Raw genomic sequence first — 274,379 nt, forward strand, 5'->3', positions numbered from 1 at the left:
AATGAAAGTTAAGGAGTAATGGGGGAGTAATAGGGAATTTTAAAAGAAAACAAAAGAGAAAAAATAAAAAAGAAAAGAAAAGAAAAAAAAATTTTTTTTAATTAAAAAAAAAAGGTAAAATTATATCTAGGAGTTTCTCTGGAGCTGTTGCGGTCAGTGTGGGTTCGGTTCAGTTTCAGATAGCTCCTCATTCCAGCTTACACTTCTCGATATCTATAGGCCCCTTCCGGTGTAGACGGTGTTACCTACGGGTATTTTAATCTGTTGCACCTGTCCGTTCTGAAGCAGTTCCCTTTGTTTATTTGGCTTCTGTTTGCTGGTCTCTTCAGTGTCTAATTTCCGCCCTGACACAGGCGGACGAGGTGGTCTCTTGTTCAGGTTCACTAGTTCAGTCCTGCTGCGGGGAGGGAGGGGTGCTACAGACAGATATCACTGTGTGTGGGGAGCACTCACCGTGTTCTGGCCACACTGGGTTTGTCCCCGCTCACGGGTGTCTGTGCTTTCCCCGTCTGCACTGCTCAGGCTCCCGGCTGCTCTATATGGAGCGGGCCCTGCATTGCGTGTGGTTCCAGTTTTCGGGTATTCCACAAAAGCGCGGACTCGGTTGCGCCTGCGTTTTGTGCCTACCCCGCCCGAGCAGCTCAGGCAGCCAGGAGCTTGACGGGCGCACTCTCCCCGGGTGTGGTGTGCCTTCTCCCCTCCGGGGCCCCAGCCTCAGTTTCCACCCGCGCCAGTCGGGTGCCTGCGCCTTGTGTTTAGCCGTGACCCTCCCGGCGGATGTCGACCATCCAGAATCTCAGGAAGTCTTTGGTTAGAAACTGGAGGCCTGTTCGCAGTGTGGTAGGGGATGCCGTCTTAGGGGCTGAGTTTGCCCCCTTCCCCTCCCCCCTGCCTCCTGCCTCCGGCAGGGATCAGTCCTTTGTTCTGCGAACGGCGGGCAGTGTGTTCGGGCCGGTTAATTTTCTCTCTCTTGCTATCCCACAGTTTAAGTTGCTATCTCATGAAAGCTCCCTCCAATTGCTCTCAGGGCCTTCGGGCCGGTCCTTACCCTAAGCAATGCCGCCGGCTCCTCTCAGTTCCGCCCCCACTTGCTGGTGGCGGATGCGGGCGTCTGGGGTACTTTTCTGCTGGGAGTTGCTTTTAGGCACGTAATCAGTGGGTTTTATTTATTTTTCCTCACAGTTAGGTTCGAAAACTTCCCCCAGACCCGCCAGTGCGAGGGTTTCCTGGTGTTTGGAAACTTCCTCTATTAAGACTCCCTTCCCGGGCCGGGTCTCCATCCCTAGCTCTTTTGTCTCTCTTTTTATCTTTTATAGTTTGTCCTACCTCCTTTCGAAGACAATGGGCTGCTTTTCTGGGTGCCTGATGTCCTCTGCTAGCGATCAGAAGTTGTTTTGTGAAGTTTGCTCAGTGTTCAATTGTTCTTTCGATGAATTTGTAGGAGAGAAAGTGGTCTCCCCATCCTATTCCTCCGCCATCTTGGCTCCTCCTCCAAGTTTGTCTTCCTGCTTGGTTCTCCCCAGCAAACCAGACCTCCTTGGTCATAGGTTTCCTCTTTCCAACATGCTCTACCCTCCAGAAAAATCGCATCTCCAGTAGGTTTGGGGCAGGACATGCCCAAATTGCTTTCTCAGCCAGAGGGGCAGACTCACAGGTAGCACCCAGCCCAAGCAGGGCGGCACCAACTTTGAGAGCATCTTGATTAAAAATGTCTAGAGCAGTCCTTTTCATTCAGCCCTCCAGGCACCATGCCCAGGTATTAATTTCCCATTGACTTAAACTGTACTGATGTCTCCATTCATTTCCACCACCACCCTGAAAATCCTTGGCCTTCTGATCAACACCATGGAAAAAAGTAATCAAAAATAATTAAATGACTTAATGTCGAATCTGTTTTTTCAGTGAGATGTAACTCACATAGCATAAACTTCACGACTTTAAAGTTTATAGCTCTGTGATTTTTAGTACAATCTTTTCATGAGGTTGTGCAAGCATCAGCACTATCTAAATGTATTGTCCCCCAAAGAAACCCTTTGGGGATTCCCAGGTGGTACTAGTGGTAAAGAATCTGCCTGCCAATGCAGGAGATGCAAGAGATGCAGGTTTGATCCTTAGATTGGGAAGATCCCCTGGAGAAGGACATGCCAACCCACTCCAGTATTCTTGCCTGGAAAATCTCATGGACAGAGGAGCCTGGCAAGCTACAGTCTATGAGGTTGCAAGGGTCGGACACAACCTAGCGACTAAACCCACTCCATGCACATGGAATCATACAATATGTGGTCTTTTGTTTCCAGCTTTTTTCACTTAACATCTGTATGTTAGCAACTACCTGTGTTTCATTTCATTTTATGGCCAAATAATATTCTATTGTATGGATATACCATTTCATGTATCTGTTTATCTTTTGACAGATATTTGGGCATTTTCATTTGGGGCTATTAAATAATGCTGCTGTGGTACACTCCTGTGCTTATTTTTTGAGTGGATATATATTTTCAGTTCTCTTGGGTATGTATCTAGGAGTGGAACTGCTAGGTTGAATGGTTAACTTGGTGTTTAAATTTTAGGGAAACTGCCAAACTTTTCCATAGCAATTATACCATTTTACATTCCCAACAGCAGTGTGTGAAGGTTCCAGTGTCTCCACATCCTCACCAGTACTTGTTGACAGGTGTGTGTGTGTGTGTGTGTGTGTTTATTGTAGCCTTCCTAGTTGGTAAGAGGTGATATCTCATTGTGGTTTTGGTTTGCATTTCCCTAATACCCAATGATGTTGAGCTTTTCATGGACTTAACGGCAATTTGTATCCTCTTCTTTTGAGGATGTCTGTTCAAATCCTTTGCCCATATTTAATCAGGTTATTTATGTTTCTGCTGTTGAGTTGTAAGAGTTCCTCATACAGTCCAGATACTAGACCCTTACCAGATACGTAATTTGCAGATATATCCCTCATTCTGTGAGTTGTCTTTTCAGTTTCTGTTTTATAATACTTGTTTATTGCTATTTTTTGCTGCACTGGGTCTCTGTTGCTGTGCGTGGACTCTCCCCAGTGGTGGCGAGTGGGGGCTTGCTCTAGTTGCGGCGTGTGGCTTCTCCTTGTGGTGACTTCCCTTGTTGTGGAGCACTGGGCTCTGGGGCGCACAGGCTTCAGTAGCTGCTGCACTTGAGCTCAGTAGCTGGTGACCTGCAGGCTTCAGAGCGCAGGCTCAGTCGTTGTGGCCCCTGGGCTTCGTTGCTGCATGGCTTTTGGGATCTTCTTGGACCAGGGATCAAACCTATGTCCCCTGCATCGGCAGGCAGATTCTTAAGCACTGAACCACCAGGGGAGCCAGACTTTTATAATATTAAGCTATAATTTAAGCATTTAGATATAAGCCATAAATTAAACATTTAGATAGTTTGTCCATTTTGAGTTACTCTTTTGTATATAGAAAAAGGGAGGGAGTCAGAATTTGTCCTTTGACCTAAGATTATCTAGTTATCCCAGCAGTCCACTTAAAAAAAAAAAAAAAAAACTTTTTGATGCTTTGTAAAGGTATAACACACATACAGAAAATACACAGTCATAACTGTATGGTTGAATTAGTCATCACAGAGTGAGTGCAGCCAGGAAGCCAACACCCAGGTCACGAAATAAAAGCTTCCCCTGTAGATGCCCCTCCTATTTAACTCTGCTTTCCCCGAAGATAATCTCTGACTGCTTTCTTTCTATCTTCCTTCCTTCCTTCCTTCCTCTCTTCCTTTTTCTTTCTTTCTTTGCTGGTTTGATGCTGCACATGGGCTTTCTCTGCTTGCAGTGCGCGGGGGCTGCTCTTCGTTGCAGTGTGCAGGCTCCTCGCTGTGGTGGCTTCTCTTGGTGCAGAGCACAGTCTCTAGGCACACGGGCTTTGGTGGGTGCAGTTCTTGGGCTCAGTACTGTGATGCACAGGCGTACTTGCCCTGCAGCTTGTAAGATCTTAGTTCCTGGAGCAGGGATTGAACCCATGTCCACTGCATTGGCAAGACAGATTCTTAACCACTGGACCACCAGGGAAGTCCCCTCTGACTGACTTCTAATACCAGAGATGGGTTTTTTCCTGTTGGAACCTTATTCAGATGAAATCGTATGTTCTGAACATCATGTTTATGTGATGAAGCTCTTCCAGCTCTTCCATGCTCTTCCAGCTCGATGGCTAGTTCTTCTCCCTTGGTACCTAGTATCCCATTCTATGAATTTACAACCTGAATCCATCCTTGAACTTACGTCTTTCTCAAAGTATCCTCTCTTCATTTTACTCCCCTTCAACCTTTTTACCTTTTGGTCTTCCCAGGTGGTGCTAGCAGTAAAGAGCCCACCTGCCAATGCAGGAGATTTAAGAGACATGAGTTTGATCCTTGGGTCTGGAAGATCCCCTGGAGGAGGTCCAGCACAACCCACTCCAGTATTTGCCTGGAGAATCCCATGGACAGAGGAGCCTGGCGGGCTACAGTCCACGGACTTGCAAAGAGTTGGACATGATTAGAACAACTTAGCACACATGCAAATCGTTTTCACTCCTAGCGTTGCCCACCATGCACTACCGCTTGCCTATGGATGGTACCAAAAATTTTAAGAACAGTTGGGAGGATTCAGGAACTATTAACAAGCAAGTAGAACAGAATTCTTTTTTTCTCCTTAATCATGACACCAAGCAACCAAGCATATTAAAGTCAGAAATGTCAGATTATTGAGGAGATAATTACAGTTCTTCTGTGCTTGCCATGAGGCTTCTCCTTCACTGAACAGTTTCCCAGACAAGATGATTTCATGGGAGAGGGCACAGCTGGGACACTAGAAAGTTTCATTATACTTGTTATTCTTTTATTATTCCTGTCATAATTGTATATACCTATTACAAATGTGACAGTAATGATATTGCCTCCTTTTTGTCCGCCCTCCACCCAAAGTTGCCCAGGGGAGAGTAAAGAACATGTTAATTGCTTTTGTTAAAAGTTGGGGGAGAACAATCAAGCCGGGATTGGAATAAAGTATTGCAGCAGCATTTGATTGCCCCTAATAGTGTAAGCAGAATGGTTATATGTCCTAACTGATGATTTAGCTAAATGAAAGAGCAGGTTGGTTTGATTACCAACATATTTTGTGCAAATTACTCAAACCAGGTCAGTGTCACCAAGAAATAGGACAGCCGGGATCAAGTTCATCCGTGTGACATTTATGCTGGGCTCTGCCCACTGTGGAATTACAGAATTGTCGAATTTGGAACCTGGAGAGGATGGGTCAGCAGAAATTCAGCCGGCTACCACCCGGAGCTCCTGTGTCCACCTCACCTTTTTCATAAGACTGAGGCCTACCCCACACGACCCACTGAAATGCAGAATCAACCCCAGAACTCCCTCATCCTTATCCCATACACAAAAGAAAACAGAAAATCCATAAGAGATTTTATGAAGAGATATAGCGGCTGGACCAAAATCTGGATTAAAGCAAAAAACAAAAAACAAGCAATAACTTTACTTGTAATCCAAATGGTTGTGAACTCTGCAGGCATCTTCACGGGAGCGTGGTCTGCATTCATTTGGGGCTCACCCTGAGCCAGGCAGGAGCTGCTTAAGGCCTCCGCAGAGTAACTTTTCAAAAGTGTCAGTCACTCAGTTGTGTCCAACTCTTTGCAACCCTACGGACTGTAGTCCACCAGGCTCCTCTGTCCATAGAGTTCTCCAGACAAGAGTACTGGAGTAGGTAGCCATCCCCTTCTCCAGGGCATCTTCCTGACCCAGGAATCGAGCCCTGGTCTCCTGCATTGCAGGCAGATTCTTTACCTAATCTGAGCCACTAGGGAAGCCCCATAGAGTAATTCACCAGGGTATAACTCATAGGAGCCTCATAGTGGCCCTTTGAGTTTGTACCATTTCACAGATGAGGCAACTGAAACGTAAAGATGTTAGGTCATTACCATTAGACAGCCAGGAAGGCACAGAATCTAAACCAGGCTATTCTGTCTCCAAAGCCCAAGTTTTTAACATTAAACCCTACTGCTTCTCTACGACAGGTGATGTATGGGACTCTTTTAGATACAGACACCATAGCCACATTATAGCAATTCATTAGTGTGGCCATTTATGTTTTTAATTTGCTTATTCATTCATTTACGTTTTGGTTGTGCTGGGTCTTTGTTGCACGGCGTGGTCCTTCTGCGGAGGCAGTGAGTGGGGGCTATGCTCTGTTGTGATGTGTGGGCTTCTCACGGCAGGGCTTCTCTTGTTGCAGAGCACAGGCTCCAGGGCCCTTGAGCTTCACGGGCTTAGTTGCTCTGTGGCATGCAGGATTTTCCCAGACCAGGGGGGATTGAAGCTGTGTCCCCTGCATTGGCAGGAGGATTCTTAACCACTAGACCCCCAGGGAAGCCCCACTGTGGCCATTAGGACTATTAGTTGTCACCCCTGGTGGCCCCTTAGAATCACCCAAGAAGCTTTTAAAAATACTTATTACTGGGTCACACCTCACAGACTAACACATCAGAATGTCTAGGGATGGAACCCAGGTTGTGAGCTGGGGCCAGTTTGTACCAGCTTGCAAAAGATGATTGTTAAATTTTTAAGAGTTTTGCAAGCCAGCTGATATCATGTTGGCAGCTTGAAACCAGCGAGGGTCTGAGTATTTATACCCTAGAGATAGGCAAACACGACTGATGTGGGGATGGAGAGCCTTCTGCCAGATCACCCCTGGGTCAGGCCTAAACATCGATGTTTTTAAAGATGCCCGGGTGAAGTCAGCATGCGGTCAGGGTTAAGACCTGTGGATTTATACATTTTCTAAATTTATCGTTGACTGTGCTGTGTCCTCGTTGCTGCACAAGGGCTTCCTCTAGTTGTGAGCAGGAGCTACTCTTCACTGCAGCGTGCAGGCTTCTCATTGCAGTGGCTTCTCTTCTTGGGGGCCACAGGCTCTAGGGCACGTGGGCTCAGTAGTTGATATGGCGGCGGTGGTGGTGGTTTAGTTGCTAAGTCGTGTCCGACTCTTGCAACCCATGGACTATAGCCCACCAGGCTCCTCTGTCCATGGGATTCTCCAGGCAGAGAGACTGGAAGGGGTTGCCATTTCCTTCTCCAGTAGTTGATGTGCACAGGCTTAATTGCTCCACGGCATGTGAGATCTTCCTGGATCGGGGATTGAACCCGTGTCTCCTGCATTGGCAGGCAGACTTGTAACCACTGGGCCACCAGGGGGGCCCAGAAACTATGGATTTTGGTGTGCTTTCTGCCTTCATCCTGAAGGGAGACCACGTGATACTTGAGCTATGCAGGTAGTCATTAAAATAACTTAGCTCTTTCATCTATAAGCTGCCAAGCATCCCTGTTTTCTCAGTTTGGGAGATAAACCTTGACCCTGGAATGCATACTTCTGGAAGTAATTCCAAATCAAAACAAGCATCTGACCATGTTTCTCCATCGGAAATGTGTCATCAGTATCTGTTACAGGAGCATGCTCAGTCACGAAGTCACGTCCAGCTCTTTGTGACCTCGTGGACTGTAGCCCACCAGACTCCTCTGTCCATGAGATTTCCCAGGCAAGAAGACTGGAGTGGGTTGCCAGAGCTATTACAGAAGAGATGCCTCTAACATATGTCAATAGAAGGGTGTAGCGAGCAGCCTTCTTCACGGCCGTCTGTCCCTTCCACAGGACCAGGCTGACCTGTGTGTTCTCCTCTTCCTGCATGAGTCTCAGCTAGCTTGATGGCATCTTCTCCCAACATCAAATCCCAGTCCTCACCCTTGCCCTTCCAGATGTCTGCCTTAGAAGGCGGGGGTGGGGTAGGGAGGACAGCAGAGCAAGGAGACATGTCCCTGTTGGGCAGGGTGATAGTTACCCCACCAGCCTACTTTCTGCCCCATTTTCTAGACTCTTCCTTGACCATATGTAGCCCAACGTTGTCCTGCTGGTTCCTGTGGAGCACGAGCTATTGGAAGGCAGGTGTTCTAGGGCATAAGTACAGCCTACATGATGGTAGGCTTTGGGGGCTCCACTGTTATTACAATGCTTCCCTAAAAACTTGCTCCCATATGGCTGTATTTCCCTTGCTATTTAGAAGCCACTTGGACCATATTGCTCTGCTCATCCTGCCCAGTCACCTACAGCTTGTAATGTTGGTCCCATCAAATGCCAGTGAAGACTCAATTCAGTTCAGTCACTTCAGTCGCTCAGTCGTATCTGACTCTTTGCAACCCAATGGACTGCAGCATGCCAGGCTTCCCTGTCCATCACCAGCTCTCAGAGCTTACTCAAACTCATGTCCATTGCATCGGTAATGCCATCCAACCTTCTCATCCTCTGTCATCCCCATTCTCCTTTTTATTTTTTAAATTTTTTTCCTCTTCTCCACTTGCCTTCAATCTTTCCCAGCATCAGGGTCTTTTCAAAGGAATCAGTTCTTAGCATCAGGTGGCCAAAGTATTGGAGTTTCAGCTTCAGCATCAATCCTTCCAGTGAATATTCAGGACTGATTTCCTTTAGGATTGACTGGTTGCATCTCCTTGCAGTCCAAGGGACTCTCAAGAGTCTTCTCCAACACCATGGTTCAAAAGCATCAGTTCTTCAGTGCTCAGCTTTCTTCATGTTCCAACTCTCATATCCATACATGACTACTGGAAAAACCATAGCTTTGACTAGACGGACCTTTGTTGGGAAAGTAATGTCTCTGCTTTTTAATATGCTGTCTAGGCTGATCATAGCTTTTCTTCCAAGCAGCAAGTGTCTTTTAATTTCATGGCTGCAGTCACCATCTGCACTGATTTTGGAGCCCCTAAAAATAAAGTCTGCCACTGTTTCCCCATCTATTTGCCATGAAGTGATGGGAACAGATGCCATGATCTTAGTTTTCTGAATATTGAGTTTTAAGCCAACTTTTTCACTCTCCTCTTTCACTTTCATCAACAGGCTCTTTAGTTCTTCTTAGCTTTCTGCCATAAGGGTGGTGTCATCTGCATATCTGAGGTTATTGATATTTCTCCCGGCAATCTTGATTCCAGCTTGTGCTTCATCCAGCCTGGCATTTCTCATGATGTACTCTGCATATAAGTTAAATAAGCAGGGTTACACTATACAGCCTTGACGTACTCCTTTCCTGATTTGGAACCAGTCTGTTGTTCCATGTCCAGATCTAACTGTAGCTTCTTGACCTGCATACAGATTTCTCAGGAGGCAGGTCAGGTGGTCTGGTATTCCCATCTCTTTAAGAATTTTCCACAGTTTGTGGTGATCCACACAATCAAAGGTTTTGGCATAGTCAATAAAGCAGAAATAGATGTTTTTCTGGAACTCTTGCTTTATCGATGACTCATCTAATGTTGGCAATTTGATCTCTGGTTCCTCTGCCTTTTCTAAATCTAGTTTGAATATCTGGAAGTTCATGGTTCACATACTGTTGAACCCTGGCTTGGAGAATTTTGAGCATTGCTTTGGTAGTGTTTGAGATGAGTGCAATTGTGTGGTAGTTTGAGCATTCTTTGGGATTGCCTTTCTTAGGGATTGGAATGAAAACTAACCTTTTCCAGTCCTGTGGCCACTGATGAGTTTTCCAAATTTGCTGACATATTGAGTGCAGCACTTTCACAGCATCATTTAGGATTTGAAATAGCTCAACTGGAATTCCATCACCTCCACTAGCTTTGTTCGTGGTGATGTTTCCTAGGGCCCACTTACTTCACATTCCAGGATGTCTGGCTCTAAGTGAGTGATCACACCATTGTGATTATCTGGATCGTGAAGATCTTTTTTGTATAGTTCTTCTGTGTGTTCTTGCCACCTGTTCTTAATATCTTCTGCTCCTGTTAGGTCCATATCATTTCTGTCCTTTATTGTGCCCATCTTTGCATGAAATGTTCTCTTGGTATCTCTAATTTTCTTGAAGAGATTTCTTGAAGACATCTCTAGTCTTTCCCATTCTATTGTGAAAGTGATCTTCCCATTCTATTCCTCTGCCATCTCAGAGAAAAATCAGAGATTTGATTATAACACTGATTTCCCTGGCAGTCCAGTGGTTAAGACTTTGCCTTCTAATGCAGGAGGTTCAGGTTTAATCCCTGGTCAGGGGGCTAGAATCCCTGGAAACTACCTAAGTGTTCATTGACAGATGAATGAATAAAGAACATGTGGTACATATACACAGCAGGTGATTACTTAGCCATAAAAAAGAATTAACTAATATCACTTGCAGCAATATGGGGGCTTCCCAGGTGGTGCTAGTGGTAAAGAACCCACCTGCCAATGCAGGAGATGTAGGAGATGTGGGTTCAAGCCCTGGGTCGGGAATATCCTGTGGCGGAGGGCATGGCAACCCACTCTAGTATTCTTGCCTGGAGAATCCCATGGACAGAGGATCCTGGCAGGCTACAGTCCATAAGGCTGCAAAGAGTCGGACAGTATTGAAGCGAGTTAGCACACAGCGATATCGATGGACTTGGAGGGCATTATGCTAAGTGAAATAATTCAGATGGAGAAAGACAAATACTGTATGATATCACTCATATAGAGAGTCTTAAAAAATACAACAAACTAGTGAAAATAACAAGAAAGAAGCAGGCTCACAGATGTGGAGACCAAACTAGTGGTTAGCAGTGATGGGGCAGACAATATAGGGGTGGAGGTGTGAGAGGTACAAACTGTTGGGTGTAGGGTAGGCTCAAGGATGTGTTGTACAACGTGTGGAATATAGCCAATATTTTAAAATAACTGTAAGTGGAAAGTAACCTTTAAAAATTGTATAAAAATTAGGGACTTCCCTGGTAGTCCAGTGGTTAAGACATTCGCTTCCAATGCAGTGGGTGTGAGGTCCATCCCTGGTCGGGGAGCTAAGATCCTACACACCTTATAATCAAAAAACAAAAACATAAACAGAAGTAATATTGTAACAAATTCAGTAAAGACTTTAAAAATGGTCCACATTAAAAAAAACTTTAAAAAATTATATAAAAATTAAAAAACAAAGCAAGAGCATTGTAGGTTAGTCAGTGAACAACAACAACAAAAAAGGTGAAATGCCCTGAAATTTTACAGTTCTTCTAGGACAGAAACTTGATTGGTGTTTTCCCAAACTTGACAGAAATGCTAAGAATTTACACAAAATTGCCAAGTTGTAAAGCAGAAAGAAATTCTTCTAAATCATGAATAGGAAAAAAAAAACAATGTCAATCAACTATTATAAAGGGAAAAAAAAACACAAAAGGGCAGGAAAACTAGAGTCTTTACAGAGTCCTGTGTAGACCAGTGACTATTAGATTTACAAATACGAATAATGTCTTGCAAACAAGGTAGTTACTTGAAACGGGCAAAGTACAGATTAACCCCAGAAAGTTTTAGGAAAAATAAATTCTGGCCTTCAAAGCAACTAATAAGCAGCATGTATTTGTATAACGAATTATACTTCAGTAACTGGAAATGCTGAAACATACATTGCAATCTGCACAAACGCAGTAGGTTAGGAACTTCGTTCCCTAAGATGTTTCTGGAATTTTAAAAATCCCAGCTTGCTAAAGTATTTTGTTTTGCCTTGACCATGAAGAAGCAGCTTAAGGACATGCCCCTCCACCCCTGTCCTTGTTCCTGTTGCCTTGATAACCAGAGTGGGTTGCCCTTTTCCTTCTCTCGGGGATCTTCTCCACTCCGGGATGGAACCCCTGTCTCCTGCCCTGCAGGTGGATTCTTTTTTTTTTTTTTTTTACAGGTGGATTCTTTACCAACTGAGCCACCAGGAAAACCCAGGTGGCAACTACCAAACTCCAGCCGCTGATGATGGGCTTTGTCATGGAGACATTCAAGGGCAAGGTGCCATGTGCTAATCACAGGCACTACACCCAATGCAGAGGGTGGGGTGCTCTCTTCCCAGAGACCTCATTAAAGGTCAAAAGGAGAAAACAGCAAGAGTCCATTATCTCCAATGTACCCCATCCATGGAAATCAGAGTAGCATATGTCCTTATATCAGCTTCTTTTATTAAACTACACATTTCTACGAAATTGCATAAAAATAACACGTGTGTCATTTCTTAATTCTGGTTTCTAGGTGTCTTTTCATCTAAAAGCTTGTTTGTGTTCTTTTTTTAGAAGTCTCAGCGCAAACGGAAGTCTGTGACATTCAGCCGGACTGGAAGCCTTCGTTCCTCAGTAATGAAGAATTCACCCAGCTGATGCTGGAGGTGAGGTGCACATTTCAATCAGCTTGATGGGTTGCGGATTAGAATGTAGCTGCTTGTTCCAGATAAGGCCATGTGCCCGAAGTAAACAACTGTTCTTGACCCTGAAAGGAAGGCTGGGAACAGACAGACTCTTGAAAAAAATCTGCCTGCTGTGGTGTGTGTTTTGGCTACTGAGTTGGGCAGCAAAAGCCAGAATCCCCAAACTCAGTGTGAATGTGTCCTGTTGCCATGGTGACCGCAGGGCAGACCCACTCCAGCCTCCCATCCAGAGGACACCTAGCGGGGGAGCCAGGCAGGGACGGAGCCAGCAGTAGGGAGAGCCAGGGTATTTATGTGGAATATATATATGCATATGCCTTGGGTGCTATTGTGTCCGACCCCCTGTGACCCCATGGACTGTAGCCCACCAGCCTCCTCTGTCCGTGGAATTCTCCAGGCAAGAATACCAGAGTGGGTAGCCATTCTCTTTTCCAGGAAGTCTTCCCGACCCAGGGATCGAACCCTGGTCTCTCTCATTGCAGGCAGATTCTTTGCCCTCTGAGCCACCAGGGAAGCCCAATGCAACAATTACATATACTTGGTAGGACACATTTTGAAAGCAAAAGTCTTCTTTTAAAATTATGCTTTTAACTTGAGGTCCTGTTTCATCAACATGGTGTATGGTATCAATCATACATGGCCATGCCCTGCCCCCCCACCCACGACCCCCGAGTGTGCTCTCTCTGTGCGGAGAAACTCACATTTCTTCCTCTGAAAAGCTGTGTGCCTGTGCCCATCTGCTGGGCTGGATTGGAGGCAGTCTGGCTGATCTGAGTGCCTGGCCTGCCTCATGTGTCTCTAGGGGTGAGACTTCTCACGACAGATGACGATGTGCTGTGTGCTGGGTCATTTCAGTCATGTCTGACTCTTTGCGCCCCCATGGACTGTAGCCCAACAGGCTTCTCTGTCCATGGGGATTCTCCAGACAAGAATACTGGAGTGGGTTGCCCTGCCCTCCTCCAGGGGATCTTCCTGACCCAGGGATTAAACCCACGTATCTTGTGTCTCCTGCATTGGCAGGCAAGTTCTTTACCATGAGCCACTGGGGAAGCCCAGACGAGGATAAGTCACTGCAAAAACATCCAGCTGGTTCTGACTTCTAAGCTAGGGATAAGTCTGGGAGTGTTCAGACACCATGGCGGACATAGAGAAAGCCTCAGAGGTGGTGTGTCTGAGCCCTTGAAGTAGAAGAAACCTGGGGTGGATGGATTCAGTCAAAAGAAGTTAGATGCTAACTGTGTCACTGGTTCCCGGCAGAGCATCAGAAGGTGACTCTTTGGGCTCCAGCTTTCTAGATCTCGTCTTATGTGCCTATATAAGACTGATATATACTTTAATTTACATAGATTAACTGCAGAAAACAGAAAGTTACTCGAGTAAGAAAATGCCAGAATGAAGCTGTCCAAATATTATGAAATATAAACGCATTAATGAACATTTGCCTGAAATGGAAGATACTTAAATCTGCATGTGAACTATATTTAAAGAAAATACAGAACTTTCTCCAGAAGCAATGCATTTTAAGTATGTTAAATTTAGAGCAGCTTGTGATATACAAGGTTGAATTAATGTATCATTATGCTATCTCACAGAAGTCATTTTGTCTTCTAATTCTTAGGGAAAAGTAATTAAAACATAACCCTATAGCACATAACAGTCTGTAGAAGCCTGTAGAAGCACATTCTACCCTCCCCACCCCCAAGGGAGTTTCACGGTATCAAAGGTGTTTGAGAAAATAAGACTTTTTTATAACAGTAAAAATGTAGTTTCTTGTAGTAGTCTCACAGTGGCCTGTATTTCAGTGGAGTCAGCTGTAACTTCTTCTTTTGCGTTTCTGATTTTATTGCCTTGGACCCCCTCCCTTTCTAACTCGATGAATCTGGCTAAAGGTTTATAGGTTTTGTTTATCTGTTCAAAGAGCCGGCTTTTGGTTTCATTGACCTTTTCTGTTGTTTCCTTAGCCTCTGTTTTGTTTATTTCTGCTCTGGTCTTTATGATTCTTTCCTTCTACCAACTCTGGGGGTATTTTGCTCTGTCTCTAGTTGCTTTGGGTGTAAGGTGATTGTCGTTCAGTCGCTTGGCCACGTCCGACCCTTTGTGACCCCATGAGCTGCAGCACGCTGTGCTTCCCCGTCCTTCACCGTCTCCTGGAGTTTGCTCAAACTCCTGTCCACTGAGATGTGAGGTTAAGTTGTTTATTTGAGATTTTTATTGTTTTTGGAGGTAAGCTCATATCTCTACGAACTTCCCTCTTCACACTGCTGTTGCTGAGTCCCATAGGTTTTTAGATTGTTGTGTTTTCGTTTTCATTTGTCTTTGGGTATTTTTATTTCCTCTGTGATTTCTTCACTGAGCCACCGGCCGTTTAGTAGCAAGTTGTTTAGTTTCCCTGTATTTGTGTTGTTTGCAGGGCTTTTTTTTCTTTTCTTTTTTTTTTTTGTAGTTGATTTCCGATCTCATAGCATTGTGGTCAGAAAAGATGTTTGACAGGATTTCAGTTTTCTTACATTTGCCGAGGTTCACTTTGTAGCCCAGCATGTGGTCAGTCCTGGAGAATGTTCCGTGTGGCCTTGAAACAAAATTGTGCTCTGCTGCTTTTGGGTGGAGTACTCCATAATCACCAGTTATGTCCACCTAGTCTAATGTATCATTTAAGGTTCGTACTTCCTTATCGATTTTCCAGGAGGATCTGTCTGTGGATGTCAGTGAAGTGTTAAGGTCCCACTATTATTGTGTTACTGTCCGTTTCTCCTTTTCTGCCTGTTATCATTTGCCTTCTATATTGAGGTGCTCCTGTATTGGGTGCATATATGTTTACACTTGTGGTGTCTTCTTGGACTGATCCCATGGTTATTATGTAATGCCCTTCCTTTTCTCTTATAACAGTCTTTATTTTAAAAATGAAAATTTGGGCTGAACTGAGATTTAGAAGGCTGAAATTTCTAGAAAAAGACGAGTTTAGATTTGTATGGATATGCATTATGCAGTTTCCTCTGCTCCTAGCGTAGACTCTTTGAAGCCAGTCTAAAGGAAATCATGCTACGTAAGTGAATTCGATGGACTCCAAATTAAGCCTGTACAACAAGCAGGAGTTCTGGGTAAATTGCATCTTTGAGACATCTGGGAGACCGTCCAACTAGAACTTTAGATTTGTCTCTGACTGTCTTAGGCTCCTCTTCCACCCTTTTGCTCCTCAGGAGACACGACCAGGTGAAGGGTGACAGGAGCCTCCTGTGCCTTCCTTGCGATGGTCCCCATGGGATGATGCTCTCATTTTCCAGGATGCAGCTTCTCCATGGTGTGCATCCCATCCCAGCTGCACATCCCCCTCCTTTGTTCAGAGCCACTTCAGGGAGCATGAGGAATCCAGATGCCATGTCTTCGTAACTAGGAATTTCCTTTTTAAAATGAAGATGAAACCCAGGACAGAGTCCGTCAGACCCCAGGGAATGGCACTGCTGGTGTCTTCTGAGTGTGAATCCCTGCTTCCTTCCTCTTCTCCCAAAAAGGCCCCAAACCAGACTCCAGGAGAACTCATACCCTTGTGGGACTGGAAAGAACGAAAGCGACTTGGTCTCAGCCAGCCGAGCTTGTCGAGTGAAAGCTGCCCAAGATGGTAGCCACAAGCGTTTGAACAAGTAAATTCAAAGGAAGGGACACTCTCGTTGACAGGCAGTTACGGGATATGCAGTGTTTCTGAATTTTGTTCAGAAAAGCTACAGCCATCTTTTCTCTTAGCCTAGAGGTTGTCCCAGAGAAGACAGGAAACACTGTCAGAAGCAGGGATTGGCAGAGAGGTGTCATCTCGTTTCCCTCTGGTGGTGGCAGGTGTGAAACTCGGGCCATTATGGAATCTCGGGTGTCCACTGAAGGTCCTGCCAGAGTCCCCATTGCAACAGGAGGGGCACGCCACTTTTTAATCACGTCCTGTTGAGTCACTCTCAAATGTTGCCAGTGGGACTTCTGAAACCATCACAAGCGCTCTTAACGCAGTGACTCAGCGTAATCCTCATGCGTTTGATGGAAAATGCCAATGGGCTGATGAGCGTTATCCTCCATCCATAAATACCTCCTGCTTTTTAACACCCACTTGCTTTATAAATTCAAGAGGGCATGGGCTCACTGTGCAAGAGGAGAATTTAGACCGCTCCTGCTTTTCCCAGTATTTCAATCTGCTGTTTCCAAAACGGTCCCGCTGACGTCATCCACAGTGCCTCCACCTCTTAGAAAAATTCACCTCCGGGAGCGCTGCTAATATGATTTCTTTTAATTTAGAAAAAAATACTTAAATGGAAAAGAAATAAAGGTCACTAGAATATTGGGGCTTCACAGGTGGCTCAGCAGGTAAAGAATCCTCCTGCCAATGCAGGAGTCGCAGCTGATGCGACTTCGATCCTGAGTCAGGAAGATCCTCTGGAGGAGGAAATGGCAACCCACTCCAGTATTCTTGCCTGGAGAATCCCATGGACAGAGGATGCCTGTTGGGCTACAGTCCATGGGGTCTCAAAAGAGGCAGACACGACTGAGCAACTGAACACAAAGGCAGGATGTACTTTGGTGTTCATGATGACTGGTAAATCTGGTCCAAGATTTCTCCACCTCAGCCCAATTAGTGTTTTGGACCTGATCGTTCCTTGTGGTAGGGACATACTGTGTATTGTAGATGGGATATTTCAAAGCATCCTTGGCCTCCACCCACTAGATGCCAACAGTGCCCACCCCAGAAGCGATAACCGGAAAGGTCTCTAGACATTGCCAGGTGTCCACAGTGGGGCAGAGTTGCCTCCAGTTGAAAACCACAGACATAATCGAAGAGAATGGGGTCCACTTCAGAAACGTGCTTTAATAGATGCTTCAGTCTTAAATCCTGCAGTGTGGGCCGTGTGCTAAGTCACATCAGTCGTGTCTGACTCTGTGCAACCCTGTGGACTATAGGCCACCAGGCTCCTCTGTCCACGGTATTCTCCAGGCAAGAATACTGGAGTGGGTTGCCATTTCCTCCTCCAGGGGATTCTTCCCAACCCTGCAGAACCTAAGTGTTAAATAGTCAGTGACCCTAGTAGTAATTTTCCCAGTGAAAAGAACTCTCTCCCACGGTGGTGTGTGCCGATGGTGGTACCCTTCTCCGCACACTTCTGGACTATTTCTGGCTCCTGCTGGCAGGCACTTAGCTGCACCCTCCTACCCTGAAAGAATCCATGCCCTCTTGGCTACACAGAAGATCAGTAACACCCTGGGAAGGTTGAGCTGAGGGTATACAAAATGTTTCTGGAACTTTCTACACATGCTTCACTTTGGGAATTTTTTTCCCTCAAAGTAGAAAAAATCCACACATTTGTGCAAGATGCTATTTCAACAGTACAGTCAGTGAGGCAGCAGTGATAGTTTACAGCGACTGCCTTCCTGAGCATCTTATGTCCTCGAATATTTGTTTTGGGGGAGAAAGGTTTTGTTTTCCATCTCTTCCCTTTCTGTGGCAGGCCAGTATGGTGAGTTGCCCGGATGACCCCATTCTCTGCTGGACAGAGTCTGAGTTTTAGAAGTCACCTTTCTGTGTGACTTATGAAAGCATTGTGAGCACCTGATGAGGAACCCGAACACCAAACAGCCGGTGGATCTGTGAGAAAACACGAGGGCCTGTATCTTTTCTCTCATGAGCTCCGAGGGCAGTGCACCTAACCCACGGCAGGCACTTGGTCAAAACTTCTAAGCAAATGAATTTTCCAGGCATGCTGAAGTATGGTTGGCCTTCCATGTCTGTGGGTTTCACACCCACGGTTGGCTGAATCCCAGAATGCAGGAGCCATGGATACGGGGGCAACTCTGGGGGGCTTGAGCATCTGTGGAACTTGGTGTCTGCAGGGGTCCTGGGACCAGTTGCCCACGGACACTGAGGGATGACTGCTCTTGTGGATCTAGTCGAGTAACCCAGCCTTTCCCCATCAGCCCTTACTTTTCACTTTGGTGGATTAGTGTGAATGTTCTTTATAAAGAGTTCCTTCAGAAGGTCTTTCTATGGCAATGGACCAGCAGGCACACTTTCTGTTTTTAATGCCTCTGTGAGCTCGTGTGTGTGTGTGTGTGTGTGAGTCGCTCAGTCATTCTGACTGTTTTTCGACTCCATGGACTGTAGCCTGCCTGGCTCCTCTGTCCGTGGAATTCTCCAAGCAAGAGTACTGGAGCGGATTACCATTCTCTTCTCTAGGGGATCTTCTGATCCAAGGATCGAACCCATGTCTCTTGCATCTCCTGAGATGGCAGGCAGATTCCTTGCCACTGGCACCACCATGGGAGAAGCCCATGAGCTCCTGTATCTTTTAGTAAATGTTTACCACTGAATTCACAATGGTAATGGGGATGGAGAATAGGGATCGTGAACTCTTCACTGACACCTTTTAATGGCAATTGTGATATTTCTGATTCAGCCCAAATGCACACTTATCAGTAAATGTACTCAGGTAATTTCCACCGCTGAATTTATGTCATGATACCGTAGGTCCCATTTTCCACTAAGCCCTTTCATGCTTTGCAACCATTTCATCTGGGTTAGACAAGTTCTATGTAAGAAGCCCACTTGTGTGCAAGACAAAAAAAAAAAAGTGCTGTGAGGATAGCCATGGAAATATTCAAAGAGTTATGAAACGAAGTCATTGTTGTAACCCAGGGTCCTTGGCTTCAGTGATCCCTTCCTGCATGAAAGCATGACGGAAGAGCCTTCACCTATTGCATTTTTCGCAGGCCTTGGATGGCTTCATCATCGCCGTGACGACAGATGGCAGCATCCTCTATGTTTCTGACAGCATCACACCTCTCCTCGGGCACTTACCGGTGAGTTTCTGCCCAGATGGCCTTTGCCAGTATGTGTGATCTTCATTCCCATTCAGGTCTCAGAGTTGGGGTGCTGTGGGTCTGCAGGGTCTGTGTGTGAGGAGGGTCGAGGAGTCCTGACCAGGCCAAGGCCTAGCCCCAGGTGCTTCCAGACAAAGGGCAGATGCAGGACTGTGTCATCCTGGAGTGAGTAAGACCTGAAACAGGGGCCATGATGCGTCCCCACCCTCCACTGTCCTGGAAACCGCCCGGAAGCCATGCGCCCATGACATAGTTGTCAGAGCTCAGAGCCTCTCTGGAAGCTGACGGACACCTGCAGAGGAAGACAGGGTCCCCCGGGGGCAGGTGTAGGAGTGTGCACCAGATGGCTGGAGATGGGGCGGGGTTTGGGGATACCTGGAGATGTGCCTGGGATGCAGTAGGTGTGACACTTGCTGGTGGCAAGGGTTCAGTGACAGGGATGACCATGGGGGTAGGGGCAGTGAAATACTCTTTGAAGATGTTGGACCAGGAGGACCTTGGGGAACAAGGAGGATCTGGACAGAAGGGTGAGCTCTGCAGTCCAGGGAGCCACTTGGGGCATGGAGTGGGGCGGTGCCATGGGCACTCCTCGCTTCCCTCTCCCCCTCTCTCCCCCTCCCTCCTTCTCTCCCTCCCCTTTCCTCCCTTCTTCCCTCATCCTCCCCTCCTCTCCTCCTGAGCCTCTCTGGCTCTGTGGTACCCACATCAGGATGTTCTTACTCACAGAGCAGCACTCGCCTGCTGGAGGGCCCCTGGGGGAAGGTGTCGGCCAGCCTCCCACCTCCCGCCACACCATCATTTATTCCCAGAGTCTGGCCTGGAAGCACACTGTATCAGGAGCATCCTTTGTGACTAAAGGGGATAAAATATCATCTCTTCTGTCTCCTCCCAGGCGGTTGTATGGCTAGAACACTGACCGGAGGGCGGGGGGGAGGGGGGCGCGTAGCAGCCTGCCCTGGGGTTCTGGTCATGGGAAATCATGGGCTGGGATGATACTGGAGGACCGTGGTGGCCACTCCTTAGCCGTGCCTACCTGGGAGCGCCATGGGCTTGCTCTGTGGGCAGCTCGCCCCCCTGGGTGCTAAGCCCAGCTTTGCTAACGGTCAGAACCCCACATCGTCCTGGGTCATACTTTTACTCAGAAGCCACTCCCCCTTCTGCTGATGATGCTGGGTGGAGACCAAAGCCACTGTCCATGATTTTCCTTTGCAGGTCACTATGTGTGGTGGCCCAGCATTTTTCACTTTGCAAGGCAGATGTCTTTGCATCACTCCAAATCCATCTGACATTGTGGTTCAGCCCATGTCCAGGGTGTATGAGGCTGGGGGTTGCCTCCCCCGAGAACCCTTGGAAGAGGTTGGTTCTCACTCAGCCCTCAGGAGTCAGGAATGCATTTTCATCTTGGTTTTTGGGTCAGGTTGGAGTAGTGATGTGTGTGTGTGCGCGCGCGCATGCTCAGTCATGTCTGATTCTTTGCAACCCCTTGAACTGTAGCCCACCAGGCTTCTCTGTCTGTGGGATTCTCCAGGTGAGAATATTGGAGTGGGTTGCCATTCCCTTCCCCAGGGGATCTTCTCAAACCCACATTTCCTTATTGCAGGTGGATTCTTTACTCTCTGAGCCACCAGGGAAGGAGTGCTGAGACCCAGTGAAATCTGCATGGTTTCTTTGGGCTGATCTGAGGAGATGGGGGGCTTCTTCCGAGGGAGTTGGGTTTTGTCTTGAGTGGACAGGATTGAGCAGCGAGAGGCGCTGATGGAAAGTAAAGACACGTTGCCTCCAGAGTGGCCTGGGGTTGTGCCCAGAGCCATTTGGTGAAACAGAATTTGCACTGTTCTGCTTTCTGCTCTTGGTAATATCTGATGACTGAGTTGCCATGTGTGTCAGAGGGGACTTAGTTGATTGGGAATTCTTCTGATTTGACATTATGGGGCAATTTAGAGTCATCTTTATGAATTATTTTCTTTTTTAAAAAAAGGGTAGAGTTAATATTTTATTGTCACTTATCAGATGGCAGTTAGGTATATAATCTTCATACTTGATCTTTCCTTTATGTAAAAAAAAAATTGCAAGTTTTAAACAGTCAATGGCTAGTCATGTCTTCAGAAAATATGATTTGATTAGATTAATTCATGAATGGTGGCTTTAAGTTTTCCCTTGTAACTCCAGAAAATTCACCCACCTTCTGTCCCTTTTAAAATAACTGGAAGGTTGGTGTGCATTTGGCTTCACACTGTGAAGCCGCATCCTGATGGCCATTCACATCTGCTTTGAGGAATAGCACATTGGAACACTTTTCAGTGAGAGAGTGAAAGCCTTGATCGTTCTGCAAGTCCCACTGTGGTGTTGGAAAAGACTCTTGAGAGCCCCTTGGACTGCAAGGATATCAAACCAATCAATCCTAAAGAAAACCAATCCTGACTATTCATTGGAAGGACTGATGCTAAAGCTGAAACTCCAATACTTTGGCCACTTGATGTAAAGAGCTGACTCATTGGAAAAGACCCTGATGCTGGGAAAGATTGAAGGCAGGAGGAGAAGGAGATGACAGAGGATGAGATGGTTGGATGGCATCACTGACTCAATGGACATGAGTTTGAGCAAGCTCCAGGAGATAGTGAAGGAAAGGGAAACCCGGCATGCTGCAGTCCATGGGGTCGCAAAGAGTCAGACACGACTGAGCAACTGAACAGCAGCAGTAATGCTGGTTGTACAAGTGAAAGCCCTGGCCAGAAGTGCAAGGTCAAAGTGGACTATGGGGTCAAGGTCCTGGGGCGGGGGTCACAGCAGGGTGAAGAGGTCACAGAGAAGGAAGACAGAGCGCCTGATTCATGATACCACGAGATGCAGTGCTTTCGAGGAAGCGTCCCTTGGCCCTCCTTCTCCACCTCCACCTGCCCTTACCTGCCACGAGGGTCCACCTGGTCCGGGTCACCTTGTCTAGGTGGCTCCAGGTCAGGGTGGACGTGGAAGGGTGCCCTGACTAGGCGAGGGCCCAGCAAGGAGGTGTGGCTGCCCATCAGACTTGATCCCAGGTGAAAAGGGTCCAGGGCAGCTCTAGACTTGTTTGACTTTTCTCTGCCTCTTGATCTGTATTTATCATGCATGCAGAAGTATGTGTAAAACATATATTCTGGTTTTAAACTAATGATAAGGTGAGTGTCAGCACACATGTAGCAGTCCCCAGGGGTAAGACAGACAGCCCAAGCAGGCCCACAGAAGTTCGTCTCTGCTCCTTTCCTGACACATCATCCACCACGTAGAGATGGCCATTTCCAGATCATCCTGTCCTTGCTCCTCTCTGCGGTTCTGCCAACTTGTTTTGTAACTATTTATTTTTGGGTCTTTATTGGGGCACATGGGCTTCTCTTCGTCGTGGCTTCTCTTGTTGCAGAGCACAGGCGATAGGTACACAGGCTCAGTGGTTGCGGCCCTTGGACTCTAGAGCATATGCTCAGTAGTTGCTGCATATGGGCTTAGCTCCTTCACGGCATGGGAGATCTTCACGGATCAGGGATCAAACCCATGTCCCCTGCACTGGCAGGCAAACTGTTTATTACTAGACCACCAGGGAAGACTGTTCTACCAGCTTTTCTGTTCATTCGTCATTAACCACTGTCACTGAGCATGAGCTTTGGTTTATCTCCATGGAGACAGAGCCGTGGAACGTGTTCTCCGGTGACCTCCTCTCGCTCAGCTTTGCTATGGCATTTGTCCATCTCACACCGTCCAGAGTGGCCAGCGTGGGTTTGTCGTCCTTGCTGTGGGCACCTGCTACAATCCCTGCCCCCAGGCCAGCGTGGAGCTCTAAAAAAGAGCGTCTGTGGATGTCTGACTGTGCTTCCTAATGGACATTGATGGCGTCCCTCAGAGAGCTGACCGTGTGTGAGATCGCTGGATCGTGGGGTAGCGACCGGTCACCATTACTGGGTGACGGCACCGCTGCACCCTGCATCAGCGAGGGTAGAGAATTCCTGCTGCTCCTCGTCACCAGCACTTGATATTGTCAGAACTGTCAGTTTTTGTCAGTCTAGTGTGTGAAGAAATCTTGAAATTTTGCTTTTCCCCCTGTTGCTGGTGTGACTGTCTTCGTGTACTTGGTCAGCCATTGACTTTCCTTTCTTGTGACAACCTCGTTCAAGTATTTGCTCTTTTCCGACTAGATGCTCTGGGTCTTCCATGCAGTAATTTGTGAGCACTCGCTCCATGTTCTGTCGGGTGCTGTTTTATTAATAATTGCCTCCTAGTCACTCTGCCCTAAGGTGACAGCGATGGCCAGACACACAGCACCCAATGCTGGACAAGTGAGGTTGACAGTGGATCAGTCACACGGGCTCACAGTCCCAGGGAGCAGGGCGCTCCGCGTCACGCAGGCACGCGTGGGGGCTGCACCGGGGAGCAGAGCAGGGGTGGTTTGGGGGTAACAAGAGGGGGCGCTGCCCATTGGTTCCCACACAGGATGTGCCTGACTGGCAGGGCACTGAAGCCCACTTCCAGGATGAGCAGTAAGTGGCCCGGGGGCCCCCAGTAAGGGCGTTTGTTTAGTTCAGGGGACCTGATTGGTGGCAAGAGGATCTGTCAGCTGGGGTGGTGAGAGGGGTTCAGGAGTCCGGTCAAGGCCCTCTCAATGCAGTTAGATGACAAGGCCACACGTCACTCTGAACCTGCATCCCAGACGCACACCACAGGCCTGTGCTTTGCAAATAACTGCTCTGGCTTGCGATTCACCTTACCCTCTCTTTAGAGTCTTTTGATGAAGAGAGTATGTCTTTAGAGTTAGTCCTTTTTATACCTGAATTCATCCCTCACTCCTCCTGGGTGGAAGCTGTTTTCTGTACTGTCTTCGGAGAGTCTTCCTGTTTGGCAGTCGTTAGTTGGATTCTGAATCTTGTTCATTCACTCAGGCGTGTCTGACTCTGTGACCCCACGGACTGCAGCACACCAGGCTTCCCTGTCCACCACCAACTCCCAGGGTTTGCTCAAACTCTTGTCCTTTGAGTCAGTGATATCATCCAACCATCTCATTCTCTGCTGTCCCCTTTTCCTGCCCTCAATCTTTCCCAGCATCAGGGTCTTTTCCAATGAGTCGGCCCTTCGCATCCGGTGACCAAAGTACTGGAGCTTCAGCTTCAGCATCAGTCCTTCCAATGAGTATTCAGGACTGATCTCCTTTAGGATGGACTGGTTTGATCTCCTTGCAGTCCAAGGAACTCTCAAGAGTCTTCTCCAACACCACAGTTCAAAAGCATCAATTCTTTGCTGATTCTGAATCTAAACTGAATCAAATAAGATCACACATGCATCCCATCTGGAGAAGGAAATGGCAAGCCACTTCAGTATACTTGCCTGGGAAATCCCATGGACAAAGGAGCCTGGCAGGCCATGGGGTGGCAAAGAGTCAGACAGGATGAGCGACTGAGCACGCATGCCTCCCACGCCATGGTCCTCCTGAAGATTGAACCCCTGGCTGCTTTCTGAGCCCAGTCCTGCCTCTGCTCAACATGAGGCTTCTTTCTCACCAAAATCTCCTTCTCACCACGGCTGTCACAGACCTCCAGCCAGAACTGCTGGGGCCCCTTGGGCACATCCTGAGCAGGGTGTCCATGCAGCCCGCTTCCAGCCCAGCTAGCCGGTCTGTGCACTTCTGTGCTCACTTAATTTTGCTGGTGCAAATGTCAGCTCAGAGACAGAGGACTATGCTTTCTGTCTGGTCAGATCCTCCGCAGGCTCTCATGGGGCATAGTGGGCAACATAGGAGAAGTGCTGTTGGGAATTCATGGCAGGCATTTAGAGTGAAGCCCAGAAAAGGGCACGATTCTTTTCTTGTTGTTTTGTTTTTTAATTTATTTTAATTGTAGTATAATTGCTTTCCCTGGTGGCCCAGGGGTAAAGAATCTGCCTGTCATTGCAGGAGAAAGGCGGGTTCGATCCCTGGGTGGGGAAGATCCCCTGGAGAAGGAAATGGCAACCTACTCCAGGATTCTTGCCTGGGAAATCCCATGGACAGAGGGGCCTGGTGGGCTACAGTCCATGGGGTTGCAGAGTTGGACGTGACTTGCTAATTAAACAACAGCAGCAATACTTGCTTTACAATGTGGTGATCGTTTCTTCTGTCTAATGAAATGAATCAGCTATATGTAGCTATACATCCCCTCCCCCTTGAGCCTCCCCACACCCCACCCCCATCCCACCCCTCTAGGTCATCACAGAGCAGCAGGCTGGGCTTCCTCTGTTACACAGCAGCTTCCCATTAGGTGTCTATTTTACACACTTTTGTTTTGTCACTCAGTCGTGTCCAACTCTTTGCAACCCCACGGACTATAGCACACCAGGCTTCCCTGTCCTTCACGACCCCCCAAGAGTTTGCTCAAACTCATGTCCCTTGAATCAATTATGCCATCCAACCATCTTGTCCTCTGTCTTCCCCTTCTCCTCCTACGCTCACTCTTTCCCAGCATCAGAGTCTTTTCCAATGACTCGGCTCTTAGCATCAGGTGGCCAAAGTGTTGGAGCTTCAGCTTCAGTCCTTCCGATGAACATTCAGGGTTGGTTTTACACATGGTAGTGTATATACGTCAATGCTACTCTCTCTGTCTGTCCCCTTTCCTTCCCCCACCGTGTCCACATGTCCATTCTCTACATCTGCCTTTCTATTCCTGAAGGGCAGATTGTTGATAAAGTAGCCAAGGGCATAGCAGCAAGTTGGCATCAAGAATCTTCCGTCTGTAACACATAAATGATGTTCCAGATAATGTGATTCAGCTATGGGCTGGAGCCTCCCCTCCCTCGTCTCTGGAATTGCCACAATTTTAATAAACAGAGCTCACTCCGCGCATTCAAGGGACAGTACAATTGCAGACATAATTTACTCTCCTGTGAGCACTAGTGTTTAAATTCTCAAATTGTCATTGTTTGTGTTGGTTTCCAGCACACGGAAATTGCATAATAGGAATATAACAGCAAAGACCCAGAAAGCTCGCTCTGTGCTGAGCGTGTTCTGAGTTCTCGTGTGTCAACTCTTCATCCACACGACCCCCCCACGGCTTACCTCTTCCTCCCGCCTCCAGCATTCATCTTTGTCCTGGGCACAACCTGTACCCTGAGGTGCCCCCACAGCCCTCTGACCTGCCAGTCATCCCCCTCAGGAATCGCAAGGCCGGGCAGCCCCCCACCTTGCACCCTGCCACCCCACCGTCAGGGGTGTGGGCTTCCGGCCGGCCCTCCGAGAAAAGACCGTGTGGTGACGTAGCCATTGTTTTCAAGGATCCAGGATGTCTTTAAGAAGAAAGAGTACTGTCATCTGTGAGCGTGAGTCATGCTCCAAAAAACTAAAGGGAGTGGGCTTAAAATAGAATCAAGAACATCGGAAGGGACTCGGAGAAAGCCAGACTGAGAAGATAATGGCACAGTGAGTACTGTGGCTGCAGAGAGATGAAAACAGGAGCCTCTAGGTGGGGAGCCCAGGAGACCCCGGGGCCCCTCCCCCCACCCCTGCCCTTCAGTGGCCACCAAGCCTGTCCTCCAGCCCTGGAGCCCTGGCTGCAGGAGGGCAGGGACTTGCCTACTTCGCTGTGCTGCTGGAAGAAGGGGCCAGAACACGGCATCCTGAGCTGGTGGCGGGCAGGTGGATGATGACGTTGTCAGCTGAGCCCTCTGGACCCGGCCCCTTCCTCCGAGCCTCCCCTTCCCTGGACCTGTTACAACCATCTGGCTTCTGTGCTCCCTCCCTCCTCCGGCCGCTAGAGGGTCTGAAACAAAAGCAAAGTCCAGCCCACCTCTGTCCATGCCCCCAGTGGATGCCCTGCTGCGCAGGCTCAGCCCTGACTCCCCCAGCGATGCGACGGCCAGACCCCACTGCCCTTCCCCTTCCCTCTCCACCTCTCCTCTCCCTTGCTGGGCCATCAGGGCCCCCATCCCCACTTCTGTTTGGGTCTGGACCCCTGCCTGGGGCACCCAGACAGCCTGGGGGACACCGTCTTGTCCCCAGACACCCCCTCTACCGTGAAGATCCCTCCCTCTGGGAACTGTCCCGGGAGACCCCTATCCTGTCGTTATGGACTCTGCACCCCATGCTCAGCATCCTCCAGGCACCTCGTTTTTATTTCTGTTACGGTGCTAGCCACATGGTTCTTTCAGTTCATCACCGTGCTTTTCTTGAAGGCCAAGCACCATCCAATGTCAGGGGTGCGGGTGAGGCAGGCAGAGAACCCACGTCATCACTTGAAAGAAGGAGAAACTTAGGGTTGTGTCTTGCATGATTAACAAGCCACCATTCTGCCTGGCACCTGCCATGTGCCCTTATACCAGCAGCAGACTCAAATCTGCTCCTTTCACCTCATAGCCTCCTCATTCTTCAGTGGAGCAAGCTGCAGCTTGGGGGGCAGAGCTGTGCTCACATCCCACCTCGGGGGCTCCCAGCTGCCTCTCCCCCGCCCCCTAGGCCTTACCCCCGGTCAAAGGTGTGCCAACAAAGGTTGGTATAGTCAAAGCTATGGTTTTTCCAGTAGTTGTGTATAGTTGTGAGAATTGGACTATAAAGAAAGCTGAACACCAAAGAATTGATGCTTTTGAAATGTGGTCCTGGAGAAGACTCTTGAGAGTCCCTTGGACTGCAAGGAGATCCAACCAGTCCATCCTAAAGGAAATCAACCCTGAATATTCATTGGAAGGACTGATGCTGAAGCTGAAGCTCCAGTACCACCTGATGTGAAGAACTGATTCATTGGAAAAGACCCTGATGCTGGGAAAGATTGAAGGCAGGAGGAGAAGGGGAAGACAGAGGCTGAGATGGTTGAATGGCATCACTGACCCAGTGGACATGAGTTTGAGCAAACTCTGGGAGATGGCGATGGACAGGGAGGCCTGGTGAGCTGCAGTCCGTGGGGTTGCAAAGAGTTGGACGCAACTGAGCAACTGAAAAACAACAAAGATGTGGCCTTCCCCGGTGGGTACAGATGATACGGATACAGTGGCCAGAGGAGCAAGGGTGAGACGCGGGTCCTGGTGAGAGTGCGGGGCTGTCGCAGGCGCTTTCTCAGGGGAGATGACTTCAAAGCCAGGACCCGAAAGATGCGCGGGAGTTGCTGAGCACCAGGAGAGGGTGCGGAATGTTCCAGCTGAGGGAGCAGCCTGGGGGAAGTCCCAGAGGGTGAGCACAGCTGGCAACCTGGAGAAAAGACAGCTTGAGGGGCTGGAGAAGGTCTAGGGGTGGAGGGTATGCTGAGCGGAGCCTGATGAGTGAATCAAGGCATTTGGGCTTGTCCCGGGGGCAGTCGGACAGTCAGAAGCCAACGAAAGGATTTCAGCGAGATGGTGACTTGATCTGATACAAGGCTTCAGGCAGAGTACAAATTGGGCAGAGGACAAAAGTTGATGTGGGAAGACCAGTCTGGCCATTCGCCAGAGATGATGGTCTGGATGAGGGTGGAGGCCATAGAGGAAAAAAGGAATGGATCTGACAGAAACTTTATTAACTTTTTATTTTGTATTGGGGTATAGCCGATTAACAATGTTGTGATAGTTTCAGGTGGAAAGCCAAGGGGCTCAGCCATACATGCACATGTATCCATCTTCCCCCAAACTCCCCTCCCGTCCAGGCTGTCACACAACGCTGAGCAGAGTTCCCTGTGCTGTACAGTGGGTCCTTGCTGGTCATCCCCTTAAAATATAGCCGTGTGTATCAGTCCTTCCCAAACTCCCTAGCTATCCCTTCCCCACATCCTTCCGGCAACCGTAAGTTCATTCTCTAAATCTGTGAGTCTCTTTCTGTTTTGTAAATAAGTTCATTTGTATCATTTCATCTAAGATTCCTTCTATAAGAGATGTCATACGATATTTCTCCTTCTCTGTCTGATTTATTTCACTCAGTATGACAGTCCTTTGGATCGGAGAGAATTTGAGGGAGGAAAATCTCACAATATTCGGACATTGGATGTGAAGATGATAGGGAGAGGTCAAAGATGCCAGCTGGGTGCCGGGTGTGGGCAGGTGACTGCCTAGCAACACTGCACTCGGGGAGAGAAAACACAGGGGGGAGGAGGATATGGCATCAGGGATGTGTGTGGATCGGGGGTCCCCAAGGGCATCTGGGAGGCAGTTGGAAGGTTAAGCCAGGACTCCCAAGAGCAAGTTGCCTGCCTGTACAAATGTGACAGTGTGTACAGTCCGTGCTTGATGCTGCAGGTGGGGATGAGTTTAGGGAGGGATGGAGGCACGCCTGTCCCCTCTCTCTCCCCCCATGGTCTCCGACCTGTACTGGCCACATGCTGTGCTGTGCTGAGTCAACTCAGTGTCCGACTCTGCGACCCTATGGACTGTAGCCCGCCAGGCTTCTCTGTCCGTGAGATTCTCCAGGCAAGGATACTGGAGTGGGTTGCCATGCCCTCCTCCAGGGTATCTTCCCAACCCAGGGATCAAACCTGGGTCTCTTAAACCCCTGCATTGATTGGCAGGCAGATTCTTTACCACTAGCCACCATAAATTTAAATCACCCCATGTGCTCTGACCACATGGGGTGATTTAAATTTCAATTAGAATAATTAAATACAATTAAAAATTCCGTCTTCGGGGGAATTCCCTGGTGGTCCATTAGTTAGGACTCAGTACTTTCATTGCCAGAGCCCCAGTTCAATCCCTGATTGGCGAACTAAACTCCTAAGGGGTGGGTACAAAAAAAAAAAATATATATATATATATATATATATCAGTTCAGTCGCTCAGTCGTGTCCGACTATTGTGACCCCATGAATCACAGCACGCCAGGCCTCCCTGTCCATCACCAACTCCCGGAGTTTACTCAAACTCATGTCCATCGAGTCAGTGATGCCATCTAGCCATCTCATCCTCTGTTGGCCCCTTCTCCTCCTGCCCCCAATCCCTCGCAGCATCAGGGTCTTTTCCAGTGAGTCATATGTCTTCAGCCACACTAGCCCCATTTCAAGTGCTCAGAAGCCATGTGGCTCATGGCTTCCCTAGTGGCCAGGGCAGGTTACAGACCACTCCCATCATCACAGACCACTCTAGTGGCCAGCACTGGGTCCAGGCTCTATTGGATTTGTGTCCACAGGTGCCCAGGTCCTCAGAAGAAAAAGTACAATTCCCTAGATTAGCTACCTTTGAGAAGTCAACAGGCAGCTGTTGGCTGGCCTGAAGGTCAGAGGAGGCCTGAAGGTCAGAGGAGGAGCCCTGCGCTCTCCAAGGTGCTTCGCAGGAGTGGTTGGCCTCACGCTCGGGCTCCACGTCAGCCACAGGGCCCCAGCTAGAACCTGGGAGTCTCGGCACACGAGCCTCCTCTTCGTGTTTGTCTGGCCTAAGTCTGAATTTTTTCTCGGGCCCGTGGGCAATAGCGTGTTTGCATTTGAGCGAGTAAACCCTTCTAGATGACAATTCATGACCACAGAGTGTCCACAGAGAATCAGGTCTGGAGCTTCCCTTTCAGAAGTCAGTTCTGAGTCGTCAAGAAGCTTCAGTTTCTGCTCTTGCTTTTGTTTTCCATCTTCGTGGAGTGTGTACCTTTGTTCTTTTCTTTTCCAGTCGGATGTCATGGATCAGAATTTGTTAAATTTCCTTCCAGAGCAAGAACACTCAGAAGTCTATAAAATGCTCTCTTCCCATATGCTTGTGACGGACACCCCTTCCCCAGAATACTTAAAATGTAAGTTTAACCTCACTGGTTTTGTGAGAGAGAAAGATAAGGATCTTATATTAGAAAGGAAGGTTAAGAGTCTACAGCCATACCACCCGTAAGGCGCCCGATCTAGTCTGATCTCAGAAGCTTAGCAGGGTTGGGCCTGGTTAGCACTTGGATGGGAGAAAGGAAGTTAGAATGAATTAAGAAGGGAGGACTAATTTTAAAAATAATTTTCCTTGTGACTCAGAACATTTCCAAGATCCTTAGAGGTATATTTTAAGTTTAAAGCTAAAACTGGAGTTTGGAATATGTAAGACGTTGAACTTTTATGTGGAAATTTTGAAAAGCACAGAGCTTTAGAATAATAACTTTGTTTTGCATGTGATAACAAGAGATTACCTTTTTTTCATATGAGAGACTTTTAGTAATAAAGGATACAAAAATCACTGAATAATCTGTTTATTTTGGAGGACCTAGAAAACTAGATTTGTAAGTAACCAACTAAGTAACCAACTAAAAACTGAATAATTAGGTCAAAACTCTCTTTGAGGCTGTCATCTGATTATTTATATACATTTGCAGATTTTGTGGAATTTTAAAGTTTTTATCAAAATCAGCAACTCGGATAGAAAGCTGGCCTGGTCACTTAATGAAGTGCGTCCTTTGATGATGATAGCAACAGTGCCTTATACTTATTCAAGCCTTAGTTCATTTTGCATGAATAATTTGTCCTGTTGTACATCTGATTTTCCTTCAAAGCAAAGTGGAAAGATTAAATTAAAGAGAGCAGCTCTATGTGAGCAGCTTTATTTTAATATACCATATGAAAACGACCAGAACTAATCAATGCCGACAGAACCAAGCACAGACATCTGTGATTAAATTAAGACTAATTGGCTCTGAGTACGGGATGCAAACTATCTATAAACTATGGAGCGGAAAAACCTATGTTGCCAAGGTTATAAAACCATGTCCGAAAGTCAGCTATAATGAGACAACTAGCCCAGCCATGTGTTGACCAAACCCTGTGAGTTTCCCAAGATGCCTCTTGTTTAGTCTAGAATCATTGGCGTAATGCTTTTATTCCCTTTCTCTCCTTTTTTTCCTTTAACGGCCCAGCTGACAACGATTTAGAGTTTTATTGCCATCTTCTCAGAGGCAGCTTGAACCCAAAGGAATTTCCAACTTATGAATACATAAAATTTGTAGGAAATTTTCGCTCCTACAACAATGGTAAGCATTCATTGTCTTACAGTTGCGGTGGTTGTGTTGGTTTTTCTCCTGCAGACCTGCCCGGGGGCGAGAGTATCGCCGTGGGGAGGAGCAGGGAGAAGATGTGCCTTCCACATTTGCACGTGGATTTCTGTGTTCCAAAGATGTGTTTTTGTTGCTCGTAAATGGGTATCGCCCATTCGGGAAGAACACACCCCCACACCTGTTTATGCCAGCGCATTAAGTGCCGCCAACAGGCACGTTATTCATTTATTTATTTTCAGGCTAATGGAATAGTTCTGTGCTGCGAGAAACAAACAGCAGTTAATAAAGAACAGGCTCAGCCTACACACAGCCAAACAGGGCTTCGCTGTGACACGAGGATGCGCGACCTTGGTGTCTGCATTTCTATCCTCCTTTATACAGAAGTGCCTAGAGCCTGTTTTCAGAGCTTCAGTCCATGGGCCTTCTGGGCTTCCCTGGGCCTTCTGGGCTTCCCTGGTGGCTCAGAGGGTAAAGAATCTGCCTGCAAAGCGGGAGACCATGTTCGATCTCTGGGTTGGGATGATCCCCTGGAAAAGGGAATGGCTATCCACACTAGTATTCTTGCCTGGGAAATCCTATGGCCAGAGGAGCCCTGGCGGGCTACAGTCTGTGGGGTCGCAAAGAGTCAGACATGACTGAGTGACTAACTTTTCACAGGGACCTCGTGTTCAATCTGGACGTGGTCCTTTTATAAGGAGCCGCCCACCTCCATTAGATGAATTATCAAACTGCATCAGCCAAGCCTGAATTACCCAGATAACTCATTGTATCCAAACAGTCAATTAGACTTAACCCTTCTGTTTTACTTTTGACCCCAAAATGAGAACACAGGCCTGATGCCAGAGATTCAGAAACACAAGCTCCAGAACACAGACCCCACTGAGGAGCCCGGCTCAGAGTGACCAGTCCTCAAAACCCAACACAAGACACCTCATTTTGAAAGCTCTAGCATTTCATAAAACAGCAAAGGGGGTGGGGGGACAGGAAGCAGTGTTGATAGGAAATGGTGAAAAGAGAGCAGAGGGAAGGAAAAAGCACATACAAATACGGAAAGATAAGGGGCGATGGGAAGGACGGACGGGCGGGTGGGTGACAGGGGGACTGATGAAGACCCCCTGACTGGTGCCGCTTCGCTTGCTGTTGGCTCTGACCCATGATCAAGTCTATCACCCCCATCGAATTAGTCCCAGAGTTTCCAATAGAAGCAGCCAGAGTTGTGACCCTGAGTCCTAATGCTGGGCTCACCAGGATGTCTCCTCCTTCTGAGGAAGGTCCCTGTTGTATGTTATTTGCATAAAATACAGGATTTGCTTAAAAGGCTGCAACGATTTGCTGAACAGCATAATCCTCCAGGCCCAGCATTCAGGGCTGATTCCTGGATGATGGGCTCCAAGGCCAATCTGGGGCCCTTCTGAGAAGCTCCCCCATTCCTAGAGCTCGGGGTGTTTGAGTGGTTGGAAGTGGTAGCAGGTCAGCCTTCCCCGGTGTGTGTGTGTTAGTTGCTCAGCCATGTCTGACTTTTTGCAATGCTATAGACTGTAGTCCTCCAGGCTCCTCTGTCCATGGGATTCTCCAGGCAAGAACACTGGAGTGGGTTGCCATGCCCTTCTCCAGGGGATCTTCCTGACCCAGGGATTGAACCCAGGTCTCCTTAATTGCAGACAAGTTCTTTACCATCTGAGCCACCAGGGGAGCTCCAGGGAACCCCTAAATCTGGGCAAATCAGGGTGAAGTCAAGGCTCGCCCACGTCCAGCCTGACTCACCTGAGAGGCTCTCCTGAACCACATGGGATACAAGCATAATGAGCCACACAGCTAAGTAAAGACACTGACCCAAGAGGCGCCCCATGACAAAGTCAATTTGGTGCCAGCTTGGTGCCCGTGTTTCCCTGGGCAAGGGAGCTTGTTACCGTGCAGATTTCCTGGGTGTCGCTGGAAGATTCTAGTTCAGGAGACCTGAGGGTGGGGCTGGGACTGAGCAGAAGGAAAAGAGCCTTGGGGTTCTGATACAAAGGGACTTTGAGAAACTGTCCCGTTGTAATCCTAAAGCCCATTGTTTGCATAGGAATTTTAAAAATTTATTTATTTTTATTGAAGGATAGTCGCTTTACAATATTGGTTTGATTTCTGTCATACATCAACATCAATTAGCCATAGGTGTATATATGTCTCCTCCCTCTTGAATCTCCCTCCTACCTCCCACCTTTTCCCACCCCTCTAGGTTGTCAACAGAGCCCTAGTTTCACTTCCCCGAGTCACACAACAAATTTCCATTGGCTATCTATTTTACATTTGATAGTGTATATGCTTCTATGCTACTTTCTCCAGAGGAGCCTGTCTGGCTACAGTTCATGGGATCTTAAAGGGTCAGACAGGACTGAAGCAGCTTAACACATGTTTCCATGCTGCTTTCTCCATTCATCTCACCCTCTCCTCCTCCCCTAACCCTTGTCCATAAGTCTGTTCTCTATGTGTACATCTCCACTGCTGCCCTGCATAGGAATTTTAACGACACTCCTCTTGCTTACGGAGCTCTTCCAGGCAACTCTGTCCTTGAATTAATATAAGTGTTGGCTTGAATGTTGCTTAAAATGTGTGCAGTGGCCATAATGCCACCTGCTGGGGTAGCAGCTTATCCCCATTGGCTGCGTGCAAGGAAGGGCCCCCAGAGTGCCAAGACTATGGAAATTATGGGATGCTGTTCCCATGTGTCTCCATGACAGCAGCGCACATGCTGCATGAAGGGTACCAGGTTGTGATTGGCTGGTGAGCAGTGTTATCCTGTGAATTTACATTTCCACGACTCTCATTAAGATGCTACTGAACACTGCTTTGAAGCTTCCTGTCATTTATCACATTTTAGAGGGTTTCAGGGAAATAGCCTGGCTTCATTGAGAACACCTGAGACTTTTCATTTTTTTTAACTAACAAGGTTTTATTTTCAAGTTGAGACAATGTTTGTTTGCCTGAAACAATGTGTGGAAATCATGTGTGATTTTTTTTTTAATTTTGAAACTGTTGCTGCTAAAAACACACAGCATGAAAAGTGGAAAATTTTTTTTAAAAAGTGGAAAATTTTAAACCAAGAATCTAAAACCAGTGTGTCTTTCCAGAGCCTGCTAAACAAACCAAAGTTAGGGGGTCTTTCTTGAAAAAAGAGTCCCCCAGTGTAATTGTGGAAAAGCTGAAGTCTAATTCTCACTCAGATTAAAACAGTAAAATATGTCAGACGAATGAATTTCTGAGATGGAACCCTATGTGATCACCAACATCCAGCCATTTTTTCTCTCTCAAGTAAGGCTTAATGTAAGAAATCATTCAAGTTTGGTTCTGTAGGTTTGCTTCTCAATAAACATGAAATAATGGAATAATAAAAACAGCTCACCTTAGGAAGGTTTCCTTAGCCCCAGGTCCTGGACTCAGTCCTGACACTGGTCATCTCATTGAGTCCTGGCAGCAGTCTCTTGAGATTGTCCTAATGACATTATCCTTTTTTTTTTAATTGAAGAATAGTTGATTCACAATGTTATATTAGTTTCAGGTATACTGCACAGTGATTCAGTAATACATACATGTGTATATATGTACATCCCAGGTGGTGCTAGTGGTAAAAAAAAAATCCTCCTGCCAGTGCAGGAGATGCAAGAGATGCAGATTGGATCCCTGGGTCAGAAAGATCCCCTGGAGGAGGAAATGGCAACCCACTCCAGTGTTCTTGCCTGGGAAATCCCATGGACAGAAGAACCCGGTGGGCTACAGTCCATGGAGTTGCATAGAGTCAAACGCAACTGAGGGACTGAGCATGCATATGTATGTGCATATATGGATTAAATATGTATGTGTGTATATATATGAATGTTGAAAGTGTTAGTCGCTCAGTCATGTCCAACTCTTTAGAATCCCATGGACTGTAGCTCACCAGGCTCCTCTGTCCATGGAATTCTCCAGGCAAGAATACTGGAGTGGGTAGCCATTCCCTTCTGCAGGGTATCTTCCCAACCCAGGGACTGAACCCAAGTCTGTCACATTTCAGGCAGATTCTTTACCATCAGAGTCACCAGGGTATCCCTATATATGAATATATATATATTTTTTCTTTTTCAGATTCTTTTCCCTTATAGATTATTACAAAATACTGAGTATTATTTTTTGTGCTATACAATAGGTCCTTGTTATCTCTTTTATATGCAGTATAAAAGATAAAAAGGTTATCTCTTTTATATGCAATACTGTGTATATGTTAATCTCAAACTCCTAATTTATTCCTCCCCACCACCAGGTTTCCCCTTTGGTAACCATAAATTTTGTTTTCTAAGTCAGTGAGTCTGTTTCTGTTTTGTAAATAAATTCACTTGTATCTTTTTCTTTTTAGATTCCACAGATGAGTGATATTTGATATTTGTCTCTGACTTAACTTCACTTAGTATGATAATCTCTAGGTCCGTCCACGTTGCTGCAAATAAGGCAAATAGCCTTATTTCATTCTTTTTATGGCTGAGTAGTTTGTTTATTTGTGTGTGTGTGTGTGTGTGTGTGTGTGTTTTGGCTGTGCTTGGTATTCATCACTGCGCCGGTTTTTCTCTAGTTGCAGCAGGTGGGGGCCACTCTGGTTATGATACACAGGCTTCTCACTGCCGTGGCTCCTCTCGGTTGTGGAGCGTGGGCTCCAGGGCAGACGGGCTTCAGTAGATGTGGCATGTGGGCTCAGTAATTGCAGCTCCCAGGCTCTCAAGTGCAAGCTCAATAGTCGTGGTCCATGGCCTTAGTTGTTTCACATCATGTGGGATCTTCTCGGATCAGGGATTGAACCTGTGTTTCCTGCGTTGGCAGATTCTTTACCACTTAGCCACCAGGGAAGGCTGGGGTGTATGTGCCTTTTCAAATTATAGTTTTCTCCAGATATATGGCATCATCCCTTCTTAACAAAGGAGGAAATTGATACGTAAAAAGAGTTAAGTCTCAGGCACACGGGTGGGACAAGTGGGACCCACATTCAGAGCAAATCTAACCCAGAACTCATATTCTTAACTTCAGTGCTTTGCTGCTCCCTACAAATCTAGCTGGAAATTGCACATTTAAATGCAAACACAGGCCTCTCCCTGGCACCTAGCATCCTGTAGGTCCACAATGTTTGTTCCTGTGCACATCAGGCGTCCTGGATGTTTAGGTACCAGGATGTTTAAGAGTGCCTTAGACTTAAGTCAAATACAGACACACAGACGTGGAAAGGACTGTGATGAAGGAACAGGTTTATACCCACAGATCCCTACACCTGCACACCACGAGAGGCTCCAGGGCAAGCCAGGGGCAGAGGGGGTTGATGAAATGTGGGTGAGGGCCTCTATCGTGGTTTCTGTGGAAAAGAGCAGGTGAGGCAGAGCCTGGGCTTGGGTGGTTTGAATAGTTTCAGTAGGCTTTGGGCTGTAAGGGCTTCCCTGGGGTCTCAGCAGAGAAGAGTCTGCCTGCCAGTGCAGGAGATGAGGGTTTGATCCCCAGGTTGGGAATCTCCCCTGGAGAAGGAAATGACAACCCGCTCTAGTATCCTTCCCTGGGCAAGTCTATGGACAGAGGAGTCTGGTGGGCTATAGTCCTTGGGGGTCACAAAACAGCTGGACATGACTGAGCAACTGAATAACAACTTGGGGTTAAGGGCTGTCCCCACTGCCTGGTCCTGGTGTGATCTAGGCAGGTAGAGAGTGGCTCAGAGTGTGAGAGCCAGATGGAGATGTTTGGGGGGTGTGAGCACTGGATGGGTTGGTTTGCGTCTGAAAAGTGCACCAGAAGTGAGTGGTTTACTATCTCTAGTTGTCTGACCCGGGGAGGAGCAGTCCCTCTAGCTCAGTCAGGCCCAAGAATTCAAAACATCAAATACAGAAAGATAATTATTACACAGGCCACCCCACGCAACTTCCCCAAGGTCCCAGGCAGGCTCAGGGTGAGAGCAACGTATAAAGGGTAGAAGGGATGGCATCAATTAGCATCAGTTTTATTTAATCAAATACCTGCTCATACTTTGAGGAACTATTAATATATAGGAAACCCAACGTGGGTCCATTACCGTGGAAAGTCCTATTATTTCTGTAGGGCTGACTAATTTGAGAAGCATTGTCTGATTCTATTTGGTTTCTTTAATTTTTATTTATTTATATGTTTATTTAATTTTGGCTGCACTGGGTCTTCATTGAAATGCGGGTTTTCTCTATTTGCGATGAACAGGGGTTACTTTTCGCTGCAATGCCTGGGCTTCTCATTGCAGTGGCTTCTCTTGTTACGGAGCACAGGCTCTAGAGCCCTGGCCCAGTAGCTGTGGTCCACGGGCTCAGCTGTCTCGAGGCATGTGAGATCTTCCCGGACCAGGGATTGAACCTGTATCCCCTGCATTGGCAGGCAGATTAGCAACCACTGAGCCAACAGGAAGTCCCTGGTGAATTCTTTTTTGATGCCTGGAAAGAGGAAATACTGAATTTACTTACCTGTGGACTCATCACCACCCTTCCCGGGCCCACACAGTCCATACCTGGCACATATATAAGTGCCTGATAGAGGCAGGTTGATGTAGACTGAGGCTCCGAGTCCTTGGCCCTGGACACACAGGTGCTGGGGGAAGAGCCAGGGTTTAGGCCAAAGACTTCTGGCTCGAGCGGAGCCAAGGACAGAGTACTTGACGGAGCCGAGAGTACCCTCCAGAGATGGAGGGCGGCTTCCTGGAAGGCTCTGGCCACGTCTTTGGCCTCAAACCCAAAGTGAAGTTGAGATCCACTTTCATGTGCACTGGGCAAAGTGGAGTGTGTACCTTCCGGTGCCCTGTGAGCTGTCTACACGGGCAGGCCTCCTGAGTAGGGCTGAGTGGTCAGGGACAGTGGTCCCTGGCCTCCATTCGCTCCCCATTGAGCTCCCTTCCCAGCTGGGCTCTCCAGGTGTTAGGAGGCCAGTGGCCCCCTTCCTGACATCCTTCTCGGGCCCCTCACTTGCCCCCCCACCCCACTCGGAGAACTGTCCCTGACACCCTCTCCCAGCCTAGAGCTTGTCTCACCAACCGTCTGATGGAACCTAGGCCAACAGGTGCTGACTGCTTCCCCAGGCTTGTATCCACAGGAACCCTCGGGCCTCAAGGCAAAAGGCCCCAGTGACATGTGTGGAGTGCAGGGTCAGGGAGAGAGGGTGGCACCGAACCAGAGAGGAGACCCGCACATCGTGTCGATGAAGATGCCATCTGCTCACCTGCTCAGATCCTCTGGCTCTGTGACCCTGGGAGGCTGGAAGAGGGGTGGACAGAGCACCTTGGCCCTTGTTGACAAGCTTGAACCCTCTCCCTGGATGTTTCCAGGTTCACACATCAGTTGTGCTGCATTCCCCCCGACCCCCAACCCGTGGACACAAACGTACCAACTGTTGCCTAAATGTGCTGTGTCCAGTCGCTTCGTGTCCAGCTCTTTTGCGACCCCATGGACTGTAGCCAGTCAGGCTTCTCTGTCCATGGGATTTCCCAGGCAAGTGGGTTGCCATTCCCTTCTCCAGGGGATCTTCCCAACTCAGGGATGGGACCCACATCTCTAATGTCTCCTGCATTGGCAGGCAGATTTTTTTTCTGTTCTTTTTACCACTAGAGCCAGCTGAGAAGACCAAATACTTGAGCAAAATGGCATGTCTTGGTCACTCCTTGAGACTCCATCATTTGCCACAGATGTTCTAGGGGACAGAGGGCAGACAGGACTTCCCATCTTTAACCTAGATTTTTAATCACTGTGAAGACCTGTATGTCAGGAAGTGAGACGAGAAAGTATCAGTCATTTTCTGCGAATTGTTTCACCATGAGCAGTGTCTATCCTACTCCGTGAGAAGCTTCCAGAAGGAATCTGAGCTGGGCAGTAGAATCACTCATCTCATCCTGTCCCCATAAAAAGTCCACTCTCTGACCCTGGCCATGTGGCTTGGAGCCCTGGGGTGAACTTGGTCAGAGCAGCCTCCGGGCCACCTCTGCCCTGCCCGCTGTTTCCAGAATAGAGTTGAAAGAAAATCACTTCATCTGGAGATATCTTTTTCCAGACACAGATTTTTTTTTTTTTTCTTTCAAATAAATACCGCCCCCCAACCCCTAACCAAGTCCTGCTGCCCAGCCGCACACACTGATTGGGGAGGAACTGCCCAGGTAAGTTTCAAAGGTGTAGGAGCAGTCTTTGCTGGAAGGGGTCCTAAGAGGCAGGTCCCAGTTCCTGAAACAACTTGATGCCAGGAAGTAGGCTGTCCTCCCTGGGAGCCCAACCTCCACCCCCAGATTTGGATCTCACTGTGCTTCAGACTGAAATCCAGAAAGCAGTGTTTCAGAAGTGGCTGGTGCAGCTCCAAATAGGTCATCCTCAGCAAACATTCCACTCTGGGTTTTCCGCAAACCACATGGCAGAGGGTGAAAATTTCCCTGCCCTCGTTTCACCCACTCCCCTCTAATCATGGGGCTTCCCGGGTGGCGCTAGTGATAAAGAACTTTCCTGCCAATGCAGAAGACATAAGAGATGCAGGTTTGATCCCTGGGTTGGGAAGATCCCCTGGAGAAGGGCATGGCACTACTCCAGTGTTTTTTGCCTGGAGAGTCCCATGGACAGAGGAGCCTGGTGAGCTACAGTCCATGGAGTTGCAGAGAGTTGGACAGGACTGAAGTGACTTGTCAGGCACCCTGACTGCACAAACAGATTTGAAACGCTGGCAGAAGTGGATGCTTTCCAGCTTTCGACACGATGCCAGTCTGTTCCGTGGGGTTTCTGTAGGTTGCCTCATTTTCTGCCTTTGGCGTTTGGGGATTTTTGTTTGTTTGTTTTTTGGTTTTTCTCCTGAGCTGAACTAATTGAGACATCTCAGTGAAGGCAACCAGCCACCTGCCCGCCAGACCTCACTGGTAGTGGGGATGTGCGTTTCACACTAAAGGACAGCTTCCTGGAGGGAAGTCTGATCTCTCTGTCCCAGGCCCCCAAGAGTAAGAAACAGTATCCCTTCCACCCACACAGGGATGTACAGCGTCCTTCTCCGGAAAGATCAGTGCTGCCAGATTAGATTGCAAAGGAATCAGGTTCACAATCAAGAACAAGTTGTTACCCAAGGACATCGTTCTGTGTGAGCATCTAATAAGATGGAGTGGTGATGAATGGTCAGAACTGTTATCAACCCCATCGCTCTGCTTATTTCAGCCCTGACAGCAGGGAACTTTGTATGGGTTGTGCAATAACTGTGATTAAAACACACATAAGATATGCACTTGGAGGATGGGATGAGGGCCTGTTCACTTCCACAGGCACCCGGTGATCAGGTCAACCATCTGGGGGAGATCTTGTTTATGCCCTGACAAGTTTCTGGCCCTGACAAATATTCATTTTAATTGATGAATACCAGGAGAGAGGAGAAACTCAAGACTTGTATTTGCCCATTAGGGTGATTTTTTTTTCAGTCCAGCACATGGCAGACCCCTGGTTCCCTCATGTGGCTCTCAGTCTTTCTCTGATATCATTTTTCCACATGCCAGACAGAACTGGCAGAAGAAAAAGAAGAAACCACACATTACCTCCAGCAAGCTGGGTGGCGGTCCAGGCTGAAAACCACACAGCATTCTTCTGCCGCTGCTCTCAGAGCCCAGTCCACTTTTCACAACCCATCCTGGGAAGGATGCTGTGAAGAGAGAAAGAGAGTCCAGAAAGAGCGAGTAACTAGCAGGAGACGACTTCTCATGAAAGTGCAGAAATTTTTGTTTTCCCTTCACATTCTAACACTCCAGCCCAAACATTGTGGATGTTCATCACAAATGAAATTTAGGGACCTCATTGTTCCTTTAACAAACCTCCTCATTGACTGTTTCACATCTTCCCAGACACCTACCAGCCTTTTTTTTCATTTGTTCCAAGAAGTGTGGGGAAAGCTATTTGTCACTCTGCTTGTGTACATGTGGGCTTCCCTGGTGGCACAGTGCTAAAGAATCCACCTGCTGATGCAGGAGACACGAGAGACACACGTTCGTTCCCTGGGTTGGGAAGATCTCCTGGAGAAGGAGATGGCAACACACTCCAGTATTCTTGCCTGGAGAATTCCATGAACAGAGGAGGGCGATAGTCCATGGGGCTGCAAAGAGTTGGACACAGCTGAGCAACTGCGCATGCGCGTTTGTGTGCTATTGGGTTTCCCAGGTGGCTCAGACGGTAAAGAATCCACCTGCAATGTGGGAGACCCAGCTTCAATCGCTGGGTTGGGAAGATCTTCTGGAGAAGGGAATGGCAACCCACTCCAGTATTCTTGCCTGGAAAGTCCCATGGACAGAGGGCTACAGTCCATGGGGTTGCAAAGAGTCGGACACGACTGAGCGGCTAACACTTGTGGACTGCTGCTGTGTTTTCCTACGGCTACTGCAGCTAAGTTATCATCGGCAGGCCATCTTTGATCCAAATTCTCCATGGTGTGGGCCTGATGGCGGAACCGATGCTGAGGAGACAAGTGTCTCTTTCTCTCTTTCTTGCTTGTTGGCTGACCCTCCCTGTCACCCACTTCCTCCATCTTGCCCTTCGGAAGCATGTTCTTGTCCCCCCTGAGGTCTCCCTGCCCCCACAGCATCCTTATCTCCTTGTCATGATTGATTTGGGGGGCTCACCTCTGTCATCAGGCAGACTGGGAGGACAACCCCAGATGCCAAGACATCATCATTCTTTTTGTAAAAAAATTTTTTTATTATTAATTGGAGGATAAGTGCTTTACAATGTTGTGTTGGTTTCCATCATACATCAACATGAATCACCGTAGGTGTACATATGTCCCCTCCCTCTTGAACCTCCCTCCCATTTCCCTTCCCATCCCACCTCTCTAGGTTGACCCAGAGCACCGGGTTTGAGCTCCCTGCGTCCTACAGCAGACTTCCCCGGCTCTCTATTTTACATACAGTAGTGTGTGTGTTTGAACGCTCCTCTCTCGGTGCATTCCTCCCTCTCCTTTCCCCACTGTGTCCACAGGTCTGTTCTCTCTTCTGCGTCTCCCCTGCTGCCCTACAGGTTGGTTCATCTTTCTACTCTCCCTATGTATGCACTAATATGTCCTCCACTGAACCTTGGGGCTCTCTTGGTTTTGGAATCCTGAAAATTTGAACCCAAGGAAAAATTCTTTCAGGATCTCTGAAATCAGAGACTTCAGTGCTGAACGATCCGTGAGCAAAGAAGGGACTTGCTAACCCCTTGATCCTTTCAACATCCTGCATCTCCCCAAGCATGAAGCCCATGACCGGTGCTTGGCTGTTTCCCACAGAGTGGGGATGCCTCTGCGTGCTGGCTTGCGGCTGCTTCTCACCCAGGCGTCCTTCTGACCAGTGTTAATGCCTCAGAGGGCAGTGAGCCAGCTCGAGCATGCTGGAACCAGAACCGTGTCCGTGGGCCAGCCTCCCACAGCCCATGGGCCACCAGCAGCAGCAGGCTGGGCTGCAGAAGGGAGGCCAACCAGGATTCTCAAGGTCTGCGCATCGGTTGCTGGTAGGGATCTGAAGGTCTCTTCCCAGACTGGACTTGAAGCTGTGGTGCAGTGTGAGGTGGAAGATCATCTCGAGAGAGAGTCATTGAGTAAACACGTGTGGGCAAGCCTCCTGCTCAGAGCTGGAGACAGAACCAGCCCCACCCAACCCCCGCCACTGCCCCAGTTCCACTAGCTCTTCAGCTTTAGGTTTTTGATGAAGATCACTTTTTTTTTTTTTTATACTATAAGAGTTATTTATTCACTATACACAGAACACGTTGTTGTTTAGTTGCTCAGTTGTGTCCAACTCTTTGTGACCCCATGGACTGTAGCCCTCCAGGCTCCTCTGTCCATGGGATTCTCCAGGCAAGAATACTGGAGTGGGTTGCCATTTCCCCCTCCAGGGGATCTTCCCAACCCAGGAGTCAAACCCACATCTCCTGCCTGGCAGATGGATTCTTTTACACAAAGCCAGCAAGGAAGCCCCATACACAGAACATGTCCCCTGTAAAATGTACAGAAAATCGCTAAAAAATATAATTTGGTGAACATGTTCTCAATTATAGAACATACTGATACTAAATCAGTTGGGAATAATTGTTTCCCTCAAAATAATCTAGTTATAGCATCCAGAGTCTCCTTTACATCTGATGCAAGGTTCAGAGGGGCTTCCCTCCTAGCTCAGTTGGTAAATAATCTGCCTGCAGTGCAGGAGACCTGGGTTCAATTCCTGGATGGGGAAGATCCCCTGGAGAAGGAAATGGCAACCCTCTCCAGTATTCTTGCCTGAAGAATCCCATGGACAGAGGAGTATGGCAGGTTACAATCCATGGGGTCGCAAGAGTTGGACGTGACTTTGCAACTAAACCACCAAACCACCACCACCAAAGTTCAGTACTGATTTTGGGGACTATTTCCTAATGTGTTGTATGAGGAGGCAGAGTTCACAATTAAATATGACTCTAGTATATTACGCAGGAGACCTGGGTTCGATCCCTGGGTCAGGAAGATCCTCTGGAGAAGGGAATGGCAATCCATTCCAGTATTCTTGCCTGGAAAATTCCATGGACAGAGCAGCCTGGTGGGCTACAGTCCGTGGGATCACAAAGAGTCAGACACGACTGAGCACTCACACTACTGCCATTACTAGTATATTACAGTCCCCGCACACAATAAATCAGTTTGTTACAGATGAAAACAAATCATCCTTTGATTGTTTGTGTTAATGGGATGCAAAGAAATACTGGATAATTTTAAAAGGCAAATAACCACAAAATGACTTATCTTTGACAGTGTACTGGGTTTTATTATTACACAGGATATAAATGGGATACAATATTTTTGTGAATAATACATCTCAAACAGAACAATGAAAATGAGGCCACCCTGTAATGATTCACAGGATTGTACTCAGACCGCTTTTGAGTAACTCCGGGATGCGGAGCAGGAATTCATCACTTTCTTATCTGTCATCAGTTAGCGCTGTGTGTCTGTTGGTGGCAGGGAAAGGAGTCTGGAAAGGGTCAGAAATCTGGGAAGACAGGACTTTGCCTTCCTTGAGTGGTTAATCCTTCTGAGAGGCTCTCGAAGCCAATTGTAATTAGATCTATTTTTTCCTATGACTGAAGTTGAAACAACTAATTAAGTCCTTAATTAATGTTTTTCAACCACCTTGGGAAGTGCCAGAGAAGTTACTCTAAGTGTTCCCTATTACTCAGAGCTCCCTAGGCACAGCCTGCTCTTGTTGACTCTAGGATATGCGAGAAAGCTCATGCTGGGAGTACAAGTCATTTCAGAGGCAACGGACAAAATGTTGACAGTTTCTTCTTCCCCCTGGCTTCCCCCAAGGTTTTCTCCTTGCCCTCTGTTATAACTTTCAGTCTTCGTTTTTCACCTTTGCTCAAGACTTCATCTGCTTAAGGCTTCTGGGGGTGGCAGCTTGTTTAGAAAGGGAGTTTGTTCAGTTTCAAGCCCCTCTGAAAATATCCAACTTATCAAGTGCAGACTCTGAGCAATCACGAGATGTCCCTCCTGGGGTGCATTTTCTTCTTTAAAGCCTTCAAAGTGATAAAAGGACTGATAAAAACCACCTTGGGAGGCAGTCAGGCCAACGGCAAGGTCTGCAAAACATCCACATTTCCACGAGCAAAACATCCACATTTCCACGATCAAGAGGCTCTACCCCTTGAAGAAGTTACCGGGGGCTGGTGTTCACTACCCCATCCTCCTCACAGTAAATCACCCGGGAGGTGCTTACCGACATGAATTTAGCAATCGAAAAGATCACTCAAACTAGTTCGTGGTTTGTGTGTGTGTGTGCTTGTGTCTGACTCTGCAACCCCATGAACTGTAGCCCGCCAGGCTCCTCTGTCCATGGAATTTTCCAGGCAAGAATACTGGAGTGGGTTGCCATTTCCTACTCCAGGGGATCTTCCCAACCCAGGGATCAAACCATGTCTCCTGGCCCAGGCAGGCAGATTCCTTATCACTGCACCACTGGGAAGACCAGATCATGGTATAGAGACAGATTCAAGAGATTTTCTCTTAAATTCTTGGGATGTCCTTGGATGTTCGTTTGGAAGGTCTTGCTATTCTGAAAGAGTAGAGAGGATTTTATTAGGTTCTTATCAGGCAGGTAATGTCTCTAGATTCAGGCAGAGAGGATCTTTCACATCTGAGAAGTTTTTAAATGTCTTTTTTTTTTTAATGATGCAGATGTTCACATCTGCAGACCCTTCCCTTGTGTGGGTTTGTTTTCCTTTCCCCTGGTGACTTCCTTGGCCCACCCGACAAATTAATCTGCAATGATCTAAGCCAGAGACCGACAGATGTAAATTCTCTCAGGCCCACTCTGTTTTGTTTTCCTCACTTTATATTCATGTTTGGAAACATTTATTAGTATTTATGTGAGGGCGTTCAGAGACTATGTTTGATAAAATGGGTGTGTTCCTGTTGGTGGGTAGCCGACCACTATAGATGGAAGACCCAGTGTAGATGGATTCACTTAGAAACCTGTAAACATGGAAAACAAAAAATTACTGGAAAACCAAAGAGAGTCTCACAGGTTTCATTTCAGAAAACAGTTTTCTGATGCTTTTTATGTTCAAATTGGAAAACATAACTATATCTTAACCTACAAGCTCAGAAATATGCAGGATGTAATCAACTACATTTCAAAAAGAAAGAGGTAATGTAGATTATCTAGAATAGTAATCCTCAACCCTGGCTGCATGTTAGTAAATTGGGGGAGGGTTTCTTGTTTTTTTAAAGAAACATTTTAGGGACTTTTCCTGTCCATGGTTAAGATTTGACCTTCCAATGCAGGGCTGCAGGTTTGATCCCTGCTTGGGGAACTAAGATCCTGCGTGCCTCTTGACCAAAAAAAAAAAAAAAATCAAAACATAAAACAGAAGCAATATTGTAACAAATTTAATAAAGACTTTCAGAAAATAAAGAAAAAAATTTATTTTTGTACTGACTTTTTAAGACCCAACTTTATTTTATTTTAAAAAAATTTTTGGCCACATAGCATGTGGGATCTTAGTTCCTGATCAAACCCACGACCCCTGCATGGAAAGTGTGGGATCCTAACCACTGGGCCACCAGGGAAGTCTCTGGGGAGACTTTATAAAGTGTTGCTGCCCCGGCTTCACCCCGAGTTTCTGAAGTAGCTGATCTGGGCTGGGGGCAATCACATATCTGGTTCTGGGGAATCTGGAGAGAATTCCGTGTACCTGATAGGTTGACGTTTCTCCTATTTGACTCTTTTTTCCACCCAGCAAACTCCACTGAAAATAGCAAGACGTTTTCTCTGGAAGGTAAAGCCGTTTTTCACAGTCACCCTGAAGACAGGTGTACTGCTCCTAGGGAAACGGCTACTGATGCCAAGTGGTACCTCCCCCAGGTCTCTGGGGGCCTGGTCTCAGCATCATGGTGGGCAGGAGCCCAGAACAGCCCCCTCTCCGCCCTGTTAGAACCAGGACTTGGAGTCCTAAGACCTGGGTGGAGGCCCTGCTGCACCATTTCAGCTCTGAGTGAGCTCAGTTAATATACACATGCCTCCCAGACCTCGGGTTCCTCATTTATAGGATAAGGAAAGCCAGCCTTCCCTGCCTGTGAGAACACATAAGACACAGTGAATGGGTTTTGTCACCTGGGCAGTGAATTCTCTTATGGATTCTGTGTAACTGGGGAGGTCACTGTGAATCCCGAGCTATCTCCTGAGTCAAGTCCTGCATCAGCCTGGGCTCTGAGGCGGTTCAGGGCACAATCTCTTGAATCCCAGGTAGGCCAATCCAGGGTCAAGACCCACTGGTTCCCCTGTAATAGTAGCAGTATTAGTTACTTAGTCATGTCCAGCTGTGTGTGACTCGATGGACTATAGCTCATGCTCAACCAGGCTCCTCTGTCCATGGCATTCTCCAGGCAGGAATACTGGAGTGGGTAGACATTCCCTTCTCCAAGGGGTCTTCTCAACCCAGGGATCGAACCTGGGTGTCCTGCATTGCAGGCAGATTCTTTACCATCTGAGCCACCATACTTCCCCTGAGGGCATCAGTATCAGAACACCGTCTGACGATGCAGCTCACCCTTAAGACACAGGCTGATGTGCACGTCCAGACCCTCCTGCATCGTGGGGCCATCTGCTCATCTGGCAGAGGATTTTTTTCCAGCGCAGTAACCTCCGTGGCTACAAGACTCGTGGCAGTGGGACTTGTGTGTTGTTGTTTAGTCACTCAGTCGTGTCCGACTCTCTGCGACCCCATGGATGGTAGCCCGCCAGGCTCCTCTGTCTGTGGGATTCTCCAGGCAAGAATACTGGAGTGGGCTGCCGTTTCCTCCTCCAGGGGATCTTCCTGACCCAGGGATGGAACCCACATCTCCTGCATTGGCAGGTGTATCCGTTACCACCGAGCCGCCCGGGGAGCCCTGGTTGTGCGTCGCTGACTTGAATTCCAGCTCTGTCTGGCTTGTGCCCATTGCTTCCCGGTCTGAGCCTCAGGCTCCCACACAGTGTGGTGAGAGTAACACTTGACATCCCCAAGTGGCTGTGAGAATGAAACAGCTGAGGGACCCGAGGCCACTCGGTGGTGCTGGCGGGCTGGCCCTGCACCAGCGCGGGCTGACCTGTGTCTCCTCCCCGCAGCAGTGCCCAGCCCCCCTTGTAACGGCTTCGACGGCGCCCTTTCAAGGCCCTGCCGAGTCCCCTTGGGGAAGGAGGTCTGCTTCATCGCCACCGTTCGCCTGGCCACACCACAGTTCCTAAAGGCAAGTACCCAGAGAGAACTTATCTTGCAGAACAAGTACCCCCGAGTCACCTTGTGTGACAGCTAATTCCTTGTCTTTCTGGGAAAGAAGACGATTTCAATGAGCTCATCGCCGACTCTGAGTATGTTCAGTATCTGATTTCTATACAGCAACAGCCCCCCAGACTCTTTCCCCAAGCTTCAGTTTCCTAAAAATGCCAGAGTGGGTAGCCATTCCCTTCTCCAGGGGATCTTCCTGACCCAGAGATCAAACCCGGGGTCTCCAGCATTCCAGGCACAGTCTTTACCCGGAAAGCCCCTCTTGCAGACTCCATGGACTGTAGCCCGCCAGGCTCCTCTGTCCATGGGATTCTCCAGGCAAGAATACTGGAGTGGGTAGCCATGCCCTCCTCGAGGGGATTTTGTTTGAAGGCAGTGAATCACTGGGGCAGAGATGGGTCTTCCAGAACTCTATAAACTTTCCTACTCTTCACATCTATGTTGACACCAATCAGCGCAGGCAGAGGTAAAACCTATCAGACAGAGCTCTGGACTCCCATCTGTAATTTCTTTCCCTTGGATGGGGTGAATGTTGAGTTAAGTTACTCATTCAAATTCAGATGAAAAGCCATTTTCCATGTGTTTACCACATGTCTAGATGATAGGAAGGGAGGGGTATGACATTTTGGCTCTCAGAACTTTTTCCCCAGCTCGTGAAATAAATTTAGCAGCCGCTAATACTGAAATTAGCTGCTGATGAGGAGTTTTGGTCCAACACAACTTGGAAACTTGCTCTAAGTGCTTTTAATTCCTGTTGCCGACTGTGCGTTCTTGACACAACCGGGGGTCGGGGGGTGAGAATCTGGCACCCCGAGTCATATTTTTCCTCCCTTTCAATACAGGAAATGTGCATCGTTGACGAACCTTTAGAGGAATTCACTTCAAGGCATAGCTTGGAATGGAAATTTTTATTTCTGGATCACAGGTTTGTGAAAAGAAAAACACATTTGGGTTGGGTGCTTTTTCAAGCGCTTGTTTCCAGGAGCCAGGCTCTCCCCGTGGGACAGAATTCAGACCTGGTTCTCTCTTGTGGTGGGGAAAGTGCTTGCTGGCCAGAGGGCTGGGGTCTCCCTCCACTGCACTTGCCCCATCTGGGGATATGTCCTGGGTTTGGGTCAGAGCATCTCAGGAGAGCCACACACCCCCGTTGGAGACATCTCTGGGACACCCCCACCTGCCCCACCCCTACCCCACTCGGGACCGTCGCCAGCTCCCATTAGGCAAGGCAAGATGTGAAGGAAGCTCTCATTTTATTTCCTTCAACACCCTTCCTCACTTTAGACCAATCTTCTTTCTTTCTTGTGTTACATTTTTTCACAGTTGAAGAACTAACAATCTCCCCTTCCTGCCCTTTGATTTTTTTTATGACACTTTAGAATTGGGCTGACTCCATGCATAGCTGTTTGTGATTATTCAGCAGCAGTAACATTTATGATCACTGGGGCCAGTTTAGGTCGAGGGAACCGAGTGTCTAATGCCGAAAAATGTGAGCACTTTGGAAAACACTGCCTCTCTGGTTTTGACCATTGCCAAATGTTTTTTTCTGCACTTATTCTTGAGAAATGAGGCCCCTGGGTTGATCATGAAACATGTAAACTGCCCCCGCCTGTTGGCCACTACAGGAAGCCCGCAGGGCTGGTGAAGACCCACCCCCCCAACTGTCCTTGCAGAGCCCCTCCTATCATAGGATACCTGCCTTTTGAAGTCCTGGGAACCTCGGGCTACGACTACTACCACGTGGACGACCTGGAGCTCCTCGCCAGGTGCCACCAGCACCGTGAGTACCCCTGCCAACCAGCCAGCTCCCCTCCCAGGACCTCCATCCTCTCCCTGCAGCCCTGACAGGGGGCCCCGTAGGCTCTGCAAGTCGACTTATTACTTGGTTTCTTCTGAGGCCAAGAATTTGAACTTCTCTGAGATGATGAAGTTGTGGTCCTTGTTGGAGGTCCTTGTCTGGATTCCCCTGGAATTGACTTTGATCCGTGTGCTTCCTCCCCCAGCCCCTTCCCAGCTCCCCTCAGCTATGCAAACTATTTGATCTTTTTTTTGCTTTTTAAGTAGTCTGATAACTATTATTTTATTTATTTATTTATTTGGGGGCTTTCTCGAGTTGTGGCAAGTGGGGGCTACTCTCTAGCTGTGGCACTCAGACTTCTCATTCCGGTGGCTTCTCTTGTTGCAGAGCACGGGCTCTTGGGCACACGGGCTTCAGTAGTTGCGGCTTGTGGAGCTTAATTGCCCCATGGCATGTGGAATCTTCCCAGACCAGGGATCAAACCTGTGTCCCCTGCATTGGCAGGTAGATTCTTAACCACTGGACCACCAGGGAAGTCCCACAAATACTATTTTATTGGCAGATTCAGTGCCTCCTTTTGTTGCTTTGGTCTCCTGGTTAGGCTTTCTCTTGACCACTAGCATGTAAACTCCAGGCGCTGAGACAGTGCACCCCAGCTGCTCCTCTTCCCTGGACCCGTGGTCCAGCTTTCTGCCCTGCCCAGGCCTCACCCAGAAGCATCTGTGTGTACCGGCTACCCCCAGGGAAGCCACAACTTAACCATAGGAGCCCTGTGCGGTGGTCTGCGGTGGAAGCCCCTGTGGCTGATCCTCTGTTTAGAGCCGTGTAGACCAAGGATGCTCGGCTGACTGGCAGCCAGAGCATCCGTCCGTAGGCTGCTGGCTGTCAGGTCTGTTTTCGGTCCAGTTCTCCTAGCGTCTGGATGGTCTCTCCCACAACTGCAGAGACAGCTCCAGCTGCAGCAGGATGGTGAGCCCCGGGAAAACCAGGGCTTTTTTTTTTAAACGCACACTTCTCCAACAGATTTATTTCTTTAAAGGAATGGATTTTGAAGAGAAAAAACATGGGGCAGAGAGGTATGGAATAGAAAATAAATACAAATGTAAGATGTGTTGCTAATTGCTTAACAACCACAAACTAGTACAGAGAATGCCCTGTACAAAACACGATAAAGGTTCAAAGATGGAGCTGTTCCCTGAGGCAAGGCTGAAGACCGCAGTCTCTGGTATTTGGAATTTAGGCTGCAGTCCTTGTTTTTGGATGGATCACTGGCTGTGTGGCGCAGTCCATGCTTTAACCAGATTTGAACAGGAGAATGGCCACTTGGCCCAGGTAGGAGTAGATGAAGTGTTTGGTTTCATGTGTCACATAACTACCGAAGTTCCTCCCCATGGTGCGGGGCCAGGTGGGACTGTACTTCCTGTCAAAATCCTTCTTGATATGGGCTGCAATGTCTTTCTCTATATTTCTCCAATGCCTGAGTAGCACACTCCACCGAGTCCTATTGCATCTCCGCCGACACATCGGCATTTTCGATCATGGCCTTTTGGTCACACATGGTCACCAAGGAGAAGGGGCTGGCCGACTACAACGGTCTCCCAGGGGAGGGGCTGGCAACGCTCACGCCCACATAGAGAGGCGGTTGCTACCAAAGCCGTGGCGCATCTCGAAAACCAGGGCTTCTTTTTAATTAAACTCCCAGTTGTAAACTCCCAGTTGAAGAATCTGCCCAGATTTAAGGCTATCTTAAGCTTTTGAGCATTTGGGGAAGCAGGAGGATCATCCCTCCATTGTTTCAGAATTCATGACCATTTCCTGTGATCTTTTTTTAAATTTCTTTCTCAACTGGAGGGAGATTGCTTTACAATGTTGTTGCGTTGATCTCTGCGGTACTGCAACTCAAATCAGCCATAATTATATACATGTCCCCTCCCTCTCGACCTCCCTCCCCACCCCCATCCCACCTTGGTCATCACAGGGCACCGAGCTGGGCTCCCCATGTTATGTAGCGACTTCCCACCAGCTACCTACTTCACACATGGTGCTTGATGGTCACTTAAGAGCCATCACTACTGGGGAAATGACTGTGTGTGGCACTGTCATTTTTGAAAGCTGGTATTGTTAAAAGTGACTGTGGGAGGGAAGGGTCCTTTTGTCTTAACGCTGGTTATACGCCGACTCCGTCTTCCATCACAGTGATGCAGTTTGGCAAAGGGAAGTCGTGCTGCTACAGGTTTCTGACCAAAGGCCAGCAGTGGATTTGGCTCCAGACCCACTACTACATCACCTACCACCAGTGGAACTCCAAGCCCGAGTTCATCGTGTGCACACACTCGGTGGTCAGGTGCGGGCCAGGGGCTGGGAGGGTGGGCGGACCAGGGGCTGGGAGGGTGGGCATCCTCAGGGGTCCCCAGCAGGTGTCTCAGAGCCCCAGCATCCTCAGGGGTCCCCGGTTCTGAGGAGTGAGCCCCGGGCCTGAGTTCTGCAGCAGGACTCTGCTCGCAGTGAGCAGACTAATCCCCAGAAGCCAGCTCCTTCCTAGCCCACACCCAGCCCTGGCTTCCTAGGGCCCCACCAGGCCCCTCTGACAGCCTCACTGAGCTCTTCCAGGCAGCCAGGATGCTCCTCTGTAAATTACTGCTTCAGTGACCTACTTACATATTTTCCCTCATCTCCATCCGGCCCCCAGCCTTCCCTTGTCACTGGTAGGAAAAGAAAATTAAAATTTTGCCTCTGAATAACTCAGAGACATAATCCCTCCCCCTTGCCGCCCCCCCCCTTTTTTTGAATGCTTCAAAAACTACCGGTGGCAACCGAGGCAGGGTGGTACGAGAGCCAAGCTGCTGATAGAGCGTTCCTGGTGGTTCCCTGACCTCAGGCAGAGGTTACCTGCCCCAGCCCCATGTGCGTGGCAGGGCTTCCAAGGGAGGAAGCTGATCCAGTGTTTCCTAGACACTGCCTGTGTCACAGTTTCCAAAGGTAAAGGGAAAATGCCGTTTGGGTTTTTTTCCCCAAGTATAAAAATTTTAACAGCATATATTAGTTTTGAGCTGGTCTAGAGGAGAGCTTTTGAGGAGAGCAATGAAAGAAAGGTTAGAAGGATCACATTATATATATGTATCAATACAGAACAGATAGATGATAGATAACAGATATATGAAAGATCGAGAGGTACATATACATACCTATTGTTATGTACATGTACATAAGAAATGAATGATTGTCAGCAGATAATGGGTAGTTAGGTAAATAGATCAATAGATGATAAATAGATGGATAGATAGATAGTTGATTGATAGACAACAGATGATTGGTTGATTGATAGATAGATAACAGATGGATGGATTGATACTATCCATACACACATGCTTATCATTTGGATTGGGCAAAACGTTCCTTTTGTTTTTTCCATAAGATCTCTCGAAAACCTGAAAGAGCTTTTTGGCCAACCCGATATACACACACACACACACACACACACACTCACACACATGTAAATCCCTCCTCTTTAGTAAGTGAGGAAAGAGGAAGGATAAGAAATGCAGGTATTTCTTGGCCAGTGACCCTGATCATCACATACACGCCCACCCCCAGGGACCTGACCCTGACTTCCCAGCCCACCCCTGGGCACGTCAGCAGCCAGTGTTTTCTGATTCCATGTCCAGCACCCCACACACACCTCCCCCCACTGCCTGGACCTTTGCCAGGGGGTCCTTTTGTCCCCAGGTAAGACTGAACATCATCACACCTTGCTTCTCAGAGTCTGATTTCTGGTCCATCTTCTCAGATCCCAGAATGAGGTTCTCAGAGAAGGTAGAGAGCAACCAGGAGAGAAACGAGGTCACAGGTGTCCCAGAGACCCAGGAGCCACCACCGCTCCCCTGGGCCCCGTATCCCCCCATCTCTATAGTCGAGGCAAAAGCCACAGCTGGGTCACTCGGCCGTCACCACTCTGAATTGATTTTCCCATGCCATTCAAAAAGTGGCTCCATAGACTAATTGGCTCTCTGGGTCTGGCTAGTTCTAAGTTTGGTCGAAAGAAAACTTCTGGAAGTTTCATAGTCTGTAATCGTAGTCTATAATTACTAAAAAAAAAAAAAAGTAGATGTATCACTTCCTCCTGTGCATAGTCCAAACTGAGTAGGTCTCCAGAAAGTCTTCTAAATTTTTGAAGGCTGAGGCTCATCCTATTAAAGAAAATAGGTTTCTAAAGATAGTTGTGTGAGGGAGTTTCTGGGTGGGATGGGTCAAGATCAGTAAAAAGAGAAAGGAACAACAACAAAAAGTGTAGGCAACAACAACATCCTGGTAAGGAAAATGTTCTTTTTTATGTGTTTAAAAAAAAATTTTATGATTTTTTTTTTCCTTTGGCCGTGCCCCACAGCTTGTGGGGTCCATTCCCTTCTCCAGGGGATCTTCCGAATCCAAGGATCAAACTCATGTCTCCCACATTGCAGGCAGATTCTCTACCATCTGAGTCGCCAGGGAAGCTCCTTAGTTCCCTGAAGTGAAGTCACTTAGTCATGTCTGGCTCTTTGCAACCCCATAGACTGTAGCCTACCAGGCTTATCTGTCCATGGGATTTTCCAGGCAAGAATACTGGAGTGGGTTGCCGTTTCCTTGTCCGGAAGATCCTCTCATCCCAGGGATTGAACCCAGGTCTCCCGCATTGTAGGCAGACGCTTTACCCTCTGAGCCACCAGGGAAGTTCCCTGACCGGGGATCAAACCCAGGCCCCCTGAAGTGGAAGTGTGGAGTCCCAGCCCCTGGATCACCAGGGAAGTCCCAGAAAGGAAGTCACTCTGAATGTCACAGTAGAAGTGATTCCTGTGGAATGTAGGCCCAGAAGGAAACCCCATCCCCAGACAAGTAACTGGGCCAAGCTTGCTAGTGGCTGCCGGGGGAGAGGGTGTCACACAGCCCTCTTTGCTGGTGTCATCCCGGGACGTCCCCGCTCCAGCTGTGGTCTCTTGATTTCCTGAGCAGTTACGCCGAGGTCCGGGTGGAGAGGAGGCAGGAATTGGCCCTGGAGGACCCACTGCTGGAGACCGTCCACCCTTCGGCACTGAAGGTAATCTGATCCCCAGCAGAGGAGGGAGGCAAAGTTCGACTGAGTAGAATCTTGCATGAGCTGTCATCATAAGAATAGTAATACTGAAGTAGCAGGTTATGTTTCTTGAGCTCTTGCTATGTTCCCAGTACTGTGCAATGTAATTTTGGGGGTGTTTGCTTACTTGCCCCTCATGAGGTTCCTGCGAGGTGGGTGCGGTCACTGTCCTTCAGGTGAGGCTGAGCGTACCATGGACGCAGATAACGTATCTGAGGTCCCAGAGGCTGGGAACTCCCAGAGCTGTGCAAGGAAGCAGCCTGCTGACTCAAAGCAGGGTTTGGTGAGCTTTCCGCCTTAAAAGAATGACTGCAGGCAAGCCTCAGAGATGCTGCAGCTTCCAGACCACCACAGTAAAGTGAACGTCACCACAGAGCAAATCCCATTGCTTTTTTGGTTTCCTTGTGCACATACATGATGTGTGGACCCTATTCTGTAGTCTGTTAAGTGTGCAAGTGGACGTGTTAGTCCCACAGTCGTGTCTGACTCTGTGACCCCATGGACTGCAGCCCACCAGGCTCCTCTGTCCATGGAATTTTCCAGGCAAAAATACTGGAGTGGGTTGCCATGCCCTCCTCCAGGGGATCTTCCCAACCCAGGGATCGAACCCAGGTCTGTCGCATTGCAGGCAGATTCTTTACTGTCTGAGCCACCAGGGCAGCCCAATTGTTTTTTTTTTTTTAAATGGTATACCTTAAAAAACTTCATTGCTAAAAAACGGTAAGCAGCATCTAACAAGACAGGATTGCCATAAACCTTCAGTTTGTAAAAAAAAATCACACTCTCCAAGAAGTGTGATAAAGGGAAACACAATAAAACAATGTCTGCCTGTAGGTAAGTCCACTCTGTATCTCCCACAGATGAAAAGCAGGGGTTATTCCATCATCCCATAGAGGTGGGGCACAGTCTGTGCATCCTGTCCTCCCCTTAGCCTAAGTGCTGTACCCTTCCCTCAAAAAGAGCACCCCGTAAGCTCATTGCCCCTCACACCCTCTATGGTATCGCTGGCGGGGTGTACTTGCCGCTTCTGTGTCTGGGGGTCTAAGCTGACACCCATGTTGGAGCCAGCCTGGCATCGGGGAGCCCTGAGAGGCATGGGGAGGTGTTTCTCGTCACAAAGCCCAGAGCTCTTTCCCCTCCAGCCTGAGTCCCTGGCACGCTCTGGCCAGGCAGCCCTCATCTCTGACAACTCAACAGAAACTCACAAGCAGACCAGAACCCTGTTTCTCAAAGGTCATACTTCAAGCAGACACACATGTTGGGAGGAAAAAAGAGAGAAAGCAAGAAAAGGAATGTTGTATTTCATCAAAGCTAAGAAGCCATCGATTGTAAGATCTATCTCTATCTTCACTAAGAAAGAGAGAAAGCTGTCAATCTGTGAAGTCAGGATTTCTTATTGTGAGTTGAAGGACATATCCCAATTTAATTTTATGTCAAAATGTGGGAGGGAAGTTCATCTTAGAATTGATGAAACACAGTTCAAGTTCCAGCCTGCCCATGACCTAGAATCTAGAGTCTCTGGCCAGAAATTGACACAACAGCAATGTGTGTGATAAAGGTCACACACAGCAATGGTCAGTTTATATTTTCTATGTGCTGGGAAACAAACAAAAAAAATCAATGTGATTTGCTTTATTGTGATACTCACTTTACTGCAGTCCGTGGACCATAGATGCATCTCTGGTCCATTAAGAACTGAGTTAGGAAGAGGAAGAGATCCCCTTTAGAGACCGGAATGCGTTTGCATCTTTGCTGAACCTCTCCCACTGACAGGCAAAGTGATGCTGCATTGTGCGGTGATTCCTCACCAGCACCATGGTACGACACCTCTGTCATTGTTCATGGACGTGTTTATTACCCAGCTCTGTCACAGGAATGCATCATATGTCATGTCCAAGGCTGGGATTAAGTTCCTCATAGGCAGGTGTTCAACACAGCTGAAGATCAGGCACACTGTGGGTCATCCAGTCGGAAATTCATTATTAAGGTTTCCTATCGTTGGGGAATATTAGAGCCCAATGAAACTTCTCATCAACATGCACTTGTGTATAAACACACAGAGGACTCTTGAGAGTCCCTTGGACAGCAAGAAAATCAAACCAGTCACTCCTAAAGGAAATGAACCCTGAATATTCATTGGAAGGATTGATGCTGAAGCTCCAATACTTTGGCCACGTGCTGCGAAGAGCTGATTCATTGGAAAAGACCCTGATGCTGGGGAGGATTGAAGGCAGGAGGAGAAGGAGTTGGCAGTGGATGTGATGGTTGGATGGCATCATCAACTCAATGGACATGAGTTGGAGCAAACTCCAGGAGATGGTGAAGGACAGGGAAGCCTGGCGTGCTGCTGTCTGCAGGATCGCAAAGAGTTGGACATGACTGAGCAACTGAACAACAAACACAAATACAGTCTCAGGCTGTCAGATTCAGAAGTCCCTTTTAAAGTCACAGCTCCAGGACCATGCTTTTCAAACTCTCAGCAGTAATGGACCATTTGGATTTTTTATTTCAAATCTGTCACTGACGGATGCTCTATAAAATGCAGATTCCCCTGCTTGGGTGTGATGTATGGCAGATGGCTAGAAAAGTTTCTCAGCTCTTCCTCTCACTTCCTGCACTTACTTGTCTGCTGACCAGGCACACAGAATTCGCCTGGGACCCCACTCTAAAAGGTGGGATTTGGGGAAAAGCACTCTTCTTGCCTGGTCACATAAGACCCAGTGGTTACATAGGTTGTGAGAGCTGGACCGTAAAGAAGGCAGAGCGCCAAAGAATTGATGCCTTTGAACTATGGCTCTGGAGAAGACTCTTGAGAGTCCCTTTGACAGCAAAGAGATCAAATCAGTCAATCTTAAAGGAGATCAACCCTGAATAATCATTGGAAGGCCTGATGCTGAAGCTTAAACTCCAGTATTTTGGTCACCTGATACAAAGAACTGACTCATTGGGAAAGACCCTGATGCTAGGAAAGATTGAGGGCAGAAGGAGAAGAGGGTGTCAGAGGTTGCAATGGGGATGGCATCACTGATGCAATGGACATGAACTTGGGAAAACCCCAGGAGATGGTGAGGGTCAGGGAAGCCTGGCGTGTGCAGTCCATGGGGTTGCGAAGAGTCGGATACGACTGGGCGACTGAACAACAACTTCTTCCCTGGAGAATCCCATGGACAGAGGAGCCTGGTGGGCTACAGACTGTTGGGTCACAAAGAGTCAGACACAGCTGAAGCGACTTAGCTCACACGCACGCTGTGACCAAGCAGTAGGGTCTGAAAACAGACACTGAACCCAGCAAACCCAGACACACCCTGCGATTCTGTTTTGCACTAAGGCCTTTGTGGCTGGTAGCAATCATTTCAGGCCTGTTTGGGCACACTAAGGGTCCACCCTCACTGGAGGCCCAACTCAAAGGACAGGACTGTCATGTAGACTTAGACACAGGGATTTAAGACCTGAGGCCAGAGACACCAGCCTGTCCAAGCAGCCCAGGAATCTCACCATCCTTCTGAGAATAGGAAGGAGCCCATCTCAGGAGAGTAATCATTATGTTTCTTCTTTAGCTTACAAATCACTAGAGTCATCTTCTTAGGCTGATGAGCCAGGTGGCACTTGTGATAAAGAACCCACCTGCCAGTGCAGGAGATGTGGGTTTGACCCCTGGGTCGGGAAGACCCCCTGGAGGAGGGCAGAGCAATCCTCTCCAGTATTCTTGCCTGGAAAATCCCACAGACAGAGGCACTTGGTGGGCTACAGTCCACAGGGTTGCAAAGAGTCCAACATGACTGAAGCGACTTAGCACGCATGCACGCGCGACACCTGAGCCAATGCAGGATGGAAAGGTGGTTCCTCGGGGCTGGAAAGTCACAGCTGCTTTCTCTTCATGCCATGCTCTTGAGGCAGAGGCACCCTGGGGGCCCAGCGACAGTTAGGATCCCGGGGTCAAGAATTGGAGACCTTTGCCCCTCAGCCTGTTCTGCACTCGGGTGCCTTGAGGCTGCAGAGGAAGAGCAGTGGGGAGACAGTGTCCAGAACAGTCCAAAGGCATCTGTCTGATTGGAGTATTTATTTTTTTATTTTTTAGATATTTGTTTCTTTGGCTGCATCAGGTCTTGGTTGTAGTACCTTCGTTGTGGGATCTTTATTGCAGGCTTCTCTAATTGCAGAGCTCAGGCTTCTCTCTCTAATTGGGGTGCACAGGCTTAGTTGCCCCAAAGTATGTGGGATCTCAATTCCCCAACCAGGGATGGAACCCACGTCCCCTGCATTGGAAGGCGGATTCTCAACCACTGGACCACCAGGGAAGTCCCAGAGTATTTTTCTTTTTTTAGATTTTCTTTTTAATGTGGACCATTTTTGAAGTCTTTATTGAATTTGTTACAGTATTGTTTTGGTTTTATGTTTGGTTTTTGACTGGGAGGCATGTGGTATTCTAGCTCGTGAGGCGTGTGAGCAGGGATTGAACCTGAGCCCCTGCATTGCATTGGAGGGTGAAGTCCTAACCGATGTCCAGGGAAGTCCCTCATTGGAGTATGAATAACCCAGTCCCACCAGCAACCTTATTTCTAGAATCTGTCTCTCCACCCGCCTTCAAGGAAAGCCAAGATTCTGGGCTGCTGCTGCTGCTGCTAAGTCACTTCAGTCGCGTCCGACTTTGTGCGACCCCATAGATGGCAGCCCACCAGGCTCCCCTGTCCCTGGAATTCTCCAGACAAGAACACTGGAGTGGGTTGCCATTTCCTTCTCCAATGCATGAAAGTGAAAAGGGAAAGCGAAGTCGCTCAGTCATGTCTGACTCCTAGCAACCCCATGGACTGCAGCCTACCAGGCTCCTCCATCCATGGGATTTTCCAGGCAAGAGTACTGGAGTGGGTTGCCATTGCCTGCTCCGAGATTCTGGGCATGAGGTGACAATTTTAAGGAAAAACAAAATGCCAGGTTAACTATGAAAATCTAAAATATCAAAATAGAAGGCAAGAACGTGTAATAAACACTGCTTACAGGCTGAAAAAAACCTGAAACTCAGTTGCTCAGTCATCTCCTACTCTTTGCAACCCCATGGACTGTAGCCCACCAGGCTCCTCTGTCCATGGGGATTCTCCAGGCAAGAATACTGGAGTGGGTTACCATGCCCTCTTCCAGGGGATCTTCCCAACCCAGGGTTTGAACCCAGGTCTTCCACATTGCAGGCGGATTCTTTACCATCTGAGCCGCCAGGGAAGCTACCAGGCCCTCAAAGATGCTAGATTATATATTTGTATAAGTAGTCCTCCTGAATGAGTTTGGAATTCTCTCCAAGCAGCTATAGTATTTCTCTCAGCATCCTTCAAGCTTTCCTACGTATTTAGAGGACAACTAAAATAACATAGCTCATTGCCGTGGTCTTGATGCTGAAACACGGACTCGGGGTGTGTGTGTGTGTTTCAGGACAAGGGCTCCAGCCTGGAACCTCAGCAGCACTTTAATGCACTTGACCTGGGCACCTCAGGCCTTAATACCAGTCACTCACCATCGGCCTCCTCACGAAGTTCCCACAAGTCCTCGCGCACAGCCGTGTCAGAGCCCACCTGTAAGTGAGACTCTGCAGAGGGCAGGGCGGTTGGGAGTATACACAGAGTCCCACCAGGGACCCCACATTCAAGGAGAAGCAGGGCAGTCCGTGGCATGAAGCTGAAGTCGCCATCTGGTCCCCACTCCTTGCTTTCTTTCCCGCTAGCTTCCTCCCCCCGCCCCGCCCCAGCCTGCTGCATGCTCTGGTTCCTCTGCTGCCCCACGAGGCCGACATACAGCAGGTGTCCTGCAGGCCTGGGGAGCCGTGTGATCAGGCAGGCGGCTGAACCACGCGGCGCACCTAAAGCCTGTGGGTGCTCCGCTGTCATCCCCCGGTTCCCCAGACGAGGCTGGAGGCTGGCAGAACTTCCGGGCCTCTCGGAACCACCCCCACTGCTGCTAGGCTTCCTTCATCAGATTCCAAGCAGGTCCATGTTTCATGCACACCGTGGTCACCCTCCCCCTCGTTTTAAAATTTTTATCTATTTATTTATTTATGGCTGTGCTGGGTCTTCACTGCTGTGTGCAGGCTTTCTCTAGTTGCAGCCAGCGGGGAGTCCTCTCCAGTTGCGGTGCGCGGGCTGCTCATTGCGGAGGCTTCTCTTGTTGCAGAGCACGGGCTCTAGGGCTCGCGGGCTTCAGCCGTGGGCCCAGTGGTTTTGGCGCACGGGTATCGTTGCCCCGCAGCCTGTGGAATCGTCCCACACCAGGGATGGAATTTGTGTCCCTTGCCTTGGCAGGATTCTTAACCACTGGACCACCAGGGAAGTTCTCTCCCCCTCTTTTGATAAGAGAGCTGTTAAGTGTGTGCAAGTCTGCAAGGTGCCATGTTTTCTTGCAGCCACTCCAAGCAAGCTGAGGGCAGAGGCCAGCACCCCGGCTTTGCCCAGATCGGCCCAAGAGCTCCCAGTGCCAGGACTCAGCCAGGCAGCCGCGATGCCGGTATGTGTGTGACCCCAAACTTTCCCCCTAGACTGTGCTACAGCACTGCAGGGGCCTGCCAGGCCACGGGACTGCGGGCGGCATCTTCCTAGAGAACACGCTGTGCTTAGAGACTGTGGGTGGTGGGCGGGGGTGGGAAGCTAAGTAGCTTAATTGGCAACTAATTTGAAACACTCTGATCCCAAAATTAACATGGATGTATATCCACAGAGTGCAAAATCCAAAGGAGTTTTAAAGCTTGAAACTTCAAACCTGGGGGGTCCCATCCCCAGAGCCTCTGGGGGTACATGATCAGGACCCTCCCATTTTGGACCCCTATTCCCAGTGAAAATGTCTAAGAAGCTTGGTGTCAACAAAAATGTTCCTTGGCATATATTGGGTTGCCCAAAAAGTTTGTTTGGGTTTTTCCATTCCATCTTATGTAAAAGCCAGATGAACTTATTGGTCAACCCAGAATCAGGCAGCATCCTTCATACATGCCAGGCCTCTCCAGGACTCATTGGAAAAGACCCTGATGCTGGGAAAGATTGAGGGCAAGAGGAGAAGCGGATGACAGAGGATGAGATGGCTGGATGGCATCACTGACTCAATGGACATGAGTTTGAACAAGCTTCCAGAGATGGTGAAGGACAGGGAAGGCAGGTGTGCTGCAGGCCAGGAGTCCCAAAGAGTCAGACGTGAGTGAGTGACTGAAGAACAACCACTCCAGGGTGTCAGGGAACGTGGCCTCCTAGAAAGCACACTGGCTGGATGCAGAGTCACTGATGTACATACACTACTCCGGTCATCCATCACAAGCTGCCAACCACGCCACACTCAGTGGCATAAAGCTTCCAGGATTTTCCATGTTCACAGATTCTGAGTCAGAAATTCAGAAAGGGCACAGTGGGGGTGACTCCTGTCTGCTGCCTGGTGTTGGAGGGCTCCCCATTCAGGGCTGGGAGGTCCACATCCCCGGCCTGTGCATCCCCAGCTGAAGGCGGGCTCAGCCAAGAGCATCTTCTGTTGACCTGCGTGGGCGTCTCCATGCCATCCTCCCAGCAAGGCTCCGGGTTCCAAGACAAAGACTCTGGAGAAGGACCGCCCACGAGAGCCAAACACAAGCCACCTGGCCTTCCTCCCCTTCAAGTCCCAATACATTACCTCCACCATCCCGCTGGGTCAGAGTAGTCACAAGCTCACCCATGGAGTGGGACACAGACCTTGCTTTTGAGGGGGAAAGTGTCCTCAAATTTGGGGGTCACATTCAGATAGTTGCCAAGTGCCTTCTTCCCATCCCTGGCTGACATTTTGCAGATGGGAATGAAGTCACTAGGTTTTCCCAGTGGCTCAGCAGTAAAGAATCCCCTTGCAATGCAGGAGTCACAGGAGACCCAAGTTCAGTCCCTGGGTTGGGAAGATCCCCTGGAAGAGGGCATAGCAACCCACTCTAATATTCTTGCCTGGAAAATCCCACGGACAGAGGAGCCTGGCCGGCTACAGCCCATGGGGTCGCAAAGAGTCAGACACGACTGAGCAACTGAGCATGCATAAAGGGCCAAAAACGTGAGAGTCTACCGTCTGAGCTCCTGGTCCCTGGAGACCACCTCTTTTCTTGAACACCTCTAAACCTTTCTTCATGGGCTTCCCAGGTGGTCAGTGGTAAAGAACCCACCTGCCAATGCAGGAGACACAGGTTCAATCCCTGGACTGGGAAGATCCCCTGGGAGAGGGAATGGCTACCCACTCCAGGGTTCTAGCCTGTTAAATCCCATGGACAGAGGAGCCTGGCTGACTACAGTCCATGGGGTCACAAAAAAGAAACAACTTCGCAACTAAATGACAACGAACCTTTCTTCTTAACTGCTCCTCAAATTTTCCACTTGTTCAGGAATACTGAAAATACAGTATGCACAGTGAAGCAAAAAGGCTTGGACTCATGCCACCTGCTTCAAATATCACTCACTTCATCTATTTAGTAACTATGTGGCTCTCAGTAAGTTAACTAACCTGTGTCTAGGTTTGGGAATAATCATAATACCTTCTAGCTTGAGAATTGAGTGAGTTAACACATCAAAGAGAGTACCAGGTGGTGGCAGAGACTCTAGAAATGGGCCACAGCTAGAAATAGTAATAGATGAGGAAGCTGAAACTCAGAGAGGTGGACAGAAGAGCTATTTGAACTCAGGTCATCCAGTTCCAAGCCTGGCTTTCTAGCCACTGTAGCAAACTGCTCTTCTAACAGCTTCGGGTGGCAGGGTTCCTCCACCCAGTTGAGCAATGGAACAAAATTGGGAGAATCGGAACCAGCCCGTAGGACTCTCATTCAAAACAAGCTGCTCTGCCCCCAGTGCTGTCCTGGGGGGCAACTTGCCATTGGACCTGCTTTTCATAGCCCCCAGGGCCTGGGGCAATGATGGAATAGCTTCAGAAGAATCTTTTTACTTTTAAAAATTCTCAAGAGCTTCATGAAGCTGAGGGTTGCGTTTCTTGTTTCTACACATTGTTCTCCCCCAATTCTAGTCCATCCCCCCACAGCCCCCTGCCCACAAGGTCTGGGATTCAGCTGACCTTGCAGGACTCTCTCCACCAGATTTCAGCAGTGTCTGGTGAAAATGCAGCCACAAATAGTGCCTGGGCAAGGCAGTGATAGAGAGCGTGCCGGTGCATCTGTCCACGTTAGTGTGAGTGTTGAGCCGAAAGGCCACACGGAGCCAACACTGGTTATGAGTTCCCATTCTTTCTGCTGCACAACACCGCTGAGAAAGTATCAGTTTAGGAAAAGACCAACCAAACCCACCAAGAATGGAGCCAAGAACAGGAGGGGAGGGAGGGTGGCGTGACAATGCCCAGCTCCGGCTGGTGGTGGTGATTCTGCAGAACACACCATGGTGGGAACGTCGGGCCTGAGTGGTCCTAGGACCCCCGCCTGTTACCAGCTGTGTGTCAGCTCTGACTCCATTCCCTGCAAGGGTAATAGCCTGTGACCCCACCTTTTCAGGGGAACATATACCTTCCAGAAGTGAGCGATCCACTCTAGGGCCGAAGGGCCTCCTTGAAGCCAGAGAGCCCAGCTGGCTGAGAGACGGCGCCCCATCACTTCTGTAATAACCCCGAGAAGCTTATATGTATCAAAGCCACCCTCTCTCTCTCCCCCAGGCCCCCTTGCCAGCCCCAGCATCCTGTGACCTCACACAGCAGCTCCTGCCTCAGACCATCTTGCAGAGCCCACCTGCCCCGGTGTCACAGGTGAGTCTGGGACTCAGGGCAAGGGTGACCCAGCGAGGCACTTCCTTGAGACAGGATGCTGAAATCCACTGGAGGGTGTGGGTACACTGGTGCCAACATACAGGCCCCAGACCAAGGCCCCCAAAACGAGACTCTTTCTCCCCACGTGCAGGCAAGGCCTGTTGAGTTGTGGACCTCCCCCCTTCCCCTGCCTCTCCCCGCTGTCCTCATCTCCGTCCATCCTCCCATTGATCTTCCCCGGCATCTATCTCTCAATCCTGTCAACAATCTTGCTTCATCCCTTGACCACTTTTCTGTGTTCCTCTCATTTTTCATGACTCCTGATTGATCACAATATTTTAGAGAAGGTCTATGAGTTAGGACAAATGTCATAGGAAGACTCTACAAGGATTTAAAAGCTCTGAGTCCAGTACTATAAATACCACATTTTTAAAAAAATAAAGGATCAGGGCTTTGCGGAGTAATTCCTGCTTTGTTTCAACAACATTCAATGAGTTACTATTTGGGTCAGTCAGGGAGTGAGTGTGAAGGAGGCAAGGATGCTTGTCACAGGGCCCTCACTTTTGGACTCAGAGTTGAAGGGAGAGATGCTCATGTGAACAGAGAAGCTACCATGCAGTGTGTGTTTTTATAGAACAAGTTTAAAAAAAAATGTATATATATATTCTGCCTGTGGAACTCCAAGAGCGGTTGAGCTGACTGGTCAGACCTCAGATTTCAATTCTTTTGTGGGATATTGAATTTTGCCCCCTCCCTGGCCACAAGGGGGTCCTGGAGGCAGTCTATCAACATGTGCCCCCGGCCATACTCTTGCTAAAATGTAGAGTCTGTCTTGCTGCCAATCTGGCACCACTGATGAAAATCTTTTCAGAACATGTGCCTGTCCCATTAACAGCGGCCTCGTATGTTTTCCTAGAATAAGAAAGACACATGCTAGCATGTGCCTCTTGCTAGAGTTAGGCTTAAGGAAGGATATAAAACCAACCCATGCAGAATTGACTAACATGCTCTCTGTTCATCCTCATTAGGAAAAAAAAGAATTATTTTTCTGTCTTCAAATTCCCAAGGCACATTTGGTAGAAAGTAACTTCTTTTACCCACAGGCCCTTGAAATGAGAATTCCTTTGACTTGTGAGTCTTCCATAGGAAAGAATGTCTTTGTTTTATAATAAGTCATGGTGTGATGAAGGCCCTTTCTGAATTCTAATTTTTCATATATTGAACCTCATTTTAATTAACACTAACAGTTCTTAGTCTCTTAGGCATATTATACTTAATAGCTGTATTCTTTAAGAGGTTCTTGCATAATGCTGTCCTTTCATGTCAGACAGTTTTTCTCATGCCTACTCATGTGAAAAATGAGATTCTGCAGTTTTTTCTTTCCCCTCACTGATGTTATCACTGAGGGACCCCATCAGGGAAAGGGGAAATATAAAATAAAATCCAAACTCTGGGAAATTGGCTATCTGGGTAAGTGATGCTTTTGCTTCATGGTGTGTTGCTAACGTGTCTCTAAGTTGGGATAAAACTCTTAATCAAAAAGGCCATGATCAAGAATATAACAAGACTGGAGACTGTTATACAGAGTGAAGTAATTCAGAAAGAGAAAAGCAAATATTGCATATTAACATATATATATATATATATATATATATATATATATATATATATATGGAATCTAGAAGAATGGTACAGATGGACCTATTTGCAAGGCAGCAATGGAGACACAGACTTAGAGGATGGACTTGTGGATACAACAGGAGGAGAGAGTGGGACGAATTGAAAGCGTAGGGTGGAAGTATATACGTTACCATGTGTAAACTAGATAGCCAATGGGAATTCGCTGTATGATGCAGGGAGCTAACCTGGTGCCTGTGACAAACTAGAGGGGTGGGATGGGACAGCAAGTGGGAGGGAGGTTCAGGACGGGAGGGAACATGTGTGTACCTGTGGCTGATTCATGTTGGTGTATGGCAGAAACCAATACAACATTATGAAGCAATTATCCTCCAATTAAAAGTAAATAAATTTTAAAGAAAGAATATAACAAGAGATTTGCGTCTGGGGATTCCTGGAATGCCTTAGGAAAATAAGAATAATACTAGAAGTAATTAACACTCGTGAAATTTGGTGCTGAGCCCTCACTGATGACTGCCTCCAGCCGCCTCATTGTTTCCCTTGGGAGCCAAGGGGCAGTCCAGAGCATCCTCTCTGGACATGGGTGTTATAGCCTGGACAGTCTCCAGACTTTAGGGAACCCAGCGCAGGAGCTTTTGTCTTTTGTTGTCTTAACTGAATACCTGATAGACCTTTTCTTTCTCAATCGAATTCTCTTTCAAAATCCTAGCTTGGTGTTTTGATCAGTGAGATTTCTGAGCAAGATTTTTGTGATACGGTTGGTATAGAGCAGATATTTTTAAACAAACGTTTAGGAGCGGATTTTTAACCAATATTTTTTATTGAAGTGTAGTTGATTTACAATGTGTTAATTTCTGATATGCAACAAAGCAATTCACTTATATGTGCGTTCGTGCTAAGTCGCTTCAGTTGTGTCCAACTCTTTGCAGTCCTATGGACTGTAGCCTGCCAGGCTCCTCTGTCCATGGAATTCTCCAGGCAAGAATACTGGAACAGGTTGCCATTTCCTACTCCGGGGGATCTTCACAACCCAGGGATCGAACCTGCATCTCTTATGTCTCCTGCATTGGCAGGCAGGTTCTTTACCACTAGTGCCACCTGGGAAGCCCATATATGTATGTATATATTCACATTCCATACGAATCCTAATGCTGGCCCTCCCAGACTAACAGTGCATTAGCTCCTCTGTCCGTGGAATTCTACAAGTAAGAATACTGAGGTGGACTGCCATTTCCATCTTTCAGGGATCTTCCCAACCCAGGTCTCCTGTATTGCAGGTGGGCTCTTTACTGTCTGAAGCCCATACATATACACAGTCTATATGAATCCCAAAGCTGGCCCTCCCAGATGAGAGTGCAAAGAATTAGACCTGCAGGTCCTCAAGGGCCTGAGAAAAGCTCACAGGGGAGTCCCAGGGCCACCCCCACCCTTATCCAGAGCCCGTGCCCATGGGCAAGCTCCCCAGCAGTGGGTCAGGGATGCTGCAAAGAGAGGGAAAGGCCCTGAAAGTGCACGGGCCACTCAGAGCAACAGCAATATCCGTCTGCATGGCTGAAATAGCGCTCTCACTGGGTTCTGTGTCTTGACCCCACCTTCAAGTTTTCAGCACAGCTCAGCATGTTCCAGACCATCAAAGACCAGCTGGAGCAGCGGACACGCATCCTGCAAGCCAACATCCGGTGGCAGCAGGAAGAACTGCACAAGATCCAGGAGCAGCTCTGCCTGGTTCAGGACTCCAACGTCCAGGTGATGCCCCTTACTGGGCCAGCGGTCCCCGGGCTCTGTGCTTCCCACCGCTGTGTGATGTGTCCTAATCCACCCTTTCAGGGCAGCCAGGACTCCCTCCAAGGTTCACTAGGCTGCCTTACTGTGCCCTGCCTCCTGAACAAACTGGAACCTCTACCAGTGAACTGCAAGTAAGGAGCCCCACCGCCACCATCCCCGGCTCCAGGCCAAACGTAAAATTCACATGACAGCCTTTTCACTCACCCCTCACTCTGTTGGGCACACATTTCCTGTGCGGCCTGCACTTTGTTTCATGTGTTTGGTGGTTAGTCACCCGTACAGACACCAGCCTCCCTCCCATGGAGTTTTAAACTCCCCAGCACCTGTGTGACTGCTCTCCGAGCACCCAACCCAGGCTGCTGACAAAGAGATGGTCTACTCTTTGCTCCCATCCAAAACATGAATGCAGGGAGACACGAATCTGTGCCCATTGCCCCCTGCAGGGGGGCTGTCCAGGAGCCAGAGACTAGAGGTCAGCACCCCCAGGCCACCCCCATTGCAGCATGGCAATTGGGGTTCCCTCTGACAGCAGCTGCTTTTAATTGGACCCCACCCCACCCCAGCCCCAGATGTCACTTCTTTGAATCCTATCTGAAGATTCCTTTCTGGAGGGAAAAACTATATATATTGGATCTCTTTCAAGGTTAAATTATTTTTACCAAGTTTCATTTAAATCAATCCAGGACTGTTTTTCTTCCAAAGAGCATTCTTTGGGCCCAGCCTTTGATTGTAAATGTAGCCAACCTTGGAGTCTGCCCTGAGTGAGGTAAGCCTTGGCACCCACCTAGGTGGGAACAGATAGAAGCAAAAGAGACCCCTGAGGGAAGTGGCTAGGGCACTGACCCTGCCGTCCACTCCACCCCCCATGCCCCAACCATCCATGCAACCTCTCCTGTGGACATAAGAACACCTTGAACTGACATGAACACAGGGTAGTACAAAGGTGTTGGGCAGCCTGGAGACTCCTAGAGACAGCCATCCTGCCTCCCTGGATCCCCACAGATGTTCCTGGTGGGCTTTACTTATGCTCTAAACCCGGGGCTGCCCTCTTTGGACTGGCCAGCCCCGCCCACAAGCCTTTGCCCCGCCCACAGCCCTGTGCTCCACCTATAACCCTTCGCCCCGCCCACAGCCCTGTGCTCCGCCTATAACCCTTTGCCCCGCCCACAGCCCTGTGCTCCGCCTATAACCCTTCACCCCGCCCACAGCCCTGTGCTCGGCCTATAAACCTTCGCCCCGCCCACAGCCCTGTGCTCCGCCTATAACCCTTCGCCCCGCCCACAGCCCTGTGCTCCCCCCAACCTCCTGAGTGACATCCCCAAGTTGCCAAGGGACAGTACTGCAGCACTTATGTGAAGACACAAGGGGTCATCAAAGTGCCTTGATCTTGGTCCTCACCAATCCAGGGTCTAGTGACTAGAATTCCTGACTCTAATGACTTGAATAGAATTTTTACTTTACCAGGAAGAGGGCACTGAGCCAGAAACTGCTAAAAGCAAGGTGGGCGGATGAATATCCGCCTCGGAGCCCAGACTTCTCTATTTTCAAAGCTGAACTCTGAAGTGACAGGGACACAAGGCTATCTCTTTTGCTCGCTGGTACGAAGCGTTATTATTTTTCTTCCTCCTGACAGTGCATTTTGTTGACCCCCAAGGTCTAGCACCTGAGCTTTGTGAGTGATGACGTGGGCACCAGGGCTCCACGTGTTATTCCGCTGGTTTCTTCCCTTACGTTATCTTTGCAGTGGAATTTTCCATTGAGCTTGGAAATCCACAGTTAAACCAGAGAACGAGTCCTCAAAGAGTCTTTTTTCATGTATTTTTGCACGTTTAAGGATTTAAAGAGATACGTTCCGAAATGTTCAGGCAAAATGTGTTTTTTTTTCTTAAAAAATAAGTGAGTCAAGCATAAAAGATAAGCAAGTAAAAATTACTCCAATCCTCCCAAAAAAAGTGGGAGGATAGATTAAATAAGAGCAAAACGTGGATAATTGCTGAAGCCTAGCATTGATATATGGGGTTTCATTATACAGTATCTATTTTCTGTACTTCTGAAATGTTCTGTAATAATAAGTCTGTGTAAAGCTAAGCATATAAGAACGATGAAAACCACATGTGAGCAATAGGATTAGTTTGGTGGAAAATTAAAGGTGTTTTTTTTTTTTTTTCTCAGATGACTTTGCCCACTTGAATCAGGCTTTCTATAAAACTGACTCCAGAGCACTGTTGAGAAGTCATCTTCTTAAGCCATACAATTCTCCTTTACTGTCACTAAAGCAGGGGCGTGGACATGGACAGTAGCAAATCCTACCCCTTCCCACTCCCCCCAGGTCCATTATTCCCAACTTCAGTGGATTTTTCCCTACCTATTCCATTGGCTTGGAGCTTCATTGAGTCTATGTAGGCCTGAGGTGCTTGCTAAGTATATTTTTTTTTTCCAAAAAAGATTGGGTTATGAGGGAGACATTCTCAGGATGTGGTGTTTGCACCTAGATAGGATCATGAAGGGTGCTACATAGAGAGCTGTTCACCTGAAAAGCTGTCACCTCTGCGTCCTTGGGAGGGCACCTCTTAATTTATTTTTGAGAGTACTCATGCCCTCTACTGGCGACGCCAAGAAATATAGAGAAGGACACCTGTGGCGATGGCAGATGTGTTCTCTGATTGGTTCTTTCATCCATCTTTCTATCAGTCCATCCTTCCACCCTTCTTTCCATCCCTCTGTCCACACATCTATCCATTCATCCACCATCCATCCCCCCATCCATCCACACACCACCCACCCACCCCTCCACCCTGCCATCCATCCATCCATCTAGCAGACACCCAGTATGTTCCAGGCAATTGGTTAGGTACTGTGGGGACACAGGAATAAACAGAATAAGGTTTCTGCCCTCAGAGAACATACATCAATGGGACAGAGTAGCAGACCCAGCAGTCTCTGCCTTAACACAAACATAAACAGGCTCCCTTCTTTGAGCAAAACTTGATTTGTTTGTTCGTTTATTTATTCTATTCATTCTCTTCTAAGTTTTTTTCTTTTTTTTTTTTTAACTGTGTCTTTGCTGTGCTCAGGCCCCTCTCTAGTTGCAGTACACAGGCTTCTTATTGTGGTCGCCTCTCCTGCTGCAGAGATGGGCTCTAGGGTGCGAGGGCTCAGTAGTTGTGGTTGCACAGGCTTAGTTGCTCCATGGCGTGTGGGTGGGATCTTCCCAGACCAGTGGTCAAACCTATGTCCCCTGCATTGGCAGGCAGATTCTTACTCACTGGACCACCAAGGAGGTCCTCAGATAGTTTTTATATGCCTAAAGAGGCAAAGGAGCAAAAGGAACTCCTTTTTTATTTTAAATATTGTTATCCCCTAACATTTATTGAGCACCTAGGATTATGCCTCAGCATAAATCCCATTAAATCTTTTATGAGGTATATGGTGTTAACGGTACTGTTTTATTAGTGAGGAAACTAACAGTCAATTTGAAGTTTTTGAAAATTGCCCAAGTTCATACCACTAGCATGTGGTGGGGTTGGAATTTGAACTAAAGTCTGTGGGATTTAAGCTAGATGATACTGCCTACCATAAATAAAGGTTGCATTTGTCTGAACTCTAATCAGAAGGTAAATTGTATATCACCAGAAAAATGTTTGCTATTTAGTTTGAATACTGGGTTTTTGCTGTAATGTAAATTACCTCGTGTGCTATGAATAAGCCAGCTTGCTGAGGTTGTGTAAAGCACTAATTCTGAACATTCGGGTATTGGATCTGAGAGGATGGAGAGCCAGAAAATTCTTCTTAACTTCTAAAGTGACAAAGAGCCTTCAGTCGAAATTGCAGGTTTTTCTGGTGGGTTGGGGCAGGAAGGAAAGTGGGGAGACTCGCCTGGTGGTGTGGCTGGAGGGGCATTAGATGGTCATCTTGCTCAGGGCTTGACACACCCTATGGAGCAGATGCTGGAACTGATTAAGCATCCGCCTGGCGCGATTCCACAGCTGTCGTTCCAAAACCACCCTGTCACTCAGCACGTGTCAGCATGTCAGTTCCATACTGGGTGTGAGGTTATGCCACCCTGAATGCAGGAATTCAGGGCAAAGTTCTAGACGATCAGGGGGGAGAGTCTTTCAGCCCTCAGAGCTAAGGATCTAAAAATGGAGTGGGATACGGCTTGTCAAGAATCTGATACAGATAATGGAAGTGAAAGTGTCAGTTGCTGAGTCATCTCTGACTCTTTGTGACCCCAGGGACTATAGCCCTCCAGGCTCCTCTGTCCATGGAATTCTCCAGGCCAGAATACTGGAGTGGGTTGCCATTCGCTCCTCCAGGGGATTTTCCTGAGCCAGGGACTGAACCCAGGTCTCCTGCATTCCAGGCAGATTCTTTACCGTCTGGGCCACCAGGGAAGCCCATAGTATAAATAATACCAGTTTTTAATGCCCAAGAGGAGCTTTTGTTAGAAAAAGCTAGTCACAGGTCTTAAGTTTAAAGTATGATAGAAATTACTAAAGTTCTCTTTCTTAAACCTTTACAGTCAATCCACAGATTACATTTTATTTACAAATCTACTGACGTGGCCAAAAATACCAGTGCTTCTACTTGTGTTCACATTCAATTAATTTATAAATTTGACAAATGGTAAATAACATTCATTATGACAACCATTAATTTACAAATTTAATGTAGCTTAACTTTTCAGACAGTTCATGTTCCTGGCTAGGCAGACTTACAAACCTAAGAAGTAAATCTTTCTGGGCCCTTAAGGAATTCTCTTTAAAAAATCTTTTATTTCTGTATTATTTCTGGCTTTTCTGGGGCTTTGTTGCTTCAAGCAGTCTTTCTCTAGTTGTGGCAAATGGGGGCTTCTTTTTGTTGGGGTGTGCAGGCTCCTCACGGCGGGGGCTTCTCTTGTGGAGCACAACCTGTAGGTGCATGGATCTCAGTAGCTGTGGCTTGTAACCTCAGTAGTTGAGGCTCACGAGCTTAGTTACGCGATGAGGCAAGTGGCATCTTCCCAGACCAGGGATCGAACCTGCATCCTGTGCATTGGCAGGCAGATTCTTTAGCATTGAGCCAACAAGGAAGTCCTTAAGGAATTGTTTTAAATTGGATACACCAAATTTATAAACAGAGTAGACCAAGGTTCTCATAACCTTTTAAACACTCTTTACAAACTGGATCAAATTCTCTTAAACCTTTGCCATTAAAACCACCAGGCTGGGCTGGTGCACTGGGATGACTCAGAGGGGAGGGATGGGATGGGAAGGAAGGTGGGAGAGGGGTTCAGGATGGGGAACACATGTAAATCCATGGCTGATTCATGTCAATGTGTGGCAAAAACCACTACAATACTGTAAAGTAATTAGCCTCCAATTAATAAAAACAAATGAAAAAACTAAATTAAAAAAAAAAAACTACCAGGCTGATAAAGCTGTGCTTATTGAATGTCTGAGGCATACTAAATAACACTTAGAGACTAGTGTGGTGATTGTAAAACTTTTCTTAAACATCATTTTAAAGTTCATGGACTTGATGTTATGTCATCCTTTGGAGTTACCTGCCTTCTTGGGAATGCAGAAGCACCTAGTTAACCAGGGCAGAACTGCCCTCTCAGCCGGGAGCTGGATGGATGGTACAAACCATAGGATGGGTACAGATGGTGGTCACTGGTCAGAGATGCAAGCCTGGGCATAGGTCCTACTGCCAGGACGATGCGTCCCCCACCACCAGTCAACCAGCCCTCTGCCACCATGATTGTGTTATTCCTTCCATTCACAAGATGTTTCTCCTTCTAATAAGAAAGTGACAAGCCAGTACAGACTAAATGAGCCTGTACACCTGGGTGGCACACCTGGGTCTCAGCATCTTTCACACTGTTAGACCCGCGTCACTGGACCAGAGCCTTCTTGAGGGCCAGGTGGCATCCCTGCCACCGGCTGCCCCCTCTGGTTCACGCACTCTGCGGGTGGCCTCCCAGGCACTCACTGTCTCCACGTCCAGTGGGTGAACCTTCCCAGGCAGGTCAGTGTGAGTGAGAAAGCTGCCATTGTGCCGGGCATAGGCAGGCCATACAAAGAAGGGGCGGGCCCGTGCGGGCAGTGATCACAGCCTTACAGCGTTTCTGTTGTGCTTCCAGATGTTTCTGCAGCAGCCAGATGGATCCCTGAGCTTCAGCAGTGCCCAGCGGTCGGAGACTCAGCAGCAGCTCCAGCAGAGGTCCGGCCCAGGTCCCCAGCTTGTGGCCAGCCCGCAGCTTCCGGGGCAGATAGCCTCTGCCCAGGTCACGAACCAGCACCTGCTAAGAGAATCGAGTGTGATATCAACCCAGGTAAATGTGCTCATCTCCAGACTCAGCCCCTGTCACCAGCAGATGGTCTTCACCAATCAGAAATCTACTCCTATGACCAGAGCTGGATAATCATGATGGGGTTTTTCTTATCTTTGTCACTTTGAAGTCCCAAGTTCTACTGGTTCCCTTCTGTGTTTTATCACTATATTAAAATGCTTTCAAGGCATCATGCAGCTGGAACGTTCAGCTCTGATTCTGAGCTTGGCTGAAGGTAGAAATGGCCATCTCTGACATGCATGCTGAAAGCCACACATCCCCACATATGGGGACACACATGTGTCCTTGGTGGCCATTATCGACCCTGGCTTTAGGCTTCACACCTGCCAGTGCAGGAGACATGAGACAGAGGTCTGATCCCTGGGTCAGGAAGACCCCCTGCAGGAAGAAATGGCAACCCACTCCAGTATTCTTGCCTGGGACATCCCACGGACAGAGGAACCTGGCAGGCTACAGTCCATAGGGTCACACAGACATGACTGAAGCGGCTTAGCATGCACGCACACGTGTGAAGTTATCCACTTCTGTCTACCATCCCTTTCTGCAGAGTCACCATGTGCCTCCTGGTCCCCCAGATTCCCTCTCAAGCCCTGCCCTCACAGTCATTACCACTTACTGCAAGCCACCAGTGACCTTGCATCTGACAGGGTCACCCATCAATCAGTGGCACTTGAACCCAATGGATTCAAGAAGTTCTGAGCCCCTGCTTCCAAACCATTACAGCTTGGAAGGCTGGATACAGCTTTTCCTGAAGCCTCTTTTATTTATACACATAATCATGGATTTGGGCTTCCCTGGTGGCTTGGCACGGAGAAGGCAATGGCACCCCACTCCAGTACTCTTGCCTGGAAAATCCCATGGACGGAGGAGCCTGGTAGGCTGCAGTTCATGGGGTCACTGAGAGTCAGACAGGATTGAGCGACTTCACTTTCACTTTTCACTTTCATGCATTGGAGAAGGAAATGGCAACCCACTCCAGTGTTCTTGCCTGGAGAATCCCAGGGACAGGGGAGCCTGGTGGGCTGCCATCTATGGGGTCTCACAGAGTCGGACACGACTGAAGCGACTTAGCAGCAGCAGCAGGTGGCTCGGCAGTAAAGAATCCACCTGCCAGTACAGGAGACATGGGTTTGATCCCTGGGTCAGGAAGACCCCCTGGAGAAGTGAATGGCAACACACTATAGCATTCTTGCCTGGGAAATCCCAGGCAAGAGGAGGAGGAGCCTGGTGAACTACAGTCCATGGGGTTGCAAAGAGTCACACAGGACTTAGGAACTAAATAACAACACATCATGGATTCAGTAATGGCATGCCTGCCCCAAACCTGTCACTGTCCTTTAAATCCCAAAGGGTTTAAAGAATCCTTGACATGCTTACAGTCCCAACAGGAAAGCCATTCATAACACCAAAACATCATAATGATGGTCAGTGGGCCCTAAATGTTCAGAAAGGCCTAAGCGGGTAAAAGAAAGAGGTTCTGGGGAGGTAACACCTGAGTTGAGCTGAAGGTTTACCTTTCTTGTTTCGATGGTTGCTCCAGGGTCCAAAGCCATTGAGAAGCTCACAGATGATTCAGGGGAGCAGCCTGACACCCCAGTTTAGCAGTACCACCACTGCGCTCCCGTCGGCTCTGAGCCTGACCACGCCAGCTTCCGCCTCCCAGGAGGCCCCCCAGGGCCAACCCAGCCCGGACTTCAGCCATGACCGGCAGCTCAGGTATAGACTCTGTCCTTGTTGGAAAGGTAACTGAGACATAGTTTTACACTGTTCATCTTGGCTCTCTGCTGAAGATGGAGGCAGAGTTTAGACAAATAGACTCTAAATCCTCTGCAGTTTTTTAAATTGAATTTTTAATTTTGTATTGGAGTCCCTGGTCGCTCAGCCGGTGAAGAATCTGCCTGCCAATGCAACAGACCCAGTTCTGATCCCTGGAGAAGGCAATGGCAACTCACTCCAGTATTCTTGTCTGGAGAATTCCATAGTCAGAGGAGTCTGGCGGGCTATAGCCCATGGGGTCACAAAGAAACAGATACGACTGAGCAGCTAACACTTTCGCTTTTTTCATGAAGCTGATTGACAATGTTGTGGTTTCAGGTGGACAGCAAAGGGACTCAGTCACACATACACATGTGTCCACTCTCCCCCAGACTCCCCTCCTATCCGGGCTGCCACGTGACATTGAGCAGAGTTCCTTGTGCTGTACAGTAGGTCCTTGTTGGTGATCTATCCTAAATATAGCCGTGCATACATGTCTATCCCCAACCCCCCCAACCATACCCTCATCCTTCCCCCTGGCAACCGTAAGTTTGTTCTCTAAGTCTGTGAGTCTGTTTCTGTTTTGTAAATAACTCACTTGTTAATCAACTCTGCAATTGATCTCAGCTCATGAAGTGACAGGACAGGGCTGGGGTCTCGATGGCCAGAGGAAGAGACCTGCTGCATGAAGGATCCTCTGGAACAGAGCAGCAGGGGTTCTGTGGGGCCAGCCAGAAAGGGTCCAGTGAGACTCGGCAGGCGCGGATTGGCCGGTTGGTCCACAGCTTGGGTAGTGATCACAGTTTCCCATTTCTCTCCTCCTTGGCTCCAAGGCTACTGCTGAGCCAGCCCATCCAGCCCATGATGCCCGGATCCTGTGATGCCAGGCAGCCCTCAGAGGTCGCGAGGACCGGACGGCAAGTCAAGTAGGTGGCCCAGGTTGGGGAGGGGCGGGGCAGAGAGCCACACTGAGTGGTCTCAGGCTGCAGGGTTTCGTCTGCCTGGACCAGCCACCCCGCTGCAAGTCGGGCACTGCAGGGAGGATCCACACGTGCCCACACCTTTCTAAAGGACTCCTCCCCTTAGCTGTTCTTCCTCCATTTCCTGTGTCAAGAGAGAAAACTTCATGTCAGCTTTCCAGGCTGGGAACAAGACCTGAAGGAGACAATTCTTTACATGCCAAGTTCATCACTGTCTTCCCATCTGTGCAGGGCTAAGGGGTAACATCCCAGGTAAATGGAGTCTTACAGAGCCTTGTCCCCCTTCCCCAGGGCCCTTGTGCAGCTCCGGCTGGCCGCCCGGTGCTGGCAGATGCCCCCACATGAGGTTCCAGGGATGGGCCCTGAACTGTGACCCTGTGCAGACGTGGGGCCCTCCTGCCCCCCAGACATGGAGCCTTCTCTCTCTCCTCACCCCGGGCTCTTCATTTGCCACCCCCAGTACCTGGAGCAGCCATGCTGAGCCAATTTCATTACGAGGGACGGAGGTTTACTGGAACCAGAGGACTGAATCCTTGAAAAGCCACTGGAAAATAGTTCCAAGCCCTTTGAAATAAAGCAGACACCGTGGTCATATAAACACTGGTTTCATTTGCGTCAGAGGTTCACTGGGACAGGGCTAGCTAATGAGGCCTGCTGTGCCCAGACGCAGGGGCCTTCCATCCATGCCCTGGGGGCTGCCCGCCTGGAGTCCTTCCTGTGTCCTCCTCCAGTAATAATAGTGACAGTGATGATTACTGAGCATTTCTGAAGATTGGGGCCCATACCTACATCCATGAAAACTCTATGATGGTGGGGGTGGTCGCATTGGGGGTGGCGGGAGCTGTATACTGCAAGGAAACTGCCTTTAAACTCTTGATGATGCTCCCAGGAGCCTGGAGGGGTGTGCGGGATGTTGGTTTTGGTTTTGGACTGTTCTTTCTAAATGATCCAGATAAGTGGAAACACAGAATCTTGTGACATCACTTTCCAGAGATGTTTCAAATGCAGGAAACTAGGCAAAAACAGAAATTCTTTCCTCTGAAAAATCTAAACTGTCATTTTCGGTCAACCCAGTAATTTATACCATCCACATCTCCCTGTTCATCTCCTCCAGACATGACCTAAGACTCCGTCTTCTAGGGCAGGTCACAATCTGCTTCCCACACACACAGGTCCCTGAAATCTTGGAATCCCCAATGCCTGTTACCATAAAACAATCCATGTAGAGATAGAACACTTCTAAAAATATAAATGGACTTCTCTATAGTATCTTTTTTAAAAAAGATTTTTTATATGTAGACCATTTTTAACATCTGTATTGAATTTGTTACAGTATTGCTTCTGTTTTGTATTTTGGTTTTCTGACTAGGAGGCGTGTGGGATCTTAACTCCCCGGCCAGCAATGAACACCTCCTGCTTTGCAAGGTGAAGTCTTAACCACTGGACCACCAGGGAAGTCCCTGTATAGTATCTTTAAATATCTATTTCTGGGCTTCCCTGGTGGCTCAGATGGTAAAGAATCTTACTGCAACGCAGGAGACCTGGGTTTGATCCCTGGGTTGGGAAGATCCCCTGGAGAAGGGAATGGCAACCCACTCCAATTTTCTTGCCTGGAGAATTCCATGGACAGAGGAGCCTGGTGGGCTACAGTCCATGGGGTCTCAAAGAGTCTGACACGACTGAGTGGCTAACACTTTTGATTTCTTTCCTGGTCTGGATTCCAGAGTTCTCCCAAATGGCATTCCCCTTGTTACTTGGCCATTATCATCAACTACTCTTTCTTTAAAAAAAAAAAAATGTATATTCTATATAAGATAAAATTTCCCATTTTAGCTATATTTAATGTACAATGCTCTGACATAAGTACATACACATTTTTGTGCAACCATCACCACCGTCCATCTCCAGAACTTTTGCATCATCTCAAATTGAAGCTGTGTCCCCATTAAACCCTAATTTTCTATTCGCTCTGCCCCCAGCCTTCTGCTTTTTATCCCTCATCAATTTGTCCTCTCTAGGTGTCTCATCTAAGTGGACTCATACAGTGTCTGTATTTTGTGACGGGCCTGTTTCACTCGGTGTGATGTCTTGGAGGCTCGCCCATGGTGTGACCTGTGTCAGAATCTTCTTGCTTCCTAAAGCTGAATCATACTCCACTGTCTGTATACGCTGCACCTTGTTCATCTATCATCCATCAATAAACATGGGGTTGCTTCCAGTTTTTCGCTATTGTAAATAATGCTGCTACGACCCTGGATATACAAATAACTGTTTCCGTCCCCACCTTTCACTTCTCTGGGGCATAGACCCAAAAGGAGAATCGCTGGATCACATGGTAACGCTAAGTTTAACTTTTTCAGGAAACTTCACACTGTTTTACACAGCAGTTACACCATTTTACCCTCCCACCAACAGCGCACCAGAGTTCCAATTTCTCCACATCCTCAACAACACTTGTTATGTACAATTTTTTTTTCACTAATAGTATCGTGATGAAACGATACCTCATGTTGATTGTTTTGTTTGTTTGACTGTACTGGGTCTTTATTGCTGCACGAGACGTTCTTTAGTTGTGGAGAGCAGCAGAGACTGATTTCCTTTAGGATGGACTGGTTGGATCTCCTTGCAGTCCAAGAGATTCTCAAGGGTCTTCTCCAACACCAGAGTTCAAAAAGCATCAATTCTTCGGCGCTCAGACTTCTTTATGGTCCAACTCTCACATCTGTACATGACTACTGGAAAAACCATAGCTTTGACTAGATGGAAGTTTGTTGGCAAAGTAATGTCTCTACTTTTTAATATGCTGCCTAGGTTGGTCATAGTTTTTCTTCCAAGGAGTAAGCATCTTTTAATTTCATGGCTGCAGTCACCATTTGCACTGATTTTGGGGCCCAAGAAAATAAAGTCTGTCACTGTTTCCACTGTTTCCCCATCTATTTGCCATGAAGTGATGTGACCAGATGCCATGATCTTAGTTTTCTGAATGTTGAGTTTTAAGCCAGCTTTTTCACTCTCTTCTTTCACCTTCATCAAGAGGCTCTTTAGTACCTCTTTGCTTTCTTCCATAAGGATGGTGTCATCTGCATATCTGAGGTTATTGATATTTCTCCTGGCAATCTTGATTCCAGCTTGTGCTCCATCCAGCCCAGGGTTTCTCATGATGTACTCTGCATATAAATTAAACAAGCAGGGTGACACTATACAGCCTTGACATACTCCTTTCCCAATTTGGAACCAGCCCATCATTTCTTGTCCAGTTCTAACTGTTGCTTCTTGACCTGCATACAGATTTCTCAGGAGGCAGGTCAGGTGGTCTGGTATTCCCATCTCTTTAAAGAATGGGAATACTCTTCCACAGTTTGCTGTGATCCACACAGGCTTCCCTGGTGGCTCAGAGGGTAAAGCATCTGCCTGTGATACGGGAGACCCAGGTTCAATCCCTGGGTCGGGAAGATCCCCTGGAGAAGGAAATGGCAACCCACTCCAGTATTCTTACTTGGAGAATCCCATGGACAGAGGAGCCAGGTGGGCTACAGTCCACAGGGTCGCAAAGAGTCGGACACAACTGAGCGATTACACTTCTTTACACAGTCAAAGGCTTTAGCATAGTCAATGAAGAAGAAAGTGAAAGTGAAAGTCACTCAGTCATGTCTGACTCTTTGCCACCCCATGGACTATACAGTCCATGGAATTCTCTAGGCCAGAATACTGGAATGGGTAGCCTTTCCCTTTTCCAGAGGATCTTCCCAACCCAGGGATCGAACCCAGTTTCCCGCATTGCAGGCAGATTCTTTACCAGATGAAATAGATGTTTTTCTGGAATTCTCTTGCTTTTTTGATGATCCATTGCAGATGTTGGCAATTTGCTCTCCGGTTCCTCTGCCTTTTCTAAATGCAGCTTGAGCATCTGAAAGTTCACGGTTCACGTATTGCTGAAGCCTGGCTTGGAGAATTTTGAGCACTACTTTGCTAGCATGTGAGATGAGTGCAATTATGCAGTAGTTTGAGCATTCTTTGGCATTGCCTTTCTTTGGGATTGGAATGAAAACTGACCTTTTCCGGTCCCGTGGCCACTGCTGAGTTTTCCAAATTTGCTGACATACTGAATGCAGCACTTTCACAGCATCATCTTTAGGATTTGAAATAGCTCAACTGGAATTCCATCACTTCCACTAGCTTTGTTCATAGTGATGCTTTCTAAGGCTCACTTGACTTCACATTCCAGGATGTCTGGCTCTACATGAGTGATGACACCATTGTGATTATCTGGGTCGTGAAGATCTTTTTTGTACAGTTCTTCTGTGTATTCTTGCCACCTCTTCTTAATATCTTCTGCTTCTGTTAGGTCCATACCATTTCTGTCCTTTATTGAGCCCATCTTCACATGAAATGTTCCCTTAGTATCTCTAATTTTCTTGAAAAGGTCTCTAGTCTTTCCCATTCTGTTGTTTTCCTCTATTTCTTTGCATTGATCACTGAGGAAGGCTTTCTTATCTCTCCTTGCTATTCTTTGGAACTCCGCATTCAGATGGGTATATCTTTCCTTTTCTCCCTTGCTTTTCGCTTCTCTTCTTTTCACAGCTATTTGTATGTCCTCCTCAACAGCCATTTTCCTTTTTTGCTTTTCTTTTTCTTGGGGATGGTCTTGCTCCCTGTCTCCTGTACAGTGTCACGAACCTCCGTCCATAGTTCATCAGGCTCTCTGTCTATTAGATCTAGTCCCTTAAATCTATTTCTCACTTCCACTGTATAGTCATAAGGGATTTGATTTAGGTCATACCTGAATGGTCTAGTGGTTTTCCCTACTTTCTTCAATTGGGGCATAGGCTTGGATTATTGTGATACTGAATGGTTTGCCTTGGAAATAAACAGAGATTATTCTGTCATTTTTGAGATTATACCCAAGTACTGCATTTCAGACTCTCTTGTTGACTATGAGGGCTACTCCATTTCTTCTAAGGGATTCTTGCCCACAGTAGTAAATATAATGGTCATGTGAATTAAATTTGCTCATTCTGTTTTCGTTCACTGATTCCTAAAATTTTGATGTTCACTCTTGCCATCACCTGTTTGACCACTTCCAATTTGCCTTGATTCATGGACCCAACATTCCAGGTTCCTATGCAATATTGTTCTTTACAGCATCAGACTTTACTTCCATCACCAGTCATATCCATAATGGGGCGCTGTTTTTGCTTTGGCTTTGTCTCTTCATTCTTTCTGGAGTTATTTCTCTACTCTTCTCCAGTAGCATATTGGGCATCTACCAACCTGAAGAGTTCACCTTTCAGTGTCACATCTTTTTGCCTTTTCATCCTGGGTTCATGGGTTTCTCAAGGCAAGAGTACTGAAGTGGTTTGCCATTCCCTTCTCCAGTGGACCACTTTTTGTCAGAACTCTCCACCATGACCCATCTGTCTTGGGTGGCCCTACATGGCATGGCTCATAGTTTCTTTGAGTTAGACAAGGCTGTGATCCATGTGATCAGTTTGGTTAGTTTTCTGTGATTGTGGCTTTCATTCTGTCTGCCCTCTGATGGATGAGACTAAGAGGCTTGTTGAAGCTTCCTGATGGGAGGGACTGGCTGTGGGGGAATCAGGGTCTTGCTCTGATGGGCAAGGCCATGCTCAGTAAATCTTTAGTTCAATTTTCTGTTGATGGGCAGGGCTGGCGCTTCAACTGAACCCAAGTCCCTTTCTCTTTGGCTTCCTCCTTTTTCCGATCATTTTCCTTCACACATTTCAGGAACCTATCTCGGCTCTTAGAGTGCTTAATATGCTCAGTACACACATTAATTCTCTTGGCAAGAATCTTGCCCTTAACTTTGTTTACAATGATGCCAACAGTATGCTGGGTAACACTGTTGACTCCCCCAGTTTTGCCATGGTAACATTTGTGGGGATTAGTTTGCCCCGTGGCATGTGGCACGACCAGGGACCGAACTTTTGTTTCCTGCATTGGCAGGCAGATTCTTATCCACTGTGCCATCAGGGAAGTCCTCATTTGGTTTTGATTTGCATTTCCCTAGTGACTCTTTTCACGTGCTTATTAGCCTTTGGTACCTTTTCTTTCCAGGATGTCTACTCAAGCCTTTTGCCCACTTTTTAACCAGGTTATTTGCATTTGTTGTGGTGGTGAGTTGTAGAAACTGTATTTATATACAGCTGGATATCAACCTCTTATTAGATATAGGACTTGCAAAGGTTTTCTGGCAGCTTTTTTTTTGTTTCTGGCAGTGTTTTCACTGCATGGATAGAGTGATGCTCACAAAGTTTTAGCTGTGATGAAGTCCGTCTGTTTTTCGTCTTGTCGTCCGTGTCCTTGATGTCATGTCGATAGTTTTTGTAAAGGTCTTTCTTCTGTGTGTCACCAAACAGGTATCCGCAGAGCCAGGCCGTGTTTCAGAGCCCGGACGTGCATACCACCAGCGGCGCCTCCACCCCTGTCCTGCTGATGGGGCTGCACCCCAGCTTCCCCACCTCCCAGCCGTCACCCCTGAAGCCTGCACAGGCCCAGCCACAGCCTCCGCACTTTCTCCAGGTGGGGCTGGGCCACGCCTGGGGAGGGGACGGCAGGGCCGAGCCCCCAGCCCAGGCCTCATGGGCCCTTCCTTCTGTTCCGGGCTTTCAATGGGGTTCTAGGCGTCAGTATCAAAATAAGCCTCAGACAGATTCATATTTGAAATTTATCATTTCTAAAGTTTATCATGCTCCAAGTTGATAAAGTCTATGTATATACATGTGAGAAACAGAAGCAGCTATTTTGCCTCTTGTGGTTATGCGCTAAGAAGGTCCATTTTTTAAAAAGTAATTTTTGTTATGGTGTCTATACTTTCTTAGAGCAAAAATCAGATACTGATTGCCATGTTTGTTGGACTTGTTGGTATGTTTATATGCAGTATCTCATACAAGTGGGAAATTATATCAAGTTTAAAGATTCATCAAACGTCCTTTAAATGAATGAGATAACATTGCATGAATTTGAGGCTTTCCAGGAAAATGTGGGGCATATTTCTTTGTGGTCACTTCTTTTTTTTTTAACGTTTTATTTTACGTTTGAGTATAGCTGATTAACAATGTTGTGATGGTTTCAGGTGGGCCGCAAAGGGATTCAGCCATACGTATGCATATATCCATTCTTCCCCAACTCCTACCCGCTCCAGGCTGCCACTTAATGAGCAGAGTTCCCTGTGCTGTAAAGTAGGACCTTGTTGGATATCCATTTTAAATGCAGCCGTGTGTACATGTTCATCCTGAACTCCCTAACTGTCCCTTCTCTCCCTTCATCCCCCCTGGGGACCATAAGTTCCTTCTCTTTTACGTCTGTGAGTCTGTTTCTATTTTGTACATAAGTTAATTTATATAATTTCTTTTTAGATTCCACATATAACAGATGTCATAGAATATTTCTCCTTCTCTGACTTACTTCACTCAGTATGACACTCTCTAGGCCCATCCATGTTGCTGCAAATGGCATTATTTCATTCTTTTTAATGGCTGAATAATATTCCATTGTATATATGTAATCTTGTGGTCACTTCTTACTTTAAGCAAGTGCCACATGCACTGGAAGGAAGGGGTGTGAGCCAGTGGTTGGGGGTTCAGATCGGACAGAAGTATCTGCTCAGGGTCTGGCCTTCCCTCCCACACATGCCCATGTTCCCCTTCCTGTCCCAGCTGACCGTGTCCAGTGGGGCCTCCTCCACAGCCTCAAGCCCCTACCACAAGGCACAGTGTAGCTTTTGCTCCCCCACCCCCACTTGCCCCACTTGGGCATCCTTCAAGCCATAGGTGAATGTGTGGGGTGACCAAGATGCGGAGTCCTCCTCGAGTTCTAGATTGTAACTGAATTTCAAAGCGGCTAAACCAGCTATGGCATAGTTTTCAGATTTCCCTGACACCACGTCTTAGTGGGAGTTAACGCTGAACCTCAGCTTTGCTCCCTGGTTAGCTTGCAGGACCCTGGAGTGATCTGGGATAGGAATTGATGAGGGGAGAAGGCAGGGAGAAGTCAGAGGGAGAGCTAGAGGCTGCCCATCTGTTCCTTCATCGGGAGCCACCAGCGTGCTTGCAGGTGCCTGTTCCACCCAGATGCAGGGCTAAGGATGCAAGGAGCACTCAGGGGCCTTGAGCACAGGGGGAGAGGGGACATCACAGAGGGCTGCCAGGCCTGGGTCAGCGCCAATGGAGCAGTGGGGCTGGGGGGCCGAGGTCAAAAAAGGCTGAGGAGTGGGGACGGAAACACTCCAAGTGTGGATGGCTGAGTGTGAGGTGTCAGGGGGACAACGTTTCAACAACAGAGGCAGCCTGAGCCGAGGCAGAGCGGCAGATGTGCCTTGCGCAGCTTTGGAAACGGTGGACTGGGTTCCTTGGAGGGGAGGTTTCATGGCTGGGAATAGTGCGAGGTGAGACTGAAGATTCCAGGGTTAGTGTTTGACCAGCTGAAGTGTGTCAGTTGTTCAGTCGTGTCCGACTCTTTGAGGCTCTGTGGACTGTAGCCCCAACCCCAGGCTCCTCTGTCCATGGGATTTTCCAGGCTTCAAGGATGCTGGACTGGGTTACCATGCCCTTCTCCAGGGGATCTTCCCAACCCAGGTCTCCTGCACTGCAGGTGGACTCTTTACCAGCTGAGGCACCAGGAAAACCCAGTGAGTTTCTGAGCTTCAAATTAGGATGCTTCCTGGCAGATGGCAGTATTTGGAAATGATTCGGGAAATAGAAACCAAGTGAAAAGTATGTGGACTGCGGGCCTGTTTGGATGCTGTGCCGGCAATGATGTACATGTGGTGTCAGGTTCCAACATCCAGTATCACACAGGCTACATGGGGCTCCTGTGCATGTGTTCAAGAAACCATTTCCTGCAGCCCAGGCCCCTGGCCACTGGGCCAGGAGGAATCCCTAGTGCTGGCCTGAGAGCTGGGCTTCCTTTCCCCCAGGTCCCCAGGCAGGGGAGCTGCTATTGCTAAGTCACTTCAGTCGTGTCCGACTCTGTGCAACCCCATAGATGGCAGCCCACCAGGCTCCCCTGTCCCTGGGATTCTCCAGGCAAGAACACAGGAGTGGGTTGCCATTTCCTTCTCCAATGCATGAAAGTGAGAAGTGAAAGTGAAGTCGCTCAGTCATGTCCGACTCTTGGCGACCCCACGGACTGCAGCCCACCAGGCTCCTCCCTCCATGGGATTTTCCAGGCAAGAGTACTGGAGTGGGTTGCCATTGCCTTCTCCGAGTTGGGGGAGGAGGATCCTTTAATCTGAGGAGGACTACATCACCGCCCCAGCCATTTAGGGAAGGAGTCCCTGAATCCCAGAACCTTCCCTGGAGCTGGTTCCTTTCTTTCCAGGTGCAGGTGCCAACCTCTCTGCACAGTGAGCAGCAGGACTCCCTCCTTCTCTCCACCTACTCGCAACAGCCAGGGACCCTGGGCTACCCAACGCCGGGGCCCGCGCGCCCAGCCCGAAGGGTCAGCAGCCTGTCTGAGTCCTCAGGCCTCCAGCAGCCGCCCCGGTAGTGGCCGGGCACCTCAGTTGGGTCACATCAGCTTTAACCAATGGACGGACGAGGGGGCGGGTGGCCAGGGAGTTGGGGAGAAGAGTGTAAAGGACACCCCAACTTCCGTGCACGCCGCATCCATTTCAGAGCTCCTGGGTGGTGACCATGTCCGAGGGCGTCGGCCAGCATGGACATGAGTGAGCAGGGAAGCTGGCCCTGTTTCCCCTTTTCCTGTGCTTCACAGCCACACTCTACAACCATACCCGGACAGACCGACGACCGCAGTCCCCAGCCGAGCGCATCAGTGCATCACGCGGTTCAGCTTAGAGACGGAGCATCTCTGCTGGATCGTCCCTCCCCCCAGCGTGGACCCGTCTCTGCGCCACGTGCGCACGTGTCATTGGCCTTTACTCTCCTGACCCTCTTTCCTCAGAGAAGCACCCGGTCAGCGATGTCTTGGAAGGAGAGAAGAGATGATTTTTTTTCTCATTATTTTTAGATGATCCTTTCTGTCTTAATTTGCACAGCTGCACAAGGAGATAACTTAGGCACTTTTTTTTTTTTTTAAATCAGGTCTCCTGACTTCACGCGGAGACCCCAGTAACAAAAACAGCCCACCAATCAGATAGCAAAGCTGGATATTATTAACCAGACTGCAGCCCCCCACCTCCCACCCTCCCGCCAAAACCCTAATGGAATGAGATTCTTCTCCCCACACGGTTCTGGTGATTGGCTTTTTTTTTTTTTTTTTCTTCTCCTGAATGTAACACTGGACTGTTTCCTGTTGACTTCCAGCGATTTCAACTACAAAGGTGGACTCAACGCAAAGTACAATCCTGCAGGTGACGTTCTGGGATTCTGACAGGACTCAAGGACTGTGAAGGGGGGAAGGTCTTACAGGCCAGGCAGGACCCCAGGAAACCCCCCTTCCCCACATGCTGGCCCTCAGAGTGAGGATGCCGCAGCTTTCTACATATCTTTCCTGACCGAGACCCAGGAGTGGATTTCCCTTTTCAAAAATGCACTTTGCTTTTTTTGTATGTTTTGTTGAGATGTTTCTAAAGAGAAGATTTTATGTAATTATAAGACGAAGTGTAGTGAATTGTACAGCCGTTGTAATAAGGACCTATTTCTATATAAAATAAAATTGTATGGATTCTGTGTAAATTATTTTGTATCTGAGACACCAGTCCTTTCCCAAAATATAAAAGGATAAAAGTTTTCTTGTGTATTTCGTGAGTGGACATTTTGTAATAAATTAACAAATTTGTACGATTTCCTTTTGAGGCAGTTTCTATACCTTGTTTTTGATGCATTCATACCTCTCATCAGTAAACTTTTTAATTTCAACACGTTTATAAGGATAATCAAAAATGCAGAAAAGGTGGGAGCGAGCAACCAACAATCTGGGTAATGGTCTTAGGTTTTTTGAGCTCACATGATCCTGATCTTTAAAGATTGTGCCAGAAGAAATCAATGGTTCTTTTAGAAATGATAGCAGAACAAACTAACAAAACCAGAAAAAGTTCCTGGAAACATCTCTAACTTAAGAGACATGGGTAATCCATAGAGATGGCAAAGCCATTATCGACAGAAGCAGGTACAGCCCATAATTAAGCTCACCTGGGCTGGGCTTCCATGGCCTCTTGCTTGCCAGCTCTCACGTATCAGTGATGCACCCAGGGTTTGTGTGTCTGTGTGGGAGACCTGTGCACACATCATGTGGGTAGGGGAGATACAGCAGACAGCACCCCCTTTTCCATGAGGCTTCAGCACGCTGGCATGAGGGTGCCCTGGCACGCTGAGACAGAATCACTGAGATGGCAATGCTCAGCAGAGCGCTGGCCCAAGAGAACCAAGTTCCTCTCCTTGTTCCATCGCTGGAGCTCCGTGTTTCCACCTGCTTCCCTGTAAAAGAGAGAAAACTCCTCTCCATTCTCTGGCCAGGATCAGTTTTCAATGGCCTAAGAGGCTGCCACGCAAATACATCAATAGGAGTTTTAATTATTCACACAATTGTGATATGAATTACCTGAAGGAAAGGTAAGTCTAAATATTTTGCATATCTTAGGATCATTTACTCTTTCAAGGAATCCAAAATGGACCCTCTTTTTAAAACAAAAATTCTATGTAACACTAGATTACCTGTTTTGTAATTTAACTGTTTGGTAAATTCAAATGTTTCCAGATCTGATCTTTCTGTAAAAGAATTTGTATTTTAATTGGCTGTCAGAACTGCACTTCTAAGTAGAACAAGTTTTTAATGGAAACAGCATATTTGTGGTAGGATTTTCCAGCCGGAAGCCATTAGAAGAGGGTGGACTATGTCATGCTGCTGAGTTAATTTAGTATTGCTTAAACTTTACACATGTTCACAGTCTGGGTAAACTCAGAAAACTCTTGTTGTGTAAATTTCTTTAAACCCACATAACGTCAGGGGAAGTTTAATCCTTAAACTTCTGATTCATTTAATTGTGCTGATTAAAAGACTGTTTTGCAAACTTGTCATGACCTTTCTATTTAGAAACTATAAAATCTTGGCTCATGAGAAGTGACTGAAATATGAATTCTGAAATACACCAAGTTTTAGAATATTTTAAACTATATCCACTAAAATGTAATATCTTGTCTCTAACGGCAACTAATGTCCATTAAATTAGTTTTTTTGTTTGTTTATACTGGCAATAAGGTGAACTGGTCAACTGTGAGATCATGCTAAGCCATGATATGTTGGACTCTGGCTGGAAATTATCTGGTAAAATGTGGGTGTTCAGTAAAAAATTGCTTAAGTTTCTCTCTTCACTTTATGTGAAGCCTGGAGGTTTTAGAGTCAGCCATTACTAACAAACACATGAAAAGATGCTCAACATCACTCATTATTAGAGAAATGCAAATCAAAACCACAATGAGGTACCATTACACGCCAGTCAGGATGGCTGCTATCCAAAAGTCTACAAGCAATAAATGCTGGAGAGGGTGTGGAGAAAAGGGAACCCTCTTACACTGTTGGTGGGAATGCAAACTAGTACAGCCACTATGGAAAACAGTGTGGAGATTTCTTAAAAAACTGGAAAGAGAACTGCCATATGACCCAGCAATCCCACTTCTGGGCATACACACTGAGGAAACCAGATCTGAAAGAGACACATGCACCCCAATGTTCATCGCAGCACTGTTTATAATAGCCAGGACATGGAAGCAACCTAGTTGCCCATCAGCAGATGAATGGATAAGGAAGCTGTGGTACATATACACCATGGAATATTACTCAGCCGTTAAAAAGAATTTTGAATCAGTTCTAATGAGATGGATGAAACTGGAGCCCATTATACAGAGTGAAGTAAGCCAGAAAGATAAAGAACATTACAGCATACTAACACATATATATGGAATTTAGAAAGATGGTAATGATAACCCTATATGCAAAACAGAAAAAGAGACACAGAAGTACAGAACAGACTTTTGAACTCTGTGGGAGAAGGGTGAGGGTGGGATGTTTCGAAAGAACAGCATGTATATTATCTATGGTGAAACAGATCATCAGCCCAGGTGGGATGCATGAGACAAGTGCTCGGGCCTGGTGCACTGGGAAGACCCAGAGGAATCGGGTGGAGAGGGAGGTGGGAGGGGGGATCGGGATGGGGAATACGTGTAACTCTATGGCTGATTCATATCAATGTATGACAAAAACCCACTGAAATGTTGTGAAGTAATTAGCCTCCAACTAATAAAAAAAAAAAAAATACAAAAAATAAATAAATAAAGTCAGCCATTAGTAACTGAGACAAACAACTAATTTGGGTCTTCCAGAGTAATGGCATGTGTGGCTTTTTGGATACACACTTATGAACTTTATACAATGCCTATGTGCAGTAGCACAAACAACAGCATACTTCTGTAAGCATAACATGGTTGACTGAATGGCTGAAATACACAGCCTTGTGGTATCTGTGAAGCACCTTTATTTTCCCAGGGGAAAAAAACTCATTAGAGAAAAAAAAGGAAAACCTTCTTTAGGATTTTTTGTTTATTTGTTTTGTTTTTCTTTTTTTCTTTAGGATTTTTGTCTGTCCAGCCAATGTCTAGCTATGGGACAAGCAGGGTAACCCCTCAGCGCATTCAGTAAAATAATATGTGCCTTAAAATATATACTCCAACTTGGGTAACCACTTTATACACACTTAAAAGTTCCTGAATTTAATGTAGTTTAATCCTTGAAAACCACCTGCCGCTCCCAATGTCCCCATCTCTTTCAGTGCAGCCATGACCCCACCCATCCAGACCAACTGAAAAACTGTATCCTCCATGCTGGTAAGTCCATTTCTGTCAGAGGGGGATTTGGGACATGGAAAGATACAGTCACCACAAACTGTACACCATTTAATGTCCAATTTACTAATTTATTGGGCTTTCCTGGTGGCTCAGACTGTAAAGAATCTGCCTGTCAGATGCTCTGGAGCAGGGAATGGCTACCCACCTCAGTATTCTTGCCTGGAGAATCCCATGAACAGAGGAGCCTGGCGGGCTCTAATACTTTCACTTCAACATTTCCCTTATTAATCATATGCTACTTAAACAATAAATCAATATTTAGGAATTTACAAAAAAAAAATCTACCCAGTGATGAAAAGAGATTAGATATTAACACTTGTTATTAAAGTGTTCTCTGATACAGATTTCTTAAAAGTTGTACAAGGACCCACAAAATACAACAAAACTGTGTATCTTTACATCAAAACTAGTTGCAAAATATGACTATCACAGAGCTAACTTGTGTTTTACTCCAGGCTCATCCTAACACCTCAGTGCTCCAGTTTTTGTTTTTTTCTTTCCAAATTGGAGAATTCTTTATAATTCTCATTATTTTTATTTCCTTTTTTAACTCTTAATTTTATATTGGAGTAGAGCCGATTAAAAGTATTGTGATAGTTTCAGGCAGACAGCAAAGGGACTCGGCCATACATATAAGTGCTCCAGTTTTAACATACTATTCTAGGGTTTCAAACCTAGGAAGGATGTAGAAATTTTGAGGGTTGAATAGTATACTAGGGTTTCAGTAACTCAACCCTCAAAATTTCTACATCCTTCCTAGGTTGAAAGATTTTACCATGCCCTTGCCCCTCCAAAAGAGAATGAAGTTTCTGATCAGCAGACGGAAGGTCCAGAGTTCTGAACCCGTGGGTTTGGCATGGGGACCCGGGACTTGGCCATGAAGTCTGTCAACCTCCTGGCTTCAGGTTCCTCCCTTTTCATTTTCAAGGTACCTATTTTACACCAGGTGTTGGATAAAAGCGCTGCTTCCATTGCTGTTATTGGGTCATTTTGTTGATAGAGCTAAAAACATATTTAAGGTAACGAAATCATATAGATTTCTCCAATATAATAGACTGCACATAGTATTTTACTCTTTCTAAGGTGATTTAATCAACTACTGTCTCCTAAATTGACATTTCATATAGTCAGTTACAAACTGGCGCTTTTAACTTCGAAACGCTTCTTGTGTAAACCTCTGCTCTTCCTCCCTCGTCGCCCCTAGCCTAGGCCCCTCTGCACCTCTGCAGCTAGCTGATCGCTGCCGCCAGAAAAGGCTCCCGGCTTCCTCCAGGTCGGCAGCCGCGTAGCTCATCTCCGCACAAGTTCAGGCAATACTGGCCGAATCACTGAGCGAGCGGGAAAACAGAAGAGCGTCTTCTCTCCCTACCCTGCCCCCGTCCACCTGGGGACCAAGATCCAGGTTTCTCTGAAGACTTAAATGTGAACCGCAAGCCCCTCCCACCCTCGCTCCCGCGCAGGAGGCGGGGACCGGCGACAGGAAGCTGCGAGAGAGAGAGCGACTCCCGAGGCCCCGCCCCAGAGGCCTTCACGCCTTTCCCCCACGGCGCGCGCTGCTTGCGTCACAGTAGCGCCTCTTCCTTTCCCCGCCTCCAGGTAACCCGGAAGTTGTACTTGCGAGGCTGCTTTCCTTCTCCCACAATCCCTCGCGCTCTTCCTTTCCAACCACGGCCCTGCAGGGTGAGTATGGCTGGTGAGTCTCGTCTGCAGGAATCTGGCGCCATCCTCTACCTGGATTGTGCTGACCAGGACTGCAGGCTCTGTCCTGAGCTGAATTGGGACCCTGCGTCCCCAGCGCACGGGAATCTACGCTGCATTTAAGGGCTCCCGGAGCCTGAGAGGGAGAGAGGCCAGGCTTGGGGAAACCCGAGCTGCAGGGGTTTCCGGGGCGGAGGCACCTAAGGGATATGGATACTTGGGCCTCGCGGGCTAGCCGGCTTGTCTCTACCCAGACCTGGGGCTTCAGGGACCTGGCCGGTCTTTCTGTCCCCGGAAACCGTACCGAGGGCGGCTGCGTGAGGCCGGGCCGGGAGGGAGGCCTTGACTTAGGTTTGACGCACTCGCCCTGAGCTGCTTTGTCGCCTGGGTTTGTTTAGATGGCTCCCGCAAAGAAGGGCGGCGAGAAGAAGAAGGGCCGGTCCGCCATCAACGAGGTGGTGACAAGAGAATACACCATCAACATTCACAAGCGCATCCATGGAGTGTGAGTACTCCTGCGGCCTGCCGCTGGCCCTGCTGTTGGGGGCTCCCGAAATCACGGTCTGGTGGCCCCTGAGTCTGTCTAGCCTGAAGGCCGGGTAGGCCAGAAATTAGGCATTAATCCTGCGAAAGCTCAAGTCTGTTTCCATGGACCCTGTTTAAGGTTTATAGGGTTTAAAAGGTAATGCCTCAGAGGTTGATACCTAGAAACGGGACATAGAACAGTAAGGTTTCTGGGAGAGCCAGCTTGGGGAGATGACGGTAGTGATTAAACCATTCCACTCGTTGCTTTGTCGTTGAATAAAACCCTGGCAGGCCTGAAAGTTGTGCAGGAGTGGACACTGATGTGTCTAGGTCTTTGTAGTCAAGTTCACTAGTTAATTGAAGCCGGACCTGCCAAGAACACGAACGCTGTGATACGGTTTCTTTAGTTCCCTGACCCACACAGATGGGTACTGAAACTGGGAAAGTCGTGATGCCGGGAGTGAAACCGTTGTAGAGACCACGAAAGGATGTGTCGGTGGACTTATTTGCTGGGAGGACATCTGAAGGTTGTGGATTGGCGATACACAGGAATATTGGGGGTGATTTCCAATGTCCCGGTTCTTGGTGTTGGTCTCTGGGGGCTTGGTTGTAGTGCCTTTATTCCCTTTTCTGCGCATGGGGCTGACCAGTGATACTGGAGACTGCATCTTTTCTTGAATGCTGCTGTTTGGAGTTCTTTTAACAGCAAACATTGCCCTGCAAAAATTTCTTGACTGGCTTGGTCGGTCTCCTATATCTGGACAGCTGACTTTGTGAGGGACCTACATGTGGCAGCGACCCCGCCGGGCCTGGCACTTTGGGCCGGCTGTTGACCATGCGTGAGCCAGGGAGGATTGTGTCTGTGGAGTCTTTCAGTTTGGGGCCTGGTGGACTCATGTGGGGAGCACATAAGTCTGTCTTGGGCTCTGCGGGTTCAACGGGGAACCAAAAGATCCTGCCCGCCTAGCTTACGAGGAGGTAGGCAAGCATCCAGAGGAAAGGGTGAAGGGTAAGTCATATGATGATGTTTTACAGGTGCACAGTTAACCAGACCTTTAGAAGAGTGGCTGTGAGCCAGCGCAGGTGGATGAGTTTTTCATGCATTTTTGTTACAAAAGCCCTAAGTGAAGACCTTCACAGTACTAAATGAATGGGTCGTTTTTAGTTCTTGATGGGCAACAATTGGCAGTTCTTTGTTCATTCTTCATTTTGCTCCCTAGGATTCCACGTTCTTGTGTTTTTTTTGCCTCTGCAGCTGCTGCTCCTTGATCTATGTTTCTCCTCACATCCCATCCTCTTAATATTGAGTCCAGGACTCAACCCTTCTCTAACTATGCTTGGTAATAGCAACTAGTTTTAGGGCCTCATATTTCCAGCTGCTGTTAAGATGTATACATGTGTTTTTTAATAGGCATTTCAAATTTTACATAACCCTGAACCAAACTGTTTGTGTCCACACTGCCCACACACACACTTTCCAGTTTCCCTGCAGCCTTCCCTTTTTGTTGGCAAGTGAGCACGTCCTCTTGGGTCTGCCTTCCTCAGCCTGACTACACTGGTCCCGCCATCAAGGAAGCAAGAATTGTTTCCTTGATGGGCTCCTGGTTCCCTCCTCCACCCCAAACACCTGGGCTGCTCCCAGGCCCTCCATTGGCTTCCCATGTTGCCATCTTGAGAGGCCAGAGTTCTGTTCTGATTCTACACGGGTCGGCCACTTACTTAATCATAGCTGGCAAGTACATGATTCAGGGCAGCAGTTTGAGCTTAGTCTTACCACCCCCATAATGCTTTTTCTCACAGGTAGCTAAACAGGCACCCTCATCTTTGGATCTTGACTTCAGTATCTGTGGCCATCTTAACTTTAACATGCAGCCCCCTTCCTTATTCCTCTCCTTTCTCTGTAGCTTTTTTTTTCTGGATGGTTAAATATTTAAGTGAAGCGAGCTTGTTTGATGGGTAGAGCGGGGAGGGGGTGGATGTGGTAACTGACATTCACAGTCTGTTTAACTTTGGGTCTCTGCCCCACTGGAATAGCCTTCACTTAACCAACTGCTTAACCATTTCAGCCAGTAATAGAGTTCGGCTTTCTCACATTTTGTCTTTAACTGAAAGCATGAAATTCAAGGAATTTATGTATCCATATCTAAACAACAGGTTAATAGTGCCTGACACGTGCTGAGAAATCCATAGCACTAACTGTTGCCTTCGTTTTTTGAGAGGAAACCGGTCCATTTCAAGTCCTTTGTCTTTTATCATAGACCAAGTTAATAAGGGGCCTTTAAATTCGCATTGAATGATTGCCGAAAGCTGATGACGTGTTTATTTCAGTGTCGTGTGCTTTTGTGTTCAAGCATATTCTAACATTCTTTGATTATATATTCTCTCTGGCAGATGGTATCAGAGCTTGAGGGGGTTTTTGCTTTATCAGGAGAGTGTTGACCAGTGTATATATTAGCGTCTTTTAAGGATCATAGACAGAGTCCTTGTGTTACATTATTGAAAGTAGATTGTGCATAGAAGATTACCATTGTGTAATAGGCGGGCATGACATAGTGGTGAAGAATTGTTCCTGCGTTGTTAGAGGTTTAGTTGAGATTTGTTTTATGAAAACACACTGTATTATGTGTTTCATTTAATTTTGTACTCACTTCATTCACTTACTTTTGAATCTCAGGGGTTTCAAGAAGCGTGCCCCTAGGGCACTCAAAGAAATCCGGAAGTTTGCCATGAAGGAGATGGGAACTCCGGACGTGCGCATCGACACCAGGCTCAACAAAGCCGTCTGGGCCAAAGGAATCAGGTACTCGAGGTGTCTGTGTGTGACAGATTTTACCATTCCACTCAGCTAATGCACGTGGAGGTATAAGAAGAAAATCGTGTAGCTGTGGCTTGGGGAGTAGGGTGGCATCTGCGGGGAAGCCCTTTACCCTAGTGTGAACTAAGGCCTGAAGGAGTCAGCAAGGTGCAGGTCAGGTCAGCGCATCACACACAGAACAGACGTGACCTGGGAACAGCGGCTGGTTAAAGTGGAGTAGTCGGTGTGTGTGATTGGAGGACAGTGAGGATGGAGTGGGCAGCAGACAGACCTTGTAGGTCACAGTGTGGAGTCTGGCTTTCTCTAGACCGAAGGGCCGTGTCCACCGTGGGGGTGGCTATAGGCCAGAGACTCCTAGCAGTTACACAGTGTGCAGAGTGGCCAGCCACACACACGCACACAAGAAACGGTGTGGCCAGGTCTCAGCAGTGCTCAGGCTGAGAAGTCCTGCTTGTAGGCAGATTTGGGGGGTAGCTGTAAAGGACAGTTACGGGGCCAGGGTAGAAGTGGGACCAGCCAGGTGAGTGGTGCTGGTGGGGACTGGAGGGTTTGAGACAAGCGGGGTGGGGGCACTGTCTGATCTGGGTGGTCTTTTAACATTAGGGTTGGATGCAACAACAGGGATTTGAGCTTTAGCCCTGCAGTGGGCTGTCATGGCGGGGAGTTTATAATGAAGGAGCTGTTTGTGGGCTCCCTTGAGATGGGGAGGGGGGTGTCCCATGAACTGAGAAGGTTGGTGAGCCAGGAGGAGGACTGCGTGTGGGAGTCTGGGACACTGAACATGTAACATTTGCATGTGTTCGCCGAGTGCTGCCTGGGATTTAACATAGCTCCCATAGCCAACATTACACACGGGGCTGACATTTTTGCTGAGGTCACTGCATATGGCAGCGGGGCTGCCAGCTGAGACAGGTACATCCCAAGCATGCTCAGTCATTTCAGACTTCTTGAGATCCCATGGACCCCTCTGTCCATGGGATTCTCCAAGCGAGAATACTGGAGTATTGTATTGGGTTGCCATTTCCACCTCCACCTCCCAAGACACCTGTGTTTTCTGTTCTTCAGGAATGTCCCGTACCGGATCCGTGTGCGGTTGTCCAGAAAACGTAATGAAGACGAAGACTCACCAAACAAGCTCTACACTCTGGTTACCTACGTGCCCGTCACCACCTTCAAAAGTAAGGTCTACTTCATTTTTTAAATCCTTGGCCCTATTATAACCTGAGTTCATTTGTTCAACAAATACTGTTTACTTGTATCTCTGGATCCTTCCAGTAGGGTTGTACGTTAGAGGCATAGTCAGTAAACCTTTTTGAAGTTGTGTTATGGTGTGGGAAAATGCAAAAGGATACAGAACACGTCTGTATCTGGGTTGGGAAGGGTCATTCAGAATACCTGCCTAAGCCCTTGCAGAAAAGGTTCTTCTGTGAGCATGGGATGGGGGGTGTGGGTGTGGAAGGTGACTGGCTATCACTTCTTTTGCAGATCTACAGACAGTCAATGTGGACGAGAACTAATTGCTGATGGTCCAATAAAGTTATTGAACTGTCTTCGCATCTTGATTTTCCTTTTCTAGTTGGAGGTAAAGTAGGCTTGTGTATCTTAGAGCATTTCCCAGCCACCATGCCTGGGCCCCTTCTCCCAGGAGTTTTAAGAGACTAAACTGGTAGCTTTTGAGGGTCTTAGGTTTAATGAAAGAGAGAGTTTGTCATTTTTAGCTCAATTATTTGGTAATCTAACGAGGTGGTTTTACTTCTGGTTTGTGCTCAGTTGTTCAGTCCTGTCTGACTCCTTGCGACCCCACCAGGCTCCTCTGTCCGTGGAATTTTCCAGGCAAGAATACTGGAGTGGGTTGCCATTTCCACATAGGTAACCTTTCTTAAAAGGACTAACAAACGTTATGTTAAATTTAGCCCGAAACCAAGGTGTTGGAGGGATTGTTTCATCACTGATGTGGATTAAATGGCGTAAAGAGGTGCCCTTTTGAAACCCTATTGATGATGGTAGTGGGGTTGGAGGCTGCCTGGAGTGTATGCTGTGATCATCATTGTGGGGGCAGTGGGGGGGTCTCCAGGTGTTCCAAACTGGCACAGTCCAAACCTTAGAGCTGAAATAAGATACAGACACAAACCAAGTCAATAGAAAACTTTGTTTTTAAAAAAACTTGGAGGCCAACATTGAAAGCGTGGTTTGTACACATTTTTTGGAAGGACACAAAGTGAATACAACCGAATACATTAACATGGTTTCAATTACCAGCATTGAAACAAAATTAGTGCAAAAAAAGCCAAATACAATTGCACAGATAGTGGCTCTCAAATCTTGAAAGTGAATTCTGTCCCCCCCGTTCAAGTGAAGGATGAGTGCTTGGGCTTCTCTCAACTTGGTTAGTATCACACATCTCTCACTTCTTTAGCTTCCAGCTGAGGACAGAACACTAGCTCTAGCACTGACAGTGTCTAAACAAATGCTGGGTGTTGCATCAGTGCCCCCCAGCCACAGTGTGTACCCAGCTTGTAAAGGACTCACGGTGAGCTCGACAAGCCTGGCTTCCTGGGCTCACCGCGCCTGGGGACCTGGCTGTGCTTTGGTGTGGAGATGCGTCTCGGCCAATCGCTGTCCTACGGGCTGCTCAGCTTGAGCTCAGGCTGTGACTGGCGGCTCATTTCACAAGTCTTGAGGCTGTACTGATTGAGCTTGGCGTTTTCAAGTTTGGATTTAATGTCCAGTGGCTTTTCAAAAAAGTTGACTAGTGACTGTTCAGTCAGAAGTGAAGCTAAAATATGTTCAAGGGAGACGGTCCAGTCCCCTTGTGCCTCCTCAGGAAATGCCTGGGACTCCTGGGGACTCTGCCCTGTGTCCGCTTCAGCAAACACCAAGTCCTGCTCAGAAGAGGGGGAAGGAGCCGAGGCCTGCAGCTCCTCCCCGCCTTCCTGGGAGCCGCTCCCAGAGCTGCTGCCTCGCTGCCCCACCTCGCCGATCTGCAGCAGCAGCGTGGTTACTGTGGCGATGGCTTGGTACAGGTCATTCTCTTCTGGGTCTTTGTGGAACATACTGTACAAAGTCTTACAGAACTGGATGAACTCTCTCTGGAAATGTGAGGGGGGAAAATCTGAATATAACAGTGTAACAAGAATATGTTTTTTGTTTAAAAATTTTACACTTAGTTCTCTGATCAAAACCACACAGTAATTGTTGAAGCAGAAAATAAGAGGTATTTTCTGCCCTTGAGGACTTGCCAAGTCCAGGAGATTTCACACACCGTGTAGACTTGTGCTGTCTTTACAGCAGCTGTTAAAAACATTACACCCTTCAACCCAGGAAAACAACTTGTGAGAATATGTTCAGAAGCTCTGCATGGAGATGTGTTTTATGAGGATGCGAAGGCTAGGGTTTTTAGTAGAGAAAGGTTGGAAACAGCCTAAATATTAGGACTGAAATAATCTTACTAGATTTGTTAATCTGGTGGAAATACCAAAGCAGCAGGGAAGGCCATAAAGTTCAACAATGGTGCCTGGTGCGTGCTCACGCTACACACCCTCCTGCCCAAATTGAGAATCTTTATGTCACAATAGAGGTGGGACTTAGCTTCACGGTCACTCTAGGAACAGGAAAATGCTCTGAGCTACTAATTTAGCATTTAAGGTTCAAGAGAAATATCCATGATAACTGAGGTACAACTGACATGCTGAGATTTAACTGATATATATCCAGAGAGTAGAATGAATGTTTGAAAGCCACTTAGTAGAGTGGAGCAACACTGTTTCATGATCAAAAGGAAAACTGCTAAATCCCACTCCTGGGAGCTCACAGGAGTACCAGAGGGATTTAAGTCCTATAATAAAGGGAGGTTTTCCACTTAAAGCCGCATCAGTACACTGTAATATGTAGTTAGCTATTTAAACCGTACTTTTTATATGAAAAATTCTGTGTCCACTGTCTCCCAAATAACTTCTAGTGCTCTACAGAATGAATCTGCATCACAACCTGATAAATGAGTTTGATAGAGAAAATTTGAGGATATGAAATATGTGCTAGCATATTTTGAAGAGTGCTGAACATCTGAATAGTTAAATGGATCAAAATTTAAATAATTTCCTATTTAAATGTCACAATGTTTAAAATGTCTTAAAGATCCTTTGATTATAGCTTAGGAGGTAAAGTGGGGGTCCAGCTTAATTAAAAGGCTTACCACTGAAATTGCTTGGTAAAATAGTAAATTCTCTGCACAGAATAAAGTCCATACCTGGCTCATTTTGGGCAACTCTTTCTCAGTTTTGTCTTTTTCTTTGGCCAAATCTTTAATCATCTGCTTCAGCTGTTTCTGATAATCAATTGTATCACCTTGAGACAAAGGAAAGAATATAGACTTCAGTCAAAGTAAAAAATTTAAGAGATACCAAGGGAACATTTCATGCAAAGATGAGCACAATAAAGGACAGAAATGGTATGGATCTAACAGAAGCAGAAGATACTAAGAAGAGGTGGCAAGAATACATAGAAGAACTGTACAAAAAAGATCTTCACGACCCAGATAATCACGATGGTGTGCTCACTCACCTAGAGCCAGACATCCTGGAATGCAAACTCAAGTGGGCCTTAAGAAGCATCACTACGAACAAAGCTAGTGGAGGGGATGGAATTCCAGATGAGCTATTTCGGATCCTAGATGATGCTGTGAAAGTGTTGCACTCAGTATGCCAGCAAATTTGGAAAATTTAGTAGTGGCCACAGGACTAGAAAAGGTCAGTTCATTCCAATCCCAAAAAAAGTCAATGCCAAAGAATGCTCAAACTATCGCACAATTGTACCCATCTCATGTGCTAGCTAAGTAATGCTCAAAATTTATGCCAGGCTTCAACTGTACGTGAACCATGAACTTTCAGATGTTCAAGCTAGATTTAGAAAAGGCAGAAGAACCAGAGATCAAATTGCCAACATCTGCTGGATCATCGAAAATGCGCGAGTTCCAGAAAAACTTTTTGCTTTTTGACCATGCCAAAGCCTTTGACTGGATCACAACAAACTGGAAAATTCTTAAGAGATGGGAATATCAGACCACCTGACCTGCCTCCTGAGAAATCTGTATGCAGGTCAAGAAGCAACAGTTAGAACTGGACATGGAACAGCAGACTGGTTCCAAATAGGAAAAGGAGTAGGTCAAGGCTGTATATTGTCACCCTGCTGATTTAATTTATATACAGAATACATGATGTGAAATGCCAGGCTGGATGAAGCACAAGCTGGAATGAGGATTGCTGGGAGAAATATCAATAACCTCAGATATGCAGATGATACCACCCTAGTGGCAGAAAACAAGAACTAAAGTGCCCTCTCGAAAGTGAAAGAGTGAAAAAGCTGGCTTAAAACTCAACATTCACAAAATTAAGATCATGGCATCCAGTCCCACCACTTCATGGCAAATAGAGTGGGAAACAGTAAGAGACTATTTTCTTGGGCTCCAAAAATCACTGCGGATGGTGACCGCAGCCATGAAATTAAAAGACAATTGCTCCTTGGAAGAAAAGCTATGACCGACCTAGACAGCATATTAAAAAGCAGAAACATTACTTTGCCAACAAAGGTCTGTCTAATCAAAGATACGGCTTTTCCAGTAGTCATGTATGGATGTGAGAGTTGGACTCTAAAGAAAGCTGAGTACTGAAGAATTGATGCTTTTGAACTGTGGTGTTGGAGAAATCTTGAGAGTCCCTTGGACAGCAAGGAGATCCAGCCAGTCAATCCTAAAGGAAATCAGTCCTGAATATTCATTGGAAGGACTGATGCTGAAGCTGAAACTCCAATACTCTGGCCACCTGATGCGAAGAACCGACTCACTGGAAAAGACCCTAATGCTGGGAAAGACTGAAGGTGGGAGGCGAAGGGAACGAAAGGTTGAGATGGTTGGATAGCATCACCAACACAATGGACATGAGTTTGAGTAAGCTCTGGGAGTTGGTGATGGACAGGGAGGTCTGGCGTGCTGCAGTCCACGGGGTCGCAAAGAGTTGGACGCGACTGAACTGAAGTAAATTCCATGAAAACAAAAGGAAAATGGAAAGGAGTGGTGAGGGGATGAGGGACTCCACTAAGCAAATCCCACATACAAACTGAAAAGCAGAGATCAATCAGATGGTCTGTACAAAAAGTGTCCACAAATAGATTATGACAGCTGAGTGACCTCTTGTTATAGGATAACCCCTGCAATATTAAAGGAATAAACATGGGGGGATAGAGGGTAGTCACCCGATACACTGCACCTTGGAAGGTTTTGGCCTCTGAAGCAGTGGTCTCAGTATTTGATCTCAGTATTAGCTCCTAGGAGGGAGAGGAAGAGACACTCTGCTTCTAGGAATAGCTGTCCCAATCAGAAGGTAATGAAAAGAGGTACATACCATTGGACTTGCCAAAAACCAGGGGTCTTGACGTCGACAACAGAGGATTCTTCAGTGGTGACTGGCTGTCTCGGTCATTTTCAGTGAGTGCTTTTTAAAAATAAAAAAATTTTTAAATTAATTGGAAAAATTATTGTGTCTTAACCAAAACTAACAGTAATTTCGCTTTTTAGGTAAGAAAACTAAAGGCCAAGCTAGAAGCCCCTGGTCTGAGGGCTGCAGGGTCCTCCCTGGTCTGAGCCCTGTGTACGCCAAGAAGTCAAAGCATCTGACACACTCATAATGTCTTTTCCCTGATGTCTGTAGGTACTGTAATGATACAAATTCATAAGACAATGCTGATACTGACCTAGAAAAATGTCCATGTGGTTAAAAATGGATTTTTTCAAATTATAAGTATGTATATACATACACACATAAATTCTAGAAATAACACCTCTGGATGATGTAATACTGGGTAATTGCTTTAAACTCTAATTTTTTTTCTCAGTACATCATGGTATACTTAAATAACTTATAGCAAAAACTGAAAACAGCTTTCCTGAATTCAAAGCCTGTTACGAGTTTTCTGGAAATACACAAAACTCCAATTATATCAGAACTCTAATACACTGCTGGTATGAATATAAAATGGCATAGCCATTTTGGAAAACAGTTTGGCAGTGACCATAAACTAAGTCATTAAGTTGCCATTTTTACCCAGTTCCACTCCTAGGTATATGTCAAAAGGAAATGACAGCATTCCCACTCAGAACCTGTACGCAAATGCTCACAACAGTATTTGTTCCAAAGAGCCAAAAAGTACAGATTGTTTACCAACTGAGCGATCAGGGAAGCCCCAAACAAACCCAACCGAGTATTATTCATCAGCTGAAATGAACAAATCATGGCAAACCCGGCAGTGTATCAGTTCAGCTGTTGGAAAGGAGTAAGCACTGGCATCGCCACGGATGAACCTGCAGACGTACTAACGGGGCGCAGGCAGACACGGGGTGCGCACAGCACGGCTGCACATGCCGGAAAAGCCTGAGCAGACATCTGAAGGCAGGGAATGTGTGGGCCGGACAAGGAGTAAGGCTGCAGGCTTTTGGGGGTAAAAATACTCTAAAATTGTGATGATGGTTTGTAATGGCTATACGAAAAATCAGACACTATATACATCCAGTCAGTGAATTCTATGGTATGTGGGTTATAAACCAATAAAGCTGTTACCAAACAAATTCTAAAGGGGACTGCAAATAAAGGATCCTCATTTTTTAAATGTTGAAACTTCAAAATAGTAAGCCATTCACTGAGAAGAAATAAATGGCAAAATTCTGTTGTGATCCAACAAATAGCCACAAGATGGCACCAAAGCCTTGATAAGCTACCCTCCTTCCTACTTGCAAAGTAGGTTTCCGGGGTTTGAAAGGTGGAGGATGCTTGGAGTTCTGTCTTTCTCATTGGTCTTTATTCACCGCTCCCCCCTGCCCATAAAATGATTGAGTCATTTCTTTTTTCCAACTTTGCCCTTTGCCCAAAACAAACTCTACGCATTGGCACATGTGAGAATCCACTCGCTGAAAGTAAAAGTCGCTCCGTCGTGTCCGACTCTGTGTGACCCCGTGGGCAATACAGTCCATGGGATTCTCCAGGCCAAAATACTGGAGTGGGTAGCCTTTCCCTTCTCCAGGGGATCTTCCCAGCCCAGGGACTGAACCCAGCCCTCCTGGACTGCAGGCAGATTCTTTACCAGCTGAGCCACAAGGGAAGCCTAAGAATACTGGAGTGGGTAGCCTATCCCTTCTCCAGCGGATCTTCCCAACACGGGAATCAAACTGGGGTCTCCTGCATTGCAGGCGGATTCTTGACCAACTTGGCTATCAAGGAAGCCCACGCACGCTGAATAGGAGGGAAATGACAAACACAGGATAGTACTTGGGCAGTCACCATAGAAATTGCTTCCTAGGTAACAGCCACTGGGATGTCAAGCATATACTAGATCCCTACCCTCAAAAGAGCTCAGCGGAGAAACGTGTGCAGAAGTCACTCTAGGAGGATGCTCTCATAAAAAAACTAATATAGAAACGGGAGCACAGAGCAGTGATTAATTTACAGGCTGGGTGAGTGTCCAGAGAGGAGGCAGGTCAAGCACCCACGGCGACGGAGCCAGAAAGGCCGGCCAGCCTCAGAGCAGCGCTCAACAGCCTCCCTCCCCTCCGTCTCGGCAGTAGGTGCCTGGACCCGGATGGGAAGCCAGGGGACAGCGGAGGCAGCTGGGAGCTCACTGGGAGACGCTCGTCCTGTTACCTGCTCTTTCAGAGATGTACGCTACAGTGCATTAGGAAGAACAGTCCACAGAGTCTATATGATCCTTAAATGTTCTTTCAACCTTTTAAAATGAAATTATGAACTATCAATGTAACCTTGTTTTGACATTCCAGTATACCTGTAAATCGCAGCTGAGCACTATACATGGATTAAGAGACAATCCTATTAATGCTTTCACTGTGTCTCACTTCACATTCTGCACAAATTAAAAGTCAGATGAAGGATTTGCATTTGGTTATCTGAAACTCCTGATCTCAGATGTCTCTGTGACGGGTGGATAAGCGCATGGCTTCAACAGACAGACACCAGCACAGACGGCTCCCTGTGGCTTCAGGGACTAGCATTAGTCGGGGCGCACGTCCATTCCCCGTAACAGTCATCACCACTGCTATCTCATCACTTTCTAAATGGGACGCTTGTGGGGGGAAGACACCAGTTCCACTGAAAGCTGCTTATCTCTGGCAGAGGAAGACACAGACTGCTTTCAACACTGTGTGGCCTTCAGATGCACTTGACGCTATAGGCATCAAAGTAATACCATTTTCCAAATGAACTTATGGTTGCTGGGGGGAGGGGATACTGAGTTTGGGACGGACGTGTACACACTGCTACATTTAAAATAGGTAAGCAACAAGGGCCGACTGTATAGCACAGCAGGAACTCTGCTCAATGTCATGTGGCAGCCTGGATGGGAAAGGAGTTTGGGGGAGCGTGGATAATGTATATGTATGGCTGAGTCCCTCTGCTGTCCACCCGAAACCATCACAGCATTGTGACTTGGCTACACTCCAACACAAAGGAGAAAGGGAAAGATATTCCTGTCTGAGTGCAGAGCTCCAGAGAACAGCACAGAGAGAGAAGCAAGCCTTCCTCAGTGATCAGTGCAAAGAAACAGAGGAAAACAACAGAATGGGAAAGACTAGAGATGTCTTCAAGAAAATCCGAGATACCAAGGGATGCAAAGATGGGCACAATAAAGGACAGAAATGGTATGGACCTATCAGAAGAAGAAGATATTAAGAAGAGGTAGCAAGAATATACAGAACTGTCAGAAAAGGTCTTAATGACCCAGATAACCACGACGGCGTGGTCACTCACCTAGAGCCAGACATCCTACAGTGGGAAGTCAAGTGGGCCTTAGGAAGCATCACTATGAACAAAGCTAGTGGGGGTGATGGAATTCCTGAGCTATTTGAAATAGCTATTTCAAATCCTAAAAGGATGCTGTGAAAGTGCTGCACTCAATATGCCAGCAAATTTGTAAAACTTAGTAGTGGCCACAGGACTAGAAAAGGTAAGTTTTCACTCCAATCCCAAAGAAGGGCACTGCCAAAGAATGTTCAAACTACTGCATAATTGCACTCATCTCACATGCTAGCGAACTCATGCTCAAAATTCTTCAAGCGAGGCTTCAACTGTACGTGAACTGAGAACTTCCATACATAAAAAGCTGGATTTTAGAAAAGGCAGAGGAACCAGAAGTCAAATTGCCAACATCCACTGCATCATAGAAAAAGTAAGAGAATTCCAAAAAAAACATCTATTTCTGCTTCACTGACTACACTAAAGTCTTTGACTGTGTGAATCACAACAAACTGTGGAAAATTCTTAGATGGGAATACCAGACCTGCCTCCTGAGAAACCTATATGCAGGTCAAGAAGCAACAGTTAGACCCAGACAGGAACAACAGACTGATTCAAAATTGGAGAAGGAATATGTCAAGGCTGTCTATTATCACCTTGTTTATTTAACTTATATGCAGAGTACATCATGCGAAATACCAGGCTGGATGAAGCTCAAGCTGGAATCAAGATTGCTGGGGGAGAAATATCAATAACCACAGATATGCAGATGACCCTAATGGCAGAAAGAGAAGAGGAACTAAAGAGTCTCTTGATGAAGGTGAAAGGGGAGTGTGAAAAAGCTGGTTTAAAACTCAATATTCAAAAAACTAAGATCACAGCATCTGGTCCCATCACTTCAAGGCAAATAGATGCGGAAACAATGGAAACAGTGACAGACTTAATTTTCTTGGGCTCCAAAATCACTGCGGAGGGTGACTACAGCCATGAAATTAAATGACACTTACTCCTTGGAAGGAAAGCCATGACCAACCTAGACAGTGTATTAAAAGGCAGAGACATCATTTGCTGATGAAGGTCCGTATAGTCAAAGCTAGTTTTTCCAGTAGTCATGTATGGATGTGAGAGTTGGACCATAAAGAAGGCTGAGTGCCAGCGAATTAATGTTTTGAACTGTGGAGCTGGAGAAGATTCTTGAGAGTCCCTTAGATAGCAAGGAGGTCAAACCAGTCAACCCTAAAGGAAATCAACCCTGAATATTAATTGACTGATGCTGAAGCTCCAATACTTTGACCATCTGATGCAAAGAGCTGACTCGCTGAAAAGATGCTGATGGTGGGAAAGCCTGAGGGCAGGAGGAAGAGGGGGCAGCAGAGGATGAGATGCTTGGATGGCATCACCAACTCAATGGACATGAGTTTGAGCAAACTGCAGGATATAGTGAAGGACAGGGTAGCCTGGCGTGCTGCAGTCCATGGAGTCGTAAAGAGGTGGACACAACTGAGCAACTGAACAACGATGACCAACACAAAATAAGAAGTTAAATAATAATACCATTTTCCATCATATTTTCTTCTTGAAAAAGCCAAACAGTGCCCCCCTTTACCTCTCCATGGTGGCCAGAAACAGGAATCAACTTCTAACAGCACAGACTTGCATTTGGTTCAATTAGGAATTCCAGTATACCCAAGTCATCAGTAAGATAGGAAGACCAACCAAACTCTCCAACTTGTGTCCCAGATATATAATCTAGAAAACCTCCTGAGCTGTGACACATACTGGACACTCACTGGGACTACAAATCCAATCTTAGTGGCTCCTTGACAATTTGCATAATATCAGGGGTCTTAAGCACTTAGCTTTTCTCTTTTAAAAAGTTCAATGGAGGGGCTTCCCTGATGGCTCAGTGGTAAAGATTCTGCCTGTCAATGCAGGAGACATGAGCTTGATCCCTGATCTGAGAAGATCCCACATGCTGAGGAGCAACTAAGCCTGTGAGCCACAACTACTGAGCCTGTGCTCTTGAGCAGGAGAGCTGGAGCTACTGAAGCCCGCGTGCCCCACACCCTGTGCCCTGCAACAGGAGAAGCCACTGAAATGGAAGCTGGTACATGGCAATAAAGGGTAGCCCCCTGCTTGCCACAACCAGAGAAAGCCCAAGCAAAAACAATGAAGACGGAGCACAGCCAAAAATAAATAATAAATAAAAATGAAATTATAAGAAGTTCAATGCAATCTTTTAATTTCACAAAAGGTTCCTTAGGAGGTTTATATTCTACACTATTTATATTTTTCAAAACCCTCAAGTGATATTTTCGACTCAGGATCCCAATCCAAAGAGCAGACTTACATCTAGCCTCAGCTGTCTGTCACCAAATCGAATGAGCCTGGCATCATTTCTGATGCAGCTGGCATGAGTACTGCCCAAGTTATCAGATGTAAACTATCACTTCTGGATCCTGTGAGAAGGTGACCTTTGCAAGTTTCCATAGTACAGCATCCATTTTGAGAATCTGAGTCTTCAGACTGACTGTCTCCAGTCTCTGAGGGAAGTTCTTGATCTTTCATGACTGGAGTCATCATTTAGTTCACATATTTCCACATTAGCTGATAAGCCTTCTTCATGTATGCCAGTTGGGTTATGTCCATTAATAATCTGGTCCTTAGAGTGGTGTAACGATCCTTCAGTCCCTTGGATTCCAGCAGGTATTCTGACGTATCAGCACACTCTCAAGGGCAGGAGATTATAGATTTTATCTTCAGTATCGTTTCTTAGTATAACCATAAGAAAAGGCTGACCAAAAAGTGAAGAACCAATATGGTGGACGTGACCTGGGTGCCACAACTTTTTTCTTAGACAGAGTAGTTGTCACATGCCGTGTGTCTTGATAGTAATTTCAAACACATGATTTCCCATTCCATACTACTACTCAGGTTGTCATCCACAGTGACTATTCCATGAAATCTATGGTTTTATACCAGTAGTCGTCGTTGTTGTTCAGGCACTAAAGTCGTGTCCGACTCTTTGTGACCCTGTGGACCGTAGCCCCCAGGCTTCTCTGTCCATGGGATTTCTCAGGCAAGAATACTGGAGTGGGTTGCCATTTCCTTCTCCAGGGAATCATCCCAACCCAGAGATCGAACCCTGGTCTCCTGTATCTCCTGCACTGGAAGGTGGATTCCTTACCACTGAGCTATCCATTAATATATATGGGAAGCCCATATATATTAATATCAGTACTTATGGGTCTTATCTGCAGGTAGTCTGGACGAAGCGGACAATGTCATGCAAAGATTTCATGTATTTCAGTGTTGGTGGTAGAGCAGTGAGCATAGCCGCCTTGCAAAGATCTAGTATATTTTCAGTTGTACTGCACAGACTTCGAAAGTGGAGCCATTCTGTCAATGGACTTGAACTTCCAAGGTGCAGTCTTTAATCAAGGGCAATGGAACAAAATGCATTTTGCCAAGTGACAAAATGGGTCAAATGGTACTGAAATCTTAGCATGCTCAGGACTTTTTAATATTAGTTTTCATACTAATATTATATTGAAATGTCTCCATGCAATTCCTGATTGGGATTTTTAAATAACAACCTCTTCAAATGGACTATCACCCTCACTGAGAAACTATTTGGACAAGAAGGTAGAAGCAAATGGCATTTTGCTGTACTTGATGGAAACTGCTTTCTTGCCGGTACTGAGAACTTGAATGGTTCAAATGTTTTTGGTTTACTTCAAGTGTATGATGATTCTCCCTTACTGACAAATCTGAGTTGTTGTGACAATATGGTTTCCTGAATTTTGGTTTCCTGTTTTTAGTATTTATTTATTTGGCTGTACTGGGTCTTAGGTGCAACATGCAGGATCTTTGCTGTTAGTTGCAAACACACAGAATCTAGTTCCTTGATCAGGGAAGTCCCATAATATGACTGAATTTTAAATCCAGCCATTTTTTCACATCAAGTATTTAAACATTTATACAGATATTGATATAAACTTCTCATTTATATAGATATTGCTGTTTTAGTCTATAATTATACTTCAGGATTTAAATTACAATACTGACTAAACATCATTAATGAAGCATTTATAACCTCACATTTTTCTAAGATGAATTTCTGCTTTGAATCCATACTTTGTCAGTGCACATTAATGTTTTCATGTGATCTTCAAATTTTCAATGAAGTTCACTCAGGTTTTCAACATTTTAAGTCCTTTTTAAAATAACTATCTTTGAGACTTCCCTGGCGGTCCAGTGGTTAGGACTCTGTGCTTCCACTGCAGAGGGGCACAGGGTTTGGTCCCCGGTCAGGCAACTAAGATCTGGCATGATGTACAGTGCAGCAAAATAAAACTATCTTTAATTAAACAGTAACTTGGAATCATTTATAACATCTTTCTTTTTAACTGAACTCTTTAAAGACATCTATTTTTGGCTGTGCCAGGTCCTCGCTGCTGCACAGGCTCTTCTCTCGTTGTAGCGAGTTACTCTGCCGTACACAGGCTTCTCGTTGTGGTAGCTTCTCTTGTTGCAGAGCACAGACTCCAGGTGCATGGGCTTCAGTAGCTGTGGCGTGTGGGATCAGTGTTCACAGCTTCCGGGCTCTAGAGCATGGGCTCAACAGTTGTGGCACAGGGGCTTAGTTGCTCTGAGGCATGTAGGATCTTCCTGGATCAGGGATCAAACCCATGTCTCCTGCATTGGCAGGAGGATTCTTTACCACTGAGCCACCTAAGTCATCTTCTGAAAAAACTCTTTTGGACAGCAAATGCACTCTGGCATGTAAACAACCTCAGGAAGAAATCTCTACTTCTTCACCTAAAGCTGAACACAAAGACTGAAGCAGCTCCAATTTTACTTGAGTCAGCATTTTGAAAACATCCCTTCACATGGATCCAGAGCAGCAGGGACCCCTCTGGGAGCCGCTCTGCAAGTCTGACAGTATATTCCCTGCATCCCGGAGTTCCCAGAAGGAACAGAGCCCACGCTGTCAGCTCCACTCTCAGCAGGCTCTCTTACAGGAAGCCTCCAATGCCTCATTCATTTGTCTTCATTTATGAATTCCAATACATCATTCTCAGTAGCTGGTTTTGATGCTTCTTCCTAATGTATATAATGTTCTTCCAGGAAGTTGTCTTATGGAAGTCCAATTAGTGCAACTAGCTGAGTAAAATGACCAATACCTACATATCGATCAATTTTTTGCAATGAAAACTCCAGTTTTAGTAATCTTCTACGATACCTGTTCATCCCTGTATCATCTGATGTGGTATCAGATCATCTGGAATATTTCTCTTCCATTTGTTAAACAATGTTGTTATGTACAGTGGAACCCCCATAAGACTGAGCTGATTTTTCAGCAGAAGCTGCAGGCCAGAGGGAGTGGCACAATACTTGCCAAGTGCTAAAAGGAAAAAAAAAGACTTCCAATCAAGAGTATTCCACCCAGCAAGGTTATTATTCAGAATTAAAGGAGAGAGAAACCATTTCCAAACAATAGATAAAGGACTTTACTACCACTGAACCAGCCTTATAAGAAAGGTTAAATGGACTTCTTTAAGCTAAAAAGAAAAAGCCCTAACTAGCAACAAGAAAGCATAGCAGAGTCAAAATCTGACTGATAATGGCAACATAGATATTGCCCCACCACCTACAGAGTTAGTAACACGGTTAAAAGACAAAAGTAGTACAGTTAAGTAGAGCATAATAGCCCAAAGGATATAAAAAAATAAAATATGTAAAACTTCACATCGAAAGGAAAATGTAGGAGGAGGGAGTAAAAACACATAATTCTTAGAATACATGTAAAACTTAAATTGCTATCAACTTAAAACAGACTGGTATAGATCTGTATAGATCTATGTATAGATATCTACATAGATCTATATATATACATAGGCTGTCATATAGTGAAACTTGTAATAACCACACAGCAAAAACCTACACAAAAGATGAGAAAGACATCTAAATGTAACACCACAGAAGGTCATCAAACCACAAGGGAAGAGAGAAAAAAGGAAAAGAGAGGAACTACAACAAGCAATTAACAAGAAAGCAGTAAGTACATGTCTATCAATAATTACTTTAAATGTAAACAGACTAAATTCTCCAATAAAAAAACAGAGTGAATGGATGAAAAAACAAGACTCATCCATATGCTGCCTATAAAAGACTCACTTAGATAGTAGGACACAAACTGAAAGTGATGGGATGGAAAAGACAGTCCCTGCAAATGAAAACAAAAAGAAATCTGGGGTGGCTATACTTATATTACACAAAATAAACTAAAACAAAAACTGGAATAAAAGACAAAGAAGGACATTACATAATGATAAAGGGGTCAACCCGACAAGAAGATACAACATGTGTAAGCATTTATGCACCCAGGAGAGGCACACCTAAATAAATAAGGCAAATATTAACAGACCTAAGGGAGAAACTGACAGCAATACAGCGTTAGTTGGGGACTTTAAGACCTCACTTACGTTAATGGACAGAACATCGAGACAGAAAATCAGCAATGAAGCATCAGCCTTAAACCACACATATATAACACACTCCATCCCAAAGTAGCAGAATACATATTCTCAAGTGCACAAGGAACATTCTCCAAGAAAACAAGTTTCAATAAATTTAAGAAGACTGAAATCATATCAAGCATTTTTTCCAACCCCATTAGTATGAAACTGGAAATCAATTACCAAAAAAACAAACAAATTAGAAAAACCACAAGTTATGTGGAGGTTAAACAACCAGTAGGTCAAGAAAGAAATCAAGGAGAAAATTTTAAAAATACCTTGAGACAAATGAAAATGAAAATATAACATTTCAAAATCTACAGGATACAGCAAAAGCAGTTCTAACAGAAATTAATAGCAATAAATGAAATAGAGATTTAAAAGACACTAGACAAAGTCAATAAAACTAAGACCTGCTTCTTTGAGAAAATCAACAAAATTGACAAACCTGTACCTAGTCTTACCAAGAAAAAGAGAGCTCAAAGTCAGAAATGAAAGAGAAGTTACAACTGATATCACAGACAAAAGATCAGAGAAACTCATATGAACAATTATACAACAAAATGAATAACCTAGAGGAAAAGGGTAAATTCCTAGAAACATACAATCTTCTAAGACTGGATCATGAACAAACAGAAAATCTCAACAGATCAACAGTACATGATGCATGGCAAAAACCATCACAATATTGTAAAGAAATTATCCTCCACTAAAATAATTTAAAAAGAAAAGAATATTGAGTCAGCAATTGATGTTGAAGCTGAAGCGCCAATACTTTGGCAACCTGCTGGGAAGAGCCAATTCATTGGAAAAGACCCTGATGCTGGGAAAGATTGAGGGCAGGAGGAGAAGGGGACAACAGAGGATGAGATGGTTGGATGGCACCACTGACTCGAGGGACATGAGTCTGAGCAAACTCCAGGAGATAATGAAGAACAGGGAAGCCTGGCATGCTGCAGTCCACGGGGTCACAAAGAATCGGACACGACTGAGTGACTCAACAACAACAACAAACAAAACCCCAGGACCAGACGATTTCACTAGTGAATTCTACCAACATTCAAGATTTAATACCTAATATTCTCAAACTCGAAAAAAACTGAAGAGAGAATACTTCAAAAGTGGTTTTAAAAGGCCTGAATTACCCACATATCAAAACCAAACAAGGATACCATAAAAAAAAAAAAATAGAAAATTATAGGCCCATATCCCTAATGAAAAGAGATGTAAAAACCCCAAAGTATGAGCATATCTAATTCAAACATATATTAAAAGGATTATATACCATGATCAAGTGGGATTGATTACAGCAATGTAAGGATGTATCAACATCCATAAATCAACATGATCCAACCCACCACATTAACAAAATCAAGGATAAAAATTGTATGATTGTCTCAATAGATGCAGAAAAAGCATTTGGCAGAATTCAGTATACATTTATGATAAAAATTCTCAAAGTGGTTATTTAGGAAATGTTCAGTTCAGTTGCTCAGTTGTGTCTGACTCTTTGTAACCCCATGGACTGCAGCACACCAGGCTTCCCTGTCCCTCACCAACTTCCGGAGCTTACTCAAACTCATGTCCATTGAGTCAGTGATGCCATCCAACCATCTCATCCTCTGTGGTCCCCTTCTCCTCCTGCCTTAAGCATCAGGGTCTTTTCTAATGAGTCAGCTCTTCGTAGCAAGTGGCCAAAGTATTGGAGTTTCAGCTTCAGCATCAGTCCTTCCAGTGAACATTCAGGGTTGATTTCCTTCAGGATTGACTGGTTTGATCTCCTTGAAGTCCAAGGGACTCTCAAGAGTCTTCTCCAACAGCACAGTTCAAAAGCATCAATTCTTCAGTGCTCAGCTTTCTGAGCATCCATCCAACTCTCACATCCATACACGACTACTGGAAAAACCAAAGCTTTGACTAGACGGACCTTTGTTGGCAAAGTAATGCCTCTGCTTTTTAATATGCTGTCTAGGTTGGTCATAACTTTTCTTCCAAGAAGCAAGTGTCTTTTAATTTCATGGCTGCAGTCACCATCTGCAGTGATTTTGGAAATGTACCTCAATGTAATAAAGGCCATATGACAAATACAGCTAACATCATACTCAATGGTGAAAAGCTAGAAGCCATTTCCTCTAAGATCAGGAAGGAAACAAGGATTCCTACTTTTGCCCACTTTTATTCAACATATTACTGGAAGTGTTTGCCAGACAGCTGGGCAGGAACCAGAACTAAAAGGCACCCATAGTGGGAAGGAAGGAGTAAAACTGTCACCACCTGCAGATGACACGACACCATATGTAGAAAATCTTAAGTGAAAGTGACAGTTGCTCAGTCATGTCCGACTCTCTGCAACCCCACAGACTATACAGTCCATGGAATTCTTGCGGGTAGCCTTTCCCTTCTCCAGGGGGTCTGCCCAACCCAGGGATCAAACCCAGGTCTCCCGCATTGCAGGTGGATTCTTTACCAGCTGAGCCACAATGAAAGCAGATGACATGATACCATATGTAGAAAACCTTAAAGGTTCCACAAAAAAACTGGTGTATATGAACTCAGTAAAGTTGCACACATGCATACATACACACAATAGAATACTACTCAGCCAGAAAAAGGAAGAAAATCTTATCATTTGCAACAATATAGATGGACCTTGAGGGCATTATACTAAGCAAAATAAGTCAGAGAAAGACAAATATTATACAATTTCAGTCATATGTGCAATCTAAAAAATGAAACAAACAAATGAAACTCCTTGATACAGAGGTCAGATGGTTATCAGAGGAGAAAGCAGTTGAGAGGTGGGCAAAACAGGTGAAGGAGGTCAATTTTATGGTGACAATGGTAACGAGATTTACTCTGGTGATCACTTTCTAGTGTATACAAAGACTAAACTATTATGTTTTACACCTGAAACTAAATACAATATTATATACCAGTTTTCCCTCAATGGAAAAACAAAACAAAACAGTAAGCTACAATAACCATCTATTGAGGCAACCAGGGTTTGTCTTCCCCCACATCCCACAGGCTGGTGGTTCTCAAAGTGTGGACCTCAGACCTAGTCAATCAGAATGGGTAGGCCAGGCATCCTGTGTTACAACAGGCTGCCCAAATGATTCTGATGCACCCTCGGGTTTGGGCACCCCTGCCACAGACCACACAATACGGTACATCAAACCTGTCATCAACCACTCCAAAGCAGAAATGTCTACTGCCTCAAGTTTGAATACGTTTAAAAAGAGAAGAACCTCAAGGTCGTGCTCAAAGTTGGTCCAGGCCAAGGCACAATAGGCACAATTCTAATTTTCTACTTAGACTTTCTTACCTGGAGGGATATGCAGCCGATATAACAGTTTAATCTTCTCATTCATTTCTCCATTATACATAATATCTGCAAAATTAAAGGGGAGAGAGAGACTGAGCAGAGGCAAACGGGTCAAATCCAGGTGTCCGGGCGCAGAGTCAGTGCAGAGAGGACGCAGTGAGGCCGGTGTTTGTGACCTGACACTTCACCTCCCACCTCTCCAGACACGGTATGTGTGAAAAGAAAACGGGAAAAGAGCCGCAAGATAACCTTGGGAATCTCGTCTGGCCTCATAGCTTCGGAAAGATTTTAATTTTAGCTGCAAGAGTTAGAAACGTGGGTAGTAGGAGGGACAAACGAGGAGGCTAGGATTAACATACACACCACTATGTATAAAATAAACAACCAGAAAAGATCTATTGTATATCACAAGGAACTATAATCAATATTGGGTAATAATCTATAAGGGAAAAGAATCTGAAAAAATATATATATACACACACAAGCACATATATATGACTTGTACAACTGAATCTCTGTGCTGTGTATCTGAAATGTATACAATATTATAAATCAACTACACGTCAATTAAAGATTTTTTTTTTTTAATGAGTTAGGAAGGTGTCTCCTAACAACCCACCACCACACCTGGGTGCCCAGAAGCACATGGTCAATGACCTTTAATGTTGAGAGCCTGGGCTCCCCTCCCCACCGTCCCCTTAGGGGTCATGAGAGGAGCCTGCAGAGGGCTTTTTACAGTCCCACAATCACACTGGGCGAGTCACAGATCTATTTCATTGAGTGGATGTGCCTGCTTCACCATCCCTTTGTCTTGTGTTCACAGACACACGTCCCGTATGAACTACTGCAGAAAAGACCCACAGAGTCATACCGAGGCAGCTCACAAATGCTTTGAATTCGATAAGGTGGTCCATGTTTTCGTCCAGAAGCCTGAAAGTCCTCTCGGCAAGGATTTCCGTGTGGGCCCCACAGGTCCACGGCGAGACGAGCTGGAATAGGCGTGCAAACTGCTGGGCGTCTATGCGGTACTGCTCTGCGTAGGGCCTGCTGGGGTCGTGGCGTGGGGCCATGGGCCGGGGCTGCTCCCAGTAGCAGCTCATCATGTGTTCTCTCTAGCAGGAAGGAGAGGGGCCTGTAAGGGGCGGTGGCTCCCCAGGGAGGCCACACACGTGAAGGAAGGCCAAAGCCAATCGGGCCTTCTCTCCTCACTTGCTTTGCAAAATTATTAAGTAGCAAATAAGCAACATTAAGACACAAAAAATGAAAAAACTAACGGTGTCATCACTTCGAACAAGACATGTAAAAGTTTCCGCTTATTACCCTGTAGTCCTTGCCTACATGAATATGTAATTTTGACATTTTTAAAATTAAGGTTTCTTTTTTTCACTGTAGTTAAATATACTTAATCAAATTTACCATTTTAATAATTAAAAAAAATTTTTTTCCTATTTTTTTGGGTCATGTGGCATGCAGGATCTTAGTTCCCTGACCATGGATTTAACCCATGCCCCCTGCAGTGGAAGCACAGTGTCTTAATCACTGGGAAGAACCCATTTTTGCAATTTTGAAATGTACAGCTCAGCTATCATCGTTTTAATGAAAGAAGTCGTACAATTTTTATTCTGATATTTTCGCTTAAAATCATATTATTCAAAAGTTTAAAACTACTAGATAAATCTACAGGCTACAAAAGAAATTAGCAATGCTGGTTACCTGTGGGGATGGAAGACAGGGGCAAGCACCCAGATCAAGAAGCAAGCCTTTTTACTACATGCTTTTTTTATATTGTCTGAATTTTTAACCACATGACTATATTAACAAGTCAAAAATTTAAAATTAAAAAAAAAGGACCATTTGAAGTCTTGGACATAGACTGAAAACTAAAGCAATCAACACTGGCCCCACCACTGATCACTGAGGACCAGTTAGGTTCTTTAGAATGTATCTTTTACACCTGTACTAAATCATCTTTGGGGACATTTTGGCTCACTGACTTGGAATCCTTTCACAACGTCAGTGCCCTCTGCCCATAAGGATGGCAGAGAAACAAGTACAGATGCTCTAATATCCAAGTGCCTATGCTCAGATGGAGACCAAAATGCCATTTATAACTTTACTGCATATTACCAGCAGCCATGGTCCTCAACAAGCCTTTGCAGAACAATAAGAAGTACTGTAAGAACTTTTAAGTGTAAAATAAAGGTCTCGTAAATTCCCATTTCTCAAAACCCAAGACACACTGTGAATTTGCATGTATATTTTTGTCATCCTGTCATGCTAGCTAGAGGCCCTCAGAATCCTATCCAGAAGAACACAGTTATAAAAGTTAAAGACCAGTGCAACCAATTTACACAGAATCCTAGAAGCCAATACAAAAATCAGCAAAGGATATGAAGAGATGATACAAGAAAGTAGACTATTAGCCAATAAACTTACAAAAGGGTATGCAACCTCACTAATGAGTACGCAAATTTAAGTTAAAATGAAATGCAATTTTCTGGGACTTCCCTAGTGGTACAGTGGCTAAGATGCCAGTACTCCCAACACAGGGGGCTCAGATTCAATCCCTGGTCAGGGAACCAGATCCCACATATTGCAGCAAGAGTTTGCATGCCACAACTAAAGATCCCGCATGCCTCAATGAACACTGAAGATTCCACGTGCTACAACTAAGACTCAGTGCAATCAAATAAATAAATATCTTTTAAAAAACAAAATGCAATTTTCTACAAGGCTAGCAAAATTTTTAAGTATCCATAATATTAAATGATAGCTGAGTGTGAAACATTAGGAAATGAACACTTTTAGACATCATCAGTGGAAGTGAAATTTGAAAGATCTAGAACACTTTAGCAACAGTGACTGGAATTTGGTTTGCGCATCCCTAAGGGGCCCACCCCACAGAAACAGCAGCACAGGTGTCTGGGGAGAGGCTCGAGGATGCTCTGCACAGCACTGCTTATAAAGCAGAGAAAACTGGAGACAAGACAGATGTCCTTCAGCAGGGGACAGGTGAATGAAGTGTGCTTCAGCCCTACAGTCAGACTCTGCTGTCACTGAAAAAGAGTGAGAAGAGATCTGCAGATGCTGACTCGAGAAGAACGCCCATGGTAAAACCGCGGGGCTTCTCTGGGGGTCCAGTGGTCAGGACCATGCTTCCAATGCAGGCAGCGCAGGGTCGATCCCTGGTCGGGGAAATAAGATTCCACATGCTACATGGTGTGGCCACGAAATTTTAGAAAGTGCAGACCACTGTGTGTAGCACAATCTCATTTCTATGTGGAAAAAAAAGTAAGAGTGCATTGCTTGTGTGTCTACAGAGGGATACAGTAAAAAGGGAAAGAAACCAGGAATGAGATTCACCATATACTGTTAACAGTAATTACTGTGCAAAGTGGGGCTACAGGCTCGGACAGGATAAGACCCTTTAAATTTTGATTAGTTATTTTTCTTTTTAAATAGTGAGTGTAGGTATTACTCTACATATTATATATATATTTTTATATATATAGTATATAAGTATATTTTTATATATATACTTTGTATATTTTTGTTTCAGTTTGTGTTTTTAAATTAAGTTTCAAAAATAAAAGTATTAACCAGAACACAGAATCAGGCAAAATAATATTAAACAAACCAAATGCTCTCCAGGGCCTGATAATCCAGAAGTGAATAAATTTAGCTGAACATGAACAACAGCCGGTGAATCTCATTCCTGATTTCTTTCCCTTTTTACTGTATCCCTCTGTGGACACACACACGAGCAATGCAAGTGTGAGACAGACAGCTAGAGGGAAGCTGCCCCACGGAACAGGGAGCCCAGCTCAGTGCCCTGTGATGACTAAGGGGGTGGGGGGGAGGGGACGGTGTGCACACACAGCTGGTGCACACTGGTACACAGGGGAAACTAACAGAGGGGTGGGGGAGGGGACCGTGTGCACACACAGCTGGTACACTCTGGTACACAGCAGAAGCTAAAGAGGGGTGGGTGGAGGGGACCGTATGCACAGACAGCTGGTGCACACTGGTACACAGAGGAAACTAACAGAGGGGTGGGGAGGAAGGGGACGGTGTGCACAGACAGCTGGTGCACACTGGTACACAGAGGAAACTAACAGAGGGGTGGGGAGGAAGGGGACCGTGTGCACAGACAGCTGGTGCACACTGGTACACAGAGGAAACTAACAGAGGGGTGGGGAGGAAGGGGACGGTGTGCACAGACAGCTGGTGCACACTGGTACACAGAGGAAACTAACAGAGGGGTGGGGAGGAAGGGACCGTGTGCACAGACAGCTGGTGCACACTGGTACACAGAGGAAACTAACAGAGGGGTGGGTGGAGGGGACCGTGTGCACAGACAGCTGGTGCACACGTACACAGTAACAGAGGGGTGGGGAGGGGACCGTGTGCACACACAGCTGGTGCACACTAGTACACAGAGGAAACTAACAGAGGGGTGGGTGGAGGGGACCGTGTGCACAGACAGCTGGTGCGCACTGGTACACAGAGGAAACTAACAGAGGTGTGGGGGGGAGGGGACCGTGTGCACAGACAGCTGGTGCACACTGGTACACAGGGGAAATAACAGAGGGTGGGGTGGAGGGGACCGTGTGCACACACAGCTGGTGCACACTGGTACACAGGGGAAACTAACAGAGGAGTGGGGGGAGGGGACCGTGTGCACACACAGCTGGTGCACACTGGTACACAGAGGAAACTAACAGAGGGGTGGGGGAGGGGACCGTGTGCACAGACAGCTGGTGCACACTGGTTACACAGAGGAAACTAACAGAGGCGTTGGGGGGCGTGTGCACAGACAGCGGAGTGCACCCACTGTTACACAGGGAAACTAACAGAGGAAGTGGGGGGAGGGACCGTGTGTACACACAGCTGGTGCACACTGAACACAGGGGAAACTACAGAGGAGGGGGGGAGGGACCGTGGCACAACAGCTGGTGCAACTGGCTACACAGAGGAAAACTAACAGAGGGGTGGGGGGAGGGACCGTGGCCACACCAGCTGGTGCACACTGGTACACAAGGGGAAAACTAACGAAGGAGTGGGGGGAGGGACCGTAGTCACACACAGCTGCGTGCACACTGGTACCCAGAGAGGAAACTAACAGAGGGGGGGGAGGGGACCGTGTGCACAGACAGCTGGTGCACACTGGTACACAGAGGAAACTAACAGAGGGGTGGGGGAGGGGACCGTGTGCACAGACAGCTGGTGCACACCGTACACAGAGGAAACTAACAGAGGGGTGGGGAGGAAGGGACCGTGTGCACACACAGCTGGTGCACACTGGTACACAGAGGAAACTAACAGAGGGGTGGGGGGAGGGGACGGTGTGCACAGACAGCTGGTGCACACTGGTACACAGAGGAAACTAACAGGGGTGGGGAGGAAGGGACCGTGTGCACACACAGCTGGTGCACACTGGTACACAGAGGAAACTAACAGAGGGGTGGGTGGAGGGGACCGTGTGCACAGACAGCTGGTGCACACTGGTACACAGCAGAAACTAACAACATAAAACACACTCCAGTTCTTTTAAAAAGCACACTTCTGGAATATATTAACACAAGGCACTGTTTCAGGTCCTGGGTGTGTCCCAGAGTAGCCCCTGACACCAAGTGTATGTTATGTTGTTCCCATCTCACTTGGAGACAGAAGACTGATAAAATTGTCCTCAGTTTCAGAGAATAAGGGACAGATGTCACAAACATGGATTTATATAATCTAAAACACTGCTTCATAAATCTGGATGGGCCTTGAGGGCATTATGGTAAGTGAAATTAAGTCAGAGAAAGACAAATACTATATGATCTTGTAAGTGGAATCTAAAACAATATAACAAATCATTCCAGTCATACAGAAGGATCAGATTCATGGTTTTACCAGAGGCAGGAGCTGGGGGTGGGTTGTAGAATAAGATGGTGGGGATCAAAAGGTACAGATTCCCAGTTAAAAGACAAATGAGTTGTGGAGATGTATGTATATCATGATGACTATACTTAGCACTGCTGTATGGTATATTCCAAAGTTGCTAAGAGAGCAGGTCCTAAAATTTCTCATCACAAGAAAAAAACCATTTTTGTTGTTTTGGGGTTTGTTTTTTTTGTATCTATATGATTATACAGTGGAAGTGACAAATAGATTCAAGGGTCAGATCTGATACAGTGCCTGAAGAAATATGGACAGACGTATTTTAACACTGTATAGAAGACAGTGATCAAAACCATCCCCAAGAAAAAGAATGCAAAAAGGCAAAATGGTTGTCTGAGGAGGCCTTACACATAGCTGTGAAAACAAAAGAAGTGAAAAGTAAAGGAGAAAAGGAAAGATATCTGAATGCAGAGTTCCAAAGAATAGTAAGCAGAGGTAAGAAAGTCTTCCTAAGTGAACAACGCAAAGAAATAGAAGAAAGCAATAGAATGGAAAAGACTAGAGATCTCCTCAAGAAAATCAGAAATACCAAGGGAGCATTTCATGCAAAGATGGGCACAATAAAGGACAGAAATGATATGGACCTAACAGAAGCAGAAGATATTAAGACTAGGCAGTAAGAATACACAGAAGAACTATACAAAAAAGATCTTCATGACCCAGATAATTAGAATGGTGTGATCACTCACCTAGAGCCAGACATCCTGGAATGCAAAGTCAAGTAGGCCTTAGGAAGCATCACTATGAAAAAAGCTAGTATATGGAAATGCATAAAGATATAAACAAGAAAATAAAAATAACTCCAAATTCCAGAAAAAAAAAAAAAAAAAAGCTAGTAGAGGAGATGGAATTCCAGCTGAACTATTTCAAATCCTAAAAGATGATACTGTGAAAGTGCTGCACTCAATATGCCAGCAAATTTGGAAAACTCAGCAGTGGCCACAGGACTGGGAAAGGTCAGTTTTCATTCCAATGCCAAGGAAGGGCAATTCCAAAGAATGGTCAAACTACTACACAACTGCACTCATCTCACACACTAGCTAAGTAATGCTCAAAATTCTCCAAGGAAGGCTTCAACAATATGTGAATTGAGAACTTCCAGATGGTCAAGCTGGATTTAGAAAAGGCAGAGGAACCAGAGATCAAACTGCCAACATCCACTGGATCATAGAAAAGGCAAGAGAATTCCAGGAAAGCATCTACTTTTGCTTCACTGACTATGCCAAAGCCTTTCTTTGACTGTGTGGATCACAACAAACTGGAAAATTCTTAAAGAGATGGGAATATCAGACCACCTTACCTGCCTCCTGAGAAATCTGTATGCAGGTCAAAAAGCAACAGTTAGAACTGGACATGCAACAACAGACTGGTTCAAAATTAGGAAAGGAGTATGACAAGGCTGTATATTGTCACCCTGCTTATTTAACTTATATGCAGAGTACATCATGACAAATGCTGGGCTGGAAGAAGCACAAGCTGGAATCAAGATTGCTGGGAGAAATATCAATAACCTCAGATATGCATATGACACCACCCTTATGGAAGAAAGCAAAGAGGAACTCATGATGAAGGTGAAAGAAGAGAGTGAAAAAGTTGGCTTTAAACTCAACATTCAAAAACTAAGATCAGGGCATCCAGGCCCATCACTTCATGATAAATAGACGAGCAAACAATGGAAACAGTGAGAGACTATTTTTTGGGCTCCAAAATCACTGCAGATGGTGACTACAGCCATGAAATTAAAAGACGCTTGCTCCTTGGAAGAAAAGCTATGACAAACTTAGCATATTAAAAAGCAGAGACATTACTTTGCCAACAAAGGTCTGTATAGTCATAGCTATGGTTTTTCTAGTAGTCATGTATACATGTGAGAATTGGACCATAAAGAAGGTTGAGTGCCGAAGAATTGATGCTTTTGAACTGTGGTGTTGGAGAAGACTCTTGAGAGTCCCGTGGACTGCAAAGGAGATCAAACCAGTCAATCCTAAAGGAAATCAGTCCTGAATATTCATTGGAAGGACTGATGTTGAAGCTGAAGCTCCAATACTTTGGCCATCTGATGCAAAGAGCCAACTCATTAGAAAAGATCCTGATGCTGGGAAAGATTGAAGGCAGGAGGAGAAGGGAATGACAGAGGTGGATGAGATGGTTGGATAGCATCACCAATTCGATGGAGATGAGTTTGACCAAGATTTGGCAGATGGTGAAGGACAGGGAAGTTTGGCGTGCTGCAGGCCACAGGGTTGCAAAGAGTTGGACACGACTGAGCAACTGAATAACAAATGACATGATAGATGTTAACCTACTGTGAATCATTTTGCAATATATGTAATTCACTATGCTGTACACATTCAGTGCTGTAGGTCAATTATATCTCAATGAAACAGAGGGAAAAAAAAGAATTGTATTCAGGCAAAAAAGAAAGATGACTTAAATTCAGAATAAAAATGGATTTAACTAAGTACACACTGTTCATCTTTAGTAGGAAAGAGTCTGTAAAAGAGACAGTCAGAGAAGACTGTTTGCTGTTAACACAGAGAACAGTCACACCTGTTCATCCCAGGCTTAGGAAAGGACGCAGTGAAGTTAAGGCACAGACTCTTTAATCCTTAATGAGAACCTATCACATATCTACTCAACGATGTACGGGTATCTCTGTGTGGCCCTTTCCCTGGGAAAGTGAACCTCTGGTTCAAAAGACAAGAGACACATTCAAAATCCAACTAGGGAACCTTATACCTTGCAATGACCCAGAGGGATGGGATGGGGAGGGAGGTGGGAGGGGGGTTCAGGATGGGGAACACATGTCCACCCATGGCAGATTCATGTCAGTGTATGGCAAAAACCACTACAATACTGTAAAGTAATTAGCCTCCAATTAAAACAAAAACACAAGCATTGAGATATACGAAGTCAGAATGGATGTATGTATATGTATGGTTGAGTCACTCTGCTGTCCACCTGAAGCTACAATATTGTTAATCAGCTATAAAAATATGGCTGATTCATATCAATGTATGACAAAACCCACTGAAATGTTGTGAAGTAATTAGCCTCCAACTAATAAAAAAATTAAAAAAAAAAAAAAGTTAAAGAAAAAGAGTACTCCCTAATAAACATCTGGAACACCAAAACTAATTAATTAATTAAATATATGAGGTCAGACTACAAAAGCCAAGGAAATTCAGAGAAGGCCGGGAGCAAGAGCTGAGGAGGGGGACAGTCTGAGGGTTGTTCTGCGGGGCGTGAGGACGACCCTGGTGCGCGCAGGAGGGGCCTCAGGCTGTAGCACAGAACGAGACCCCACGCCTGCGATGCTGTTTCCCTGAAATTGTTATCTAGAAACTGGCACTGTACTCACAGTTAGCATTTGCAGTTAGCCCTCCACAAACGAAGGGCCTGCAGAGCTAACAACAAACACGAAAATAAATTTCACCCACATCGTTCACAGAAAAGACAGAAATAGGAAACAGGAAATAGCTGTCTGTCTTCTTTGAATACTCGTGTATGAAAGTTTAATGATATGGTTAGTACTTAATGCAGTTTATTTTCATGATGAATTTAAAGCAACCTTTTAAGTTATATAAATTGAGATGTCTGATGTGTCTTATTCTCCCAAATTGAGAACAGTCAGCCCTAAAGAAATTAGACTCTTCATGCTAAATATCACCTCGGTTTACCTGCTTTTGTGTTTCTAGTATTCCCTGTTTTAACTCCTTGACAAAGAGAGTTGGGGGCATGGGACACCAAGTCACCTTTGACTCTGTATTTTCTCTTCATGCAACAGAGAAAACTATAAAACTTGAAAATCAGTGATGTTTACAGGAGTCCTCCTCACACACCCTGCTGACGGGGGGTGAGGAGCGCCAGCAATTGACTGAGCCAGCCTCATGTGTCAGTGACCGCAGCAGGCAGTGACAAGGCAGCTACATGAGGGTCAGACCAGCTCTGCGGCTGCACTCAGAAGGACCTACACACCGCCTGGGACTATTTCAAGTACCCAGCAATTCAAGTTCAGAAGCACCGAGGGCTCAGAGTCCCCACCAGAAGAGCTGCAGTGGCCGGGCTCCTCTGGGTCTGCCGCTGCTCTGCTGGCCTGCGCTCCGCTCCGCTCCCCTTCACCGCAGAAGCGGTCAGGAGTGGGTCCACGGTCTGCCTCTTCCCCATGTCTATTGACTGTTTCGAGCAAGAACATTTCTAGGAAGGCACTTAAAAATGGTCTTTGCAGGATGATGTAAGTAGCAAGAGCTGGGAATCCACCTAAATACCCAAATATTCAAAATACAGTTTACTGTATTAAGTATTGGGGCTTCCCTAGAGGCTCAGATGGTAAAGAATCTGCCTGCAATGGGGGAGACCCAGGTTCAATCCCTGGGTCTGGAAGATCCCCTGGAAAAGGGAATGGCCACCAACTATTAAGCATTACCAACAGGACAAGTTGTAAAATGATTTAAAAATAAGATCAAATGGCAGCATGAAAAAGTGTTAATAATAGCATCAAGGAAAACAGAACATAAATAAGCATCCAGACCAGTCCCACAAACAGAAAAATATGTATACACGTCTTGTAGGTGGTGTTATGAGTAAAACGTACATGAGGTGATACAGGAAACTATATTCAATACCTTGTAATAACCTATAATGAAAAAAAATACATATATGTGTATAACTGAATCACTGTGCTATACACCAGAATCAAAGACAACATTGTAAATTAACTACACTTCAATTAAAAAAAATAACAATAGGGAAAAAAAGGATACCAGCAGACAGTTCAGTAAGAATCACTGTCATGTCCGTGGCTGACTGGGACTGCTGCTGGGCAGTGAAGGGCACGTCCCCGTCACTGAGGGCCTCGGCCGAGCGCAGCGGCGTTTATGCCCGGGCTCGGCAGGCACCGTCCAGCCAGAGCCACTGGCAGGGGCCGCCCCAGCCTCGCGGCCGCTCAGCAGACCATGCTGACCCTTCCCCACTGCATATGGACAGCCGTGGCTGCGGCCTGACTCGGGGTCTGTCACTTCCTCACCCCTCAGTCTCCTACCTTGAATAAATCGTAGAGTTCCTCCAGGTCTTCGGGAAGGACGGAGACCTCTGGGATAACGACCCGGAGCTCGAGGAAAGAACAAACAGGCATGCAGTGAATTCTCTGCCTGCCCTGGAGGATCGGGGGCAAGAGGGCGCGTCCCGCTGGAGTGGACGCCAGGCGCCCAGATCACCCAGAGACGGCTTTCTGGTGACTTTCTCAACCTTTCTTCATCCTCAACCTTTCTCATTCACACATCCAAGACTCAGGACAAGCGTCTAAATACTTGCAAAGGATCAAACACTAGCAAGGCTAGAGCTCGGGTGGCAAGTTCCTGCAGCATAACCACCAGCGCTATAGGCCTGGACTTCCCTGGTGGTCCAGCGGTTAAGAGTCAGCCTGCCCATGCTGGGGACAAAGGTTCGATCCCTGGTCTGGGAAGGCTCCCACAGGCCACAGAGCAGCTAAGCCCGCATGCCGCACCTACTGAAGCCCGTGCACCCTACAGCCTATGCTCCACAACGAGAGAAGCCACAGCAATAAGTCCTTGAACCACAACTGGAGAGGAGCCCCCACTCACCACAGCTAGAGAAAAGCCCACGCAGCAATGCGGACCCAGCACAGCCAAAAATAAATGAATACATAAATAAAATTAAAAAAATATTGGAGTGGTTTGCCATTTCCTACGCCAGTAGTAGTGGCCCCTAAAAAAACAAACAAAAAAAAGACTGCAGGCCCTCGGCACCGGGCAACTTCTATACTGTCCGTTATTTAACCCCACATGATGAGTGTTATCCTCATTTTACAACCAGGGAACAGAGGCTCACAGTAGTTAATTTGCTCACAGTCTGTCTGACTCTAAAACTAAATCCAGGCTGTTTCTCCACTAGCTCAGTGCTGTCAAGCTGTCGTTATTTGCTCAGTTGTGTCCGACTCTTTGCGACCCCATGGACTGTAGCCCCCCAGGCTCCTCTATCCATGGGATTTCCCAGGCAAGAATACTGGAAGGGGTTGCCTTTTCCTTTTCCAGGGCATCTTCCTGACCCAGCTATCGAACCCAGGTCCCCTGGATTGTAAGCAGAATCTTTACCACCTGAACCACTTAGTTGTTAATTTAATGCAAAAAAAAAAAAAAAGCTGCTCCTCTCCTGTCAGGAGGCAGCAGGAGACCCAGGGCAGGTCAGCACCTGGCCACTGGGAGTCGCGGCCCGGAGGCGGCGTCTACTCACCACGTTCTGCTTCGTGGTGTCCTCGTGGCCCTGGAGGACTCGGATCCTGTGCCTGCAGCGCATGTGCTCGATCTGAGCCACAGACTGGTCCCCGAATTTCTGCAGGGGAGGGGGGATCACTCGCTCACAGAGTCCTCTCTGCATCCAGACAGCAAGCAAGCAGCAGCCCCGAACACCTCCCTGGAAGTTCACCTCCCGAGAGACCTGGGGGTGAGGGCGGGTGGGCGGAATGGGGCCCAGGCACCTCGTAGGAGTCTCGGATCAGGTCTGCGATGTCGGTCACGGGACACGGCTCCTGGTCGTCAGAGAAGAAGGCGTGGTGGCTGCCAATCGGGGGTCCCGGGCTGTCCTCGTTCTTGACGTGGTCCAGAAACCTGGGCACATGAGACACCAGGAAAGCAAAGGGTTACCATCCCCTCCCCCACCCTGGGCACCTCGCAGCCCCCACCACCTTCACAGGGGCCCCCAGACGTGGGCAGCAACTCTCAAACCGGCTCCCCAGTCTCCATCACTGTGAGGAAGGCCCGGCCGCTACAGCCACACTCGTTCTAGAGAAAAGGAGAAATGAGCGTGCAGACAGACATGGCGACCCTGGAACCACAGGAGGGTCTCCAAGGTCTCTGGCTCTCTCTGGCTTCCCTGCTGGCTCAGACGGCGAAGCAGCTGCCTGCAATGTGACAGACCCAGGTTTCAATCCTTGGGTTGGGAAGATCCCCTGGAGAAGGGAATGGTACCCGCTCCAGTATTCTTGCCTGGAGAATCCCATGGACAGAGGGGTCTGGCGGGCTACAGTCCACGGGGTCGCAAAGAGTCAGACACGACTAAGCGACTAACACTGTCACTTTTCTGACTTTCCAGTGATGTAAATACTGTGCGTCCACAGTATTCTGAACAGGAACTTGTCATTTATCAGCCAGCTCGCCCTCAGTTCCACATGTCCTCGGGCCAGCGGTCCTTGCCTTCACTGCCACACCCCAGCCCTATATGCACAAAACGTCCACATCCCCCAGCCGGCTTCCTGAGGCCCACGGTTCCCCGTGCCCCCCGCCCTCCTTCCGTTCAAGGTGACCGAAGGTCCATCTAGACTTAGGCCACTTGAGCCTGTTCAGAGAAAGACACCAGTACCCTCACCTTCCGGCCTCTTGGTGGAGAGGAGCGAGGGAAGGTGGACAGAACGACAAGGTTGCTGGAAGGCTTGGCCCCAGGGGCCGCAAGGTGGGAGAGTGGAGGGGAGCCCCACAGTGACCACCCAACCCGCCGCCTGGCTCCCTGCCTCACCTGCTGAGGACCATCAGGGCCTGGCTGTCATCCTTGCTGCTGCACAGGTCCTCAGCAGTGGCCTCCAGCACAGCCAGTCCCAGCTGGAAGATGGCCTTGATGCCGTCGTAGAAGAAGCAGTCGACCACGTTCACGGCACTCTCCAGGGGCATGATGCTGAGGAAGAGCGTGAGGAACCAGGACAGGGAGATGGACGCCAGGGCCGAGAGGTCGTGCATGTGCTCCGCCAGCTCAGGGAGTTGCTCCTTGATGAGCTCCTCGAAGACGGACTGGTCCACCTGCGCCCCTGGGGAAGGAGCCACGGAGACTGGCTGGGGAGGGGGTCACTCCCTCTCAGATTAGAACTGCTCTGAGATACACAGAACCCTGACGCAGGACGGGAACCCAGGAAAGGACTCATACTTGGTTCACGGACTTCTGATGTTTGGACCGACGTGATTCAATGGGGGAAGGACAGTATCTTCATCTGGCATTTTCAAACACAGTGCTCCTATCTACAACAGCTAGGACATGGAAGCAACCTAGATGTCCATCGAAGTATGAATGGATAAAGAAGCTGTGGTACATGTATACAGTGGAATATTACTCAGCCATAAAAAGGAACACATTTGAGTCAGTCCTAATGAGGTGGGATGAGCCTAGAGTCTATTATACAGAGTAAGTCAGAAAGAGAAAAACAAATATTGTATATTAATGCATATATGTAGAACCTAGAAAGATGGTACTGACGAGCCTGTCTGCAGGGCAGCAATGGAGACCCAGACACAGAGAACAGACCTGTGGACAGAGTGGGGGAAGGAGAGGAAGGCACGAATGCAGAGAGTAGCCCTGAAACATACACACTACCGTATATAAACAGAGAGCAAGTGGGATTTGCTATATGACTCAGGGACCCCTAGAGGAGCAGAATCAGGTGGGAGGCAGCAGGGAGGGTCAAGAGGGAAGGGACATATGTATACCTATGGGTGATTCATGCTGATGTATGGCAGAAACCAACACAATATTGTCAATCAATTACCCTTCAATTATTAATAAATAAAATAAAACAGTGCTGAACCAAGAACCCAGCTACGTGGGCTGGGGCGGGGGGGCGGGGGGGGAAGGACCCCTCTTCCTACTTCAAACCATTCAGAAAAATACATATGAAATGTGTCATGAATTTAGGTATAAAAGCTAATGCTAAAAAAACATCTAAGAGAAAATACAGGCAAAAGGCTAAAATTTCTTAGGACACAAAAGCATTAACTGTAGAAAAATTATGAATCAGATTTCATTAAAATTAAAGACTGGCATTCTTCAAGAGAGACCATTCATAAAATGAAAATGCAAGCTTCAAACTCAGAGAAAATATCTGTGGCAACTATTATCTGACAAAGGTTTTGTAATCAAAATAAAAATAAAGAACTGATGCAACTTGATATTAAGAAATCAATAAATCTTTTTTTTTAAAAGGCAAAAGAGTTGCACATTTCTAAAGTGACAAATGGCCAATAAGCACAGAAAAATAGGTGCAACATCATTAACAATGATTAGAGAAATGGAAATTAATATCACCATGATATACTACTCTCACCCATCAGAATGGCTAAAATTAAAAAGACAGAAAATTCCAAGTATAAACAGATATGGAGCAACTGGAACTCCCATGCATTGCTGGTGTGAGATAATGTGAATACGTTTTGTCCATTTTGGAAAAATGACAGTTTCTTATAAAGTTAAGCATACATCTAACTATGACCCAGGAATTCTACTCCTGGGTAAAGCCTAAGAAAAGTGTCAATATATACTCCAAAAAGACTTATACACAGATGATCATTGGGACTTATAACAAGAAACTGGAAACTCCAATGACTGGGATGAAAGAATCATGGTGTGAACGTACCATGAAATAGCACGCAGCAATGAAAAGGAACTGCTCATGCACCAATAGTATCTTGAGTGAAGGAAGTCAGAACATTCTCTACTATTACATTTATTCCAAGTTCAAGAACAAGCCAAGTAAACCTGTGGTGACAGAAATCAGTACCAGGTGTTGTGTGTGGCGGGAAGAGGAGGCAGGGAGCTTTGTGGGTTGTAGAAATGTTCCCTGTGCTGGGGCAGTGGTCCCATTATCATGGAGGGTCTCCTGGTCACTGCTGACTACCATCTGTCCCATCACCCAGTGAGGGCTTGGACAGCATGCCTCCCAGTGACCTCGAGGTTCTGGTTACTCCTTGCTGCTCTGTACAACATTCAATACCTCCCTTGATATGAAGGGAAGAGGGAAGCAAACCAATTAGCCACTCAAATACAGGAAGGGGGCCAGGGAAGACAGTCAAAGGCCACCTCCTTCCCATTCAGCCCTCCCTCCGTCCCAGTGTTCATAATACTCCCTCAGTTCTCAGACCTCAGTCTTCAAGCCTCTTCTTCCTGCCTTGTCCCTACATCCAGTCCTTTGCCAAATTCCATCTCAAACTGCTTCTTCTGTTTCTGATCCCACGGCTGCCACTCTAAGTTTAGGCCAATTCCACCTCTCATTCTGGATTATAATCAGGTATCCCTAAGTGTATCGCCCGGCCAGAGCAATTTCCGTGTCATTTTCTCCACGAGGAGGTAGCTGGGTCACAGAGAGGGTGCATATTCAAATCTCAACCACATGAAGGTCAGCAGCGGGCATGCCTGGGCACTAAGGGGTCATACACAGGTTTGCCTAGAGCCCAGGCGGTCACAAATGCCCTTTCTTACCATCAGTCTGGATAAGGGAGGAGTTCTCCTCCTCCGCCCTTTACGTCGGGCCCCACGGGTCTCCATTATTGCTCAGCTCCCTGCATCTCCTGTCTGCGCAAACTCCCTGGGGACCAAGAAGGAGAGCTCCTCTCTTTCCAGGCCTCAGCATCAGTGAAAAATCTCTTTGGTTTTCACTTTTCAACTTGCTTTTTGAACCTAGGAATTTTTCTTTCCTCAAGTTCAGCTATTCACATAAAATAATTTGTTCTTTATCCAAAATCTGTAAGAGGGGACTGCCCGGGGGTCCAGTGGTTAAGACTCTGTGCTCCCACCGCAGGAGGCATGGGTTTAATTCCTGGTCAGAGAACTAAGACACCGCACGCCACACAACGCAGCCAAAAAATAAAAATCTGTAAGCGTTTGTGGCAAAAAAGCAGCTGGGTTACCACATTCCACCTTTTTGCCAAAACTGTGCTGAGAGTTACATCAGTTAGTTTTGAAGATTCAAGAGTCAGACGGTGCTGGTGCAGGGACTAGCCGAGTCTCTGTATAACCACCCCGAGTGACAGAGGGGAAGGGAGGAGACACTTACCAATGACTCGCTGGTTGAAGTAGTCAGGCAGCATCCGCTCACACACGGCCACCAGCAGCCAGAAGGCTTCCTCCTCCTTAGCGTACAGCAGCAGAACGGAGGTCAGGATGTTCATGGACTGCTCAGGGGATTCACGGGGGAGCGGACAGTTACTGACCAGGTCACATGCACCACAGAGACATTCAACAGCACACAAGCCCATGATCCACAGAAGTCCAGACCACACAGATGAGAGATGCAGTATACCCAGCCAATCAAGACTGAGCTGGAGTGACCACAGTTATCAACGTGGGCCTCACAAGACCCGCTGGGCTGAATCATCAGCCACTACTTCGTCCCTGGCCCCAGGGAGTGATGCTGGGCTGGGCTGTGGAGCACGCCTTAGGCTCAGAACCCACTCCCACCAATCTCTGTGTCTATGTTCAGATTTTAAAATAATCCTGATGACTTCTGTATGGTTTAGTGGTAGGACGTTCCAGGGCGGCTTCATCAATGCCATCCTGCGGTGGAGGCTGGGAGGCCATGAAGGCCGAATGGCCTCCTGAGGACAGGGGCCTGCTCATGCCACGCTCTCCTGGGCACTGGTAACACTCCCCCCACATCATCAGCTGGTCTGCCCCCACGAGGCTGACTCCCTCACAGGGCAGTCCTTGGTACAGACGGCTAAAAACATTGCACCCGAGGCCTGGGTGGTTGGCCTGGGGCGGCCCTGCAGCGCACGGCTCACCTGGCAGTACCCGATCTTGGGGTTCCTGTGGGCGTAGGCCGTCAGGACTCTCCGCAATGCCGCGATGCCCGTTTCGTTTTGGAAGGCGGGGTGCTCCGGCAAGGAGCGGTGCAGGTCCCGCTCTATCTCCTCCGTCACCAGGCAACACTTTCCCATGGACTCCTCCACCAGGTTGCCGTAGTAACCGGGATGCGCGGCAAGGTCCGTGACGGCATCTGGTGATTTACAAGCAACATTTCAATGTTATGTGGCGGCCTGGATGGGAGGGGAGTTTGGGAGAGAATGGACACATGTGTACGTATGGCTGAGTCCTTTGCTGTTCACCTGAAACTCTCACAACGCTGTTAATCGGCTCTTCTCCAATATAAAACAAAAAGGTTTTTTAAAAATAACATTTCAAGGGGGGCTGATTTCTGGGAGAGAGTCCACATGGGGAAGGGCCTGTCCTGCCGGAGCACCTCAGTGAGATCTCACTATCTAAGCGACACAAAATAGTTAAGACCACACACGACCAAAAGGAACTTCACTTCTGCTAAAACAAAAAAGGAAAAATGAAATAATATGGCTTTTCTAAGAATAACCTTGCAGAGATGGGGGGAGAAGAGCTCATACTAAAAATAGCTTTATACTAACATACTTATAATCAGTTGTACTCCTCAGGAACAGATGCATGCATGTGGCCTATCTGCCACAACTCGAGAAAGCCCGTGTGCGGCAACGAAGACCCAGTGCAACCAAAGATAAAGTACAAACTAATTAAAAACAAAAATTATGTGGAACACACAAGGAGGCCCAGCCTCCAAAGGCTCCCAGAAGGGTCTCTGAGGAAGGTGGAGCCCTGGCCGCCACCCCCCCAGCACACCCTGACCGCAGGGCCCTCCCTTCCTGCTGGCGGGGCCCCCGATCCTTCACCCAAGGGCACCACGCGGCTCACAGAAGACGCCTCTGGAGACCGTGGCCCCAGGCTCAGCCCATCCACCGGCGAGCATCAGATGAGAGACGCCCCAAAGCAGCAGAGGGAGAGTCCCAGAGCCAGTGAAGCAGGAGGAGGATGCGGGCAGGAGAGAAGACCCCTCGGCTCCGTGTGCACCCCCCGCAGCCGGGGGACCAGGAGGAAGTGTCCCCAGAGGGAGCTATTGTAAAGCACAAAGTGAACGACTTCCGAAGATGTTTTCAGGTCTCTAGACACTGCACATCCAGGGGGTTCTGAACAGAATTCTGAGGACAATGAAGAGACTCATAAAATCACTGCTAAAGGGGAGGCGATCCCTCTGCCAGACCTCACGCTGACCGGGGACCCCACAGCCCAGAGGCTGCAGCAGCTTGGCCCACAGTCCCCACAGGAAGGTCCCAGGTCCCAGCCGGGCATGTCACAGGCCGAGAGGACCCATCTGCATGCGCGCACACACATGCACAAGCATGCACGCACACACACTCCCCGCCCCACCCCACCCCCAATGCAGTTCAAGGCCTCTGTCCTGTGTCTGCTCCAGAAATGAAAGTTGGGCCTGGAGACCCCAGAAACCCTCACCTGAGAAAAGAAGCCAGAGTCTGCCGCGCAGGGACTCGGGGATCCCCATGGCCACCAGCTTCCGGATCTTCTCTGTGCGGAACATGCACACTGTCCTGCCGTACTCCGCGAAGTGGTCGTTCCAGAGGCTCACCTTGATCTGCTCCCTGGACTGGAAGCGGAAACACGCTCGGCGTACGAAGAGGCACCGTCCAGAGCCCATCACAGAGGGCGCTCCCTCGGCTGAGAGAGCACCCACCTGTGCCAAGCAATTCGCTGGGCAGGCACCTCTGAACGTCCACCAGCATGCGGGATGTAAAGGTCACTAGCCCTTCAGGAATTCAGAGCCCCGTGGGAGACCTGACGTGAATAAAATGCCATTTCCTTGGCAAAGCTGACAGTAAGAGTGTGCTCATCTGAACTACGGCTGCTGCTGCTGCTGCATCTGAACTACTAAGGGAACGCAAAGCCGACGGAGGGTGGGGGGGGGCGGGGGTGGGGAAGCCCCTCAGGATGTCCACACCAAACCGACAGGTCAGCTCAGAGGGCAGAGGGGAGCCAGGGGCTCTCATGATGTGCCTGGAACTTCCTGACAGCCAGAGGGAAAACTGCCAACTGGAAAAAAAATGACGCCGTTCTCAGCAGCAGAGATGAGAAAGAGACATGTCTCTAGGCAACAGGAAATCCTTTCAAACTATGAATTTTGAAAATCCTTTAGAATTCCTAGCTGGCAGGAATGTTTCCGTGCCTTTTAAACAAGAAGTTTATGTATGCTCTTAATTATCTGTATTCTCCAGTCATGGGAGAGATGCACACATATAGCCAATATTCTTACTGGTTTAAACAATGGGCATTCAGTGAGCATCTCTGAACAGCACATCAGAAGGCTTCACTCTGAATAAATAAAGCTAACAATCCGTGATACATGAGCCATTAAGCGGCCAAGGGGCAGATATCCTGTTCACAGCCACCCTGGTACTGGCGGTGCCCACACAGCGTGCCTCCAGCCAGGGCACCATCTCACAGCTCAGCTTCCTGGTCTATCTACCACTGCCCACAGAGTCTCCCTGCGGAGGAGAAAACAATCACAAGTGTAACCAAGGTATTTTTAGCTTAGTAAAACTAGAAAACAGCTAGGGGCCAAAAAAGCAGCGCTGGACCTAGGAGTCCCGCTACACCACTGGATAAAAGGAGACAGACTTGTTCTGCACGTGGAAACCCCACCAGGAGAGCACGGACAGATGCTCCCTGAAGGGCGGGTGGAATGTCACTGCCCCCCGACGTCCCACCACATCCTCCACCCACCCGGAAGCGTTCAGGCCACTGGCATCTCTGACCCCTTCCACTTTTGGCCAATGAGGCAAAGAGGCATCGGTGCCCAGGTTGCCTAGTAACCTGTGTCAGGCCCACCCCGGGAGGGGCCTGGAAGCCACGCCCCACCACCTCCGCGTGCGGGGGCGGAGCCACGTCGCTCACCAATCTCGAGTCGGGGCTCTGGCTGCCCGACGGCCGGAAAGCCTCGGGGTGCAACCGTGGGCTCGTTTCTTTCTCCTTTTCCTCGCTATTTTGCGAAGACACCATCTCAAGACCCCCAAACCTGTGGTTGCCACTGCACAAGCTTGTTGAATGAAACACAGGTGAGGTCTGCATGGGAAGGAAAAAAAAAGAATGACAGAAGGAGAAAGTCACTGCTTTAGTTACGGGGCAGTCTTTGTCTTTGGGTGTGTGAGCATAATAAACTTAAACATGCCTATCTGCTTGGGACTTACAGGAAAGGCACTCTTAACACTAGACCCAACGGAGTGGATATTCAAGAAAGAGCCTGGTCCACACGGGGCTTTCCCAGAGCACGGCCCCACGCGGGGCCAGGAAGGAGACATCGCACCCTCAGCATCTAAAACTGAGGATGGGCATCTGGAGAAAGCAGCTCTAGGGAACTGAGAGACTTCCTCTCCTTTCCTCCTGTCACTACTCAGATGAAGAGGTCCAGAAACAAGGAAGAATTAGGGACTAGGTCCAGCAGATCTGGACCTACTGTGGCAGCTGTCCAACCTTAAAGACAGTGATTCATCTCTTTGGGCAATTTACATCTGTCCCCAAATACTATAACATCATCCCCTCCAGCCTCAGGGGGATGAGGGCACTGACCTAATAAAGAGGGTGTCCACTCACCTGTGTCTTGGTTCCCCATCAATCCCTCCAACCTCTGAGAAGATGGCCTGTTGATCCCTGACACGTGAGTGTACCCCATCAACCCCTCTAACCTGTAAGCCCCATGAGCCCCTCTAACCTGTGAGTGAGTCCCCTTCAACCCCCTCTAACCCTGCCATACCCACTCAGGACACCCAGCGCATTAAGGATGATATTAGATTGTCTGCTCCCCAGGTCCAGCATCACTAACATTTTTCTGGTACCCAAGTGGGTTATCCTTACATGCACTCCCCTTTAAAGACACCTGCCCTCCTGCCCTAGAGGTGCTGGGCGGGGGGGGAATGAATTTTCAGTTTACAGACTCCTGCTGTCTCCAAGGATCATACCAGGTCCTCATCCACGGTGGTGTCATAGTGCACAGGGTGGTCGGCATGCACCAGCTTCAGTCTCGCCAGCAGACCCTCCACCAGGCTGTCACGATCCCTGAGGTCAATGAACTGGAAGGCCATCTTACTCCGGATGCTGACGATGATGGGGTTTGGCAGCAGACTGGTGTCCTCCATTTTCTCGATGCTCACAACCTGTTGCAGACAGTCACGCACACAAAGGCACAGCAAGGGAAAAGAGGGGCAGGTGTTCAATTGCAGGTTCAGAAAAGAGAGAGAGAAGGACAAACCCAATAACTGCAATAAGGAATTAATACAAAGGTAGAAGGGTGGGATGCGGCGTAGTCACAACAGCCCAAGGTGGGAGTAGTTCAAGTGCCCCTGGCTGGATTAACAGATGAGAACATAACCAAAACATGGGTCAACACAAAATGGAACATTATTCAGTCTTAAAAGGGATGGATATTCTTTTTTTTTTGCTGAACTGTGTTGCATACAGGATCTTAATTCCCTGACCAGGAATTGAACCTGTATCCCCTGCATTGACAGGCAGATTCTTAACCACTGGACCCAGGAAGTCCCAGAAAGGATGGATATTCTGACAAGTGCTGCAGTATGGATTCACCTTGAGGGCGTTCTGCTAAGTGATACAGCCGGTCACAAAATGACAAATTTTGTAGGATTTCACTGGTAGAAGAGACCTAAAGAGGTCAGGGCTTCCCAGGTACGTCAGTGGTAAGGAATCCACCTGCCAATGCAGGAGACATAAAAGACGCAGATTTGATCCCTGGGTCGGGAAGATCCCCTGGAGGAGGAAATGGCAACCCACTCCAGTATTCTTGCCTAGAGAATTCCATGGTCACAGGAACATGGCGGGCTACAGTCCATGGGGTCGCAAAGAGTTGGACATGACTAAGCACAGGGAGTCAGGATTCACAGAGGCAGAAAGGAGGGTGGTGGATGCCTGGGGCTGGAGGAGAGGGATTTGGGGTGCTATTGTTTAATGGGGACAGGTGTCAGTTTGGAAAGATGAAAAAATTCTGGTGATGGTTGCACAAAATGTGAATGTACTTAATACCACTGAACCATAACACTTAAAAATGGTTAAAATGGTAAATGTCATGTATATGTTCAGTTCAGTTCAGTTGCTCAGTTGTGTCCAACTCCTTCGACCCCATGGACTGCAACACGGCAGGCCTCCCTGTCTATCACCAACTCCTGGAGCTTACTCAAACTCATGTCCATTGAGTCGGTGATGCCATCCAACCATCTCATTCTCTGTCGTCCCCTTCTCCTCCCGCCTTCAATCTTTCCCAGCATCAGGGGTCTTTTCAAATGAGTCGGTTCTTCGCATCAGGTGGCCAGAGTATTGGAGTTTCAGCTTCAGCATCAGTCCTTCCAATGAATATTCAGGACTGATTTCCTTTAGGATGGGCTGGTTGGATCCCTTTGTAGTCCAAGGGACTCTCAAGAGTCTTCTCCAGCACCACAGTTCAAAAGCATCAACTCTTCAGTGCTCAGCTTTCTTTATAGTCCAACTCTCATATCCATACATGACTATTGGAAAACCCATAGATTTGACTAGACAGACCTTTGTTGACATAGTAATATCTCTGCTTTTTAATAAGCTGTCTAGGTTGGTCATAACTTTTCTTCCAAGGAGCAAGTGTCTCTTAATTTCATGGCTGCAGTCACCATCTGGAGTGAGTTTGGAACCCCCAAAAATAAAGTCTGCCACTGTTTCCCCATCTATTTGCCATGAAGTGATGGGACCAGATGCCATGATCTTAGTTTTCTGAATGTTGAGTTTAAGCCAACATTTTCAATCTCCTCTTTCACTTTCATCCAGAGGCTCTTTAGTTCTTCGCTTTCTGCCACTAGGGTGGTGTCATCTGCATATCTGAGGTTATTGATAACTCTCCCAGCAATCTTGATTCCAGCTTGTGCTTCATCCAACCCAGCGTTTCTCATGATGTACTCTGCATATAAGTTAAATAAGCAGTGTGACAATATACAGCCTTGACATACTCCTTTTCCTATTTGGAACCAGTCTGTTGTTCCATGTCCAGTTCTAACTGTTGCTCCCTGACCTGCATACAGGTTTCTCAAGAGGCAGGTCAGGTGGTCTGGTATTCCCATCTCTTTAAGAATTTTCCACAGTTTGTGGTGATCCACACAGTCAAAGGCTTTGGCATAGTCAATAAAGCAGAAAAAGATGTTTTTCTGGAACTCTCTTGCTTTTTTGATGATCCAGCAGATGTTGGCAATTTGATCTCTGGTTCCTCTGCCTTTTCTAAGAACTAGCTTGAACATCTGGAAGTTCACGGTTCACATATTGCTGAAGCCTGGCTTGGAGAATTTTGAGCATTACTTTACTAGCGTGTGAGATGAGTGCAATTGTGCAGTAGTTTGAACATTCTTTGGCATTGCCTTTCTTTGGGACTGGAATGAAAACTGACCTTTTCCAGTCCTGTGGCCACTGCTGTGTCTTCCAAATTTGCTGGCATATTGAGTGCAGCACTTTCACAGCATCATCTTTAGGATTTGAAATAGCTCAGCTGGAATTCCATCCCCTCCACAAGCTTTGTTCATAGTGATGCTTCCTAAGGCCCACTTGACTTCACATTATATGTATAGAATTAAAAAAAAATAACTATATAAGGAATTCTTGCTGTGCTCTAAGGGTATTTGTAAAATGAAGTCATCTGCTGCAGAAAAATGGGGGTCCATCACGTGAATGAAAAAATTGAGTTTTTCTGAGTGTTGCTTAGTCCGTATTGACATTTGACAGAGCTGTGGATCCTGTCACAACAGACCTGCCCCGAAACCACAGGACTGAGCTCAGCAGATCTCAAAGCAGACTCTACTTCCAAGAAGAGAACTCTGGAATTTTATAGCTGGACAGTAAAAGTGTTAGTTGCTCAGTCGTGTCTAACTCTTTGCAACCCCACGGACTGTAGCTCACCAGGCTCCTCTGTCCACGGGATTCTTCAGGCAAGAATACTGGAGTGGGTAGCCATTGACTTCTGCAGGGACGGTTCTGACTCAGGGGTCAAACCCGGGTTTCTCGCATTACAGGCGGATTCTTTACCATCTGAGCCACCAGGAAGAGAACCATTTTTCTAAATTTTTACATATAATTCCAGAAGGATATACAAACGAAGCAACTTGACATTTCTTTTCAAAAGGTGATTTTTTTAATAAGTCGCTTTTTTCTCTTCTGTCTTGGTGGGTGAAAGGGGAGGACTCCTTCCTAAGGGCTGTTGGAAAAGCTTTCATTGCTAGGCATGAACATTTTAATAAGAGCTTTATCAGTAACGTGGAGGCCAGGGTGCCTGTTCTCACCATTCACATCTATGCAAATTTCAGGTTGCCAGGCAACAACAGAAAAAAGCAGGGGCCCCTGGTCAACTCAGGCCAAGCATCCCTCTAGACTCGCCCATCCTCAGAGGCAGAGCCTTGCCCTGTGAGCATCCATCCCCTCCGTCTCCCAGCAACCACAACCCCCCCGCCCCCCGCCCCACGGGAGGAGGGTAGGTCTACCTCTCGGAGTGGTAGGATGACTTTGCAGCAACCGGCCTCCTTGCTGGCAAAGCAGATGTAACTGTCGGAGGTGAACATCTGTCCGGCGGTGTGACAGCGGCTGAACGGGGTCCAGAGGGAACAGTCCAGGACAGCGTGCAGCTTCTCCCGCCTTGGAAGCCTGAAGAAGGCCCGGAAGAACTCGTTCTGTGCCCGAGCTTCCAGGTCCCTGGCAGAGGAGGGAGAAGGGGGAGAGGCAGACATGTGACTGAACTCACTAGATTATAAATAAAACACTTTTAAACCCCTGGCACAACCTGATATAGAAGGGGATGCAGAAAGGTGCTAGGCCCCAGCTCCTGCACCTCTCCAGCCCCTCACCGCCCCACGGCCAACGTCTGGAGTGAGAACCAGAGGCCGAACAAGCCACCTCTGCACAGAGGTGATGCAGCGAACACAGGCCAGGGCAAGTGTGCCTTCCTGGCTTGAGGAACACCATGAATTATGACAAAGCAAATGTGTAAGAATCTAGTATGAACTCTCCTACTCTGCTGGTGGAAATGTAAACTGTTGCAGCCACTGTGGAGAACAGTTTGGAGGTTCCTTAAGAAACTAAAAACACGCTGATGTTTGGTAGCAACCAACACAATACTGTAAAGCAATTATCCTTCAACTAAAAATAACTAAACTTTTTAAAAAACTAAAAATAGACCCTGAAATCATATGACCCTGAAGTCCCACTTCTGGGCATATATTGGTGAATGGAAATGGTAACTCAAAAAGATACACATACCCGAGTGTTCACTGCAGCACTGTTTACAAGAGCCAGGACATGGAAGCAACCTCAATGCCCATCCACAGTTGAACAGATAAAGAAGATGTGGTATGTATAATATATACAGCAGAATATTACTCATACATAAAAAAAGAATGAACTAATGCCATTTGCAGCAATAGGGATGGACAGAGAGAGAGAATCATATTAAATGAAGTAAGACAGAGAAAGACAAATACCATATCTATCACTTATTTGTAGGATCTAAAAAATTATACAAATGAACTTATTTACAAAATAGACTCACAGGCTTAGAAAACACACTTATGGTTACCAAAGGGGAAAGGCAGGGTAGGGGTAAATTAGAAGTTTAAGATTAACACACACACACTACTATATATAAAGCAGGTAATCACAAGAACCGACTGTATATAGCACAAGGAACTCTACTCAATACTCTGATAATCTATATGGAAAAAGAATCTTAAAAAGAATGGATACATGTACATGGGGAGCTGAGCCACTCTGCGGGACACCTGAAACGAACACAGCATTGTAAGCCAACTACTGTGTGTGCTCAGTCACTTCCGTCGTGTCCTACTCTCTGTGACCCCGTGGACTGCAGCCCACCAGGTCCTCTGTCCATGGGATTCTCCAGGCAAGAATACTGGAGTGGGTTGCCATGCCCTCCTCCAGGGGATCTTCCCAACCCAGGGATCGAACCCATGTCTCTTGTCTCCTTAACTGGCAGGTCTGTTCTTTACCACTGAGCCACCAAGGAAGTATCTAATGTAAAATCAAAATTAAATTAAAAAAACAAGGTCTAGAGAGAGAACCTTGAAGTGCCAGTGAAAAGCAGAAGCTGGCCAGCCAAGGAGCCTGCACACATTTACTGGCTTCAGGGGCCCCAAGACTCTCTCCTGAGATGAATTGTGTGAGGTCCCCCTAAAATCGTGGGCTATCCTCATCTCACCCCATCCTTTACATCTGCAGAATTGATATTTCCTGGTGAAGTGTCAGGGCCACTCCACCTGTTCCTCATTCCCACCCTCTGGAAAGCCCCCTCCCAGGCCTCGCCCCGCTGGCCCCGTGGCCCCCTGGATCCCGCACCTGCATCGGGAGGGTCAGGCGGTCCTCTGGAGAGCCCTGTCCGCCCTAAGGTGTCTCAGGGACCCGGGGGACGGCGCCCCATCCCCTCCTCCCTGCTCCCCGGGGAGGTCCGAGCTCGCTCTGCTCTGTGCCCCGAAGTTCCAGGGGAGCACCCGAGCAGCAATCGTGACTAACGGGTAATCCGACCCTAAGGGCACCTTCAAAGCCAGTGTCTGGGAACGGAAGTAAAGCTACATCAACAAAAGGGGGAGGAGCATCCCAGCCCCACACTGTGCCCTGAGCAAGAAGAGCCTGTTTTCCTCAAGTTCAACCTGGGCTGTCCTGGCAGGATGTCAAGTTGGCTGAGTCATTACCTGTTTACGGCCTCAGGCTGACGTCTCCAGGACAGAGAGCTGCGAGTGAGACCCTGCCAGGAGCTGGCGGGAACGATGTGCCTTTCACTTTTGGAGGAAGTCCCTCAAGCGCAGTGACCGGCAAAATACGCCACGGACCAAAACCCTGACGTCCACCTCAGGGCCCCAGACACCCGAGGGCTAGGCAAAGCCACCAGTGGCCATCGCTGGGGCCCTTTGTGCCCATTCTCTCCTCTCCTTTCTACAGGTTTCCAGAACTTGGGGGTGGGGCCGACAGTCTGGTAGAATTCACCTGTTTCTGCAAGATTCTCAACACAGATGAGTTTTGTTCCAACATGGATGATGTTTCCCAAAGGGTCCTAAGTGCTACAGACCTTCCATTTTCCTTTCCTTTGCTCATTTCTACCCCAGATTAAAAATGCCACCCCTGGAAGTACAGTCATGATAGAACATCAGGAACTGTGTGAAGAATCGCCCACGATCCCAAGCCCGTGGACAGACCAGAGCACTTCAGCTGTGAGCTGGCCTCCCCATCTGTGTGCAAACGTGGTAAAAGATGTCAAAGCTCTCCTTGGTGGTTTCTATGAGTGCTTTTCTTTCTGTTCACATTTATTTATTTGGCTGCACCCGGTCCTGGCTGCATCACGTGGGATCTTCAGTCTTCATTGCAGCATGCAGGATCTTTGGTTGAGGCATAGGACTCTTAGTTGCGGTATGTGGGATCTAGTTCCCTGATCAGGGATCTAACCCAGGCCCCCGGCACTGGCAACACAGTCTTAGCCACTGGACCACCAGGGAAATCCCTCCTTGAGCTCTTGAACAATGCATACAACAGGGATGGCTTTCTTCATTTTTAACAGATCTTTGTAAGCTGGACTAAAAACACCTAGGTATCAAATGATATAGAGACAGCTAAAGAAATATGGGAGAGAGACGACCCTCTGTACTGGGTTGTCTTCTGGGCCCTGAGATGGAGCGGGACTCAGTGATGGTAAGCCTGGGACCAGAAGTACACAGAGGAGCTAGAGGCTGGGAGTCAGAAGACCAAAAGGTCCTCTTTCATAAGAGCGGTGAGCGGCATCCACACTCCACAAAGAACTCTCAGATTATCGGAAATGACACAACAACGAGTGAAACTCAGTGGGATTTTACCCAAAACTCCACTTTTGTTTTCAAAAGTGATCAATTTACAATATACACATGGCAGGAAGGGTCTCTGAATCCTTTCTGAACTCATGAAAACTCTTAGACACTGCCTGTCATTCAGACACCACTAATTAAAAAGACACACATTCCCCTAAATGCCCTAAATGTTCAGAGAAGACAGAAGACATTGTAGTCTGCCAGGCTCCTCTGTCCATGGAATTCTCCAGGCCAGAATACTGGAATGGATAGCCATTTCCTTCTCCAGGGGATCTTCCTGACCCAGGGATCAAACCTGCATCTCCTGCATTGGCAGGCAAAATCTTTACCACTGAGGCATCAGGGAAGCCCTTAAGGAATGTTAAGCAATGTTAAAAATAGATGAATGTTTTTTAAAAAAGTTTTAATGAGGAGTGGCTCCTAAAAAAATTAAACCAGAATTACAATATGATCCAATAATTCTACTGGTGGGCATGTGTCCAAAAGAACTGAAAGCAGAGTCTTGAAGAGGTATTTGCACACCCATATTCACAGCAACATTATTCAGAACAGCCAAAGGGAGAAGGAACTCGGTATCCAGAGAGTAAGCAAAACGCAGTATATATGTACAATGGAGTGTTGTTATTCAGTCTTAAAAAGGAAGGAGATTCTGACCGTCTACAGGGTGGATGAACCTTGAGGACATTACGCAAAGTAAAGTAGGACAGTCACACACACACACCCCGCAAGCAAACTCTTTAGGATTTCACTAGAGGAGGCAGATCACAGACATAGAAAGTAGAAGGGGGGGTGCCAGGGACTTGGCGATGGGTGGGGAGTCAGTGTTGAATGCGGACAGAGTTCGATTTTGAAAGCTGAGATCTCTAAAGATGCATGGCGGTGATGATTACACGGCAACATGAATGTACTTAATGCCACCGAACCATAGGCTTAAAAGTGATCAAGATGATCACTAATGATTAGGAAAACGCAAATCAAAACCACAATGAGACATCACCGGGCACAGGTCAGAAGAGTTGTCACCAAAACGAACACTAGCAATAAATGTTGGTGAGGATGTGAAAAAAAAAGGGAAACCTTTACACTGTTGGTGGGAATGGAAATTGGTGCAGACACTATGGGGAAGAGTATGGAGGTTCCTCAGAAAACTAAAAGACCATATGACCGAGTAATTCCACTAAGATCACGGCATCTGGTCCCATCACTTCATGGCAAATAGATGGGGGAAAAATAGAAAAGTGACAGACTTTATTTTCTTGGGCTCCAAAATCATTGCGGGTGATGACTACAGCCATGAAATTAAGACATTTGCTTCTTGGAAGAAAAGTTATGATAAACCTAGACAGCATACTAAAAAGCAGAGACAGCACTTTGCCAGCAAAGGTCAAAGCTGTGGTTTTTCCGGTAGTCATGTATGGGTGTGAGAGCTGGATCATAAAGAAGGCTGAGCGTCAAAGAACTGATGCTTTTGAGCTGTGGTGCCGGAGAAGACCCTTGAGAGTCCTTTGTACAGCAAGGAGATCAAACCGGTCGATCCTAAAGGAAATGAACCTTGAATATTCATCAGAAGGACTGAAGCTGAAGTTGCAGTGCTGTAGCCACTGATGTGAAGAGCCAACTCACTGGAAAAGACCCCGATACTGGAGAAAATTGAAGGCAGGAGGAGAAGAGGATGACAGAGGATGAGATGCTTGGATGGCATCACTGACTCAATGGACATGAATTTGAGCAAACTCCGGGAGATGGTGAGGGACAGGGAAGCCTGGCATGGGGTCATAAAGAGTGGGAAATGAACTAGAGACTGAACAACAATTCCACTCCTGGGTATGTATCCCCCGAAAAACAGAAGCAGTAATTTGAAAAAGATACATGCACTCCAATGTTCACAGCAGTGCTATTTACAATTTCCAAGATGTGGACACAACCTAGGTATTCATCAGCAGATGAACAGATAAAGATGTGGTATGTATATACAACGGAATATTATTCAAACATCTAAAAAGAGTGACATTTTGTCATTTAGCAACATGGATGGGATGGACTTGGAGAGCATTATGCCAAGTGAAGTAAGTCAGAGAAAGGCAAATACCATATGATACCATTTATATATAGAATCTCAAATACAACAAACTAGTGAATAAAACAAAAAAAGCAGACTCATAGAGAACAAACTAGTGGTTACTAGTGGAGAGAGAAGAGAGGGAGAGACAATACAGGAGTGAGGGATTTAAAAAACGATTATTGTGGGATAATATAAAATCATATTGGGGACGTCTCTGGTTTCCAGTAGTTAAGACTCCATGCTTCCCTGCCTAGATATCCATCAACAGATCAATGTATAAGGAAGTTGTGGTACATGTATACAATGGAATATTGCTCAGCCATAAAAAGGGACACATCTGAATCAGTTCTCGCGAGGGAGATGAACCCAGAGCTTGTTATACAGAGTGGAGTAAGTTAGAAAGAGAAAAACAAATATCATGTATTAACACATATATATGGCATCCAGAAAACAGGTACTGATGGACCTATCTTCAGGGCAGGAATAGAGACGCAGACACAGAGAACAGATTTGTAAGCACATGGGGAGAGGGGAGGGTGGGATGAAGTGAGAGAGTAGCATTGAAATATATGCACGATGGGGGAGCGGGGATCAGGATGGGGAACACATGTAATTCCATGGCCGATTCATGTCAATGTATGGCAAAAACCACTGCAACATTGTAAAGGCATTAGCCTCCCACTAATAAAAATAAATGAAAAAAAAGGAAAAGAAACATACATGTGACCATGTGTAAAGTAGGTAGCTGGTGGGAAGCTGCTGAACGGCACCGGGAGCTCAACCAGTGCTGCGTGACGGCCAAGAGGGGCAGGAGGGAGGCTAGAAGGGAGGGGACATACATATACTTACGGCTGATTCACATGTTGGATGGCGGAAACCAACACAACATTGTAAAGCAATTATCTTCCAATTAAAAATAAAGAAATTTTTTTAAAGACTCCAGGCTTCCAATGCAGGGGGCGTGGGTTTGATCCCTGGTCGGGGAGCTAAGATCCTTAGAGTGTGGCCAAAACATAAAAAATAAAATTAAAAAATCATGTATGTGACGCTTTTAAAAACTGTAAAGCACTGCAGAATTTAAAGACTTTCATTCACTTTCAAAAAAGTTTCAAAAAATAAAAATGGTTAAGATGACAAAATTTGTATTACGTGTCAAGAACTAAAACGGTGTGTGTGTTCAGTCATGTCTGACTCTTTGTGACTCCATGGACTGTAGCCCGCCAGGCTCCTCCGTCCATGGAATTCTCCAGGCAAGAATATTAGAGTGGGTTGCCATTTTCTCCTCCAGGGGATCTTCCCGACCCACGGATCAAACTTGCATCTCTTGGGTTTTCTGCATTACTACCAGCAACCAGCTTGGAAGCTATGTTATGTGTATTTTACTGAAATAAAAAAAATTTTTTTTAATGACAAGTAGCATTCAGAAAGCAGTGGTGATTCTGTAACCACATCAGAAACATCCAGCCAGGGCAGCACTTTCTGGGAGACTTGCTTTTCAAAGGATTACAAACATGAACTCTTACAAAGGCATCAGCTCTACCCAGTTAGAACCATGAAGGCTTGAAATCAGAGTCAAGCTCAAATACCACAGTTTGAATCTGGATAATAAAGTCAAACTTCTTTAAAGTGACAACTAATTCAAGCAACTACCTCAGAAGTCCTCACGTCCAGTATCAACGGGGAGCCAACGAATAACAAAATGTCAATCACACTCTTAGTAGGGAAGCTTTCTTTTCACACTGTTCATGGGTTCTCACAGCAAGAATACCGGAGTGGTTTGCCATGCCCTCCACTGGAGGACCACGCTTTGTCAGAACTCTCCACAGTGACCTGTCCGTCTTGGGTGGCCCCACGCATCAAGGCTCCACGGCCTCACTGAGTTATGCAAGTGCCTCCACCACGACAAGATTGTGATCCATGAAGGGGATCAGCCTTCTTATGACAAATTGGTACCAAAAACACCCAGCGGTTCTGAAATTGTCTTCTATAAAGTAATGTAATAGGAAAAACAAAACAAAACATTTTTTAATGTGTACTAATAAAGTCCCAGGCTGAAGAGAATTCTATCATGAGGTTACCCATATTGCATTTCCTGGAATTTTTTTTTTTTTGCTGTGCCACACGGCTTGCAGGACCTTAGTTCCCCAATCAGAGCTCAAACCCAGGATCACAACAGTGAAAGCTAGGAGTCTTAGCTATGGTATCACCAGGGAATTTCCTGGAAGTATTTTTTTATGAAAATCAGTTTTGAAATAATACCTGAAAAGAAGGAGAAACTGGATCCAGGCATCAAAGCCTACTGCATAAAGGAAATGAAAAACCATCACTGCCAATTATTATCTCTCCGTCCGGATTAACCACATGGGAAAAACGTGGATTATGTCAGGAGGGAAATTTCAGTCTAACACAGTGAAGCTAGCAGAGCACATGTCCAGGGAGGTGGTGCGTGGGCCGTAAGCCCCTAAGGGGCGAGGGGCGCCCTGGGACGCAGGCTCCTACCTCTTGGTGATCTGGCTGGGCTCCTGCAGACCCGGGTCCAGGTCGAAGCCCTCATTGTCCAGCAGCCTCCGGAGCGTCACGTCGGCCAGCTGCTCCATGATCTTGAACACCTCGTCCAGGTTCAGGAACATGGAGAAGTCCCGCTCCTTGTTCTGGGTGGTGATGCGGATGGTGTCCGTTAGAAAGACGTTGGATGTCCGCTCCAACCTCTGGACATCCACCCAAGGGACGACAAGTTTAACTAGAAGAGAAAAAGAGCAAACACAGATTTTACCCTCAAATGTAACCCTAATTTGAATGCATCGGTGCAAAGCTTTTCCTGCAGCGGAAATGCAAATACTTTTTAAGCCAGAGCAGGAAAAGAGGAAGCGCAAAACTGCTTGGCAGCTGCTTTGTTAGAACCCAATTCATGTTCTAATCATTTTCTTCAAGATTTACGACAAGCTGCTGGCTACTGCACATGTACAGGGAACATCGTTCTGACATACAAGTTAATAACAGGGAAACTTTCCCCCAAATGGTTAAACTGAAATATTTGCAAAATATGCAGACGTTCTTGATCCACATAAATTCTGGTTTCAATAGCTGCATTCATGACATAAGCTATGAAAAAAATGGGAGGGCAAAAGAGGATTTGTGATCTGATCTGGAGCAACCGGCCCAACATTTAGACTGTGTCAAGTGACAGGTGTCCAAATCTTGGAAAACAGAGTACAAGTTCTTTCCATGGGACTCTTTTTAACGTAATACAGCACTAACAGTACCATGTACAAGCGTCCTGTTCTCAGAAATGTTTCCAGTGCCATGGCTGTTAGGCTTAGTGACTGATGTGGAACAAATGGGGAGGGATATACAGAACAACTTAAAATGATCAATGCTATCAAATATTAGGAACCATTTCTTTTTTCCAAGTTTCATTGACTTAACAAAAGCAGGTTTAGTGATGATGACTGGTAACTGTTGGAAAATAATTCATTTTCTTTTTCAAATTAAAAAAGGGGACAATGAACTGTTTTCATTTCTCTCATTTCTCTCCATTTCTCTTGCAATAAATGGCCAAAGAAGCTGAAGTTGATCAGTTCGATGAAGACCTAGAAAACCTCCTAGAACTAACATCAGAAAAAGATGTTCTATTCATCACTGGGGATTGGAATGCAAAAGTCAAGAGATATTGGGAGTAACAGGCAAGTTACAAGCCTTGGAGAACAAAATTAAGCGGGGCAAAGGCTAACTGAATTCTGCTAAGAGAACGCATTGGTCATAGCAAACATCCTTTTTCAACAACACAAGAGACGACTTTATACATGGACGTCTCCAATGTCCAATACCGAAATCAAATTGATTATACTCTTTGTAGCCAAAGATGGAGAAGCTGTACACAGTCAGCAAAAATGAGACCTGGAGCTGACTGTGGCTCAGATCATCAGTGTATCATAGCAAAATTCAGTCTTAAGCTAAAGAAAGTGGGGAAAATCATTAGGCCAGCCAGGTAGATCTTAAATCAAATCTCCTATGAATATGCAGTGGAGGTAACGAATAGATTCAAGAGATCAGAACTTGTAAACAGTGTGCCTGAAGAACCATGGATTGAGCTCCATTAGTGTACAAGAGGCAGTGAACAAAACCATCCCAAAGAAAAAGAAAAGCAAGAAGGCAAAGCGGTTATCTGAGGAGGCCTTACCAATAGCTAAAGAAAGAAGAGTAGCGAAAAGCAAGGGAGAAAGGGAAAGGTATACCCAACTAAACGCAGATTTCAGAAGAAAAGCAGGGAGCAACAGAAGACAAGCCTTCTTCAATGAACAGTGCATAAAACTAGAAGAAAACCACAGAAGGGGAAAGACCAGAGCCCTCCTCAGGAAAACTGGAGATATCAAGGGAACATTTTGCCCAAAGATGGGCACAAAAAAGGAAATAAATGGTAGAGACCTAGTAGATGCTGAAGAGTTCAAGAAAAGATGGAAAGAATACACAGAAGAGCTGTAGAAAAAAGATCCAGATGAACCAGATGACGAAGATGGTGTGGCCAGCCACCCAGAGCAAGACATTCTGGAAAGCGAAGTCAAGTGGGCCTTAGGAAGCAATGCTATTACTAAAGCTAGAGGATGTGACAGAATTCCAGTAGAACTATCCAAAACCCCAAAGGATGATGCCATCAAGGTGATGCATTCAATATGTCAGCATATCGGGAAGACCCAGCAGCAGCCACAGGACTGGAAAAGGTCAATCCTCATTCAAATTCCAAAGAAGGGTAGTACTAAAGAATGTGCTAACCATTGGACAACTGCACTTATCTCCCATGCTAGTAAGGTCATGCTTGAAATCTTGCATGCTAGGCTTCAGCATTATGTGAACCAAGATCTTCCAGATGTTCAAGCTGAATTTAGAAAAGGAAGAGGAAACAGAGATCAAATTGCCAACATTCAATGGATCATAGAGAAAGCTAGGAAATTCCAAAAACCATCTACCTCTGTTTCATTGACTACGCCAAAGCCTTTGACTGTGTGGATCACAATAAACTCTGGAAAGCTCTTAAAGAGATGGGAATACCAGACCATCTTACCTGTCTCCTGAGAAACCTGTATGCAGGTCAACAAGCAACAGTTAGAAGCCTGCATGGAACAACTGATTGGTTCAAGATTGAGAAAGGAGTAAGACAGGGCTATCTGCTGTCACCCTGTTTGTTTAACCTACACGCTGAGCACATCATGAGAAATGCCGGGCTGGCTGAGTTACAAGACAGAATCAAGATAGGCGGGAGAAACATCAACAACCTCAGATATGAAGATGACACCACTCTACTGGCAGAAAGTGAAGAGGAACTAAAGAGCCTCTTGATGAGGGTGAAGGAAGAGAGTGAAAGAGCCTGCTTAAAATTAAGTATTAAAAAACTAGCATCCAGCCCCATCACTTCATGGCAAATAGAGAAGGAAAGGCAGAAGTAATGACAGATTTCCTCTTCTTGGACTCTAAAATCACTGCAGATGGTGACTGCAGCCATGAAATCAGAAGACACTTGCTTCTTGGCAGGATAGCTGTGACAAACCTAGACAGTGTGTTGAAAAGCAGAGACATTACTCTGCCGACAAAGGTCCGTACAGTCAAGGTTATGGGCTTCCCAGTCATCACATTTGGTTGTGAGAGCTGGACCGTAAAGAAGGCAGAGCACCAAAAAATTGATGCCTTTAAACTGAGGTGCTGGAGAAGACTCCTGAGAGTCCCTTGGACAGCAAGGAGATCCAACCAGTCAATCTCAAGATCAAACCAGCCAAACTGCTGGAAGGACTGATGCTGAAGTTGAAACTCCGGTATTTTGGTCATCCAATGCAAACAGCCAAGCTGTTCATTGGAAAAGCTTTTTCACTGGAAAAATCCCTCATGCTGGGAAAGACTGAAGACAGGAGAAGAGGGCATCAGAGGATGAGATGGCTGGATGGCATCACCGATGCAATGGACATGAACTCTGGCAAACTTTGGGAGATGGTGAGGGACAGACAGGCCTGGTGTGCTGCAGTCCGTGTGGTCCCAAAGAGTCAGACACACCTGGGCAACAGAACTACAACAACAATCTTGCAATACTGTTTCCAGTGCTTTGATCATTTAAAAGGCCACACTTCTACATCAGGGCTGAGAATAAGCTTCTTAAGACCCTTACATTTGCTTTTATATAGTCTTTTTTCACGCACACACACTTCATCTACACTTGCAGCTTTCTCTCATTAAGCAACCACCTTGGGAAGAGCCCTGCACTTAAGAAGCTCATTCAAGTAGGAAAAAAACAGACCACTGACTTGACAGGACCCAAAACAGAGACACGAGTGCAGGACAAGTTACAAGGGGAGCAGCGAAGGCTTCCGAGAGATGAGAAAATCTGAACTGAATTTTGAAGGATGAACAAGAGTTCCCAAACAGGCCTAAGAATGGGGAAGGCAAGGAGAGACAGGGTGTTAGTTTTGAGAAGCATCTCAGAAACCAGAAAACCCAGAATGGCAAGGGTTAGGTGGGAGCCGATTCCAAGGGTGGGGAAGGCTGTGCACACAGGGGCGTGTACTGGGTGTCAGAGCCCAGGGCCAGGGGTGACCACGTGCAGGACGCTGGCCACAGCAGAGTACAAAAGCCCTGCCCACTGGCTCCACGTGAAATAAAAACAAACGCAGGAAGGAAAAACATATACATATATATAAATATAAACACAGCATATACACCACCCTGAGGGGGCACTTGAGACAACACTTGTTCCGGACGAAGTTTCAATGGTCATGACTTTGAACATTTCAATATACCACTGACCCTGTGGCTTCCCTTTCTTAGCTCAGAATCCTGTTGCCCAGGACAATGACTGTGGGTAGAAAAATGTGCGAGAAGTGAACTCTTGCCTGGATCTCAGGGGGTCCAGGGTGAGGAACCCCCTTCTGCAAACACCTGCTATGCTCACACCTCGGAATTCTTTTTCAGAACTCCTGGGCCCTCAGTTACAACACCGTTTTCAAAGTAGCAAAAACTCTTCAGAAGGTGCATGAAGGGAGCTACAAAGAAAGGTTCCTGAAGGCAGGAGAAGAAATGAATTCTCATAGAATCAAACCTCTGTGGATTGCAGCTGACATATACATATTACTATGTATAAAATAGATAACTAATAAGGACTTACTGTATAGCACAGGGGAACTCAGTTCTCTGAAATGGCCTATACAGGAGAGGATCTAAAAAGGAGTGGGTAGGGACTTCCCTGGTGGTCCAGCGGCTAAGGATCTGTGCTCCCAATGCGGGGGGCCGGCAGTTCAATCCCTGGTCAGGGAACTAGATCCCATGTGCCACAACTAAAATATCTCAGAGCAGCCAAATAAATAAACTTTTAAAAAATAGAAAAGAGTGGATATATGTACATGTATTTCAGAAATTTCCCCAGACAACCTTAGATATGCAGATGATACCATCCTAATAGCAGAAAATGAAGAGGAACTAAACATCCTCTCGAGGAAGGTGAAAGAGGAGAGTGAAAACGTTGCCTTAAAACTCAACATTCGAAAAACTAAGATCATGGCATCTGGTCCCATCACTTCATGGCAAATAAATGGGGGGAAAATGGAAACAGTGGCAGATTTTTTTTTTCTTGGGCTCCGAAATCACTGCAGATGTTAACTGCAGCCATGAAATTAAAAGACACTTGCTCCTTGGAAGAGAAGCTATGACAAATCTAGACAGTGTATTAAAAAGCAGAGACATCACTTCGTTGACAAAGGTCCATATAGTCAAAGCTGTGGTTTTTCCAATAGTCATGTATGGATGTGAGAGCTGGACCATAAAGAAGGCTGAGAGCCTAAGAATTGATGCTTTCTAATTGTGGTGCTGGAGAAGACTCTTGGGAGTCCCTTCAACAGCAAGGAGATCAAACCAGTCAATCCTAAAGAAAATCAACCCTGATTTCTTGGGAGCACTGATGCTAAAGCTCCAATACTTTGGCCACCTGATGAGAAGAGCTGACTCACTGGAAAAGACCCTGATGGTGGGAAAGATTGAAGGCAGGAGGAGAAGTGGGTGAAAGAGGATGAGATGGTTGGATGGCATCATCTACACAATAGACATGAGTTTGAGCAAACTCTGGGAGATAGTGAAGGACAGGGAAGCCTGGTGTGCTGCAGCCCATGGGGTCACAAAGAGTTGGACACAACGTATCAACTAAACAACAAAGTGTATATGTATAACTGATTCACTTTGCTGTAGAATAAAAACTAACACAACATTGTAAATTAACTATGCTCCAATAAAAATTTAGAAAATCAAATCAAACCTCCTTAGTGGTACTCATATATATAATACAATATGATTGTCTGCACAGGGCATTTGGAAATTAACCACATGCCACCTGTTACGTCTTGACCACTTATTTAAATCTTGCTGTCTAACTCTTCACGCAATGACTGGTCCCGGGACCAGTGCTGAGCATCCCAAGAGCCAGCTCCACCCGGGAGGGACCCGCTCACGCCTCACTTACGCTCCTTGCCCAAGAAGAAGGAATAGAAGCACAGGTGGTTGATGCTGAGGTACAGCCAGCCTTGGCGGGGCACGCGGCCCTTCCAGCAGCAGCACGAGTAATACGTGATCAGCTTCTCGGCCTCCGGGAAGTTGAACCTGGCCTCGAACTTCACCAAGGCCTCACGGAACTTCTCGGGCTCCTCCTCCTGCTCGGCCAGCCTGCTGCTTGTCTCCTCGGCAATCAGAGCCTGGCACACAAAGAAGGGTCCCCAGGTCAGGAAAACGGCCAGGACCGTTGAGCCTGGGCAGCCGGGGAGCCAGCCCCACTCAGACAGACCCTCAGGATGGATAAGGATCCGGTCCACCCTCCAGAAACATGCCCGGAGGGGAGGAAGCAAGCTGGGGGGATCCTCAGACCAGTCTCTCTCTCGGCCGCTTACCAGCCGAGCTTTTGAGTGAGTTTCTGACTTCTAAGCCCCAGTTCTCAAATGGGTTACTACCTTATAATCCTCCCTGCTCCTCCCTCCAGAGATAGGAGGTCAAATGGTCTCAGGAGGTTATGCATCAACTCTGAAGCATCATCCACGCCAGAGTTTAAAAGTTAGTCCTTTTACACAAAAGAACATCTCTATGAAACAGAGTCATGGACACAGAGAACAGACCTGTGGTTACCAAGGGGAATGGGGGGAGGGATGGATTGGGAATTTGGGATTAGCAGATGCAAACTATTATATATACGATGGACAAACAACAAGGTCCTACTGCACAGCACAGGGAATTGTTTCAACATCCTGTGATCAAGCATAATTGAAAAGGGTATTTTTTTTAAAAAAAGAATGTGTATATATAACTGAAACACTTTGTAGTATAGCAGAAATTAATACATTATAAATCTACTATGCATGTGTGCTAAGTCACTTCAGTCGTGTTTGACTCTGCGACCCCATGGACTGTAGCCTGCCAGGCTCCTCTGTCCATGGGATTCTCCAGGCAAGAATACTGGAGTGGGCTGCCATGCCCTCCTCCAGGGGATCTTCCCGACCCAGGGATTGAACCTGAGTGTCTGTCTCCTGCATCGGCAGGTAGGTTCTTTACCACTAAGTGCTACCTGGGAAGCCCTAAATCAACTATATTTCAATCAAAATAAAGAAAGAAAAGTTGGTCTTTTAAAAAAAACTCATAGTATCTTCCTCAATGAGTTAAAAAAATTTGGGTGTAAAGTTGACAACTGCCTGCCTAAGTGACACTAGATGCATTCACCGCCGGCGTAATCCCTCGAGTCCTCTAAGGCCAGAGAGCGATGGGATGGCCGGGGCTCCTGAGGCTGTCCACACCTCCAAAGCAAGGGGAAGGAGAATCTGAATGTACAGTTGTTTCGCTGATGCCAAACGACAGTGAGGATCCTCTCTAAATCTGGGGTGAGTGGGGAGAAGGGCCTAGAACGTAAGCTTGTAGCCTGATCCTAATGAGGACAAAGCACTGACATTATAAGAATCCTGATTCCCACTCTTGGGACCTCACTGCACAATTTTTTTTCACTTTTCTTCTCCCAGAGTTTCTTCTGTTTAAGAAATCCCAGGCCTTGGGCTTTAAACATGCTATTCAATTTTGAAAATACACTTGTAATTCTGTATTTCTATTTATTTTTATTAGCATTTCCCTTCCTTTCTGTTCTTGCAGGGGTGTTTCATGAAAAGCTATAAGGCCATTTTTGGGGCGCAGGGGAAGTGGAAGTGTCAGTCTTTCAGTCACGACCAACTCTTTGCAACCCGATGGACTGTGGCCCGCCAGGCTCCTCTGTCCATGGGGCTTCTCCAGGCAAGAATACTGGAATGGGTTGCCATACCCTCCTCCAGGAGATCTTCCTGACCCAGGGATCAAACCCGAATCTCCTGCATATGTCTCCTGCATTGCAGGTGGATTTTTACCTTCTGAGCCACCAGGGGATTGCTACCCAAATCTACACTGTGCGAGCAATTTTAGAAAATATCCTGCACATTATCATTAAAATAAAAATGTAAGTTAAAGTTTCTTAAAAAATAAATCTGAAGGTTGGTAAAAACTTCAAGGGATTTTCATTTCTCTCACGATGTTTTTCTTTCTTTTCCAAATTTTATTTCACAAGACATTATAGAAGTTATAACTAAGAGTGGTATTTTATGTTTTAAAGATCCTTTTGATAAGGGTCATTTTTAAAGTCTTCACTGAATTTGTTACAATATTGCTTCAGTTTTATGTGTTTTTTTTTTTTTTTTTTGGCGGAGAGGCACATGGGATCTTAGCCCCCCAGCTAGGTAGCAAAGTATACCCACTGCCTTGGAAGGCACAATCTTAACCACTGGACCACCAGCGAAGTTGCCAGAGGTATTTTTTCAAAGTTATCTAATATGTAACAAATGTTGTGCATCATGAGACGCGAAGGGGATTTTTAAGAGGCCTCTATAGCAGGCAGACAGTCACAAGGGCAGCCACACAACTCCTGGCCTCCGTGATGGCCGAGTCAGCTCAACGCAGAGGCTTCCTTGAACGTTCCATAGAGTAAGTCGAATGGTCAAGATACAGGTAGGAAAGCCCCAACTCCCAGATCGTTTCAATCCCCCAGGACAAACAAAGAACCAACACTACATGGTGGCCCCAAAGACACAACCAACCTCTGACCAGCTGGTCCCCTCAGCCCCTGGCACCCACTCCAGGCCAGCAGCCTCCCTAGGACTTAAAAGGCACGTCTGCTGTGAAGTATAAGGGATCAGAGTGTGTGTGTCTGTGTGTGTGTATGCATGTAAGTGTATGTGTGTATGCGCGTGTGTGTCTGGTGTATATGCATGTACATGTGTGTGTGTCTGTATATCTATGTGTGCGTGTGTGTATGCATATATGTGTGTCTGTGTGTGTATATGCATGTACGTGTGTGTGTCTCTGTATATCTATGTGTGCGTTTGTGTATGCATATATGTGTGTCTGTGTGTGTATATGCATGTATGTATGTGTGTGTCTCTGTATATCTATGTGTGCGTGTGTGTATGCATATATGTGTGTGTGTCTCTGTGTGTATATGCATGTACGTGTGTGTCTCTTATATCTATGTGTGCGTGTGTGTATGCATATATGTGTGTCTGTGTGTGTATATGCATGTACGTGTGTGTCTATATCTATGTGTGCATGTGTGTATGCATATATGTGTGTCTGTGTGTGTATATGCATGTATGTGTGTGTCTGTATATCTATGTGTGTGTGTATGCATATATGTGTGTGTCTGTGTGTGTATATGCATGTACGTGTGTATCTCTGTATATCTATGTGTGCGTGTGTGTATGCATATATGTGTGTGTGTCTGTGTGTGTGTATGCATGTACGTGTGTGTGTCTCTGTATATCTGTGTGTGCGTCTGGGTGCATGTATGTGTGTCTGTCTGTGTATCTGTGTGTGTGTCTGTGTATGCATGTGCACTCAGTCGTGTCTGACTCTTTGTGACCCTATGGTCTGTAGCCCACCAGGCTCCTTTGTCCATGGGACTTCCCAGGGAAGAATACTGGAGAGGGTGGCCATTTCCTTCTCCGGGAGATCTTCAAACCCACACCTCCTGCACTGTAGACGGATCCTTTACCACTGAGCCACCTGGGAAGCCCCGAGGGATTGGTATATGCCCCCTCCCCAAATATGCCACTTGGGCTTAAGAATTATTTTGAGCTAAAGACACTTGAGAAACAGCAGATGCCAAAAAAGAAAAAAAGTTCTCTGCTCTTCCCCACTATTTACCTAAAAACAGGATACAAACCTCCATTTGTAAAGCTGTCTCCCCATCCTGTGCCAGAAAGAGGAAGACAGCTCTTGGGCTCTGACTCATCAGAGACAACTCTGGACTCTGACCAGCATGAGGGGCACCAGACAGGAGGAGCCTACACGGCAAACCCAACTGGAGTGGCTGGTCTCGCTCTAGGATCCAGCATTCGCGGCTTGCCACCCTAAAAGCTCACACTCTCTGTTCCTTTGACTCGGCGCTTCTCTGTAAACGTGTTATTCTTCATTATGCTGCTGCCCAAGCCCCGCGTCCTAACCATCCCACTGAGCTATTCACTGTGGAGTGGTTCCCACCTTTGTGTGCACTGCCCAAGCTGATAAACTCTGTTTTTCTCATTAAGCAATCTTCTGTTGGTTTAATTTCCAAGCCCCCAGCACAGAACATAAGAGGTTAGGGCAAAAGGTTTTCCCTCCCCTACTTCTGACTTTCCAAAAGTCACTGCAGCAGAAATGCATTTCCTTCCTCCTGATGAAGAGGAGAAATACCTAAATCAAAGAACCACCAGAACTAAGGTGAGACCAAGAAAAGAAGGTTAACGTGAAAATAACTGTGAAACAGGCATTTCTGTCAGTGCGGCCTGACCTGGGGAACCAGGCTGGACCACCCTGTGGGGGTAACACACGCGCTGAGAAAGACCCACTGGGACCCGCACCCATCTGCTAAGCCCACAGGCCAGAGGTGACCGCAGAGGACACCAGCCAACACTCTCAGTCCTCCTGGTCTTCCACCTGACCCCGAAATTATCCCCAGTCCCCAAAGGAAAACAATGCTCCTCTTGGCCCTTTCGACATTAAGAATGTAGGGCTTCCCTAGTGGTCCAGTGGTTAAAAATCCGCCTGACAGTGCAAGGGACACAGGTTCCACCCCTGGTCCCCAGGAGATCCTACATGCCTCGGAGCGACTAAGTCCATGCACCACACTACGAGCCTGTGCCCTCGTGCCCCGGAGCTACAGGTGCAGAGCCCACCGGCCGCAGCCACTGAAACCTGTGCGCTCCGGGGCCCGTGCTCTGCAACAAGCAGCCCTCGAAACACAACGCGAGAGCAGCCCCTGCTCGCTGCAACCAGAGAAAGGCCGAAAGCACCAACGAAGACCCTGCACAGCCAAAACTAAACAAACAAATCTTTTCCAAAAAATAGAATTAAGAATTTACTCTAAGACCCTTTACTAAAAGCCAAAACACTTAGGATACTTGAAAGGCAAACTTTTTAGAGAGACAAAAAAAAAAAAACATCAATGGTCTAGGATGTTTTACCCTAAGGGATGAAAACTACATGACAGGCTAATGTGTGAAACTGTTTAGTAAGAGAGTTAAAATTAGAAGGAGAAACCTTCTCTCCCTGCCTGTGAGGGTTTTCAAAGCACCAGTTACCAAGCCTCTTACTGCAATGAGACCTGTTACATAGGACATAGCTCACAGCAGGTAAGAAAGACCTCCCCGAACAGTCCTCTCCCTTCTCAAAACTTACTTGGTTTTCATTTCATTCAATTAACATGTTTTAAGAATAAATATCCACTTGCAGAAAGAGAAAAGTGCTAGCTGCAACTAAATAAAAGAGGGACAAAAATGTCACAGCTGCAAAGAAGTTGCTAGTAACTCATTTCAGGAGAGAAATAACATTGTTGCTATGCAAAAACATGAATCCTAACATTTTTTCCCCTTGAGATAAACAAGGACCTTCACTTCTGTAAAGGACAAGGAAACCTTAGGCCCAAGAATGAGGGTTTTGTTTTGTTTCCATTGCGGGTGGATCCTGTCAGACTGACTCTTTAAAATTTGACTGATGACAAGTCAAACTCATTTGGTTTTAGTGCTTCCCTGGTGGTGCGGTGGTTTAAAAAAAAAAAAAAAGTCTTCCTGCCAGTGAAGGAGACATGGGTTCAATCCCAGAGTCAGGAAGATCCCCTGGAGGAGGAAATGGCAGCCCACTCTGGTCTTCTTGCCTGGGAAATCCCATGACAGAAGAGAGCTATGTGGGCTACAGTCCATGGAGTCGCAAGAGTCAGACACGACTTAGTGACTAAACAACAACAATAATTAAGCCCAGATGTTCAATTGTAGTAGAGACACTGTTAAAGGAAAAGAATATGATCAAAAATGCTGCAGGGTCCTGAGTGTTATGCAGCCATGATAAGAGAGACATGAAACTGGGAGAAACATCGAGGTCAAGGGACTTAGATTCAAGACTTCCCTGGCGGTCCAGTGGCCCAGACTCCACGCTCCCAATGCAAGGGCCCAGGTTCAATCCCTGGTCAAGGAACTAGATCCTGCATGCTGTACCCAAGAGTCCACAGGCTACAACTGAGACCCAGTGAAGTCAAATTTTTAAGAAAGCCGGAGGGTGGGGTGGGTGGAACCTACCTTCACCTTCCCTTTGACAAAACTGGCAATGTCATCTTTATTATCAAAGACAGACAAGGTGTGGAGGAGATTTTGCTCCAGCCAGTCCCAGTGCTGGTTTATTTCCTCTAACGTGGCACCTGGGTAAGAACAGAAAAGGACACAGAGATTAAGAGACAGAACCAATGTCTAGAATACGAACTTGCTTTCCAAATAGGAGTCCTGCATTTATGTGGTTAAAACATTCCGGTTGTTCATGCCACAGTTTGCCAGCTGACACGGAAGGCGCCCTGCACTGGGGCCACGGTCCAGCTGCCACACGGACGGGCCAGCCGACCCGCCGAGCTGTCCTGGGACCTCTCTGCGGGAGTCCTGCCGGCCTGGCTAACGGGTAGAACTCTGACTACCTCCACTCAAGGGACCGAAACGTCTACAGTTACACAGCCATTCCAGAGCAAACAAGCCCCAGGGTGGCCTGATTCCGATGGTCTCACAGAACTCCCCCTGCAAGCACGGGGGTCCCTCAAAAGGGATGAAAATTTGCCTTGAGATGGCTCTGCCCATGGCCCCAGGGCACTCCCTGCCGCTGGGACATTTCCAGGTTCACCCATTTGTCCTCTGTATGTTTTATAACAAAATCCCCCAGAACACACATAAAAAGAGGTTTTATCATACATGTTAAAACAAAACCACAGAAACATCCAGTGGTTATCTAGTAAGTTGATTTCTTTCAAAGGCAAGTAAAAACACAATCAGCCTATTAGTGAAGCATTCCACAACACGGTTATCAAAAAGCTTAGCTGTCTGAGTTGGCGTTAGTTCTCCCAAAGGAGCGCCTAGTCCTCCCCACTGGAGAGTGGACACCTTGGCCCGGGAACTGCGCCAGCCCCTACTGATAAAGTCCAGGACTTGAAGCAAGCTCAGTCCTGGACTAGAAGAGGCACCTGGGACTCTGGCACATCTGCGTGGAAACAGGTGATCCCCCAGCTAGGAGGGCAGGTTTGTTCAAATGGGAAGCAGGAGACACCTTACCCTCAGGGAGATGAAGGCTAGAGGACAAGAGTGCAGAGTAGTCCAGCCAACGTGAGGGGCGTAAGGACCCACAGAGCCATGGGCCACTCACACAGAGATCGGACACGCTCTGTGCTAAGCCGACCTTTCTCTCTATTATTTACGGTCTTCCTCTCCCCAGAGTGTGGACACTCGTGAAGACCTTATAAACACACCCTGCGTAAAACTGCCAGGAAAAAAAGAAACAAGCAAAACTGCCAGAGAGCTCACCCTGGACCTGTGGTTTGGGGTGCCTATGGCGAGTTCTGACATGCACCTTGGGAAGGAGTAAAAAGAAGAACCTAAGAGAATACTTCATAACGAAAAGTGAGGCTTGCAACAGCAGTATTTAGGGACTTCCCTGGTGGCCCAGAGGTTAAGACTCTGTGCTTCCAGTGCGGGGGATATGGGTTCAACTCCTGGTTGGGGAACTAAGATCCCACCTGCTACTTGCTGAGCCTCCCCCTGCCCAAAAAAAACACCCAAAACACAAAGGTATTTTTTCCCCTGTATTCTCCAAGTGTTAGGCATGGCATCACCAAAGCAACATCCTCTGGTCATCACTGAGGCAGACTCTCATCCTTCTGCTAAGGACACTAACCACAACACGGGGCCCCACCCTCATGACCTCATCTGAACTGAATCCCCTGCCAAAGGGCCCACCTCCAAATACCATCACACTGGTGGGGGGAGGGCTTGCACACATCTGAACATGGGGGGAGGGGAAAGACACCATTCACCACCAGTGACCCCATGCAGCTCTCGGGGAGTCCACCTCTCCCCTCTTGCTCTTTCTGGATCATAAACCCAAGAAGCAGCCCACTTGGGGTGAGTGGTCATATCTCCACTTCCTACCCAACCAGGAAGCCCCTGGCCCCACAGTCTCCCTACTCCTCTTATGGGAGGGTGAGACCGTTGTGAAACAACAGCCTCAAGCCACACGTTTCCACCTTCTTGCCTTGTTGCAGCTAAGAAGCAACATGGGCCACCAGCAGCTCTTCAGGAACCACCAGAGAGAATCCGGCCGGGGTCTTACTTGGGCCAGCTCCGCTCAAACTGGCACAGTGTGATCCAGAAATACAGCCTCAGTATGTGCCGGTGCCTCTGCTGGTACTCACAGGACATCGGCTTAAGTTGGATTAAGTGAACTTCCTTGACTAGGTCTTCCAGGACGTCTACTTTATGCAGATACAATGCTACCTCTTCGTATGTACATGCTAAATTGCTTCAGTCGTGTCCATCTCTTTGCAACCCTATGGACTATAGCCCGACAGGCTCCTCTGTACAACAGACTCTCCAGGCCAGAATACTATAACAGGTTGCCATTTCCTCCTCCAGGGAATCTTCCTGACCCAAGGATCGAACCCATGTCTCTTTATTTCTCCCGCACTGGCAGGCGGGTTCTTTACCACTAGCAGCAACTGCCAACCTCCAGCTCTTCACATGCAAAAGTTTAAAAACTTGAACCTCCACAGAACAAACAAACAAAAAAGCCCACGTATTTCCAGGCTCTGCAACAGGACTCTCTTGACACCTCTAAACAATGTCTGCCTGAAGTGAAGACCCACAGTGTCTGCCTGGCTCCTCACATTCAGCGCTGAGGCACATGTCTCATTTACTAGACTGGCTGCACTCCCCCTGTCCGTTCATTGTCTTCAGGTGGCAGCCATGCAGCTATCATTCACCAGGACACCCCCTAAACCCCGTGGGCTGGCAAACAGTGTCTTTGTGGGGAGGGGACCATGCCTAAGTTCATTTGTGATGAACAGTTCAACTGTGGGGACAGCTCATCGCAGGAGAAAGTCTCAGGGCCACTGCAGCCAATAAACTTATGTTCATGGGCTCCCTGGGCGACCAGCTCTCCTCTCTTCTCCAGAACTTTAGGGTTTTCTCTCTCTAGATCTTTTTTTATTTAATTTTTATTTCATATCAGAGTATATCTGATTTATAATACGTGTCAGTTTCAGGTGTACAAGCTAAGTGAATCAGTTATACATATACATATATCTATTCTCTTTCAGGTTATTTTCCCATCTAGGTTGTTACACAGTATTGAGTTCCCTGTGCTATACAGTACATCCTTGTTGCTTATTTATTTTATATATAGTAGCATGCAAATGCTAACCCCAAACTCCTAATTTATACTTCCCTTATAGATCTTTATTTAGCTTTTATTATCCATCATCGTAAAATCAACTGGTCAGAATATTTAAAAAACAAAACAAAAACAACAACAAGCAAAACAGGAAGAGGGATGAGGGGAAGGGACAGTCAGGAAGTTTGGGATGGACATGCACACACTGTTTATTTCAGATGGGTAACCAACAAGGACCCTCTATACAGCACAGAGAACTCTGCTCAATGTTACCTGGCAGCCTTGGAGGAGGGAGAGCTTGGGGGAGAATGGATGCATGTATTATGGATGGCTGAGGCCCTTTGCTGTCCACTGAAACTGTCACAACATGCCCCAATACCAAATAAAAAGCTCAAAAAACAAAGAAAACAAACGGTAAGGGACACATGGGGAAAAGAGTATCTGTACTGGTCTTCAGTCTTTTGCCATGTTTTCATATACTTCCTAATGTACCCCTCCAACACCCTCCCCAGAAAAAAAAGAGAAAGAACTCGGAGGACTGAGGAGGAACAGAGAGGGGCCAGGACTGGCTCTGCGGTTTTCTGTTCCGGGCACAGCCTCACTGATGCCAAACGAAGGCTGCGCGAGGAAAGGGGGTCAGCTACATCTCCAAGGTCACAGGTATCCGATGAAAGGCAAACCAGGCTGTGAGCTCACTCTCTGCGAACCTCAAGTACCCTGGGGTCCCTCCAGTAAGAAGCTGCATTTTCATTTTCAAGTAACACTTACATCATCCTCTGGTCCAGTACTTCCTAGGTCTTGACACTAAAAAGGTTACTTTGTGCACGGAGAGCAAACACTCTGCCCGCCACCTCATCTTCCTGAGTCCGTCTTCAGGGATGCCATGAGACAGCTTTTCACTGATCCCATTCCTAAACTCACAGGGCCAACCGTTAGCTGAGAAACCAAGCGTGCCTTCCACCTGCTAACCACAGACAGCGTGGATAAAATTCCAACGGAGCCCCAACACAGTATATCACGTGGAATTGAGACTTGAGGCCACATCATCCCCAAAACAAGACTTCCACCCCTTTAAAAACTTCTTCTGCCTCTCCAGGAGAAGACTTAGGACAACAGAAAACCAATCTGGGGCAAAACTAAGCTCACACCTTGAGACAGAAAGCACACCCGAATGTAACATCTATCACCGAGCGGAGGTCAGGGGAGGTGGCGGTGAAGTCCGTCAGCCTGTCCTAACCTGACTCGGCTGTGCGTCTCTCCAGCAAAAATAAACACCATGCTGGAACTTTCCCACCCAACTGTCTTCCATTTCCTACAAGAGGTGCCAAATGGCAGAGAAATTTTCCGAACTCTTAATTTCCTCTGCAGGGAAGTCTTATGATGAGAGTCAAAAATACCGTAAACCACTGCAAGCCGACTGCACACCCGAGACCTCAAAGGGCCAAAAAGGAAAGTCGCTTAACGTGTATCACACGGCAAAGCCTGGACCACATGTGGCACGCACGCTTTTCAGCTTATGAAGTAGCCCATCAGAAAACAGCTGTTTTTATAAACATGCCAAGTTTTTGTTTGTTTTTACTTTTTTGGACTTCCAAGGAAGTCCCCACACCACTTTATAAGGGCAACAACGGACTTAGAACATATTTGTTACAATTATGCACAAACACATAAACATATTGCTGTCTGTGGGTCAAGGTCAAAGAAAAGTTTGAAAGCCACCCCATTACAGACATAATAGTGGTGAAAAAGAGAGAGAGGAGAAAATAAGAAACGTGGGCTTTCCTGGTGGCTCAGTGGTAAAGAATCAGCCTGCCAATGCAGGAGATGTGGGTTCCATCCCTGGGTCAGGATGATTCCCTGGAGAAGAAAGTGGCAACCCACTCCAGTACTCTTGTCTGGGAAATCCCAAAGACAGAGAAGCCCGGAGAACTGCACTCCAGGGGTTCCCAAAAGAGTCGGACACAACTTAGCAACTAAACAACAACAACAAAAGGTTAAATTAGGTCTACCTCTTAATTAGACAGGACTGGGGTCCACCTAAGAAGAGGAAGAAACACTTGGGATGCACCTACTGAGCTCCCACAAGGAGTGGCGGATGGTACCTTGTGGATGGTAGATGATAGATCCTTGTAGTCCCCAATCTTTTCAGCACCAAAAACCGATTTTGTGGAAGACATTTTTTCCATAGACCTGTGGGATGGGGGGGTGGGGAGATGGCTTGGGGATGATTCTCGTAAGCAACAAACAACCTAGGTCCCTCATACGTGTCATTCACAGTAGGGTTTGCATTCTGATCTGACAAGAGGCAGAGTTAAGGCAGTAATGCGATCGATGGCCAGCGGCTGTAAATATAGATGAAGCTTTGCTTGCTTACCCGACACTCACCTCCTGCTCTGCAGCCTGGTTCTGACAGGCCATGGATGGATGCCAGGCCACAGCCCAGAGGGTGGGGACCCCTGGTTTAAGCCATCCAGGCTGTGACACTTTGTTAAGGTAGCCCGAGCAGGCTAATGGTTTCCCTGGTGGCTCACTGGTAAAGAATCCGTTTGCAATACAGGAGCCTCAGGAGACTCGAGTTGGAACCCTGGGTTGGGAAGATCCCCTGGAGAAGGGCATGGCAACCCACTCCAGTATTCTTGCCTGGAATATCCCATGGACAGAGGAGCCTGGTGGGCTGCAGTCCACGGGGTCACAGAGTCAGACACACTGAAGCAAGCTGGCACACATACGGTTTCTAAAACCCAAAGGTGTAAGAACACTGTGGATGGCAACGGAAGTTCAATTAACAAAAGCATACTCTGTTTCATCAAGGCCCCTAATTTTACAGAAAAAGCCTCTTTTCTAAGAAAATTCAAGTTCAGTGGATCTTAAACATTACCTACACAAGAAGTCAAAAATCAGATCTGTAAATGCCTATGGCAACCCACTCCAGTATTCTTGCCTGCAGAGTCCCATGGACAGAGGAGCCTGGTGGACTACAGTCCATGGAATTGCAAAGAGTCGGACATAACTGAGTGACTTAGCATAGCACCGCACATGCAAAACTATAGTCAAAAACTCTGGTTTTTCCAGTAGTCATGTAGGGATGGAAGAATTGGACCATAAAGAAGGCTGAGCACCTAAGAATTGATGCTTTCAAACTGTGGTGTTGGAGAAGACTCTTGAGAGTCCTTTGGACAGCAAGGGGATCAAACCAGTCAATCCTAAAGGAAATCAGTGCTGAATAATCATTGGAAGGACTGATGCTAAAGCTAAAGCTACTTTGGCCACCTGATGCAAAGAGCCAACTCACTGGGAAAGACCCTGATAAGTAGGAAAGATTGAGAGCAGGAGGAGAAGTGGGTGACAGAGGATGAGATGGTTGGATGGCATCATCTACACAATGGACATGAGATTGAGCAAACTCCAAGAGACAGTGAAGGACAGGGAAGCCTTGTGTGCTGCAGTCCATGGGGTTGCAAAGAGTTGAAGACAACTATGCGACTGAACAACAAATGCAAAACTAAAATACAGTGTCAGAAACATCAATTATGACCACAAAACAAATCACATCAATGGGTTTATAAATAACCAACTTGATGGTCTAAGAAAGAACAGCCATAGCTGCAGACACAGGGCATTTTCTGAAGGCCTAGCATGAGTCAGGCACTTTGTTAGGTATCCTGTACACCTAACCTTGTTTATCTTCATAAAAAAAGGATCATAAGAAAGGTATTGCTATTTCCATCTTCTAGGTGAGAAATCTAAAGTGCAGACAAGAGCAACCTGGAAGCCTGTTCTTCCAGCTCTTTCTGTGACAGACAGAGGAGATGGGAGCCTGGGGCTCAAGCTGAGTCACTTTGAAATTCACACACTGTATTTATTCTCTTAGGTTTTCCCCAGAGGTGTTTTCAGGAAATCAAACAAGCATTTCATTGTCTATACTTAACAGCCTCTGCACGAACACAGTCATAAATAACTCGACCCCAGCTTCAGTTTTATAAAAAGTAACTGTTTCTCTCTGCAGAGTAAATCTCCAACTGAGTTAACTATCTTCTTCAGCTCCCGGATCCTAATTTACAATGACATGGGCACTGCAATGTACATCCTTCAGATTTGTTCTTTTGCAATAGTTGAGGCTCAAGGAGGAGGGGATATATGTATACACAGAGCTGGTTCATAGCAGAAACTAACACAAGCTTGTAAAGCAATGATATTCCAATAAAAAAAATTTTTTTAATAATTAACATTTCTCTCCTATCCAAACACTAAGAGTCTTCTCTCTAAATGCCTGGACTAAACGCCACACAGACCCCAAAAGGACTAGCTGAACGTGTAACAGTCCACAAGTCCATCCTCTATGGAGACAGTGCATGAAGAGAAAGTAGCACTGACGTGTGCACACTGCCAGTGTGAAACAGACGGCCAGCGGGAAGCGTCTGTGACACGGGGGGCCAGCCGGGAGCCCTGCGATGGCCTGCAGGGGTGGGGGGGGGAGGCTCAAGAGGGAAGGGACAGACGTATAATTATGGCTGATTTGCGTTGCTGTAAGCAAAAACCAGCACAAGACTGTAAAGCAATTTCCACCAGGTAAAAATAAATGTAAAAAAATTAAAAAGTGTAACAGTCAACGCAGTGTCATTCCCAAACTCCACTTGACACTCATCCTACACAGAGAAACTCAGAGGCAAAGAATCTACTAAAAATCACAAATGACAGTGGGGAGGTTTGGACCAAAGCCTTAGCTTTCAGAAATCTCACATTCTTAAAGTGAATGCTCTAATAATACCTAATCCACACTGTCTGAAGGAGTATCTTGATAGGAACAAACAAGAATATCACATCATCATGATTTTTTTAAACCTGTGTATATTTTTCACTATATAGTTTAAGAAAACAAGCTCTAAACCTTTCTTTTTACGTAATTTCTTTACCCCTTTCTGCCTTTAAATTAGAATAAGTCCCTAAAATTACTTGCAATAAATGCAAAACAACTTCCTTGACACTGAAAATAGATTTTTAATTTACAATTGAAATAGTCACTAAAAAGTCCTTGTACTGGTGTCATTAGAAACACTTCTCAGAAGCAGAAGCAGGGGGACTTCCCTGGTGGTCCAGTGGCTAAGACTCTGTGCTTGCAATGCAGGGGCGTGGGTTCAATTCCTGGCTGGGGAACTAAAACCCCCCATGGTGCACAGTGTGGCAAAAATAAAAATTAATTAATTTAAAAAACGGAAGCAGGGATAGTAGCAAAGATGCAAGAAATTTTGACCTACATAAACAGAAGAAAAATAATTAGAACTAGACTGCTACTGCTATGTCACTTCAGTCGTGTAGACTGCTACTGCTATGTCACTTCAGTCGTGTCCGACTCTGTGCGACTCCATCCCTGGGATTCTCCAGACAAGAACACTGGAGTGGGTTGCCATTTCCTTCTCCAATGCATAAAAGTGAAAAGTGAAAGTTAAGTCGCCCAGTCCTGTCTGACTCTTTGCGACCCCATGGACTGCAGCCTACCAGGCTCCTCCATCCATGGGATTTTCCAGGCAAGAGTACTGGAGTGGGGTGCCATTGCCTTCTCCGAATTAGAACCAGAAATGACACAGATTTAAACAATCAGCAGACAAAGATGTGAGAGCTGTTATACTTCATGAGCTCAAAAAGTAGAGGAAAGCATGAGGATGGGGAGGAACTAAACGGGAAGAGACAAAAAAGAAAAAAAGAAATCCAAGTGAAACTTTTCGGGATGGAAAACAGTGTCTGAAATCAGAAATATGCTAATGAGATTAAAAGTAAATTGGACATTGCAGGGAAAAAAGGACACTTGATAGCAAGTAAAAACTCTGAAACGAGAAACAGAAGAAAAAGGATGACCGAAACCGAAAGGACAGGGCATCAGTGAACTGTGGCGACAGCAACAAACAGCCTGAAGTCCCTTTAACTGAGGCCCCAGGAAACTGGGGGAGAATAGGAAAAAAAAAAATTTTAAGTATATGTGCTGCTGAAGTAAGCACAGAAAAAAATCTGAAGAAATAATGGCTAAAATGTTTTTCAAGTCCGATAAACAGATTCAAGATTCTCAATAAGCTGCAAGTAGTAAAATCCTTAAAGAAAATTGCAGAAAAGCACACCATAAATAAACTGGTGAAAACCAGTGAAAAGGAGGGAAAAAAACCACTTACAGAGGAAAAAAGGTAAGAATGATAGTAGACATCCTATCAGAAATGTTGCCAGAAAGAAGGCCCAGAGGAAAGCTTTAGAACACTGAGAGAAAGAAAGTAATTTACAAGTAACTGAAGGAAACACCAGTGGACTCCTGAGTAACTGGAGAATAAGGAAGTCTTCCAACCATAACTCAAAATCAGAAAGTATAAAACAAAGGAGTTCTAAATCCCACTACCTGACAAACTGAGGAGAGACTCTGTCATTTCACACCTCAAATAAAGGGCTTAAATTCCTACACAAACAGCACCTAAAAACTGAAGAGGAAAAAAGAGCAATCCAATGAAAAACTAGGTAAGTGAGATTAGGAACAAATAGTTTCTAAACACAGTCCTTAAAATGAAAGATGCTCAACTTTTTCGTACCAAAAAGAACGCTAATCAAAACTATTGGAACAACACCATGTCTTACCAGTCAGGTTGGCAAAAACCTGAAAGTTTGATATGAAGACAAATCTGAGAAAACAGAAATTTTCACCCATCGCCGACTGGACTTTTAAAAAATAATAATGCCATATGACCCAGCAATCCCACTTCTGGGCATACACACTGAGGAAACCAGATCTGAAAGAGACACGTGCACCCCAATGTTCATCGCAGCACTGTTTATAATAGCCAGGACATGGAAGCAACCTAGGTGCCCATCAGCAGATGAATGGATAAGGAAGCTGTGGTACATATACACCATGGAATATTACTCAGCCGTTAAAAAGAATTCATTTGAATCAGTCCTAATGAGATGGATGAAACTGGAGCCCATTATACAGAGTGAAGTAAGCCAGAAAGATAAAGAACATTACAGCATACTAACACATATATATGGAATTTAGAAAGATGGTAATGATAACCCTATATGCAAAACAGAAAAAGAGACACAGAAGTACAGAACAGACTTTTGAACTCTGTGGGAGAAGGTGAGGGTGGGATGTTTCAAAAGAACAGCATGCATATTATCTATAGTGAAACAGATCACCAGCCCAGGTGGGATGCATGAGACAAGTGCTCGGGCCTGGTGCACTGGGAAGACCCAGAGGAATCGGGTGGAGAGGGAGGTGGGAGGGGGGATCGGGATGGGGAATACGTGTAACTCTATGGCTGATTCATATCAATGTATGACAAAACCCACTGAAATGTTGTGAAGTAATTAGCCTCCAACTAATAATAAAAAAATAAAGAAAGAAAGAAAAATAAATAAATAAATAAAAATTAAAAAAAAAATAATAATAATAATAATGCGACCCCAATGGAGAGAAGGGAGTTTAATAACATCTAATTAAACCATTAATTAGACAACAGAGGATGAGATGGCTGGATGGCATCACCGACTCGATGGACATGAGTCTGAGTACACTCTGGGAGTTTGTGATGGACAGGGAGGCCTGGCGTGCTGCGATTCATGGGGTCGCAAAGAGTCACGACTAAAAAGACACGACTGAGCAACTGAACTGAACTGACTGAATTAAACCACTGATGCAACGATCCCATTTCTAGGAATCTACCAGGTTATTTATTGGGACATTATCTGTTAGGCTGAAGTTTGAAAACAACAGAAATATCCACCAGTAGAGAATAGGTTGAATAAATTACGGTAGTCCTAGGCAATGCAAGACTGGAACAAAGGAGAGAGAGAAAGAAAACAGAGGAGGAGCAAGTGGAAGAGGAAGACAGTCTCTGCTCTCTGACATGGAAAGATTTCTAGGATATGCTGATGCGTGAAAAAGGCAAAGCACAGAACAGAATACAAGTGCCCTTCATAAAAAAGAAAGGCTGGGGAGCATGGCCTCGATAAAGACAAATATTTTGTTTTCAGAGATTTATAGATCTGATTAATCACGGAAGTGTTTTGCATTTTTTAGTTGAGGTAAATCATAAAAGGAAAAAATACAATCCTTAACAATCAAAAATAAATCTCTGTTTATCAGGTTAGTAAAATAATTACCGATATGACTGCGCAGAGAAAATAATTGTTTTAAACACGATTTTGACCACACGTGCATGCATGATAAGTTGCTTCAGTCATGTCCAACTCTGCGATCCTACCACAGCCCGCCAGGCTCCTCTGTCCATGGGATTTCCCAGGCAAGGACACTGGAGTGGGCTGCCATGCCCTCCTCCAGGAGATCTTCCTGACTCAGGGATCGAAATCGAACCCCAGTCTCTTACATCTCCTGCACTGGGACGGGGGTTCTTTTACCACTAGCGCCACCTGGAAAGCCCATTTTGACTATACATCCATAGTTAAATATATTCTAAGGCCAAACAGAGCTGCAAAAAATTCACTTTCTCTCACTACTCTTATTCTTAATAGCAGTATTCATATTACTTAAAGACATGTGTGTGCCTCTACAATACATACAAAATAATTCTGTGAATATTGTTAGAAACCAAGATTTTCAGTGAATAGGAAGCGAAAAGCAAATATAAAATCAAAGCTACAACTATGTGGTTTTACAGTTGAATTAGAAAGCTAAGTATGAACTCACGATTTATTTTCCTTTTTCATACCTCTTTTTTCTTTTCTTTCACATACTTCTTGGCTCATCCTATTTGAAGACCCTTAGAGGCAATGATAACCCAGTGACAATAAGCAAGCCCACACCCCAGACTGTGGTCCCTAAACACCATTCCCCATGCAAAGGAGCCAGGGCCACTTGGAGGAAGAGCTGATTCCAGGCAGGAGACAGGAAGTGCACTGTTCAGCTCAGTCGTGTCTGACTCTCTGTGACCCCATGGACTGCAGCATGCCAGGCCTCCCTGTCCATCATCAACTCCCAGAGTTCACTCAAACTCATGTCCATCGAGTCGGTGATGCCATCCAACCATCTCATCCTCTGCCGTCCCCTTCTCCTCCTGCCTTCAATCTCTCCCAGCATCAGGATCTTTTCAAATGAGTCAGATCTTCACAACAGGTGACCAAAGTATTGAGTTTCAGCTTCAGCATCAGTCCTTCCAATGAATAGTCAAGACTGATCTCCTTTAGGATGGACTGGTTGGATCTTCTTGCTGTCCAAGAGACTCTCAAGAGTCTTCTCCAACACCACAGTTCAAAAGCATCAATTCTTTGGTGCTCAGCTTTCTTTATAGTCCAACTCTCATATCCATACATGACCACTGGAAAACCCATAGCTTTGACTAGACGGACTTTTGTTGGCAAAATGCACTAGATGAGCATTTAACATCTTGTTGGCAGAGAGCAAGGAATCACTCAAAGATGAATGAGGGGTTTCCCTGGTGGTCCAGTGATAAGAAATCCATCTCCCAATGCAGGGGATACAGGTTTGACCCCTGGTCCGAGAAGAGCCCCCATGCCTCGGAGCAGCTAAACCCATGCGCCACAAGTACTGAGTTCTACAGCCCGTGCTCCACAACAAGAGAAGCCGCCACAACGAGAGGCCAAGCACCGCAACCAAGAGTAGCCCTCACTCGCCACAGGAAGGGAAAGCCCTCAAGCTGCAACAGAGACAACTGTACTTCGTACGGCCAAAAATATTAATAAATAAAAAAAGGAGCAGGGTAAGTCACAGAAGACACAGGAAGGGGTTCTCACGGGGAGAAGGGGGCACCATCTGAGTATCAAAAAAGACAGCAATTAACCAAACCCACAGAATGCTAAGGGGCTTCCCTGGTGGCTCAGACGGTAAAGAACCTACCTCTAGGGCAGAAGACCTGGGTTTGATCCCTGGGCTGGGAAAATCCCCTGGAGAAGGGAATGGCAACCCACTCCAATATTCTTGCCTGGAGAACTCCTCACTGTATAATCCTTTCAACATTTCATCCAGTCTGGAAATTTGCATAATAAAGTGTTGGGAACGGGGAACATGAACTTTAAAATGACACTAAAAAGGGAGCAAAGAAGCAAAAGAGAAAACCAAACCAAGACCAAAAATACCTCCCTCACTTGTCACCAGTGCAGACAGCCAGGGCACTTACCCTAAAGACAGGCAACTAAAGGGTGGAAGCAAGCATTCTTCCCCTCCCTTTCCTTAATGTTCTCAGGGTGAGCAGACAGCATTTCACAGACAATCTCAAACTGAAAGCTATAAAAGTACTGATCAAATTAGAAAAGCATCATTTTGTGGTATGTAGAGAAAAAGTATTTAGGCAATGATTTTAATGGTTGAAACCACTAGATGAAAGGCTGATGGGGAAGAATGCAATAGAAGCTGTCACCTGACCTTATCAACTTGTCTTAGCATCCCTGAGAATCAGACACCAGCAGACATGTGCTCCCAGGCAGGATGAAGGACAGCCATTTTTTCAGTATTCTTCTTTTGAACCTGGATTCAACTGAACCTTTGTAACTACCATCCATTTCTCAGGAACTATGAAGGACCAAGAAATGGATGGGACGATACCTTGAGGATGGAAACAGATCAGTGGGACACTGCGTAAAAACTGACCCAAATCTTCACCAAGTCAATGAAGTGGGGGGAAACAGTGGAGTGGGGATGGAGGGATGGAGACCTTCTTGACTAAGAAAGATAGAAGAGGGACTTCCCTGGTGGCCCAATGGTTAAGAATCTGCCTTGCAATGCAGGGGATGCAGGTTCAAGCCCTGGACAGGGAACTAAGATTGCACATGCCATGGGGCAACTAAGCGTGCATCCTGCAACTACGGAACCCACACGCTTTGGGGCCTGAGCACCACGAGAAAGAAGCCTGCGTGCAGGCACCTAGAACCTGACGCTGCCGAAGAACAAAACAAATACTTCTTTAAAAAGATATGAGACACAACAATCAAATATGTGTTTCTGGTTGAACACATGAGAACAACCAGATCCATGGAGGATCCTGGAGCAGCCAGAAGCCCATGTCTGTACAGAGTGTAGCTGACAGCAAGGACTTCAGTCTCCTGTATCAGTTTAATGATGCTACTGCAGTGACAAGGAATGGCCCTAGATTCAGAGATGCTCATTAAAATATACAGGGGTGAAATATCATTATTTCCAGGATTTGCTTTAAAACACATCAGCAGGGGAAAAAAGGATTCAGAGAGTAAGAGAGAAAGCAAGTGGGCAAACCTTGATCATAACATACCTGCGTAAAGGGGCTGCAGGACGTCATTACACCATTATAGGCATACTACTTTGGGGGTATGTTTGAAAACCTTTAAAGATTTTAAAACATTTTAACAGAAAAGCAATGACAGAATACTTAAAAAGACATTTCTCCAAAGAAGACATACAGATAGCCAACAGGCACATGAAAAAAGGATCAACATCACTAATTGTAAGAGAAACGCAAATCAAAACCACATAAGGCACTACCTCATGCCAGTCAGAATGGCCATCATTCAAAAGTCTACAAACAATAAATGCTGGAGAAGACGGACTATAAAGAAAGCTGAGCGCTGAAGAATTGACGCTTCTGAACTGTGGTGTTGGAGAAGACTCTTGAGAGTCCCTTGGACTGCAAGGAGATCCAACCGGTCCATCCTAAAGGAAATCAGTCCTGAATATTCATTGGAAGGACTGATGCTGACTGATGCTAACGCATCAATACTTTGGCCTCCTGCTATGAAGATCTGACTCATTTGAAAAGACCCTGATGCTGGGAAAGATTGAGGGCAGGAGGAGAAGGGGACGACAGTGGATGAGATGGTTGGATGGCATCACCAACTCAATGGACATGAGTTTGAGTTAAACTCCGGGAGCTGGTGACGGACAGGGAGGCCTGGCGTGCTACAGTCCATGGGTTGCAAAGAGTCGGACACAACTGAGCGATTGAACTGAACTGGAGAAGATGTAGAGAAAAGGGAAGCCTCCTACACAGCTGATGTGAATGTAAATTGGTGCAGCTACTATGGAAAACAGTGCAGAGGTTCCTTAAAAACCTAAAAATAGGGCTGCCATGTGATCCAGCAATTTCACTCCCAGACATATATCCAGAAAAGACAAAAACTCTAATTCAAAAAGATACATGCATCTAGTGTTCATAGGAGCACTGTTCACAATAGCCAAGACATGGAAACAACCTAACCATTCATCAACAGATGGATAGAGAACATGTGGTACACATATACAGTGGAGTATTACTAAGCCATAAAAAAGAATGAACTAATGCCATTTGCAGAAACATGAATGGACCTAGAGATTATCATTCTAAGTGAAGCAAGTCAAAGAGAGAAAGATAAATATGTCTTCATTTTTATGTGGACTCTAAAAAACAAATGACACAAATTAACTTATTTACAAAGCAGAAACAGACTCACATAGAAAACAAACTTACAGTTAGTGAAACAAGAAAGGAGGGATAAACTAGGAATTTGGGATGAGTAGATACACACTACAATAAATAAAATAAACAATAAGGACCTACTTTATAGCACAGGGAGCTATAGTCAATATCCTGTAATAACCTATAATGCAAAAGAATCTGAAAAAGAATATATACATGTGTTAACTGAATTAATACTGAATTAATCAGTCCCTGATTGTCGGAAAGACTGAGGGCAGGAAAAAAAGGGGCAACAGTGGATAAGATTGTTGGATGGCATCATTGACTCAATGGACACAAGTTAGAGCAAACTCCAGGAGATAGTGAAGGACAGGGAAGCCTGGCATGCTGCAGTCCATGGGGTCGCAAGGAATCGGACATGACTTAGCAAGTGAACAACAAGAAAATTAACTGAATTACTCTGCGGTACACATGAATCACTGTACATCAACTCCACTTCAATTTTCTCCAAAAGGCATAAGTCTGGATAATCAATCTCCACCTATGCACATATTTTGTAAAATCAGAAGTGAAAGCAGGATAAGAAAATGGGGCAGAAAATTATACAGTCTCTGAATCTCCTTCATATATTTTAAATGCAGATCACTCCCCAGCCCCAGACCACTCAGACATGCAAGGTTCCAGCAGATGTCAGAGAAGTGAGCCCTCGGGGACAGTGACAGCTTCTGTTGTGGAAGTCAGCGTGACCTAAGGACGAGGACATACCCAGACAGACCCCTAAGTCCCACAGGGGAGGAGCACTCTGGACTCCACGTGCATCACGAGGCTTCTGCTCTCTCGCTCTGACGTTTCCATCGACCATCTAGGGATCAGTGAATAAAAATCATTTACCAAAGTCACCATACTTGGAAACTGAGCTGCCTCCGTCAGCCTCTACTCATCTACTGAAAGGGAATGGACGGAACTGAAGGTTTGCTGACATCCCCTCCAGACGGTTCCTGTTTTGTTACAATATTGTGTTCCATTCTGCATACAGCAAAGCGAATCAGCCACACACACATGGATCCCCTCTTTTGTGGGTTCCCTTCCCGTTTAGGTCACCAGAGCGCTGAGTAGAGCGCCCCAGGCTGTGCGGGAGGTTCTCACTGTGTGTGAGAGAGTCACTCACTCAGCCGTGTCCGACTCCGGCGACCCCGTGGCCTGCAGCCCGCCAGGCTCCTCTGTGCATGGGATTCTCCAGGCAAGGATACTGCAGGGGGCAGCCATTTCCTTCTCCAGGGGATCTTCCCGACCCAGGGATCAAACCCAGGTCTACTGCATTGCAGATTCTTTACCATCTGAGCCACCGGGGAAGCCCTATTAGTCTATCTTATATATAGAATCGATAGTGTATATACATCAAACCCAACCTCCCTCTTCTCTGTGCAGAAGTTAGGCAACGTGTAAAATCCTAGAGAAAAGTTTGATTTCAGGTGGGAGGGGGGTTCAGGATGGGGAACACATGTAAATCCATGGCTGATTCATGTCAATGTATGGCAAAAACCACTACAATATTGTAAAATAATTAGCCTCCAACTAATAAAAATAAATGGGAAAAAAAAGTTTGATTTCCAGCTTAAAAACTTTATGTTTTTTGTTTAGGCAATATTTATTCTGAGGTATGTTAAATTAAAAAAATCAGAATTTTAAAGTAAGCATAAACTTTATGCAAAAGGATTATTACAAGAGGGAGAAAAGGGACTATTTTTTTCTCCCAGTTTTATTGAGATATAATCAATATAAAGCACTATATAAATTTAAGATGCACAGCAAAATTACCTGTGTTACCTCTGGTTACATACATCACGAAATAATTATCACAAGTTTAGTGATCCTTCATCTCATATAGATACAAAATAAACTAGAAAAAGTTTTCCTTGTAATGAGAATTCTTAGGATTTACTGTTTTTAAAACTTTCATCTATTAAATTTTTATATATTGCATATATTATCATCATAATGATATATATCATGTTGTACTTTACATCCCTAGTGTTTATTTATCTCATAACCAGAAGTTTGTACCTTTTGACCACCTTCTTTCAAGGCCCCCTTCCCCCACACCCCTCATCTCTGGTAACCACAAATCTGATCTCTTTTCCCGTGAGTTTTTTTTTAAGCATAACTGACTACAACACTATGTTAGTTCTTGCCATACAACAGCGATCTACTCTTTCTATACGTTTCAGAAAAGGAACTAACCCAAAAGAGAAAACTCAGAAAACCGTAAGATCTCCAACAACCTCCCCAGTTTAAAAGCATTTTACAAAAGCGACTTCTGACATCCAAATTGACTAAGTCGGACAGTTAGACTCAGCACTTGCCGGCTTTTTTAAGTATTTTCTATACGTTTCAGAAAAGGAACTAACCCAAAAGAGAAAACTCAGAAAACCGTAAGATCTCCAACAACCTCCCCAGTTTAAAAGCATTTTACAAAAGCGACTTCTGACATCCAAATTGACTAAGTCGGACAGTTAGACTCAGCACTTGCCGGCTTTTTTAAGTAACGATAAACACATCCCTAATGGAAGAACATCTTCAGGAAGTTTCATTATTTGAGCATTGCCGGCTTTTTTAAGTACCAATAAACACATCCCTAATGGAAGAACATCTTTGGGAAGTTTCATTATTTGAGCATAAGCAAAATCATTTCATTGGAAATTGTAAAAGCCTAGTGACGGACGCTTCCTAACTGAAGACAAATGTCAGCCAGGGCCCCCGTCAATCACGTCCAAGTGTAAATCCGTATGGAGAAGGCCAGCCAGTGCTGTTCTCAGAAATCGCAGGCAACCGAAACCAATCATGACCACTCATCCTGCGTGACCTTAGGAGGTGCACGCAAAACACAGTTCTGAAACCTTCCTCCTGCAAGGCTGCCTCCCGGGCTTGCCTGGAAGTGCACAGCGAGTTCTGTTCTTGAAAAACGACCTGGCTCGCGGCACTTCCTCGGCTGCCCTGGCACAAAGGTCACCCAGACACGAATCTGATCCACCCTGGAACATTTCCTCCCGTAATAAAACTCTCTCTCCAAAGACAAAGCAAACAGTGATGCAGAAGACAAGAAACCCAAACGCCAGCCATGGTCAAGGGCAGAGATAAGCGTCGACACGGCAGAAAGAGCACGAACAGAGTGTTCCGTTAAGAACCTGCACCTGGGCCACTGCGGGGGTGGGGGGTGGCAGAGGGTGTGGTGTCCCCCTGACGTGAGACATGGCCCCGGCAAGTCACGAGGAGCCTGTATGTTGCATTTTCCCTCCCCAGGGCCAATAATTGATTATTCGTGGCTCAGATGAGGAACATACGGGAAAGGGATTTTGTTTAAACCGGAAAGCATCACACTTGTCATTCTCACTTTTTATAAAACACATCCCACAATTTGTTAACAAAAAATGTCACAGCTTCCTTGTTTTAAAATTTATTTGTAATTGAAGGATGACTGCTTTACAATAAGTTTGATGCCTGCCATACGTCGACATGAATCAGGTATCGGTGTACGGAGATCCCCTCCCTCTAGAATCTCCCTCCCACCTCCCACCCTTTCCCACCCCTCTAGATTGGTACAGAGCCCCGGTTTGAATTCCTGAGTCACAGGGCAAATTTCCATTGGCTATCTATTTTACAAATGGTAGTGTATAGGCCTCCATGCTATACAGCTTCCTTTAATGATCCTTAAAATTTCAAAAATCAGCTTGTTTTTAAATTTTCCAAACCTAAAATATTTTTTTCCTCAAACTACACACACACACCTGCTCCCATGATGCAGAGGTGCCTCTGCCTACCTAGATGGGACCCCATCCCCCCAACCCCCATCTGCTGGGAAATCGATAGATTTCCGACGGTGGGTGGGCTGTCACAGCACCCCGTCTCTCACCTGCTACCGCTTGGCTCTGCTTTCTTCCGTTTTCCTGCTCGGCTTCATTTCCAGACCTTGCAAGGAACACGGAACATGACATACTGCATGACGCTGTCATAAACAGTCACAACACTAGCCAGGCACCCTGCAGTCCAGATGCAGACCACCAGGACATGAGCATTATTAAACGGCCACCTGAAATGCCCATCGACTGATGAATACATAAGGAAGATGTGGTACATACATACACTGGAATATCACTCAGCCATAAAAAGGAATGAAAGTGGGTCGTTTGTAGAGTCATGGATGGACCTAGAACCTGTTATACAGAGTGAAGTAAGCCAGAGAAAAACAGATATGTGGATACCTGCACATGTGTGGAATCTAGGAAAACGGTACAGATGAACCTATTTGTAGGGCAGGAATAGAGATGCAGATGTAAGAAGGCATGTGTGGGCACGACGGTGGGAGGAACTGGGAGTTCAGGCCGGACATACACTACCACGTGGAAAACAGGTAACTAATGGGAAGCAGCCTACAGCAGATGGAGCCCAGCTCAGGGCTCTGTGGTGACCGGGAGGGGTGGGGTGGGGCGGAGGGAGGGCCGAGAGGGACGGGGTCTAGGTCTGCATACGGCTGGTTCACTTCGTGGTGCAGCAGAAAATAACACAACACGGTAAAGTGACGATACCTCAATTAAAAAAGAAAAAAAGGCCACCTGGACAAAGGTTTGATGAGCTTCTCCTGAATGCTCCTGGCAGGACGGCATCCTGGGTGCCTCTAACCACAGCAAGTCCTCTGTCAGTCACCAGAAGAGACAGCCCGCCCCCAATCTCAATGAACTGACAGCAAAAGGAGTCAAATTCTTGCCCCATCGACTCAACTCCTGCAATAGTCCAGGCAGGTCACCAGAGTCTTTCCTGGATATCTTCCGTTTCCTAAAAACAGGCAAAAACCACTAACTCTATGTTTAGGGCCACGGTCAAAAATAAAGTGTGTGTGTGGGTAACACATCCATAGCTCCAAGAAGCCCCTACCCACAGGGACATGGAATAATACATCGGTACCTCACAGCCTGGCGTGGCCTGGACTCATCACAGGACAAAGCATGGCTCAGACCACCAGACACAGAGAAACAGCAACACTGCCCGGCTCCTCCAGGGCCTGAAGAGCTCTTCACAGCCCAGGCGTCAACTCAGAGGCTGACCCCTACCTGCAGGCTGGGCCCTGCCCCCCAGTCTCCTCTGCCTGCTGTTTCCCTCCCCTCCCGTCTCGGACCAGGACCTGGATCCTGGCAGTCACCTCTCCTGGTTCTACACACCAAGTGCTTGGTTTCAAGTCACCCGCCGATCACTATGTATCTGATTTCAAAAAGAAAGCAGACACACAATATTCAGCCTCAAAAGGAAGGAAATTCTGATACACACCATGACATGAATGAAACTTTTTTTCCATTTTGCACTGTTAAATCATTTGCAGATTATTTCCTGATTTGTCTCCAGGCTCTGACATGGATGAACCTTGAGGACAATATGCTCATGAAGTCAGCTGGACACAAGAGGACACATACCACACGAGTCCACTTACACGAAGCTCCTAAGGTCATCAAAGTCCTAGAGACAGGAAGCAGGATGGCTGTTTCCGGGGCCAGGGGGATGAGGGAACGGGGAGTTGGTGTTTAATGGGCACAGAGTTTCCGTCTGCAAATTCTCGAGATGAACAGTGGCGATGGTAGCACAGCAGTATGAGTCCACTTAATGCTCCGAACTGTTCCCTTAAAAACGGTCAGGCTGGGACTTCCCTGGCGGTCCAGTGGCTAAGACACCATGCTCCCAGTGCAGTGGTCCCAGGTTTGATCCCTGGTCAGGGAACTAGATCCCCTATGCCACAACTAAGACCCAGCACAGCCAAATAAGTATTTTAAAAATGGCTAAGCTGAACTATTCACAAAAGCCAAGATACGGAAGCAAACGAAGTGTCCATCAACACATGAATGATAAAGATGTGGTATATATATACAATGGAATACTATTGAGCCACAAAAAAAGAGAATGAAATAATGCCATTTGCGGCAATATGGGTGAATCTAGAGATTATTGTACTAAGAGTTTGGGGTTAGCAGATGCAAACTGTTACACATAGCATGGGTAAACTACAAGGTCCTACGATATAGCACAGGGAACTATAGTCCATATCCTGTGATAAATCATAATGGAAAAGAAAAAAAAATGTTGAAGCTAATCAATTTTATATTTAACCACAATAAAAAAAAAATTCTTTTTAAAGACAGGAAGCAAGACCCTTTGCTCCAGGTTCTACTGGGCAGTGGTCCTGGTGGCTGGTTAGAGGTCAGACTCAGGCCCCACACAGCCCTGGACCATCCCCGGCCTTGGCTTCTCAGAAAGGACCCACGACACCTCATCAGTGGTGACACGCGCCACCTCCCTTCCCCTCCTGTGGACAGCGGTCTTGACTCCTGAGCCCTTGACCTTCTCTCACGTACTTGACCCCTCATTCACCCACAGGCCAGACCCTGCCCTGGGCACTGAGGGTCAGTAGTGAGCACCACCCTGAGAAAACTAACTTCACTAGGGACCAAGCGCTTAAACAAAAGGGAAACACTAGTAAAGCCAAGTGCTACGGGGACAAGGGAGCCAGAACTGCGGAGGCACTTGGCAGGGGGTCCTGGGGCGGTCTCTCTGGGCAGGAGGCAGACATCTGAGTTCTGATCCAAATGACAGGGCGCACGCCTCTGCCAGCGCCCTCCAAAGAGCTCATAACGCGCCCTCAAACGTACCGTCTCTTCTGTCCACTGAAACCAGCAGTGGTTATAAAGCCTTGGGATCTGAAGCAACAACAACTCACTGGTGGTCCAGTGTTCAACACTTCAGTCCATGTAAGTTAACAAAGTAATAATAACAGGAACGTCTCTCTCTTCCCACACCATCCACAGATCTCTGCTGCCAAGTAATGATCACGTTCACCCACAAAATTACCTACCCAGCTCTTCCACCTCTGCTTTAAAAAAAAAAAGAGAGAGAGAGACTCTTATCCTCAGGAATCACGCCCCACCCCCTGCCCTGCCAGCAGCCAGAGACGAGTGAAGATACAAATCACCCCCGGGCCACACTTCCTGTTCTGACCAGGTCCCGGTGCCGCCCAGGCCCTTCCTACAGCTCTTGTTTGTGCTTCATCTGAGACAGGAGACCCTGGGCAGGGAGCCTTTCTCAGGGCTCAAGACACAATAAAATATTAAACATGGTGAATCAATATCACAGCACAAGATGCCCAAGGGCCTCCGGTAAAGAGGCCTGAGTACCTAAATCGATACCACGGGCCCGAGACAAATCTCCACCGCAGCGCCCCCTCCCTCACCCAAGAGAAGGGCTCCCGGACGAACAACTGCTGACTCAGACCTTCAGTGGGCAAGAGGACAGGCGAAGGCCGCGCCTGTCTAACTCGCCATAGGTCAGGTCCAAGGCGAGCACCAGTCAGGTGGAAACCAAAGGAAGCAGACCTTTTTAAATTCATTTTTTAACTGGAGTATAGTTGATGGAAGCTGATGCTGAACCTCCAATACTTTGGCCATCTGATAAGAAGAGCTGACTCACTGGAAAAGACTGATGCTGGGACTGAGGGCAGGAGAAGAAGGGGACGACAGAGGTAAGATGGTTGGATGGTATCACTGATGTAACAGACATGAATCCCACCTAACTCCAGGAGATAGTGGACAACAGGCGAGTCTGGTGTGCTGCAGGCCACGGGGTCGCAAAGAGTTGGACATGACTTAGCAACTGAACAACAAATAGCTGACTTAAAATGTTGTGTTAGTTTCTAGTGTATAGCAAACTGAGTCAATTATACATACATGCTTGCATCTATTCTTTTTCAGATTCTTTTCCCATATAGGTTACACAGAGCATTAAGTAGAGTTCCCTGTACTATACAGTAGGTCCTTGTTTATTTTATATATAGTAGTGTGTATATGTTAACACCAAACTCCTAATTTATCTATCCCCTCTTTCCCCTTTGGTAATTATGTTTGTTTTGTCTGTGAGCCTATTTCTGTTTTGTAAACAAGTTCATTTGTACCGCTTTCACACCGATGCTTTCAAATTGTGGTGTTGAGGAATACTCTTGAAAGTCCCTTGACCAGCAAGGAGATCAAACCAGTCAATCCTAAAGGAAACTGACCCTGAATATTCACTGGAAGGACTGATGCTGAAACTCTAATACTTTGGCCACTTGACATGAAAAGTCGACTCATTGGAAAAGATCCTGATGCTGGGAAAGACTGAAGGCAAAAAGAGAAGGGGGTGGCAGGTGATGAGATGGTTAGATAGCATCACTGACTCGATGAACATGAATCTGAGCAAAGTCTGGGAGACAGTGAAGGACAGGGGAGCCAGGCAGGCTACAGTCCGTGGTGCTGCAAAGAGCTGGACACAGCTTAGAAACTGAACAAGAGCAACAACGTATAAGAGCTATCACACGATATTTGACTTTCTCTGGCTTCACTTAGCATGACACTCTCTAGGCCCATCCATGTTGCTGCAAATGGCATTGTTTTATTCTTTTTATAGCTCAAGGAAGCAGATCTTGGTTCAAGAGAAAGAATGTTCCAGGAATTAAATGTGCTCAGGACAACTACAATGCGAGGGGGTAGGCAGCCAGTGTAAACTGCCGCAATCTTTATAGCAGGTAATTTGGGAATACATATATAAACGGCCTTATAAATGTATACCCACTGGAGGCAATAACTCCTTAGTACAGGCACACCCCAGAGATACTGTGGGCCGGGTTCAGACCACTGCAATAAAGTAAACATCACAATAAAGGGAGTCTCATGAATTTTTTTATTTTATGGTACCTATAAAAGTTATGTTTCTACTACACTGTAGTCTATTAAGTGTGCAATAGCATTATATCTAAATAAACAATGTACATGCCTTAGTTTAAAAAATACTTTATTGCTACGAAAAAGCTAACCATCATCCAAGTCTTCAGCAAGTCAGCAATCTTTTTATCAGTCACATCAAAGATCACTGATGACGGATCACTGTAACAAAATACAATAAGGAAAAGTCTGAAATACTGACGGAGTTACCAAAAGGCAACACAGAGACACAAAGTGAACAAATGCTGTTCGAAAATGGCACGGATTGATTTGTCCTACACAACAGTCATTGTTCAGTCGCTCGGCTGTGTCCAACTCTGTTACCCCATGGGCTGCAGCACGCCAGGCTTCCCTGTTCTTCACTACCTCCCAGAGTTTGCTCAAACTCAGGGCTTCCCAGGTGGCGCTAGGCGTGAAGAACATGCCTACCAATGCAGGAGACAAGAGAGACGTGGGTTCCATCCCTGGTTTGGGAAGATCCCCTGGAGGAGGAAACGGCAACTCACTCCAGTATTCTTGCCTGGAAGATCCCATGGGACAGGGAAGCCTGGCAGGCTACGGATCATAGTGTCACAAAGAGTCAGACACAACTGAAGCGACTTAGCATACATGTCTATTGAGTCAGTAATGCCATCCAACCATCTCAATCTCTGTCATCCCCTTCTCCTCCTGCCCTCAATCTTTCCCAGCATCAGGGTCTTTTCCAGTGAGTCTGCTCCTCTCATCAAGTGACCAAAGTCTTGTAGCTTCAGCTTCAGCACCAGTCCTTCCAATGAATATTCAGGGTTGATTTCCTTTAGGATTGACTGGTTCAATCTCCTTGCTGGCCAAGGGACTCTGAAGAGTCTTCTCCAGCACTACAATTCGAAACCATGTGATCAGCCTTGCTAATTGGTAAAAAATGCAACATTTACAGAGCACAGTGAAGTACAATGAAATGAGGTGTGCTTGTGCGTGTGTTCCCCCGGGGTCCTGGCCTCTCTTGCGTTCCTTGCCCTGTTCCACCTGTACCTGCCTTTTCCAGGTTGGCTCTCTGATTCCCCACGACCCAAGAAGGTCAGGGAGAGGAAACTGCCTCTCACACCCTCACCCAGGAATCCCGGCACCCAGCACAGGTCTGGTACAAGACAAGCATCAACCATTCCAAACGAGAGAACTTCAGGATGGCCTGAAATATTTAAGTGTCTGGATGCTCATTTAGGTTTATAAACTACATAAAAATCAGAGCCAATTAAGTACCTAATAAAAGGTCTGGATGAGTAAATCGAGCTACAGCCAATGGCTGAACACTGTGTCACCATCAAGCAGGTCACCCGTCACCGTGGAGCCCAGACTGGCTCCTGTGGACCTGCAGGGCTGTGTGGTCTCAGGACCCCAGCAGGCTTGTGCACTAATCCCCCCACTGGTGACTCCCCAGAGGTTCATCTAGCAGGAGACAAAAATCCAAACGTTCTCATCAAAAGTCTCAAATCCTAGGGCAAGACCACCTCCCCTGCCTGGGGCAGAGGAGAGGAATCCAGGGAGAATCAGGAGAGGAGGACAGGGTCTTGCCCCTCCCACCCCTCGTCCTGGCCAGCAGCACACCAGGCCCCCCTGCTCCATCCCCAAAATACACATCAAAATGCCACGGTCACAGTATTAATGCTTACACAGTGTAGGAGAACCATTTCCCAGCGTGAGCAAGAAAGGGGAGGAACAGCACAGCAACCAAGCTAAACCGCTGGCAGCAAGGGGATGGAGAGAGAAGAACAAGGTGCTCACCGTCCTGGAGGAAGAGGAGGAGGAGATGCCCACGAAGCCTTCACGCCCCAAGACATGTAACAGAAATGTGAGCTCAATGAAACAAGCGCTCAAAGATGTGATGGTGAAATTACAAAGATAAAATGGGAGACTGGAGACCTAAGAAAGTGAACTGAGGATCAAACCTGCTGACAACGCGGGGACTTCCCTGGGAGTCCAGGGGTTATGAATCCACCTTGGAAAGCAGGGGAGGCGGGTTTGACCCCTGGTTTAGAAGTAAGATCCTGCCTCCCACAACTACCGAGCCTGCGCGCCACACCACCACAACGAAGATCGCGCGTGACGCAGTGAAGGTCCCGAGTGCCACAACTAGGACCCCACGAGGCCAAATCACTCGCTTAGTTTTTTTTTTTTTTTAAACCACATGACAACAAAATTAGTAGGTCAGTTAAAGGCAGCAGAGTCTGGGAAACACTGCCGAAAACAGAATTCCCTTAGAGGAAAGGGCCATACAACCAGCACGCAGAGTGCAGCTGAAAAGGACAGATGAAGAAAAACACAGTATTCCCAGGACACTATTACACTGTGTGTGCTCAGTCACTCTGTCTGACTCTTTGCGACCCCAGGGACTGTGGCCCCAGGCTGCTCTGTCCACAGGACGTTTCCGACAAGAATACTGGAGTGGGTTGCCATGCTCTCCTCCAGAGCATCTTCCCAACCCAGGGATCGAACCCACGTCTCCTGTGTCACCTGCGTCTCCTGCGTCTCCTGCATTGGCAGGCAGATTCTTTACCGCTGAGTCATTGGGGAAGCCCACGCTTACTGCACCTAACAGAAATACTGCCTTATATACATTCCTTTTTCTGCCCTTTAGTGCTGTAACCAGGAAATCTTACAGCATAACCAATAACGCACTTAAGAAGTAAAAGGGAATACTGTGAAAGGGGAGTGCTCCTGTATGGTCAATTCTTTTATCAAAGATCTCTTTTCATCAAAAAAAAGAAAAGCAGAAATGAAAAACAGACAACAGCTGTCCAACAGAAAGTGTCCTTGAAGTGGCAAATCCAATCAACAGAATATAAAATGCATTTTTTACAATGTAACACATACACAGAATGATATTAAGAAAGTTTCCTGAAATGAATAAAGAAATCCATCTTAAGTCCTGGAAGAGCACATGGGAGTTTCAGAAAAATGTAACACAAAGTGCTCCAGGGAGTAACAGATTATAAGGGTGTTACTAAAGTGACTAATGTTGCGAAACCTCAGAGATAAAAAAAGCAGTTATACCCATGAAAAGCACATCACCCACAGCGCGTGGGGTGGGGGGCAGGGCGCATCAGGCCAGCCTGAGGTTTCCCCCCTCGCCACCAAAACACTGCAAGACCCCAAAGTGATGGCCACCAAGCCCCAGAGACTGGTCAGAACCCATCATACCAACCAGGGCGTTGCAACCACGTGAGAAATCATTAGGGAAAGAAAACAGGAATACCGCCAACTGAGAAAGGAGCCAAAATAAAAGATGCTATGCTGGGAAAGCCATACCTGATGGAAGCACAGAATCGATTTACATAGAGAACTGAGCCAAATGATGTTGAGGAGCACAGTTACCGAACAGAATGAGAATCACAGCGTACAATTAATAGTAAAACTTGTTAAAATGAGAGCCTGGGGCAGCAGGGGACGGATGAGAAGGCTGATAGCATCCTTGTCCTTCGGGAGGTGAGTCAATGAACACTGAGTAGAAACACTGTCTGCAAAAGCTACAATTCTGACCCTGTCACACATTCAAACATCTACCCCCTTGACCTTCAATGAGCCTTTAGAAAACCAGCACTCAGTGTTCAAGGGATATTTCTTTGAAGTTTAACAGTTTTTTCATTTCACTTCAGCAGCTTTCCTTTTATTGAAATCCACTAAAAACAGTATTTTTATTGTCAACTGGCACTTTCGGACAAGCTGCACCATCTACCGTTCTTCCCAACTATTCCTGGACTTGCGTAGATGCATTAACAAGTGGTGCTGGGAATTCCCTGGTGGTCCAGTGGTTAGGACTCGGAGTTTTCACTGCCACGGTCCTGGGAGCAATCCCTGATTGGGGCAGCAAGCTCAGCATGGCCAAAAATACAAAAAAAAAAAAAAAAGAAAAAGAAAGGAAGGAAAAAAGTCGTCAACCAGTGTCGCTGGAGGTTGGCTGGCTAGGATGCTGGTGGCAGGGCGGAGCAGGGAAGAAGATATATTTTTTTCTTTGTATTTTCCAGGGCTAATTGATTATATTGAGCATGCATCATTTTATCACTTTATGCAAATACAGAATGATTTGTCCAAACAAACAAGCTGGGAAAAAAAATGTTCCAAGATGTTAACAGTCGTTAGTAATAAATGGTGGGTATAAGATGACAATTTTCTTCTTTACCCTTTCCTGTATTTTTTCCAGGAAAAAAAGTAATCTGATGTCATTAGAGAATGTAAGGTGACACTGAAATTTGACAGTAGTTACTAAAAGGTGGGCTTTCCTGGTAGCTCACATGGTCAGGAATCTGCCTGCAGTGTGGGAGATCAGGGTTCAATCCCTCGGTCAGGAAAATCCCCTGGAGAAGGGGATGGCAACCCACTTCAGCATTCTTGCCTGAAGAACCCCATGGACAGAGTAGTCTGGCGGGCTACAGTCCATGGTGTTGCAAAGAGTAGGACATGACCAAGTGACTAACGCTTTCACTTGTTTAAGAGAAAAAAAAAAAACCACAACTGGAAACCTCTGTGTAGAAACACATGTAGACACAGAGTGATTACCCTGGATAAGATGTTATAGATGACTTCTTTTTCCTTCTTTCTTACCCATTTTCTAATTTCTGAAGTGTGACGATCACTTGCATAACTAAAAAGACACATCTCACCGACTGCCCTTTGAGCATCCCCGTGATGGTGCTAAAATAAGAACTAGGAGTTATCTGTCAACAGTATGTAAGTTTGACTTGCATTTCTGTTAACCTATATGTCAGTAACAAGCCTGAGAGAAAAGGGCTTGTCATGCCTCACTGGCACAGGTTCAGAAATCTCACATGGGTTGTGTAAATAAAGTTTCTGTGGTGTTTGAAAAATAAATAAAAAGACATATCTCAGGTTTGTTTTTTAACAGAAGGGGCTTCTCACGATGCCATGATTCCCAGAGGACCTGAGTGTCCCGGCAGAGCCCGGAACGGTGCGTGTGGGAGCAGCTGAAACTCAGAGAAGATGGGAAGGTGGTTTCTAAACTCCCGCGGAGCCCAGCTGTCCAGGGATGCAGTGCACACGTGGAACAAGGACCAAGACGGGCCTGAGACAGACCCAGCCCGGGACGCTTCCCCTGCACCATCATGGCGTGCACTCACACCTGGGACTCCTGTGTTATGTCAGACACAAGACGGAAAAGCAAATGGCTGGGTTCCTCCAGGAACCACACACCACTTGGACCGTCTGTCCAACCTGGCTGTCCATCCTTAAGGACTACTACATGCTTCTGATGGTTGAGAGAAAGAAGAGAGCTCACAGCAGCAGATGAGGTTCAACGAGTTACCTTCAAGCATCACCAGCATGCAGATACCCATGCTCAGACCTCAAGGTGGGAACGCTCCACCTGGGGTGAAACTCACCCGTGGCCACGGCCCAGTAAACGTCCGATCCGCTCAGTAACTCACCACATGCTATGGGGGAATACACCTGGGAGCCGGGCACCTGGAGCAGAATTCGAAACGGAGCAACCCGGGCGTTGGAATCCAGCACCGCGTCCAGGGCACCCACCAGGCGACCTTCAAGAGACAAGAGGACAAGACGCGTGTGAGCACTGGGATGGACAGCCAGCAGCCCGCCGGGAAGGCGGGGCAGCAACAGCACCAGCAGCCTCTTTCTTTTTAATTTTTTAAAAAATTGTGTTAAATTTTATAGATGGATAGCTGGTTTATAATGTGTTCATTTACTCTGTACAGCAAAGTGATTTCGGTACACATATATACACTTTTTTTTCATATTCTTCTCCATTATGGTTTATCACAAGATATTGAATATAGCTCCCTGTGCTATTCAGAGAGATTTTGTTCACTTTTAAAATTTATTTATTTTTAGTTGGAGAATAATTGCTTTACAATGTTGTGTTGGTTTCTGCCACACAACAAGAATCAGCCGTGGAGCCTCCCTCCTCCAACCTAGCCCCCTTCCCACCCCTCTAGGTCGTCACAGACCCCAGGCTGAGATCCCTGTTTTACAGCGACCTTCCACTAACCATCTATTACATGTGGAGTGTGTGTTATATGTCAAGGCTACTCTCTCGGTGGTCCCGCCCTCTCTTTCCCTCACTCTACACCTATGTCTCTATTCCTGCCCTATCCGTTCTACACATAGTTTCCATCTGCTAGCCCCAAACTCCTAATCCCCCTCTCCTCCCACACCCCCAACCACAAGTCTGCTCTCTGTCTGTGAGTTTGTTTTGAAGATATGTTCATTTCTATCCCACTTTAGATTCTGCATATAAGTGCCACCATAAGCTATTTCTCTTTCTGACTTACTTCACCTAGTATGGTAATCTCTAGGTCATCCATGATGCTGCAAATGACATTATTTCATTTTTTTGGTGACTGAGGAATATTCCACTGTATATATGGACCACGTCTCCTTTAACCATTCAACTACTGAGGGACACTTAGGTTGCTTTCATGTCTTGGCTATTGTAAACAGTCCAGATTAACCATATACAGTAGAATCTTGTTGTTTATCCATCCTATGTATAATCGCTGGCTTCTGCTAGCCTCAAACTCCCAGTCCAGCCCTCCTGAGCCCACCCTCCCCCTCCACGTCTGTGAGTGTGTCTCTGTTTCATAGACATGCTCATTCATGTCGTAGTTTAGCGTCTATATTTAAGTGCTATAATATTTGTCTTTCTCGGATTTACTTAGTATGATAATCTCTAGGTCCATCCAAGTTACTGAAAATGGCATCATTGCATTCTTTTTTATGACTGAGTACTATTCCATTGTCTATCTGTACCACACAGAAGAAGTCTTTCTGTTTGGAAAGACTCAAGACTCAGGAGCTTTTGCAATGGGCAGCAAGTTTTACGCCAACACAGCCAACCTGGCCCCCTCACCTGGAAGAAGGTGGGAAGAGCAGCAGTTAAAAAGTGATGAGCGGACTTCTGGGTTCAGCTCTAACACTAGAATACTCTAAGCTTCTCCTTTAGGAAACTACAGAAAGAAGAGCAACATAACCCTAAAGAAAGCAGAAGAAAATAATAAAAACTTGAGCCAAAAAACCCAACATAATTCAAAATAGAAAAACAATAGCAAAAAAAAAAAAAGAATCAATAAAACCAAAATCTGATTCTTTGAAAAGATCAATAAAAGTGACAAGCCTCTAGCTAGGCTAAGGAAGGAAAAAGGAGGTAAGATACAAATTACCAATATCAGAAATGTTCCTTAAGATATTAAAAGAATAATAAAGGAATGTATGAACAATTATATACTCACAAATTTGATAATTTACAGGAGATGTACCAATTTCTTGAAAGACACAAATTACCAAAAAAAATTCACACGGAGAGCTAAATCATTTGAATAGATCTATATCTATTAAAGAAACTGATGAATCAATAGGAAGAAACAAAACTGCCTTTGTCCACAGATGACATGCTTGTTTTTACAGGAAAATCCCAAAGAATCATTAACCAAAAAAAAAAAAAAAAAAAACTTAAGGAACTAATAAGCAAACATAGAAAGGCTGTCAGACAGAAGGGTAAATGACAAGTGCTTTCCCAAATACCAGCAATGAACAATTGGAATTTGACAAGAATGTAAATACCATTGACAATAGCAAAAGATGTTTTTATCAGGCAGAAATCTAAATATGCACAGGATCTATACGCAAAAAAAATACAAAACTCTGATGAAAGGACTCAAAGAAGATCTAAACAAATGGAAACATAATCCATGTTCTTGGGCTGAAAGATTCTGTACTGTTAAGATGTCAAGTCATCCCAACCTGATCTACAGATTCAAGGCAACACAACCATAATCTTGGCAAGCCATTTTGTAGATACTAATAAATTGATTAGAAAGTCTACTTGAAAAGACAAAGGCCTAGAGGAGTCAATAATAATACTACTGAAGAAGAACAAAGTTGGAGGACTCAAGCTATACAATTTCAAGACTTAACTACTGTAACAAGCTATAGTAATTAAGACAGTGTGGTATGTGCAATAAAATACACAGGTCAATGGAACAGAATCAGACCTCACAAATATATCCTACAAGTACAATTAACTGATCTTTGACAAAGGAGCAAAAGTAATTCAATGAAGGATAGTCCTTTCACCAGATGGTTCTGAAACAACTGGACATCCATATGAAAGAATACAAACCTAAGACACAGATCCTATACCTTTCAAAAATTAACTCAAAATGTATCACACGCCAATTGCTGACACGGATGCCAGCAACAGGAACTTATGCATTGCTGATGGGAATGCTTAGGGTAGTCACTTTGGAAGACAGTCTGGTTGTTCTTGATGAGTTACATGTAGTCTTATACCAGAGCAATCACACTCTTAAGTATTCATCCAACTGTTTTGAAAATTCACACCCACACAAAAACCTGCACACAAATACTTACAGAAGTTGTATTCATAATTATCCCAAATTGGAAACAACCAAGACGTCCTTCAACAGGTGAATAGATAATCAAACTGTGGTACATAATTCAACAGAGTATTTTTCAGTGATGAAAAGAAGCAAATTACCAAGCCATGAAAAGAGAGACCTTAAATCCATATTGCTAAGTGAAAGAAGTCCTCCTGAAAAGGCTACATTCTGCACAATTCTAATTATTCTGGGGGAAAAAAAAAAAAGGGAAATACAGCAAGGGTAGAAAAATCTGTGATTACCAAGAAGGGGCTGAATTAGTCAAATGTGGGAGAATTTTAGGGTGGTGAAACTATTCTGTATGATACTCTAATTGTATACACATGACATGGTGCCTTTGTCAAAATCCACTGATGTTTCCAGCATAAAGAGTGAACTTTCGTGTTTGCAAATTTTGGAAAAAAAAATCATTTAGGAGGTCCAGGGGTTCCCAAGTGAATGCAGAATATGACCAAAAAAAAAAAAAAAATCAAATTGTATTACAAATGTATGAAAAGAGAGTGATGGATATATAGGAAAAGGGTTGGACTTAAGCAACTGTGGAAATGAACAGAGTCTTTAGGAAGAAAGGCCAAAGAAACATGCTTAGTACTATACTCCACAGAGTCCACTGCTAACAATTCTGATACATTTCTGGAATACTAGAAACCAACAATTAAGAAAGAGGATGATGGAAGGTGACAGCCAAGTTTCTAACTGAGAGAGTCATTTCCTAGGCAGGTCAATAAGAAGTCCAGGGGTCCCCAAGGAGAGAGGGGTCTGGAATTCTCAAGGAGGAAGAAAGGACAAGCTTTTTTTCCTCTACATTCCTTAGGATTATATAACAATAATGTATCCTGCCTGAGGACAGTCTCTGGATTAAACCTCCTGGCTAATCCTGTTATCTTAAAATGTAAATTATGGGAGTAGGTCTGGTCTTTACAAGGATTGTATAACAATAATGTATCCTACCTGAGGACAGTCTCTGGATTAAACCTTCTGGCTAATTCTGTTATCTTAAAATGTAAATTATGGGAGTAGGTCTGGTGAGGTCTTTACAACCTCCAGACATTCTTTGGATTCACTGGAGAGTATATAACTCCATTGCTGACACTAGCAAGTGGGTAGTCTTTCTATCCCCTTCTGATGTCTATGTCCGAAGCTTTCTCTATCTCCGTTATACTTTAATAAAACTTTATTACACAAAAGCTCTGAGCGATCAAGCCTCGTCTCTGGCCCCGGATTGAATTCTTCTCCTCCGGAAGCCAAGAATCCCGGTGTCTTTTCGTGGATTCAGCAACAAACTTTGACTAACTGGAGTGAGAGTTTACAGGTAAGCAAGGCAAAGAGCCAAGAACTACGGTAATTAGGACTTCCTTGACGGACCAGTGGTTAAGAATCCACCTGCCAATGCAGGGGACAGGGTTTGATCCTTGGTCTGGGGAGATCCCATCTGCTGCAACAACTAGGCCCCTGTGCCACAGCTACTGAAGCCCGTGCGCCTGGAGGCTGGGCCCCAGAACAAGAGAGGCCACCACGGGGAGAGGCCCGCACACGCCACCCGAGAGCGGAACCCTGCTCTCTGCACCTAGAGAAAGCCCGCGCGTAGCGATGGAGATCACTGCCGCCAAATTAAAGATACAGCACTTAGAGGCAAAGACACAGGTATGGATGACGTGTAGTCGACCACAGATACAGATGGCTACATACAGAAACACTTACTGATGTGTGTGTATACAAAGGTTTATGTGTGTATATACATAGATTTCCTTGTTCTGTTAGCAGAGAGGACCCAGAAGCCAGAAGCACACACCCAGCACCCAGGTCTTGGTTTCTACCAACCTCCAATAAAAGGAACTGGGACTCTTCGGGAAAATGGCTGATTCTAGATCTGGAGCAGGAAAGATATAAGATGATCCTAGAGTACCTTGTAGTGGCTGAAAAGTTAAAAAGTGCTCCAAAAAAAAAAAAAAAGAGAGAGAAAAAGAAAAAGTCCCACAGTACGGGAAGTGGAGGCAGTAACTTTTCAGTGGAGAAACTTGGCAAGCAATACCTTGGCCAGGTGATAAAGGCCAATATCAGTCATAATCCTCTGACAGGATGCAATAAGAATAGCACTTTACCCCATTTCTCCTCCCAAACACCCTTAACTTAACCCCATTCTAGTCATGAGAAAAACTTCAGACAAATTCCAATTAAGGAACATTCCACAAAATGTCTGACCAGTACACTCCTCAAAACTGTCAAGGTCAAAACAAGGGGAAGTCTGAGAACCTGTTACAACCCAAATGACAACTAAATGCATCTGCAGGCAGAAAGAAAACTAAAGAAAAGATGGACTTTGGTAACAATCATCATGTTAGTTTTCTACTGCTTCTGCATCAAGTTACCACATAATACCTTAAAACAAAAAAACGTATTGGAGAAAATAATAGCAAATGAAGAAACAAAGGATTAATCTCAAAAATATACAAGCAACTCCTGAAGCTCAATTCCAGAAAAATAAATGACCCAATCAAAAAATGGGCCAAAGAACTAAACAGACATTTCTCCAAAGAAGACATACAGATGGCTAACAAACACATGAAAAGATGCTCAACATCACTCATTATCAGAGAAATGCAAATCAAAACCACAATGAGGTACCATTACACACCAGTCAGGATGGCTGCTATCCAAAAGTCTACAAGCAATAAATGCTGGAGAGGGTGTGGAGAAAAGGGAACCCTCTTACACTGTTGGTGGGAATGCAAACTAGTACAGCCGCTATGGAGAACAGTGTGGAGATTTCTTAAAAACTGGAAATAGAACTGCCATATGACCCAGCAATACCACTTCTGGGCATACACACTGAGGAAACCAGATCTGAAAGAGACACATGCACCCCAATGTTCATCGCAGCACTGTTTATAATAGCCAGGACATGGAAGCAACCTAGATGCCCATCAGCAGAGAATGGATAAGGAAGCTGTGGTACATACACACCATGGAATATTACTCAGCCATTAAAAAGAATTCATTTGAATCAGTTCTAATGAGATGGATGAAACTGGAGCCCCTTATACAGAGTGAAGTAAGCCAGAAAGATAAAGAACATTATAGCATACTAACACATATATATGGAATTTAGAAAGATGGTAACGATAACCCTATATGCAAAACAGAAAAAGAGACACAGAAATACAGAACAGACTCTTGAACTCTGTGGGAGAATGTGAGGGTGGGATATTTCAAAAGAACAGCATGTATACTATCTATGGTGAAACAGGTCACCAGCCCAGGTGGGATGCATGAGACAAGTGCTCGGGCCTGGTGCACTGGGAGGACCCGGGGGAATCGGGTGGAGAGGGAGGTGGGAGCGGGGATCGGGATGGGGAATACGTGTAAATCTATGGCTGATTCATATCAATGTATGACAAAACCCACTGAAATGTTGTGAAGTAATTAGCCTCCAACTAATAAAAAAAACAACAACAAAAAAAAACGTATTGGAGCTTCCCTGATATTCCGGTGGCTAAGACTTCACCTTCCCGTGCAGGGGGTGCAGGTTTGATTCCTGGTCGGGAGCTACCATCCCACATGTCTCACAGCCAAAAAACCAAAACCGAAAACAGAAGCGATACTGTAGCAAATTCAGTAAAGACTTTAAAAATGATCCACACCCCAAAAAAAAGCTTCCTCTCTTACAGTTCTGTACATCAGAGGTCTAAAGCTGATCTGAGCAGAAGTCAAGGTGTCAACAGATATCGTCTTTCTAGCGGCTCTAGGTGAGAATTCATCTGCCTGCCTTGTCCAGCTTTAAAAGGCCTCTCACGTTACTTGGCTCACGGCCCCTCCTCTATATTCAAAGCCAGAAACACCAGGACAAGTTCCCCACACTGCCATCTCTCTAGGTCTCTTTTCAGAGTCCCGCTTCTGGCTTTAAGAACCCTTGTGATAACACTGCACCGACCTGGACAATCTCTCGAGTTTCAGGTCCACTGATGAGCAACCTAAATCCTACCCGTGCTCTCAATCCCTCTTTTGCCATGTGACCTAAGGCCAGGTTCCAGTCATTATTCTGCTGATCACAGTAACTGATCAGTACCAGCTGGTTAACTGCATATAAACACAGCAAACTAACATGTCAATAATAGCAGACACTGCATGGGGGGTGTATGAGAACTCGATGTACTATCTTCTCAATTTTTCTCTAAACCTAAAACTAGTCTAAAAATAAAGTTTATTAAAAAGAAAAGGACATAGCGAGGTGGGAGGTGAGAGGGAGGTCCAAAAGGGAGGGGACATACGTATACCTAGAAAAGGAAATGGCCACCTACTCCAGTATTCTTGCCTGGAGAATTCCCATGGAGAGGAGCAAGTTCCCCCCAACAAAAGCAGGGCAGCGCTTGGGGGTTTTCTGGGGTCCCTGCTTCCCAGGCAGTTCCATGTGGCTCGTCTGGAGTTCCAGGGAAACCCTCCTGGTGTCCCGTGAGCTCAACACTCCTATTTTTAACCAATCAGAATAACAACTCAGGCTGAGATAGCTGCCGAGTGACAAGTTTTATAATTAGGGCCCAAAGAGGGACGGAGGAAAAATTTGCTGCTATTCTTTCCTCCTGGCTGGATTCTACGCACGTGGATGGAACCAAGTTTAAGATGAAATCATAGCCTCTGTCCTGGGAAAAAGAAAGGGTGCTTGGAGAAGGCTTCCCATGGCCTCCTGGCTCTATAACCTCTATGCTGGGCCCAGAGACTTACCGCTGGCAGCAGTGACAAAGTTCTGTGCTCTTAGCAGTAAGAGCACCAGCGTGTAATAAACCCATTTTGAAAAACAGCGACACCCATCCACCACGAAAAGTATTTTAATGAAAGTCAGAAAATCAGAAAGCCTAAAGTCCTTTTTTCTCCTCCTGCATTAAAGAAAGCAGATCCTCCTGGTGGCTTAGAAACGGTGTGCTGAGGGACTTACCTAGTGGTCCGGTGATTAAGAATCCACCTTCCAAGGCAGAGGACTCAGGTTCAATCCCTGGTCAGAGAACTAAGATCCCATAAGCCCCAGGGCAACTGAGCCTGCCCACCACAACTGCTGAGCCCCTGAGCCACAACTAGAGAAACTGCTCGCTGCAACCAAAGATCCCGCACAAGACAACAATGATCTGATGCAGTCAGATAAATTAATCAATTATTTTAAAAAAGGGGGGGGAGGGGAGGGCTTCCCTGGTAGTCCAGTGGCTAAGACTGAGAGCTCCCAATGCAGGGGGCCAGGGTTCAATCCCTGGTGGGGGAACTAGATCCCACATGTCACAACTAAGAGCTTGCATGCCACAACTACGGCCCTAAACAACCCCATGACAAACACTTCTACCTCTCCAGTAAAGGGCCTCCGACCACAGCACACAAGCTTCAAGGTCACAGCGCACTCACGGGGCACCAGCTCAGCACCCTAACCCCCCATCAGGAAACCAATCTGGGCTACATCTCTGTCTTCATGTCAGGGCTGTGTGGTTTGGCTGTTGTCCCTGTTTCGGAGTGGGGAAAGCAAACGAAGAACCAGAATAAAGGGGAAAACTCTGAGTTTTGAAAAGTGACAAATAACCATAAAGGATTACATGAAGTTCTTCTGGGCTGTGCTGTGCTTAATCACTCAGTCATGTCCGACTCTTTGCCACCCCATGGATGGTAGCCCACCAGGGTTCTCTGTCCATGGGGATTCTCCAGGCAAAAACACTACAGTGGGTTGCCATGCCCTCCTGCAGGGAACCTTCCCAACTCAGGGATCAAACCCAGGTCTCTTGCATTGCAAGTGCATTCTTTTACCGTCTGAGCCACCAAGGAAGCCCAAGAATACTGGAGTGGGTAGCCTCTCCCTTCTCCAGGGGATCTTCCCAACCCAGGAATGGAACTGGGGTCTCCAAATTGCAGGCGGATTCTTTACCAGCTGAGCTACCAGGGAAGTCTGAAGTTCTCTCTCCTGATTGTCAAAGAGGGAAGATGAAGGTTGGGGTATTTGCATTCTCAACATGAGGATGTTGAGAATTCCTCTCTTTGAAGTAAAATCCATAACCCAAATTACACAATTTCATTTTTTTTTTTACAAAGCCTTTTATAGAAGTCGATACTCTTTCCGTGTGGTTCCCTTAGGAGTCCACACATTTCCACTAAACCCAGGAGCTGCCGGTGCTATTTTCAGAGAATGCAGCAGCTCGATGGGCAAGGCCACAGGGTAACCGTGACGGTCCAGAGAGGAGGGCTTCAAGGCCATCACAAGGGAGGGATTCCAGAGTCAGCTGTCGAAAACAGGGCAGGCAGCCACCAGGCCCTCACCTGCACATCGTGTCCCCGATACGTGGGAGCAAGGCAGGCCACACAAGGACCCTCGGCATCTCAGGAAGCCAAGAAACGACAGAGCGTACAGACAGTGGCTCTGTTCAGCTGCGGGGAGTCACAATGCCAGACTGGCTGCCCTGCTCATGTTCATGCTGGGATCAAAGGGAGAATTTTATTTTATTTTATTTTTTTGGTCTTCACTCCAAAACTGTGAAAATTCTTTATTGGGTACAGGCTTTCAGCTTTCCAAGATGCAAAGAACTCTGGCATTGGGTAGTAGTGATGACTGTCTAACGTAAATACACTTAATACCTACTGAACTGGACACTTAAAAACAGTTAAGATGGCCAATTTTATGTTACATGTTTTTTTACCACAATTGTCTTAAACTGTGAAAATGTTAATGGTCGGGAGTTTCTGTAGCTGGCTTCCTAAAGTAAGTTTAGAAACTTTTCCTAACCCCATCCCCCAACTGACAAATCCTAAACACATCTGAACGTAAATGTCCACCCTGCTGAACCCTGACATGTTCTTCTAGCCACTCCATAAATAATCTTTGGATGGGAACCAAGCCGTCTGCTTTGGCTCAAACTTAATGTACGGATCCTGCCATCATGAACCTCCAAGCAGGGTGACGTAATGCTCAAAATACGTGACAGCAAGAATCCTGCTCTGCAACGCCACCGCGGCGGCCAGTCCCAGCCCAGGGACCGCCCCGCTTACAGGCATGCGTTGCTGTGGGTACGGTGAAACGCTCTTCTGAAAACTTCCCAGCATTTCCATCTACCTGGCCCTCCGTTTACCTGGTCTTTCGGTGTGGCAGCTATGCACAGCGATTAGAATTAAGTTCCTTGAGAAAAGGGATGATTCCAGGGTATGAAATAAAAGGGCAAAAGACACCAGGAAAGAAGGAAAATCAAGACTCAGCAAAGGTGGGACTTCCCTGGTGGCCCAATGGCTAATACTCCATGCTTCCAATGCAGGGGGCCCGAATTCGATCCCAGGTCGGGAAACTAGACCCCACATGCTACAATGAAAGAGCCTGCAAGCCGCAGCTAAGACCCTGCACAGCCAAATGGATAAATTAATAATAATAATAGTGAAAGCCTCAACAAAGAGTTTGGCTTTAAGACCTGATACAGTTGTCAAGTGAAACACCAGCCGCGAGGGCATCTGGGGAGCACAGGAAAGGACTGTTGCTCCCCCTCCACGGCCAAGACCAACACAGTCCGGGGGCACCCGGACCTCTTCCCTGGACACTGACTCGGAACTGAAAGTCTGTGAAATGGGACCTGACTCCTCCAGGACTGCCCACTCACCCGCCTGATGGGTCCATCCGTGTGCTAATCTGCTCTCCCCCTGCGGCTTGACTCTTTCTAGAAACCTGTCACCCTCTTTTTAACATACAGAAAGCTGTACATAATTAACATATGCAACAATGTTTCAAAGATAAGTATACACCCATGAAACCATCACCACAATAATCTATGCCACAAACATGTCCAACACAGTTCCCTCTCCGCCTTTTACTGGGTCAGCCAAAAGGTTCCATTGCGGTTTTTTCCATAAGATGTTATGGGAAAACCCAAAGGAAACTTTTGGCCAACCCAATGTTAATATGTATATACATATAATGGGGTAAGAACATTTAACATAAGATCTAACCTCTTGACAAATGTTTAAGTATACAGATTGTTAACTATAGGCATTTGATGCTGTATGGTAGGCCTCTAGGACCTATTCACCTGGTATAACTGAAACTTCGTGCCCTCTGACTAATTTCTGTTCATTTTCCCCTCCCCCAGGACCTGGCAACCAGCATCCCACTCTCCCCTCCTCTAAGTCTGACGATTTTAGATTCATCACATACGTGGTGTGTGGCTCGAGTCCTTCTATGACCGGCTCTTATCACGCAGTATAATGTCCTCAAGGTTTACTCATGTTGTTGCAAATGGCAGAATTCTCTTTTTTAATGCACTGTCACCCATTTCAATCCTGAACCTTCCCTCCTAATATTTCCTAATGCATGAAGATTCCCTAACCCATGAAGACTGGATCATCCCTAGTCCATTGAAGCCTAGAAAAACAAGTCACAAAATTACATCATACGACTGTGTTGCAATCAAATGTAACAGCAGCAGCCCTATTCCCTTGCTAGTTTCTGCTACTTCAAAACAACCAAATCCTCTGGCAAAACATTTCTGATCTCTCTAATCTGTGGAGAAACTATCTGCATTGGGTCAAGTATTTTAATAGCCTGATACATGTGGTGCCTGTAGACTGTAACAGGAGACTTTCCATTTGAGACAGAATAATTTATCACCTTTGATGACCCATGTTTAATAAGCCCAACAGGACCCCCAAAGTCACATGAAGGGAACCAGTTACAAAGAACAGCTTTTCCCAAAATCTTTCCCCCCAAAATAAGACCCAGTCTCAGTTTGTCCTCCAAAAGCTATCCCATGTTTTTTGGTTTTGATCTTCTTGATTACAAAATGAACACTTTTTTTGTTGTAGAAATTTGGGGAAATTCACAAAAGCACAAAGAAAAAAATTAAACATCTCTCACATCTTGCCACATGACAATAACCCCTGGTCTATATGCGTCTGGCGTTTTTTCTTAACTAATCACAAATTTAGACTATTAAGCTCCCACACTGGGGATAGTGAGGCTTGGAAGTTAAACAAGACGGAACATGAAACAAAGAATTCTCCTTTTGTGTTCAGAGACAGTTGCAGAAAGGCTGGTAAACTTGCTCAGCAAGGCTCCTAGGTGGTGCACAAACCAGTTCACCAGCCGAATCCAATCACAAGTGCAGCCCGCTGCCCGCCAGCTCCCTGGAGCTGCTGCAGCCACGAGCCGACCTGCAAACCACACTTTTGCTTAATGGCCTTGTACATCACTGAAGGCAGGAAGTGGAGCTTGGGGGCAGTCAAGGAGCACAGAGAAATAAATAATAAGACAAAGCAATAGTGCCTCCTTGGCAAAATGGAAATCAATAGAAGAGTCAAACAAGTCAGCCGAGCAAGACAGTTCCATCGGCTCAAGTTCAAAGTGAAAGACAGTACCCAGTGGATTCCAGCTCCTCACATGGAAAATCAGCCCCCAACCCCCACCCCTGGGGAGCCTGTAAAACTCCTTTAAAAGGGATGAGCCCGCCTGTTTCATCAGGCTTCTCAATACAGCAGCTCCTGTGCAATTTTTAAAACACACTTTCACTGAACACCTACTACATGCCAGTATTGTCTATGCTTACAAACTGCAGCCAGTAAGGTCACGGTGGGTTCCATTCAGCTTGGAAGTGAAGGCTGCAGATGTATGGACCCAAAGACATCAAGCTTTGCATGTGGGTATTCGGCACAAATGTTTTACATAAACCCTTACAACCTTCACAAAAAAGCCCTTCCTTACTTCTCACTTTCATTTAGACACTTTCTGTCCTGGATCATAACACTTTCTTTTCAGGCATCAAATTATACCTAATTTGCTACAACTAAGTATTGAATGTTTACAACCCACAGAATCCCTCTTGCTATTCTTTACGGGGCCTCTTTACGGGGAGACAAAGGGGCGGGACAGAGAGCTTGCATCAGCTCCCAACACCTGGTGCACCTGGCTCTTGGCCTCCCCTTAATCAACATCTGCCTGATGAATCCTCAGGACAAGAGGAAATCCAAGGCATGGTTCCTTAAGCTTGTTTAGGGGACACTGTCCCCCATATGCCACGAGGAGCGGGAGTTTTGTTCACTGTGGACTCTGATCTCCCAATGCGATTACTCAAAGCCGGCCATCTGTCAGCCCCTTTCAGAGCCTCATTAGGCTATCAACAGTTGCTGGATTCTCTTACAGAGCTCTGCTAATCTTATCCGGGGCTAAGGCAGAAGGTAAGTGTTTCAGTAACTAAATTTATCCCAGGGACTAAGCCGGTTTTCTTGTTTTCTGTTTTGTGTTGTGGTTGGAGGAAAACCGCTTGCAAGCCTTCCACTCTACAGAGTCACACAGACCCAGACTGCTGCCGCTGCTCAGCCACTAACTCATGTCCAACTCTCAGCAAGCCCGTGACTGCAGCCCACCCGGGGACTGTCCATGGCATTCTCTAGGCAAGAATACTGGGGTGGGTGGCCATTTTCTTCTCCAGGGGATCTTCCCAACCCGGGGATCGAACCTGCATCTCCTGTATCTCCTGCACTGCAGGTGGATTCTTCACTGCTGAGATTCAGATTAATGAACCATTAGTTCAAGAAAGCAGAAAACAGGCGGAGAGAGCAGGGCACACTGGAGGGTGAGGAGAACACACTCCCTCCCCAAGGAAATAAGAAAGTGGATTTATTCCATGGCCCATAATCAGCCTTCCCCTTGCTCAATTGCTCAGTTGTATCCGACTCTTTCTGACCCCACGGACTGCAGCATGCCAGGCTTCCCTGTCCCTCACTATCTCCTGGAGTTTGCTCAAACTCATGTCCGTTAAGTCAGTGATGCCATCCAACCATCTCATTCTCTGTTACCCGCTTCCCCTCCTGCCTTCAGTCTTTCCCAGCATCAGGGTCTTTTCCAATGAGTAGGCTCTTTGCAGGTGACCAAAGTACTGAAGCTTCAGTATCAGTCCTTCCAGTGAATATTCAGGGTCGACTTCCTTTAGGATGGACTGGTTGGATCTCCTTGCTGGCCAAGGGACTCTCAAGTCTTCTCCAACACCACAGTTCGAAAGCATCAATTCTTAGGTGCTCAGCCTTCTTTATGGTCCAACTCTCACATCTGCACATGACTACTGGAAAAACCATAGCTAAACTATGACAAACCTAGACAAGTATATTAAAAAAAAAATCACTTTGCCAACAAAGTTCCGTATAGTCCAAGCTATGGTTTTTCCAGTCTTCCCCAAGAGAGACATTACTGCAGAACTGGTCTGTAGCCAATGTCTTTGGGTCCTCAGAAAGTCATGGGTCAGTCAGCCACATGCGGATCATGAGAGGGTCCACAGCAGAAAACGGGAAGAAAGGAGGAGACGGGAAGATAGTGGCCTGCCCCTGCCTTTAAGGCCATCACACATCCTAGGAACACAGGTCTCCTCATCCATCTTTAGAAAATCTTTCTCTCTGGACTCACACTGCACATCTGCCCACATCCACCGGCAGAGAACCTGTGGGAAACGCAAACATGGATCCAGGAATCAGAAAAATCCAATTAAAATTTAACTAGATGAAATGGGGGAGCCTTAGCAGCAGCAGCAATCGACTTCCTCAGGCTCACGGACGCCTCTTTATTTCAGGGAGTTTTCCGCTGGGAATTCTGATCTTGAAATCTTCCTGTTGAAAGCCTGCCACTCGCCAAAGTCGCTGCAGCCTACAAGACGCTGGGTCCCTGCAACAAGCCAGTACAGGGCACTTGCTGGCAAAACGCAGTGATATTCACTCTGCAGACACATGCCTGGTGGTCACTGTGAAACCAGGCCACCTCACAACCTAACCCTTCCATCATGGGCCCTCTGGTGCTGTAGAAACCGCTCCCCAATAGGAACCGGGTTAAATCCTTATCATATAAGGCTGATGACACAGGAGGATCCCAAGGGACAAGCAACTTTCAGCAGGGTGTTGGTTAGCCAAGCTCTAAAAAGCTCCCTTTGTACCATTTAAGAGAATGTTGAGCTGTTCATGAGAATGGGAATGGAAATAAAAATAAACATAAGAAAAATCCCCATGCAACCCCACCACCACATCAACAAATCAAGCTAACTTCTTGTTTCTGAGTTTCCTTCTGGTAAATGGGTGGTATCTTCTTTCATCCAGAAAGGGAAGGAGGGCAGGAAAGTGGTAGCTTAGTACTTAGAGCTGGGTACTGTGCCCAGTTATTGTTTAGTTGTTATGTTATGTCTGATTCTTTGCAGCCCTGTGGACTGTAGCCTGCCAGGCTCCTCTGTCTGTGGGATTTTCCAGGCAAGAATACTAGATAGGGTTGTCATTTCTTTCTCTGGGATATCTTCCCAACCCAGGGATCGAACCTATATCTCCTTCACTGTCATGCAAATTCTTTACCACTGAGCCACCTGGGAAGCCCAATGTCTCCAATGCCCTGAGAAAGCCCAGAAGACCAATGAACTTCATTCCACAGGAAGCCCCAGAGAACCCTCAGTCAGTCCAAACCAGGGAGGTCATATGTTGTTCTGGATTTGCAAAGTCCTGTGTTCAAATCCCATCACTTCATGGCAAATAGATGGAGAAACAGTGGCAGAGTTTATTTATGGGGGCTCCAAAATCACTGCAGATGGTGACTGCAGCCATGAAATTAAAAGATGCCTACTCCTTGGAAGGAAAGTTATGACCAACCTAGACAGCATATTAAAAAGCAGAGACGGGGGGGTGGGGAAAAAAATAAAATAAAATAAAAAGCAGAGACATTACTTTGCCAACAAAGGTCCATCTAGTCAAGACTATGGTTTTTCCAGTAGTCATGTATGGATATGACAGTTGGACTATAAAGAAAGCTGAGCGCTGAAGAATTGATGCTTTTGAACTATGGTGTTGGAGAAGACTCTTGAGAGTCCCTTGGACTGCAAGGAGATCCAACCGGTCCATCCTAAAGAAGATCAGTCCTGAGTGTTCATTGGAAGGACTGATGTTGTACCTGAAACTCCAATACTTTGGCCACTGATGGAAAGAGCTGACTCATTGGAAAAGACCCTGATGCTGGGAAAGATTATGGGCAGGAGGAGAAGGGGATGACAGAGGATGAGATGGCTGGATGGCATCACTGACTCAATGGACATGAGTTTAGGTACACACTGGGAGTGAGTGATGGACAGGGAGGCCTGGTGTGCTGCAGTCCATGGGGTTGCAAAGAGTCAGACACAACTGAGCGACTGAAATGAACTGGGTTCAAATCCTGACTCTGTCCTCGAACAGCTGTGTGCCTTAGTTCCCTGTCCACTGAGGTCTGCATGGGCCTCATAAGGAGCACCTAGACAACCCACCTGTCACAGGCTGAACTGTGCATGCCCCCCAAAGATGCTAAGGTCCTACTCCCCAGTACCCTAGGGTGTGACCTGATTAAAATAGGGTCACTGCATGTGCAATTATTAGTTATGATGAGGTCATCCTGGTATAGAGTAGGGTCCCCAAGCTAGCCTGGCTGGTGTCCGTGAGAAGGTGGCCACATGAAGACAGACACACGAGGAGAACACCTCAGGAGGATGAAGGCAGAGACCGGAGCAATGCAGCTGCAAGGGAGCTGCAGAGGTTTCCAGCCGCCATGGGAAGCAAGGAAGAAGCAGGAAAGGATTCCCCCACGGGTGTCAGGAAGCTGGCCCGCTAACTTCTTCATCTTAGACTTCCAGATCCCAGAACTATTGTTCTTTTAAGCCACTTGGTTTGCGGGTCTTTGTTACAACAGCCCTAAGAAACATACACACTGCCAACTCGGGGGATCCCTGGCGGCCCCTGCCCAGCTGCAGGGAGAATGAGGCAGCCCCAAATGTGCCAAGATAGGGCCTCCACCACCCCCCTGACACACTGACCATCACATTCAACCATCTCTCTGCACCCAAGATGGATTTCACAGCCAACCTTTACTGACTAGCGGTTAACGTTTATTTCACCCACTACCCTGACTATTCAATAATCTAAGTCCAGCAAAAGGCAAACTCATGGGAGGGGACGCCCATGCACTTCAAAGTGCCTGGCAGTTGTTAGACGGCAAAATGTTCCTTTCCTGCCTTTAGAAGAGTGAACTCCAGGCTTCCCCAGTGGCTCAGTGGTAAAGAATCCGCCTGCCAATGCAGGAGACACAGGTTTGGTCCCTGATCCAGGAAGGTCCAGCAAGCCCTGGAGCAGCTAAGCCGGTGCATCAGCTACTGAGCCTGTGCTCTAGGCCCAGAAGCCCCAACAAGAGATGTTACCGCAATGGGGGACCCACACACCGCAAGAGGCGCCTCCGCTTCCAGCAAATAGAGAAAAGCCCTTGCAGCAATGCAGACCCAGCACAGACGTAAATAAATAAATAAAATCATATTTCAAAAAAAAAAGTGAGCTCCTTGGAATGTCTCTGGAAGGAGGAGGGGGTTGAGGACCAGGCTACTGATCAATGTCAACACCAGGATCATTTGCTGAAGTTCCTGAAACAGCCAGCATCACTGAACGCTTCTCACGGGTCACACACAGTGAGGACTGGGCCGACTTCAGTGGGGGGAGGAAGGCCAGGCCCTCCCTACCTCCCCAGGCGCAGCCAGGGACTTGCGCTCTCCTGGGCCAGGGTGGGGCCTGCCCTCAGCATTCCCGAGTCTCCCCAGGGGCCTCCCACGTGCAGGGAGTGGAGAACTACTGGCGCTGTGTATTTTCCAGCCTCTGGTCCAAACCCCGCCACTCGGCAGAACCCACGGGGCCCCTTAGGGCTTCACACGGTCCCAGGTGACAGGGGAGCTGGGAAGGGGCATGCAGAGCACTCGAGTGGCAGGTGACCGCCCATCGGTCACCTGGTCGTGCCCACTTCCCTGCCAGCCTCAGAAGGCACACGACCCCCTCCCTCCAAGCTCCCAAGCCCTCTCCTCCCGAACCTGGCTGCAGGAAGGACCCCCTTTTATCTCCTGTTGCCCCCGATCTTTGGCTTCAATGCAGAGTCATGAGGCTGGGAGCCTCCAGCAATGCCTCCTCCCTTGCCCCCAAGTCTGGGTGACTGGTCCAGGGGGCTGCCTGGGCCCCCACACTGTGACGTGCTCCCCTGAGAGCCTGCCATGCGGGGGAGACTGAGATCTGCCATTCAAGGACCTTCTCTTTCTCCCTGAGGCTCCTGACCCTGTTTGCCTGGAGCTGTTACCTCCCTCCTAGGGTTACTTTCATCTCCAAAGTTACCAAAAGGCAGGACACGCCTGCCGCCCCCTTTCTTCTCTCCCCATCCCACCCTGCCTCCACCCCAACGATTCTCCTATGGATGCCCTGAAAAGACACTGGCTGTGTCCTTGGACTCATCACTCATTCCGTTCAAGCCTTAGTTTTCTTATCTATAAATAAGGACAGGAGTCCCTCTCTCTAGTCACGGGAAGGACCAGATAAACGAGGTGACACACAGATGTCCCTCCTCCAGGCAACAGGCCGATAACTCACATGAGCTGCTGTGGAACCCGGGCCCCTGGCTGCCCTCAGCCTCCCCTGTGCCTTCATGCAGCGGTCTGTCTCCTGCCAGAGCCAACACCACGGTCAGGGGCCGGGCTGGGGAAAGCAGCAGGGCAGCCAGCAGCAGGGATGCGCCATCATCTGAGAGTTGGCTCCTCAGACCAGGACAGGGGTAACAGGAAAACCCACCTGCACAGCCCGAGGGTCGCCCTGGCCAGCTGCCCTGCGTGTCTCAGGAGGAGCCGGGTTTTCCCACTGGTGCTCCACCCTGCCGGAGCACTGGGCTCACCTGTGGACAGTCTCTGAGCCCCATCTGACTCTTAGTGACCCTATGGGCTGAGTCCACCAGGCTCCTCTGTCCATGGGATTTTCTAGGCAGTAATACTGGAGTGGGTTGCCATGCCCTCTGCCAGGGCATCTTCCTGACTGAGGGATTGAACCGGAGTCTCCTGCATTGGTAGGTGGATTCTTTACCACTAGTGCCACCTAGGAAGCCCAGGATCACCTGGGGAGCTTTCAAAACCCTAAGCCAGAGACGCAAGGAACCAGTGGCATGGCCTGGGGTGGGGGCCACTGGAAGCGCTCCAGGATTCCGAATCACTGCTTCTATCCTGTTCTTTGAATAATTAAGCAGCACCCCTCATTATATGATGGAGTCGCCCAATAAAGTCTCCCTAAGAGAACATGAAGTACAGGAGAGGATAAACTAACCCACCAGGGCCAAGACATGGAAACAATCTAAGCATTTATCAACAGATGATGGACAAAGAAAGATGGGGGGGGGGGGCGGATACAGACACAGACACACAGACATACAATGCAATATGATCCAAAGAAGGAAATCCTGTCACTTGCAACAAGGATGGACCTTGGGGGCATTATGCTGAGATAAGTCAGAGGAAGATAAATATTGTATGATCTCACTTACATCTGCAAAAGCCAAATTCATAAAAACAGAGAGTAGAACGCAGGTTATCAGGGGCTGGGGGTGTGGGGAATTGGGGAGATGCTGTTTAAGGGTACAGACTTGCCACTAGTAGATTAAAAAAGTCCTGGAGATCTAACACACAGCATAGCAATTATAGTCAACAGTCCTGTGTTATAGACTTCAAAGCTTCTAAAAGACTAGATCTTCATTGTTCTCACCACAAAAAATGATCACTCTGTGAAGTGACAGAGATGTGAGTCAAGACCAGGTGGTAATCACACTGCAACACATAAATGTGTCAAATCAACATAAGTTGTAATCCATAAACTTACAACATGTTCTATGTCGATTACATCCCAATAAAAAAAGAAAATGAATAAACCAAGCCACATACAGGAGGAAACCACCTGTGAGTTTCCTTTGTTAAAATAACTATACACAAAATCACAGGAGGCCTAGGCAAGATGCAAATAGACTTCAAGGTCAGGCTGGCTAAGAAACAAAGTCCCAGGAAGCAGTGGGTGGACCCAAGGATGTGATGGGCAGCTGGTTCACATGTGACTCTAGTAAGAGTTTGCTCACAGCCACCCACCAGGGGATGGACTCAGGGCACACAGCCTTGGAAAGAAGGCATTCAGAGGGCGTGTGCACACACATACACACTCACGGGCCTGGAGAACTTTTAATGGGGCAGTGAGGCCTTCAAACTCAGAAAGTGAAAGTGTTAGTCGATCAGTCACGTCTGACTCTTCGCAACCCCACAGACTACAGCCTGCCAGGTTCCCTCTGTCCATGGGATTCTCCAGGCAAGAATCCTGGAGTGGGTTACCATTTTCTCCTCCAGGGATTTTCCTGACCCAGGGATCAAACCCAGGTCTCCTGCATTGCAGGAAGATTCTTTACCATCTGAGCCACCAGGGAAGCCCTAAAGATTAGAAGCTAAATCCCTATTATTAAATGTCAGCAAGCTACTGAGGATTTTGTTTTAACTTCTTGGCCCTTTTGAAATTCAGCAGCCCAGAAATATTGAACCATATTCTGGCCTTTAGAACATCGTTATCAGCCATGGGTATTTGAACACAAGTTACTTCAGTCTTATCCCCAACACCCCCCAACTGTGGATATAGTCACAACAACTGTCATCAACTAGCACACATCATACAAAGAGCATGTGATGGGGCCTGCAATGAACCTGTCCCTCTCATTACCTCTGTTTAAGGCTCACTTCCGGAGAAGGCAATAGCACCCCACTCCAGTACTCTTGCCTGGAGAATCCCACGGATGGAGGAGCCTGGTAGGCTGCGGTCCATGGGGTCGCTAAGAGTCGGACACGACTGAGCGACTTCACTTTCACTTTTCACTTTCACGCATTGGAGAAGGAAATGGCAACCCACTCCAGTGTTCTTGCCTGGAGAATCCCAGGGATGGGGGAGCCTGGTGGGCTGCCGTCTATGGGGTCGCACAGAGTCGGACACGACTGAAGTGACTTAGCAGCAGCAGCAGCAAGGCTCACTACACCAAAGGTTAGATAGCATCACCGACTCAATGGACATGAATTTGAGCAAACTCTGGGGGAGAGAGTAGAGGACAGGGGAGGCCTGGCGTGCTGCAGTCCATGGAACCACAAAGAGTCAGACACAACTCAGCAATTAAATAACCACCACCCTAAAGGTGGGTGTGGTTCTATCACCAAGGCGCCGAGTGGTTATGCAGTTGGTACAAGGTCACACAGCTGGGATGTGCAACCAGGGAGGTCATCCCCCGACCAGCCTTACCCACGGTGCACGGACAGGCAGCCTGGGCTTCTCTGTGGACCCACTCGCGTTCCAGCTTGGAGCGCAGAGCAGCCACACGGGCCCTGGCTCCAGCAGTCTACGGGCTGGAAGAGAGATCCTCGGCAGGAGTACTAGCAGCAGTGAGGCATCCGCCCTGGCACGGCGCCGGGCCGGGCACTTCACCGGAGGAGGGAAGGTGTCCTCAGGAGACTTCCGCATGCAGAGCCCGGGCCATCACAGAGGTCCTGACCCCGGGAGAGCCCCTGGGGAGCGTGGCCTGCACCCCCAGGCCGAGGGCACCCACACACAGCACCCACCACTGACAGGTCTGCCAGGCCAGGAGCACTCAGGCTGAACATCTGCGGCTGAGCCAGGAACCTGGCTCTTCATCAACCAAGCAAACCTGCCAATCTCGAGTTGTCTCTGCACGAGTGAATTTCACATCCCACCGGAAATGACAGAAAACAGGAACAGTGTCCCGACAAGGTATAATGTTTCTGACAGGACCAGAGGCAAAATCGACCTCCCTGCCGCCTGGGGAGTTCTCCACATCGCCCAGGAATGTCACCGCCAAGGAGATGATTGACAGGACAGCACCACGCGCACTTTACAAAGCTACTCAGCATTGCTCCCGTCCTAAAGGAGGGAGCCAGGCATTCTAGCAGACAGGCAGCATGGACACTGAGGACCACGCAACAGGAACTGGGGCCCCCGTTCATCGACATGTACGCCTTTCCTGAGCGCTGGACCGAGTCAGACTAAACAGGCTTTGCAACCACCCTCTGCTGGAGTGCTGATAGTGAGAGAGAAGAGCAGGCTAGGGTTTGCCTTCTAACTGGAGGACCATCCGAGTCATTGTTTAAACAGGTTGGTACAATCTAATACTGGACTACAAAGAAGGCTGAGTGCTGAGGAACTGATGCTTTTGAACTGTGGTGTTGGAGAAGACTTTTGAGAGTCCCTTGGACTGCAAGGAGATTCAACCAGTCCATCCTAAAGGAGATCAATCCTGGGTGTTCATTGGAAGGACTGATGTTGACACTGAAACTCCAATACTTTGGCCACCTGATGTGAAGAGCTGACTCATTTGAAAAGACCCTGATGCTGGGAAAGATTGAAGGCAGGAGGAGAAGGGGATGACAGAGGATGAGACAGTTGTATGGCATCATCAACTCAGTGGACATGAATTTGAGCAAACTCCAGGAGATGGAGGAGGACAGAGGAGCCAGGCATGCTGCACTCCATGGGGTCACAAAGAGTTGGACACGACTTAACCACCTAAGTGGTAACCACCTAAGTGTGAAGGAAAGTTGAGATGCGAGCAGGGATACAGGCGACCTCTCCAGTCCAAGTTCCTCATCCAAAACACAAGGGCCTCACCAAGTCACAGACAGGCTTGAGCTAGGGCTCAAGAATGTTCTTAACACTGATGCTGACCTGAGGCCACTATGTCAGGTCCCCAGGAAGCCTGGGTAGGTAAGAGGGGGCATGATGGGGCATATACAGGAGGTAAGTGCCAATGCAGGACCCAGTTGAAAGGCTGTAAATCATACACAAACACACAAAATACATGTGTGGCACATTTTCCAATGCTGTTATTCCACTAAGTGAAAAATAAGATATAAAATTGCAACAACAGTGTGAAAAGTGAGTGAAAGTTGCTCAATCTTGTGTGACTGTGAGCCCATGGTTTAAACAGTCAATCGAATTCTCCAGGCCAGAATACTGGAGTGGGTAACCTTCCCCTTCTCCAGGGGATCTTTCCGACCTAGGAATAGAAGCAGGGTCTCCTGAATTGCAGGCGGATTCTTTACCAACTGAGCCACCAGGGAAGCCCTAGACAGTATGAACTTGACCATATAAACAAAATTCATAGATAAAGCTTCAAAATCAATACAGAACAGTTAACTGTGGTTTTCAGCGTTTTTTCTTCTTTTTCCAATTTTCCACCATTAGCACTGACTTATAAGATCATGGGAGAAAGCATCCCTACAAAAAAGTGTTTCTAATGCTTTCAGTTTTCTAACTTAAAGAACTAAATCATGATGGGAAATGGTCTTTTTAACACTTCTCTATTGGGACTTCCCTGACTGTCCAGTGCTTAAGCTTTTGCCTTCCAAAGCAAGGGATGTGGATTCAATCTCTAGTTGGGAGCTAAGATCCTACCTGCCTCAACAGCCAAAAGTCAAAACAGATGCCATATTGTAACAAATTCAATAAAGACTTAAAAAAAAAAACTACTATATTGAGGAAGTTTTCCTTCTAAGGATAGCCAGAACTTGGGATAGCATATGGCATAATCACTGGTGGAACCAAGATGAACTTCCAGACCAGTCAAGATGCTAATTGCTCAAGGCTTTAAAATCAGTATTTAAAATAACACCCCCAGATTTCGAAGCCGGGTCCTCCTGTGTTTTCTGCCCATGTGCTGTCACACCAGCCTGCCACAAGTCCTTCCCAGCGGGGCCAAACACTGCTCAATGTGTAACCAGTGTTTTGTTACAGCCAGGAATGTATACATACCGGTATGGTGGCATTTGTCAGGAAAAAACACTAGGCCAAGCAGGTCATGCAGCAATGCGACCTATGTAGGTGAACGACAGCTGCAAATAAAAGGTGATGGGAGGTCTGGGGGAGAATGGATACATGTGCATGTACGGCTGAGTCCCTCTGCCGCTCGCCTGAATCTATAACATCGCTAATCGGCTATGCTGTCTGTGCTCGGTCACTCAGCTATGTCCGACTCTCTGCGACCCCATGGACTGCAACCTGCCAGGCTCCTCTGTAAGAGGTATATTCTCTGCAAGAATACTGGAGTGGGTTGCCATTCTCTCCTCCAGGGGATCTTTGTGACCCAGGAACCAAACCCAGGTCTCCCGAATTACAGGTGGATTCTTTACTGTCTGAGTCACTAGGGAAGAACAAGAATACTGGAGGAGGTAGACTATACCTTCTCCAGAGGATCGTCCCGACCCTGGAATCAAACCGGGGTCTCCTTCATTGCAGCCGCATTTTTTTACCAGCTGAGCTACCAGGGAAGCCCGTTAATCAGCTATACCCCAATACAAAATAAAAAGTTTAAAGTTTGGAAAATAAATAAATATAAGGTGATGGGGGGGACTTCCCTGCAGGTCCAATGGTTAGGACTCCTCACTTCCACGGGTTCAATCCCTGGTCAAGGAACTAAAATTTCACAAGCTCCCCCCAAAAAAGTGAGGGGCAGAGTAGAATGTCAGGGCAGCACCTGTATCCACCAAAATACGCAAGGTCAAGGCCTTGAGCGGCCGTAGAGCAGGGCAGGAGAGTCGGGGACTGACGGACAAGGCGAAGGGCACTAAAGCCAGGGGTGTGTGACCCCAGAGCAGAGGTCGGCCGTCCCCGAGGCTGACGAGGTCGGCGACACCCCAGAGGTGCTGGGGAGCTGCTGCTCAAGACGGCAATCTCTCCAGTGAGCTGGGAAGCGGTGCACAAGCCTGCTATGTTATGCACCTCAGTCTCAACCTGTCCTGTAACTCTCTGTGAAAGCTCTGCGGTTTGCAGCTGGTTGTAGAACAGGTTTTCATGCTGTGAGTCTTTCTTATTTTTTTTTTATTTTTTTTTTTAATTGATGTGGACCATTTTTCAAGTCTTTATTGGATTTGTTACAATATTGCTCCTGTTGTTTTTTAATATATTCTGGCATTTTGGTCATGAGGCCTGTGGGATCTTAGTTCCCGACCTGGGATCAAGCCCACAGCTCCTGCATTGGAAGGGGACGTCCTCAGCAGTGGACCACCAGGGCAGTCCCTCATGCTGTATTTCTAACCGCTATTCCTAAAAGAGAGCAGGTCACCCTCCCCTGGGACTCACACTGTCCCTGCTATTGCTATACCTTATAAAAGAGAGGACCGTTCATTGGCTTAACAGACAGGTGGTTGTTTAGATCTGGCCAGGGGTGCACGTAGTAAGCCAAGCATTAAGCCCTCCACAAGCCAGAAAACACCTGCTTCCCACAGCCAGGGCCCCCCTCCTTCTAGAACCTGACAAGTGCACCTTCAGAAGCTGCCAGAAACAGCGGGAGGGAGGCAGGGGAGCAGTCACTGCAAAGCAATCTCCAACAAGGAAGAACAACTCAAACGCTCTCCCTTTTTTATTTTGGCTGCACTGGGTCTTTGACGCTGTGCACGGGTGTTCTCCAGCTGCAGCGAGTGGAGGCGAACTTCCAGATGCGGTGCCCTGGCTTCTCGCTGTGGCATCTCTGGCTGTGGATGGGGGCTCAGGGCACACGGGCTCAGCAGTTGTGGTGCATGGGCTTAGCTGCCCCATGGCACGGGGGATCTTTCCAGACGAGGGATCAAACCCCTGTTCCCTGCATTGGCAGGCAGATGCTTAACCACTGAACCACCGGGGAAATCCACTCTTTCCCTTTCTTTACATACATTTTTTGCGTCATTACCTAAACACTGCATTTATTTTTTTATGAGTTTCTTTTTTTATGTTTTAAATTACAAAAGTACGGTAACACATTTACAGGAGACTTGGAAAATACAGAACAAAGTTACATATATAAATACATTATTTAAGTGCTGTGTATCTAGGGCTCAGTGGTAAAGAATCCACCTGCCAATGCAGGAGACGCAGGTTGGATTCCTGGGTCAGGAAGATCCCCTGCAGAAGGAAATGGGTACCCACTCTAGTATTCTTGCCTGGGAAATCCCATGGACAGAGGAGCCTGGAGGGTCCATGGGGTCATAGAGTCGGAGAATGACTTAGCAACTAAACAACATCTAAGGAAAGTGCATGTGCTATTTCAAGTCTCTATGAGAAATACTTTCAAATTTCCCAAGAATAATTTCTAGAGAGTCCTATAAGGGTTGTTTACAGGCTAACTGCGGTAAAAACAACCACATTTCTACTCCCCAAATCCAAAAATACAATAGAAAACAACTCCTTGAATTTAAGGGGAAACTCCATATTAATTCAATGTATATTCAGCTGGTGCAAGCAAATGAATAGGTTTGGCAAGGGCTTTATGTAACCGGTAGAGAAGAGGCAAGCTCAGGTTATTCCCCAAGAGAAGTCACCAAAGGCAAGACTGAATTTGAGGCCCAGCCTCAAAGTTTTTGCCCAAACTTCTTGGGCACAAACTTGTACCTTTTTTTGGTACACAGCCCAGACCTACCAGCTGCCTGAAGTACTCGAAGATTATTACTTAGGAAGATGGTTGCGGGGGGGGGGGAGGGTGCGGAATCCTACAATGAGAGCATCATGAAGGGCTGGGTAGGCAAGAATCCTCTCCTAAGCCCTTTGAAGAAGGGAAGTCCCTGGTGGTCCAATGGCTAAGACTCCAAGTGCCCAATACAGGGGGCCCAGGGTTCAATCCCTGGTCAGGGAACTAGATTCCATATGCTGCGACTGAGAGTTTGCATGTCACAACTGAAAAGAAAAAAAAAAAAAGCCCCTGGAGACGTGGTAGGACTTCCCTACAGAGGCAGACAGACAAACACGCCTCACCACACAGGCTCTCGAGCACAGATTCAGAGTCCCTGCCTCAAAAGCCTTAGAACTAAGCTCCTCAATCTGCAAACCATCTCACAGACAGACAACCCAAGATCACCGAGGAACAGGTTCATGGCATTGTGTGCGAATCCACTTCCTCTGAGCAAATGATATTTTTATGCCTGTTTAAAAACAAGCAGTCTCCCATGACAGATGCATTCATCATCCAAACAATTCAGAGGCTTTCCGGCCGCTCCTCAGACCAGCATCTCTTCCCCGCCAACAAGTGCAGTTGGCAGCCCAGAGCCTCCGGAGCCCCCGGGCGCCCAGGGCCAGAGTTCATATTCTGAAAACACAGTCCCGCATTCCTAAACCTGCTATTCACAGCCACTCCCTGCCAATAGTAGTCAGGACAGCTGGTCAAGAAAAACTGTAGAAATCACCCCATTTCCCATGTCTTGTGCTTCCAGACCTGAACATTGCTGTTTTGACAGGTTTATTAAACATACAAAGTCAGGAACTTCAGGAAACATACACATAGACATTCAGAAAAGAAGAAAAAAAAACCCAAAGCTTCCTTCCAGAAGTTTTATTTCCATGTAGTGTTAGTCACTCAGTCATGTCCAACTCTTTGCAACCCCACAGACTGTGGCCCACGAGGCTCCTCTATCCATGGGATTCTCCAGGCAAGATTGCTGAAATAGGTTGCCATTTCCTTCTCCAGGAGAGCTTCCCAACTCAGGGATCGAACCCACATGTCCTGCAGTATGAGTGGATTCTTTACCATCTGAGCCAGGGTAGATTCTTATCTACTGCAATTTCATTTATTTTAAACATCTTATTTCTGTTCCAAAGAAGGTCCTGGGCCAGCCCATACCTTTCCTTCCAGAGGTCAACCCCCAAACCACCGCCCCTCAAGATGAGAAATGAGTCTAGAAAAACAACAAGCTCCTAATGTATAACATAGGGAACTATATTCAATATCCTGTAATAACCTATCATGAAAAAGAATCTGTAAAACAATATAATGGAGTCACTTTGCTAAACACCTGAAGCACTGAAAACCAACTATAAGTCAGTTAAAAAATAGGAGGAAAAGGTTAGAAATAAGTCATGTTAGGCAATGTTTCCTGTCTTTACACCTAATAATGGTGTGAAATGGCTTGCAGAGATAAGCTATAGAAGCTTTTATGATAGACAGCCCACAGGTTTAAGGTTATCTGAATCCATTGTTTAAAAACTGTCCCCTTTCCTGGGACCTCCCCTGGTAGTCTAGTGGGTAAGACCATGTATGAGGCCTGGGTTCAACTCCTGGTCAGGGAACTAGAACCCACATGTCATAACTAAAGATTCCACACACCACAATGAATCCAAGATTCCGCGCACCACAATAAGACCTGGCACAGCCAGATAATTAAAAAAAAAAAACTGACATTTAAAAAAGAAAAACACTATCCCCTTTCCTTGGGCTCCCCAAGCAGCTCAGCTGGTAAAGAATCTGCCTGCAGTGCAGGAGACCCGGGTTCAATCCCTGGATCGGGAAGATCCCCTGGAGAAGGGGATGGCAACCCACTCCAGTGTTCGTGCCTGGAGAATCCCATGGAGGAGCCTGGCGGGCTGCAGCCCATGGGGTCTGAGTGACTAAGCACACATACCCGGGCATCTCCTTCTCCTAAAGCCAGCATCAGGCAGAACTAGTATTACAGTATTAAATTCAGACATCTCCAAACTATGAATTCACAGCACTTCCTTCATGCATCAGACATTTTAATTACTGGCCTTAATTACATTAATTAAATAACTACTTTAATTACAGGGGACAGACTTGAACTCCATCCTCTTTCCCTTAAGACCCTATCAGGTCATAATGCCTTGAAGGTATTCTCCACCACGACCATCTCTACTGGGCATATGCAGACTTACACACTTCCTGAGTGTTGCTGACTGCTCCCCTTCATAAAAAAAAGAGACAAGCAGCCAGGGCTCTGCTCAGGTGCCACACCCACTTCAGTTTGCAACAGGAGGATGCCAAGCAGCCCAGACAAATCTCTGTGTACACATTCAGTGAGGGAGAGCTGGTGAAAAGTGCAATGCAATACACAAAAACACTGTAGTAACGTTGTTGTTATTTAGTCACTGAGTTGTGTCTGACTCTCTGCGGCTCCATGGACTGGAGCCCACCAGGCTCCTCTGTCCACGGGAATTCTCCAGGCAAGAACGCTGGCGTGGGCTGCCATGCCCTTCTCCAGGGGATCTGCCCAACCCAGGAATCGATCCCATGTCTCCTGCACTGCAGGCAGATTCTTTATCATCTGAGCCAGCTGGGAAGCCTTGCACTAAGAAGCAATCTTTCTTTAAAACAGGAAGATGAGAAGAAAAAGGCGTTACAAGTTACATGCTGGTTGTTCTTTCCTGAAGAAAATGAAGACCGATCACTGTAGTAGAGTAATACAGAAGACAAGGGTTAATGGTAGACAACTGCCAAGTCTTGAAGTGGGCAGGGCAAGAGAGCCTCTGCCCGATTCCGTGAAGATGATTTCACTCTATTTTTGAGCAAGTGAAAATGATATCCACAGCCCCACTGACCTCCTCTTCATCCCTGTCTCCTCTCCCTGGGAAGGACTCTCCAATTCCCTTGCTAGATTTGGCCAGCCCCAGGGACACAGGAGCCTGAGGGTTTACTCTCCATGGGTATTTGGAATTTGGGGCTAGAGCCAGAAATCTGGCATCCACCCTGGTAACAGGAAACTCTGGATCCCACCAGGCCCGGAAGCAGCAGATCTTGAAATGCCAGAAATTCTCAGCTCACTTCAGACCCCTCTCAAGGGGACATGTCCACCACCTACATAGAACGGACTTGATTTCACTGAAAAGAAAAAAAATTCTGCAACCAAGCTGGGGGTGGGGGCTATGAAATGGGTCAAAAGGTACACCCTTTCTATCATAAAATAAGTAAGTCCTGAGGATGTAACGTATACCAAGGGTGACATGACTACAGTTATTAAGACTGTATTATCTGTTTGAAAGTTGCAAAGACAGTTGATCCTTCTTAAGACTTTTTTTTTTTTTTGGATGTGGACCATTTTTAAAGTCTTTTTATTGAATTTGCTATAATATTGCTTGTTTTATGTTTTCATTTTTTGGCTGTAAGGCATGTAGGATCTCAGGCTCCGTCACCCCCTGCACTGGAAGGCAAAGTCTTAAACTATTGGACCGCCAGGGAAGTCCCACGGAGAACAGATCTTAAAAGTGCTCATCAAAAGAAAAAAATAACAAACTGTTAACTCTGTGGGATAATGGATGTTCACTGATTGACTGTGATGATCATTTCACAGTGTATAAATATCAAATCATGATGTTGTACACCTGAAACTACTATCATGCTATATGTCAATTATGTGTTTATATATATGTACATATGTATATAAAGATTAGGCACAAACAGAATCCTCTGGAATCGCTGAGCCACAAGGAAGCCCAGCGAGGAGACGGACCAGCATCTTCATTTGACAGGTGAGGGTCTGAGGCTGGAGGGAGCCGGGCAGATGACCTGGGGTCACACTGCCAGTGTGAGGTTGGAACCCCGCATCCGGAGAAAACCATCATTTGAAAAGACACATGCTCGGTCACACTAGCCAAGGAACAGCAGAACGGTTTCCAATATCGCTGTTTACAAGAGCCAAGGCACGGAAGCAGCCCACATGTCCGCTGATGGGGGAGTGGATGAAGAAGATGTGGTACATATAAACACAACAGAATCCTACTCGGCCATAAAAAATGCACAGTGCCATTTGCAGCAACATGATGGACCTATCATACTAAACAAAGTCAGTCAGAGAAAGACAAAGACCAGGTGATATTACGCATATGTGGAATCTTAAAAAGATACAAATGAACTTATTTACAAAACAGAAACTGAATTATAGACATAGAAAACAAATCTATGTTTACAAAAAGGGAAAAGTGAGGGGAGGGATTAAATTAGGAGGTTGGGATTAACAGACACAAAATAAAAGACAACTAGGACCTATTGTATAGCATAGGAAACTATACTCAATATTTTGTAATAACCTATAAGGGCAAAGACTCTTTAAGAGAATCACTTTGTTATATACCTGAAACTCACATAATATTGTAAATCAACCTTGCTTCAATTAAAAAAAAAGTTGACGACCACTATATACCCCCACATACAATTTCCATTTACTGCACAGTAACAAGCAGAGTGAGGGGACGTCTCTGGGGGTCCAGTGGTTAGGACTCTGCACTTCTAGTGCAGGGGGCACAAGTTCAATCCCTGGTTGGGGAACTAAGAGTCCATGGGCCACCGAGCACCCAAGAATTTTTTTTAAGTTTTTAAATATAAAAAAAAAAAAAAAAAGCTGAGACTAATACTAAATTCAGTGGCTGTCAAGCACAGTCCTAGTATCAAAACTTCAGATTCAAGTTTTTTCCCAATTACTATTATAATTACAATGATCTGTGTTAGGTGAAAAGTACTAGCTCATTTTACAAGAGGAAACTTTAAGGCCCACGGAATAATACACAGAATAAGAACAAGATTTCTTTCCTACCTCCTCGTAGTCCTACTCTTTTCAACCAACAACAATTAAGGAAATTAAATTCAGATGGAATTGAGGACATACTAGAACAATCCACCAAAACCAAATTAATGTTCATTATTCCACTCCATAGCTTAGCTATAAAACACAAAACTCCATGAAATCCAAACAACCTAACAATAAACACGAAGACACTCCCGAAGTCAAATTCTAACTCCTCTCCATCTTCTTCGACGGACTGCCATGCCCCTCTGACTAACTTCAGCTGTCTCCAATTCCTTCCTCAATCTCACGGGAAGAGAAGTGAGGGTCTCTAGAGCCAGGCGGAAGGTGCTCGGGGAGCTGGGGATCCCAGTAAACTGAGTACAGTCCCAGCCAGATGGTCAAGTCCACAGAGGCCCAGGGAGATAGAGAATCAGATGCAAAAATCAAGTGTCTCCTCAAAAAATTAAATATGGGATTACCGTATGATCCAGCAATCCCACTTCTGGGTATACACCCAGAAGAACTGAAAGCAGGAACTTGACAAATATTTGCACACTTATGTTCCTAACAGCATTATTCATGACAGTCCAGAGGCAGAAGCAGTTCAGTGTCTTTCAATGGATGAACAGGTAATCCAAGTGTGGTCTCTACATGCAGTGGAGTATTATTCAGTCTTAAAGGGAAAGAGGGCTTCCCAGGTTGCGCTAGTGGTAAAGAACCCACCTGCCAATACAGGAGACTAAGACTCAGACAAGACTAAGACAATGGCTAAGACTAGACTAAGACTAAGACAATGGCAATCCACTCCAGTATTCTTGCCTGGAGAGTCCCATGGACAGAGGAGCCTGGTGGGCTACAGCCCATAGGGTCACAAAGAGTGGGACACGACTAACATGACTTAGCAAGCATGCATGCAAAGGGGAAAGAAACTGTGGCTACAATGTGGATGAACCTTGAGGACATTCAGTCAGTCAGTTCAGTCACTCAGTCGTGTCCAACTCTTTGTGACCCCATGAATCGCAGCACGCCAGGCCTCCCTGTCCATCACCAACTCCTGGAGTTCACCCAAACTCACTCCCATCGAGTCGGTGATGCCATCCAGCCATCTCATCCTCTGTCGCCCCCTTCTCCTCCTGCCCCTAATCCCTCCCAGCATCAGGGTCTTTTCCAATGAGTCAGCTTAGAGTTGAGGACACGCTCAGTGAAATAAGCTAGTCATGAAAAGACAAATATCAGGATTTCCCTGGTGGTCCAGTCACTAAGACTCCACGCTCCCAACGCAGGAGCCTGGACTTGATCCCTGGACAGGGAACTAGATCCCACATGCCACAGCTAAGAGTTTGCATGCCACAGCTAAAGATCCCACATGCTGCAACTAAGTCCTGGTGCAACCAAATAAATACAACAAACATTTTTAAGAAAAGACAAATGTTGTATGATTTCACTTACACAAGAGACCTAGAGGTAGATTCGTATGAGACAGAAAGCAGAGTGCTGGGTGCCAGGGGCTGGGGGCGGGAGGGTTGGGGAGGCGGGGCTTAACGGGGAGGCGGGGTTTAATGGGAACAGAGTTTCCTCCTGGAAAGAAAAAGAAAGCTTTGGAACCATGCATTGGTGCTGGTTGCACAACAATGTGAATGCCCTTAATGCCACTAAGTGTTAGCCACCCAGTCATGTCCAACTCTTTGCAATTCCATAGACTGTAGCCCACCAGGCTCCTCTGTCTATGGAATTCTCCAGGCAAGAATACTGGAGTGGGTTGCCATTCCCTTCTCAGGAAATCTTCCCAACTCAGGGACTGAACCCAGGTCTCCTGCATTGCAGGCAGATTCTTCATCATCTGAGCCACCAGGGAAGCCCAGGGTAGTCTCTGTAGGCTATTTTTAAATAAGAAAAGGAACCCCCTTCATTCTACAGAAGGCTGCAGAGCTGATTCACAAGAGAGAGAAGGACCAGCGAGACCGAAGGTGCCAACACTTCACGGAGCCCAGGAGGGCAGGGCCCCAGCCATCCTGCACCCGAGGCCCAGGGCAGAGCACCATGCACCCAGGCCAGCTGTGCTCACTGTAGTACACCAGGTCCCTGATAACGAGAAGGAAGCAGAAAGACTTCAAGGGCGCAGGAGCCACTTCAAGTCTTTGGGCCCCAAAAGAGAGTTTATAAACAACATGGATACTGAAGCTCCAATACTGTGGCCACCTGATATGAAGAGACAACTCACTGGAAAAGACCCTGATGCTGGGAAAGATTGAGGGCAGGAGAACAGGGCAGCAGAGGATGAGATGGCTGTATGGCATCACTGACTCAATGGAAATGAGTTTGGGCAAACCTTGGGAGATGGTGAAGGACAGGGAAGTCTGGCGTGCTGCAGTTCATGGAGTGGCAAAGAGTCGGACACAACTTAGCAACTGAACAACAACAAAAGGCAGGAAAGAACCTCAAAGATTTGCCTCAGAGGCCCTAACTTCCTGGATTAAATATTTCAGTTTTTAAGAGTGAAACCTACAAAAGCCAACCCCTTACAGTGCAGTAGAAATGTCATAAAATGTTTTGATGAAGTGAATTTATAATGATGCCACAGTTAAGGGGATTTGCACGCACACTGGAGAATTCTAGTCTGAGGTTCATTACTAGACTAAGTAATTACTATAGCAGAGTTGTTCTAAATTACTAGAGTAATTACTAGAGCAGACTTGTTCTAGATTAATTGCTAGAGTAAGTAATTACTGGAGCAAAGTTGCTCTAGATTAATTGCTAGAGCAAGTAATCACTTTAGGGGGCGACAGAGGCTGACATGGTTGGGATGGCATCATTGACTCCCTGGACGTAAGTTTGAGCAAACTCTGGGAGACAGTGAAGGACAGGGAAGCCTGGTGTGCTGCAGTCCATGGGTCGCAAAAAATCAGACATGACTTAGCAACTGAACAACGACGAACAAGAGAAGAAGTGCTCTGGACTATTCAGGACAGCAGAGTACACCATGAGGCAGGACTTGGTCGTGTCCGCTGCCTGGAAGAGAGCTGGGTGCCCAGAGGTATACAGTAAATACCTATTCAGTGAACTTCTTTCCCCAAAGCTTTATTCTCTTAAAATTCAACTGTCTACTGACCACAACCAAGGCCTAACGTAACACAGAAACACATATGCACGTCATATTAAGAAGGCCTATGACAAAGCCACTTCAAGCCGAGCGTGGTGGGGATCCTACCACAGCCAACACCTATAGCTGCACATAGCAACAGGGACCCCAAGAAACCTCAACTTTTCAGGAACCAGGTTATACAGATGGTGGTTTCAATGAGAAAAGCAGAGGATGGTTAGTTCCTACTCACAATAAAGTTATTTTTCCTGCAGAAACTTCCTAGAGGTGTTTAAGTTCTATTTTATATTTTGTTATTACAGGCTAAAAATACCTCTATCAAACTGGATAAGTGCTTCCAGGTTGAAACTTAAACATATCTATTTAACTTTTTATTTGGAAATAACTTCAAGCTTAAAGAAAAGCGTCAGTAATTAAAACAGGACCATTGATACCCACATACCCTTTGCCTAGAAACAGGTTCACTACTAACAGCTCACCCCATCTGCTCTAACACAGCTCTCTTTCATCTTCTCTTTCTCATGAGATATGACATGATGTCATGTGCTATGATATGATATGCTATGGTATGACATGATATGGGCTTCCCAGGTGGAGCTAGTGGTAAAGAATCTGCCTGCCAATGAAGGAGACAAAGGTTCGATCCCTGGGTCAGGAAAATCGCCTGGAGGAGGAAATGGTAATCTACTCCAGTATTCTGGGAAATCCCACGGACAGAGAGGATCCTGGCGGGCTACAGTCCATGGCGTTGCAAAGAGTCAGACACAGCTGGGCACACACGTGGCGTGATACAGTATGTTACGACATTAAATGATGTCATGTGCTGTATGAGACAATGTGATGTGAGACGGCGTGCTATGATGTGGTGTAGTGTGCTTTGACATGACATGATATTGAATAACGATATTTTAACACAATAACTTAGTTATCAATGTCACACAAATTAACACGTGCTGTGCTTTTATCGACTATCTGTATCCCAGCTGTGTTATGTGACCCAATAACACCCATTATAGCATTTTCCTCTCCAGTGTGGGACCGACTCTCGGGTTAGGTACCACATTTAGTGATCAGGTCTGCGCAGTTTCCTTGAATCCACAGCCTTTCTTTAAGTGTGGCATTTTGAAGACAGAAGTCCCCATTGCCCATTTTTTGTTTTTGACAGTTTTGATCCCAAAAGTTGTTTTTAGTTTGTAATAAAAATATTCTTATACCTGAAATATTATGCTCTGATTCAAATTTACAGATTTTTCTACAAATTTTCAGTAACTCACTCTGTTCTTAAAATGTAGATCTCTCTAAGGCTGTAAGTAATGGGGAAATTGTCTAATTTATACAATTCTGATTCTAACTAAAACTCTGGAGGAATGCATGCTGCAATATTATAATGTAGCACACTAGAGCACATCTTCCCGAAGCTTCTGCAATTAGGATCTCCTGTCTTCCCTCCTTCCTTCCCCTACACATAGACTTTCTAACAATCTTTCTGCTATAAAGCAATGCTCACCTACAGAGATTCTGATCTTGAATCTTAGATTTCAGGCACCATCAACACAATTAAATCTCTGGCCTTGCCTACAGTTTTGAGTTCCTGTGTATTTTAATCCAAAGAAAGTAAATATGCTTATGATTATATGACTCCTTAACTTTTGCCTTTCAATATACAACACTCTGTATTAAAAAGCAGAGACATCACTTTGCCAACAAAGGTCCGTATAGTCAAAGCCATGGTTTTTCCAGTAGTCATGTACACATGTGAGAACTGGACCATAAAGAAGGCTGAGCGCCGAAGAATTGATGCTTTTGAACTGTGGTGTTAGAGAAGACTCTTGAGAGTTCCTTGGACAGCAAGGACATCAAACCAGTCAATCCTAAAGGAAATCAACCCTGAATACTCATTGGAAGGACTGATGCTGAAGCTCCGATACTTTGGTTACCTGATGCAGAGTCAACTCACTGTAAGGGACCCTGATGCTGGGAAAGATTGAAGGCAGGAGGAGAAGGGGATGACAGAGGATGAGATGGTTGAATGCCATCACTAACTCAATGGACACGAGTTTGAGCAAACTCTGGGAGATAGCGAAGAAGAGGGAAGCCTGGTATGCTGCAGTCCATAGGGTTGCACAGAGTTGGACATGACTGAGCGACCGAACAACAATTCAATGCTCAACCCAGCCTTCCAGGTCAGACAGGAAGTTAAAATCAAGCAAAGCAAGCAGCTCTTCCAGTGGGACACACAAGCCATCAGAGAGAACGCTCCAGTTCCACAAGAGGCCTTCCAACCTTTCTTATCCTCCAATCTCAATGTTTCATTTGGGTAAATGAAGACAGAACAGCCTCTGCTTGTTGCTGACTTTTTCTCGGCGAACCGTTCATCAGTGGACATGAGGACGGTACCTACAGGACGCTCACCACCAACCTCACCTAACAGCAATTCCCAAATTAATGTGCCAGATGCTTAGTCACTCATTGTGTCTGACACTCTGTGACCCCAGGGACTGTAGCCCACCAGGTTCCTCTGTCCATGGAATTCTCCCAGCAAGAATAATGGAGTAGGTTGCCATTCCTTTCTCTAGGGGATCTTCCTGGCCCAGGGATCGAACCCAGGTCTCCTGCATCACAGGCAGACCCCATGTCTACTGGCCTCACCTGCCTGCAGAGCTGATGCAGGGGCTCTACGTCAACCAGTGGACGGTGGTACACAGATACCTATCTCATGCGTAACTTACCAGATTCAACCACCTGGGCTTCCCTGGTGGTCCAGTGGCTAAGACTCTGAGCTTCCAAAGCAGGGGGTCTAGTTCAACCCCTGGTCAGGGAGCAAGATCCCACATTCTGCAACTAAGAGTTCACATGCCACAAATGAAGATCCTTCATGCCTAAAGCAAGACCCAGCATAGCCAAAAAAAAAAAAAAAAAACCCAACTACCTGCACTGGCCAATTTGAGCTCCCTGGGCAGCTGGAATCTCCCAGCTCCACTGAGAACCCCCTCTTCCCCCCTCCCTGCCCCTCCTCCCCCACAGGAACTCTTTGTACCAGGAGCAGATTGATTACCAAGACAGGTGACCTTGCTGATTTCAAGGGTAAGTTTTACCACAAGCAATTTCTGTCTTCCGTGTTGATTTTGGAACCCAATCCAAACATTGAGAGCTCTAGTGTACTGGGATGAAACAATGTCCACTTACAAACACACAGTCGTGCTATATACACACACATCCACTAAGTACACAGTTTTGCCACATTTACCCAAATCTAGTCTCTCCAGCCAAATCCTTCCTTATGATTGAATCCTTGATAGATGAGATCATAAGCTATATATTCTGAAAGCAATCTTACATTTTACGTTTACTTTTAATTATAACAGCAACTCTTGTGACCCCTTGGACTGCAGCCTGCCAGGCTCCTCTGTCCATGGCATTTCCCAGGCAAGAATACTGGAGGGGGTTGCCATTTCCTTCTCCAGGGGATCTTCCCAATCCAGGGATCGAACCCGGGTCTTCCGCGTTGCATGCAGATTCTTAACCATCTAAGCAACCCAGGGAAGCACATCTGAGGTATAGTGGACGTAATAAAAATAGAAATAAAATGCACAATAAACGTAATGGGCTTGAATCATTTCAAAACCATCACCCCCTGGTCTGAGGAAAAACTGTCTTCCAACAAAACTGGTCCCTAGTAACCAAACAGTTGCCCCACAGGACAACTCATAGCCTTACTGGACAGCTCATAGCCTGTCAAACCTAATTTGTCCAAAGCAGGCTCTCGGGAGCCACAGGACTCTTGCACACGCTGTTTCCTTCACTCAGAAGGCTCTTTCTCTCACCCTGTAGTAGGTTAATACCATCCTATACACCTGCAGGTCCCAGCTAAGTTTACAGGTCATCAGAGAAACGCTCCCTGACACCCCAACCTAAATGAGCTTCCCTGTTGTTATTCCCTCTCACTCCCCCTGCACTGACCACCCTTGATAATTCTGTATTTCATGGTTTAATACTTCCCCCTTCCCACTGGTATCTCCACCCCTTGACCACATGTGTCCTGAGAACACAGGGCCTGGCAGTGTTGCAGTATTCTCTCGACTTTTCCTTCGTCTTGGTATATACAAATAATTAAATGGATTTTGCCAACATGACTGTAAAATATGAGAGTTCAAAGTATAAACACTTCTACCAAGCAATAACTATTTTTGTTGTTATAATTATTATCACTGCTTTGCAGGCAGAGACTCTGAGACCCCAGGAGGGATGGGATCCAGTTATAGCACCATAGATCTGAGGCTAGGGAAGGGGCAAAAATGATACACGTATTCAGTTCTGTTCAGTCACTCAGTTGTGTCCGACTCTTTGTGACCCCATGAACTGCAGCACGCCAGGCCTCCCTGTCTATCACCAACTCCCGGAGTCCACCCAAACTCATGTTCATCGAGTCGGTGATGCCATCCAGCCATCTCATCCTCTGTCATTCCCTTCTCCTCCTGCTCTCAATCTTTCCCAGCATCAGGGTCTTTTCAAATGAGTCAGCTCTCCGCATCAGGTAGCCAAAGTATTGGAGTTTCATCTTCAACATCAGTCCCTCCAATGAATACCCAGGACTGATCTCCTTTAGGATGCACTGGTTGGATCTCCTTGCAGTCCAAGGGACTCTCAAGAGTCTTCTCCAACACCACAATTCAAAAGCATCAATTCATTGGTGCTCAGCTTTCTTTAGAGTTCAACTCTCACATCCATACATGACTACTGGAAAAACCATAGCCTTGACTAGATGGACCTATGTTGGCAAAGTAATGTCTCTGCTTTTTAATATGCTGTCTAGGTTGGTCATAACTTTCCTTTCTAGAAGCAAGCGTCTTTTTAATTTCATGGCTGCAGTCACCATCTGCAGTGATTTTGGAGCCCAAGAAAAATAAAGTCAGCCACTGTTTCCACTGTTTCCCCATTTATTTGCCATGAAGTGATGGGACCGGATGCCATGATCTTAGTTTTCTGAATGTTGAGCTTTAAGCCAACTTTTTCACTCTCCTCTTTCACTTTCATCAAGAGGCTCTTCAGTTCTTCTTCACTTTCTGCCATAAGTGTGGTGTCATCTGCACATCTGAGGTTATTGATATTTCTCCCAGCACTCTTGATTCCAGCTTGTGCTTCATCCAGCCCAGAGTTTCTCATGATGTGCTCTGCATACAAGTTAAATACGCAGGGTGACAATATACAGCCTTGACGTACTCCTTTTCCTATTTGGAACCAGTCTGTTGTTCCAAGTCCAGTTCTAGCTGTTGCTTCCTGACCTGCATACAGGTTTCTCAAGAAGCAGATCAGGTGGTCTGGAATTCCCATCTCTTTCAGAATTTTCCACGGTTTATTGTGATCCACACAGTCAAAGGCTTTGGCATAGTCAATAAAGCAGAAATAGATGTTTTCCTGGAACTCTCTTTTTCGATACACGTGTTATAAGTGTAAAATTCTAAACTGACTTCTTCTCTAGAGGAAAACAAATCCAGAATAGATATATTTTAATTTCAAATGAAAGATCTGCCTGCCAATGCAGGAGACACAGGTTCAATTCCTGGTCCGAGAAGATCTCATATGCTGCAGAGCAACTAAGCCCGTACACCACGGCTACTAAGCCCCTGCTCTAGAGCCCGGAAGCCGCAAACACTGAAGCCCTGAGCCCCTAGAGCCCGTGCTCTGCAAGAAGCCCAGGCACCGCAATGAAGAGTAGCCCTTGCTCACTGCAACTAGAGAAAGCCTGCAAGTAGCAGCAAAGACACAGCACAGCCAAAAATAAATTTTAAAAATTTATTTTAAAAAAATTTTTAAATAGAAAGGGAGAATTAGAAAGAAAGAAAAAAAGTACCTGGTTCGATTAGACGCATTTCTGAAAACAAGTTTTAAGCCTCTGTGAAACTGACATACCCCACATATCCAAGACACTTTGAAGGCTAAATATAGTTTGCTGAGAGGACAAATGTCTGAAGCATGGTGGTCCAGGAATCATGGCCTATGCCTATGAGGCACTTATGCTACACTGTTTCAATGCCTCTCCTGATCCTCCTAGCCAGAAAAATGCCAAACTCTCCCAAAGCTTCCATTCTGTCTTTTATCCAGGTTATACATGGATGGAAAGAAACATCTGATTACAGGAGGCTCATGAGAAACGCAGCAGCCCCCTCCACCCCGCCCCGCTCCCACCTCCCAGCTCCCAGCGAGCATCTACTCCCGACTCTTCACTGGCTCTTCTCCCATGTACTTTCACTTCTCCAAGGAACAGGCGGGCACCACTACTGTCATTTTCCCTGTGGGCACTGGCTGGCAACTTTCAGAAACAAAGTGTGTATTAATAGCTCCCGTTCACTCAGCACCCCCACCTGCCATTCTACTCAGTTAGGCAACAGCCTGGGTTAGATCAGCCTTGGATATTTACATTATTGTAAAGACAACTGAAACATTTACATTATTGAAATGTTACCAAAAGCTGAGTTTTGCAGTAAGAGGATCAAACCTTTCCTACCCTACCCAGCGGTATAGTTTCCCGGGAACTGACAACAGTCCCGGGACTCTTGGCTGACTCCATTATCCGTGTGTCAAGAATTCAGCCACAAGCCCATCCCTGGTGAGCACATCCTCCTTCAATAGCAATGCTCTGTGGGGTTTCCCGGGCAGCTCAGCGGTAAAGAATCCACCTGCCAACGCAGGAGACACAGGTTCATACCCCGGGTCGGGAAGATCCCCTGGAGAAGGGAACGGCAACCCACTCCAGTACTCGTGCCTGAGAAATTCCATGGACAGAGGAGCCTCGTTGGCTACAGTCCATGGGGTCACAGAGAGTCAGACACGACTGAGCAACTGCGCGCACACACACATGTCCTGCTCTATCAGTTTCCCTTCTCGGAGTCGTCCTGGAGCCTCTGCCCTGCTCCAAACTGGACCAACGACTGGACTCTCATCTCAGGATTTCTCTTCACTGTCATCCTGGGCAGTCCTTTCCAAGGATTTCTTCTTAAACAAGTGACAAAAAGCATAAACCATTACAGGGAAAGAACAGTACTGGCTGCGTGAAGATTAAGAATGTTAAAAGCTAGTGGGACGATGCTGTGTAGCAGAGAGAGCCCAGCTGGGTGCTCTGTGATGACCCAGAGGGCAGGGCTGGGAGGGAGGCCCAGGAGGGAGGGGAGACATGTGTACATAGAGCTGATTCCCCTCGGGGTACAGCTGAAACTAACACAACATTGCAAAGCAATTATGCCCCAGTGAGAAAATAAAATAATAAATTAAAGAAAAAAAATCTTTTAAAAGAACATTGGTTCTTCAAAAGACCCATAATGAAAAGAAGCCTAGGCATAGAGAGATTTTTCAATACATATAATTGGAAACGAATACAGAACACATACAGACACGTGCATGCATACACACAGCTCCTAAGACACAAACCTTTCTCAAAAGGCAAGACAAGTAATTAATAAACACATAAAAAGATTCTTATTCCTATGAAGGAAATACCACCTGCGTGGTTCTCAGACACTATTTTTTAATACCTACTAGATTGGCAAAAAATAACATCTCTGCCAATGTTCACAGCAGCGCCATTTGTAATAGCAAAACAACAACTAGAAACCCAAATATCAACCAACAGGAGAATGAATGAGTCAATCCATCAATAATGGTATATTGTTCAATGAGTTACTACTCACCATGGAAAATGAATGAATACAGCTACTGGACCAGACATCAGCATTGTTCAGTGTTAGAGAAACATAACTACACATGTAAAACTGTAACAATAACGTGGGGGGGGGCGGTGCAGAAAAACAAGCTTCAGTATGATTCCCCTTGTAAAGCATTTAAAAAAAATACATACAGGGACTTCCCTGGTGGTCTAGTGGTTAGGACTCTGCACTTCCACTGCAAGGTCAGAGGTTTGATCCCAGTTCAGGGAACTAAAATCCCCCATGCCAAGGCAGAGCCATAAATAAATAATTTTTTTTTAAAAAACATACAAAACTAAACAATGCATAGATGATTTTTTAAAAAGTGACTAATTACCATGCTTCAGCTGAGTGGAAAAAATGTAATGTAGCAACAATGTCTAGATGAGGGATACATATAAAAGAGTCAAAACTATAAAAGCATGGGCGGTACTAACACATAATTCAGTACATTAGTGTCCACAAGGGAGACAGGGAAATAATCAGAGAAACACACAAGGGGTCCCTCAAGCACAGGAAATACTCTATTTTCTATAGCTGGGGGCTATCGTGTTCCTTACACTTCATGTCTGCATCATATGCTCCTATGCACACAGAAGGTTCCTATTGTAAAACTTCAGGCAAAATATCATCCCATTATATTTGAATGTCCATTCTCTACTAGTAACTATTCACTTACTGATAATATAACCCATCACAAAATATGGTACCTTTTCCTTCACAGATCTTATTTTTGTTATTTAGTTGCTAAGTCACATGGGACTCTTAAGCAACCCCTTGGACTGTAGCCCACCAGGCTCCTCTGTCCATGGGATTTCCCAAGCAAGAATACTGGAATGGCTTGTTTCCTTCTCCAGGGAATCTTCCTGACCCAGGGATTGAACCCGTGTCTTTTGCCTTGGCAGGAGGGCTCTTTACCACTGGGGATCTTCCTGGGGACTGCTTATTTTGCTGTTGATTTCTCTTTCCTTTTTTTTTAAGTTGTGGGGAAAAAAAAAAAAAAAGGAAGCAGAGAAATAATAAATCTAGTGGTTACAACACACCTACCAAATGTTCAAGAATAATAATGACTCCGACTGTGTGAGTTGGCTGGTGACGTGCTGGGAAAATCCTTCTGGGTCTCCTTTTCTGTAGAGGTCACCACCAGGGAGTTCTCACGGCTGGGCTGGCACAGCTGACAAGCTACCACCAATCCTTACAAGGCAGGCATGAGAAATAGCAGTAACAACCCTCTGGATTATCTACTCCTGTTTTCTGCATAATTTCCATGTTCAAGATGACGAAAAACATTTCTCAACCTCAAAGGCTCACAGCTATTGATTCAACTCGGGCATCCGTGGAGTCACTAAATATGCATCAAGCGTGCTCCATTAACAGCAAGGACTCCAGAGCTGGTGGTGAACTGGAACCTTCCTTCAGGAGCTCGAGGTCTGCTTTGCTCGAGACAGATAAAGCCACAAAGAGCCAGGTCGTAACAAACAGCAGTCAGTGTTATAAAGCAAAAGTGAAGGGGGACTTCCCTAATGGTCCAGTAGTTAAGAATCTGACTGCCAATGCATGGGGGCATGGGTTCAATCCCTGGTCCAAGAAGACTCCACATACCTCGGCAATTAAGGCCATCACTGCAACTCCTGAAGCACCCAGAGCCCGTGCTCTGCAACAAGAGAAACCACCCCAAGGAGCAGCTCACACACCACACCTAGAGAGGAGCCCTCAAGATTGTTGCAATCAGAGAAAGCCCACTCACAGTAACAAAGACCCAGCACAGCCACAAATAAAAAACACTTACTTTAAAAAAGAAAAACAAAGGTAGAAGGCAGGGCAGGACAAGATGGGGGGGTGGGGGCCCCACCTCTAGGCAATGGGGCTCAAGCTGAGACTGCAAGGGGAGGTGGGAGCACCCAGGCAGAGGGCACAGCCTGTGAAAACCCAGGAGAGGAAAGTGACCTGCATGCTGCTGCGTCTTTTGCTCAAAAGCAGAGGGCGGAGGAGATAGGGTCTTAGAGGCAGTGCGGGGGTAGCTTATCACACCCCAGGAGCTGTGAGAATGTGCTAGGGCTGCTCTTTAATTGCGTTGTTGCTGTTGTTTTTCAGTTGCTCAGTTGTGTCTGAATCTTTGCGACCCCATGGACTGCAGCCCACCAGGCTCCTCTGTCCATGGGATTTCCCAGGCAAGAATACTGCAATGGGTTGCCATTTCCTTCTCCAGGGGATCTTCCCAACCCAGGGGTCCAACCCAGGTCTCCTGCATTGGCAGGCGGATTCTTCACCACTAATCCACCTGGGAAGCCTGCTCTTTGATAGATTAAAGTTTTACAAAATGAAAGGGGGAACATCTGTGCTGGAAATATGATCAGATTTACTACTTTCATTTTAAATAAATCCCTCCCTTATCCAGCGCTGCCAGAATGTGGAGTCAAGATCATGAAATCCTAACCCTTCACAGGGAGCAAATGAATTCTTCAAACGCTCCAAGCCTCTCAGTCATTTTCAGCTCTTCGTAAAGAACCCCAATTAGGCTGAAATAGCGTCCACCACTCTGCCATCCCCATATTTGTACCTTGTATTACTTCCTAGAGTGACACAACCCGGGCCTTGTTTGATTATCCAATTACAAATGCATGGCCCTTGTCATGTTCTCATTAAACGCATCTGCTGGGGACCCCAGAGCTTTTGTTAACGGCTTATCAGCACTTAAGAGATACGCCCGTTATTTTACTTATAGGAACCTTCCGATTTACGCTCCTGGAATCAAAGTACTTCCTTTGTTTGTGATTTCTTCCTTGTCCTGCTTTGGAAAAACAAAACCAAAGCATGTAAGACTCTAGGGCCAGTATCTGGGGAGCGCGCACCAAGAAACAGGGGCCCTATGGAGGCAAAAGGCTTTTCTGTCGGTGGCGGGGAAGCAATCCACCACCAGCCTCGGCAGCCTGAGCAGGACTCCCGCTGATGTCAGAAAGGCCACACCGGTGCCAGGCTTCACCATTCCAACCATGCAACGAGTCATCCGAGCAAGCCGCAGGACCCTCCACGAGTCCCTAGACGACACTCTCCCATCGGGGTGCACTGTCCAGAAGGCAGGAGACAATTCACCCTGGCCACAGCCAGTCACTCACTCAGTTCCCTTTATTAACTAGGATTTAAGGTGGTCCAAGACCTCCCCGCACCCAAATCCTGCTGGCACAAATTGCTATTTAAATAATTTTATCTTCTGGACTTCCCTCATGGCGCAGTGGATAAGAATCCGCTTGCTGATGCAAGAGACTCCAGTTCAATCCCTGGTCCAGGAAGATTCCATGTGCCACAGGGCAACGAAGCCCCGACGCTGCAGCTACTGAGCCTGTGCTTTAGAGCCCAAGAGCCGCAACGACTGAAGACCGCGGGCCCTGGAGCCCATGCTCCCCAACAAGAGAAGCCACTGCAGCGAGGACAGCCCCGTCTCTCTGTAACTAGAGAAAGCCGCGCACAGCAACAAAGATCCAGCGCAGCCAAAAACAAAACTAAAAGAATAAATGTGAAGATCTTTTTAAATAAATAAAAAATAAAAAATAGTTCCTCTTCTAATTACACTTAGTAAATCCTGCAGTAATGCATAAGTGAGTGTTTCTTACATCCTTCACCACAATGCAACTAACTTTTTTGGCAACATTTTTGTTCTAAAAAGCCCTCTTATTACTCGACTTTTTAAATGTCACTTTGCTTTTTTCTTTAAAAGTACTAGGTGACGAGCACAACTAAGCCCTTGCTGTGTAATGTTTATTTTCATTCTACCCTTTATTATAATCAGAAGCCTTTCACATTGCTGATGGGGATGTAAGATGGGGTAGTCAAGGTGGAAAACAGTTTCTAACCCTCTAAAGTCCAGTTCTGTCCCTGCCTTAAGGAAGAGTTGTAACAAAGGCTCAAAGAAACCAAATAAACTAGCCCAGATTCGTACCCAAGCAGACTTATCTTGACTCCAAACCCCCTGTTTTCCACTCCCAGCCCATACTTCCTCCCATGTCCCTAACTGTTAGGAAATTGGTTAGCCCATAACTGCTCCAAGTACGGTGACAGGAACAAGGGCCGGAGGGAAACACCCTGAAAAGCAGAAAACATCAGCATGGGATTCAAATGATAACTTTTAAAGTGCCGGCCTCTTTGGGGAAAGAACTGCAAAATTATACAGGAATGCACATAATAGAACATTGAAAAATAAATGTGCCCTTCAGAGGGGCACATATGGACGGTGACACTTGGTCTTTAAAGGTCCATTTATGTGGCTCATTGTAAGTCCATCACAGAACCTGGCAGAGTGGGGGAGTGATGCTGGCGTCCTTCTGCCCACCACTCCCAAAGGCTAAGTGCCCCCACTCTCTTCTCCCAGGGCTGACTGCACTTTTGTAAGAACTATTCCCACTGGCTGGAGATTGTATCCAAGAGAACACTGTAGAACTTCCTCCTTTCCAGGGCAGCAAGAATCACTGTCAGGGGAGTTTTGGAAACATCTTAAAATACTGTGTTCAGTCACCAAGTTCGAACTGGAGGTGAAGGTCACTGCCTTCCGCCACCACACCAACCCCTCCTCCCCAGCCTGGAATCTTCTCAAGGCAGGTGCCTGAGGCTGGCAATAGAAGCCACCTAAGAGGCTGAGGCCAGCCCTCGAAGGAAGGAGCCACAAAAATAGGCTTCAATTCGCACCCACTCCCCCCAGCTTCCCGGGGGTCAGCCTGCAGGTACTCAGAAAGCGAAGGACACAGAGGGTATGCTCCCTGTCCGTGTGGTCAGCTCAGGCTCAGTCTGAAAGCTGGGCCTTCACACCCACCTCACTTGGAGAAGAACGTGGCTCAATCACTCACGCGTGGACTCATCTGTCTATCCACCCTACAAGCGTTAACTGACCCCATGCTATGTGCTGGGCACCACCAGGGGTAAAATGCCTGCCCTCACAGAACAGACAGTTTCGTAGGGGAAACCATGAACACAACACATAAGTGCAACGGACATCAGAACGTGAAGGACTTCCCTGGTGGTCCAGTGGTTAAGACTCTGAGCTTTCAAACAGGGAGCACAAGTTCAATCCCTGGTTGGGGAATCAAGATCTCACATGCCACACGGTGTGACCAAAAAATAATAAAAACTATTTTAAGAAAGAAAAAGTGAGAAAGGGCTACGGAGAAAATAAAACGAGATGTGCATAGGGAATGTATTTGTGTAAGTCAGAGGATGAATTACAATCCTCAATGAAACAAAACCTCCTCTTTCTGATGGTGGGCAAGCTTTCAACATGTCAGATTACTTGAAAACACCAATGGGAACCTCACGTTTAAGACTCTGCTACCTAATCTCACAGCATCACCGGTGCAATGGACATGAACTTGGGGAAACGTTGAGAGATGGTGAGGGACAGAGAGGCCTGGCAAGCTGCGGTCCATGGGATTGCAAAAAGTTATACACAACTGGGCAACTGAACAACAACCACCTAATCTCAAATTCTGCATCACGCTTCCTTTTACGGCTCCTCCACCTTTTCACCACCTGCTACTTGCTTCTCTCCAAAGAAGAGCCTAAAAACCAGTCAGAAGGTGCACCCATTATTTTCTTGGATCAACTCAGCTTAAGCTTTAACTCTTTGAAATAAACTGCTAAAAAAAAAGTTGCTATATGAGAAGTCTGCGGTTCTGAAAACCATACCAACATGGAGCTGCCCCAATGTCACATCAGTTTTGATTTCACAACATTCGTAAGGCCCCAGTTAGACCAGCTCACCGGTGGATGGGGCAACGGAGTTGCCTAATCGGCACAGCCACTGGCTCCCGGCTAAATGCCCGAAGGTGGGGTGTCCACTGTTGAGGGGATGCCACCCTTTCACAATCAGAAGGAGGTTCTGTGTGCTCTTTGCAACTCTGTGGGCTGTAGCCCGCCAGGCTCCTCTGTCCACGGGATCCTCCAGTCAAGAATACTGGAGTGGGTTGCCATTTCCTCCTCCAGGGGATTTTACCGACCCAAGGATCGAACCCCACGTCTCCTGCATTGGCAGGCGGATTATTTACCACTGAGCCAGCTGGGAAGCCCCAGAAACAGGTTCTGTGTCTCCAAGAAATAAAGCAAAACGTCAGGGGTCTTTTTCTGGGGATTTTTCTTCCCTTTTTTTCAGCTGATTTACTTCCTTTAAGAATAAGAAAACTGGGGACTTCCTTGGTGGTCCAGCTGCTAAGACTCTGCGCTACCAATGCAGGATGCCCAGGTTCAATCCCTGCTTGGGGAACTAGTTCCCACATGCCACAACTAAAGATTCTCCAGGCCACCACTAAGACCCGGCACAGCCAAATAAATAAAGATATTTTAAAAAGCAAGGAAATTGTGCATATTCACAGCAAGCCAAAACCACAGTCAAGCCCAAGTAAGACCAAAGGCACAGGCACTCTGATGATGGAATGCAGTGGAAGAAGGAGCATCATTTTGAGTTCATCTAAGACAGACGGGGAATCCCACAGACAGACGAGCCTGGTGGGGGTCCATGGAGTCACACAGAGTCAGACACGACTGAGCAACTGAGCAGCAAGACCGACTGGACCACAAAGGAGGCCCTCCAGAAGGGAAGCTGTCCTGAACCTGTCTCAGGCACAGGACCGTAAGCTTCACCCTCTGGGTCTGGACCGTCTCCCCTACCTGATGGTGAATAACCTGAAGTCTTTCCCAGCACAGCCACGTGTGGGAGGAGCATCCCACAGACAGCCTGCACCGAGCCAAGTTAACAAATGCCTGGTGAACCAATATTCCTCATGCTTCCTGTTTCAGGCTCTGTCCTCACCCTCTACTAAAGGGGCCCTTTGGAGGCCAGGTTCTGTGCTGAACACACCAAAGATTAAAGCTCCGCTGCGCTCAAAGGTCGAGGAGGGGACAGACCCCTCCTCCAGACTTTTCTCCTCTGGTCAGCATCCCACCCCACAGGGATGCCACTCACCTCCATCCCCCAAGAGCCCAGGCACTAAGAGCCAGTGTGCTGCTCAGGGGCCTACCAATGACCCCTTTGACCTCTGATCTCCCATGCTAATTCCCTTACTCAGAGCCTCAAACAGTTCCCAGAGCAGGCCCACCTGCTGTCCACCTGTTCCCACTGACCACCACCCCACTGCCCCTTCCAACCAGAAATCCCACCAACTCCTATAGACATCCTGAGGCTCAGTGAAGTCTGCCCTCCCTAAAGAATCTGGCTGCCAGCTTCCAGGCCTCCTCAGTCTAAAGTATGGGCAGGGTAAAGCAAGCCCTGGCACTTGGTTCTGCCCTTTCAGGATGTACTAATCACATTTCCCCCATCGGGCCTGGAGAGCCTCCTCAGAATAAGCAGACAGTGGAGTCACCAACAGGGAGCCCAGGGACCCAGGCTGGGCCCCTTGCCTGCTCCCCCCGGGCCTTGGTCTCCTCCTGGGTATAAGGAGGGACAAGATGGGAAGCTCTAAAGTTCCTTTTACTTCGATTCCAGAATCTGAAATTCCATATGGGTTCCCTAGACACAACTGAGATAGGTTCCTATTATTCCTCCACTGACCTTTCAAACAGGTGTCCCCGCTGATGCAAACTGTCCAAATGCTTGATTTTCAAAGAGTTTTGGACATTAAATTTGGGGGGGGGGGGTAGTAAATAAATTTTACAAGGCTGAGTTGTTGTTTTTTTTTCCCTCCTCTCATTCCTAGAAAGAAAGTGAAAGGGTGGCGATGGGGAGCTGACCCGCTCGGTTTTGCCGCTAGGATCACGAGCTCGGGATTCGCTCCACCTGGGTTTCTCCTCCCGGCTTGTAGACGGTGCGCGGCCCGCCCCGCCCGACCCGTTCATCCCCCCGACAGTCTCAGATTGCCAGGGCCTCCCGAGCCTCATCTCGCCGCGGGTTGGTCAAGTGTCCCTACCGCGGCGCCGCTTGGAGCCTCGGGCGCAACCAGCTGGCCGGGCGGCCCCGCTGTCACCTGGCCCCGCTCCGCCCGGCGCGGCCCCCGCTCCAGCGCAGGTCTCTCCTCGGCTTCCCGAATCAAGCCTGGCCTCCAGGCGGCCCGCGGGCCCGGCGGCAACGGCACCTGCCCCGCCCGGGGAAATGCATGAGCCCGAGAGTCCCTCCGGCCGCCACCTCGACGGGAGCGTGCAGGAGAAAGGCAGGAGAAAGGAAAACAAGCCCGAGGCAGGGCCGACCCAGCCCGGCGTCTCCCCAGAAACCGCCACCTGCGCCGCACGCAGCCCGGGACTGGGGCCGCGGGCCCGGCGGGGAGCGAGGTCCGGGCCCGGCCAGCCGCCCGCCGCGGCGCGCCCCTTACCCGTGAGTCGGCCGCCCCCTTCGCCGTGCCCGCGGCGCCGCTGCAGGATGAAGTAGCAGCTGCTCTTCTGAGTCACCCAGAGCTTCAGAGCGTTCTTCAGCAGCACCTCCTCGGGCTTGAGCCACATCGCAGCGGTCCGGCCGCGCCCGCGGGCCCCGGCTCACATCGCCCCGGCCGCCGGGCCGAGCCCGCTCGGGAGAAGACGGCGGGGAGCGCAGCCGGCGGGGGCCCTGCGCTCCGAAGTCCAGGGAGCGCGGCGGGCGCAGCTCGCCCCGGCGGCCCGCGCTGTCCTCGTGCAGGCCCCACCCCGGGCCCGCCCCCCGGCCCGCCCCAGACACGCCCACCGCCTGCGCCCCGCCCACCCCGCCGGCTCCCGTGGGGACGTCCTGATTTCCGAGTCCTGGCGGCTCCAGGCAGTTCCGGAGTGGAGGGAGGAAGTCCGATCCCGGCTGCTCCCCGCCTTTTCTCCAGCGCTCGCGGGGGGCGCCGGGGCCCCTCTCCTCTTCTCCGCCCCTGAGGAGAGGCAGTCCGGAGAGCAGCAGCAGCAGCACGAAGAGGAGGAGGAGGAGATGGGGGACAAGGCATCTTGTCACAGCTGCAGGTTGCCGACCTAGGGCCTTTATATTTTGGGGGACAGCATGCACGCCATGAAACGCAAGTATGGCATTTAAAATAATAAGCGGGGCTTTCTTGGTGTCTCAGTGGTAAAGAATTCACTTGCCATTGCAGGAGACAGGGATTTAATCCCTAGGCTGGAAAGATCCCACATGCCTTGGAACAACTAAGCCCTTGCACCACTACTGAGCCCATGTGCCTCAGCTACTGAGGCCAGCAGGCCCTAGAGCCCATGCTCTGCAACAAGAGAAGCCTCCACAATGAAAAGGCCACACAGCGCAGCTAAAGAGTAGCCCGGCTCTCCCCAAATAGAGAAAAACCCGAGCAGCAAGGAGACCCAGCACAACCAAAGCTAAATAAATAGAATTTATTTTAAAATAACAAGAAACAGGGACTTCCCTGGTGGTCCACTGGCTAGGACTCCAAGCTCCCAATGCAAGGGGCTGGGCTTCGATCCCTGGTTGGGGAATTAGAACCCACATGCTACAACTAAGAATCCTGGAAGCCAAATATATAAAAAATAAATAAAATAAGAAACATTTTTACAAGTAACCAAAAAAATAGCATTAAAAAACTAAAACTTTTCTTCTGCTTTTTAAAAAATGCTGAGTGTATGCTCTCGATGCGCTCAGGAGCTATCCCACGGAGCTGCTGAAGAGGCGTGATGCTGCAGGAATGTGAAGGCAGTGTCAGACCAAACTCAACACTGCACAACCCTCGTGGGCACAGGAGGTGCCCATGTGAGGACTTCCATGCAGGACCCCTACCCAGGACCGAAACCAGGCACATAGGTTCTCAGAGAATTGAAAAGCTGGGAAATATGGAGCAGGTGACAGTAAAGAAAGGCTGTAGGGAAAGTGGAGGTTGGGCTTTAAAAATGAGTATTTCCTCAAAGCCTGGTGGGAATAGACATGTGGTAGCAGTCGGGAAAATCCCCTGGAGGTGGGAATGGCTATCCACTCCAGTATTCTTGCCTGGAGAATCCCATGGGCAGAAGAGCCTGGCGGGCTACAGTCTGTTGAGTGGCAAAGAGTCGACAGGACTGAGTGATTAATACTTTCACTTTTCAGCTGGCCTTGAACAGTTGGGGGTAGGGGAGGCAGGGCTCAGAGCAGTCTCCTGGAGGAGGGAGTTAAATCCAACATCCTAGAAAGAGAGGAAAAGAAACTCTGTCAACATGACCCTTAGGTTTTGACAAAGGGACTCCTGACAAAATGTGACCGTTGATTAGGACAAAACTGAAAAGCAGAAGGAAAGCCCCCACCAGACTCCTGGGGGCTGAGTGGAGCTCCTTCCCTGGAGCCCGAGAATGTGTTCACAGAGGATCAAAGAGATCAGCTCGAAACGGAACCTGACCCCGCAGGTGAGATGCCAGGTGTGAGGTCGTGCCCAGGACAAGCAGGACCGCCCACCCAGGGGGCCAGCTCTGCTGTCCAGAACCGCAGGCCATGGACAGATATCCTCTCAGCTCAACTGAGGAAGGAAGTCAGCCGTTCTGCAGGGGGACTTGTGGACCCCAGAGCATGTAAAATGGGCAAGCACAACTGAAAATATCCAGGAGCAGTCGTCGACACTCTCACAATTGGGCTTCCCTGGTGGCTCAGCGGTAAGAATCTGCTTGCAGTGCAGGAGAGCCAGGTTCAATCCCTAAAGTCCAGAAGATCCCCCCAAAAAGGGAACAGCTACCCACTCCAGTATTCTTACCTGGAAAAACCCATGGACAGAAGAGCCTGGCAGGTTCCACAGTCCCTGGGGTCGCAAAGAATCAGACAACAACTGAGAGACTAACACACACACCCCCACAATCAGACGCAGGGCCAGGCCATGGAATTGCAGGATGAGTGGGACAGGGCCCCCGCCCTGAAGGGAGGAAAGAGGCACAGGTGTTGTGGGAGTCAAGCTGGGGACAGTGGGGGTGCACAGAATGGGGGGGGCGGCTCCTCAGGGAGAGGATGAGAAAGCCCCACGCAGCAGCTGTGGTTTGACCAGGGCTAGGGAAATGAGTATGTTTGGCAGAAGTCAGGAGGGCAGGTCTGGTGAGCAGATCAGCAGGTGTGCTTGTGTGGCTTAGGGCACACTTCTAGGGACAGACTGCCCTAGAGACAGATCAAATCCCAGTCTGGCTACTATTTCACCATGCAACCTTGATCTGGGCCGTAACGGCAATCTCAGGAAGCCTCAGTCTACTCAACTATAAAGTCGGGATAATCATAGCACCTCCCTTATAGGTTCTAGCCAGGGTATAACATATTCAAGTACTTAGAACACACATAAGCACTCAGTAAATGTCAGCTGTTAGCACTAAATAAATGTAGAGCCATTCTTGGAAGTGAAACCATCCACATACACACTCACCCATATTTTAAACATTATTAAGCTCTTATTGGGCTTCCCTGGTGGCTCAGTAGTAAAGAATCCACCTGCCAATGCAGGAGACATGGGTTCGATCCCTGGGTCAGGAAGATCCCCTGGAGAAGGAAATGGCAGCCCACTCCAGTGTTCTTGCCTGGGACATCCCATGGACAGAGGGGCCTGGTGGGCTACAATCCGTGGAGTCGCAAAGAATAGCAAATGACTGAATGACTAAACCCACCTAGCAGCAGGCTCTCATTATCTGCCAAATGGTAAATATAAACTATATGGTATTACATCATGGAAAGCAATATATGAAAGCAGCTGGGAGGGGATGGGAAGGATCCTTTGGGGTATGGTGCCCTGACCTCTCTCTCCTCCCACCCCCAAGGCTCCTGCCTGTGCCTCCCATTGGTGAAGTCCAATAGAAGTGAAAAGGCGGGGGAGCCCGGGATATGCGTCTGCAGAGATTAGGCTCCTAGGCACAGGGCGAAGTGGAGGTGGTCAGAGAGGGGATCCGGAGGGGCCAGGGGAGAATATCCAGCCCAAGTGGATATTGTGATGAATGGATAGATATATCTCACTGCTGCTTATCTCTGGGCACTTATGGTTGGTGTTAGAAGTGTCCCCAAAATTCATAGATTGAAGCCTTGATCCCCAGTACCTTAGAATGTGACCTTATTAGGAAATAGGGTTGTTGCAGATGTAATTAAGTTGTACTGAGGTCTTTAGGGTGAGCTCTAACGCAGTATGACTGATGTCTTTACAAAATGGGATATCTGGACACAAGATGTGAAGACTGAAGTCACGCTGTCACAAGTCAAAGAACGACTAGAAGCCAGGAGGGAGGCCTGAACACATCCTCCCCTCAGAAGGAACCAACCCTGGGGCTCCCCGGTGGTTCAGTGGCTTAGACTGTGTGCTCCCAGTGCTGGGGGCCAGGGTTCCATCCCTGGTCCGGGAACTGGGATCCCACATGGCCCAGCTGAGAGTGTGCACGTGTGCACGCATGTACTCAGCCTCTGAGCCACATCCCACGCTTTGCAACCCCATGGACTGTAGTCCACCAGGCTCCTCTGCCCATGGGATTATCCTGGCAAGAATCCTGGCATGGGTTGCCATTTCCTCCTCCAGAGGATCTTCCTGACTCAGGAATCAAACCCATGTCTCTTGTGTCTCCTGCATTGGCAGGCAGATTCTTTACCACTGAGTCACCTGGGAAACCCAAGAGTTCTCATGCAGTAAATAAATTCCTGCATGCTGCAACAAAGAATGAAGAGTCCACATGCCTCAACTGAGACCCGCTGCAGCCAAATGAATAAAAATAAATATTAAAAACAAAATTACGGTTGCCAGGGGGAGGATGTTAGGGGCTTTGGGAAGGTCATGTACACACTGCTGTATTTAAAATGGATAACCAAAAAAAAAATAAAATAAAATAAAATGGATAACCAGCAAGGACCTACTCTATAGCACACAGAACTCTGCTCAGTGTTATGTGGTAGCCTGGCTGGGAGGGGAGCTTGGGGGAGAATGGATACATATGGATGTATGGCTGAGTCCCTTGCTGCTCACCTGAAACCATCACAACATGGTTAACTGGCTATACCCCAATACAAAGTTTAAAGTTACAAAATAAATAACAACAGCAACAAAAAGGAACCAATCTCACTAACACCTTCATCGCAGATTTCCAGAAGCATGTGACAGTGTCTGTTGTTACCCCACGTAGTTTATGGATGGTACGCTGTCAAGGGAGTCCTAGAAAACTCATACAGTTGGCTCCCTAATCTTGCCCACGGCTGTTCAGTGGCAGGTCTCTTGACCTGGGTTCCTGCAGGGACTGTGACTGATGCCAGGAGTGGCCCCAGCACACACAGTATGGAAGTCCTCAGTATGGAATTCTGGCTGGGCTACTTGCATATCTGTGCCTACACTGGGAGCAAGAGGACTGCGATCATCTGTGGCACGCAGTGGCCGCAGGATTATTCAAATAAGCACGGTGGTAGTGTGATGGGCAGAGGAAGGACAAGACTTGGGGGGGCTCTTGCCTCTGGTGCACTGGTTGCCATGGCAACAATGATAATTACAAGGCGTGTAGAGTGAGATGGCTATTTCTGACTACCCTGAAGAGTTGATTTTTTTTAATAAGCATGAAGTTTTGAATTTCAACTTCAAGATACAGGTATAGTGAAATTCAAGGAAGCCTTAATCTGGTACAGCTGCAGGACAGACAAAAGGTCATTCTCAGATCCTAAATGTAATTGTTCAGAGAGGGAGGGATAATTTGGGAGGTTGGAATTGACATATACAGAGTACTATATTACACAGGGACCTCTACTCAATACTCTAGTGGCCTATGTGGGAAAAGAATCTAAAAAAGCGTGGATATATGTATAACTGATTTACTTTACTGTACATCTGAAACTAATGCAACACTGTAAATCAGTTATACTCCAATACATCTTTTTTTAAATTTTTAATGTTGTTCAGGTCATAGAGTTGTTGCAGAGTTGTTTTTTTCTCATGTTTCTTTATTAAGCTATAATTGATTTACAACATCATGTTAGTTTCAGGAGTATAACACAGTGATTCAGCTATATATATGTATGTGTGTATATATATATATACATATCCTTTTTTTTTTTCAGATTCTTTTCCCTTTGTTGCAAAGTTTAAGTGTTCAACCTCAGCAAGTCTCTTGCTAAGATTAGGATATTGACAGGAGAGGAGCAGGACGTAGACCGTGAAGGGAATATTTGGGTGAGGCAGAGACAAAGTGATAATTATGTGAGGCCATAAAGATGTTAGCTAATGCTACAATGGCTTTCATATTGCACCATAGTGTGTAACAGAGACAGCTAGTGTTACTTGCTCAGTCATGTCTGACTCTTTGCAACCCCATGGACTGTAGCTTGCCTGGCTCCTCTGTCCAGAACTCCTCTGGAATTCTCCAGGCAAGAATACTGGAGTGGGTTGCCATACCCTTCTCCATATTGCCATATAAATGTATCAAATCAATATATTTTATACCTTGAGCTTACACAGCATTTTCTGTCAATTATATCTCAATTTAAAAAACAGAAAGCGGAATGCAGAAACTCAGAAATAAATAGGAAACAGAGAACAACAGAATTAGAACATAAATTGACAAAATTATTCATAAAAGTATCAAAAAAGTTATTAAAACAAAAGTGCAATAGAGAAAACAGATAAACCCAAAAGTTGGATATTGAAAAATAAATACAGTCTCTAGAAAGACTGATCAATAGAAAGAGAAAGAAAAGGGGAGGCGGGGAAGATTCAAAATACAGCTTCATAAATACAAATAAAAACAAAACTGTAGATTCCGGAGATGCTGAACAAACTACTAAGATATTATTAATTTTTTTCAAAGTTGACCTCCCAACCCCCAGCCTTCCTTGTCTACAAAAGCACCCGCTCTTCCCCTATTTGAGGAAATCAGCCATCATATAGAAGAAGGTCTCTCATCTGGGGCTTTTGCCTCCCATTTAGATGCCTGTTCTCAAATCCTGACCACTTTCCACCTCATTGGCTCCGGGGCCGTAACAAGAAGAAACTCCTAGCTGAGCCCAAGAAAACTTTGAGATCTGCTAGGAAAGGGGTGGAGGTAAATTACACACCAAGGAAACTGGAATATCCTGTCAACATGAATTGAGAGGAAGCTGAGGTCATGGATGGGAATGGAGTCTACAGTGTTAAACCAAGAAGGATGAAATGTAAGGTTAGATTCAGCAAAATTTATAAACGTATGTTACACTCACCCAGGATCCCCAGTGTAATTGGGTTTTTTTGTTTGTTCATTAATTTTTATGAATTAATTGGAGGAAAGTTGATTTATAATGTTGTGTTGGTCTCTGCTGTACACCACTCAAATCAGCCATAACTACACATGTATATATCTCCCCTCCTTCTTGACCCTCCCTCCTACCCACCCCCATCCCACAGCCCTAGGTCATCACGGAGCACCAAGCCGGGCTCTCTGTGCTGCAGGTTCACACCAGTGATCTACCTTACACACGGTAGTGTATGTGTTTCAATGCTGCTTTCTCAATTCATGCCACGCTTGCCCTCCCTTGCTCTGTCCACAAGTGTCTACATCTGTGTCTCTATCCCTGCCCTGCATCATCATGCATTCATCAGTACCAATTTTCTAGGTTCCATACATATGCATTGACATGCAATATTTGTTTTTCTCTTTCTGACTTACTTCACTCTGCATAACCGGCTCTGTTATATTCAGCACATCTGAGAGGCTCTAAGGTTTGATCCCTTGGTTTATTGAAGCCTGGATTTAACAACGGCCCATAATCAGTGGGGCTTCCCTGATGGCTCAGCAGTAAAGAATCTGCCTGCAGTGCAGATGTGGGTTCGATCCCTGTGTCGGGAAAATCCCCTAGAAGAGGAAATGGCAACCAGCTCCACTATTCTTGCCTGGGAAATTCCACGGACAGAGGACCCTGTCTGGGCTACAGTCTGTGGGGTCACAAAGGGTCCGGTATGACTGAGTATGAGTGTGTGCATGCACACACTATCATAAATCAATGAGGTTGAGATGCCAAAACTTCCCTGGCATATTGTAGACTAAGAGTTTAAAGGCTGATGAGATGAGAATATTTGAGTGGGTATTTTATTTGTAACCTACAACCTATACAACAACCACCCCACAACCATACCATACCCCTGGTCATTGGGATCACCACCCTACAACTACACTATACACCTTCATCAAGACCTTAAGAAATGTGGGGAATTTCTTCTTCTAGGAATAGCAGTTAAGGATCATTCCTCCTGCTGAAAACAACCATAAATCTGGACAAAGTATTGTTTTTAAATCTGTTTAAAATCATGAGGGGACAACAATGGCAGCAAGGACTTGAAGGGACAAGAATTTGGGGATATGAGCCAAACTTATTAAGTTCATCCCTTCTAAGTATTTATGGATTTGTGAGTTAATGAGTTGAATAAAATTGTTGGTCCAATGTTCATTTTATGTTTGCAGTAAGAATTGTGCTTTTAACTTTTTCAAAAATTATATTTTAGCAATAAGAAGGGTGACATCATTGGCCAGATGCTGAAATTATTTCATTATAGTAGAAAAATGGAGGAGAGCCTGGCAACCCACTGCAGGATTCTTGCCTGGAGAATCCGATGGACAGAGGAGCCTGGTGGGCTGCAGTCCGTGGGGTCACACAGAGAGAGATACAACTGAAGGGACTTAGCATCACCTCTGGGTCTGGGCACACCTGTGACATCTCTTCTCTGCCTGCAGTTCTGAAGCTGCTTTCAGGCGGTGAAGACTGGGGACTTGCCCCTGGCATTCTGTTAAGCACAGGGGAGCATGCAAAGCAGAGAAGACTTGGCTCATGTTTTAAATCCAGGAAAGGGGACTTTCCCAGGGGTCAAGTAGTTAAGAATCCACCTGCCAGTGCAGGGGACATGGATTCGATCCCTGGTCCAGGAATATTCTACATGTCATGGGGCAGCTAAGCCCCTGCGCCACAACTACGGAGCTTGGGCACCCTAGAGCCCACGCCTGGAGCCCATGCTCTGCAACAAGGGAACCCCGCACACTGCATCACAGAGCAGCCCCAGCTCGTTGGAACTAGAGAAAAGCCAACTCAGAGCACAGAGACCCAGCGCAGGGGGAGGAAGGAGAGGGTGGGAGGTATGGAGAGAGAGACAAGGAAACCTACGTGACCATGTGTAAAATAGAGAGCCAGTGGGAATTACTGCATGACTCGGGGAACTCAAACCCGCTTAGTAACAACCCAGAGAAGTGGGATGGGGAGGGGGGTCGGAGGGACGTCAAGTGGGAGGGGACATGGGTGGACCTTTGGCCGATTCATGTTGCTGTTTGGTAGAAACCAACACAATACTATAATTATCCTTCAATTAAAAATAAATTCAGAAAAACACAAAGACCTAGCACAGCCAAAAATAAATTTAAAATAGTAATAATAATAATAATAGTAAATTCAGGAAAGGAGGTTAGTAAGTCACAAATGATGACCTATCCACACGAACCACTACTGAAAGGTTCAGTCACTGTGGTCGTATATAATCCTGCTAGTGTTAGTCACTCACTCGTGTCAGACTCCAGGGCTCTTGGAGGAGGACATGGCAACCCACTCCAATATACTTGCCTGGAGAATCCCATGGACAGAGGAGCCTGGTGGGCTGCAGTCCCTGGGGCTGCAGAGAGTCGGACACGACTGAGCACGCACATACACGTTGCTCATCACGTTCATGGTTTACCCTCCTTCTTCAGCTCCCCCCACACCCCCCGCCATGTGAGGCCTCCATCCTCTTATCTGGACTTTCCCAGCGGCCTCCTCACTAGAAGATAGCTGGCACACTGAGACTTGCAGACCTGCACACAGGGATCCGGCCGGTCCCCAACCTGCCGGCTCCTCAACCAGAAACGCCCACCTCTCCCCAGCTGCCGCCAGAGCTGCCTTGGATCTTTGCCCAGAACCCTCCAACCCCCACCTTTAGTAGGAATCAGCACACATCTTCGGGTTCAAGGGTTCAAGGATTCCCCCAGCAGTCCAGTGGTTAAGACCCTGCTTCCAAGTGAGGGGGGTGCAGGTTTGATCCCTGGTCGGGGAACTAGGATTCTGCATGCTGCTCGGTGTGGTCAAAAAATAAATAAATAGATAGATAAACAAAAGGTCCAGAGATTTTAAAAAAGGAAGCTACAAACAAAAATCCCAGAGGGAACCAGCTAGGGCCAAGATGGTGATGAATCTGACCTCCAACAGACCCTGAGTCTCATTATATGCTAATTTTACCACATTAGCACTATTCTTTTAATTAATTAATTTCTTTGGCTGCGCTGGGTCTTGGTTGCAGAATTTGGATTCCTTTTAGTTGTGGCCTGTGAACCCTCTGTTGGGGCATGTGGAATCTAGTTCCCTGACTGGAGATTGAGCCCCGGGCCCCCCTGCATTGGGTCTGACCTCAGAGTCTCAGCCACTGGACCACCGGGGAAATGACACACACCCCAGCACCCAGAATCAGACTCGAAGGACCAAAAAGGGATGAAACAAGAGTGACAGCCCACTCCCTCAGGAAAAGCCCCACGCCTTCCCTGGCAGTCCATTGCGTGTACCTCCCCATCATCAGCCTCACCCCTCCTCCCTTTGTATTAAAGTTGAATCCCGCTTGCCACACACCTGGACGAGAAGTTGGTTCTGTGAACTCAGTTCCCACTTCCCCAGTCTTCCCCAGTCTTTGGCCACTGAATACAGCTTGTGCTATGAGGATCTCAGCTCTGGTTTTGTTACTGGCTGTTGAACCCGAACGGAACAAGAACCAGACTGCTGGCTGGGCTAGAGCCCAAGCCTCATCCATAGGACTTAATTTGGTAACACAACCTTCATCTCTGTATCTGGCAAACTCCTGCTTATCCTCAGCTTTATGTGACCTGTTCCAAGGATCCCATAACTCCACAAGGCGCTATCACTGTCCTGTCAGCTCCTGGAGGCAGGTCTGACCGCTGGACACTTATCCTCCTGGTGCCTCAACCATTGGCTACCCAATGTAGGTGTTTCATTTATTTATTTCATTGTGACTGTGCTGGGTCTTCGCTGCAGAACACAGTAGTTGCAGTGGGCAGGCTTAGTTGCCCCGAAGCATGTGGGATCCTCATTCCCTGACCAGGGATCAAACCTGCATCCCCTGCATTGGAAGGAGGATTCTAAACCACTGGACCACCAGGGAAGTCCCCCACCCACTGCAGTGTTTGACAGATGAACAGGTGAACGAGTGACCGTTTCCAAGTCCCTGGGGACCCTCTCTCTCCCGCTATGTGATGCTGTCATCCGAAAAGCCAGGGCTCTCTTCTCCAAGGCCAGCCCTCTGGCCCTGGCCCCTGCCCCTCTGTTCTGTCATTTCGAGTGCTCAGACACTAAGGCACAAACAATAGCATTAGGAGAGTTTCAAGGGCAGGGTAATCAAGCCACTGCAGTTCCCCCTCAGCATCCTCCTCATTTCCTCCTCTGGTCTCAGTTCCCCCGGCTGCTCGTGCAGTTGGAGAAACATGAGGCAGAGAAGGGACAGCCTGACTTCACAGAAGGTCTGAAACACGGGTACTTTCCAGTCCGTCGGGGGTGGTGGTCTCTGTCTGCAGGAGGTCATCAGCGGTCTGGATGTCCCTCCCGTCCAAGGGAAACAGGAGGGAAGGGGGCAGGGGACACCTTTAAAAGAATGACATAGTCCTTGCAGACACAGCAAACACTGGTTACAGAAGGACTTCCCTGGTGGTCCAGTGGTTAAGAATCCACCTGCCAATGCAGGGCACAAGGGTTCGATCCCTGGTCCAGGAAGATTCCACATGCCTCGGGGCAACTAAGCCCATGAGCCACAACTACTGAGCCTGTGTCCTGTCGCTGGTAAGCCCCAGCACCTTAGAGGCCATGCTCCACAGCAAGAAGCCACCGCAGAGAGAAGCCTGCACGCCGCAACCAGAGACTAGTCCCCGCTCACCGCAACTAGGGCAAGTCTGAGCACAGCGAGAAAGACCCAGGGCAGCCAAAATACACATAAAGTTAAAAAACTGGTTATAACCGACTAGGCAGAAGATGGTTCACGACTCGTCTTCCAATGGACCTGGAGCCTCATTACACGCCAGCTTAATACATTTGCTAAACGACACACCCACAGGTATGGCTCAGCGGTAAAGAATCCACGGGCCAATGCAGGAGATGTGGGTTCAATCCCTGGGTTGGGAAGATTCCCTGGAGGAGGAAATGGCAACCCACTCCAGTATTCTTGCCTGGGAAATCCCATGGACAAGAGGAACCTGACGGGCTACAGTCCCTGGGGTCACAAAAGAGTCAGACACAACTGAGCAACTAAACAACAACAACACACCCACAGGCGCCGTGACAGTTCTGAGGTTGACCAAAAAAGCCCACAAAGTAGGTGGTAGTCCAATTCCTGGAAATCCCCGCCCCGTCCTCCACAATGGTTGGAATAATCCTCTCACTCATTAGCCTATGAAGTTACCCAGCCCACAAAAACTAACCACCCCATATTTCAGAGCCTCTCACCTTTTGAGATGGCACACACCCTGTTTGTAGGACATTTCTCCCAGGACCATGCTGTTCAGTTGCTGAACCCAAGAGGACCCCATGCCCAGGGCCACTCTCACCTTTTGAGACATCTGCATTCTGTCCATGGAATGTGTATCTCTCTAAATAAATCCACTTCTGGTCTATCACTTTGGAAGAAAAGCTATGACAAATCTAGACAGTGTATTAAAAAGTAGAGACATCACTTTACCGACAAAGGTCTGTGTAGTCGAAGCTATGGTATTTACAGTAGTCATGTATGGATGTGAGAACTGGACCATAAAGAAGGTTGAGCACCAAAGAACTGATGCTTTTGAACTGTGGTGTTGGAGAAGACTCATGAGAGTCCCTCGGACTGCAAGGAGATGAAACCAGTCAAGCCTAAAGGAAATCAATCCTAAATAGTCATTGGAAGGAGTGATGCTAAAGCTGAAGCTCCAATACTATAACCACCTGATGCAAAGAACTGACTCACTGGAAAAGACCATGATGCTGGGAAAGATTGAGGGCAGGAGGAGAAGGACAGCAGAGGACGAGATGGTTGCAAGGCATCTCCAACTCAATGAACATGAGTTTGAGCAAACTCCAGGAGATGGTGAAGGACGGAAGGACAGGGAAGCCTGCTGTGTTGTAGTTTATGGGGTTGCAAAGAGTTTGATGTGACTTAGCAACTGAACAATGAACAACAAAACCTATCACTTTGCCTCTCACTAAATTCTTTCTGCACTGAGACATCAAGAACCTGAGCTTCGCTAAGTCCGGAGACCAGGTGTGTGATCTCAATTAAAAGGCAGCTGGCTCAAGTCTCAGTCTGAGTCGTTCGGTCTTACAACCCCTCTGCCCAGTGGGCACAGGTAGGACAGGTTGGTAGCTCCCCAGCACCGCCTCCAGCCTCTGTGAAGGTTACAGCGCTGTGAGCTGCGGGGCTGCCATGGCGACCAGGAGTCTGAGATGAGCACAGTGGTCTTGAAGCCTCTGATTTTCCGGGGGGTCACAGCATTCCTAAGGAAGCCACAGTGAAGGCTGCTGGAGCTAAACAGGAACCATAACTGCCTTATTCCAGCAGCATCCCCCATGCTGTGCTGAGAAACTCCTGACCCCCTGAATCTGCGCTCTGTGGAGGATGCTCAGTGATGGTTTACCTGGGAGAGGAAACGACACAGTCTGACCTACTCGGGAAAGTAGTGGAGAGAAACAGGGAAGGCAGACAGTTCATACGACCCCAACCTACTGACCTACTCGCTAGAAACACCCCCTCCAGTGTCACTTAAGGCCGTTCCCTCTTCCTTGACCTCAGGGTTTTGGTTTTTTTTTTCTGTTCTATAATAGCAAGAAGTTTTTATGATGTGAAACTGCCCATAAGCCGTTTTTCCCAGGTCCCGTGGTTCTGCTGATCATCTGTGAGCTTGCAGCAAGTGACCGAGAAAGAAGTAGCTCAACAAACAAAACTCACTGAACATAAGTGCTTTTTTTATGGCAAAGAAATACAGCAAAATCTAAGTGCTAGCTTTCTGAACGATCCACGGGAGCGGGTCATTTATAAATATTATTCAGAATGTGGAAATGGCCTATGAGCCCGATGAGGAAAGTTGAGCCCGATGAGTCAGCTTATGTTTATGCGAAGGGTGGGAGTGGGCTTCCAGGTGGCTCGTGGTAAAGAATCCACCTGCCAATGCAGGAGACGTGAGTTTGATCCCTGGGTTGAGAAGATCTCTTGGAGAAGGAAATGGCAACCCATTCCAATATTCTTGCCTGGGAAACCCACAGACAGAGGAGCCTGGTGGGCTATATTCCATGGGGTTGAAAAAGAATTGGACACAATTTAGAGACTAAACAACAACAACAAAGAGTGGGAATGTTAGACTTGGGGCTGAGAATCCGGAAACACTGGCTCCAGCTCAGCTCAGCTGTGCCACCTGTTCTGACGACAAAGAGCCTGTGCCCCTATTGGATTGTTCCCTTCTCTGTTTACAGGGCCCTTTGCATTCTGAGGCCACAGTTGTCCCCCTCCAGGGAGATGTAGGACCCCAGCCCCATCAGGTACAGAAGGATGCATCCTGTGATGCTGTCCAGTGTCTCAAATTTACCATCAAAACCCAAACACTGATGTATTTAAATTCCTCAGGGCAAAAATATTTCTAAGACCAGCTCTTTATGCTCTGATTTCTTGTGAAGGTACTCTTGGACTTCCTTACCCCACATCCTGACCTTTCAGTATTTCAGTGGTTTCCCCAACTTCTCCTTTCCTCTCGAATCTTTCTGAAAAGTCTTCAACATTGAATCCCACGGTCATTTTAAGGTTACGTGCAGGATTATCTTACAGCCTTTCTTCAGCTAGTGCTTAATTCCGTTTTGCAGAAAAACACCCTTCCTCGCTCCCCCACCACATACAACGTACGTAGCCATAGCCAACAAAAGACATTTGCAGAATCATCAACTTTTAATGATTCTATTGAAATCGGCCTCCTCGGAGGCGGCTAACAGGGAACGTGTGTCTGCTTTGAGATTCCCAGCCCGTCCCCAAGGCGGCTCAGGTTCTTACCTGGCCCTTATATCAGATCTGGCCATCCGACTCCTTGGATTGATTTCACTTGGGGCCCTGAGTGGAGGAAGCAATCAGAACAGCTTGGCTGAGGGTTTAAGATGAGCTGAGAGCCTAGAGCCTGCACATGTGTTTCCAGGGTCCTTGAAAAGTTTTTAGTCCTAGAAAGAAATGGTATCAGCTCCAATATATGAAGAGACAATGGCAGAATCAAATGTTTATTTCTAACACCAAGTTGTAAAATCTTTAACATTTTTTTGTAGAAACATGCACTTATACTTCCCTCGTGGTTCAGTGGTTAAAAATCTGCCTTGCAATGCTGGGGACGCAGATTTGATCCCTGGTCAGGGAACTAAGATTCCACATGCCTTGGGGCACCTACGTCTGTGCCAGAGAAGGCTGAAAACCTTGGTGAAGAGCCTGCCTGCTGCGACTAAGACCTGACCCAGCCAAAAATAAACATAAATATTTACAAAAGAAAGAAAGATGCATGTAACATGAAATACTGGGTATCTTTAGACACGTTCCTGATGTGGTGGGGTGAGGGGAGCCCAGACCCGGGCAGTGAGAGGTCACCCAGGCCCCAGGAGGTGTTCAGGGCCCCTTTCAGCCACTGGAGGAGGCCCAGCCGGCCGGATTAGGGTGTGGCGGGCGGGGCAGCTGGGACCTGAACCCCTGACCGAGGTCTCCCCCAGTGTGGCCCTGCCTCCTGCAGGCGTGCACCCCAGGCAGCCCAGTGTCAGTCCTGGCTCAGTTTGGGGTTCCATGACACACCCTGGATCCTTGGCATAAAGTCTCCCTTGGAAACATTTTTTTTTTATTTGGAATATAATTGTTTTACAATACTGTGTTGGTGTCTGCCATACTTCAACTTGAATCAGCCATAGGTACACTTGTGTCCCCTCCCTCTTGAGCCGCCCTCCCACCTCTCACCCCACCCCACCCCTCTAGGTTGTCTCAGAGCCCTGGGTTTGAGCTCGCTGAATCACACAGAAAATTCCCACTGGCTATCTATTTTACATATGGTGATCTGTATGTTTTCATGTTACCCTCTCATTTTGTCCCACCCTCTCCTTCCCTCCCGGAGAAGGCAATAGCACCCCACTCCAGTGCTCTTGCCTGGAAAATCCCATGAACGGAGGAGCCTGGTGGGCTGCAGTCCGTGGGGTCGCGAAGAGTCGGACACGACTGAGCGACTTCCCTTTCACTTTTCACTTTCATGCCTTGGAGAAGGAAATGGCAACCCGCTCTAGTGTTCTTGCCTGGAGAATCCCAGGGACGGCAGAGCCTGGTGGGCTGCCGTCTATGGGGTCGCACAGAGTCGGACACGACTGAAGTGACTTGGCAGCAGCAGCAGCTCCTTCCCCCACTGTGTCTGCAAGTCTCTTCTCTATGACTGTGTCTCTATTACTGCCCTGCAAACAGGTTCATCAGGATCAACTTTCTAGATTCCATATATATGTGTTAATAGACGATGTTTGTTTTTGTCTTTCTGTAAAGTTCCCCTTTTTGCTTAATCTAGCTTCAGTTGGTTTTGTTACCTGTAAACAAAACTCTAAACACAAGAATCCTGGGCTCCTTGGCCACCCTCACCTTTCCACAACAGGACAATCTGGTTAGTTGGTTAAAGAGAACAATAAAACATCAAAGCCTTCAAACCGACCTCCACAGGTTTGGGGCATCTACTTGAATAATGCTTTTGTTGTAATTATGGAAATAATTTGCTGCCTATCATATCCGTTTGCATTTATTATGTTTGTCATTTAGGGTGTGTCAGTTTCTGCTGGCGTCCAGGCACAGGAGGGCGCTTTCCTTTCATCACCGCCTTCCCAAGTCTCTAGTGGGGGCTCCATAACTATGTCTCAGAAGAATGATAAGCACAGTCTTGGGGCTTCCTTGGTGGCCCAGTGGCTAGGACTTCACGCTTCCATCGCACGGGGCATGGTTCAGCCCCTGGTCAGGGAACTAAGATACTGCATGCTACATGGCGCAGTCCAAAAAAAAAACAAAGAATACAGTCTTGTTAGTCGCCAAATCACGTCTGACTCTTTGCAACCCCATGGACTGCAGCACGCCAGGCTTTTCTGTCCTTCATTAGCTCCCGGAGTTTGCTCAAACTTATGTCTGGGAAAGAGTGAGGGCAGGAAGAAAAGGGGGGTCGGGGGTAGAGGATGAGATGATTAGATAGCATCACTGACTCAGTGTACATGAACGTGAGCAAACTCCGGGAGGCAGTGAAGGACAGGGGAGCCTGGCAGGCTGCAGGAGTCACAAACAGTCAGACACGACTGAAGCAATTGAGCACGCATGCACACACACATTTATGTATGTATATATATTTTTTAATTAAAAAAAAAAAAAACAGGGGGCTTCCCTGGTGGCTCAGTGATAAGGAATCTGCCTGCCCATCAGTCCCTGGCCTGCGAAGATCCTGCATGCCTTGGAGCAACTAAATCAGTGTACCACAACTCCTGAACCTGTGCTCCGAGCCCGGGAACCGCAGCCGCTGAAGCCTGCATGCTCTAGAGCCTGTGCTCTGCAACGAGTCACCACCGTGAGAAACCCACACACCGCAGCTAGAGAGGAGCCCCCGATCGCCACAACCGGAGAAAAGCCTGTGCAGCAATGAAGACCCAACACGGCCAAAATATATAAACAAATTAAATTATTATTTTTTAAAAATCTCCCTTGATTGATCACTACCAAAGGGTGAATTTTCTTTCACGCAAGTCTGTTCTGCAGTCCTGGTTATCTGAGATATCTGGTCAAGACAGACTTTAGTTGTGGGTACCTCCGGCTGGCGAATAATTTGGCACCCCTTCAAACTGACATTCTTTGCATGTTTTTCCAACATTTTCTTAGTGGGGGGCAGAAAGAACAGATTGTCTGCTAAGAAAAACTGTATACCTCTTTCTTCATGTTCAGAAGAAAGGATTTATTATATGCCTGTGGAAGACAAAAGTGCACTGGATAACTAAGAAGATGGTTTTATTTTGGTTTTTACAAGACAGAGAACATAATTAACGAGGAATGTTTGGATGCAAAGGAAGGGGGCCTGGTTTTATGGAGGCAGGAGGACCAGGAGGCCCCGGATTCTATGCTTGTAGAACCCAGAGAGTGGACAGTGGATGTTATCTAAGTCAGATGGAGGAGACGGGTTCTTCGCATTTAGGGTCAGTTGTTTCTCAGAGACCAAGCAAGTGGGGTGGGGCGGAGGTGGAATTTCAGGACACAAAGGGAGGAGCGTACTCCTTAAGAGTTCCTTTTTCACCCAGGGGCTCAGGGCTCAGCTCAAGCCCAGCATCGCCATGCTGTAAATGACAACATCCGAACTGTCCTCCATGGCATCGTTTTCCCTGTTGCTTGTACCTGGGCAGCCTGCGTCACTCACCTTCCCACAGACCTGGCCAGATCATCTTCCGTGCTCTTTCTTCAGGCTTGTTTGTGGCCAGCCCTGCCCTGGTTGTCAGTATTTCTTGTTCTCCAGTTTTCTTTCGCTGTTTTCTGAATCTGGCAATTGTGCGGCAAAACTATTGAAGACTTTACAATGTAGATAATAAAAAGAATCATTAACCTCCAGTTATCAGCTCTGGACGTTGGACATTATCTTGGGTGACCCTCATCAGATTGGTCTGAGGTTCAGGGCTGAGCCTATTCAGACCTGTTCGGGACTGTTGGATACAACACAGAGCAAAAGCGCTCTGCGGAAATATGTTTGGGATGAACATGTACACCCTGCTCTTGTTGTTTCGTCCCCGAGTCGTGTCTGACTCTTCATGACCCCGTGGACTGTAACCCACCAGGCTCCTCTGTCCATGGTGTTTTCCAGCCGATAGTGGAGTGGGTTGCCGTTTCCTCCTCCAGGGGATCTTACCAACCCAGGGATCGAACAGTCATCTCCTGCGTTGTAGACAGATCTTTATCACTGAGCCACCAGGGAAGCCCAGGTACAGACTGCTGTCTTTAAAATGGGTAACCAACAAGGACCTGCTGCCCAGCACAGGGAACGCTGCTCAATGTCACGTGGCAGCCTGGCTGGGAGGGGAGCCTGGGGGAGAGTGGACGCATGTATATGCAGGGCTGAGTCCTTTTGCTGTCCACCAGAAACAATCACAACATGGTTAATCTGCTATACTCCAATATAAAATAAAAAGTAAAAACTTCTGAAAAAACAAAAAGGGAAATCCACGGGCACTGCTGAGGAACAGTAACTGGCTGCTTGGTTTTTGTTTCATGTTTGTTTGCTTTGTCCCCCCGTGAGGACATTTTACATTTTGCCAGTTATGCGAAGAGTTCTGTATGCAAGCTGGCATTGATGGGCACCCTACTTCCCATTTATTCTAACGATTTCTTAAATCATTATTGAGATAGAATTCACCAATCATAAAATTCACCCTTTTAAAGTCTATAATTGAATGATTCTTAGTATATTCACAAGTTTGTACAACCACCACAGCATCTAATTCCAGAACATTTTAAATCACCTCAAAAAGAGATGCACCCTCACAGCCATTCCCCATTGTCCCCTCTCCTCAGCTCTTAGCAACCTTTATTTTCTGTTTCTATAGATTTGCCTATTCTGGACATTTTACATAAATGGAACCATAGAATATGTGGCTTTGGGGTGTGTATTAAAATTATTTATTTATTTATTGTTGACTGTGCTGCGTCTCGAAGAAGGCAGTGGCACCCACTCCAGTACTCTTGCCTGGAAAATCCCATGGACGGAGGAGCCTGGTAGGCTGCAGTCCATGGGGTCACAAAGAGTCGGACACGACTGAGCGACTTCACTTTCACTTTTCACTCTCATGCATTGGAGAAGGAAATGGCAACCCACTCCAGTGTTCTTGCCTGGAGAGTCCCAGGGACGGGGGAGCCTGGTGGGCTGCCGTCTCTGGGGTCGCACAGAGTCGGACGTGACTGGAGCACCTTAGCAGCAGCAGGGCTGGGTCTCCGTTGCTGCGCACAGGCCCTCCTTAGTTGTGGCCGTCAGGGGCTACTCGAGTTGTGGCGTGCAGGCTTCTCATCTCAGTGGCTCTCCCTGCTGCGGAGCGCAGGCTCCAAAGCACACAGGCTGCAGTGGTTGCGGCAGGCAGGCTCTGTAGGTGTGCTGACGGGCTTAGTTGCTCCACGGCACGTGGGATCTTCCTGCACCAGGAGTTGAACACATGCCCCCTGCATTGGCAGGCGGATTCTTTGCCACTGGACCATCAGGGAAGACCGAGTGTGTGTTTCTGACTTCTTCCACTTAGTGTAACACTTTATGGTTCATCCCTGTTGTGGCATGTATCAGCTCTTCATGTCTTTTTATTGCCAAATGATATTTCACTGTAAGGCTCTTCCATGTTTTATTTATTCATTCATTGGTTAATGGACATCTGGATAGTTTCCCAACTTTTGCTTATTATGGATAACACTGTTATGAACATTTCACTACAAGTGTCAGCATAGATATATGTTTTCATTTCTCTTGGGTGTACACCTAGGAGTAGCATTTCTGAGTCATATGGAAATTCTGTGGTTAGCTTTTTGAGGAACTGCTGAAATGTTTCCAAAAGCAGCTGTACTGTGTTACATTCCCACCAGCAACTTATCAGGGTTCCAACTTCTGCACCTCCTTGCTGACACTTATCACTGAACATCCTCTTCAGCACAGCCCCCCTAGTGGGTGTGACGAGGCATCTCACTGTGGTTTTGATTTGCATTTCCCTCATGACTCATAGGGCTTCCATGGTGGCTCAGTGGTAAAGATTCTGCCTCCAATGGAGGAGACACAGGAGAGGCAGGTTTGATCCCTGGGTTGGGAAGATCCCCTGGAGAAGGGCAAGGCAGCCCACCCCAGTATCCTTGCCTGGAGAATCCCATGGACAGAGGAGCCTGGCAGGATGTAGTCCATAGGGTCGCAAAGAGTTGGACATGACTGAAGCGACTAAGCACGCATGCATGCGTGACTCACGACTTGAGCATCTTTTCCTGTGCTTCCTGGCCACCTGTATATCTTCTTTAAGGAAGGAGGTTTCTCATTTCTTAAATGAGCTATTTGTCTTTAGATTACTGTTCTAAGTTGTAAGAGTTCTTTATGTATTTTGGAAATTAATCCCTTATTAGATATGAGGTGAAGTGAAGTGCTAGTCTCTCAGTTGTGTCTGACTCTTTGCAATCCCACGAAGTGTGGCCTACCAGGCTCCTCTGTCCACGGAATTCTCTAGGCAAGAATACTGGAGTGGGTTGCCACGCCCTTCTCCAGGGGATCGTCCCAACCCATATAATTTGCAAATCATTTCTCTTATGCTGTCTCTTTCACTTATTTATTTAGCTGTGCCAGGTCTTAGCTGCAGTACACAGGATTTTTGATCTTTGCAGCACGTGGCATCTAGTTCCCTGACCAAGGATGGACCCTGAGACCCCTGCATCGCGAGAACAGACGCTTAACTGCTGGGCCACCAGGGAAGCCCCTGTCTTTTCACCTTTTTGATAGTGTTCTTTAATGCACAGTAGTTTTTTAATTTGGATGAATTTCAGTTTGTCTATTTTTTGCTTTTATTGCTTGTGTTTCAAATGATATTTTAGTACCACTTGGAGCTTCTTGCCCCAGGCAGCTGGTTGGATTAATCTGCCCCAGGCCAAGGCCTTGAAAACTCGAAAACACCATTATGTAATGTGGACTGCTGCAATTACAGTCTTTATCCTCAAAGATGAATGACATTGATGACAGCACCCAAATCCCAGAATCAGAAACCCCTAAGATACATGGTGCGTATGTGCATGTTCGGGGCTAAGTCATTTCCGACTCTTTTGTGACCCCACAGACTGTTGCACACCAGGCCCCTCTATCCATGGGATTTCCCAGGTAAGAACACTGGAGTAGGTTGCCATGGAAATGTTGCCATGAAAAGATGCTCAAGTAGAAGTGATTGCAGCACACCAGGCTCCTCTGTCCGTGGGATTTCCCGCGTAAGAATGCTGGAGTGGGTTGCCATGGAAATGTTGTCATGAAAAGATGCTCAAGTAGAAGTGAATGCAGCGCACCAGGCCCCAGGTCCGTGGGATTTCCCGGGTAAGAACGCTGGAGTGGGTTGCTGTTTCCTCCCCCACAGACACACCATGGGACGAAATGATGCCACCTCTTCCTGTTTGACATCTCAAAAGACCTTTACTATTTTCAATTCCCTGCTGCAGTATCTCCCCAAGAGAATCTTTTAGAAAGTTCTTCCCATGAGATACCAGCAAAAAAAGGGCCCCAGGGGTCAAGAAGGCTTGCCACACCTCTCTAGAAGATTCACAATACATGTTAGGATAATCATGTCTCTGAGAAATTTGGCAATGAATAAACCAGGGCAAACCAATGTTCCTCAAATTATTTGAGCAAGAAACTATTACAAACAAGGAACTTACCATGTTGTGTTTTTTTTTTTTTAATGAGTACGCATTTGTTTTACTTCTTAAAAGAATGCTCTTTATTTATTGATTGATTTTGGGTGTGCTGGGCCTTAGTTGCCACGCAAGTTCTTCTCTAGTTGCGGTGAGCAGGAGCTACTCTCTACTTGCAGCGTGCCAGCTTCTCATCACAGTTGCTTCTCCTGTGGAGCAGGGGCTCTAGCGCACGCAGGCTTCAGTAGCTGCAGCTCCCAGGCTCTAGGGCACAGGCTCAGTAGTTGTGCTGCATGGGCTTGGTTGCTCCGTGGCATGTAGATTCTCCCCAGATCAGGGATCAAATACTTGTCCAGTGCATTAGCAGGCAGATTCTGTACCACCGAGCCACCAGGGAAGCCCTGTTTTATCTTTTTTTAATAAAAAAATTTTTTTTTTTACCACCCCACATAGCACGTAGGATCTTAGATTCGCTGGCCAGGGATAGAACCCGTGCCCTCTGCACTGGAAGTGTGCAGGTAACAGCTGGACTGTGAGGGAAGTCCCTGAGTGAGTACACATCTGGGTGGTCAGGAAAGGATAGGCTATAAGGGGGAACCCTAGTCAAGCGACACAATGCAGCAACGTCAGAGCGCAATGGGGGCGCCAGGGCCCTCCTCCCTCCTGTAGCCGCACCTCCTGGGACATGTGGTCTCCAAGAGAGCCAAGGCAGAGAGGATGTAGGAGCGTGGGTGGGAGATGCCTATGAGCTGGATCTGAACGTCGCCCACACCTCTTTAATAATTTCATTTCTCAAGATGTGCTGTGGTCTCTCTGTGCACTTAGGAGGAAAGGTGTGGTACTGGCCACACACTGTCTTGGACACTCTGCTTGACAGGCCCTCCTGATCTCAGCATGCTCATCCATGTTGGTTGGGGGCACCAATCTGAAGAAGCCCCAGGCCACCTTGACCTTCACTCCTGATCCAGCTCCATCCTGCCTCTGGGCCCAGCCCTCTTTGTGGAGCCAGGAAGAGCATTACCTACCCACTGTCCTGCACTTCTAGCACCATCAGTCATGTGTACTTCTGGGGGAAAAATGCGGAACATTTGGAGGATCACATACCAAAAACATTTTACATTTTTACTTCATCAGAAACCACATCTGATAGGGGCCATGGAGCTAGAATGCTCCAGTGAAAACCAGGTCAGCACAAGGACTTCCCTGGTAGTCCAGTGGTTAGGACTCCGCACTTCTAACGCAGGGGGTGTGGGTTCCATCCCTAGTTAGGGAACAAAGATCCCACATGCTGTGTAGCCCAGCCAAAAAACAACAACCACAAAAAACCAAAACCAGGTCAGCATCCAGCTCAGAAACACACCAGACCAGGTCCTGAAAACCTGATACATCTGCCGTATAAACATCCACACCTACAGCCGTTATGACTTAGAGCCTGGACATACAATAAAAATGGGAAAGGGGATGGAGGTGATGCTACTGGTAAATATTTGATGTTTTCCCAGAAAGAAAACCAGGTCCTGGTGTGGCATCAGACATCCTGAGCTCTGTGGTCCAAGGACATAAATAGCCTGAAAGACACGTTAATATTTTACACCAAAAAAATCAATAACTCCTTCCTGAGCCCATACAATGCTATTATGCTTCATTAAAGTGTATTTAAAGCTTTTCCAGCATCAAGTGGTGTTGCAAAGGCAAGTAACAATCGCTGGATATGAGGCCATGAGAAAAGAAGCCAGGAATAAGTGATGAACTGACTTAAAAAGATGCTGTGCGTGGGGAGCACCTGAAGGGCTTGGGAGGGCCTCCGGATGTCTGTCCATCTACTGGTCCGAGGTTGCTCAGCCTGCCCCGCGCCCCACACTGCAGCCAAGACCAGCCTGGGTCCTGCCCGACAGTGGGGGCTGTTGAGGAAGAACCCCAAAGGCAGGGTGGTCCTCAGCACCCAGACGGGAGGCAGAGCTTGCTTTCACGCAGTGTGGTAACCAGTGAAGGGTGGGTGGGGTGTGCTTCCTAGGTGGCTCAGTCGTAAAGAATCCACCTGCCAATGCAGGAGACATGGGTTCGATCCCTGGTGGGGAAGATCCCCTGGAGGAGGGCATGGCAACCCACTCCAGTATTCTTGTCTGGAGAATTTCATGGACAGAGACGAGCCTGGCGGCTTACAGTCCACGGGGTCACAAAGATCAGACACGACTGAGCGACTCAACAGCAACCACCAGTGAAGAGCGCCCGCTTGGGGGCCACAACCTGGCTTTCCAGCTGTGGGACCCTGTGCACGTCACCTCCCTCCCCCAGCCCCATTTCCCCATCCCTCCCCGGACACCCGCCCCCCACCCCCGCCAGGGCCCAGGAAGGCGGGGCCCGCTAAGCCCAGGGCAGGGTGGGGGCTCCGCGTGGTCGCCACCGTCTGCCGGCCCCTCTCTTTCTCACTGAGGATCCCCAGCCCTCTCCGCCCGTCCTCGCAGCGCTGCGCTCCAGCCCGGGCGTCCGCAGCAGGCGCTGCGTCTCGCCGGTGCCCACCTCCGAGCATCCCAGCAGCGGCTTCCTCTTCCGCCTCCAGGGCCCCGCCCACTTACCTGAGAGGAGCAGCATCTCGTTTTCCAGTCACCTGAGCGGCTGGCGGGATGAAGCACAGGCCTGCGTGTGGGTGTGAGCAGAGTTTCTGGCCACAAGCTCACGAAGTACCAAGGGCTGTTGCTCATTACTCAGGTAACAGGGGGTCCCAGAGCTAATAGGGAGCTGGTGATGGGTATTGTGTTCAGGGTTATGAGAGAGGAGAGAAAACATGTACCCCACGGCACTGGTTAGCGCCAGAGGACGTCTGTCTACAGCAGAGAGCAGCCCCAGGGCGGAATGTGGACCTTCCACAGCTTCCTTTTTCCTCCTACAAGTATTTCCCAAATAGCCCCTCATTTGTTGCAGATAATCACGGTTTCCTCGCCAGAGGCTAAGCAGTCTTCCAGAGTGTCTGCTCAGCGACCTGGTATTTTCCTATCACTGCATAGATAAACCAGGAGGATACTTTTGAGGTTCAAAAAGTAATATTGCAACCCAGTCTGGTTCGGCTGCCACCCTACACCCTGAGGCCAAGGTTGTAGAGCTGTACCTTGTAAAAATCCCACACCCACTGGAAAGCATCCGCAAATAATGTGGATAAAGTTTCAAGGAAAAGAGAAGGCAAAGGTTCCACTCACACCAGAAAACATCAGAAAAATTCGCTGTAACATCTCTCACCCAAAGGGCCACTTCCTAAGGAGACATTGTCTCTCTTCTGGTCCAGCCTTGACTCCTCTGCTCCCCCATCCCCCGCTCTTCAGCCTCCCTATCCCTTTCTGCACACTCCTTGCTCCCCGCCACCCGAGCCCCACCCAGGATCTCTCGACACCCTCTGCTCATTTGTGTCCAATCCACAACTCTGCTCAGAAAAATATATATACACATATTCCATGTGTAGAGTAGACAGCTAATTGAAAGCTGCTATGTAGCACAGGGGGCTCAGCTCAGTTCTCCGTGATGACCTGGAGGGATGGAATGGGGAGGGGCAGAGAGACCCAAGAGGGACGGCTTCTATGTACACACAGCTGATCAGGAACTAACACAATACCATAAAGAAAGTATATCCCAATTTTTAAGAAACTAAAATAAATTTTAAAAAAGCAAAAAGCAAAGCTTCTACCTTGGGCTACACCCACAGGAAAGCAGGAAGGGAAAAATTAATCAAGGGGTGACATTTTCTAGTCATAAGGTAAAGGTAAATTCACCTTTAACAGTTTTTTGTTTTTAATAGGTTAAGATCTATTTTTCTCCTTTCTGGTAGCAAAGCAGCAAGACAGGAAACTCTTCTGTCTGGTTAGGAAAATGTAATTTATTTACTGTTTCTCTCCTGTAAGTTCCTAGTCTAGAGAAAATATTCTCAGAATGTCTAAAGTGAAATTTAGTTTTTAACTTTGCTTTGAGCTAAGTAGCCTAGTAAAGAAAAACAGAGGCGTTGAATTTTATGGGCGATAGGCTCAGCTGGTAAAGAATCCGCCAGCAATGCTAGAGACCTGGGTTGGGAAGATCCCCTGGAGAAGGGAAAGGCTACCCACTCCAGTATTCTGGCCTAGAGAATTCCATGGACTGTATAGTCCATGGGGTCGCAAAGAGTCAGACACGACTGAGTGACTTTCACTCACATTTTCCTAAGGCTCCCATTTAACTTAAAATGCACATAGGGACTTCCCTGGCGGTCCAATGGTTAAAACTCCGTGCTGCTAAGGCAGGGGGCATGGTTTCGATCCTGGGTCAGGAACTAAGATCCACATGACACCTGATTAAAAGATTAAAAAAAACACAACTATTCAAATGTACAGAATTCAGAACTATAATAATTATAGAGGGTATTTTTGTTAGCAGCTAAACTATGACAGTTCTCCCTGGATCTTGGCGAGCAAGGCTCTGACTACCTTTGTTTTGGGTCATCTTTCCAAGAACCTGAGTATGATGAACAGCGAGGGGAAAGGGTAGGTGTGACCAAAGCTGCCCTCTCCACCATAAAGGTCAGATAGGCCTGTTGTCTGTGATAAAAGCCCTGGTTCCATGAGCTCAGGGCTCTCCTGCAGTGTCATCACTGAGGTGCAGGGTTCACCTGGCGGTCTCTGTGTGGCCCTGAGAGCTGGGGCCCCAGCAACCGGCACGGACGCTGCTGCTGCATCCTCCAGCTCTGACCCTGGAGTCCCCTTTTCCACCAGAACCATGAAACAGTGGTGGCTTCCTTGTAAGGCAAAATCTCAGACTCTTCACAGCTTTTGATCAGGTGATGCTCTCCCAGGGGACCTTGAGTAAACACACTTCAGGGATCCCCAGGCTCACTAGCTTGGATATGGTGTGTCTGAGGTCGCCTCCCACCTGGACTTAGGGCCAGGGTCTCTGCCAGACACACAATCAGGGATGGGCCAGCTCCAGGCTGTACTCAGAGCTGCTGTCAGGAAGTTTGATGGACATTAACACTGCTTTCATTTACTGTGTTTTTAAGGCTAGCAGACTGGTCTCTATGGCATTTGGTACCTTTGTCTGTTAAAAGGAATTCTGTGACTTAAACTTTCTCTACCTGGAGGCAGTCATGCCCATCATTGTCTGCAAATGAGTTAGCATGGGGAGGACCTTCATCCTTGGAGTGAAGGAAGGAGAACAAGAGAGATGGAGTTGACCCTCTTATGATGGGAAATCTGACACAGAGCTTGCTCTCTGGGAAGGAAGGGGATGTCCTGCCTTCCACTGGATGCTCCTGGCATTTTCCACGTAGGAAGATGCGTGCATGCATGTGTGTGTGCTCAGTCACTTCAATTATGTCCAACTCAATAACCCTATAGATGGTGGAGAAGGAAATGGCAATCCACTCCAGTATTCTTGCCTGGAAAATCCCATGGATGGAGGAGCCTGGTGGGCCATAGTCCATGGGGTCACAAAGAGTCGGACACGAACGATTTCACTTTCACTTTCACCAACACATCACAGAATTATTGGTTCAAGTGCAACAAGATTATGTGTGAAAATAATCACACGACCTGACGTGTAGTGAGTGTCCTACAAGTGGGATGCTGCCCCCGCAGACCCTTCCCAATGGGACGTGGCAGAACACCCCAAGACGGGGAAGAGCCACCTCGGCAGTGGCTCTGTGGTTTTCCCAGGCAGAGGGGAGAAGCCGAAGGACCAAACGCACTGCCATGCTGAGCAGAGGCCGGGGCACAGGCTGTGGCTCCGTGAGTGGGTCCCCAGGGGCCCCTGGTTCTGTGGGAGGGAGGCCAGGCCCTACCGCTTCCTCGGGCAATTGGTTAAAAACATTTTCCTAGTATTAAAATGGTTTCCATAACAACAACAAAAATAACCCTACAGATGGAAGCCCACCAGGCTCCTCCAAGGGATTCTCCAGGCAAGAATACTGGAGTGGGTTGCCACACCCTCCTCCAGGGGCTCTTCCAACCCAGGGATCAAACATGAATCTCTTACACTTCCTGCAACGGCAGGTGGCTACTTTACCACTAGTGCCTCTGAAGATGATAACTAGGCAAATGCTAGCGAGAGATAAGACTTTAAAAATTGCTTTAAAATGAAAATAATAGACATACCACTTGTGAAACTGTCACACGATACAGAAGCTTATTAACCACAGCATCCAAGTTCTGCCCAGCTTCCCATGGTTTGCTGGCTGTTTCATCAGGCCTTTTTCTGTGCCCATGTGGGGATGGGAGAAATGTGTCTGTGACGGAGGAGATTGATGGCTCCCCAGGAACACCATGGACGCAGATGGGGACTTCACACATGACCAGTTCGGACGGAGCCTGAGAATATCTCTGAAGAAGATCCCAGAGCTGCATATAGAAAGCAGACTCTAGGGCTTCCCTGGTGGCTCAGTGGTAAAGAATCCACCTGCCAATGCAGGAGACATGGGTTCGATCCCTGATCTGGGAAGATCCCACATGCTGCAGAGCAACTAAGCCCCTAAGTCACAACTATTGAGCTTGTGCTCTACAGCCTGCGAGCCACAACCGCTGATCCACGTGCCACAACTATTAAAGCCCGTGCACCCCAGAGCCGGTGCTCCACACAGGAGAAGCCACTGCAGTGAGAAGTCCATGCGCTGCAACAAACAGCAGCCCTGGATTGGCACAACTAGAGAAAAGCCCGCGCAGCAACAAAGCACAGTCAAAGATAGAGTGAAGTCGCTCAGTCGTGTCCAACTCTTTGCGACCCCATGGACTGCAGCCTACCAGGCTCCTCCGTCCATGGGATTTTCCAGGCAAGAGTACTGGAGTGGGGTGCCATTTCCTTTTCCAGGGGATCTTCCCGACTCAGGGGTCGAACCTGGGTCTCCCGCATTGCAGGCAGACGCTTTTACCCTCTAAGCCACCAGGGAAGCCTAAAAAAAAAAAATTAATTAATTAAAAAATAGTAAAAGTAAAAGTCACTCCAGTCGTGTCTGACTCTTTGCAACCCCATGGACTGTAGCCCACCAGGCTCCTCTGTCCATGGGATTCCTCCAGGCCAGAATACTGGAGTTGGCAGCCATTCCCTTCTCTAGTGGATCTTCCCAACCCAGGGATTGAACCCAGGTCTCCCACATTGCAGGCAGATTCTTGACCATCTGAACCACAAAACAGACCCTAAAACAGAAGGATTCCATTGATTTGTTCACTTGAAATGGGTGAATTATATGGCATGTGAATTATATCTCAATAAAACTGTTTATAAAAAGAGGATTTCAGATCAAGTCAGATTACTTGTACACTGTTTGTGCTGTTACCAAACCAAACCTGGGGCCACTCACCTGAAAAGTAAAGTCAGTTCACTGACATGGGATTGTGGTGAAGGAGAGTCAGCATCTATTGCAATGTTTATTATTTCGTCCAGGCAGCTAGTGCTTAAAAGACCTGAACCCCATGGAAGCTTTCATGGGGAGGCTTTTAAAGACAAGGTGGGTGGGGGGGGAGGTTGGTTCACGGGGTGCCTGATCAGCTCGTGGACATTCTTCTGATTGGCTGGTGGTGAGGTAATCAGGAGTCAACATCATCAACATGGTTCCAACCTGTCTGGGGTCTGTGTGCTTGTGGGCAGCATACAGTTACCTGCTTCCACCTTCCAGGGATTTCAGTCTCTGCAAAAAGGCTGAAAGGATGTGGCTCAGAATGTTATCTAAAGTCCTTGAGGAGGAACTTAATGGCTAAACTATTATTATTTTGTCGTTTGACTGTTTTCCTTTCTTTCTGCATTTTCTCACTTCTCCCATTAAAGGTATTCTTTTATTTTAAAGAATTTTTTTTTTTTTTGATGTGGACCATTTTCAAAGTCTTTATTGAATTTGTTACAATATTGCTTCTGTTTTAGGTTTCGTTTTTTCGGAAATGAGGCATGTGCGATTTTAGCTTCCCCACTATAAATCAACCCGGCACCCCCTGCACTGGAAGGTGAAGCCCTAACCACGGGGCCTCCAGAGAAGTCCCTAAATTTATCGTTAAAGTTTCTCTACAGACACAGGCACCTGGAGGATATTTGGAGGCGGCAGTGGGGGTGGCAGGTGTCCCATGGGGTCCCACTCGATTACAGTGGGAATGTAAGCTGGTGCAGCCACTGTGGAAAACAGTATGGAGGTTTCTCCAAAAAAACAAAAATAGAACCACCATATGATCCAGACACTTCTGGATATTTATCTGAAAAATACAAGAACAGCAATTCGAAAAGACATATGCACCGCAGTGTTCATAGCAGCATTGCTTACAATTGCCAAGGTACAGAAGTAGGGTAAGTGTCCATCCATAGATGAATGGAAAAAGGAGATGTGGCACACATATACACACAATGAAAGACTACTCAGCCATTAAGAAAATGAAATTTTGCCATTTGTAGCAACATGGATGGACATTGTGCTTAGTGAAATACATCAGACAGAGCAAGATAAATACTGAACTGTATGATATCACTTATATGTGGAATCAAAAAAATACAACAAATCAGTGAATATAATGACAAAGAAGCAGACTCACAGATATAGAGAATGAATTAGTGGTACCAGTGGGGAGAGGGGAGGGGGAAGGGATAAGATAAGAATAGGGATATAAGTGGTACAAACTGTTGTGTATAAAATAATCTACAAGGATATATTATACAACACAGGGAATGTAGCCAATAGTTTATTATAACTGTAAATGGAATATAAGCTTGATAAATTGTGAATCACTATATTGTATACTTGTAACTTACATAATACTGTACATCAACTATACTTCAAGTCCAAATATATTTTTTAATCAAGTCAGGTTAGTAAAAAAGAAAAGAGAGATTCTTTTAAATCCTGGATATAGGTTTACATTTTTTTTTGCTGTGTCTATTTTTGCTATTATTGAGAGGTTGTGTATATATGAGCTTACTCATAAATTTAGCCTTTTCACTATACGAGATGCTCCCCAGTGGTTCAGTCAGTAAAAAACCCTCCTGCAAAGCAGGAGATGCAGGTTCAATCCCTGAGTCAGGAACCAGTTTCATTATTCTTGCTTGGGATCCCATGGACAGAGGAGCCTGGTGAGCTACAATCCATGGAGTCTCAAGTCAGACATGACGCAGTAACTAAATCACCACCACAATAGGAGAGGTGGAGTAGGGGAAGAAGAAACAGCCCCTGGGGATTACAACTGTACTTATTTCTGATTTCTTAGCCTGGGTTAACACTCCAGTGTTCTTGCCTAGAGAATCCCAGGGACAGGGGAGCCTGGTGGCCTGCCGTCTATGGGGTCGCACAGAGTCGGACACGACTGAAGCGACTTAGCAGCAGCAGCAGCAGCCTGGGTTAAAGGCATATAGATACTTATCATGGTGATGTTGTATAATTCTTTGTATGCCTAAAGTGTTTTATTTTTTTTTCTAAGGGAAAGTGATTAGAAATAGCTAAAATTCATTCGGAAAAAAAACAATCTCACATACCATAGATGTATGGTATGTATGTATGTATTGTTTTATCATTATTTCACTTCCTTTTATTTTATTTTTTTTCACTTCCTTTTATTTTAAAATGAAGCAAAACCAGAAGATCTGCTGTAATTAAGAGTTACGGAATTACTCCCAATATAAACACAACCCCAATCTGATGAAACAAACATACATCTATGGTGTGTGGCATTATTTTGTTGAGTGAATTTTAGCTTTTGGGCTTCCCAGGTGGCTCAGTGGTAAAGAACCTGCTTGCCAATGCAGGAGATGTGGGTTCCATCCCTGGGTCGGAAAGATCCCCTGGAGAAGGAAATGACAACACATTCCCAGAATTCTTGCCTGGGAAATCGCACAGAGGAGCCTGGTGGGCTGCCGTCCACCGGGTGGCCAAGAGTGGGACATGACTTGGCTACTGAGCACACACACACAAGGACATGGGTTTTAGGGCTTAGCTGGTACCATCTGGACGGGTTCTGATGCCATCTAGTGGAAATGGCAGGTACTGCTTCAAAAGGGACTGCTTTGCAAGCAACGGACTCAGACTTGAAAATACCGCAGGAAGTTAAAAAAAATACTGATACCTGGGCACCAGCCCCAGAGATTCTGCCTTGACTGGTCTTGGGTGTGGCAGGGGGAGCAGGACTTTTTAAAAGCTCCTCAGGTGATAACAGTGCAAAACCGCAATGGAGAACCACCGTCCTAAAATGAAAAAGAGAAACATTTAACGCCAGCGCTATACTGACAAGCCCTTCCTTTCCTCCTTCAGCAAATATTTATTGAGTACATATTATATGCCAGGCACTCTTCAAGGTCCTAGGAAAGTAAAGCAATTAAGACAGTTAAGATCTCTGGTCTTGGACTTCCCTGGTGGTGCAGTGGATAAGAATCTGCCTGCCGAAGCAAGGGACACAGGTTCAATCCCTGTTCTGGGAAGATCCCACACGCCGTGGAGCAACTGAGCCCCTGCCCCACAACTACTGAGCCTGTGTGTCGAAATACTGGAGACTGTGTGCCTAGAGCCTGTGCTCTGCAAGAAGAGAAGCCACTGCAAGGAGAAACCTGCTCACCAAAATGCAGAGTAAGCAGCCCCCGCTTGCTGCAATGAAGACCCAGTGAAACAAAAATAAAGGGAGAAAGAATGCAAATTAAAACATTTAAAAAAAGATTTCTGGTCCTATGGAACTTAGACTCTCTTGAGAGGACAAAGGCCTGCATGCGTGCTAAGTCACTTCAGCAGTGTCTGACTCTTTGTGACCCCGTGGACTGTAGCCCACCACGTTCCTCTGTCCATGGGATTTCCCAGGCAAGGACACTGGAGTGGGTTGCCATGCCCTCCTCCAGGGGATCTTCCTGACCCAGGCCGAACCCGCATCTCCTACGGCTCCTGCATTGCAGGCAGATTCTTCACCACTGAGCCACTGGGGAAGCCCCTCTATGTTCATAGGTTTGGTCTTTTTCATCAGAAAGATTTAGAAATGCTTAAAGTTAATTTCAAGTCAGATGTCTTGAAATTATCTAAAGGCTGAAATGAAAGTTTTATTGAATGAGGTGAACAGTAAAAGCTAATTTTGGGGGG

General features: G+C 46.8%; 3 protein-coding genes and 1 pseudogene across 10 annotated transcripts in view; 2 read left to right on the forward strand and 2 right to left on the reverse strand.

Annotated features, from left to right (window-relative positions):
* NPAS2 (neuronal PAS domain protein 2) overlaps nt 1-88,590 on the forward strand; it is a 122,223-nt gene extending 33,633 nt beyond the window's left edge. Inside the window, exons 3-20 of one of the 5 annotated variants that reach the window (XM_043467967.1) lie at nt 12,082-12,173; nt 18,951-19,040; nt 30,594-30,714; nt 31,810-31,923; nt 48,563-48,684; nt 49,565-49,647; nt 50,393-50,499; nt 52,714-52,861; nt 55,504-55,588; nt 61,046-61,187; nt 62,010-62,110; nt 65,249-65,338; nt 68,576-68,722; nt 74,886-75,077; nt 76,636-76,811; nt 77,684-77,776; nt 84,208-84,370; nt 87,176-88,590. In XM_043467967.1, the coding sequence (XP_043323902.1) occupies nt 12,082-12,173; nt 18,951-19,040; nt 30,594-30,714; nt 31,810-31,923; nt 48,563-48,684; nt 49,565-49,647; nt 50,393-50,499; nt 52,714-52,861; nt 55,504-55,588; nt 61,046-61,187; nt 62,010-62,110; nt 65,249-65,338; nt 68,576-68,722; nt 74,886-75,077; nt 76,636-76,811; nt 77,684-77,776; nt 84,208-84,370; nt 87,176-87,337 (2,228 nt within the window). In that variant the 3' untranslated portion in view covers nt 87,338-88,590. Of the gene's footprint in view, nt 1-12,081; nt 12,174-18,950; nt 19,041-30,593; nt 30,715-31,809; nt 31,924-48,562; nt 48,685-49,564; nt 49,648-50,392; nt 50,500-52,713; nt 52,862-55,503; nt 55,589-61,045; nt 61,188-62,009; nt 62,111-65,248; nt 65,339-68,575; nt 68,723-74,885; nt 75,078-76,635; nt 76,812-77,683; nt 77,777-84,207; nt 84,371-87,169 lie in introns of all 5 variants that reach the window. The other 4 variants (XM_043467966.1, XM_043467964.1, XM_043467968.1 and 1 more) reach the window with 4 other exon arrangements.
* LOC122441424 lies at nt 51,811-52,075 on the reverse strand (annotated as a pseudogene).
* Nucleotides 88,591-93,239: 4,649 nt separating the features above from the next.
* Nucleotides 93,240-98,238, forward strand: RPL31 (ribosomal protein L31). Its single transcript, XM_043467970.1, has 5 exons — nt 93,240-93,330; nt 93,747-93,853; nt 96,548-96,673; nt 97,754-97,866; nt 98,174-98,238. The coding sequence occupies exons 2-5, from the start codon at nt 93,747-93,749 to the stop codon at nt 98,203-98,205; spliced, it is 378 nt and encodes a 125-aa protein (XP_043323905.1). The 5' UTR covers nt 93,240-93,330; the 3' UTR covers nt 98,206-98,238.
* Nucleotides 98,239-98,823: 585 nt separating this feature from the next.
* On the reverse strand, nt 98,824-241,677 carry TBC1D8 (TBC1 domain family member 8). Of its 4 annotated transcripts, none has more exons than XM_043467960.1 (20): nt 241,367-241,677; nt 191,128-191,283; nt 161,466-161,584; nt 155,324-155,552; nt 149,335-149,575; nt 141,414-141,621; nt 137,871-138,065; nt 136,810-136,977; nt 135,355-135,505; nt 133,824-134,038; nt 133,097-133,214; nt 129,799-130,084; nt 128,765-128,894; nt 128,521-128,619; nt 127,310-127,378; nt 117,194-117,434; nt 116,323-116,388; nt 103,084-103,173; nt 100,935-101,032; nt 98,824-99,777 (listed from the first exon to the last, which is right to left on the reverse strand). In XM_043467960.1, the coding sequence occupies exons 1-20, from the start codon at nt 241,491-241,493 to the stop codon at nt 99,310-99,312; spliced, it is 3,474 nt and encodes a 1,157-aa protein (XP_043323895.1). In that variant the 5' UTR covers nt 241,494-241,677; the 3' UTR covers nt 98,824-99,309. The 4 variants fall into 4 exon arrangements, with proteins under 4 accessions (XP_043323895.1, XP_043323896.1, XP_043323897.1 ...); XM_043467961.1 differs by having other exon boundaries at nt 191,173-191,283; nt 241,367-241,676; XM_043467962.1 differs by lacking the exon at nt 191,128-191,283 and having other exon boundaries at nt 241,367-241,676.
* Between the last annotated feature and the right edge of the window lie 32,702 nt (nt 241,678-274,379).

Source organism: Cervus canadensis, chromosome 5, assembly GCF_019320065.1.
Source record: "Cervus canadensis isolate Bull #8, Minnesota chromosome 5, ASM1932006v1, whole genome shotgun sequence".
Taxonomy (NCBI): Eukaryota; Metazoa; Chordata; class Mammalia; order Artiodactyla; family Cervidae; genus Cervus; species Cervus canadensis.

Bases quoted from the DNA above. Each gene is read 5' to 3' on its own strand.
- RPL31 (XM_043467970.1), top strand. From the start codon at position 93,747: ATGGCTCCCGCAAAGAAGGGCGGCGAGAAGAAGAAGGGCCGGTCCGCC. The intron at 96,674-97,753 runs GTACTCGAGGTG...TCTGTTCTTCAG, and splicing joins GTCTGGGCCAAAGGAATCAG to GAATGTCCCGTACCGGATCC. The intron at 97,867-98,173 runs GTAAGGTCTACT...CTTCTTTTGCAG, and splicing joins GCCCGTCACCACCTTCAAAA to ATCTACAGACAGTCAATGTG.
- TBC1D8 (XM_043467960.1), bottom strand. From the start codon at position 241,493: ATGTGGCTCAAGCCCGAGGAGGTGCTGCTGAAGAACGCTCTGAAGCTC. The intron at 155,553-161,465 runs GTAGGTTCCACC...TTTGTGTGCCAG, and splicing joins TTGTCAAAGGGAAGGTGAAG to GCTCTGATTGCCGAGGAGAC. The intron at 116,389-117,193 runs GTATGACTCTGT...TTAATTTTGCAG, and splicing joins AGCATTTGTGAGCTGCCTCG to ATATTATGTATAATGGAGAA.